The following is a 242,166-nucleotide window of genomic DNA, read 5'->3' as shown; positions in this document are numbered from 1 at the left end:
GCGCTGGAATTCGGTGGGTTGATTGGGGCATCCTTTGTGCAGCGATTGGGATTGGGCGGTGGAATGTGCAGGTGATTGACGGTGGATCTGGGGATTTTAAGTGAGTGTTTGACTAGCAAAAATATAGATTAAGTTAATAGGTAAAGAAAAGGTCTTTCAGATCAGTGAGAACTTAATTTATTTAATAAGAAAAGGTACAAAAGGCATTTATCCCTTAAATATTTGAGGCAGCTGCAATTCAGATGTTTTTAGATATTTTTCCTCCTCTAAATTTCCAAGTAAATCATTAAATGGTGGTTTAAAGTTAAAATGAAAAGACAATAATTAAATAATAATTAGTATTTCAACATTTTTTGGATTATTAGTTATTTTTGATTGTTTATGATTAATAGTAATTGTGAAAAGACATCGTAATTGTAGGGATAATAATTAAAAATAATTATTTAAATTCAGTTTTATTTGTTTCATTTTAAAAGGTTGCTGTAATAAAAGTTCATATTAGTGCAACAGCTATAATAAATAAATGCTTCGACATAATTTCATGTTCTGTAATACCAAAGAATATCGATCTACTAATATGTTGTATCTAAAAATTCATCCACCACACCTTGAATAAATACTCCAAGTTGCTCTCCTCATAGTTAAGTAATTAATTGCTGAGTTTTTCATACTAATTCTCATCGATCCCGTGTTATTGGATCGATGATCGCCATGATCCGAACCTTGTCAACACAAATCATGTTCTATGGAGTAAAGAATTTCCTGATTAACTTTGCCCGGGAATCGCTACACCAATTGACAGCCAAGCAGGTACATAAATACCAACATATTTATAAACACCGCATAGCTCCGATTGGGAGCCATATAGGAAATTAGCATGAGCCCAGTCGATTCCCATAAGTCAGGCACGATGCCATGGAGATTATGCATAATTAAAATGTTCATATACAATAATTAGCAATAAGCAAATACACATGCAAAGTGCCGCTGTTAAATGGTTAAACAAACGTTTAGTTTATGGCTTATACCTTTTAACTAAACGAGACAACAACAGTAAAGCCAAATAAACAATTTGATAAATTTATGCGAACTGCGACAAAATAAAAAAACGGAGAAATAATAAAAGCGAAAATCGAGCAATGAAATGAGCCAACCAAAAGCACAATATTTAGGAGAGGTTTAACACCTCGACGGCTCCACCGCTGGCGTCCCCTTTTCGCCCCCGTTAACCCTTCAACGGCAGCTGCTGCACATAATTGGCCCGCAACGGAACAAAACAACAACATGGAGCGATCGTAAACATTTAGTTTTCATATAGTTGTTGGGTGCCGTTGTGCAGGTGTGTATGCCAGTGTGTTTCAGTGTGTATGTGTGTGGAAGACCCGCCCGCCTTTGGACCGCCGATGTTGTTGTTGTTGCCAGCGCTGGCGAGTTTTTGTTTAAACGTTTTCAAATCGCACAGCGAATGAAAACGAAAGAAAAAATGAAACACATCGAAAGTGAGCATATAACGAAGCGCTGCCCGGCGATGTTGTCGACGTATCAGAGCGCTCGTAATGCCCCGATCCGATCCCCCAGTACGTATACGTACTGCCCCCCGACCGATCCACTATTTCCGAGAGACTTTGCATGGCCGGTCGACCGGCCGACGACCATCGCATGGCATCGGGCAATGGAATGGGCATCGGAATTGTGCACAGGGGGAAATATAAATCTAAAACGGATAATTTATGAGGAAACATTCCCTCAATTTCATGGTCAAGATAAAATTTTAAAGTTCACAAATTATTATTATTATATTTGGGTAGTCAAGATAACAAAAATTATAATTATTATTATTATATATGTAAAGTCAAGACAACATTTTATAACAAAATAAAATATAACACAGAAATATTGAATGCTTTTTATTTTGGGTTATGTAAAAAGGACCTTGAGTTTTACAAATAAACTGCATATAAGCTTAGTTAAAAAAAGGTAGATCTTGTAATTATCAATAAAAGAATGGTTTGACTTATTTTTAAGCACACACGATTGCTTTACGAACTTTAATATATGACGGTGTTCTATTTAATCAAAAAGTATTGTAACATTTTTTTATTAAACCGATGCGATTAAGAACAAATTGGCCATGTGAAACTGAAATTGATAATGAGTTTTTCTTTGTGCATGGAGTTCGGCGCTATATGCGCTGGTGACCACCATCGTTGGCGGTTCCACATTGCACCACTGGGTTTTCAAAGTGGAGAGTGTGCCCCACCAAAGTAGATTCAGTTGGGTGGCTATCGGCGAGGAATGCGGAATGGAGGCGAGGAGACGAGCCATAACGAACATGGCTATCTTTACGGCACCCAACACTTTTTACTTTAATGGAAACTCAAGAAAACATACTGGCAATGCAATTTTAGTTTATTTTGGACATGTATCTATTAAGATTATTCTAAAAGAGTTTTATACATCTTTTTTATTTGAAATGCATTTTCAAAAACTTATAGCTGTGGCTTTTCTAAAATACCTTTCAAGCTTGTTTAAGTCAAAATTAAAAAATAAAACTCAATTCTTAAAGACTTTCTGGTTTTTATAAAATATAAATACAAATTATTAGCCAAACATATTTTTCTTTTGTTGAAATAAAAATTCAATAGCACCAACAAAAATTTGCTTAAATTCCACAATATTTGTACGAGGATGTGCGTCACAAAGCGAAGTTGGAATTTACATTTCGTATTCGATAAACAATACCACAAATTATAAAAGAGTATTCATAGTATTCTCTGGCGAAACCATTCCTCGCACGTATTATTCTATTCTTCTTGTTAAACACGAGCTATCTGTTTCTGCAGATCTGTGGCACTCTTTATGTACACAAGAACACTGAGCATACACACAGGCAGCGCGCAACACCGAGCATTCCACAATTGGCTCATTTGAAAATCGCTTGCTGCGTATCCAGAGACCTTCCCCTGTTTTCCAGATACAGATACAGATACATTCGGAGCTGTAGATACAGATACAAAGGCGAACTGCTGCCGTTGTTTGTCGTCGTGTTGTCGTCGTTCGTTTCTAATTATACGATAGGAGCGCTATGAGCCATGAAACGTGCGGGGTCTGACCTTCTCGCAGAGCCTGCCTTCGAGTATATTGTATATTGTATAGTATATTGTATCTGGGCCTTTGCCTGGGCCTGCATCTGTATCTGAGCCTCCGAATAGAGTTGGCTGCCTTATACTCGCAGGCGATTATTAAATTTTCAGCGTTTGGCCGGCAAAAGGCTTCTGTGGTAGCAGCTGTTATTAACTCGGGCGCCTTACTTCTTACATATTTAATTATCCGGGGGCCAGGCCTTTGAATTCTTGGGCGGGCCGGGACACTTGGCCTAATGCTTTTGGCCACAGCCCAGCCCAATGGCCAACCTATTAGCCTTTATATCCGATGGCGAGGAGTTGTCCATCTCTTCTTGTAACAACACGTTTAATTGTTAACTATTAAACTAGATTACATGCTGAGTACGAATAGTTTAAAATGATATTATGAGGAGAACACCTTCCACGAACAGCCTTCATATAAGATTGATCATTAAACTTAACAATATATTGACTTTAATACCCGGGGAACCTATAATAATAAAAAAAAAATGGCAATTAATCGCAAATAACTTCCTTTAAGCTTGTTGTCCAGTTTTCTGTTTATTTTTTCCAGTTCTCTCAATTCAAAATATATTTTGGTTTATTAAAAATTGAATTTATTTTTGATTTTATTTTTAAATAAAATTCCTTTTTTATTTTTAAAATGTATTATGTATTCAGCACATTGGCTTAGTATTTAATTTTAATCATGAAATATATATTTTTTTAATTAATTTATATTGTTTGTTAGTTTACTATATTGTGGTTATTTTATTAAGCATATAACCTTTTTATTTCTTTTTATATAATTTACCTCCGACAATTCTCCATTCAATTGCTTTCCCATCGATCCATCTTTACCCATGTCACCATTTGCCGTTCCCCCACAATCCTCCACTGAAGATTAACCGAAGTGCGCGACAAAAAAACCGAAATCTGATATATTTGTCTAACATCTTCGGCATTAAGCTCACCCCCGGCCCAAAACGCGAGATTTCCGCATTAGAAACGATTTTTTAATTATTATTTTCAGACGCCTACACGCAAAACCGAAACTCGATGGCTTCGAGTGGATGCTCTGCTCAAATGTCAGGCTTATTAATACAACAGACCCAACAGATCTCTCGACTCAAGTGCCGGGGACTTGTGGCTGAGGTTCGAGATCGAGTTGAGGACGCTGTGCATCTTTATGTGGGAGTGCGGGCTCCATTGATGACACGTCATTTGCTGGCATAGACATCTTCGTCAAATGTGTTAAGTTGCGCTAAGAGGGAAAACAGGTCTTCCAGTTCAACGGCAAGAGTGTCAGAGTAAAATGTCATGGAAAGCCACTTAGCTGGGTGTTTTTTATTTTTCTGAAATCTGAATTGGATTCAAAGCCTCCCCACATCCGCTGTAAAAAAAAATATGTGAAACCAAAATCTAAGAAGTAGCGATCAAACATTTGTCAATTTTCCTGCCCGGAGGTTGGTATTTGGCTTTGGTGCGATTGGTTCTTGCTCGCGGGCAATGCTCAATTACGGTTTTGATTTAAATCAGTCTACTGACCCCAAAAGTTCAGCTACGGAAATTGCAAATTTAATAATTGACTAGCTCGGAAAACTGTAAAACCCAAACCAGGGGGCTTATTAATGCGATAACCTTGGCTGATTTAATTTCTGCCGTCTGTTCGCCGGGCCTGTGATTATCCAGCAACAAGGCAAGAAAAGAAAAAAACCAGCGACTTCCATAACAACAAAAGGAAAATCAAAACTTGCACAATTTCGACACTAAACGACGATGTCTGGGCCACTCTTCGAGTGCCTCCGAGCTGCCAGTTAGTCGCATATTTAATTAAGAGATTGAGTAGCGCAAATAGTGTTGAACAATGGCCAGCACGAGTCGCATCTACACTGCGAGAAATGTGTAGCTGGAATCATCGTCGGACGAAGTGGGTTCTGTGGTGGTTTCATCGTCGGGCTCTGTGGATTCGGTGGTGGCTTCATAGTGATGGTCTGTGGATTCGGTGGAGGTTGCATAGTGAGGCTCTGTGGATTCGGTGGAGGTTTCATAGTGAGGCTCTGTGGTTTCAGTGGTGGAATCCTCGTCGGGTTCTGTGGTTTCGATGGTGGTATCATCGTCGGTCGTAGTGGTTTCAGTGGTGGTATCTTCGTCACCATCATAATCATTATTAAGACTTTCGGTCGTCATGGTAGTATCAGAGGTGGTATCATCACAATCAAGGCCACTGTTTTCGGTAAAGAATCCGGCATATTCACCAAGTGATTCTATTGGATCCTCGTCTTCTTCTTCTTGGGACTCCTCTTCAGACTCCAACTCGCACTCGTCAAAGTAACTTTCGTACAGATCTCCCAGGAATGTGGCACCCTTGGGTACAGTATATTTTTCATGGAAGAGCTCCTTGTTCGGATTAAAGCTCATCTCGTAGGAGGAGAATATGACTCGATGGTGAAAGGGTTCCGGAATGCATCGCCTCAATATCCAGTCCTTTATCCTATTTATATTCTTTTGAAAGCCCTCCATCACCCCAATAGCTCGTTGTCCATCAGGGGAGTATATTATGTACCCGGCTATCTTTCTTTTGTGGCAGTGATACTGTATTCGATTCTGGAAATTAATCCCCGGCATTATGTTGTATAACTTAAACTCGGTCTTCGCTACAACATCTGCATAGAACATCCAGTTATCGGGAAGTTTATTAGTTTCACTGTTCATAGTAATGTTGATTAATACTGAGAACGTAAATGCAAATGTATGAAAATATTCAAATATTTAAATTTAATAATTTTGGCTTGTATAAATTGTGCTGGACTTGTGGTTCAATTTACTGTGACTTGGGGTTGTGATCTAATAGCTTGTAATATTTGTATAAAATGAAGGATATTGCAAAGTAGGAGTGTTTTACAAAAAAAAAACATGAGTTTAGTCAAACATAAAAAAACTTATATATTTATCTAAAATATCAAATTATTAAGAAATTTTTATATTTGCAAGCAAAAAAACAAAATATTTAATTAGATAAGTCAATTCGAAGTTCTTTAATTTAGGTTACTTTGCTTAAAAATAAAGTATAAAGTATTTACTATAAACTTATAATGAATCATGCATTTTATTCCTTTGGAACATCAGATAATCCTAGGAGCCAGTTGTATTTCGTTTATAATACTTCATTTAATACCCAAAAATCCTAATTTTAAGTCTCAACAATGTCGTTGGAATTGGTGCCCCGCCCTGAACCGGAGAAAATCTACCTAATAACCTATGAGATGAATGTGCCTGAAGATTCCGGTGAGGGCCTCCACTCAATTGTGGCCCAGAAAGCCACCGAGTTGATGGTGTGTGGCTACATCGCGCATACGCACTGTGGCCGCAAGGTGGGCGGTGAACTGGAGGGCAGTGAGACTGGCCTACAACTGATGATCGAGTGGCTCCTGGCCAAGAGCCAAGAGAACGATCTGGGGGACGGGGAGAAGATCAAAAGCCAGATGACGGAGCCACGATTCTCAGAGTGGAAGCTGCAATCAGGGGCCAAATACGATGATTTTTTCTGCTGTTGAGTGCTGCCAAGAGGAGTTGATTAAAAATCGCAAATTGCATTGGCCCCAGAATATTGTTTCGAGTGCATTTTCATCTCATAAACCATAACAATCAGTGTCGGCTGCTGCTGCTGCTGCTGCAGTTCGTTGGGCCATTGAACAATAGCCCGGCTGACTCGAAGCTGACTTTTCAAAGTCAAAAACGCGATTGTATCATCAGTATTTTTCGGGGCGCGCTCTCTGCCTCTGATATTTATTTTTTTTTATTTTCATTTTCAGATTTTTTCCGCTCGGCAGTCGCAGATAAAGTTAAGGAGACCGAGTTGCGGCGAAAAACAATCGAATCAATTCATTTTTCTAGGGCGTACTGTGCCACTTGAACGTTGAACTGCAGACGCCCCAATGCTGACTACCGCTGAGGTTTCGCTTTTGGTTTTCCATCTCCTCCGGAGTTGGCCATTGTCTTCCAAGACGGCAGCCCGGTCTTGATCGTGCCCCGGCACTAGTCATTTTAATTTTTCAAGATTTTCCGAGCGCTGTGCTTCTGCGCATTTCGCAATCTGAACTCTATAAATCTCTCGTGCCGGTGTGTTAGATTTATGGGTTATGGGCCAAATGGGAGCGGGCCAAGCCAAATGTTCTACGGCCGCCCCAAAAATCCGCTATCCGCGATCCGGGCGATTCAATTAGATCTAAACGCTGTCAACATCCAGGCACTAATAACCCACAATTCGGGAGGGGGATGCAAAAAAAAAAAAAAAATAATAAAAAAATAGAAATAAAACCAAGAGTGTCGTCTGGCCTGTGTCTGTGGCATAATGTTGCATAATATTTTATGCATGCAGAGCTGGCAGATTGCAACATGTTGCCATGTTGCAGCCTCGGCTTCGACGCCGGCTCCGAATCGCTGATGATGATGATGCATAGCCCCAAGAATCGCTGAGACAGCCTTAGCCAAGCAATCGCTTTGGCGCCCCTCCCTGAAAATCTGGAAATCTGAAAATCCTGAAAACCTTTGCAGACATCCAGCTGTGTGTGCCCCGCGCTCAAAGTGTGTCGAATATTCAAGTGAAAATTTCGCCCCAGCCCCAAAGACCCGCTGCGATATATCGCAGAGTCCTCCAGAGTGCGGCGCTTCGATGACGTTGAGCTTGGATTTGAATTCGTACCCGGCCATGTGTTGGTGTCTCTCTGCCCATGCATGCATGCCATATGTGTCTGCACGGAGAAAAAATCAGAGCCTCTTTGTCATATATGTAGATAAGAATATCAGAGGTTGGCGTATTTTCTAGTTGGATAACCAAACTTTCACTGTATGATACATAAGAGTATTTAGAATATCGAAATTAGTATCAATTTTTAGCTTTTGTTTATTGTTTATTATTAATATTATTATCTTTAACCCTTGCAACAAAATATACGTTTTAATACTGACTTTAAATTACAATCCTTATTTAATAAATTTCACAAACTAGATATGATATTTAATTTTAAAAAATGTATTAATATGTGTCGTTTGTTATGTTCTCGAAATTGTAATGTCTAGTTTTTGCCTTAAAATATACAATTTAATACTTTATTTTAATTTAATGCGATGATATATAAGATAATAAATAAAAATGCAATAAATTGATGATCGATTTTATGTGTACTATTTTCTCTGCATTTATGCATCTCTCGGGAATGGAATATCGCCACGTATCCGAGGTTCCATAGGTGGGTAGCTCAGAGTCTCGGTCTTTGGCGTTTTTCGCTGGGTCTTGGTCTGGTATTTGATTAGACGGCGGCAAACTTGATCGCGTTGCTGCTGTTGTTGTTTCTTTTTTTTTTTTTTGCTTTTGTTTTTGTTTTTGCTTTTGGCCGATGTTGTTGCTCTGGCTCTTTAAGTCGAACAATTACATTTTAAGCGTAGCACAACCTTGGATACCGTTATATTTTTGCAGTTGGTTGGGCGTGTGTTTAGCGAATTACCCAACAAACATTCGCAGCTGAATTAATGGCTTAGGTGTTGTCTTGAAAATGGGGTTAGGATAGAATTTAAATAAACTTCTTTTAGAATATTGTTTAAAAATGCATATACAAATAATTACGAATAATTTCACAAACAGTATTTTTAATCTAAAAATAACGAAAGATAAAATAAGTATGTAGAAAATTAAATTTTTAATCTGTTTTGAATATAAAATATAAAAATAAAATGTACAATTTTGAAGATAACCGAAAACATTTTGTTTAGAAGGTACAAAAATTGTTCATCCTTGAAATATAAAAGGTTGTTCATTTGTAAATCATAATTAAAGTTTATCAGTAAAACAGATTTTAAATAAATTAGTTATTGATTTAATTTAATTTAAAAACGAATAATCGTTTGTACTTAATTTTAAATTACTCATCTTCAACCTCATTTTGGCCAAGACAGCCTGTAATATCCCCTTTAAAAAACTCCCAAAAAGGGAGCCCCGTAAAAAGACTTTGCTCCCGCAAAATGTTGATTTGGTTATGGGCCGCAGACACCGCACCGCTGGGCTAAACACGACTCGGCAATCTGCAAACGTCGCAGCGTTCGACAGTCGACAGTCGCCCCGATCGGCCAGTCAGTCTCCGAATCTTGGCTAAAATCCAGGCCCAGGTTCAGAGCAAAGAGCCAAGACCGAAGACCAAAGACCGAAGACTGGAGACTGAAGACTGAAGACCAGACCTGGCCAAAAGCGAGTCGACCACACCCGCACACTTCATTATTTTTATGTCGCCTGTGGTGGTACGATTTAAACGACAAACGCGGCAGCCGGCGAGCAGACGTTGGCGAATGGATCGCAAGAGTTTGGAGCCAGACTTTGGAGACCGTGGCACGACATCCACCGAGAACTCCCCCTGCTCGCTCACCCGGCCAAAAGACAGAAATAAACCGACAAAAAATAGGCACAAAAAGAGCCAAAAGCAAGCCAAGAAATTAGACGCATTCGACGTTTTGGAACGAGCGACAAGTCAAAGTAGCAAAAGACCAGGCACAAGCTAAGAGCTCCCTATCTCTCTTCCTCGCCCTCGCCCTCGCCCTCTCCCTCTTCCTTTTCGACCCGTCTCTTTCTATCTTAGCTATGACCATCTCTTTCTGCATCTCCAGGCACGTTGCTCCTTTTTGGAGCCAGGGCACATCTCATGTTGATGTTACAATTGCTGCTCCGTTCATTGGATTTTCGGTTTTTCTATTTTTTTTTTTGCGATCGTGCGCCAGTTCAAATGTGCCTAGTGGGTTTGGAAATTTGTAGCGCCCAAAAAAGCAACAGCAACAATAGTCAGTACAACGGCAACAACAATTACCCACAATTACAACAATAACGAAACAGCAACCACAACAACAACGCTGGCAAAAGGAAACTTCGTTAGTGGCCAGAAAGAGATTCAATGTGGTGCCTCAAAATTGCACTAAGAAAAAAAGGTATAAGATCGTACAAAAAATATAGTCTATAGTCAAATATAGATAGTCTATTGGAGATTATAATATGTAATTCGTGTAAATTTCCCCATATGTATATAAATATATAGATTTTAATCTATAGCCATAAATGTTTTGAAAAAGGCTATAACAATTTTATTTTAGTTATTTCTCAATCCAATTTTGTTTCAATATATAAAATACTTTCTCATATTAAAAAAAATATATATATAAAATAGCCTGGACATTTTTTGATGCTACTTTTATATGTTACTGACTTTTATATTCTTAATTTTTTGAAATTCAAAGGATCTTTGGAGTACTGCTTTTTATAATTCTGAAGTAAATTTCCCCAGTTCTTTTTCCCAGTGCACGATCTTCAGTTACAGCTTGAGCTTCAGCCAGAGTTCCTAAAGGTTCCAACTTGAGGGAGTTATTGCGGGGGGAGCCGGTGTAATTTATCTTGATGTTTAAATCAATAATAACGCCGTCAGTGTGCGTTTGCTTTTAGCGACTTTTGATCGCTTCACCAGCCAAAACTGCCAGCCAGCGAGCCAAAAAAAAAAATACCAAAGCCGGCAAAAGTCAGTCAGGGAGTCATAGAGTCAGTCAGTCAGTCACTCCATCGATATTTTAATAGATGTTGCTGCCGCGCGATTATTGTTATTATTACTGTGGGGAATTTCAATATGCGGCCGCCGTTTGCGCAGATTATTAAGGCACGAACAGGAAAATTACGTCGATGACGACGACGACGCGACTCGGAGTGTTTTCATAATTATTGCCATAGGCTTTTGATCTGGTTTCATTCTGGCCACAATCGAGTGTACGAGTGTGTGAGTGTTGGCATGCCGCCTCAGTAGGCCGCTTTTTGGAGACACGGTTCTGGTCTGGCGTCTACGCCTATTCGTCTGCTGATCTTTACAAGCTTTGCTTCAGATTTTCCTATTTTCCTTCTATTTTTTTTTTTTGTCCATTGTTCAGTCAGTTTGGCTGAAGAGCTGCGACTGCCTGAGGTTTCTGTATTTAGTTGTGGGCCGAATTGTTTCGTAATTGTAAAATATGTTGTTATGCTTTAACTTGTTGTTGCTGCCGCTGCGATGCGACAAATGTGTGTACAGTTAGCCGAGGGCTGTGTGGCATCTGCGGAAAATGCGGGGGCGGCGTAATGGAGGGGGCGTGGTACATGCACTGGGAATTTTCACTTCTTTTTGATCTGGGAAAGGCAATGTTCCGATTGCGCCGAGGAATTCAACGTCGTTTGGATGAGTAACGATTGGGGGAGATTCGTTGTAAGTCCCAAATTATTTCTAAACTGATTCGATTGGGTTGGTATGAGATCACTTGAGATTTGAAAGAGCTTGTTTACTGAGGGTAATTAATTACAAACAATTTGTTTTTCTTAAAACTAAGTTTATTATTTAGTTTTTTTTTTAAATTTTGTTTAGTGCGGTATTAAAAATAACTGGAAAGTTAATTAAATGCACTAAAAATAACTGCAAAGTTAATTAAAATGCACTTACCCATTTTTTTCAATTTTGGCTTTCGATTGAAATGAATACTTGAATACTTTATTAATCAAAAGTACACTTCTGATCTATAATTATATAATTTAATATTGTTACGTAAATAACTTAAGAAAATGTACGCCAGCCTTAAAATTATCTGTTCTGTTATTGTTCTTTCTAAATTATTGTGCTTTTGAAGAAATATTTTTTAAATGTATCTAAAGAGTTAAAATTATATAAATTGGAGAATAATATATTCAAAACACCCTTTAATAGTTGGCTTCCTATTTCCCTTTCTAAATAAATTAATTCTCCATCATACAATATCGCCGGCGGTGCCACTGTGCGTATGCGCGTTGTCCGAGTTGATTCGTTGCGCATACGCCTCGCATGCCACACGACAGCCATCTCGGCTCGGATTACCGAGCTGTAAAAACACCGAAAAAAAGTACAAACGATGCAATGCAACGCACACAGATGCACTCGCTTACACACACAGAGACAGTCACACCGACACTGGCACGTTTTAGTGCCCATTAACGAGCAATTGCAATTTAAACTGGATCGCTCAGTTAGCAATTTGGAGCGTTGCTTTTATGCAACACACAGCATCGCAGTTGCAGACTCTCCTGGCTGCACCCCCTTCCCTACCCCACCCCTCCCCCTCCCTCTTCAACCCCCCAGCTGGCATTTTGTGGTATTTTGGACAAATGTAGATTTTTCCTGAAGTTGGGGTTGAGTGGCCTATGGGTCCAGCGAGCATCGCATCGCATTTTTTCGTCTTTAGTTTTAGTTTGACTTGCACTATTTGCACAGGGAAAAAATATCACCAAAATTGGTAACCAATTACTTTTTTTATAGATCAAATTGCAAATTGATGGCAGGAATTAAAGGTGATGGAGGTTCAGTATAAAATTCGAATTAGGCTTAATCTGATATACTTTTTTCTCTTGAAAGTGATTTGACACTTGGTTTTAGAGGCTAATATAATAAGTTAGTTTTAAGCCCGGTGGTGATAAATTTTTAATAAATTTTTCATTGAGTTAGTTGCGTTGTTTATTTAAATAAGCTATTTTAATGACTAATTTACACTTTTTTATTATCAAGTTATTTATATTGACCTGAAAAGCTTACAATGTTCAGGCATTTCCGTAATTTTAGATGGGAAGGACAGAATTGCTTTTAATATTCTTTTTACAATAACTATGACATTCTTAGTTTGATTCAATTTTTTGACGTTCAATGATTGCAATTGTTTCAATATTTTTTTTTTCCTTGAGTGTTTTTCTTCCTTCATTTTTTTGTGTCTTTTTTTCTAGCTGGACCATTGGGCCGCTGAAGCTGCCGCCCCGAAAGCAAACGCCACGTACGTGCAACTGCAACTGCGGTGGTGGTGCGATAGTGGCGCGATGGTGGTGGCGGTGGCTCACAATGCATTTCATCAGCAGCCGGAGCAGCTGCCCGCCTGCCCGATCCACTGCCAAAGTGCCTGGTGGCTGTGGTTGCCCGTTGTCTTACCACGGCTGAGACACACTCTTGATTTTGCGCAGCAGCCGCGTTTTTTTAACTATGCAGCCTCTTAGATTATACGTTACGTTTTTTGCGTTTGCCTGGACCAGACTCAGATATAGATATGTCTGCAAATGCACTGGGAAACAAGTTCGCTGCACTTCTAAAGGATTCCTCTTAAAAAACGAAAATTCCCATTAAGGAATATGATTTACGGTCAAAAAATGAATACGATTTTTAAATTTATTTATTTCTAAAAGCGTCTTCTATAAGTATTTAAAGAACTCCTTAATGATAAATTGTTAAAGCCAATTTATTATTAAGGTCTTTGACATAAGGACAAGTTTTATAAATGAATGAGAAAGACTCGAAAAATAAAGTACATTTACATTAACAAATAATCCTTTTAAATAATCTTAGAAAACATATTCTTTAAACATTTTGAGAAAGTCCGAAAATTCTAAGATCTCATTTGTGCTACGATCGGGATCACAAGATTATTACAGATTATCCTAACTTGACAAAACAGAGTCAGATCATGAAATCGTATCGTTGTTTTAGTAAAATAAGTATAAACCGAAAATGAAACAGATAAATTAAATTGCAAACCACTAAATATGTAAACTACAAACTCTTAAAGGTTTTGCAGCTCAATGGGGAAAGTTACCAAATAATTTTCGTAATTCTTGCAAGAAATAACCATTTTTTAAATGGCCAAGACCATGCCTTAATGGTATTCTTAGGCAGAATATGAATTTGAATATGGTTTCTTTCCTCTTTTCCCCCTGTGCATGAGTGTTTAGTATTTCTGTTGGCGGCTAATAGCGAAATGTTGGCTATATGGCCCTGCTTCGTTAGATATAGATAGCATTCGATATTCGCCCGGTGCCGGCTGCAGTTGCAGTTGCAGTTTGCAGGCTGCTGGCAGCCCCTCCTCCCGCGGACACCACCCCCTGCAACTCCTCCTCCGAAGTCTGGCATGCCTTCCTTGAGAGATAATCAGGCAGCAGCCTCAGCCTCAGCCCCAGACTTGCGATTCAGTTGCTCCAAGCTGGCCGGATGGCAGTTGTTGCTGCTGCTGCGCCTAATGCAAAAATTCGATCAGCTGCATTTTGCAGATCTCGACCCATATTTTTGCTATATATAAAGTTAGCTGGCGCTGTTGTTGTTGCCGCGGCTTAAACTGGTTTTGATTTGCATACACGTTGGACGCAGGAGTGCGCGATGAGTGTGCTTAGTCATATTGGGCGGCCATTAGAATGCACCAAAAAAAAAGCTGAAAAATCAGCAAAAAACCGAGCAAAACTTCAGCTAAAGTCGGCGCAACAGTTGCAACAAAATAGCAGTAAAAGAATATCCATTGGACCCACCTAAACTAGTTTTATATATCGTTGATTTAGAGCAGCAGAGCTAGCCACATTCGTTTCGCGTTGATGTTGCTGCCTCAGTAGATGTTGCTGTTGTTGCCGTTGTTGCTGTTGTTGCCGTGTTGCATGTTGCAATCGATTGCGAAACGAAATGTGCGACCCACTGCGACTAATCTTCATAGAGCCTGGGCAGGCTCAAAATCTTAACTCTGTCCGCGACTCTTTGTTTTCCCTTGTTCGTAATTAAGCATACGTCGTGTGGCACATGCGCCAGTTGTCCAGTTGCCAGTTGCCTGGGATGCCAACCAACCCCACCCTCCGGCACTCGTATCCAGCGGATACTTTCACAATCCGCCGCTGCAGTTGGTCAGCTTCAGCTTCAGGTTCAGATCCAAGCCAACAAGCTGCCGCCATTGTCGACAACTTCAAATTGTAACACACAAATTCTAAGGTGTGTCAAGACGGCCATTTAGATTGTGAACAAGAATTATCTGCCAGCCAAGAGTCCGACAGGGAAGGCCAAGAATTTGTCGGCTAATAGAGAACGGTGTGTGCTGGCACTTAATGATGCCAACTTGTGTCGCCCCGGCAAATAAATCAATAAAAGCACACCAAAACCAAGTCGAATCCACCAGCGGACAAGAAGAAAAAACGCGGCCAGCGTGTAAAGGCATCTGATGAAAACGTGCAAGCGATTTTTACACCCTTGCCGGTGGAAAATCGAAGGAGAGGCCAAGTCCGATTAGAAACCCAAACCAATCACGGAAATACCCTGAAAAGTATCTTCAAGAGTAACATAAAGGATAAAAAACGTGAAAGCATTTATAGTTTCTTTCTTTTTGATTTTCTTAATTGAAATGCAAAGATCTAGTGTTAATCATATAAAGTTATTTTTTTTTTTTACAAATCATTAGGATCTTTTAATATGCTTAATATACTTTTACTTATGTACTTTAAAACTGCATTTTAAAGTGCATTTTCAGAATGTTTTTAAAAGTATAAAAAAAATATTAATATTTTTTAAATTTTTCATCCAAATCTAATTTAACCAATTGAATACCTTTCCAAAGCGTATAAAACTAGACCAGTGGGTGTTGACGCTTGTATAAGTGTTAAAATTTGTTACAATAATTAAACCAGAACATAGAACATTTCTAAAAGGTTAAAGAGCTTAAAATAAGCTGAAAACTAATGAATAATAACATTAACAATAAATCACATTTTTATGGGAACTTTAAGAATAAAACAGGTAACTATTATATTTGTTTAGTAATTACTGTTAAAATATATAATATCAACACAAAGAGAAGTTGTTTGCAATCAAAAAATATTACTCTATCAGTGCAATAGTAGATATTAGAAAATTTCTAGTGCCTTAAATAAATCTAAATCAATCACTGCAATTCCTCCTCAAGTCAATAAAGTTGACTGAGAAATTCCTCCAATCAAAATTGTGAGGTAGCACACATCGAATGCATTAAGTGTATCAACCCGATCTGCCGCTGGCCTAGGAATGCCTTTCAGAAAATATGTATATTGCTCGGCCTGTCGGTCCTCGGGAAGGTTATATCGAAACGTAACTGGCATCTCATTATAATTTACAAGCAATCGACCGGCGGCCAGACGACATCTCCCCCAATACCGTGCCAAAAATGCTCCCAACTCGGTCCGAATTCAATAGAGCAACTGATTCCAATCCGATCCGATTCGATCGGCTGCTTATAAGCAAGTCATAAGCGCTTTTTATGATCTCCTCGCAATTAAACGAGCCCGCGATCGTCGTCGCTGGTGCAAAGTGTCGCCAGACATCGCTGATATATCCACATATCTGTCTATATAGATGTAGATGCATCCCTCTCTGCCGAGTATCCACCTCTCTTTCCCGCTGGTTATCGCCGCCAATCGAACGCTGCGTTTGACGCAATTAAATTGTCACTTTTCGTTTTGTTGAGACGATATTTTTTTGCTTCCACTTTTATTTTTTTGTGCGATTTTTGTTAAGTGCACTGGTTTTTCTTGAACCACCTTGTTGTTGCTGTTTTATCTGTAGCGCGACATCGTCTGATCTAAGTTGTCTATATATATGTACTTATACTATGCCGCCTTCCTGACTTCTTATCGCCCGTCTTCTGTGCGCCGGTGCATTTAATATATGTGCAATAATTCTCCTCGCAATTGGCAAATTCGTACTAATTATTTAATCGCTTTATTTTTCAATACTGTAGAATTGGCTGTAGCAGAGAATTTATACCTTGTTTAAGTTCATATCTCAGCCGTTGGATCTTTAGTGCGGATGGCTTGCTGCTTTTATTGAAATGCTATTAAAAGATTTTATGGGAGAGCGTTAATTGGGCTAAGAGTTTTGTGGACTTAGCATTAGATATTAGGCTTTAATAGCTGTAATTAATTATCAAAATGTATTTCCTCATAGTAAGTTTAACTTTATTTAATGTTATGCAAATAGTTGTAAATTAAATAAAGTCAATATGTAAAGAATATAAATTGTTTATTCCATACGCAACTGTGCTTTTTATGTCTGAAGTAAAATAACAACTTGAATTAATTAAATGTTACTTAAGTAAATAATGCAAGGCATGTGGATTTACAGGTTAAATCCTCTCTTTATTATTTATTTATTTATTTCCATAGAAATCACATGCAGATCAAGTCAATTAACAATCTCTTCCTCCCACTCCCATTTCTACTCCTTTCATTCAATTCGGTTATGTCACTTACTTTCGATTAATCAAGTCACCCACTTTTTTGTCGGCTGTTCTGGCCTGCGGCTACTTAGCCATCTCGGTTACTGTTCCCATTAACAAAGCCCTAAAACCCAACGTGGCCAATGGCGAAGAAAACACGCATAGCAATAAGATATAACATAACACCTCATGGGCATTTAAAATGCCGTCGGCAGTTTTAAACGCCAACTGATCTTTTGTAGTCGCTTTTTATGGGCGTGCAAGATCTGTGTGGAGCAATTTACGATCACCAATTGAGCTGAAAACTGAAACTGAAACATCGCTCAACTTGGGGTTGAAGTTGTCTTTAGCTGACGATGCCCAGCGGACGCGATTTTAACGACTACCGAATTCTAAAATGAACTTACAGAGAAAAAAATTATAGTCACAATTATGCAATCCTCGCTATGTTGACAAATAGAGAGTTTGATCACTTCTTAACCAACCATATACAAAAAAATCTATTAACAAATGTAAAAGTATCTATATATTGTAAAGATTGTTGAAAAGTATTGGTTTTTCGCTCCTTGTCATTGCCACAGGAATATTTAAAAAAAAATAATTTTGTGACTCTTTTGTATACTTTTATATATTATATACCTACTACTTTTTTTGTTCAAGAACTTTAAATTTTGTATATAAATAGTGTCTTTTACATAAATTTAGCTCGAAAATTTTTTTTGTGGAGTCAGAATTTAATTAATGTTTTTCAACTGGTAATATGTTGTAATCCTACAATTGCTGGAATTTGTTAAAATTATTTTTAATAACCTGTGACTAAATAGACTGGTAATTCATTTTTATTTCTCTATCACAGAGTGTTTAATAGTCCTGAAATACTGGCTTTGTGCCACTTTAATGTTAATTGTTTCTAACAATTATATTTGTATTCAGACTTTTGCGGTTTTTAAACATAAAATATTTCTTTGGGTGAGCGGGAACTTTGAATGGCAGCCTGCCGCTTGGGATGGATGAAGTAGGAGCAACTGACACCGTGACACCATGAATCATCCGTCGGCTGACGCGTGGGTGATTGGCCTGACATAGCATGGGTCTCCGTCTGAATATCAGTCTAAATCCGAATCCGAGTCCGAGTCCGTGGTACTTGGCTCAGCATGAAGCTGTTAAAAGTTTGCACGAAATTAAGTTGGCTTAATGAGTCGACAGAGGCTGGCTTTGGCAATTGCATAACCAGCTAGCAAACGGCAGCTAGCCGACAAATGAACAATCAAATAAACGCAACGATGGACGTTGAGGTGGCAATCAAGAAACACGTGGTCGATAAGAATCGTCAAACAAATTTGCGTTACGTATACGACACGTGTGCAGCCATTGTATGTGCACCCTCCTTCGCCCATTCAGTCCTTCACTCTTTGTGTCAGCCTATCTGAATATGTATAACGGACATATATCAGGCCAAAGCCCACGGATTACTCATTCATATCCGCAATTGTGTAACAACAGGCATCGGTTTTGGTGGGGGAGAGGTGGTGGTTGGAGGATATCCAGAGCTGAAACTGGAGCTGGACCACAGCACCACCACGCTGTCATTAAAAAGTGAATCCAGCTGAAGCCAGCTGCCCCACAGAGCCAAACCAATTTCTACACAAAATATTAGAGCAACAAATTAATGGCCCGGCAAATAGAGCAAAAAATGTGGGGAAGACATGAAAGGCATAAATGAATGGAAGTGGGAATACCCTGGCAGGTGGTATTTTATGGATTGTTAAAGGGGAAGATATAGTAATGATTATTGGTTTCTAAACGAGAGTAGTGAAAGTTTGTTGGCATGGGGTTGATTTAAATCGATAGAGGGTAGATTTATAGTTTCAGGAAATGTTAAAAAACTTATTAACTTTTTTGTGAAAAACATTAATATAATATGTATTAAATATAACAATACAAAACATTGCAAGCTATGAAGTGTTTTTTAAGCTAAAACCAATTTTAATTGACAGCATATCAAATGACATCAATTTGGTGCAGACAAAAAGTGTTGAAAAATGGTTGAACATGGTTTTTGTATTTATTACATAAACGAGACTACCCTCAACTCTCTAGAGGGTATAATCAACTACGCCTGGCGACTTTCAATTAAAAAAGAAGCAAACAAAAACAAGAATGACAATCTGATGTCGTCGTTGTTGTGGTCCAAAGAAAAGCAAAAGCTGTCCCAGCCCGCTCGATGCATTTGTGCACACCACACACAAACACACACCGAATACTGTCTACTGTCCACCGTCTAATGTCCGCTGGAAGCCAAGCCCGAGTTTTCGCGTCCAGCAATACAATTTACTAGCTTAGACGCTTTGCCATGAATAAATAAAATAGCCGAGGCACATTAACGCCCCGCTGCAGCTGCCATCTGGGGGCTGGATCCGAAACTCGAATCAGCCCAGAAACAGAAACACACTGTTGAAAAAAGGACTATAGTTATTGGGAATATATATTCACACACCTTTTGATGTCCATCTCAACCCTATATCATGCTGTTATCAAGAAAAATATTTCTAAAGCTTCTGTGTTTTTCAGAATAATGTAAGTCTAACATTAATTTAATAATACAATTGGTATCTTTTTAATATAAAACATAATATATTTATTTAAGTGTATTCCATATGTGGTTCTCTTAATGTTCATTATTGTTTTAAAAACATTTCAATTGAAATGATAATTACCAAGAAACACAAATAAAAATTAAACTATGTGTGTATTTCCTTTTTATATTTAGAAGACCTGGTTTTTCTCGGTTTTTAAAATCCTTGAACAGATCTTTAAGAACTATCTTAAGTTTACTGTGCACTAAGACAAAAAGAAGTCCAAACCGGACCGATGCGATATGGCCCACAGACCCCTCCGCGAAAACTGAAAAAAACAAGGCTCAGCCGGAGTCCGAGGCTGATCAAAATAGCAAAGGCACAATTACAAAAGGAGCAGCTGCCCGGGAAGAGGGGCTATTGAGGGAGGGGTTGAGGGGGTGGTGGTGCATGGCGGTGCTGGGTGGTGCAGCCTCTGCGGTTGCGGCGCGAAATGGCTAAAAGCAAATTGACGCCGCAACAAATGCCAGAGCAGCAAAAGCAAAGCAGCAGCAGCTGAGGAAAACACAAGACCAACCACGCGAATGGACCAAAAGGCGATCTCGGCTTCTAATACTCTTCTGGGCACTACAACTTTAAGATGAACCTTGAAAAACAGCCTGGAATTTATTATATTATGTAATGTAGAAGGAGTTGAAACAAAAAGTTTAGACAAAGATTGCTTGTGATTCGTATCTCTTTAAAATTAATTGCTCTTACTGATAAAAAATTCAAAATAAAAACGTATTCAATAACTAATTAGAATTAATCACAAGTAAAGTTAACAAATATTGTTATTTTTCAAAATTAAAAAATTACTACACAGATCCTAAGTAAACCTTGCATACTTATTGATGTTCATATCATCAACCGGTCATTTATAATTCCCAAGTTCCTAGTATATTGCTAGTTCTGAAAGAGTATTCTCAACGTGGTTTCTCAAACCAGTCTTCCTTTCGTATTTTTCTTTTTTTGCAGTAACTTTTTTTTTCAATTTTTTTGCAATCCAGTCAAGGGTGTGGTGGCGTCGCTGCCGCAGCGCTGCCTCTGTCGCCGTCGGGAGTCTCGTGCAAAAAAAAAAAAAACAAAATAGGAAAAAAAAAAATCAGCTATAAGAGCCACCAGAAACGAGTCACGCTCAATGCTAAAGACAAAAGACTGGCGACTGGCGGCCTTTGCTACAATTGAGCCACATTTATGGTGGTGCTGCGGCTGAATACGTATACGTATTATTGTGTGGTGTGCGGTTTGGTGTGGTGTGTGGTTCTCCTTTGGTGTAGGCACCCGCCCAAGCGGCTACTGCCCATAACGGCTTTGTTAGTAAGCCAAAAGTCGGGCTTTTGCGCAGGCGCAGACGCAGACGCAGACGCAGACGTTGACGTCAACTGCGCAGCCGATTACCGTTAGCGCCAGTCGCTCGAATGGGATGTGTATGGGTGTGGACTCCATTGGGGTGACCGCTCTCCTCCGCAAAAAGTTCTCAATGCTCTCTCGGGAAAATCAGTATTTCCCTCTCCTTAACACTATTAAAAGCAAAAGTTTGCAATTAACCAAAAAAAGGGGGGGAAATTGAGGGAGGTTAAGGTGGCTAAGGGGCCTATATCAAATGTTGCTCTGTGGCTTTTGTATTTATGCAACATGACATATAACATGAAATATTAGCAATAAATTTGTTCAAATTTTTGCCCAGACAAAAAGCCATGTGGGCTGGCACTTGTTACAATTTAATCAAAAAGTACAAAAAAAAAAATAAGCAAGAGAAAAACACCCGTATATTAAAAGATAAATAAAGTTTTGTTTTCGCCTTTGTGGGCTGGTTGCGATTGTGATGTGTTGAGATTGGGTCTGCAGATTAGATGATATACGAGTGTGATCTGCACGTGGTTGGCTATGCATCAGATTATTTTCAGTTAGTTAGGAGAAGTTGTAGGCTTTTTATGATTTTTTCAATTTTTTCGATTAAAAGTTACTTCTTACCATATGTATTGATTTAAAATTTAAGCGTGGGAGGTAATTTATGCCAATATTTGCTTGCTTTTAATCGATTTGCATGTTTAACATAGGTTTAACATTTATTGCTTATAAATTAATGTACCTTATTTTATTCAATTCTTTTTCTTACAATAAATATCTATGGTAATGAAAGACCTGTACTGTGATATTTATTACTTGAGTTTACTAATTCATGTTACGAACATTGTATTGCTATATAATGGGTAAATATATTTATTTTTGACTATAGGGCAAACAATAAATTAATATTAAGTTTAGGTACCCCAAAATTAGTAAATCGTGGTTAGACAATGTTTGTAACTGGTTTTATCTATATTAAATCGAATATCGCTTTTTTTATTTTTAAACAGGAATCATAAAAATATGTTACTTTTTATTTTTTCTTGGTTAATAGGTTTCAGTACTAAAGAAAAATCAATTTCCATTTTGTCTCACTCCCGTAGACTTGCTCGATTTTTAATTCGAAGTCTGCTGGTTTCCATTTAATTAAAAGTTTTATGAGAACTAATAAGTAGTTGGTTTCCCCCAACGGCCCCCGTCGATTTTTCGTTCTCCGACTGACCGACAATAGGCAAATTGAATTAAGACTTGCCCCGCTCGGCGGTTCGTTGGCTGAAAATGTGGCTGCAAATGCAACTGCAACTCCGGATCGGTGGCCATAACGATGGCTGGCGGCCAAGTCAGGGCTGATATCGTTTCTGCACAGCTGTGCGACTCGTTTGGGCGTGTTCGCCGGCGGTCGTGGTGGTCCCCTTTCCCTTCGGCATCCCCCTCCTACTTCAAAAAAGTAAAAAAAAGAAGTTGGTCTGCAACTGCAATTGTTGAAATTGGGTGTAACTGGGGATTCTGGGGGGTGGGGCTGCTCTATCAATGCCAAGTCAGCGGCTACTTTATAGACGCAATCTGTTATCTGGCCGGCGAACGCATCATGAGGCTGGAAAAATCTAACCTAGGAACTGAAATTATATAGAGAACACGACTGGAGCGACGCATAAATAAATTAGAAAGTCCACGACGACCTCTAAACTTTGTTGGGGCTCTCTTGCCGTATTATTGCATATTTTATGAACTACAGCCACGGCAAATGCACAATTGCGAGCTTCGGAGCCAAGCGACCACGCCTGTAATTTAAATTAAATTTGTTTCGCTATATTAGGTGCCGCCGCATATACTCATATACTATGTATATAGTATAGGAATATCCGTAACTAGGCGTTGTTATGAATTTGTTTTTTTTGTATTCCTATTTACTGACCGCTTCAATGATGAGTGGTTGTTGTAACACTGGAAGCAGAAATAAAATAAATGCATTGCTATTTCCATTCGATTTTTTTTCCGGCTTAGCTTGGCTTTGTTTTTCGGTTTTTTTCTAGATGTATTGCAATTTATTTATGTGGAAATGCTTCATTTTAATGGGCACTTGGACATGAAATCCGACAACGACAAATGATTTATATCATTTTGCGTAAAGTGCGAAATCTCACAGCTGATGTAATGCAAGCCGAATTGATTGGATCGGGTTTTGTTGGGGGAGTTTAGCCGGAAAGTGATCGCTCAAATGGGTTTTCAGATCGGGGGAATCGGGAGGGCAGGCCACTCTATATGCAGTATTTAATGTGGGCGACCCTGTTGTCGGATCTAGACGGATGCAGGAACTTGACCACCAGTCCCAGTCAGAAATTAGCATAGAGAATGTGTTTACTGCTCGGCCCTATGACAATGAAAAATGGGATATGTTTAGGTGGACAGGGGTCAGTCATTCGGCTTGTTCGGTGGAAATTTTATCGTTGCTGAGGAGGATGTTAGAATCACTGAAAATGTCGGCTGATCTATATGTAACAGTCGACTCATTATTTATTAATAGGGATGTGGAATATCATTAAGGTTTTCAGAGAATGACTCTTATCTTTTAGTAAGAAATTATGGAAATATTTTCTACTGAAAGATTTATTTGCTAGAAAGCTGATTTAATGATATATTCAAATGCCAATTAAAAAGGAACTAATAGTTTAGTTAACTTAATATATTTGGAAAATTATAGTTACATATACATTTCCGTAGGCTACAACACACAGGAACATAGACAATATCAAATTCAATAATATTTATTCTGCCTCTAATTGACCAAAAGGTTTATCCACATGATTTGGCATAAAAGACCCGCAGAATCTAAATCCACATTTGCATACAGAAATGAGGAAACCTTCATGTCTAATTTTCCACCCGACCATTTACTGGCCACGTTCATTAGACCTTCAGATCTCTTTTTTCCAATAACAGCCACATCACCGCAGTGCAGATCGGGAAAATAGAACTCTTAAGTGCGACCCAATTGCATGGAGAAGGCATCGGACGAAGAAGACTCCGGTGCAGAGTCCATTTCCCATTTTCCTCTATTTTTTGTATTTTTTTTTTGTGGCCAGATCAGGGCAATCAGTTGGGGGAAAAGGGGAAAAGAGATCACCACGTAAATACATAGACACACACAAAAAGGAAAGCACAAATTGCCAATTCGATGCGATGCGATTTCAGGAATTTAGCATAGTTTGTGGCTTTCATTTGCATTCAATTTGGATTTGTTGTTGCTCTGGCTTGCATTTTATTGTCATTTTACGTTGTCTGGCAGCAACAACAACAACAACAAAGGCAACAGCAACGGCCACAAAGACAACAATAATCGACAACAATAATGGTAACAACAACACACGAATGCCACGCGCCTACTTATGTTTGCCATGTGGCATGTGGAGTGCAGCTATAGCCAAGATCCCGTTGCCCTCACACAGGCTATAACCCCCCTCTCCCCTCTCTCCACTCCCCATCCCTATCCCCATTCCCATCCCCATCCTTTTCCCGGCCCAAAAGACGGATCCCCATCCACGAAGTTGCAATGCTGAAGTTGAGTTTTCTGCCTCGGCGTTGCCAGTTAAATTGCAAAACACCTTTGCAGCCACAGCTGAAGTTTTTTTTTTCGGATGGTTTGTTGGCTTCCAAGGGGGGAGGTACAGTGGGCCGGGTGAAAAAAGATATAGGGGATCCGAAGCGGGGGAATCTCCTCTCTGGGGCAGAAATTACACTGCAGCCTTACATATGAGATGCGGGGTATGGAATCGCTGCCTTTGCTGGTTTCTGTGGGCCTTTTGATCCGTTTACTTTGTTGTGGTTGTTGTGGGCCACATGGATAATGATAAGTGGGTGGATCGAAGAGTTACAGGTAAGCCAACGAATTTGGCTTAATAATTTATCAGAATAAGATAAATACATATATGCAATAATATTACATTTGTGAACTGGTGTATAGCAGAGCCTCAATGATTAATGTGTTTTAATTTAATCAATTGGCATTAAAGAAAAAATACTTGTATTAAAATAACATTTTTCTGTAAGTGAATAGAATAAAATACATATCTAAGAATAATTAATATTTATCAGAACTTAATTTTTTTGACATTTTCCAATTTAACAATCTGAAATTTCGATTTAAAGTGTTGAAGTATCTTTAATAAATAGTTGCATTTTGTATTTTTGAATGAGCTGGATCAATAAATAAGCAAATAAAAAATATAAATTGCAAAGATATTCTTTATTATTTGGTTAGATAAGTAATTTAGCTATTTTATATAAATTTAAGATATACAAAAAGTTATTCTTCAAGCCAACCATTACCAGTATGCATATGCCTAGATATTTCCACTCCTTTCCCTTCGCCTGAACCTGGCTCATTGTCATCATCATCGTTGTCTGTTGTTTTTGGCCTGGCCCGCGATTCGAGGCAACTGTCTTCCAGCCCCCAAGTCTGCAAGTCTTCCAGTCGCTGGCCGCAATCTCCGCGAGATCTCAACTGATAGAGCAATGATGTGTAGCCTGGATGTGGGGCTGGCAGCCCCAGATGGAGCTCCTCTATGGCCCCGGCCAATTCGCATACTCCAGTTTTGGTTTCTTTTATTTTTTTTTTTTTCGATCTCTGCCCGCTTTTGTCTTGAGCTGTGAGCTGTGAGCTGTAAGCGCGTTGCCATTTTTGGAGCTGGCAGACGTCCCGTCCGCAAGGAGAGTGTGGCGTCTTGCGAGCCCAGGCACAACATGTTGGTGGAAATTTATGTCATCCCTTGTTGTCGTGTTGAATCTTACGATGACATTTCCAACATAATTTAGGCCCACGCACAGAGAGATCGCCGGAGAGAGAGTGGAGATTGGGATGGCAGCTGGGACTCGGAGTGGGGAAGAAATCTGGGGGGACATCCGTATCCTCATCCCAGCCATCATCCGCGTCATGAGCTTTCGGTAATGGGTGTTGAATGGCGGGGCATCTCCACAGACTGTTGATATCCATTATTATTTGGGGGATATGTTCGCTTTCTGCGATGCATTTTATATGAAAAAGGAAGAATTGTAGAATTAAATACATTTAAGTTTTATGTTTTTGTAACTGCTTTTCGTTATTAATAGTTTTGGGAAATGCCATTTTTACTCAATCTTATTAATCGTCAGCATTATGAAATACTTCTTTTTGCGTGAACACTTCATTATTTTTGCACAATCACGTTTACATATTAAATCGAAATATATAATATGTAAGATTTAGTTGTTAATGGATTGATTTATTTTAAATTGTTCTGTCGAATATTTTACATATAGTTGTCAGTGAACCTTTTAGTATCAATCTCAAACCGAAAGTTAACTATGATACGACATGGGACAATTATAAAATCCAGTGCCATAAAAATAAAACTTAAATTAAATTGTATAAATGTCATCGGCAAATTATAGCTTCATGTGGTGGCGGGAGAAAATTGATTAAATGCAATTAAGCCATTTTAGACTTATGACAGCCAATAAAGATGTAAAGACATAAAGGAGCCCGACTAGCGGGTATCGTATAGCCCAAAAACTTGACTATTTCTCAGTCGCCTGTTGGTGTTGTCTCTTGTCTGCCGTTTGGCATTTTGGCAGCGTTGACGATGACACCAGCTCCAGCCTGAGCTCCAGCTACAACTCCAGATCCAGCTTCGGATCCAGCTTTAGCTCTGACATGGCGATAAATTTGTAGCGTGCGTGGATGGCTGCGGCTGAAGTCGGATGTCTGATGTCTGATCTCCAGGTGACGCCGAAGACGAGGCGTGGAGTCGTGTACAAATCGTTGGCATTGTAATTTAATGTATCAATTGCTTTGATTTGCCAATTTCATTGCTCGGCGAGTGCGTCGGAGGCGAAGAAGGCAACGAAAATGGCACGAGCAGAGCTGCAAAACGGTTTGGGCTACACTCGAACTATTATAAAGTATTTATTAATATAAAAGCAAAAAGGCATTAATTAAATTGCATATATTCTGCTATTTCGGTAAGTCAAATAATTCCACTTTAAGAAAAAATGTCTTTAGGTCATTGGTTATATATTTTAGTAATACCATCCCAACCATTTTAATATCATCAATATTCGATACTTTATTGTAAAGAGTAATAAGCTGTTCTTGCTGGGTTAAAATCAAATATTTATACAAGTTGATTATTTAACAAAATTAGTATCTTAATGTATATTTTTTTAACTTTAAACAATGGAGTATTTTAATTAAAAATGTAATCATCTTGGGTACCTACACTTCTTTAGGTTATGATTTTTACCATACTTATAAATTAATTATTATTTTGATTACTTAAACGGGTTTCCAACAGTTTTATTCTGGAAAATGTATACCAATTATCAAATTACTGATTTGATGAACACATGTATAATTTTCGGCTTAACAACCATTTCGTTCTACATCTATTTTGCTTGCTTCTTTCAAAAGTCATTATAAACTTAAATAAGAGACTTATGGCCGCAAATTAGATTTATAAGTGGATGCGAGCAATATCCATTCATGCGAGCTATATACACTCATAAATCTAATTGTACTCCATAAGTTTCTGATATTTGTAAAGCAAAAAATATTTCATTAATTAAATGAACCATTAAGCACAATAATCGTTAGCAACAACTTTCCCATCTTCAGGATATTTTCGTCTCAATGCCTTAAAAATGTTTATGGACTTTGCGCGTTTTTGGGCAGTAAAATGTTTCGAGTGCAGTCGAAAAGCAGCACTTGAGGCTTGATTAGTGTGATTTAGTTACAGGCCGTGTGCCAGGCGCATGACACAAGCTCCAGCTCCTCAGCTCCTCAGCACAGCTCCCAAACTATTAAACTACCAAACGGGCAGGCTCGCAAAACTTCAGACCCCGACTCAGATACAGAGACAAATGCGGACGGAGCTGACTCGTCTGACTTACATTCAACATCCCGTTGAACGTTCGATGCCCCTCGGATGCCTCTTGTAGTTTGCACAATATTTGATTCCATCAGTGGCAGTCGTGGAAAAGGGGGCGGTGGGCGGTGGGCGGCGGTTGGGAATGGGCGCCCGAGGGGTGGCGGGCGTTTTACTGGGCCCACTGTGCACAATTTGCTACACGAAACTGTGCCAAACATCTGCGCCTTGAGTACCTTCGGCTGCTTTTCGCCGCTTTTTTCCGCTGCCGATGCCGGAGTAGGAAATGAAAACATCTGCTGACTGATTGCCCCCTGGTCGCAGTTTTGCAGCCACAAAAACGCCAGGAAAGGAGGTTCATCCGCCGCATGTCGAAGATTCAATGCACTCCCCAAGTGATCACCTTGGGAAATATTGGGTTAAGTAAATGAAATGGCACAGGATTAGCCTATTTCGGGGGTGTAACTGCATGTGTAAAATAAGTTATGGGATTAACGCAAGACAATTAAATTGAGTACTAGTATAAATATTTAATTTATGTATGTATTTAAATATTTTCTGCTTAAAAGTGAAGTAATCACAATTCTTTGAATTTCTAAATAAATAATAATAATTATTTTCTACACTTTCCATAAAATGTTTTTAATACAACACTATAGAATAATCCAAATTTTTATCCCTGTGATAAAAAAATGTCATAAAGCAAGATTATTAAAATCGATGAAACTAATTTCAAATATTTTGCTTTATGACATTTTTCTTTGTTTTACGACATCCATTAATTAAATTTTTAGCGTAATAATTTGTTTAAGTAAGATCATAACCAAATGGTTTTTATTAAAGATAAAAAAGCTGTTTTAAAACTTAATTCCCCAGTTAATTAGGCCACTAAGAGAGTCGACGCGCAGTAAGTGCATTCGAAAGCCAAAAGTCTGCCCAATCACTCAGCCAAGTTATGAACTACAGTTAGTCGGAGTTAGCCTGGCCGAGTGCCAGGCAATGTGGGTCTTCATGGATCAATGGGATACGCGTGATGTCCTTCGGCTAGATTCTGTTTGCTGCTCTGCGCTTTGCACGTCTTCCGTTTGCCCGATTTCGTTGGCCATAATTGTGCCATTAACGTGGCCGACTGCAGACTCCCTTTTCCCTCCCCCACCATCCTTCTCCCGACCCTTTCCCCTAAGTCCCCCTCCTACTTGGCTTGTGTCTACATTTGCATCCGTTTAGGCAAGTATTTTTCCTGCCTTTCGAAAGTCGCATTTAACGGTCCCTCCTAATGTGCGCATTGATGCGCTTTTCCACCCACACTAAAAAATATTTGTTTACTTTAAAACTAGAATAGAATTAAATTGTACATCCGTCTAAAAAATATTTTTCATACATAGTGTGTCTTTCAATACTTAGAAATTTACCCAAATTTTAATTAACACATAATTTCTGCTGTTAAGTGATTTTAAACCATATTTCCAAAGCTTTAAATATCAGATGTCCCTGTATTTATACCTACTTTATAATTTTATATTTAAAATATTTGTATTGTTTTATTTATAGGTGAACAATTAAAATGTGTTTTGTGGAAATGTATAACATTGGTGATCTTTTCATTTAATAACATAATACTTCTAAAATCTAGGGACTTTTTAATTTAGGACAAATATTTTTCCAAGTGCCGGCAACATTTGAGCGGAGGATACAGATTTTAGATTCGATCCGTTTTGGGGCGTGTAACTGGGGCGCAACAAAGGCCATTTGCGCAACTGGCACATAATCAACAGTTGCTTAGTCAGGGCGTTATGGATCGCGTTCCTCCGAATTTCCACATTTCGATCCAGGCCACAGTCAAAGTTTCCAATGCTCCGCAGCTTTATCCATGCTCGTTATCATAATGTGTTGGCTCATTTGGCTGGGCTGCCTCAGATCCAACGGATACTGGGGGATATACCCGATGAGGTGGGTGGATCCCAGTGCATCGGGAGCTGGCGACTCTGTAATCAGCGAGGTGTGAGTGACCTGGATAAGGTTGGTCAGTGGCGGGAGATGGGGAAATTGCTGGGCCAGCCAGCCGAAGAGAATGTTGGAAAATACTTCGGCAAAAAGCTACTTGATCCTCTCATATTAAAAAGCATTTCTTGAAGCCATAAACGGTTAGAAAGGTTGAAACTAGTGGAAACCACTTGCAATGCCCGATGGGCGGTTGGATGGCATTCCTTGACCCCGCTGATTTCTTTTGGGTGGCGATCTGGTTTTGGGAGGCGGTAAAAAGATCTAAACGAAAGAGGAACACAAGAAAGAAGTCACTTAATTGCCACCAATTAGTGTTAAGTGCATTCGATATGCGATTTCAAGTAAAGTTACCTATTTTAAAATAGTAGTTTTACTATTAGTTATTAGGTTTTATGAGCCTGCTTTAGAAGCTTCAAAAATTCGTTATATTCGGGACTATTTTTATTATATTCGGGATTAAATTCTCTTCTAGTGGAATCTAAAAAAACTACCGTGAATATATATTTTTTTTAAATTATTTCTTTTTCAATTTGCGACATTTGCACTGTCGGGCGCCTCGGTGAAATGTTTATACCAGGCATAAGATGACATATATTTTAATGATTTGAGAAGACTGTTAAAATATATAATAATAAAATCTGAAAGTTTCGTTTCAATCGACTATTTCTTTCCTCCCCAAAAAAGTCCTCGGAAAAATCGATTTGTTGACCCTTCTAAAGCCCTTAAAGGCTCGTAATTTGATTCTCAAAAAATCTACTTTCAAATTTGTCATTTTAACGTTGATCCAATTTTTGACATAAGTTTCCGATGTGCTATTAAAAGGTGACCCACAACTGGACTTCCAAAGTCCATAACTTTATCAAATTTTGTCCGATTCCAAAGTGGCATACCTCTGAAGACTTCTAATTTGATTCTCAAAAAATCTGCATTCAAATTTTTCCTTTTAACGTTGATTCAATTTTTGAACCATTTTCATGTCATTTATTTCCAAGTTTCCGATGTGTTGTTAAAAGGTGGCCCACAACTGGACTTCCGATCTCCATAACTTTATTCCAAAGTGGCATACCTCTGAAGACTCGTAATTTGATTCTCAAAAAATCTGCATTCAAATTTCTCATTTTGACGTTGATCTAATTTTTGACCCATTTTCATGTCATTTATTTCCAAGTTTCCGATGTGTTGTTAAAAGGTGGCCCTCAACTGGACTTCCGATCTCCATAACTTTATCAAATTTTATCCGATTCCAAAGTGGCATACCTCTGAAGACTCGTAATTTGATTCTCAAAAAATCTGCATTCAAATTTTTCATTTTGACGTTGATCTAATTTATGACCCATTTTCATGTCATTTATTTCCATGTTTCCGATGTGTTGTTAAAAGGTGGCCCTCAACTGGACTTCCGAAGTTCATAACTTTATCAAATTTTATCCGATTCCAAAGTGGCATACCTCTGAAGACTCGTAATTTGATTCTCAAAAAATCTGCATTCAAATTTTTCATTTTGACGTTGATCTAATTTATGACCCCTTTTCATGTCATTTATTTCCAAGTTTCCGATGTGTTGTTAAAAGGTGGCCCACAACTGGACTTCCAAAGTCCATAACTTTACCAAATTTTATCCGATTTCAAAGCGGTATATCTCTTAACTTAAATGACTTTATAGATTTAGATTTCATTGATAAAATATGTATTATTTTCTTATTATATGTAATATTTATTTCCTTTATCTTTGACCCAAACTCTTACACAGGCCTAGTCCAACTTAAATGACCTATTTGACCAGACAAAGTTGCCATGGAATTCACTAATGATCCCTCTCATATTCCAACCTCGATAATTTGCCAAAATGTTGTCCAAGAATTTGTTCATCTACTTGAGTTGCCCCACTGCAAATTATGCCTTCTTCAATTAACGCCCGGAGATCAATTTTCGGTCGCAGACTGTGACCAAATAACCGACTAATGCGCCCCGTCTAGATTCTTTCTGGTCGAGATCAGGGCGGGGCACTGGATGTGAAACCAATTACCAATTATCTACTGTTTTCCACACAAATTTAACATAATTTGGCCAGTTTTGCGTTCAAATTTGTGGCACAATTTGTGGAAGTTGGCTGTGGTCAGGGCCAACAAACGGCACCACGGCCAAAAAATGAGGGGCGGGCAGGAGGACGGTGAGTTGACTCCGGCTGACTCCAATTGTGGCCGAAGATTATTATTTTGGCTACCGACTACCGACTGCCAGGCGTATTTCGCATAATCGAAAGTGACCGAACCGCAGCTATTTGACTGATCTTTTGTATGCCACTCGGGTAACGGTCGATCGTTGGTTATGCACAGGTTGAAAAATATTACAAAAATGAATATAAAAAAATCAAAAAAAAAAAAGGCTTTGGCAAAAAATGATTGATGCCAATGGCGAGCGCCCCGGCTAATACAATTTAAAATTCAGTTAGAAACAAAAGAGCAAACAGAAACGTACGAAATACGGATTGGAAAAAAATATAAAATACAAAAAATGAAAAGTATTCATGGATAGATCGCATAGTTTTAACCGCATTTCGCCGAAGGCGTAACACACTCTAAACCGGAAGGGTAATTAACTCGCCTTGCCGATCACGCCTTTGCATTCAGATCGGAGTTTGGAGATGGAGATCGGAGCCGAGATGGATGGATGGATGGATAGATGACTTGGGTTGGTTGCCCAGATGGATGGTCGGGTATATTAAAAAGCTATAAGTTTCGGGTTTCGTTTCGTTTTGATCTCTTTCTCGATCTATTTTTTATTTTTGCTCTGCGCCAATGATTAATAATCGGAGTTGGTTTATAGGCAAATGCGTTCACAATTATGTTTTGGGTCTGCGGCCAGGATTGATGGGTGTATAAAGTCTTCTTTTATGCGGTAATTGAGTGTAGATGAACCAACCTCTTTTTGAATGGCTTTATTATGCCCACAAAATTTGGTTTTGGCTTGTGCGGTTTTCCTGATCTCGATTTTAGAAAGACGGGCCTATAAATTTAATTGCGCTCTGGAAAATTTGACTAATAAATGCTGTATAAGCCTAGAAAATTTCGAAAAGAATTAAAAAGTAATGAATTTGATGGTTTTATTTCCGAAGTAATTCTATCAACATGTTTGCTCCAGTTTTTACAGATCGTAATTATAATGCCCATTCAAATAAAATTCATTGAGTTTATGCGATTGTTTCTTTTATTGATTTTTCATGTTTCATAACGATCTTTTCTGGTTTTTCATATATATAATAATAATAATATAATTAAACGTTAAGTAAATGTTATAAAATTGATTTTGTTTTCTTATTTTTGTGTTGAGAATTGCAATAATTAGCTCTATAAATATGTTAGACTTACGGCATACGTTATAAATCGATTTACACATATAGATTTATGTATATATATAAAGCCTATACACATACACAATCAAAATATCATATATATATGTATATAATCTACAGAGTTCCAAAGTAGTTGAAATCGACTCACAAAGTTAAGACTTTCATATGTCTATGTACAGATGTTTAAATTAGCTACACTTTTAAGGTGGTTTTAGAGTGGGTTTAAGTATAGTATATAGTTTATAAAGTTTTCCCTTTAAATTGTATTTATTTGTTTTTTCTTTGTTGTAGTTTAAGTTTTGATGCTTCACCGTCTTTTTCCATTGATTGCATAGCTAATGTTTAGAGTTGGTTTAGTACAAGTTGTGTGGAAATGGTAACTACTTAAAAATAGGTTTCCCTCTCGGAGGCACGCTTAAGTAAGATTTAAAGTAAGATTTTCTTTTAACAACAAGGAAATTGCCTGTTATTCTGTTTCTCGGTTATTAAGAGCTTATTGTGATGGCCTTGGGATTGTTGTTGTTGTTGTTGCTGCCGCTGCTGCTGTTGTTGTTGGTGATGTTGCTGCTGTTGTTGTTGTTGATGCTGCCAGTGTCCTTTTCGAGGTTCAAGGACTGATCTTCGCTATTGGGATACTCCTCGGTATCGCTCTCCTTCCCACCCAAACTGTTGGGTGTGCAGACGCGGTTCATAAAGTTGCGTATCTCATCGAAGTACTCGGCATTGCCAGCGGAACTGGGCGAATCCCTGAAATTGTTGCCCTCCAACTCGTGCTTCTTCACATGTCTATCGAGATTCGTCTGCTGGCCAAACGTTCTATCGCAGATATCGCAGCGAAAGGGACGCTCCTTTTTGTGGATATTCCTTACGTGGCGCTGCAGGTTCGAGGATATGCTAAATGCCCGATCGCAGAAAGTGCAGGGATACGGCTGCTCGCCGGTGTGCGTCCTCAGATGCCTAGTCAGGTTGGCCGATCTGGGGAACACCTTTCTGCAGTACGTGCAGGAGTAGCGATCCTTGGCCGTTGGGATTTTCCCGGGCGGAGGCGGCCGCTTAGTGGCGGGCCCTCCGCCCGTTTGCCATAAAAAAGGAAACTGAGCTAAATAGAAGTCCTCCAGTATTGTGGGGGGCACGCGGCTCTTTCTCTGTAACTCGCTTAAGTGGGCCAGAGTGGCCCCCGTTGGTCGCGACACTGCCGTTGCTGCTGCCGCTGCTGCTGCCGCTGCTACAGCCGCTGTTGCTGATGCTGAAAACGTCTCTGTTACCGCTCCGCCCTCGGACGCGCTGCTCAGCTCACCGCCCGCACTTGTGGGCGGCGACGGCGAGGGGGTGAGCTCCGGCGAGGCGGTGGGCGTGGACTTGTGCGAGTTCGAGGAATCCGCCGAACTGTGCGATTTGCGCACTTTCGGCACGGGCGGCCCCCCTTCGTTCTCGAACTCTAGCACTCTGGGTAGAAAGTTATCGAACAGGTCGTTCTCCGGTAAAGGAGCGTGAAGAAAGGAGATGGATGAGCCTAAGCGCTTGCGACATATGGAAAGGTCCAGCGGTGCATCGGCTGCAGACGGTGTATCTGATGGTGGTGGAGTGCTCACGATGTCGATGGATTTCTACGGATAGAGGAAAAAGGAGATAAATAAATTAGCATATTATTGTATGTAATGAGAAACAAATGGCTTAGATTTAAAAAATATATAAAAACGACAATTTTGTTAAAAAAACAAGAGAGAACGCTATAGTCGGGTGCCCCGACTATCAGATACCCGTTACTCAGGTAAAGGGAGTGCGAGGGAGATGGAGATAGAAACTTTGATCACGCATAACTTTTTAACGAATGGTCCGATTTGAAAAATTTCTTCTACATTTCGAAAGGTATTGATAAACACAATAAAACTGCATTTTTACTTTTCCGAAATATTTAAATTTTTAAAATCGTATATATGCGATTGTGGGCGTTAAAGGGGGCGTGGCACCTTTTTGAAACAAACTTGCGCTGCGTAGGAACTCCTAGAATCTGCATGCAAAATGCCAATCTTCTAGCTTTTATAGTTTCCGAGATCTCAGCGTTCATACGGACAGACAGACGGACAGACAGACGGACAGACGGACAGACGGACAGACGGACAGACAGACGGACAGACGGACATGGCTATATCGACTCGGCTAGTGACCCTGATCAAGAATATATATACTTTATAGGGTCGGAAACGCTTCCTTCTAGCTGTTACATACTTTTGCACGAATACAATATACCCTTTTACTCTACGAGTAACGGGTATAATAAAGCCAAAAAGGTAATTCAACCCTATTTTGTTTATAAACAAAGAATATATCTAAAGATAAAAAGTTAAAAGTACAAAAATTATGTTGGCTAATCATTTGCAATTTAAATTTGAAGTATAAAAAATCTATAAGTTAAAAAAAGATCCCTTTCTCTTTCTATACATACATATAATAGATATTTTTTGACTTACCCTATCATCTTCGACCTGCTGTTGATCGGGACTACTTCCTCTTTCGGCATCTCGCATTATCTCCTTCTGCTCCTCCGACTTGATCCCATTTTTGACCTCATCCGGCTTTAATTTAATGCCAAAGGAATTGCGGCTATCGTCGTCTTCGCCTTCGGAAACATGCAGGAATGGCTCCCTCTTAAGCTTCTTCGCTGATTTGTAGACCAACTCTTCATCCGTTTCTTTGTTTAAAGGCTCCAGAGCAGGGGAATTATTTTTCAGAAAGCCAAATGGTAATTTCTGATCAAAGGCGGAATTCGGAGAAGTAATCTCGGGTGCGACACAGCCCATGTCCATGGGTGTTTTTGAGAAGAACATGGGAAAGTTCGGATTATGCAGCGCATTTTGTGGTAGGAAGTTGGGAAATCCGTATGCCGGAAATCCGGGAAAGAACGGCGGTGCATGGCGAAACATCATGAAGGGATTCGGTGGCGAGGACATGGCGGCGGCGGCGGCAACAGCAGCTGAGGGCGAGGATTCCGAAGATTCCTTTGCTGGCGTTGCACAGGTGGATGTAACAGTCGCCGTCAGATGTTGCTGAATTTCCTGAGCAAGCTGATGCTGATGCGGATGCGGATGTGGATGCTGATGCGGGTGGTGGCGATTGATGTGCTGGTTCCGAAACACCGGACCCGTCGAGTCGCAGAACTTTTTGTGCTTAGTTAGGGAGGTCGTTGTGCTGAAGCTCTGGTTGCACTTGTCGCACTTGATCTGATTCCGGCAGGTGGCGTGCATCCGCTTGTGCCGACACAGGTTCGAGAATTGCGTATACGCCTTGTGGCACACCTCGCAGGGGAAGGGCTTCACGGAACTGTGGATGTGCTGGTGCTGCTTCAACCCAGACGAGGTTCCGAACGTTTTCCCGCACTCCGGACACGGATGACAGCGAGCTCCGACGTGGTTGGCGCGAATATGTTGCTGTAATAACGAGGGGTCACGGTATACCTGCAAAATACAGATCACAGAGCAGAGCAAACGGTGTGAGTTGCGATTGGTTGTCGGAGGTGAAATAAAAAATAATGTACACAGCTAAAAAATACTACAATCAATTGTAAGACAATACAAAAATAAAAATAAAACATACGTAAATATTTAGAACTGAGTAAATGAATGGTCTTAAACTTTTCCTTAGTATTTTCATAACATTTAACCATTTAATTGTTTATCTGAAGTTTCGATTTCAAAGTGATATGTCAAATATCAAATTATCTACGAAAATATGTGTTTTCTTTCTCTGCATAAAATATGGAGCTGGTTGGGTGATCTGGTTCCAAAACCAAATGAAACGAAACTGAAATTAATCAATCATCTGGTGGTGCTGCTGTTGCTGCTTTTGCCGCTTAAACGGATTTTTGGGGCTAGACAATGGCCGACGCTCTCCAAGATTACGCAAAGGTAACCAGAGCAACAACAGCGATTGGCAACAACATCATCTCCACCCACTGGCAGCAGCCAAACACCTTCGTCAATTATTAACATCAATTGCTACAATTGTCATTGCCTGGCTCGAATCATCTATCACCCCCGATATATCCCCCAATGGAGATCAGGGCTGGAAAAGAAACCAGCAACTTGGCCCTCAAAAATGAAGGGAAAAGGGAGCATAATAGCCAGAAAGAGTGATCTTGAATTGGAAAAGGCTACTTGATTAGCATGATGAACAGAAGTCATCTAAAAAGTTTTTATTCTACCTTATAGTTTTAAGTAGAATATTGAATTTGTGGCTTTATATAAATTTATATAAAAATATTATAATTTTAAAAAAACGATGTTTGTAAAATTTAAAGGTAAAATTGACTTTGAAATGGGATATGTAAACCAATCTACTTAAAGATATCTGTATTCTTCAACATATTAACAAGTAAATAACTAAATCTTTCCGATTTAATGTATATATGTTGATCTCAATAAAATTAAAACAAACTTTTTTTTCCTATGACAGTGACAAATACTGCGACCAGCCCTAAACCAAAAATACTCGAGCTCAAACTCGCACTTTTCGTTTTTCGGCGGGGCGAAGGCAATGACAGATCGCGCTTGGGAAGAGGATAAAGGGGACGTGGGCCGGCGGGGTGTTGGATGGGGAAGGGGGAATCCAGCCTGGCATCCAGTTTTGTGTACCCACTTCAAACTTGATTTCGGTCAGCCGTTTCGACTCCCCCGTCGCCTTTTTACGATACTGTTATGCCTAATCATGCTGTCATAATGCGCTACGAATTCATATCAAACGATGATCGAGGCAGCCTTTTTTGTCTATCTCTATGAGCCACACAAAAGGTGGAAAATCAGGGGTATATGGAGGGGATTTGGCGGGGATGAGAAGGCAGGGGGATTCAGGGAAGGCAAAGAGAGAGAGGCGACATACAAGAATAGCTCGTGCTATAACTACATCAAATGGATTAGATTCAACTACTCTCCAAAAAGGCGAAAAACGCCACAAAAGACAACGACAACAACTACAAAAAAAAATATATATATGTATATAAATATAACGACAACGACGATCATGGTGTTACAGCAATAACAACAAACACTGGGGAAATAACAACTATCAAAACTGTAAAAAAATATATACTAAAATAAAGAAATCCACAGAAAATCCTAACGTTAAATATAAAAACTTTTTATGAATTTAGTATCATGATTAAGACAGAATTGTTTTTAAGATCCTTAATTATTTTTTTTACATTAAATTCATTAAATATTTTTTTCTGTGCACTGAAAGATGAAAAGCAGTCGCAGCTTCGGTGGGTTGAGTGTAGGTGTTTTGGCATTCGGTGGTGCAGAAGTAAAGAAGTGGAGAAGTGGTGCAGAGTCTCCGACGAGATCTCTGTTTTTCTGTGGAATGTGGCTTGGGTGGGGGGTATTATCAAGGAGGTGGACAGGGGGGGACGGGGTGAGGGAGGGACTGTAAGCCAACATCTAGGAGCGTACGTGGGGTCAGCCAAGGCATCAGCGCATGTGGGTCTATGGCCCGAAGATGAGATCAGACTCTGGTAGCCTAATGGAGTTGAAACTTCTGGTTAAAGTTACAGAGAAATAAACTAAGAATGCTCGAGTTTCAGATGAAGATTAAGGCGAATTCACACACTTAGTTGTATTTTAAGGAAGGTTAATATTTAAATGTAATTAAAATGATGAGGAGTTTCATCTTTTAAATTCATATATTATTAAAACAGTTATTGGGAAAAGTATTCATTTAGTATAAGCTTCTTTGAAAAAACCTGTTAAAATTTTAAAAATGTTTTATGCTTTTGGGCTGAGGGTTAATACGCGTTAAATATTATTGTAGAAATGAATGAGATTCACAAAAGTTTTGTAATAAGCTCCTTGGCTGACAAAATAAAAGAATTTAACATTAAATAGAAAATAAAAGATAACCCCCAACATTCTTGTGCCCCTTCGAGGCCCCGTGAATTAACCCCCAACGATTTCACAGTTATCCGCCCCCCTTAACACCATTGTGCACTCAACTGCCTCATCACGGATGCCAAGCTAAGCCCTCGAACAAAGCCTTGTAGATCCGTGGCAAATCCCTTTGGAAACGCTTTAAGCCGGCTGCTTAAAACAAACAAAGCTGACAGCTGCAAAGTCCGCTCTTTTTTTGGGCCTGTCAGAGGGCCTACTCTTACCCGAAAAGCTTCGGACTCCAGCGAAAGTCTGGCCCAAAAGATCGATCATCATTTGTTTTGGGCCGAGTGGCTCCCGTTTAGGGATGGGTTTTTTTTTTTGGTTTTTTTTTATAAGTTTGGGAGATCGGAGAATTGAGAGTTGGGGAACCACAATGCGTGCTACTTACATGCCACCGAAACAATTACAGAGCGCTAAGTAAACCAACTGTAATGCTCGGCAGACATTGAAATACCGTTCGATTTGGAAATGGAAATGAAAATGGGAAAAGGGAAAAAGCCAAGAGAAAAGGCCTGGCTGCGACCACAAGATCGTAATCAACATGCCATTAAAACATCTTTGGAAGATGTCGAAGTCGCAGCGCGATGACAATGACGCATGAAACGAATCGTTCGATGGATGGATGATTTTCGATGGCTAGATGGATGGATGGATGGTATGGTACTCCAAGCCCTTTTGATTTCGCTTTGGCATTCAAATGCAGCCAAAGCCAGCGAAGATGAACTGAACAAAAAAGGCGGGTAAAGGGGGCTGCGACAGGGTTTCTTCATTACGGGTCGCTTAAGTGTTTCTGCTTTGGATGAGTACACGCCCTGATTTCAGCTATTGCAAGTAAGCCGCTCAGCGCGTGCTCAATCGTTGGCCAGGTGGGGGGATTGGGGGGCTACAGTCTTAAAAGCCAAGTTAGCAGCCCGCGGCTATTGATCCGCTTGAAATCAAAAGTCTTTTTATGTTGCCAAGCCACCAGAGCACCACGAGCCGATACAATTATTAATGACGGCGTAACTTTTCGGCCGATCGAAGGTTGTCGGCAACAGAAGCTAAGCCTGGATGCTCTCTCTTTATCTATATTGAAGTTATAGTCGCAGATATTGGGTCCAACTTTTTATGATACGTTTCTTAAAGCCCATTGGGGATGTGGTTATTATATTTTCAAATTACTGCTTTTCGTTTTAATACAGAAATATTTTTAAGTTTTGACTTTCTTCAAGCAATATTCCTTGATAAATATTTTAATATTTCATATTATAACTTTTTTACTTCTATTGTGGTAACTACAAAACTTTTTATTTTGTTGCCTATTATTGTAATTGATGTTTTGAAAAATACTTTAAATACACTTTATTTGAGAAAGGAAGCGAAAGTCCCATTAGGTTTTAAGCAAATAAAATGTGTCTTACAAAAGCAATAATACTGTTGAAATCTCTATTATTTTAGCTTAAATTATATATAAAAGTAAAAGTAAAGCTTACCAGGGTGCAATTCTCGCAGGAAAATCTTCGTTCACTATTGTGTGAGATCCCTTCGTGTTTGATGAGCAAAAGTCGATGGCAGAACTGCAATGGGCATTTCTTGCAGGAGAATTCGTCCTGCTTGTAATGATGAGCACCCACCAGATGATCGTCCAAACTGGAATGGAAAAATCCAACAATGCAATCGTAAGTCAAGGAAAATTTTAGGTTACTTAGGCACTCGAAGTCAGTGCTCCTTTCCCGCCCTTATCTGACTGGCTGTCATCGCAAGTGAAATTAGCATTGTGACATTTTCGTGGGGCTCTCCGCCAAATCGCCGCGGTTCAATCAAAGTCATGTGCGCCAGTTCACACGCCTTTGTTTGCCGACCACCTGGGATAACGCCCCCTGCGGAAAATCCCTCCCTCTTTTCTGGACGGGCGTCAATTAGTCAAATGATGTTCAATATTTAATATGCGCGGCCACTTGATAAGCGATCTCTCTTTCCCCAAAAAAAAAAAAGAAAAACAGCTGCGGCCAATGGGCAAAGGCGTCCTTGATGGAGGAGAAGTAGAATTGTGGCCAAAAGTGGTGCGTGGTGGTGCGATGCTTATCGTCTTGTATGTGGGTGGAGTAAAATCAGGCAAAAAAAAAATATATAGCAAAGCGATGTCGACAAGAGGCGGCAACGTTTTCATTTTTCTTTGTTTTGTCATCGTCATGGAAGAGTTGATAGTTCCAAGCCCCCCCAGTTCTCCCCCTTTCACTCCCTTCACCTGAAGTGTGGGCGTTTGTTTGGCTTACAGTCCATGCATGTTCAACATCAGATAAATGGCAAAAAAAAAGGAAAAATAGAGAGACAGCCCGGACACGCAGACATTGCTCACATAGCTTCCCTTCCATCGAGAGCTCCTCATGTAAAATTCAATAAATCACCGGCACTGATAAGTGAACCCCAGGGGAGGTTGGGGACCCACCACCCACCCACTCTAGTAACGGTAAACATACTGTACTATATAGACATATACAACCGCTCCACATCTCGGTCCAAACATCAAATCAAAGCTCGCTTTTAGCACTTCAACTTAAATATATGGGTATCTATGATTATAGCCGATGTGTGTGTATATATGGGGGATATAGAAATGTCATTTGCGTGTTGCCTCCAATTGTTGCTTTTGCTTTTGTGGCTGCTTGTGGGTCATTTATTCATTACAACGCAAAACATTTGTAAATATTGGGACAAAACTTTTGCATTAACCGCTTGAGTGGGAGGATGATGGTCATGTTTATTTTTCAAGAGGGAAAACTAAATGGCCAGATAGATGATCAGTAACGATGTATTTAAGGGAAAGCTGACATATGGAGTCGAGATACTTCTAGATAAACATTAATATGTATTTTCTTCAGTTGTTTCTGATTTTGATAACATTTTGTGAATAGAAACAGAGATTCCCTATTTTTTTAATAACAACTCTAACCCATGACTACCGAAAGTCCAAATCGTAAAATCAAAACAAATTAAAAAAAAAAACTAAAACCCAAAAACCAAATGTCGAATCGATGCAGGAGGCATTAAGGCTCAGTTAACACCTACAGATTGCACATTTGGTGCCATAAAAACCCAATCATGGAGCGGGCCAACACCAAACCAAAGTATAGTAAACTTCAGTTGGCCAAAGCGAACCAAAAGCCAGTCAAATCAAGACCAAGACCAAGACGATTTCAATTCAATTCATTTCAAAGCTCGGAGCTTACTCTCACTTTCGGTCGAGCGCCTCTTGGATGTTTTAATGGCACTTTTATTGGCCGCACTATTATCGCCATCAACTTTTAATTAAGATCTCCGCCGGAGCTCGGCTTTAGACCGCATATCCACATAGATCCGAGGCATTTAGCAACATTTGCGAATACTTTGTATATCGTTCGGATTTCTCTCTCAACTTCTACACTGATTTTATTCGCTGCGCACCCATAATTCTTTTGGGTAAGTTGGAAGCTAATTGGGGGCTTGTTTTTTCTTTTGGCTGAAGCAATTTGATTTAGATTATTGCCGATGCTGCTTAAATGCCAAAGCAATTTCAGATGCAGACATTCTCCTACGCGAAAAACAGGAGTTGGAGCACTGGAGGCGTTCTCCCCGGGGGTCTGATTAATGGCAGTCAAATTGGCCAGTAGTACTCACAGTTCTAAATCCGGATAGACTTTATCGCAGACCTCGCAGCGAATATCGAATTTGGTTTGGTCGTCTGCGTAATCTATATCTCCTTTCTTATCTTTGGAGAATTCGTCACCACTGTACAAAGAACCTGGAAAAGACAGAGAAGAATTGATTAGATTAAAATCAGACAGAATTGCTAAAATTATTGACCTATGATCATTTGTTTAATTTAAAAGAAATATATATTAAGCACTGATAGACAGGTTAGAGTATTAGATATTTTAAAGATTTGCCTTATTCAATTTTTAATAATTTATTAAATTAAAATTAGTATGGAACATTTTTTAAATATCTGTTTTATTATAACGCATTCTATTAGCAAACTAATGAAAACCTATAAAAACTATGTCAGTGCAAATAAATTTTTAAGGAAATTGGGTATTCAAATCACCGAAAAAGAATTTCAATTTTAAAGGTGATCTTAATGAAAACGTAAGCTCTTAAACTTTAGAGCACTTCACAATCACTCACAAAAAGAAGGCAATCGTCAACTTAGAATTTCACTATGTATTCTTTTGATCCTTAAGTTATCACTTGGACTGGTCACTTGGCACACAACCGTTCGGCTTCGCGTTTGATGAACAAGTGTGTCGTTCGCGGAGCATAATGCCGACGAGCTAATGTTTTGTTTGCCCGCTAACAATCTGCGGCAGGTCCTTTTTTTCTGGCCAGGACGCACTGACATATGACCAACACACACTATTGCACACACACTCACACAGGGGTAAACACGCAAACACTTAACACAAAATTGGTAGCGGAGACGAAATCGTGTGCACTCATATATGGCACTCGCATAGCTTGACGTTGAATAGATAATTGTCCCAAATGAAAGTAAGGTAAAGGCAAGACACCCCTACCCACCCCACCGCCTCTAGAGCCAAAACCTCACCCCTCTCTTAGCTTGGCCAACTCCCGACGAGTGCCAAGTGCGCGGATGCAGTGAGAAAAATAACTCTGCTTTTTCTTACATTTTTGGATGGATTTTTTCTTATATTAGATGAGCTGTTTTAGGTCCACAATAATAGACACTTGGACACATTTAAATTAATATTTAAATTTAATAAAAAGTTGAATATTTTAAAAGGTCTTTTTTACATCACTCAAATATTACTTATTTTAAAACAAATTTAATGTTCAACATTAAATTAAGAATACTATTTAAAAATAAGACAATATGAAACGTACATTTTGAGTGGTTAAAAAAAGGTATTTATCAAGGACCTTTGAATATTGAACTCTGTTTGAATAGTAAAAACTAAACAGTAATAACTATATTTCTCTCTGCACCTTTAAACAATTCCTAGGGGATATGAGTGTTGAATATGAGCAGAGAGGTTGAGGAGAAAAGCTGAGGTGCTCTAGGGGGTGTCTGAGGTAGAGGGTGGGGTGGGGGTGTTGTGCTAGGACTAGTTAGCAGGGGTGGTGGGCAGTGGACAACCACCAGGTGACACCAGCATAAGCACAGGCCCACAGAGAACAGCTAAGGGATGATGGCGATGACCAGAGATTATGCATGCAAGCACATCCGAAGGGTCAGCAGTCAACCCCTCAACCCGTCAACCTCTGCCACCCTGAGTACCCTGTACCCCCTTCTCCGTGCGGTTCCGTTGGACTGATTTCGTTTGAAAAGTCATATAGATATGGCACCTTACCAGGTTTCGCTGCTTTTGGCCTCTAAACAGGTGTTGCCTCTCAAGGCAGCCCACCCCCTCCGCTCGAGGGGTGGTTCCTAAGCACCACCACCACCACCCCCCTACCCAAATGTACTGCGCACAGTGGTAATTGCTGTTTGGGTCAAAAGTTAATTTTCAGCGTGTGCAATATGGCCGCAAAGGGCAGCGAAGATTCCCACGTCAAGAGTTTCTCCTTGTGGGCTGCACTTGAACTTTGGCTTGAGTTTTTTTTGTTTTTCATTTTTTGGGTGGGCAAGCGTGGGATAGTAGGAGGGTAGGATCTGTTTCTAGGGGGTGAAGATGGCACATAGGAGCCGAAGTGGGAGTGGGTTGACATATGGTGTACTAGCCGAATGGGAGGGCTATTGGTGTAGGTTCCTTGAGCCTGAGAATGCTTGGGAAAACGTATGTTTGGGTGGGTTCCTCTAAGTAGGGAGGAATCCTGGGAACTAAGTTTTTAGAAGAAATAAGCAGCTGGTCTAAGGAGCAATTTAAAAGATAAAGAAAAATACAATGTTTAAAAACAATGTTTTTAAAAAAATAATACCATTAAAACGTTTAAATAACGAAAAATGCCCTTTTATATTATAAGCATTCTACACAACAAATTTAAATTTAAGGCACTGTTTAGCCGTATAAACAATACAACATACAGGTATATCTAGAATGTCAGAAAAAAAAGTATCAACTTCTATTACTCTCCCAATAATTCTTATTTTTTTAGGCAATTAATCAAATACTCAGTGATTTATTGGCAACTTTAAAAACTTGCTGTCTGAATACCCATTGATTTCTTATCATTTAGCCATTGCCCAGCCCTCTTGTCAGCATCTCCCCCAAATCCTGCACAATCCTTTCACGCCTTTCACCAGATCTCTCTCTGCAATTCTATTCCAGCAGCTGGATTCCCCTTTCATCTGACAGATTGATACACTCGCCCCATGCAGAACTGACAATTCAATAGATCCATTGTAAGGCTTCAGGATGTGGATTATACAGAGGGGAGGCCGAAGGGGGCGGGCCAAAACTCTTTGACATGCCAATTACATATCACGGAATCTGCTGCTGGCTGCCAAAAGACACCGGCTGACCCTGAATCGGAGGCTGTATCTCGCTAAACGGAAGCCGAAACTGTTGACAAATGATTGATTGAATTATTTACACCTTACAACTTGCTCAAACAGAATACAGAAAAAAATCAAAGTTAGATCCGCCTGCTAATCGATTTGGCAGCAGCAGAAATAAAAAGGGTTAGGTGGCACTCCTAATGATGCCCAAATTGACACCCGATGATCATTTAGCCGAAGACGCGACACGAGCCTTCTATTTTATTTTATTTTTTCCCATTCGCTTTTTTATTTTCAGCTCATTAATCATCCATCAGCTTTGCCGGCGACAAAGTGTCAATCCGCGCACGTCTGTGTGTTTTTCGTATCTGAGAGTTAGTTAGGATCTCGTTTATGGGCTTGGTCTATTCTATGTGGCATGTGCTCTGCCAGTCGCCAGTTGGCGATACGAATGTATCTAAATGTGCTTCGTGTATAGTTTGTTCCATTGTTTGATTGGTCGATTGAAGAGTTGCCGCGATTTAAGCCGAAAGCCATCTCAAAAGTGTCTTGGTTTCGTTTATTTTTGGGGAATGGTTTCGGTCTTGTTTTTTTTGGGGGAGGGATGGAGTCAAGGTGAAGGGAGTTCGCTTTGAGTTGACAACTTTGTGGGTTGGTTCTGTTTAGAGTGATTTAAGGAATGGCTATACAATTGTTAAATAGTTTGGATCATAGCAAATGTTTTAAATCGGCTTAAATTTAAATGGCTTGATTAGGAATTAATATTATTTTAAGGAGCGAAAGCAGAATGAAAATTAATATTTAATTTGCACAAATATTTTTAGGATTATTTTATTTTGTTATGTCTTTTAATTTGTTAAAAATCAAGCAAGTAAACAATTTCGAATCCATTTGCATAACTTTTAAAAAACTTTCCCATGCTATTAATGGCACCCCTTGACATTTGCATTTTCCTTACTGAAAATTCTCGAACATGTAAAATTCCCAGCCCAAGCACTCATTAAATATTCCTCGACAAAAGTAACGGTCAAAACTTGGAACTCCCTCTCCTGAAAATCCAGCGATCTTTCGCTACCGTTTCAACCACACTTTCGATCGCTCCTTGCCACCTTTTTCCTTCCGAAAACCTTGATCGCGTTGCCACCCCCGTGCTGCACTGGTGGCATTCGCTGGCATATCCTTGGGCCCAGGACATCTGGGCCTTGTCTTCTGCCCGACCAGAGACTAGAGGAAATTTTCCTGCTTAGCAGAGCGTGAATTGCGAGAAAAGTTGCTCGAAAATACGTTATAAGCGATATGTTAAAAAGTCAAGTCACAGGTGTCCTTTTTTTTGTATGGGAAAGCGGGTTGAATACTAAGCTTGGAAAAAAGACTTGTGCGAAAACTTTGACAGCTTGGCTTTAATTGAAAAATTTAAAAATAAATGCGAGACCATTGTAAGGCAACTATGATCCGGCAGATAAGCATATGGAATTAACCATTATGTTCATTACATATTCAAATTTTAAGCCGGCTCGTCAGTGAAAACATTTCCGTGGAGATTTCAATTTGTGATAATCAGAAAAAAGAGTGTGAAACGCCAAATGAGCTGTCCATAAATCCCACATGTTTATAATCAAACACGCCCCGGCTTCCCATTTTCAAGGGACTCGAGGGATGCAGGATTAGGCTTAAATTGAGCGTGTGCCATTTTGACTGTCAGCAACATATACGTCGTATACACCATATATATCGCTGACACAATCTCGGGCCCTTTGTTTGCTGATGGATCTCTAATGAAATTATCAAACATTTTAATAACAAATGAAAACATGTGCGGTTGCCGGAATATTGCATGGGCGCATGCGCAGCGCACAAATTGATCGCATTTAGGGGAGGCAAAAGGGTGCTTCTCTGACATCACAGGAGGGATGTCCTATTCTGTGAGCCCTCATAAGCTGTTCCTGTTCCTTTTTTTTCCTGTTCCCGAGATTGTATCACGTCGCTCGTGCCAGGAACTCTGTCACGGGCATTGCCACCGGATTCTGGATTTTGGATTCTGTATCCCCGATTCTGACCTGACCCACAGTGGTTGCGTTGTGCGTTAATTGCCTGGCACCACAGCTGCACTTATTAGCCACACCAGCATGGACACAACTCACACATTATATTCATTTTCGATGTCAAATCAAGATGGAATTGAACAATTTTGTGTCAGGGGTCCTCCTGGTAGCCATGCATTGGGACGGGGAATGATATCTTAATTACTTTATTCTATGCTTTGTATTATTTCAACTTATCAAAGTTGTTAAGATATAATAATACTGTTTTTTTTGGGCTTGTTGACATTCAAAAGGAAATTTACTATACTAGTTATTTGGCAAAAAAAATTAAATAGAGTACTCACTATTATCACGATCGCTGCGATCATCGCTGGGCAGGGAGCTGCCCCCGCCCCCGCTTTTCGGTCCCGAGGTCGAGGCGGCGGCCACTGCGGCGGCAGCGGCTGCTGCGGCGGCTGCGGCTGCCAGGACTCCTCCGCCGTTCATGAAATTCTCGTTCAGATGAACAGGACTCTTGGGCCGCCCGTCGACGACCATTTCACTGCCAGCATTCACATAACGATTCGTTTCGTACCACAGCTATTAATAAAAAAGGGAAAATAATTGTTAAAAATTGTAAAAAAAAAAAATGTAGGCACGTGCCTAGGGGTATTGGGTCAAGGGGTTTGTACTCACATAACCGCCATTAATGTAACTTTCTAAATTAGCCTCGCCAATGCCCTCGTCCTGAACAGTTCGGATCTTTTTCAACCACGTGGACACATCGGATGTGGGCTCCAGCCATCCATTAAAATATTCATTATATGCCTGCAAAAAAACATAAGGGTAACTAATTTAAAATATATATTTTTTTAATTTTTTTCAACTCAATTTTAAAAGTAATTGAAAATTGTATTGGGTTTCTAAAGACAACTGCCGTCGCCATCTGTTGGTTCACCCAGGCTAACTGTACTATTTCTACACGTTGTCTTTGCTAAGCCATTGCAACAACCCTCAAAACTGTCATACAGCATGTATAATTGACATTTGCCGAGGTAGATACTTAAATATATGGGTAAAATTGATTATTAAATACATTAAAATATAAAAACTATTTGGGAAATATAATATTAAATTAAAAAATAAAATCATTTATATATACACACGTTTTAAAATGATAATATTACAAAATGTTCATATTTTATGGCATTAATTAGGATAAGTAATTATTATAATAATAATTTATTGTGTTAAACTTAGATATTTAAATATGTAGCATAAATGGTGAAGTTTTCTTTTGTTCCATGATTTTATTTATACCATTTTATCTGCAGAATAGTAAATATTTATGATAACACCCAATTATTACTGAGCTAATTAATAGGGTTTTTTAAGCACTTTAGTAACAAGCAAAACTCAGCAAGACGCCGCCCACAAGTCTGCCCACCACATCAAGGTCACTGGCAGTAAGGGGAAACTGCAGCCATAGTGCGAATACAAGAAAAAAATAAAACAAAACTAAACAAAAACCGCCGACAGTTTTTGTATACAAAATAAAAGCAGCGGCGCCAAGCTGAAATACGCATAATTTACAAAAATCGTTAACGGCGGCTGCCGTTTTATTTTTTTGTTTGTAGTTGCGGCTGGAAATGGGGAAAACAGCCTTAGACTTTGCGACGCCGAAAGTATGAGGCAGTGGCAAAAAAAAATCAACCACAAATTAAAATCGAAAAACCAAAAAAAAAAATCAAAAACTCAACCGCTGCGGTTGACTGAATGACTTTGCGTATGCGCAACGTTCAAGTCGCCGCCGTCAGGCTCTTGTCTATGAATTCATTTGGAAAAACGGCATTTTACAGTTTGCGATTGAGTGGTGTGCGAGTGTGTGAGTGGGAGAGTCTGGAGGGAAAGAGAAAGAGAGAGAGAGAGTGACGGTATACCATATGTGCACGCTCCAAAAATTAAGTTAACAACGCCTCAAGTGGCTTCTTCTGCCCCGCGGCATATGCAGAGCATAAATAAAATAAATACAAAATTATACGCGCGTATAAATGAAATAAACTTTGCGTTTTCAGGATGAGGGAGAGGTTGGTTTGGTTTCCTCAAGTGGTTTCCCAAAACGGGGAGGAAGTTATAGTTGCAAAGAGGTATAATTGGAAGGGCTTAGATTTTTTGAAAAACACGGAGAATTTGCAATTGCAATAATTAGAAGGAGGAGGAGATATGGTTAAAACAGCATGGAATACATGAAAACACATATGTATGTTTTAATCAACGGAATATAAGTAACAATTTTTTAGTTTAATATATTTATTTCCTAATTAATTTTACTAAATGAAATGATGTATTAGAATATACTCTAACAAAATCTATCACAAGCAAAAAATGTTATATATATTATAAAAAGTTTATGCTTGTCAAATTAATTGTCTGAACTTATTAGCTTGATAAGTCTTATCTAAGCACTTACTGACTTTGGCAATAAGTAATCAAAGAACATATTAGCAACTGTTTTTACACTTTGTTCCCTTTTGAAGAACATAAGTGGGACGTCTAAGAATGGTTGATTTAAATGTCGATTGATTAAACAATGATTTACTTTTTATAAAAATCAAAAAATTGTAAAAATGCTGTTTCATTCTTTGAAAATTTATTTCAAGTTCCCACATGTTCTCATATTTACATCTTGGCAATAAATCCCAAGATTGGCAATAAATCCCAAGATCTTTCAGGTTATCCTATAGGATCTTGGTCATTCAAGACGCCAAAGGAAACTGCAATCCGATGCAGCCACTAAAAAATGATAAGATCATTGGAATATGCCCAGATCCATGGCTAAAAATTGCCGTGACTGTTTGGCAAACAGTTCCAGTTGCCCGTTTTGTCCGTCGATAATCCCCGGACAGAAATCACACATGTCCTTGCCTATTCATAACTTTATTAAAAAGGAGGCCACAGCTCGCAGCAGCAGCAAAACATGAAACAGTCAATGGGCAGGGAAAATATTTACGCGCCAGAGATAATCTCAAAGTGTTGGGTTCGTTTGTTCGGTTGGCAGAACTGGCTTCGAATTGCCAGATCAGATCCTCCAGGAGGATCAGTCGGGGAAACGGTGGCAGATAGGGACAGATACGGCCAATGTATCTGTCAAAACGGAAATGTGAGCGATAAAAGTGCGCTTGATTTGAGGATCATCCAGGAATAAAGGCACAGATTCAAAGGAGGTAGCCGAAGGGATCCGAGCTATGTTATTTTTGCAATTTTCGCTCGAGTGGCAGAAACAATATTTTTGTAGCAATACCTGAGTTGTGTAGGTAAACGAAGGAGATCCCTCCTTGTGCAAATTGTCAACAGGACGAGGCGCGATAATTTGATTGGATTGTCTGTGTCCCCGAAGGAAGCAAGAGGATGGAGGGAGGAAAAGTGTCAGTTGACTGACTGACTGACTGACAACCGATCGAAGGGTTCATCGGCAGTAGCCTGCGATCCCGTCCCGATCCCGTTCCCGTTCCCTAATTGGAATCATCAGCCGGCCTCGACTTAAGCCTCATTTGGGGTGCACTTTGTGGATTTTCGTCCTGGTCGCTTTCCTGGTTTTCCACTCCGGCGGAGGTAAATTAGCTCTGGCCAGGGATTAGGCCCATTTGACTGACAATTGATACCCTCGAGGTAGAGCTCTAATCAAATCTCTTTCCAATCGTTTGATTTTCCCTGCGAAAACCACCCAAAAATATTGGGATGACTCAATTCGGTTGCAATTTTCGCACATAAAAATTGGTACGGATCTGATGGGATTAAATTTCCCGACCAGCGAAAAAAAACAGTAATTTGAGATTGCAAAAATGCGCACACATGTGAAAGGCTTAAGGTCCGTTTTGGTGATAAATTCGTGATATATAAGGATATGGTATTGGGTTATCAGGCGACGGATTTGAGCCCTGATTGTTTGGGAAAATATTTGTGGTAGAAACTAACGACTCTTTTGGGGTAGAAACTAGCCACATTTTTGGGTGGAAATTGGAGAGTTATATGCGAATTTAAGTTATATCTCATAATCCTGAATAAAAGCAATACTAATATTTAATTATTTAATAATACTATACGAAACTGTTCCACTTTCAATACTAATATAAACGGTTAACAAGGTGTAACATTACATTTGATTTTTAAACTATATAAAAAGTATATAAATTGTAACTAAGACCAAACCTCTGAAGGTTTATCTTGCCTTATATTTATAAAAGTATGTTTAACTTCAAAATGTCCTACAAATTCTGGCCTTCAACCTACTTTTACCTTATTATAAAGACGAGAAAATACTTTCCTTTCAATTCTTAAATATAGTAACTATTATATTCGAGAAAGTAGACTCACCTTCCATGCCAGCTGCTGATCGTCGGGCTGGTGGCTAAGCTTCATGGGGAAGGGTCCGTAGCGGGTGCCCCTCTGGAGCGGCGTCTTCGCAAAGACGCCGCCGCTATCACGGATGTCCAGATCACAGACGGAATCGCGTCTCCTCACCCACTCGTGCAGGATGTGCTCCGCCTGGGCGCGGTCCTTGAAGAAGGACTCCATGCCGTCGGCGGCGGGGGATTGGGATTCCACGGACAGTGGCAACGTGGGAGGCGGTGGCTGCTGCTGCTTTTGCTGTTGCTGCTGGAGATGATTGGGGTGATGGAGGAGCTCCGGATCCTGAATCCGCCTCGTCGGAGATCCGTCCACGGGATCCTGCGGCGGCAAGCGATGGCGGGTGGCGAATAAGTCCTCAATCTGCTCAGGCTGCGGATTGAAGCCCTGACTCCTGGCACTCAGATCCAGGTGATGGTGGTGATGATGGTGGCGCGCAACACTCGCACTTGGATCGAAGTCTTCGCCGCTGGAGCCTGTTAAAGAACGAATCGAAATCGAAATAGACACCGATTAGAAATGACTTTTCCGACCGCTGTCAAGCACTCAATGCACTAATCCTAATCAGTTGTTAGCTGTCAAGTCACTCCCAAAATAAAATAGATAAAGGCGACTCTTCAAGCGAGATGACAATCGTAGCCCGGTTCCATTTAAAGGTATCTCCGAGTGATTTTGCAATGCGCCGACAGCTTGGACCGCCTATCACTCACCCACTCTATGTGGCTACTATCTTCGCGGCAAGACAAGTGTCTGTGGTCTCTACCCTTCCAGTAGACAGGGCATATCATTTACCTCGTCTCTGTTTTTTTCCAAAACCCCAGCTGGCTGAGCAAAACAAATCTGGATAAATATCGTCGGTAAAATATTTAAACTATTTTGTTGACACAATAATTCCACACATAAATAGCTTCGATTTGTATTCACTTTCAATTGATGTGACTGGACTGGCGTCTGCCGATTGATTAGATAGACAGACGAGACTAGGCCAGTTAAAAAGACAATTCATTGACAGTTAACTCAAGGATAAAGTAATTTGAAAGGCAATTAAAAGGAAGTTATCTTGACATTAATACTAACTAAATGTCAAGTTAGCTCACAGAAAAACTTTTAATATGACTGTGTTATAGAAGAAAGCCAAATTCTTTAGACATTTAATAACAACGATATTAGAATATAATTTATTTACCAATAATAGGAAGCACTTTTGAAAAATTAGCAAATAAAAACAAAACCATTTCTTAGATAACAAATAATTGCTAACTCAAAAAGATATTGTTTAAGATTAAAAGATGTGCAAGGATATTAAGAAAATACAAAAAAGGTTCACTGTCAAATTATAGTATATAAAAAATACCATTATTTTTTAAAGATAATCATGGTATAGTCATGTCTATTTAGAGCAGTGCATTCCCTAGTTGTCAAATGGAAAAAACACCCTCTTCTGTCAGATATAGATAATCGGTGGGCTCGGAACATAAGTATACACGCACAAATTACCCGACGATTATTGATATTTGCCCAACTACTAGTTGTTGTTTGCTGTTTGGTTTCTTGTCTTGTCCATCCGCCTTGTTCGAACACTTGAAACTAAATCGTAATTTGAGCTGTTAGACAAAATATGACAGCGCTTCCAAAGATAACGAATAGCAGCGGTACGTATGGTAACAGTAACAGTAACATTACCCCCGAGCCAGATAAGTATCGGCCATATAAATAGACCGCAAAACAGGCGCAAACAATGGGCCGCAATGGTCAAACAAATATTGCGTTTAGAGTTTAGAGTTCTCGACCCGAACAACCTGCTGCATTTCGCACATCCAGCGGCACACTCTGTTTGCCCAGCATCCTTAGACTTCGATCTCGAACGCCGACGGCTTCACACCATTTAGCGAAATCTTTTTGAAGTAGGCCACTTCAAAGACCGCCCTCGGTTCTATTTGACAACCCGATTGTTAATCACTCTAGTTTTTCTTTAGTTTTCGCTTTTACTCAAGCGCAAGTGTTTTTCTTGTTAGTTTGAGGGACCTTCGGCTAATTTGTTTTTTAGGTAATCACATTTGGGACTGGCCTGCTGATAAAAGTGCCCATAAATGGTTGATTGGCTTTGTGTGGGTGGGGGGTTGATAAGTAGAATCGATTTTAATGGGTTTACTTAGGGATTACTCGGGTTTTAGCTTGGCCATTAAAGGTTTGCGAAAAGTTTATGAGGGAAGCTAGATTAAAAAATGTTTTTGGTTGGCCTGAGAGACAGGGTTCTTAAGAGAACTGTTTTCGCTAATTTGGAATGCACGTGGGTTTTGTAAAATGTATTATTACTTGCTGTTTTAAACTTATCTTTTATTATAGGGTTTTTGATATATTCGAAAAATTAAGTTTTTAATTTAAGTACCTTTTTATTTATAATATAATTTTTATACAAATAAGCTTTAAGTTCGGAAGTAAAATCTAAAAAAGTTTTAGAAGAAACCAATTTCCGATGAATATTTAAATTCATAAACTGTTTCGAAAACCTTCGCCTAACAATTTTGTTATCTATATCAAAACCAAAACTTGACTTTTACAAAAATATATTGTTCGTTAGAATTTAAATGAGTAGGACCCACACACATAAACTAATTAAATTAAATTATTTATGTGACACGCTGTCGACAGTTTTGGAAAGGGGAAGCTTTGGGGTTATTAAAGAATATGATAGATATGAAAGGCATTCATCGGACATATAAAATCCTATCCAATCCAAGGTAAATAACCAGGTGGATCTCAGCTTTCTTTCAATTAAAAACACTTGATGGTTTAACTCATTGTTCACATTTCTTCTCACTGATGTTTTAGTGTTAAAACACAATTGATTAACTAGTGAATAGATGGGCTCAAACTGATTCACTTGGCTTCCGTTTAAGTTAGTCCCATTGTAAACTAAATTCAGTGAAACTGATTCAGTTCAAGGAACTGCTATTCCCCGTAAGTCACAGCGCGAGATACCGATTTTGTTTATATACACGGCGTGGAACCAACCTGATATGACAAAACGATCGAACAGCATGATTCCGCTTTAGAACGTTACTTGTTACGATATCACAATAAACAGATCGCTTGTAAATACATATATATTTTCATAACACGCGACGCGACATTTTCCGTGGCCCGTGGGCTAACACTGCGTATGCTCGATGTGGCTTATGGTATAGTCCGATTCTTGCGATTTAAACGGCTGTCTGATGGGTTCAGTCGTCTCTATCTGCCGGTTGTCTTCGCAAGACTGCTGCCTGCCAGCAAAAGAAGCGGCGATAGCGCAAAAAAATATGAAGAACAAAATTGTGTGGCAGCGACGTCGACGTCGACGGCGACTGAGAATGAAAATGAGAATGTGAGAATGCAGCAGCGAGTGTGATTTTCCGATTCCGATTGCCAGCACGCTCAGCAACGAACTGAATTGTCTGGAGGCGATGAGGATTCTCGGATTGCCGGATTCTGTGATTCTGAATGGGAATTTTTCGGGCGGCTGGTTGGCTGCCCATTCGCCACGGTGGTTGTTTCCGCTTCTCTCTCCCATCCCGAAAAAAACAACAACAAAAAAAAAACAGCAAACCATACTCATCTCCCAAAAGATCGCCCCGATGTCCTGGCTATCTTCCCAAACCCAAAAAGTCTGGGGGATGAAACCGGAGAGCAAAATAACCGCACAGCGTTCTCTCGGCAGCCTCTCTGTATCTGCATCAGTGCGTTTATATGTATCTCCATCCTGCGCTCACTCTCTCTCCGGGATTCTGGGATTATTGTGCCTCTCTTTCGCGGCGAGACCACCTCTCTTTCTCGCCCCTTGAAATCTGTGTCAGTTCGCAGTCATTATTATTATCTGAAACTTGGTGATTCTGATTCGAATCCTTAGTGCCAGTGGCCACAGAAAGGATAACAGAGGGAGATGGCCAGCGAGACAGAGATAGAGACAGTGTGAGTGAGAGCGAGGGAGAGAGACAGCGATGGCCTTATTTACCCCTCGATTTTTCCTATCAGAATGCGGCTATGTATCTTTGAGATACACAGACAGCCAGCTTGAGTTGAGGGAGGAGTCAGGATAATAGGGCGGGCACATCTTCGCATTCATTATGCACTCGTCTATATATAGACTGTGTTTTATATATCTATCTATATATACCGAAATGGAGATATGGATGCAGAAGCTGAAACAGATACAGATGCAGCTGCAGATACAGAACCAGACACAGATACAGATGCAGTGTGCTGTGTGCTGCTCTCTTTTTCTGGCTGCTGGTAGTGTCTCTGTCTCTGTTTCGCTCTTGTGTTTGTTTATTTGCGGTTGGCCCAGACACCACCCACAGCCCCCCAACCGCTCCCTCACTCTAAGATTTTCCACACCCTCACCTTTATTTTCCACCCCCCCTGTGGCAGACAAAGTGGCAAGTTGCCTGGCTTGCGGTTCCCATATCCTTAGCATCCATTTCGATTTGGTTTTCGTGGGCGGGGAGGCTCGTATTTGGGTTCTGGCTTGCAGATTGTGGGTTTCGTTTGGTTTTACCTACACCCGCCACTGAATTTTCCCCCTAAATCAACCTGCGTCTGTTCCAAAGCGTGCGCAATAAGCACACATTAAGCTAATGGCTGTGTGTGGGTGTAGACTGCCTTTTCTGTATCTGTGTGTGTTTATGGCTTCCTGCCAACTGTGTACGTGTTTGTGTGTGTGTTGGCCGGACAGAGAAAACTCACGGCTATAATTGAAAGCGACGACGACTTTTAGCCTGCGGCTGAAAAGGCAAAGTGTGCCGGGCTGATTTCCTCGCCTTTCCCCACAGTTTTCCCCCTCGCTTTCCTTCTGGTTGCTCTTTTTCTCCGTTCAAAATAACAACAATCCTGGATTTTTTTCGGGGAGATGGGGGTGACAAGTACATGGGCTTTTTGGCCTTTTGTTTGCAACTTAATTTTGTATCTGTCGTTAAACTTTTTCGTGTTTCGGGGGGTAAAGGGAATTTTGTTGGACTTTGGCTTAGATTAAGAGGGCGGGGGCAAATTATGTTGATGAGGGGAATTAAATGACTGGCTATTAAGTAGAGCTTTTAAAGGGAACTTAGAAGACTAGCTAATAAAAACTATTTAATGGGGCTTTTGATATTCCTGAAGGGCTTTTTCTTGTCATTACCATATACGAGGTAATATGTAATCAATTTTATTCTCCCACTCTCAAATAACTACTATAATAATTACTATCACCATCTTTAACAAAATAATATGTCTCTTTACTTTGGGAAAGCGCTGAAAAAAATATATAGATTCCTTAATATCGATTCAGCTTTTATATATACCAAAACAATAATAGTTTTATAAAATAAAATTGACGGATAAATACAATGAAGCTAGGTGGATTTCCCGATAAAATTGTTGATCATTTCTGTGGCAGCTATATGATATAGTCGTCCGATTTTTATAAAACTGTAATTGCTAAAAGCTAGAATTTTATTTCCCGGCTTATTTTTTCGACTTATTAGATTCATTCAAAACGGACAGAAGGACGGATAGGTCGACGAACAGCTAGATCGACTCGTTTGGTGATGCTAATCAAGAATAAATTCAGGGTCGGAAATGAATACCGGCAAGGTTATAAAAGCAAAACGAATAATTTGAAAAATAAATTATTTTTATTTTTATGTTCAATCAATTTAAACTGTAAATTATCACTATTTGGTTTTTGTAGTCAGTGTAAAAGTTTTAAAAAATAATTATTTCTTTTATCAAAGCCAGAATTTATCTTTTTCTTCAACCGCCAGCACGCGTCAAAATCATGACACGCGACATATATAATAAACGAATTAAAGCACATTTTTTATTTTTTTGAGTACTTTTTAATAATTTATTGTGAAAAAGACATTTATTTTATCTTATAATTCTTTTTGCAAAAATAGTATGAGTTATACTTCTATATAATTTTAAATAACTTTATAGATAATGTACAAATACAGATAACATTGCCAAAACGGCATTTTTTCAACTTCCTTTTATGGTTCCCTCGTGTTTCCTGTGCAAGATAAACAAAAAAGATCGCTGAGATATTTATGTTCCCAAAATCTCCCATGTGTCACCCGATTGTGATTGCGTCGTAAATTCCTTCACTTGATATGTATTTGCATGAGCACTTGAGGGAAACAACTGGGGATCTGAATTTCGCAGCGAATAGGTGCCAGAAAGGGCGCCTATAAAGTACAAAATATACTATCTGAATCTTTGCGTGTTCATGTATCAGTATCTGTTTGCGTTTGTCAAACAGAAGCACTCAATTAGACCCTCACAACATACGGGTGAAATATTGGTAGAATGTCATCGACCAAAAAAGGCGCTTAAGGGTTGAAATGGTCTGACTTTCAGACTCTGACTCCACTGCTAATAGCGTTAAATTAAAACAACATAATCGGCAACGAGTCACCCCTTCCCCGTCGTTGTCACATAATTCAACAAACACGAAGACCCGAAAGATAGAAAAAAGGATGTCTCTTTATTTGCATTTCGCTCTGGTTTCGTTTGCTTTGCTTTGTCTGCGGCTTGTTCCGCATATGATAGCCCATAATTCATTAGCCAACACGCCTCGGAAAAGTCAATAATTTAGAGGGGCGGAGCCCTGAACCATGAATAATCAGTTCAGATCAGACAATCCACTGACAGTCAGTAAAAGGTGATAAAATTTCAATTAAAGGATTGCAATTCATTGTGGTGGAAGAGAAAAAGTATATTTATGGATTATGCCTTCTTTAATAGATAGTGCATATTAATAAAAGGAAGAGCAAAGAATATTTATAAGAGCATGGCAGATGTAAATCGTAAATAACAAATTATGCGGCTATCTTGGCTCTGAGAATTGGAATAGCAAAAAAATTATTCGAAACGAAATTGTTTATTAAAAAACGTTGTTAAATATATCAGATTAAGTTCTCTTCTATTTTTGGCTATCTATAACCCCTTAAAACCCAGCTGAAATTTAAATTTAAACGCGCCAAAAATGAATTGAAAAATGCTTTTGAGATCGGCTGAATGTCCTGAGGCTGGGATACTTCCTTTCTAGCAAAAAGGACTCCATGTGAGTTCCATTCAGAGTCAGTGACTCCGGTTTGTCTCTGTGGAAGTTCTGTCGGCTGTAATTAACTCAGCTGGATGGCTGATCTTTGACTCTGACTGTCTGCGCCGGGACAAAGGACTTGCCCCGGCTTTTGTGAATGGCTTTTACAAGCTGCGGAGTGCAGGGAAATAAAGTTCTTGAAGGAATCAAAAGTCGTCTCAGTCCACATATCGCTGCCTATGTTCGGGTCTCGAGTGGCGGACCGAGTGTGTAGGAATGCCCTTCTTTTGGCATAACACAACCTATGAGCGCTCCTGACATGCATGTGGTACTTAAACAAATGCGGACAGATTAATAGTTCAATTGCCAAGTGAAGTATTTTGCGGCGATTCCGAAGATTATGCTATTCCAAAATGTTCGTTAGAAAAAATCAAGACCAAGGCTTTATAAAAGGAGTTGACCTCATTTAAAAATATGTGTTTAAAATACAACAAAATGGAAATACAATTTTCTTAAGACTTTTCTTCTGTTTCAAAGGTATCTGTATTACAAGTTTTAAAAGCTTACAAATGCAACTAAGAAATTATAAAATTTATTAACCGCCTTCTAAAAAATTGTTTTATTGTTTATGTTAAGCAAATAATAAATCATGACTTAATAATTTACCAAAGTATATTTAAAAGAAGTGAAATTCATTTAAAATGTACAGCCTTTAAAAGAAATTAAATATTTTTTAACATATATTTAATATTCATTTCTAATTATGCTTCTTGCACTAAAAAACTTTGAAACCTTAAAAACATCCTGCAGAAAATGTCATCCTATTATTTTACCCTCAACTGTTTGAATTTGTATATCAACCTCTGCTGATCTTGTAAACCTGGCGACTTCAATTGTGTGTGTGTCCCATTGACAGGCCAGGACTCATTGCGATTGCTATAGCGATTCCCGTTCCGTTGCCGATTTCGATTCCGATTCTGATTGCTATTGCGAGGACTGCTGTTCCATTGTTCTACCTTCGAGGCGGAGCGGAAGTCGCTCTTCTCTCTCGAAAAAGGACCCCAAAGAAAAAGTGAAGCAGGGCAAGTTCTCAAGTCAAAATCCGCGAGACAGACGACCGGGGTCAGGACTATAATTATGGCAAGGTCAAACCGTTACGAGTGCCGTTGAGGATCGGGCCAAAGAAGAGAAGAAGGAGGAGGAGGAGGAGGAGGCGTGAACCCAGAGATCGTAACTTAATACGAGCCAAAGCTGCAAACTCGGATTCCGAATGAGATTCAAACCCATCCTCGCAGCACGCGCCCTCAAATCGAGTTCACCATTACCCAAGTGCAATTTGCAATGTGCAGCGGAAATGGCAGCAGAAGGAGCAGATACCTTCTGCTTCCTGTCTTGGCACACTTTCCACAAATATCACATCTGCCAGGATCTTCAATTGCAGGGTGGTTTTCCACATAGATCAGACACACTGCTTGGTGACCTCAAAAGATGCACAATTAATTGGAAAATGTCACTCACATGTAACCCTTTTCTAAGGGGTTTTCTTCGGGATTTTCTTGGATTTTTCGCCGGGGTTTTTCAATTAAAATTTTTGCACTACACTTTTTAATTAGCGTGAGAATATCACCAATTGACACGCACTTTATCTAGGTTTATTTATTTGGGATTCTGCAGTTTCTTTTCATTTTTTAGACGAACTCGAGGGCTGTCATTTTCCATTTTGCCGACGCTTCGCAATCTCGCACACCGCGGACCAGCCTTAAATTATCACAAACTAAGTCCGAAGCTGGCCGCTCGACAATTGATTGCCTTTCTCAAATGTTGGCGCTTAGCAAACACATCGGAGAATTCCAGAGAGAAACGGGGAAAGAGAGTGGCTGGTAACAACCCGTTAAAAATAGAGGAATAACGACAAGTGGGTCTCAGAAGAGACCTCCAAAAAGCAGCAGAACCTTTCTGATATAAGCACTTCATAAGCTTCGTGCCGGAGGATCGTTTGCGATCGTGAATCTAACAAAACGAACCGAACACTTGCTTGAAAAGTATTATACTCGCTCGAGTAGCTAGTCTGTGTGATGAAAATGTGTACTATGCACCCCCGACTGATATCTGGAGCTAATTTACTATCTATTCTATAACTTGAAAATTATTTATGGAATAGGAAAAAAGCGAAATAGACCCGGCACTGCGAGAAAAATGGGAGTGGAAGGGGGCGAATAGTCATAGTTAGTACTTAACCACTTCGGATATATGAATGAATGAAAGGAAATCGAAGCGATAGGCACTATCTTTATAACTGTCTATCAAAGCCTTTATAAACTTGATTATTATTTAACAACAATGGCATAAATATGATCTAAGCCTAATTGAACTTTGACGGAATGTACTACAAACAATAAAGTAAGTAACAAATCATAGTCCTAAGAAAATATTATACCAATTTTATGAAATATAAAGTGAATAATCTTGTCCACATTTTCATTTAAATTTATCAGTAATATATGTTTTCGGAGTATCAGCTAATATATATATTAAAAAATGTATAAAGATAATTTATTTATTTTACCTTTAAGGTTTGTAGGATTAATCACAGCTCCTCCTCATGAAGTCAAAGTGGGGTTTAAATATCAGTAAATTTCCATACGTCTGTACTTTTTTTGAGAAGATAATGTACTAATGATCCCCCCTTTTTACAAAATAACCCATATTTATATACTACAATATCACGTACTCCCGCATATCGGAACTATCTTCAGTGACCACAGACGGGTATTCCATTCCAAAACATAAACAAAGTTGTGGGAGAAGGTCCACGCTCATAAACAATAGACCAGTGACAAGATACTGACAGTTACGCCGATAAAACCAAGCCCGCTCATATACCATACCCACATACGCGGTAAAATAGGGGGTCCGATTCCCATCCATACTCCACTTTGTTTCCGTATAATTCGACATCAAAATAAACGATCTCTTGGCACAGTCCAGTTCTATTTATCTGCAACAGAAGCCTTGACGTTATGTCGTAAACAAAAGACAATGTGACTAGGTCGTTCAGATAAACTGGGTAATCGGAAAAACCCCTCTATAAAGGGAATAGCAAATAAGAGGAGGTGTTGGAATATTTATAATATTTATGGAATACACCCAATGCCATTTTGGGAATTTGATTTCGTTAAGTTAATGAAGACAATGAAAATTTTATTTTGCAAATCATTGGCGAATAAATACATATATTTAAAGACAATAACCCGCTATTTCAAATTTAGTACTTAACTACGCCTTACTTGAAACCCCTTGTCTTCCGCCATATAACGTATACGCAGGGTCTGCCCAGGGCTATCATTGCCCGTTTCTATCTAGACAACAAGGTTGGCTTGTGTGCAATCGAGGCGACAAGAAAACACTTTTGCTTTCGGACAGTAAACCATCGAACTCGGCTGAGTCCGAAACCGAATCGAATCGTAGGGAATTGAAACGAGCAAATAAATGTCAAAAGTGTGTATTCGGTAATAAATTGTCGAAATTGGAAGAATAATTCGGGTGTTGTAAATCCATAAAAATATCAGGTGCGATGCATGCGCCGTATCCCCGGCCCCTTAACCCTCTTGCCCACTCTCGATGATATTTTTCGTTCTTCTGCGATGAAGCAACGCAATCCAAAAAAATGTATAGAACGCACAAGTGCACCATAAAACCGTAGTGAGACGTGCGCTCTGATAGATGATATCATCAGGAAATACAAACATAGATTCTCTCTTTTTGTAGAGCGATTTCCATGTGTGCTTAACCCATATTTCCTTAGTAGAATGTCGATTAAATTTAAAGCACCATGAAAATTTGCTTAATCAATAATAAAATATGTCTTTTCCATAAATAATTGAAACATCATTAGGAGTAAATCTAATTATATTTGTAATATAACAAATATAATGCTTTTGTATACTTTTGTACACAAATTTTAATCGAATTAATACTTTCTCCTAATACACACATTTTTTAAGGCATTTCCTTTTGCCTTTGGGCAAAACATGGGTTAATGCAAACGAGGTAGAGAGACATTAGCAACTCACTCAGTGAAAAGATGAAAGCAAAAGTCAAGTAGCGCTGATGGAACTTCATAAATTACTGCTTTATAGAGTATCCAATAGCACAGGCCATAAACACAGCCCCACTGATAACCCAGTACACCACCACCAGCCGCATAATCTTGATCCCAATGCTTATCTGGCGTTTATCTCTGGCTCCGCGAAAGAACTTTCGATCGGTGGAAACTTTGTCTACTGCAAATTGTATCTACCACCGGCGATCTGACCAAGTTTACACCCGAATTTAAGACGCCCAATTGGAGTCTCCTCCTATTATCTGCCCACGAGCTGTAAATTCTCCGAGTCCGACACTTTTATTTTGATGTATTTATGACGCCTTAATGTGTTGAGAAAGAGCCCGCAGTACAAGTGATTGGTGTTTGAGTCTTCCACTATCAGGCGACACCGAATGTTATGTTTTATGATCCTATATATAGCCGTTTCTTGCCTAATTGAATGATATGATAGCAGGTTTTAGAAAATATTTTAATAGCTCTTAATACAATCGATTCTCAGGCCATAAAAATGCTGATACTCGAGCCGATAACGATTTTACCATCGACCAGAGTCGACAAAAACTGACTGAGTAGCCGATCGTGATGGAAACAGTGATGATGTTCGTGATAATGATATGATGATGGTCACGATTGCCAGGAACTTCTGGCTATCGCTCATAGATTAGCATTTTTTTATTTGGGGGTTTTTGGCAAGTGGTCGAAGAGAAACTCGTGTTAGATAGTGATTTGAAGGGGGTAAGTGGTTATTTCGAGGGGAAGCTAACAATAAAAAATATCTACTAAGCAATTTAATGCAGACGGACTTAAAAAACATAATTAATTGGGCAAAAGTGAATGATATATAATTATCATATTAAAGCATTAACAAATAGTGTTAAATAGTTACGACTAAATTATTTTTAAAATCTTACTCATGTATGAATTTAATCGGAATATAAACACGTCTTTTTGTTGCCTAACACCACTTTCATTTTTGCTGATGTACTGCTGGTCTATCTTCTTATCATATTTTCTGGTACATTCAACATTTAAGCTACGCGATATCTTGATTCCCAAGAAAAGTCAAATCAATTCCGCCTGGCATAATTATGTGCTCAAATCAGAAACGCTTTCATCCCCAGGGAATTGAAACTTTCAACGAATATGCGCGTTGTTTGAATCACTTCTATTTTAATACAATGAAACAATTACGATAGAAAACTGCATTAGGAAATCCGGCCAACTTTTGACGGCATTAAGTGTTCCAGCAAAGCGTCATGAAAAGATCGGATGATTCGTTCTAAGTATTTGCAATTTGAATAATCTACGAATGCGACTAGACATTAAGACTTTGTTTTTCACAATAACGTTTTTTAGTAGCATAGTACAAAAATTACCACTTAAATATACAACGCATTATATTTTGCAGTTCGCTTAAAAACTGAAAAACAGTTTTATCTAGAAGTTGGGCTGACTAGTGTTATGCAAATGTTGAATGATAATAATATCAAAATTTGCCGTCTCATTTTTAAAAAAATTCCTGTCTTTGAAACTTTGTTGACTTCAACTTAAGGAAATTAAATAAGAAATCGCTTTATCTGGGTGCAAAAGGAAACAAGACGAAATAAAAGAGTAAGTAAAAGCAAAAAAAACAAATCTTGCCTAATTGAAACAGATGTCGGGCATATATTTTGAGATTAATTAGAGGGCACGAGCAGAGTCGGAATTCCCGCTTTATTAAAGATTGGGTCCCAGGGGAATGCAGTAACTGCACTTCTTACTTCTCTTTAGTGGGCCAGAGATTATTATTTTATTTTTATGATCCCCAAAAGGCTATGATATGAATTTTGTTGTGTCGTGATATGATTATTCAATATACATTTCATTTATGGGAGATCTCTTCTCTTTTGGGAGCTTAATAAAAACCCTAATAAATTAACTTTCATTGAATTTATGTTATTAAATAAGATAAAAACTACGTAAATGAAAACATGAATAAGCATAACTGTTCTCTCTTAAATTTGTGTTTTTTCATAATGGGTCTCCTCGGGATAATTATTGTGAATTTTTTTAAGTTCTTCTGACGAAAATATAATTACTCATAGGGGACACTTCAACAAGAAATTGTGTTAAAAACAGTTGGTTATCGTTGATTAAATTTAGTTTTGGACTTGGTATAAACAACTAATTTAATTCTCTGAGCTCCCTTTTTAGCTTGCTGTTAGGCCTATAATCCTTTTACTGAAGAATGCTTGAGTTCAAAGGATGGACTCACCCTGATCGAATTTCCTTGCAAGCGCTTTCGATCGCATGATAATCTCCAGCAGTGACGTCATTAAACTAGACTTTTGTGATATCCATGGCCAGAAATCGAAGAGTTAGGGGAAATCCTTTTAGCAATGCAGCGGAAACTGGGCCACTGACATTGACATACTCCGCTATGCTCTGTCTCCCTCCCTTTTCTCTTTCGCGCTCACTCTTTCGCGTCCTTTTTTTTGTGGCAAGTTAAAACAAGAAGTCGAAACAATTAGAAATCACTTTTGCAAATCAAGAACACAAGTTTTTCCGGGGTGGACAACCGACACAACTGCATTTGCATAAACTCTCGACGTGGGTTGGGGCGGTGTTTATAAATTGTGGTTAAGGCAGCAAAAATCTCGCCAATGTTTTTTTGTCCTTTCTTTGTTTTTTTGTTGTTGTTGCATACGCGTCTCGAAAAGCAGTGTGGGGTAGTGGGAAAATATCGAGAAAAACCCAAAAAAAACCGACGGAAAATTACGCTGTTGTTGCTCGAGTTGTTGTGAAAAAGCAGTTTAAGGCACACACAGTTGGGAAATGCGAAATGCAAAATGCGAAAATGGAACTGGAGCTGGAACCGGTGGAACCTGGAGAGCAAAAAACCACCTGAACACACCTGCCCCACAAAGCTCCTCGAAAGCGACTGACGACGGAACTCGAGGCAGAAAACAGAGAACAGGAACGGAAAACAGAAAATGAACTGAGCGAAGCAGAGAACGCAGACTATTTCGTCTATGCGCTATAGTTTCTTTTTTCCATTCCCCCCAGCTTTTCCACCGCTCCCGTTTGCTATTTTCCATACCAAAAAAATAGGTAAAAGAGGTGGAGGAAAAAAGAAAAACCCGCCAAGGCAAGGAAAAAAGGAGACTGACTATCGCGGTGGCAATTATGAGGGAACGGGTGGAGCTCCCGAAACTCAGCCGCACCACCAACCAACCACACCGGCACGTGCTGGCCGTGGTAGTGGTGATTTCAGGTGATTTCTGGTGTTTCAGGTGCCTTGGGTGGCTCGCTTTGAGTGTGGTAGTGCGGGCAGCCAAAGGACACTAACGACAGGGCACGAAAAACGCAACGTAATTCATGCAAATGAAGTCACGCAAGATTCCCCGCTCCGCGGCAGAAAGACACTGGTCCCCCGGCCTTCAAATGAAACCTCGACGATTGCCCATCCAATGGGCTTTCACCTGGCCCAAGGGGAATGGGAGGTGGTTGGAACCCTTATTGGCTGTAAGTTGGACAGGGAGTCATAAAAGCGATGATTCTAACTGAAGACATTTTATGGTCATGTGATATATAGTACAGAACTAGTCTACGGCTAGCACTAGGAATTTAAAACAAGGGCAACGGCGTACTTAAAAAAAATATTTCTAAAAAATAAAATAAGAATCAGAAACATTTGAAAAAATAAAATCATTAAAATAATTTAATATACAAATATATGTCAATTATCATTATTTCTATAGAGGTTTTTAAAAAGAGTATAAAGATATTAGAATAGATAATTAAATTTTAAATATTTTAAATATTTTTTTTTTTGTAGATAATATCTTATAGTTACTAAGATTTCATTTTTAGGTTTTTTTAAAAATTTAGGGCTTGTTTTCTTGATAAGCTAAAAAAAGGTTTTTGAACTCAGAACGAGCTTGCAATTTTTTTTATTTTCAAACTTAAATTTAGCTTACCACGAAGATAAGAAAACGGTCCTCAAACCTAAAAACCGAGTAAGTGTATTTCTTTGATTTTTAATGGGGTTTCATTGGATTTTTGATACTAGAGTCCTGCTCTGCTACCCTTTTCCTATTTGCATCTGGAAGTCGGGTAAAAGTCGTCGCCTAACCTTTTTATCTTGGCTATCTATCTATATGACTGTTGTTAAAGCCCAACAGGCCGTGCACATGCCAAGTAAGTTTTGGGCCTAAGTCCTTAACTTTGCCCCTTTTGAACCCCTTTGTATACCCTTTACCCCTCTCCACCCTGCTTATCACCCACTGTGCAAATTTATGCAACACTCACTCTATTACCCCACTCGAAATCCAAAGGACGGGGACCACCCTCTGACCAATGGGCAGGCAAAAGGCCTCATGGGGGGAGAGTGGGTGAGTCCTGTGACGGGGGGGTAGTGGGTGGTTGGGTGGCTTATATTTGTCGCCTGCTCAGTCCGCGTGTCAGTCGTTTGTCATATAGGCCCGACAATGTCGGACGTCGTCGTCTGGAACTCTTTTCAAGTACATGCAATCAATATTTCGCTTGCTTTAATTATTCATGCTAGAAACGAGCAATCTCCCAGCCATCCCTTGCCGGCCATTGCCCCCCTTTCACCGGCGCCCCTGGCCAGTCTGGATAATAATATTTCTGCCTTTAGCTGCGTTCCAATTCCAGCGCATTGCTGGCATTTTTTCTTTATTACCAAGCAAAAGAGGCAAACAGGCCCAAACGAAAGAGAGGGAGCTACACGAGAAGAAAGAGAGATAGAGAGAGAGAGTGATGGAGAATCATCCAGGAGTAGAGAGAGAGAGGGAAATAGGATCGGGTGGGTGGCAAAGCAAAGCCATAATAAAAGTAAGTCAGCCGAGGGAAAAACATTTGTTTTTGTTCCATCTCGTAAAATGTATGCGAAGATTTTCGCCAACGCTCAAATCTTTTAACGATTGTTGTTGCTGTTCAGTTTTGGTCAGCTTTATGGAACGTATAATTGGCCCAAACGGATCTTGGCATCCAAATGCGCTGCGCCTTATTAGTAATTGCAGTTTTCATAGCTGTTTATCTAACTCTTTGTACGTCATTTGGGGCGCCAAATGTTTTCTTTTTCCAGGGAGGGGAAAACAGGGCATGGTGCCAGGTCCGTTGTTCTATTTTTACCCTGCACTTGATCTTGCCAAACAAATATAAATTTACATAGTACATGCACACTGGAGGGCAGAACTTTGTTGGGATTTTAGCCAATTATTCCAAGGTCGCCCACTTGTGTGGGAAATGCTATAAAATAAAGGGGTGAGAGGATGTGCTAAAAGTGCATAATCATGGCACTGCAACAATGTCTATAATAGGGCATGGCGAAAGGAAATTAAATCATGCTCCGGATAAGTCAATATCAACAGACATTAGCGTTTGCCTAGAAAAAAGGGGAAACCCTATTGAAAGATAACTCCACGTTCCCATGGATTGTAAGAAACGTACTCAATTCACTTGACGTAATAAGCTCATTATCAACTTACTGGTTTAAAGTAGTAGATACTGTTGTTTGTGCGTAATTAACAATGAGTAATACTTCAATTTTCAAACATGTTTATCGTATATTATTTAACGTATTTTATTTAGTCTATTGACTGAACATATTTTTCTTATCGGAAATAGTTGTAGTATTGTAGTGTTTTTTTACTGTTAATAGTATTTATGCTCGATTATGGAATTGCACTCATTTTTTAATATTTTAGTATATTAATCTCCTACAGTGCTGGCATGTTTTGTTGTTTCTAGGTAGTCCTGCAGAATATATTACCTAGGTATAGATAAACGTACAAATTTTGGTAAAAACAGTCCAAATACCTGCGTTAAATAATATATTTCAAAATATAAATCCTAATCACATATATAATACCAAAGATTCTAAGATATTAAAATATTGAACATAATTACATATATAATATTAAACCTTATAAATTGTTCCTTCTGCAACGTTGAACTAATTAAAAAACAAAAATATTCATGAATATTTAATAATATTAAAGTATCTAGTTTGGTTTATCTTCAAGGGGCATAAAGTTATTTTAGTACCTATATAAGATGGCTACTAAATATCTTTGTTCGTACCTTTATGTAAGTATCTAGGTACATTCCAACACAGCTCAGTTATAAAAATAGATGTACAATGTATAAATTTATTTAGGCTTCTAGTTTCCAACTTTTAACCTTATATATAATATTTAATAATTGTGTTAACCTCAAAACCATTTTTTTCTTTGTTAGAAGTTGCTTAAACCATTTTTATTTGCTTCCACTTGTTTTTAATATCCCTAAACTGACCCAATTGCAGAACCTCACTCTTCTTAATTAAAAACTAAATCCAAAATTATTGCCGCCGTAAGAGCCAAAAGGGAAAAGTATCAGGGAAAGCCTTTTCATTATCGCATTCACGAGATTCTCATTAATTTCTCTTCAGACAGGGGAAAGGGGTAAAGAAAGTGCAGAGTGGCCGAAGCGAAATGAAATAATTTCAGAGCACTTTTAATTATCAGGAAATTACGAACACACAACTGGTGCTTATACACATACACATGTATTGAGAGGAGCATTTATTTTGTATATAGTGGGAGATGCAATTTTCAGTATGAGGTAATTGTGCAGCAGGCACCCACACACACACATAGCCCCCGCACACAGGCGCACAAATACAAGCAAACGCAGCCTTCTGACTGGCGGGCATTCAATGGAGTTGTTGCCGTTGTTGTCGCCATTTCGCTATCGTCTCCCTTATCTCTTTGTATTATCTCTCTCTTCTATTGGGGGGATGGTGATGGGGCAGGTGGTTTGGGTAGAGCAGAGAGCGACTGTCATTCGTTTGTCATCGGCAAAAACTTTGGCGACGCAGCTACTCTCTCTCTGTCGCCCCCTCTCTTTATGCTGCGTCTGCGCTCTAATTCGCTTGGGGTGGAGCTTTGTTCGAGAGAGCGAGAAAGAGAGACAGAGATCCGCGGCGAATTCATCAGGTTGCTTGTTGCTCTTTGGCATTGCTGCTGGCATTTGATTAATGAAGTGTGTTAAGAGGTTACCAGCCAAGGACAAAGGCTCTCCAAGAGGTCCTTGACTGTGGCAGGAATATTTGTACATATATATAGATATCTCAAAAGAAAAGACAACTGGGGGCGTGGTCTCTGCTGCTGCTGTCGCTGCTGCTACTGCTGCTATTATCATATCTCTCTGTCGCTGCTCATTTGGCGCTCTCTATCTCATAGAATATGGCCATCCCGCTCGCTCATCTGTTGCTGCTGCTGCTGTTGCTTTTTCGCTTTGGCCCACGTTGCGTATACGTAATGTGCGCCAAATTGTGTCGCCACACTGTCGTTGGTCCATTGATGTGCGCTGATAGCGACAGTGGGCAGAAGCAGCGACGCAGCAGCAACGGCAACAGCAACAGCAACATTAACCTGCCAGCAGCAGAAACTTTGCGCAAAATGGCGTTTCCAGGTATATATACATATAGCGACTAAAAGACAGAGAGCCCTATAGATATACACCTTTCTGAAAACACCAACCCAACCATAACTCCTCTTTATCATTCGCTGGCGATATCTTCTCTCCAACTTTGCAGTGCAACTTTCTTGTGACTGTGGAAATAAACAAAAGGCGAAAAAAATAAAAGCCCAGCCAACAAGAACAAACAAAAACTCTGCCGCAAAAAGAAGCAACTCCTTGTTGTTGCTGCTGCTGCTGATGTTGCTGCTGTGTTTATTGCCTTCAGCTGCCGTGGCAGTCGGAGCACTGAGTTTTATGTCTTCATTAACTGAAAAAGTTATGAGCCATGGCTGCGGGGATGGCAAAGAAAGGCAAGTGGGGAGCACAATTCAGGGAATGGAGGTGGAAGGAACAAGGGACAGACCTGACCACAGCATCCATCTGTAAAAACCGTAATTGGACTTGGACCGATGGTTGACAATATTCCCTTTTCCCTCACTCAACAACAGTAAAAACTGAGAAAAGTATAGGGCTAAAGACATTTCTTGTGATCTGCGTCATGGTAATCAGTTTTAGACATGTGCAGATTCTAAGTTTACAGCGACTCTTTTTGAAGTGGCATAGTGGTGCTGACTGCTCTAATCTATATAAAAATTTTCGGAAAAAGTAACAAGAAATAGACATAGAGACCATATGCCAAGTTTTTCAGTCTTACCCTTAAAAATTACGTTTGAATTTTTAAATAACGTGTTTAATGAAAAGAGTTCTTCAAATTAAAATTAATAATTACATGTTTTCTTTCACTTTAATATTTTCTTTCCATTTGTAAACCACGAAAAAGATTTTATTATAAAAATCTTATGATAAGTTTTATAAAAATAGGTTCTGTGAGAATTTGTTAAAAACCATTATATAGTAGGATTTTAAAAACTCAAGGCATGGGGAAGAGCAATTTTTCATTGCACCACTTGACTTTTCCACCGACTTGCCCCACTGTTAACCGTTGATAACTCATTTCACGTGTCTAGATAGTATTACGAGACCCACAACACATAGCCCCCGTAGCACAGAGCTCCACTTACCGAGGCGAACATCGTTCGGGTGACGTTCTGAGATATTGGTTTATTTTTTTTACTGGTACTCGTAAAAGTCAGTCACAGTAGCCGTCGTTGTTGTTGGCTTTCTGTGTTGTTGCTGCTGGTCAAGTCATCAGAAAAGCGTCGTCGTTGTCGCCGTTGTCCAATATTGTATGGTTGATTCCACACAGGTCTCACCAGTTAACTTCGCTCCACTGATGCGCTTTTTTTCAATTTGTCACGTACAGTGGACTTTTTCGATTTTCATCTCATTACGTTTGGGAGACAGAGAGTGCGAGCGAGTAGGTGAGGTCTTTGCCTTCGAAAGCGGCAGAACGACCCACTTAATTAATATTTATGAAATTCATAAAAAATTCTAGCTTATGGCAGCCCTGTTAATCCTGGGAATTTGGTTTAAGTCCTTTACTTTCGCTTGCATGTGCTTAGCCAGTCAAATTATGCATTAAATGGCCATTACTTTTTGCTTATAAAAACAAAGTTTGTTGGTTAAGATTTAGGTATAGTAACATGCTAGAGGACTTGGAGTCTAGTAAGCTTAAGCTGGAGTTATTGTTAATGAGGAGGTGAGGCTTGGAATTGCTAAAGTAAATCTAACACAACACCTGACGTAAGTGGGAGTTGTATTTATTAATTATTGCAAAATATCATAGTAATCGAAAAATACATACATATACAAGATTACTTCGGGATTCCAATAAATAAATATCTGTAAGTCTTACTTAAAATTAATCTGTGATTTTCTGCTTTAAATATACAAACCAATCATATAACATTTAACTGAAAATCAGTGTGTAACTAAATTATGACGTTGTCCCCTCTGCAAACCGAAAACTACGAGTTGGAAAACGTGAGCGTGGCACATTTATCATTACTTTTGCCCCCCTCCACCCACACCCCCAAAATAGTAAAAGCAATAATAACTTTATGTATTTGACCTGAGCCACAACAATAGCAAAACAGCAAAGGCGGGCAAAAGGAACAACATCAAGTCGAGTCCTCGAGTGGCTTCTATGATAGAAAATTGTGTCACGACAGGAAGCGAGATAAGAGCGTAATTTTCTTTCAACGTGCACGGCCCGAAAGCTTTTCTTGGCCGCCTTTTTTTGGTATGTGTTTGTACGTGTGCATATATTCAGGCCAGGACTTTTGGTCCGGATGTGAGCTATCGTGGTTACCGTTAGTCATTTTCAGTGATTGTTCAACGTTGGACGTTTCAACGTTGTCGTCGTCGTCGTCGGTTGACTTTTAATGATTGTCACGCTCCCGATTTCTAACTAACCACTCGAGTCCTCTTTTATCCCTCTCTAACCGCTGACCACAACAGACAGGTGGAAGCAACCCACCTGGGCAAAATCGGGAAGGGTGCGGAAATGTGGTGGGGGAGCGGTTGGAGTGAACCCAGGACTAATTTGCATTTATATTCATAATCTTAGGCATTGCGTCATGAAATATTGCATGTCCCAAACTTCTGACACTTTAATTGCCCATTTGGTACTAAGCCTACACTGCTCCAAGTTAAGAACTATATTATGGTGCTAATAAAAGTATCACAGAAAGCCCTTTCAATCGAAAATCGCCTCCATGTGCCACAAATTGTATCTAAGCTCTGATAAAATCTTGTAAAATTAAAAGAATCTGTAGTACCGCCAGCTATTTCAAGATGTTTGATGTTTTTGTAGTTAAAAAACTGATTCAATTTTTAATTTTTCACATAGACTTTTTTTTGTTAAGAGATACATTTACTTATCTACAAGGACTGCCACCTAAACTGCATACCTAAATTCTATTTATCCAATTCAATTTCCTATATTTTTTTTGTACTTGCCAAACCATTTACCGCAGTGCAGTCTGAAGTGGACTCATTTCTTGGGCTTTCGCACCCACCTACTCGCCCAGATCAACGCCACGTGCACCTCCCACTCCACGGGGCCTACTATATTCCCTTTCTTTCCTGCTCCGATATATTCTCGTAAATCGTTGTCTATATGGTTTGTCTGTTTCGCTTACTACGTGACTTTTTCGCATTTTTGCGCATTCTGCCTGCGACTCGCAGATCGATTTTCAGACGCGATCCACCAGATCCATGCGGGTGCATAAGAAAAGATACAGCTACAGATACAGATATACAGAATTCGAGTGATCTGAATTGAATGGAAGGGCAGACAAGACCAAAGTTTGAGATGTTAAGTTGTTTGTTTGTTGTGGGCACTTCGGGATCGTTTCTGTTTGGATTCGCTGATAAATGTCTAAAAATACGCAAGGCAACACCGAGAAAGATACAATGTGTGCCGAGTTGGAAGGGTTCCACAGAGTCTGCTCTTCGTCTGGGTTTATCTTGGGCAGAGTTTTATGAATTTTATCAGCGACATAAAGCAATATAATTGCAACATAAATCAGAGGCCGGACCATGTGTTGAGCACTGAGATAATAGTGGTGTGATGTATTCATACTCAAAGTAATAACTCAATTATATTCGAGGCAGCCATTTCCCCTAGAGTTTCCCCATTCCTATTCAACAGATTTTTTCAATTCCCCTTTTGGCAGCCATAGCCAAGCGTAAAGAGATGTAAAGACATGCTCGAGAGTGCCACTCAATGTGGCAAACCATGGGGAAAATGGGAGAAAGGGGCTGAATTTTCTGCCAGCAACAGGACAAAATGTGAACCAAGCGTAAACTGCCATTTTGCCATTTCAAGCATTAAGAATGCGAAAAAAAATGTGAGAAAGGTATATGAAAATAAAAGTACAAATAAAAAATTCTCGAAAAGGAATCACAATTTTATTGTACGCATTTTAATCGAGGGAGTGGCTGCCTTTCTAAGTGGCCTTCGCCCCACTGATAGAGGTTGGCTGCCTCTCTCTCTTTTTGCCTGTAAATTGGCTTAATTAAAATGTATTAGTTCTGCCTGCCTTAATTCTTAAAAACAATATTTTTGCAAACAATTAAGTAAAGCCAAAAGGTAATTTGCAACATTGTCGGCAGGAATCGGGGACTCTGAAGCACGAAAATGTTGCTGTTTTTGGTAAGGTAATTAGAGGAAATTCAGGCTACAAAACAAGCTTGTGAAGTCAAAAACATTTTCAAGAACCCCTCCTCTCCTTCGAAGTCCTAAGTGCCCTCAAATCAACTCCCAACTTAAGCTCTGAATTTAAACATCAACCACATATCCGTTTATTCTTCCTTCTTCAAGAAATTACTACTATGACCAATTGCCTCTGAACCAATCATAGTTTTCCTTCCGTCCTTTTGCCTTTGTGGGACCCTTGAATGCCGTAGCAAATATGCTTGAAATGATTGCGGCAAAGGAAAACCCGAAAATCAGAAGGCAAACGACCAGAAAGGATAACAACCAATTGCCACATGTCTGAGGACTTATCAGAAAATCAGGAGGATTCATTTAAATAACGGAGAAGCCAACATCCGGAGCTGAACAAATTATAACTCAATTCATACGCTTGTTTGCCCAACCAAACTCAAGCTCAAGTCCCAAGGAAGTAACGATGGCGATGGCTGTGTCCTGCCATCCTCACAAAGGTCCAACTGGCAGGACACGAAAAGAAAACTCATTTTTGTGCTGCGCAAACAGTTCTCGCTCCCGTATTTCCCCCCATCTGACTGACTCCCCACACATTAGGACTTCCTTTCCTTCCGATTTCGTGTCCTGGCTGCGATTGTGCGCATTATACACAGTCCGCTTGTGACTTTTAGGGGGTGGCTGGGGGTTGTTGGTGGTGCTCCGGAGGACCTGAGCTGCCCCTTCGCAAGTGCAAAAATTTATGATTTATGTTATTTTAAACCCAAGTCCAGGCGGGAACAATCATCCTGGGAAGCCTTGGTTACAAACTATTTCCCAGGATTTCAGCGAGTATGTGTAGTCGTGAGCAAGTCGTGAGTGGAGAGTCTGAAAAAATAAGAACATTTATATTTAATACTCATGCATTTTTATATATTTTCTTTAATTCAGAAAGTATGAGCTCCGATAATTGCCTAAAAAATTATATATCTTTAAAATGTTTTACGGTATAACACCATAGTATATAGAAAGCGATAACAAATAACAATCTTTTAACTTCCAAAATTATATTGAATATTGTCAGTCTATTGAGAGTTAATTACAAATACATTATTAACTTTATTTTGAAGGACGCAATCAGACCTAGAGATCCAAATAGGATGATCTTTACCACCAAAATTTTTAAAACAAATATAATATAGCCTTAGTTGACTGCTCTCCCTTAATGATCTCTTGATAACCACCCATACAAATCGGTCAACATTTCAATTACATTTCCCACTCGTGAGTCACGCCCGCATCTCAGCGTTTGGAATATCTCTCCTGGATTTTTGTCCTCCGACTTCTGTCCTGTGGCGAGTACATGTGTGTGGTTTCCACAGATTACACACACAATGGAGTGAGTGTGTGCGAACGGGCACCGCCCACCACATGCAACCGCCCCTAACGAGAACCCATGAACAGAACAGCCAGCCTGAGCAGAACTGAGCTAAGTCGGGGCCCAAATGCGAGACCATTTAATTTGCTGCGGAGGTAATGTGGCATATGCCAGCGGTTCGGAGGAGCCGCCTCAGATTGAGTGCTAAACAGGCCGAGCACCACCCAACCGCTCAACTACAAGCAGGCAGCCACTGAACCACACGACCACTCAACCACTTGCAGCCCAAATTGCTAGCAAGGATGCACAGGGAAAAACTAAAGAAATACTACTTGAAACTGCTAAAAGTGGTTTCAAAATTCTTCCATAAGTATCTTTAAACAAAAGTTATATTTTCTATAATATTTATGAGTTAACTAAGGCTTATTGGCAAAATATACAACTTTATTGTGTTTGTATTACTTGGCTAAATTGTCCTAACTTTAATATTATCAAATACCAATAACTAAACATGAATAAAATTTAAATACAAATTTGTTTATAGATATAAGTGGACTTCCTAATTTTTTTTTAAAATTTTGTTTTTAAAAATTGTGGCCAAAAAATTAAATGCTCTAGTTTTGGTTTTTTGAATTTAACTACAACCTAAATATGAATTGATTTTAAGAATTGGAAAAATCACGTATCAGCAAGTGATTTACTTAGAGTCACTTATAAATAATCCTTGATACGATTCAATTTGTATTTTGGTAAATGATTGTAGTGCATAGTAGAGGTTTCTTTATGTGCTTAGGTAAAGCCCATGAGCGTGAGCTCGAAATTGACCCGCAGCCGTTGGCTATGCATCAGGAATTTATTACGCCCTGGCATTTGCATATTTATGAATAATGGAGGATAACCAGTGTGGCCAAGAGCATGTCCAGAAATTAAGACTAACTGGGTGAGGGGAAATGAGGGAAAACGACCCCCGACCTCGACTGCCTTTCGACTTTTCCATTTCTATAACCTTTGCATGCCAACTGAGATCCATAGAGTGTGCGAAACTGATACTCCGAAAACCCACACACACACTGGAACCAATACCAGCACACCCTCTGGTGTGTGTAAGTGTGTGTGTGTACACTCCAAGACATTGGTCACGAAAAGCGGAAATGCTGATAAGGAACTTCAATGTTTTTTTATTTCGTTGTCGTGTTTAATGTCTTTTTGTCGTGCTTAGTGTCTTTAGTGTGTGCTCTACTCCCCAGCACCCTTGTATGTGTGTGGGTTTGAGTGTGTGCGTAGCCCGGCCATATAATCTATATAGTATAATACTTAGTAGCGATTTAGTCAACCCAGGGAGTTGGAGGTTGGATCGGTGGTGGTGGTGGTCGTGCAGTCATAAGTCAAGTGGTTGGCCCTGGGAAAATGGGAATTTCATGTAAATCATTTATATTCAGCGGCAAGTGGGAAACGATGATGAAATTGGGCGGAGTAGAACGAGTAGAAATTTTAGTTAATGTTAATATAATTTATTAATAACACATATTATTGCTTACCTTTTAAAAGTATCTGTCTTACTGTAAGTTTTACAACATTAGCATGCAAATATATAATACTTTTAGAGTACATATTAAAAAAATGATAACAAAATTGTTACTCATTAAGTTGTAGTAATAAATGATAAATCACACCTATAAAATATCTACTCAATAACATATGGTTCCCACAAGCTTGAAGAATTCGCATTTTTATGCTTATATTGTTTTTTAAAAAATTTAATCAATTTCTGTCAATCAAAACAAGTCCAAAACTGTCAAAGAAACTGTTGAGTATAACAAAATTCAATTTCAGTTAAGAGACCTCTTTTTATTTGAGAAACACGAAGCTAATTTGAATTGCCATCGTAAAAGTCAAATAAAGTGGAGCGTAATTCATAATTCACCCATAATAGTTTTGTATTTGACAATTTTGCTTGTTCGTAAACAAAAAATTCCGAATCCAAGTGGCAGTTTATGTTCGTCTGGCACTCAGACAATACCAGCCACTTATCGAATTTCACACTCGATTTGTTCTAGCCGATGGATGATGAGGTTCTCAAGTGCCCAAAATGAAGACTTGGCGCAGCTTCCTTTGAAGAAGAAACCGATAAAATCGATGAACTCTGTGACAACCGCATAGTTGAAAAGAAATAAATTGGAATTTATGCGGTCATAACAATTAGGAAGAAGTCAAGTGTCGCAAAGAAAGGGCGAACTCTCACTCTGGATGGGAATGTTATCTTTGTGGCTGGAGTAAACAATTATTTTCCGTTGGGGGTATGTTATCTATAAGCCTAATGCTGCAGTATTCGATCATTTCAAGCACGTGACTAAAACACACACTCACCTGCCTGGGAAACTCCCCCTGGATATCATCATAATTGGATTTAAAGCCTAGGCCTAGTCCCAATCCCTTTTGTGTTTGTGGAAGGGCAACCTGCAACGACATTTAACCGCGGGCATATTTAATTTAATTTCTACGTATTTAACCCAAAACCAAGCTATAAAAGTAGTCGATGTTGGGAATACTCTTTAAAGGTTAAATATATATTTTTTATATTCGAAAAAAAATAATCCCTTAATACATAGTTTACTGTCATATAAATTTTAATTTCAAAGAAAGGTGTAAGCTTGACTAAAAAACCCTGACATTTAAAAATGTTATCCTGGTTTATCCAAGCTTAAACTTTATAATTAAATACATCTTGCCTAAGACAAGTAAAAGTTTAAAATTATTATTTCGTCGAGTTTAATACTTTCGATTATTTCACATCATTTAAAGTTGCTTCATTTAAATTAATTGATAAAATATTTATTTAAATTAATTTACCTAGTGAACTACCCTTTTCGAGAGTACAGCAAACCAATCCAAACCAATACGAAATGAAGCTGGGAAAAGGGATCAGGGGTCAGAACAAAGAGGGCTTGCAGGTTGCACATGCCTGAAACGCGTTTCACTTTAAAAATTTATGCAATTATGAGCCGCAAATATTATTATGTAAACATACAAATACAATCTGTGGGGGTGGACGGCAAATGAGCAATGTCCTGCCCATTCTGTTCCTGTGGTGGCAACATATTGATAGACAATAATTTGTCTTAATGAAATTTTGCCTTTATTTATGAGATGGTCGAAACGTGTAGGAAATCTTTCACAACCCGAGGCGACGACGTTGCTAGGAAAACAATCTGCTGCCGGAAAATTTCGAGCACCAGCCTTGGGGCAATTAGTGAAGGTTGTGTGGTGGGATTTTCCCGGAGATTGTTATTGTTGCCCTTCAGGTTGCTGTCTTTCATGTCCTGTGCATAATTTATGGCTCCAGCCACCCACTTTGGATTCTGTCTGGGTCTCTGCTGTTCGGACAGAAGAAGCCCCGTTCCAATTATCAACAAACTTTTTGAGAAAAGAACTGAAATCTGTGATGTAATTGCTTTTCGTTTCTCACCTTTTGTCGCCGAAATGGCAACCGCAAAGTCAAAAGTCCGAGTGAGTTTTCCACAGTGGGAAAACGAGAAACTCTGAAAACTGTTAATGGGGCTTCCCCGCTGCGTGTGGATAGGTTTTTCAGTTGACGAAAGGTAGGGGGTGGTGCTAAAAGATTTTCCAATATCAATTGAAATTAAATTGAATTTTAAATTGGCCAGCGTGGCCAGGAGACATTACTGATGTGTGCAAAGAAACCCGAGGAAATCATGGGGAAAGTGGGCGTGTGTGGGCTGATATGGGCGTGGCCTCGGGTTAGCCACACTTGTTTCTGACAGCCCAAGAGGGCAATAAAACGAATGAAAAATGGCTAATGGAGTGAGAGTGGAAAGGTGGAAAAGTTTCATGTCAGACTAATCCAGAAAAATTGAGAGTGAGGGAAAGTTCAATAGAACTCTTATGACCAAAAGAAAATATAAGCTGTCAAGAGCTTTGACAAGATTTTTAGTTATTGGGAACCTAACAAAAAATTTAAGATAATTATTATCTAATGAGTAAAAACGTTAAGCATAGCCAATAAATATTTAGCTCACAAAAAAAGGTAATTCGAAACCAAAAATAAATAATATGTAAATTATGTAAAAGAACTACATGTTAAGTAAAATAAGCTGTTTTTCTCGGTTTTTCTTGGAAAAATATTTCAACAATTTGAAGAAATTCCTGCAACTCCACCTTTTTTACCTACCAAAAACGAGAGGGGGTTTCCAACTCGTAGACTTGACAGCAAAACGCCTACCGACCGCCTTCAGTTAGTTGCACACCGAACAAAAGTAAAAGTGGGCATCATAATAAGGACTCTGCAACGCTGTGCTGCATCACAAGCAGGAATACACAGCGTATCCTATATCCTATATTCCATATCCTACATAACGACTACTCCACATCCCATTCCATGGCTTTTGTTGGCTCGCCATTGTCGACTTAAATGCACAATTTGCGCATGAAAAGCGTGTATGTGGAGAGAGGGAAGGTACACATTGAAAAATTATAGATACTTTAAAATATATTTTTTTAACAGTTAAGCAGAATAACCAACACTGTCGTTCCCAAAAAAATAAAATAAAAAAGAGGTTTTTATAGCTCATATTAAAAATTAATACTTCAAAAAACAAAGGTAAAATAGTTGAAAAAATATTAATAAAGCAATTAATATTTCGTAGGATGGAAAGTTTAAATACTAATATAAAACAAATTAGTTTTAGCTTATAAGTCAACAAGTGTTAGTATACACAAGTTTTGTTTTGGGAATGGAACAATGCTTAATATTTTGAAGAACTGTATTTATTTATTTAATGATAGCTTAATTTTTTTTTCTGTGTGCAGCATATACCGACATATTCAATGTACTTCCGGTGGCGCAAAAGGAACAGGAGCATTTGCGATGCCGCGACTGGATTCGGTTTTTGAAGTTGCTTTCAAGGCCCTTTGACAGACGCAGCGACGGATAATACACACTTAATTGCTCAAAATGATGCGATTGTGGAGCGTTGCATATGCCACATACACTTACACACATCCACAAGCACACCACCACACACAGATACGCACACACACTGGCGAAAAATCTCACCCATCTGCACCACCCGATTAGCGAATGGAAAGCTCAGCCACTGCTTTTTTGGCGCGCTCAATTTAAAGCAGGCTGTAAAAACAGGAGAAAACCGCGAAAAAAATGGGGTGGGGTGTAAAGGGGGTGGTGCGACGGGGGCAAAAAGAGGGAGTTACCCTGCTTATGTATTTGAGCCACAACAAAAGACACTCGAGGGCATATCATTGGCGTTTTGTGACGACCTCTACGCACTTGAGCTCACATGAGCCACAGGCCATAATTGCATTTAAAGGATTTGCACTCTGCTTCCCTTTCTCCTAACCTTTCCCACATGCGGTTGTGCGTACGAAAACATGCTAAATATGGTTCTTGAATAAGAAGAGAACTCTTAAAAGGGGATAAGGCCAGGAAGGCTCAGAGAATCCTCTACGAGAAATTAAATAAGCAACTTTTACACATGTAAACCATGAAAACTCTTGATTTTTAATAGTCAAAAATACCTTATTTGTAAATACTTTTTTATGAATCAATCTTTTGTAAAACTATACCCTAATATCGTACCTAAATATATAAATATAAATACTATACCATTTTATAGAAAGAAACTCTGGAAAATATTTACTTTTAATTAACAGGATAATTGATACCAAAAAGATTTGAATTTACGATTTTTTAAACCTTAATAATAATTGTAACCCTCCAAAAAAACGTTAGTTCCCTAAGCTTAAACATCTACCCACTCTCAAAATTATCCCGAGACGACCCACAAAAAAGCAACCGCATTTCTGCGTTTTACTTGAGAACCACTCCACTTTGGTTCAATTCTGTTCAGTTCGAGCCACTCCACCAAGGGGCATAACCCCACCCCCGTCCGAAATTGCCCTGCCCTCTACGCCCCTGGGGCATCGATTGCTACTCGCCTTGCCATTGTTTCAATTTCCATGTCGTTTTGGTTGTTTTCGTTTTGATGACCTCGCCGCAGCAGCAGCCGCAGAAATGCTCGAAATCTATAAATACTGGCAATCATTACGGGGTCTCATATTTTTATTGCATATTTTATTGGAATCTGAATTTGATGCAGCACTGGAACAGAGGCAGCAACTTCAGAATTTCTGATGCTGCAATCCAATTGTCATTCATGACAGCTGTCGATCAGAAATGGCGGCTGAAAAACATATCCGCAACAATGGAAATCGAGGGGGAAAACGAGGTGGTTGCTTTTGATTCAGAATTTTTAAATTCTCCCTCCTTGATTGAATTGAGTTCATGGTTCTCTGTTTTTTGTGTAATTGCCACCTTTTGTCGGGGCGAATGTTTGGCATATTTTGTAAATTATATTCTCCGGCAAATCTGTATTTGATTGGGCCATTTGCATAAGTTTATGAGACGTTATGTGATATCATATCATATCATATTCATGTGGTGTGATGTGATGTATGCAAATCCTTTTATTGATAGAGATGTCTACCTACAATTGACAGAAGTAAATCTAGTTTGATGGGAATATAATTGAATGGGTAATTTGGAGAAAGGAAAGTAAGCCCTTCAGTTGGGTTAGTACATAAACTCCATTGGAAGTCTAATTAATTTTTAACTCTCTGTGCCGATAGTTTTTAAGAAGTTAGGTTGTAATATACTTGATTCTTTACAAAAAAAAAATCATTTAAAACAGATTTTAGATAAAAGGTATTTTATACTAACGAAATAAAAAACACAATTGGCAATGATAAAAAAATCCAAAACAAATATCTTTCTTTTATCTTAAATATAAAAATGTACATGTACATATTTCTTAAAAAAATTAATATTTATATTAATATTTTGTATAATACAATATTCATTTTAGTTCTCAGAAAAAAATGTAACAAGGAACTTGTTGACTCATTAAAATTAAAACTATCTCGAAAACGTAAGGTAGATTTTTTTAAACATATTACTTCAATAAGCTAACAAAAATTCCTCTTGACAACTAAAATGCTTGATAAACAAAGTAAATTTTTGTGTACAACAAGAAAAGCCATACAATGTTTGAAAATGTGTACTTAAAGGTAGTTATGTTTTCCTTTCATAATTCACTTATCCACTTTGTATCTGCCCACATCTTAACCCAGCTGAATATGATCGAATATCATGCAAAATCTCCAGGATTCCCCGTCTCCTGGGCAATCAATTTCAGATGCGTCACACCTTGCCACCGATTCGGAATCGAGTGAGTGTCTGCCATGTGGCGATGACATTGTCATGTGCCAAACAGGAAGCCAAAACACCTTTGCCGAGATGTCAACGCCCGTACATTATCATCGAGTACTCGCCCATTCAAATGTAATTCGCATCTGATTCGACTTTGTACATATTTCAACTGCTGCTGGCGGAGACATCCGCGACGGGAAATGTGCTGACAATTGTTTTGCAAGCGGGCGCAACTCCTGTACAAAGTACTACAAACTCGCCCTCACCCCGCCGATTATCCTGTTCTGTTCTCTTCTGTTCTGTTGGCTGCAAAACATCTGTCGGATGTCATCGGAAGTTGTATCTGACGGCACGCCCCAAACAAATTTACTTTGGCCGAACTGTCGGCAGTTTGGAATTCACAATTTCAGAGGCGTCGACTGGGATTGAGTTGAAGTGTGGGCACTTTTTCAGCGCAAGCTGCTCGGGAATATTTCACGGCGTTTGGGCGTGTGTGTCTCGGCAGAAGTTACGGATATTATTCATAATTTTCCAACGTTCCATTGTGACATATGCCATTAGAGGATGGAGTGGAGGGGGCTCTAAAGTGAGGGTTGTCTTTCAGTGGAAATCAGTTTTGGGTTGCTGATATAGCCAAAGATCATTCTTGACCATCATAAATGATCTGTTCTAAAAATAAATAAATAATAAATAAATTTTGTTGAAAAACTAGATATACAAACTTAAGCTACATCAAGTCAATCGCAACTCAATCTCAATAACAAACTTTATGTAGAAGATTACAAATCCTAGAAAAGACCGAAATCATAATAATGCCTTAGTTTCCAGTTTGGTACCAATTACTAAAACAAAAATCAAAGCATCAAAAGTTTTACGGGTTTCCCATGATAATGACGTGATAATTGCTTCTGTCTGCTAAATCAGAGCGTTGTCCCGTTTCGGAAGCCTTGCAACTGACACATTCCACACCAACGAGCAAACACTGAGACACAGTTTATATTCGTGGCAAAGTTCAAAGGACACCTGCGGAGCGGTTTTAATTGCATCGCACAACACCAAAAGTGACAAGGAATCTTTTGGGTGCTGAGGACCGCCTGGCGCTAGGAAACAAAGTAATTACAAGGCCCAGCACAGACAGAAGCCCAAAGAGATGGGTTGAGTGGGAAGAAAAAAAGCAGACTTCAACTATATGGGATACACTAAAAAAAATTTTTGTTCTATTGTATATTAATACCATAAATAAATTTCAAATTTCTTCTCAAAAAATACTAATTGAAACCAGTAAAACCCCTCGCGTTTGTTTTATAAGTGATTAAGAAATTTTAATATATCTTAAAGGGCAATTGAAACTCTATTCTCAAGTTGTTATCATTATTGTAGGTATGAAAATAAAAAATAAAATGAAAATACAACTTTTTTAATAGGTGAAAAACATTTTTTTACATTTTTAAGACTGCATTAAAATGTTTATTGTTTTTAACAAAATTATATCCCTTTCATATTGGAAAATAAAAAGTTTTTTTGTGTAGAGGACATTGACAGCTGCCCCCGGAAAAAGGAAACCCGAAAACGCCACAACATTTATTCTTTGGCGCAGGGATGGGATTTGCGGAGAGTGCGAGAATTCTATTAGCACCGTCAAGGAAATCGCTTTTCCTAATAGCCATGTGCCACGTGTCCTGCGAAGCTCGAGTCCCCTGCTCAGTCGTGTGTCACAACCGAAGGACAACCGCAGTATCCTCCTCACTCCTGCTTCAAACAGAATATTTCCCATTTCGGGCAAACAATACAATTGAAAAATTATAAAAATTTCGCACTTTCCAAATCTACAGTCGAACGAATCCTCGTAACGAAAACCGGACGTCGTCCTTTTGCGGCTGCACTGGGAGATACACTTGTTCTCGGAAAAGGACACGCGTCAGAGTAATAGAGCTGGGGGGAAACGGAAAGGAAAAGGGGATGGCCAGACATCATCAATATTGCAAGAATCGCTCGGCAGATTGAGGCTGTCAAATAAGCGTAGCTAATGCGTATTAAGTGCACTCCGTCCGGATTCATCGAGGGTTGTCCGTAGCTCAATCCAGAAGTTGGCTTAATCACGCTAATAGCCGCAATTCATGCAAATGCTGCAGACAATAAAATATGCGTTGGGTATCAGTCAAGTCAAGTCAAGTAGCCAGGTCAAATGACAAGGGATATTGATAGGTGATTGGAGGTGTAGCTAACTTGGGCAGTTGGGTGTCTCATGAGAAATTCATGACTTTTTATAGCTTAAATTTAATTTGAGTTAAATAAACCCCGAAAGTCAGTTAAGCCAATTAAATTAGATATATGTAGTTACATACAAAATAACTTCTAATAGTCTGTCCATTCTATGTAAATACATCTAATATAATTAATTTAATTTGCTTTCGGAGTTTCATTATGTATTTTCATTTTTATACCCGTTACTCGTAGAGTAAAAGGGTATATTATATTCGTGCAAAAGTATGTAACAGCTAGAAGGAAGCGTTTCCGACCCTATAAAGTATATATATTCTTGATCAGGATCACTAGCCGAGTCGATCTAGCCATGTCCGTCTGTCCGTCTGTCCGTCTGTCCGTCTGTCTGTCCGTCTGTCTGTCTGTCTGTCCGTATGAACGCTGAGATCTCGGAAACTATAAAAGCTAGAAGATTGGCATTTTGCATGCAGATTCTAGGAGTTCCTACGCAGCGCAAGTTTGTTTCAAAAAGGTGCCACGCCCCCTTTAACGCCCACAATCGCTAATATACGATTTTAAAAATTTAAATATTTCGGAAAAGTAAAAATGCAGTTTTATTGTGTTTATCAATACCTATTGAAATGTAGAAGAAATTTTTCAAATCGGACCATTCGTTAAAAAGTTATGCGTGATCAAAGTTTCTATCTCCATCTCCCTCGCACTCCCTTTACCTGAGTAACGGGTATCTGATAGTCGGGGCACCCGACTATAGCGTTCTCTCTTGTTTTATTCCAAATTCCCTTTTCAATAAAAATAACTTTTGATTTTTTGCGCATCTTTTTTCTGATTTAATTTTTTAACCAATTGGAATATTAATTTTTCTTGTTCTGTATCACATAGCAATACTTAAGTCCATAAAAGAGCTTACAAAACTAATCTAAAACGAACCGTGCTAAACCAAATAGAAGTAACAACAACAATCAGCTCCCCCGTTCCCTTATTTTTTCGGGTTCCCCTTTTTATAGGGTAGCATTTTCCTAGGAATTAGGAGAAATGCATGCCATTGAATTGCTGGCGATCGTTCTTCACCATATTGTTGTACTTCCACTTTTCAGCACTCGAGGCCTGACTGCTCCAGGATCCTGATCCCAATCCCGAGCCACTATTTGACTTGGGCTGGGTCTGAGTTTTCGAGGAATGGTTGTCCTTGGTGGAGTTGCTCAGGCACTTGTCGGTACGTTCAGTGTAGACCATTTTGTCTCTATATTTTCCTTGGAGTATCTTTTTGAATAAGTTAAATTTTCTACCGATTACACAAAGCTGCGCTTCCAATGCGTCTGTAGAGAGGTCAAAGTTCACGGTACAGTTTGTAACAGGGTGAGTACTTTAAGTTCCTTGTTGTTAGCCGAGTTTCCCGTGCGCGATCCTTTTTTCGATGACAGGTGTTTGCCCAATCTGTTTGGAATAATATAAAAAATCGGTTTTAAAAGTGTGTCAATAATGTAATAAATGTTTATTATGATTTTTGTACTAGTCTTTATTAGTAGATTTTTAAATATTTAATTTATATTCACTTTAATCATTTAAAATGTTAATGTTATGTTTCCAACTGTGTTTTTTTGTTGCTCCCTTTTTTAAACTTACCTTGCTTGCTTCAACAATTTCTGCTTGGAATCTGTGTGGCTAATTTTTGGCATTGACACAAAACTTTTGCAACTTGCACATTGGATAGGAAAGAAAGGAAATTGTACAGCTCACGCTCCGGACAGCTCAGTACCGATCTGCTCTGGTATTGACTTTCTACTGACTCTCCAGCGGTTAACACAACTGGTTTAAATACGCCGATCCGATCCGTCGATCCGAGTGCAGTGTCTGGCGGAGGCACTGCGTCACCGTTCTACGAGTAAGTAACGTTAGTACCGCAGTGCCAGCTGCTGGCACTTCCAAGCCAAACGGACCAAGAAACCTCCCTCGCACCGCCCCTGCACCACTCCGCCCCCCTGGTGACCTCAGACTCAGTTTCAGTCTGAGGCTAACCCGTTCCAGCGGACGACAATGCAAATAAGAGCGATCAAGCAAGCAACTGGTTTTATCAGCGAAACCTTTGCAAACAACTTCACCTAGTTGTGAAGCTCGAATCTTTTACACCGCTTATATAAATATATATATTTAAATAGTTAATATATTCAAACTTTTGAAATTAAATGTAAAATATTAATAAATATTTAATGGTTAATATTTAAAGATGCCAATCTTAGGCTTTACTATTGCCCACATAACTCATCAAAAATGAAAAGTAATTTTACCTTGAAGTAGTCAGTCCTAGGTAATATATTACTTTGAGGGTTACCATCAAAAACTATTATTTATCTGAAAAAAATTGTTAAGGTTAAGTTAATAGTTGAGTTATTAAATAGAGAGTAATTCACTGTTATATAAAAAATTTCCATTTTCCAAAAAAAAGTTAATTCTAAGCCGTTTTAAACTAGTGTGAAAGTGGATTAGAAAAAAACTAGCGAAACTATCAATTTGACTTAATGCTAAGTTAAGTTCTTTAAATGCTTTCATTACTATATTTTTTAGCAATCAAGGGAATAACTTTTTTAATTTCTTGAAATTAATTTCTTTCAAATGAACTCTAAATGTAAAATTTGGCACTTTACTTTTGAGAAACCGAACCAATCCTAGTGTTTAAAGGGTATTAAAACCACCCCAACCGAACCTGCTACGCATCACGTAGTGTTCTCATTTGTCTTCTCTCCACAAACATGATCATTATGATTCAAATAACATTTAGAGTTGCCGGCCGGCGGTTTTTTTGACACGTCACCCAAAAACTTCCCCTAAATAGGGCTATTTCCCAACTCACTGGTCTTCTGAAGACATAGTAATGTTAATGTTTTCTGAATATCTGCCTATATGAATCTATAATAAATGAGTATATCGCCTGATCAGTATCGGTATAGCGTATTATGCATGAACCGACGACTGATGAAAAGTCTTGGTTGCATTGCATCAGCCAATTCGATCAAAAAAACAACTCGAAAGCCTGTTGTCGGTTTATAGTATTTAAATCTGTCGTGTGTAGATATATAGGTACCCGATCTGAATTATGCTGGAATCCAGAAAAGGGTAGCAGATGATAATGAAATTTAAAAATTTAAAACAATCAGGGCTATTCTGAAAATCTACAATTTTAGAATTAACTAAGTTTGACAAACTACTACGAATTTTTAAATACTCATTTTTAAACTAGTTAAATGAGTTCAATGATATTTGAAAAACAGTGAGGATAATGAACTAACATTTAAATTCCGCACAATCTAGTTAAACTTGCTAGGATCAATTTTTACAATAATACGGTCAATATTCAATGGTAAAAAACCCACAAAAACAATTTTATAGGTTTAATGACATTGAGGAACCCCCAATCTTCCACGTCCTTCTCCTAGAGGTTATTCCCAAAAACTCGTTTCAGAAATCCAAAATAATAATATCAAATCGAGTATTGTACTTTGAACGTCTAAGCCGTCGATTTAAATGTCAAATCTTGCATTTGTCTTGTGTATTATATAGCCAATTTATATGTCTGCCAAAAATTCCGTTGAGAATGCGTTATGCAAATGCGCCAGACACATGGTTCAATAATTAAAATTAAAACGTGTCCCAGACACAAAAAAAAAGAAAGTGAGTAAATGTATGTAGTATTAAGGACAGGTCGAGTTCTATAAATTTGGATACCAAGAATCTATATAAAGTGCTGAGTTCTTAAAAAGAAACACTTGTCTGGAATCCGTTGAGAAGAATGCACAATCGATCCTTGAGAAAACTGTCTTAAATGCTTGTTCCCAAAAAATCCCCCTAATTTATTTGTTTATTTGTTTGGTGTTTGAGTTTGTTTACTTGGTGGCCGAGATGTTTACCGTTTTGGGCTATCAATGGAAAACCGCGTGGCAAACTCGCTTTTGCTGTAGTTCCATTGACGTACCATTCGGTGGCGTAAACAAGAAATTTGGCTCATGTCTGCAGCGGTGATTTTGCATCACAGCCGCCGAAAAACTAGTTTAACCTGAGCACGCTCCGACCGCGTGATGATAGCAACTAAATCTGGGGACGCTTTCTGATATAAAAGCACCGCCCTCAGCTTGAAATCCAACAGACTAAAGTGTGAAGGCCTAGCAGTCGATACCTAATCAGCGATTTTCTAAAATATTTTCCCCAACGTGCAAAAACAAATGTGTCAATGAAGACACCGGACACCAAAGCCAAGCTGCTGAATAATATAAGGTGAGCAAGGAGAAATTAAAGTGAAAACCAGATAAATCTAAAATTATATAGGATACTAAATATTTTGCAAAATTTTTTTTACTCCAAAATGTAAATTTGCTTAGAAATTTGTTCATCAGGACTAAAAACTTCATAAAAGTATACAGCTAGATATTCATTATTGATTGTTCAGCTTAATTTTTTTAGTGATAAACATAAAAATTCTTAAACAAAAACTAATATATCTTCTTTTCCCTTTGCAGTCTATCTAAACATCTGTCTTCCAAGAAAGGCGGCTCTCGCACTAGTAACTGCGGCAATTGTCTGGAATTCTCCGTGCTGACGCGTCTCTCCAGTGTGCCCTGAATCCCCCCGAACACCACCAAGCTCATCTTAGCCTCTGTTTAAACTTGAAAGTAATCCTTGAAAATGGTTCACCAAATGCGCACACCCAGCAAGGCCATCCCGGCCAAGCACCTGAGTCCGATGAGGAGCGTTGAGGGTCTGGGCGGAAAGTATGCCGTATCCAGCAGTCCGGCGGACAGTTTTCTGCGGAATACGAGGCTCACGGTTCAGAGCAGCTCCCAGCAGTCGGCGGCCTTCAAATACAACCAGATGGTCACCAACAATCGGGAGCAGTTCAATAACCTGCACTTCTGCTAGGAAACGGATGGGAATGCCCATCGCCACTGGAGAGACCGTATTGGAGGAGAAAAATATCACTATGATGGCGATTATTTGTCACAATACGTAAATGCAATAAATTCATTTTTAAAAATTTCCACAAATTAATTGAATTTCATAAATCGCAGCAGTCACGTGCTGTAGGGTCGGGGGGTAAATTTATTTATTGCAAATTTTTTATTTTGCCAAATTAAATTACCCCAACTAAGCCTGCGAGCATTCGTCGCCGTCATTTTTCATTGTTTGCGGCTGTCTGCCTCACTTTGTCATATGCAAATGTGGCTGTGCGATTTTTGCACATTTGATATTCGGTTTTTTTCCACACAGGGCGCCATATTTTCACATTAGCACCGAATCAAAAGCTTTAACGTTTTAACATTCGCTCGCCGGGATTTGCATAAATCTTCGTTGGGTTTCGCAGGTTTTTTAGGCCCTGCAGGTGAGCAGAGAAAAAGACAGGGACAGTGCGAGTCACAGCTGTAAATCATTAGCCAGAAGAAAATATTAATTCTAAAGAAAGTGGAGTATTTTGAAATTTAGCGAAAGTAGTTTTGCAAGACACCATGTAGGTGATTTGATCCATTTTGAAATCAGGAATTTTTGTAAATAAATATATCAGTCACTAGGTCAAAAGAACAATAATAAAATAAATAATAAATAATTATAAAATATAAATATTCAGAAAGAATAAACCAAGTCAATTTAACCATTTTTTTTGGCATGGGCAATTAAAATAATTACAGAAACAAATTTGTAAATTTTAAAAAGCAAACTTTTTTCTTTTCATATAGAATATAATTATACACAAATCTCATTTATAATTTTCGATTTTCTAACCCGAACAATCAATTCCGTTTTAGTACTTTAAGTAAATGTATTTTCCAATCCCAAGTCCGAAGTCTACCGAAATTTTAAATAGCTCATTAGAAACTGCACGAGTTTCCTAAAGAACTGGAAACATTTAAAGTTTGTTTTAAAGTGACTTAATAAGCATACACAGGTGCCTCATCCCTTTAAAGAATATTATCACCTGTCTGTCCAACTACAGTAAAATGACTTGAAATACTCGAGAGTTCTGGCCCAGTAATTTATGCAAATAACTGGACTGGTATGCTAATATATACGTAAACAACGAACGTGTTTCAGATCGAATATATACAACATATGCTGGGCAGATCAGCTGACTGCCCGCGAACTAGTTAATCTGGAAAATAGTTATCAAACCGAAGACGATGACTAAACTGTTGCCAGGCTGAGAACCCCACAATTCCAGATTTAATAATTCCCACCCTGTAAGATCAGAGATTTTTTGGTAGCACAGTTGGCTGAATCGAAGGCATTAAAAGACAATCTGTTACATCGAAAGTGCACAAATCATCGCCAGCCACAGATTTTTATGCCCCAAAAACATTTTTATTATTCCACTAAATTAAACGTTCAGTGCGGATTGAGTTATATAACTAGGGGTGGGTGGTTTTCCAGGGGAGCGGGGCAGATACTGTGTGTGTGTCCTTGTGAGCGATGCGTCGACAGTCATTAAATTATCACACATTTAACTTCAAAAACAATTCAAAAGTAGCGCCCAGAACAAAAGGCAACCCTCGACCCTTGAACCCCCTCCCCTCCCTCTAGCTACCACCCCATTTCACCACCCCCTCACCCACTCGTTCCTTGGGAACTTGACTTTCACCCCCGCGGAAAGTGTTTTTGTGGCCCTGCCGCATTACAAGCTGAAAACATGGTTATTACATCAGTAAATTCCAGACGGGGGTGAAGGGTGTTCTGGGGGGTCAGGGGGTTACTTGTGGGCGTTGCAAAATGGGCGATGGATGGATGCTGTCCTGTGATGATTATGACAGCATGACGACTTATCTGAAACGACCTATTTGCCACCCCCCCAAGCCAGCTATTATGTCTAATTTAGTTTTTGCTTCTGTTTTTGCAATATGTCGACCATTAGCAGGAGGTGGGGCACTGCGAGGATTGCCCATGACGCGGCAGTAAGTGACGATAAATCATAAACGAAACATCAATTGCAGCACTTGACCCTAAAAGGACTTCCCGTTGCGTCAAAATGGACAGCAATCTTGGCGGTCTCGTATCCTTAAAATTGTTAAAGAAAGTAAGTAATGTGTACCAATATCAGCAACATCCTCTTCTTAAGTCCTTTAATACGCCGTGTCCTGGCCACGTGCCCTTAACTTTGTTGCAAATTAATTAATTGCCAAGAAGATGAAGACGGCAACGGAGGAAGATTGATTAAGAGACAGCCACGATAACCCTTCAATGCGGCTGTCAACTTATCTATCACGCCAACAGCCAGAAAAGCACTGCCCACCTATTTTCACTCACTTAATAAACAGTGAAAAATATTGGGAGTACAATTTGGGGGAAAGAACTTAAGAAAAGGACCTTCCTGAACAATCCAACAGAAAGGTTGCATACATTAGTATTAGCATTCTAACCATATTAGTATTAACAATGTAAACTGCTTAAGGAGTAAATAAGAAATAAAAATGTAAATTTAAAAAAAACATGTAACATTAATAGTAATAATTATTATTTTAAATGTTTTGACAAAACAAGTCTTTCAATTTAAAAAAAATATTTTGATTTAAAAGTGCATTTCGGGGTCAAAGGTTTAAGTTACAAATATTTAAATATAATTCTCTGTGCACCCCGCTTTTTCTGCTTTTCCTCTGACTATTTCGTTTTGATGATTTATCGACATTTGTGCGGAAATCGCTGTGCCAAAAGCCAGAACGAAATGAAACGTTTTCCAAAGCAGACAAGAGAGAGTTTTTCGCAGGCGGAAAAGGGAGGGGGTTTTCGGAAAAACAGAGAGAGAGGTGGGAAAATTGCAGGGAAACAGACTTCAGGTTCGTCCATGTTCTTGGAGCGGAAACGCAATCGGCGCACTGCCAAAAATAAATTGATTACTGTCACGGAAATAGCAACAACACACATATTCCATGGGGCATGGCTGCCCCAACTTTGTTTGTTAATCGATTTATTCGAAAAAGCACGAAGACGCGACTTACTAGAAAATGTCTTAGTAAGCGGCTTAAATCACAGGTAATATGACGGTGGTTGGAGAAAACTCAGGGGCTGTCTTTGGTAAGCGTTAACTTTATAGATCACGTGACATGGCAATAAATAGTTTGGCCTGTCAATTAAAGACACCCGTAAGTTAGCGATGGGTAAGGTAGGAAAATTCAATGAAAAACCTGGGGAAAGGGTGAAACTTCAGGTGATGGGAAGACAAGCACGCACGCAATGTTCACGCCTTCAATTTGTGCGTTAACTTCTTAGATACTTTTTCATATACGGTTATTGGATTAAGCACTTGATTGGTTTTACTATCGTTGATAAGGATATTATAAGCTGATTAGACATTTGATAAGGGGACTTAAAATGCAGATTAGATTTTTATTTCCATACTTTTCGTTGGTGCTGATTTACATGTCTTTAAATAGGCAGTTCCCCATTTTATTTAATTTAAACAAATAGAAATTATCAAAAATGAAAACGGCAAAATAAATATTTTACAAGAACAGCTTTTCTCTTTCAACAAATATGTAAATAAAGATTTATTTTCTTAGAACCATAAATTCTTATCAGAAGGAACTTTCTTTAAGTTTACTTTTCAACTATCTGACGGCAAAGTTTTCTGCCGAATGCCCAGACAAACCCCAAATCTCAAACCATTTTTTTTTAGAAGAAAGAGGATAGCGATTGATTGGCGGTAACAAATGTATTAGAAACTTTCTCTGTATAATTTCCGCATTTGCAAAAGAAAAACGGACACGGGTATATGAATACTTCACTTTAAATTGCACTTCCGTGCGAAAAATTGTTTATCGAAAACTTTCGTTTGATTTTCAGCCACCTTTTAACCACCTACCCTGGAGTTTCATTTACAGACAGTGTGAATAGAACGACGTTCGCTGTAAACCCCTTTCCGCCCCGCCCCCTTTTTTTCGCAGTGGCGTGTCGATAAAGTTTGCACCTATTGTCATTTTATTGATTTGTTATAAATTTCACACACGCTTATCTTTTCATGCGCTTCTATTAAATGTAAATGACTGGAAAATGCCACATGCCCCGCCCACAGTTTGAAACGGACACGCGCCGCCCCCAACAACCCTTTTTACAGCTTATCTGCGAATTTTCAATAAGATTTCCTATCATTTTAAATTCCATTTTATTGCCAGTACGAAATAAATGACCGGGTTCGAGAGTGGAAAAAGTGGGAAAGTCAAAAGCTTAAATGTTAGAACGTTAAAATAAATTGACACCGGGTAAATTCTTTTTCAGCAATTGCGATTTTCCCGCCCGCTCCCCTGATTCTTATCGATTTGGCAACACCTTGAGGAAAATTGGTAAGGGAGTGGAAACAGCTGCGGATGCTGCCCGGGAAAATCGTCTCGAGTTTTCCTCTTCCATTCACACTTGATTTGATAATCTGTCGTAAATTCTAACTTTTCACTTGTGAAACGCTCACAATTAAGTCACACTTTTAATGACGTGACGCTAATATTAAAACGGAACACTTCCTGGGAAAACCCACCCCCTCATCCCGATTTTCCACCCCCCTTGCAGCTGTTGACAGCGTCCAGTAGCTTTGACTTTGTTTTTGTTGTGACTGCTGCGCTAATTAGGCGAGACGTGAAAATTTTTGCTTATTATTTTCCCTAAATTTTAACGACCTTCCTTCAAACGCAAGTTGAACTGTGCCCATTTGGAAGATATTTTATATGGTGCAACATTTTGAAATTAGTATCTCAAGAATTACGGTTATTGTCAAAGTGAATTTTAATTAGCAAACTCCAAGTACTGAGTGTGAAAAGAAAATGACGAAGTCCGGAATAAACAGAGCATGTCGAATCTCTGACGACTGTCGAAGTTTGAAGATTGTCCGTAAAGTAAATTAAGATTGCACCAGATTGTTGGAAGCAGAAGGTTTTTGAAAATTAAATGCAGGTGACAAAGAAAATCGTTTAAATAAACTCCCAGTCATTTTTTTTAAAGCTTGCCTACTATATAAAAAAAATATGTTATAATCATTCGTCAGAATTTTTTTTATACATAAACCTACTTTACATTTTGATAAGGAGCATGACTAATATTTCTTAACTGCAGTGTAAGCAGAACCTCTGAAAATATGCTAAGAAAAAGGTGTATCTTTAGGTATGTCATGTAGTTCTACAGATATGTAAAAAAAATGTAAAGTATCTTTAATAATTAAATACACAAATGTTGCCATGAACTTGAAAGAAGTTTAAAGAATAATAATCATTAATTTATGATTTTTTAAATACATTAATGTTTGAAGACTTCGAAGTTATAAAAATTAATTAGATATGGCTATAAGCTTATTTTTCTTTTAATATATATTTTGCCATTACAAATAATTATTTAATTCTAATCTGTGACTATAAGTGAGAGCTAAAAGTTACTCATCCGAAATTACGTAATAAATCTGTCCCATTGTTCTCCCCATTAAAATGTATTGCTTGAAACAAAATCCCCTTCAGTCATTATACTTGCAATTTCGATTATATAATCTGCATATTGAGTCGGCCCTCTAAAGGTATGATTTCCGCTCCCCTCGTATGAAAACCCCTTGATTTGGCAATCTAATGGCCTACCGCAAATTGCTCATGACTTGCGGGGAGTATATGTTGGATTGTTTGGGTTAGGTGCATATATCGGAAAACTCAGCCTCGGCTAGATTAGGAAAATGCAACAGGGCAGTTTGCAACTCACTGCAATTGCTGTTAGCCAAGTTGGCTCTGAGTCGCAGTGCCTTGGCTTTCAGTTGATCGCGGATCGTGGCCGTGACAAGTTGCAATTCTAATTTTATAGGAAGTCAAGAGGTAATAAAAGTCTTGTTAGTCTTTTGGTAATAAAAACTTAATAAACGACGGAAACGACATTATCAATTTTTCAATGAAAACATACAATGTTGCTGTTTTAAACTTAAAATTAATATTCAGTTTATATATGGGTTTCAGCCAAATATAAATTTAAATGACCAAATATTATAAAAAAAATTTTAGACCACAACCTAAGAAGTGTTATAGCCATTTGTAAATAACATGAATTATAATTTAAGAGCAATAAACTAATAGTGAACCAAGAACAAAGTCAAGCATTTAATCAGAAATTACATGATGAAATTGGCAAAAACAAAGTTTACAGCCAAAGGCCATAATTAAATAATTGGGTGGACACCTCTTAATTGTCACAACTTGGTACGAAACTCTTAAGAAATCCGCCGCTTAAATGTATGTCCATTAAACAATTGAAAGTCAAATTCCGGTCACGATCTTAGCATATTCTCAGATACAAACGTTTAAGCTGCAAGTGCAGCCAAGCCACGCTGCATATACAATAGTATCTGAAACACCAAAGAGCAAAAACAACCTTTTGTTTGCCCCAGCGAACTTTGATTTTTTGTGCAGACTCCAGAATGGGCTGTGTTGCATATTGCTAAATAATGTGGTATTTAAAAAAATTTATAAAGGTTCTAAAATAGAACGCTTAAATCGAAAACGTTTTTCCGGTCAAATGTGTAATTGTGGCCAATAAATTTATGTGGAGATAATTTTGAACATTTATAATATTGTAAAATGCAAATAATTTATGGCTGTTATAAATATCGCCATAACTTTTCCGTTGACTATAATCCCCTGGCTTGATTAGTTTGACCGAAATCACAGAATCAGTAGTTATTGTATAAAACCAAAGTGTAAGGCTATTAAACTAATTCTTCTACATCTACATATAATAAAATAAGCAAAAAGGCTTGGCCAGCTCAACGTTCATACTTAGAATTTAATCGGTGATTACTCAATTCCATTCCTCGTATTTTTGATGTAACTAAAGTGACTTGCGATGCTGCTGCTATCACTGTTTCTGATGACCTTTTCCATGAGAACGGAACCCACTGAAGCGGCTCAAATTCTGGGCTTGTTTCAACATCCCGGCAAGAGTCACTTTGACTTCTTTAGGCCTATGTTTTTGGCCTTGGCGGAAAGAGGTCACAACATCAGCATGTATAGCTATTTTCCACTGGAGAAACCAGTGACCAACTATACGGACCACGTCTTCCAAGGAATGCCGCTGCTCACGGACATTGTGGACTTAAAAGTAAGTTTAAATTTGTGAAACAAAATACTTAAATAAAAACGTACTCCTTTTTAAAGATATTCGAATCGGAATGGAAGCCATTGGGACTGCCGTTCAAGGTGCCCACCTTTTTCATGCTCCACGATTGGGGCCTGCGATCCTGTAAGGTGGCCTTGAATTCCCCACTCATCGCCCAGCTGCTGGAGTCATCCATTCAATATGACGTCATAATCCTGGAGAATTTCTCCAACGATTGCATGGCAGCGGTGGCTCACCTGCTGAAAGCACCTGTGATTGCGTTGAGTAGCTGTGCGATAATGCCATGGCACTACAAACGAATGGGCAGTCCGTTCATTAACCATATAATGCCCATGAACTTCCTGCCCTACACAGATGAGATGGGTCTGATCGATCGGCTGAATAATTTCTTCCATTTCCACACAGTGAACACACTTTACAAGTGGGTATTTCTTAATCTCACATTGAGAATGCTTCTTATCGACTACATTTTTTCCCTTGAACAGTTTGATTACCCAACCAGCCACCGATGCAATGATTGCTCAGAGATTTGGGCCCATACTGCCTCCCATCAATGAGATCGTGAAAAATACAAGTCTTATGCTAATCAATCAGTATTATGCTCTTACCGGACCACGCCCATATGCTCCAAATGTTATTGAAGTTGGAGGGCTGCAAGTGGGTCCTCTAAAACCTCTGCCACAAGTAAGTAAATTAAATACAGGAAAATAAATAATCAGATTGGGAAATTCTTTACTTAACCAAAAATGTACTGCATTTGTGTTTAATGATCACACAAACCGTTTATCTGCAGGTCACCAAACTCTTTATCGAATAATCCGCCGTCATTTTAAATCGCAAAATAAATAAAACAAAAGATAATACGGGTAAAATGTAAACAATTTTTATAATTTTATAATTAAATATGTGCATCTTAATTTAACAACACTAAGGAGTGGCTGGTCCAAAATTAATTCCATTAGCCTTTCGTTCGTCTGCTGATTAAATTGAAAACAAACAAATTATATAATGATAAACGCCAAAGGCATTTAAATGAGATTAGCAAATATTTCACGTTTCATTATTTAGGTCAACATTTAAAAGCATGTGTCGTTATCAGACAAATGCGTGCTGGCAAAATATGTCACCGAAATTTAAAAATACTTTAACACTTGCTTCCCAAATTAAACATAAGCACCTCGAGGTTTTTCTCAGAACTATCTATGTATTTCTAATAATTTATTTTTAGTTAATCTATTTTACCTAAAGATAGAATATATCTTTTCCAATAATTACTAAGTAATCTTGCGTAAGTTTTAAAATAAAAATTAAGTTTAAAGAAATAGGCTATGCTCGTATATATTTTATCTTTTAAACAATACTTTTTTATTTGGTTCCAGCATCTTTTAGATCTGTTAGATCGCTCTCCCAACGGAATCATCTATATAAGCTGGGGATCCATGGTGAACACCAACACACTACCTTTAGCCAAAAGGAGTGCGCTTTTCCAAAGCATTTCCCATCTGAAAGAATACAACTTTGTGATGCGCTGGAAAGATGATAATTCCCTGATAAATGATAAGCCACCCAATCTGTACACCTTCGACTGGTTGCCCCAGAGAGATCTTTTGTGTCATCCAAAGGTGAAGGGTTTTATTTCCCATGGAGGACTTTTGGGCACCACTGAGGCGGTTCATTGTGGAGTTCCGATGTTGGTGACACCTTTCTACGGGGATCAGTTTCTGAATGCCGGCGCCATGAAACAGCGGGGCTTTGGAGTGATCGTTGATTTCAGTGATTTCGATACGGATCACATAACCAGGGGACTTGGAATAATACTCGACAAAAAGTAAGGGGTACAAAAATATTAACCTACATTTTTGATTAACTATTTAAATTAAAATTGTTTTAATGTAACCTTGTGTTCCTTTACAGATTTGCGGATAATGTTCGCCGCTCTACCGAAGCCTTTCGCGAGCGACCCATTTCTCCCCTCGAATTGGCTATCTGGTGGATCGAGCATGTGATTACATCAGGGGGAGCACCTCTTATTAAAAGTGAAGCCAGACATAACAACTGGATTATCTACAACTCAATCGATGTTTACCTGTTTTGGCTGGGAGTCGTATGGCTGCTGATCGCCACCCTTTGGAAGCTTATCAGGGGAATTGGATCAGTTTTTGTTCGGTCGAAAAGCTCAAGTCATCCAAAAACAAAGCAGCAATAAAAGTAAAACGCAAAATGGAACAAATTTGACTTTTCACTGGAAAGATAATTTCCCTTAAAAAAGGTTATTTGTATTCAACACGAGTTTAGGTTTTTTTTAATCAAAGCCCTGGAATCCGGAAAAATCAAAAACAGCATAATTCCTCAAAAATAACCACATTTAGCTAATTTAAAACAGACTCATTTAACCATTTGATTAACTCAATAACCCATTAATGTGTCACGAAGACAATAATATGTTTGAATAATTCATATAAATTTGGGTGGCATATGCATAAATTATGTGTATAATTATTTATAATTAAAGTTATATAACGTAGGTTTTTGTGAGCGAAAAGTCCAATAAACCAAAACTTATACTGCATGCTGCTTTCACTTTTTGATTTATTTATCAGCTCAATCAAGAGTGTCATTAACATTGTCATTTTCTAATCATATAAGAGAAGACTCTTGAATATTAAACACTCTATTAAAATTAACTAATTTAGCATAATATAATTATGAGTTTTATATAATATTTTCCAAAACGATTTGTTGATTTCGACTGCGGAAAAGTAATTTAAATTCCAGCTATGTATATCGATAAAGGAATTTTCTAAAGCGTGTTCTGAATGTAAAATGATCAAAAAATATAAATCGTCATTGCAAATACTTGGCTTTCCGTATTTGTTTCGAAACACCGAAAACAAGCCCGTATCAATTAAATGTAAACACCCGGCAAGCCTTGAGGCAAACAGTGAGCGTAGAGAGCGATAAACAATTGCCAGACTCGTCTGTTGTTTTGGTTGCTTAATTTACTTTCTACTGCCGGTTGTTAGGTCTCGTGTACGAGGGCAAGTGTTCTACACTCTCCCACTGTCTATCTGAAAGTCTTATTCTCAAAATATGTAGCACACTCTAGCTTTCCTTGTGAGAGACTCATTCGACTCGGGAGGCCGAAAAAAGCTTTAGACAAAGATCGGTGATGTCAAAAATAAGTGAATATATTAAAAATAGCTACTGGAAACAATTGCTTAAGCAAAGTTCTGACAAATAATAAAATAGGGAGTGGATTCTAGATGTTCACTGCTACTTGAAAATATTGTAATTCTAATTATATTCCAAAATAACACAAAAGTACAGAAATTTAAAGAAATGGTTTCCTCATGAATAATAATTCTGGGGGCAAGTTCACTGAAAAAAGTTTTGGGATTCCCTTGTTGTTTAGTCAGTTGGTAAACGCTAAGTAATTTTTTTTAGATTCAACTCTATAAAAATTCTATTAACATATTTTTTTCAGAATTATAAGTGAATCGTTTTTTAAATGTTTTTTATAGTATAATTGCAAAGTCGAAACAATGAAATAATAAAATGTATTCCCTTCTTAAATTTTGCTAGAAAAACGCTATATGAGCAACACTGCCGAAGCCTGAGATTGATTTCCGATCGCTGACTGAGCAATTTTGGACTGTGGGGCATTGCTGCTCTTTGTCGAGCGTTGACCGAAGAGCTTTCCATTCGCCTCCATTTCTCTGAATTTAGTCAGTCGCTTGTCGGCAGTCGAACAAGTAAGTAAGAGTGGAATCATTATAAAAACAGGATTTAAGTGCGAAACCAACGATTCGGCATTTGGATATTTTGTGTGTGTATCCATTTCATCGGTTCAATTGAATTTCGGAGGAAAGACCCCTTAGAAGTCAATAATTGTGAATTTATTTACGAGTGCAGTGTGAACTGTGATGCAATTGCCGTTGCTTTTGTTGTGCTTGTGTTTTCGCCTGCATTCTTTACATAATTTCCCTGCATTTCTTGCATTCGCGACATGCGCATTGCCGCCCACCGCCCCATTCAAGGTCGAACGAAAATACTGCAGAACCAAGAAAGCCAAGAGTCAACAAGTGTTTCTGCACCCGGTGCTCGACAAAAGTCTAGGAATACTGTGTTATAAGGAAGTCTTGTAACAGATTCGAGAACTGCCTGAATCACATTTTAATATCAGTGAAACTATTCTCAGTTTTATGAAATGATATAATTTATTAAAATAAATGCTTTCCTATAATGTTGTTTTAAAAAACTTTTTTACAAATCACTACTAACCACAAAAAATTAAAAAAAAAAAAATTGTAATCTACATTCAGTAAGAAACAAAAACGATATCACTTATTTTAACTTTTTGAATGCCCATTATTTCATATAACAACATAGAAAATATAAGCAGCTTAAAATAAATTTAAAATGTTTTCACATATTTGTATTCTCTTTGATTTCTAGATTAATCGAATAGAAATTTTACTTTTCGGAGAAAACAATGTGGCCTCCGCTGGGCGTTCTAGTCTTCCTGGCCGTGTCCTTCAGCCAACCCCATGAGTTGGTGGAAGCCGCTGGTCCGCTGAATGTGCTGGGCCTCTTTCCCCATCCCGGAGTCAGCCACTTCCACTTCTTCCACCCCATCATGCGGGGTCTGGCCGAGGCGGGACATGACGTGAGCGTGGTTTCCCATTTCCCGGACAAGCATCCGGTCATCCGCTACAAGGATTTCCCCCTGACCGGGATAGACAAGCTCACGAACAGTGTGGATCTTAAGGTACGTAAAGGGGGAACCCCCTGGGAGTGTCGGAAATTTAGCTATTGTTAAGAGTTCAGTTTTATTTGTAATTACCTGTTAGCGAAATAGCAAAAAATAGTCGTAAATCATGAGAATAAGTATAGATAAGATTTATGATTTATTTAAGTATTACTTACGACTTACATTTTCCCTTTAGTTCTTTGAAAAGCGCACTTTCTACAATCACTTCTTGGAGTTCTTCTTGCTTCACGAGTGGGGCAAACAGGCCTGCAATTTTACGCTCCGATCGGATGCACTGCAGCAGATCCTCAAGCGTCGTCCGGGACACTTTGACGTCATTATTATGGAGCAGTTCAACACGGACTGTATGATGGGGGTGGCGCATCAACTCCAAGCGCCGGTGATTGCTCTAAGCAGCTGTGTGATGATGCCCTGGCACTACGAGAGAATGGGAGCCCCTTTGTTACCCTCCCACGTCCCGGCACTCTTCATGGCCCAGTCGCAGGATATGGACTTCGGTGGTCGTCTGGCCAACTGGTTTAGCACCCATGCCTTGAATTGGATGTACAAGTGAGTGACATATTTATGGTAATTTTTTGCTTTCCACACTCGATACTTTAAGGAACGAACAAATATTAGATGGTATTTTTAATATATAAAACTTTTCCCCACAGATTACTATCTGTACCCGCGGCCGATGCCCTGGTTCAATACAAATTCGGCCACGATGTCCCTTCGGTGGGTGAGCTGGCTAAGAACACATCCTTGTTCTTTGTGAACCAGCACTATTCGCTGTCAGGACCCAAGCCAATGCCCCCCAATGTGATCGAGTTGGGCGGCATACATATCCAGAAATCGAAACCCCTGCCTGATGATCTGCAGCGCATATTGGACAATGCCGAGGAAGGAGTGATCCTGATCAGTTGGGGCTCCATGATCCGGGCGAATTCCCTTTCGGCCGCCAAAAGGGACGGCATCGTACGGGCTGTGGCCCGATTGAAGCAGAAGGTTATCTGGAAGTGGGAGAACGAAACGCTGCCAAATCAGCCACCCAATATGTACATTATGAAGTGGCTACCCCAGCGCGATATCCTCTGTCATCCGAACGTAAAGGTGTTCATGTCCCATGGTGGACTAATGGGCACCTCGGAGGCAGCCTACTGTGGAGTTCCAGTGGTGGCCACGCCCATGTACGGCGATCAGTTTGTGAATACAGCCGCTTTGGTTCAGCGCGGCATGGGAACCATCCTGCCATTTGAGGACATCGGAGAGAACACAGTGATGCGGGCTTTGAAAAAGGCACTAGACAAGAAGTGAGTAGACCTTATGATAGTTGAGTTCTAGCCTAATATTTTCCGAATCCTTCAGGTACTACGATGCCGCCAAGGTCGTCTCACACGCCTTCAACCACCGCCCACAGCAAGCCCTGCAAACCGCCATTTGGTGGGTGGAGCACGTGGCCCACACGGGCGGAGCTCCACTCCTGAAACCCAGTGCCGTGCATATGTCCCGATTCACCTACTACTCCCTGGACTGCTACGCTGTGCTGGCCGTAATCCTGGCCAGCATCATTGCCAGTTGGGTGTGGCTTCTAAGACGCTGCTGCGGATCCAGTTCCTCTAACAAGACTAAGAGGGATTAGTGGGCTCATCCCGACGCCGCTTTATTTGTGGTGTATGTGATATTTTATATGTTCTGTGTAAGAGACTTTTAAGTGTAAAGACGCCTCCTCTCAAGGACTTCATCTAGACGTAAATTAAGGGACGCCAAATTAAATATAATGTGTACTAGAATTGGTATTCAACCCACTCAATAGTTTTTTTTTATTTTTGGGAAGTTCTTGAATATACATTTTGCTGTGAAAGACAATTGTACCTAATCAGGGTATAAATATAAATTCGTTTATATTTACATTTTCTGTTGCATACTTTAGGGGATATTTAGAAATTATTTTTCGAAATGTTTGTTTGGAGCCTACGGCATAACACCTTAGATCAACTTAAGCAAAATAAGAGTAGCACAAAGTGATAATCAGATCCTTTTTTAATGCCCCTTTGTACATGAAAACTAGATATATAAAAAGAGACCTTAAAATACCAAAGATTGGCGATGTTTGGCGTCTTGGCTCTCACCTTAATACCCTGGCGAAAAGACTGACCTTGAGAACCAAAAACAAAGAGATTAAAGAAATTGCACTCACGCGATCTCCCATCAATATTAAGTCAAATCAAAGCAAATTTATATTATATATATCAGTAAACTTGTTTGTTGTTCAAATAAATATACTTGAAATATAGAAAAAGGTTTTCTATAATGTTAGTGCTGGAAAATTAAAGGTAAACAAATTTGGGTTCAATTATTTATTTTGACTTATTTAAGAAATTGTTCAATAAAATTGTTTTGGTAAGATAAAAAAAAAAAAAGCTTTTTATTCCAGTGTACTTTTACTAACGAAAACCCTTTAGAGTGTTCTGAAGACCAAATTTTTACTTGATGCTCTAAGAGAAAAGAGCTAAGAGTCATTTGATGCTAATATTTCGACCGATTCGGATATCTCTCCCCGGATAAAAAACGCCGGTGAATTTTCCTTGTTTTTCGTAAATATTTATAAAAAAAGAAAAGTTAATATTTTCATTAGACAAATTTAGTTTATTTCACTTTTTTGAAGACTGATTTGAATCTGATCCTCTAAGAGAAGAGAAGCTAAGATCGGTTCTCCAAGTTCTCTCTAAAATATACGATAATATAAAAGTATATGTATGTTGTCGCCGCCTGAACAAGCCTTTACCTTACTCGTTCGTGTCAGTTGATGCTCATCTTTCGACCGATCCGGATCACTCTCCCGGAAAATCAACGCCGGTGATTATTTTTTGTTTTTCGTAAATAATAATGAAAAAAGAAAGATAAACATTTTAATTAGTTAAATTTAGAGGTGCATTTCACACAAACAAACATAGAAAAATAAAAATTCATATCTTGAAAATCCAGTGCATAAAAGTTGTCACGATAACTCGACATGAATTTGTGCTCCCCTCCAAGTAAAATGGCATATGATGAAAATAAATTTTAAATAAGATTCTCACCCTGACTCGTCATAAACTTGACCCTTCCCCCTCGTTTTGCAGCAATATGTGTGTTTGGAAAGGTTTCTGCCTACTGGCGCTTCTTTCTCTGGTAGTTTCCAGCGAATCCCTGCGTATCCTGGCTATCTTTCCCGTTCCGTCCATGAGCCACTTTAAGTTCTTTCACCCGATTGTGCGTAAACTAGCCGAGAATGGTCACAGTGTGGATGTCATCAGTCCCTTCGATGACAAGGAGCCGCCAAAAGGCTATACAAATTATCTGCTGCCGGCCACCACAATGACGGACACAATTAACTTGGAGGTGAGTTTTTGAGATGATAAATATAAAAGGTCTTTGAAACACTTTATTAATAAATGCCCTATATCTAAATGATATTTTTATGCGGAATGCTTTTGCCAGCTTAATATATCCGTTACTCGTAGAGTAAAAGGTTATTGCATTCGTTGTTAAGAATGTTTTCTTAGGACCACAAACCGAAAAATTTTTTAGAGACCTGTTAGAGTTTAGTTATAGGATTAATATAAATCGACACTCCAAAAATTATTAAAATAATACATACATATTAAGTGTTAATTATGACGTCGCTGCACTTGTGAAAAACGGAATTAATATTTTTGAGAGAGCGGGATATTTATTTTTTATTTGGTTAGCTGAGTAACGGGTATCTTATAGTCGCTGCTCTCGACAGTAGCGTTTCTGCTTGCTTTATTCTAACATACATACAGTAGCAATAATATTATTATATATTTAGCATTTAATTTACCCCTTACTAGTAGAGTAACTGGGTATATTGTATTCGTTGTAATGTAACTACATTTGTATGTAACTAATAGTAATTTCTAGGGTTAATATCGCCAGGCTTTAGACAAAATAAGTATTTAGAAAAACCTAAGAAGGATTTTTGAATGTAATTGATCTCAAATTAAATCTTAATTTAACCATTTACCTAGGATTTCGAGAGGCCTTTACAGTTTTTATTCCACTACATCGAATTCTTTGTCCTGTACAACATGGGAAAAGAAAACTGCAACACCACTCTACACAGCTCAGCCGTATCTGAGATCCTGAAGCATCCTCCTGGTTATTACGATGTCATCCTGCTGGAGCAATTCAATACTGATTGTGCAATGGGAGTGGCCCATGTGCTGCAAGCACCGGTCATTGGGATGAGCAGTTGTGCCTTGATGCCCTGGCATTATGAGCGATTGGGTGCTCCTCTGATCCCGTCCTATATCTCAGCCCTGTTCCAGGGACAATCCCAGAATATGTCCTTTGCGGGAAGGCTCGGTAACTGGATTACTGTACACTCGCTCAATTTACTGTACAAGTAAGTATTTTTTTACGGATTATGTAAATATTTGATTTTTAAATTCAGCATAATTATAACGTCTAGTTTATTATGTTTTGCACTTACCTTAGTTATAATTACAAAAGTGTTGAATTTTGTATGGCGTAATAATACTTTGATCTTTTCTAGAATTTTTACAGTTCCCGCTGCCAATGCCGTGATCCGCCAGAGATTCGGTCCTGGCTTACCCTCCACGGAAGACATGGTCAGGAATACTTCTTTGATGCTGGTCAATCAACACTTCTCGCTGAGTGGACCTAGACCGCTGCCCCCGAATGTCATCGAAGTCGGTGGTGTGCACATAGGCCCATCGAAACCTCTACCCTCAGATATCCAACAAATACTGGATAATGCCTCCAAAGGAGTGATTCTCATAAGTTGGGGCTCTCAGCTGAAAGCGAGTTCCCTTCCCGCTGCCCGAAGAGATGGTATAGTTCGTGCCCTTGGAAAATTGGAGCAGCAGGTGATCTGGAAGTATGAAAACGATACTCTTCCGAATAAGCCTGCAAATCTGCATATTAGGAAGTGGCTACCGCAGCGTGACATCCTCGCTCATCCTAATCTAAAAGTATTTATGTCCCACGGTGGATTGATGGGCATCACAGAGGCGGTGGCTAGTGCAGTGCCTATTGTGGGTGTTCCCATTTACGGCGATCAGTCTCTCAATATTGCCGCATTGGTACAGCGAGGAATGGCCTTGCAGCTGGAGCTCACGAAACTGGATGAAAATACAGTCTTTGAAGCGCTTACCAAGGCCCAGGATCCCTCTTTTAAAGTACGAGCTAAGGAGGTAGCTTCAGCTTACAACAATCGCATTCAGGATCCTTTGGAGACTGCCATCTGGTGGGTAGAACATGTGGGGGAGACCAAGGGAGCTCCTCTGACCCAACCAAGTGCAGTTTATCTCTCCCGTTTCGTTTACCACTCCCTGGATGTGTATTTGGTGGTTTTCCTAATCCTTCTGCTGCCTGTGATCACCTTAGTCGGATTAATCCGTTTGTGTAGAAAAGAAGAGCCTAAAAGCTCCCCAAAGCTGAAAAGCAAAAGAAACTAGTTCGTAGATTTATTTATTTATTTATATGTTTTTGTTTTTACAGATTATGTTCGATTTGAAAAAGAAGTAATAAATTAAAAGAACAGTGTATTTTGTGTTGCCTTAAAAAAAAACAGTGTATGGTTTTCCGTTTTTTTTTTTGTTAAACAAAACACTTTGATGAAATTAAAAGTCGAAGATCACAAAAACAGTTTCATTTTAATACAAATATATACAAAACATCAGTTCCCACCCTTTACAACTTGGCTTTGGAAGAACCCGGGAAGCCCAGACGGTAGAGGGCCACCACCACAGCTCCTCCCAATCCCAGATTGTGCTGCAAAGCCAACTGGGCATTTGGAACCTGTCGCTTCTCAGCCAGACCACGCAACTGCCAGCAGAGCTCAGCACACTGCGCCAGGCCAGTGGCTCCCAGAGGATGACCCTTTGAGATCAGACCACCACTGGGGTTCACGACGAACTTTCCACCGTAGGTGTTGTCTCCGGCATCGATGAACTCGCCGGCCTTGCCCTCGCCACACAGTCCAAGGGCCTCGTAGGTCACCAGCTCGTTGGCCGAGAAGCAATCGTGCAGCTCCACCACCTGCACATCCTGTGGCTTGTAGCCGCTCTTGGCGAAAAGACGCTGGGTGGCCAGGCGGGTCATGTCGGTTCCAGCAATCTTCATCAGGCTCTTGTCGGCAAAGGTGGACGCCGGATCACTGGCCATCTCCATGCCAACGATCTCAACGGCCTGTTTCTCCAATCCATGACGGCGGACGAAGGCCTCGGAGGCCAGGATGGCAGCTCCGGATCCATCAGAAGTGGGACAGCACTGCAGCTTGGTCAGCACTCCCTCCACAACCTGGGGCGACTTCATAATCTGCTCCAGAGTGTACTCATCGCGGAACTGCGAGTAACTGAAATCAACAAATGAGAACAGATAAAGACAACGCGTGTGCGGATCAGCTGCATACAACTATTGGAGTGGATGATGGTCTATAGCTTGGTCTACTTATTTCTCTGTTGCCAGCGATAAGATAAGCGGAAGGGTGAGGTGAACTTTCGACCGAACTTACGGATTGTTAACTGAGTGCTTGTGGTTCTTCCAGGCGATCTTGCCGAAGTGCTCGGGCTTGGTGCCGTATTTCTGCATGTGCTCCTTGCCAGCGTTTCCAAAGATCTGTGCAGCCATGGGTCCAGCTCCAATCTCGGTCAGCTCACCCATCTCGGTGATGTGACGCTCCATGGGATTAGCGCGATCAAAGTACTAAGAAAACGGTATTAGTAAAGACTTTTTTAAGGGTTTTACTGATGTACCTTTGAAGACAAGGATCCACGCTCCATCTTCTCGAATCCCAGAGCCAGGACGCAGTCGGCGTTTCCACTCTCCACGATCTGCTTGCCCAGATACAGAGCGCTCGATCCCGTGGAGCAGTTGTTGTTCACGTTGTAAACCGGAATGCCGGTCATTCCCACCTCGTAGATGGCCCGCTGTCCGCAGGTTGAGTCTCCATAAACGTATCCAGCCACCGCCTGCTGCACTTCCTCGAATTTGATGCCCGCATCCTCTAGGGCTTTCGTAATGGCCTCCTTGGCAAAATCTGGATAGCATACATCCGCTCGGCGACCGGGCTTCTCGAACTGCCGGAATAGATATTAAAACGAAGGATGAACATCAGATGGATGATTATAGCCAATGCGGCACAAAGGTCAATCTTCTGCAGGCGAACCTTGGTCATGCCCACTCCGATAACGTAAACTCTTGTCTTCGTCATTTTTCGGCTGTTCTTTTATTTCGGGATTCCGGATCGGACTTTCTTTATCGACTAAGGTGGATCAACAGGTTGCCGGCTTATATACGAAATGATAATGATAACAACTGATCTGCTCGTTCAGCTTGTTTTCCGTTAAAATTAAATTTTTTTTCTGTTATGATATTTAAAAACTTTGACTTTTTTATTTATAAAAATATATATTAATTTTAATAAATAAAGAACATAACAAATATTAAGTTTGTCCAATTTTACAATTTTTATAACCCGTTAAAAAGTTCAGCACTGAAAGCAGGGCTGCAGGCTGTTATATATCGTTCTGGTATTTTACTTGGTATAAATCTTTTAATCCAATACCTCCAAAACTGTTTTTATGAGCAATATACATATATAATATAATAATTCATTGATAATTTAGTTGAATTAATTGTTTATATTTATATTTATTTATTTTATTTATTTAAAAAGCTATATGTAAATTCTACGGATAAAATTGATTATTTTCTGGAGGAGAAATCTATTTAAAAGAAGCGCCATTTGCTTTACTATTCGTTTGGGGTGAATTATTATTTAAGGGTAGTCTGGTCTCACTGCACACAGTTTCTAGACCCCCGATTAAGTTTTAATTAATCGCTCTTTAGCACTAGTTGCGGTATTACCTGTTTTATTTACGATTTATCCATCTACAAAATGACGAAAAATCGTGTTTATGTTGTCGGTGTGGGAATGACTAAGGTATGTACCCCAAAGTCGCCGAAAGTAATTAGCAACAAAAAAACATAAACAACAAAACAAAGACTTTAAAGAGCAGCTTTGCGAAATTGCAAGTAACTTCAATATTGAGAAATATTTTAACAATTGCCGGACTTTGAACTGGGTGCACTTCGCTCGCTAATCTGCTCTCGAATGTTTGTGGCTCCACATCTTTATCATTATAATATGTGTGCCTATCAGTATCGCTCCTTTTGGTCCCCTGAAGTGGCACGATTATAAAAGTATTTTTAATCTACATTCTTGGTTACCAATGCTAATCTCTGATAATCAACCATCAAAAACTCCGTTTTCTTGTACTTCCTACAGTTCGAGAAGCCCGGTCGCCGAGCGGATGTATGCTATCCAGATTTTGCCAAGGAGGCTATTACGAAAGCCCTCCAGGATGCGGGCATCAAGTTTGAGGAAGTGCAGCAGGCGGTGGCTGGATATGTTTATGGAGACTCCACCTGTGGACAAAGGGCCATCTACGAGGTGGGAATGACCGGCATTCCGGTCTACAACGTGAACAACAACTGCTCCACGGGATCGAGCGCTCTGTATCTGGGCAAGCAGATCGTGGAGAGTGGAAACGCCGACTGCGTCCTGGCTCTGGGATTCGAGAAGATGGAGCGTGGGTCCTTGTCTTCAAAGGTACATCAATAAAACCCTTACAAAAGCCGTTACTAATCCCGTTTTCTTAGTACTTTGACCGCGCCAATCCCATGGAACGTCACATCACCGAGATGGGTGAGCTGACCGAGATTGGAGCTGGTCCCATGGCTGCCCAAATCTTCGGCAACGCTGGCAAGGAGCACATGCAGAAATATGGCACTAAGCCCGTGCACTTTGGCAAGATCGCCTGGAAGAACCACAAGCACTCTGTCAATAATCCGTAAGGCTTACCTATAATCATTACAGCAATGGCTTATCTAATCTTTGGCCTTATTGCCTCCGCTTAGCTACTCGCAGTTCCGCGATGAATACACTCTGGAGCAGATTATGAAGTCGCCCCAGGTTGTGGAGGGAGTGCTGACCAAGCTGCAGTGCTGTCCCACTTCCGATGGTTCCGGAGCTGCCATCCTGGCCTCCGAGGCCTTCGTCCGCCGTCATGGATTGGAGAAACAGGCCGTTGAAATCGTGGGCATGGAAATGGCCAGTGATCCGGCGTCTACCTTTGCCGACAAGAGCCTGATGAAGATTGCTGGAACCGACATGACCCGCCTGGCCACCCAGCGTCTTTTCGCCAAGAGCGGTTACAAGCCACAGGATGTGCAGGTGGTGGAACTGCACGATTGCTTCTCGGCCAACGAGCTGGTGACCTACGAGGCCCTTGGACTGTGTGGCGATGGCAAGGCCGGCGAGTTCATCGATGCCGGAGACAACACCTACGGTGGAAAGTTCGTCGTGAACCCCAGTGGTGGTCTGATCTCAAAGGGTCATCCTCTGGGAGCCACTGGTCTGGCGCAGTGTGCTGAGCTCTGCTGGCAGCTACGTGGTCTGGCTGAGAAGCGACAGGTTCCCAATGCCCAGTTGGCTTTGCAGCACAATCTGGGATTGGGAGGAGCTGTAGTGGTGGCCCTCTACCGTCTGGGCTTCCCCGCTGCCAACAACGTGATGCGCAATTTGACCGCTGCCGGCAAAGCTGCGACTAGCGAAGATGGCTTTAAGGTAGCTCCCTTGCTGAAAGTTCTGGAGCAGGCGATGCAGGAGGACAAGGACAATCTGATCGAGAAGGTGCGCGCCATTTACGGATTTAAGGTAAACAATGGACCCAATGGACAGACCGGATTTTGGGTCATTGATGCCAAACAGGGCAAGGGCAAGATCGTATTTAATGGAACACGTAAGCTTACATTAAGTCTATAAGGTTAAAAGATAATCATGGATTTTATTTTCTGATACAGAAAAGTGTGATGTGACCTTCATCATCAGCGACGAGGATGTATTCGAGCTGCTCACAGGAAAGTTGCCGCCGCAAAAGGCCTTCTTCCAGGGCAAAATCAAGATTCAGGGAAATATGGGCTTTGCTATGAAGCTAATGGACTTGCAGCGATCCGCTCAAGGAAGAATCGAGGAGCTGCGATCCAAGCTGTAAGCCTGTCGGTGTATCCTTATTCTGCATTCAATGTTGCAATATCTTGGTGGCTTTGGATCTGTTAAATCTAGTATACGTTTTTATACGATCTTTTATTATTTCTAGAGATTAAAATGTTTGATTATTGTAATCCGAAAAGTGGTTTTTCTTGCGGGGTTCTCATATTGGGATTTTGAAGTTTCATGATTTAAAACAATTTTATATATTTTTGTACGATCCGAATCTTTATTGTTTCTTCAACGTTTAAGCTGGCTTAATTCTACAGTTATATATGGTGTATATATATATATTGTAATTATCAATGTGTGTATTGTTCTACGCACTTTCAAAACACTTTTCAAAAAAGTTGTTAAGAAGGAAATTAAACTGGGACCTTGTCAAGCCTTATGGCTTTCAATTTATACTTTCAACGAGTACGAGTGTCTCTGGCCAATAAAGTGCGTGCCATTAAAAAATACACACTATAACAGTTAAATGTACCTGCCTGCATTTAAAAAAGTTCAATTGTTGTATCTAAAAAGTGCCTGCTGTGTGGTGGTGTAAATAAATTAAAAAACTACATTTCTATAAGTGTCTCGCATTTTGAGCTTATAAATCTACGTTTCGTTATCAAATATAGGGGTGTTTGTATGTGAGGTGTAGGACTACATATAAGCTTTTGGCTATATACAAAGGAAGATCTCTCAGCACTGGAGGAGATTGCACTCACTCACTTCAAAACTATTGTGGCTTAAAAGAGCTATATTAGATAACAAGAACTTACTATTTTCATAAAACTTGTATAATTACACTTATACAAAATATATAGACTGATTTAGCAAATATTTTCGCATCACCAAAAATAAAATTTAAATTTTTAAGCCACGGCAGTTTTGTAGTAGGTGAGCGATACATTTACGTATTAAAATCTCGTTCGGAGTTTAGAGATCTGAAAACGATTTAGCTCCTCGAAATCCGTTAAACGGAATCCCGAGTAGCTTCTAAATTTACAAAATATATAGTTTCACATAAAGTCCAAATAGGAGCCTCTACTTTCGCTCTCCTTCCATTTCCCCTTCCAATTTCAGAAGCTATTGTTGGAGTTGGCGTAGGAGAGCGAACTATTCGTTGTTGCCGAGGATGTCGATGATGAGGAGTTACTATTGGAGCCACTCCCCGCTGGCTTGTCCATGCTGGCCATGATGGATCCCAACAGATCAACAGGTCTCTTGCTCGTTCCTTTTGCTATAGAGATGCGATTTACTCCGGTGGAGCCTGCGATGATGATCTTGTGGGGGGGCAAATTAATGGTTTTGTAGGTGGGTTTCAGCGGGGAAGCTGTGGCTGCCATGGGCATGGTGTTGCCACTGCTGTTGGTGCTCGGTGGCGGCGGTGGTGGCGGTGGTGCAGTTGCCCGAGAAGGCGGTAATGGCGGCAAGGGTGGCAATACCACAGACATTCTGGTGAGAGGAGTCAAAGAGGCTGGGAGAACCACTTTTACAATTTGAGCGGGTGGCGGAGGCGGCGGAACAGCTACAATTGGTAGCGGTAATTGGTGTATAGATAGCGGTATGGGAGTTGGAGTGGGGGTGGGCGGTAAAGGAACAGTAGTTAGTGGTGGAGAAGCAGTAGTTTGTGGTGGAAAAGCAGTACTTATTGGTAAAGAGCCCGTAGTTGGCGTTGCAGGAGCAATAGCTGGGGCTGTTTCCATAGGAACCGGTATATCCGTTTCCACAATCTCCTCCGCACACACTTCGGTTACCTCTTCTTCGTGATCAACGACCAACTGAGGTGTGCTCTCTACAATGAGCTCGTTGCCCACATCCTCAACAGGATCTGGTGGTGGCGGAGGAGGTGGTGCTACTGCTGCTGTTGGTGGAGCTAAATTGTAGGTACTGATATCACTTTTGCTATCGGATACGATTTTCACTTGGATCTTGATCTCGGGCTCCTTTTGGTTTAGGCGATGGATGAAGGGCGTCTGAGGCACTAGTGGCGGTGGCAGTCCTGACAGGAAGGGTGGTGCAGCAGCTAAAGGGAGAGTGGGAACAGGGGGTGCCGGTTTGGCTATAGGTGTGAGTAAAGGTTTGAGTGTAGAAGCTGTAGGAGCAGCTGTAGGAACAACTACAGGAGCGGGAGAATTGGGGGCTGTGTCATTGCCCAAACGGGGAATTTTGGCAGGTGAAGGCTCATTTATGGAGCAGGTTTTGGCTGGCGTTGAATGCTTTTTGGGCGTTGGTTCGCTCCTCCGCTCCTTCTCCTTTTCTTTGCCCCTTTCTCTTTCTTTATCCCTATCTTTCTCCCTGAACTTTTCCTTCTCCTTATCCTTTTTGGGCTTCTCCTTCTCTTGAGTTGCGACAACCGCCGCTTTGGTCAGCTTGTATTTGTGCTCCAGTACCATTTTCCTCATATCTATCTTGGCGTCATCCTTGCTGGTCTTCTTTTTGGGCGTACTAGCCCCACTGGCGCTGCTCTGACTGCTACTGTTGCTGTTGCTTTCCTGGTTCTGGCTTGGCGAAGAACTTCCTGCAGATGGCTGTTCGTCAATACTGCTCTCGCTGGAACGCCGCTCCTTTCCATCGAGGTCAATAAGTTTTTTCTTTGTCCTGCCATCGTGCGCCCGTTTTAAGGGCGTCTTTTTACCACTTTCATCGTGGCTAATCGGGTTGGGCAGGATCGTTTGCTTCTCCTTATAATGCGGCGTTTCGGCCAACACAGGGTTGTTCTTCTCGTTAATCACCTCCTGTCCTGGATAATACTGTCGCAGGCGCAGGTGCCAAGCTGTAAAGTATAGAATATTATTTAGAGATTGTTTAAAGTCTCTTGACTAAGCAGTCCTGTTTTTTTTTTACCTATGCTCGTCACCGCCGTCACAGTGCGAAACTGGTGGATTATGTTGCGTGGTAGGAAGTATATGTCGTTATCGCACAGCTGGATGCGGGCATAGCGGACTCCCTCTCGGCGAAGCTGGTTCAGCTTGGCGTCCTCGATCCATTGCACGCACTGCGAGATCGGGGGCTCGTGCAGGTCCAGCTGCAGCATTTCCACCATTGTATTGAAGTCCTGGGCGGCAAAAGCGACCACGTCCTTTGTGATGCGATTTTGCGAATACGTTTGTCCACAGTGTACGGCTTTTAGTATGCCTGGGGAACGGAAAATAACAAAGGAACGATGATTAGTTGATTTCAGGGAAGCACCTTAATTGAAAAAGCTCACCAACTGCAGCAGTGGTGATGCGCTCATGACCATGGCCTACATGATCCGCATGCGCCTTGGTCCGGTCCTCAATCATCGTCTCGCGGGCCTCCGACAAGCGGGGAAGATATTGTAGGTTTCTCAGCTCATTGATACGAGTTCTAGGTAGGTAAAATATTGAATTAATTTATGTAAGGTAAGAGTATTACGAAAGCTAGCCACCTTTGCCTCTTTAGAGGAGTCTTGCTATTCAGCTCTGCAGTCGGCACCAACTGTTCTCCAGCGCGTATCCAGAGGATCGGGCCGTCGTTCGACTGACGAGGATCCGTTTGTAGTATGGAATTGCAAGCCCAAGGCATGGTCTAGGAAAAAAGAAATAATGTTAGACAAGAACCTTAAATTTATTATTTATTTATTATACCTTTCGCAGAAATGGGTTCATTTCAATACGACCCAGAAGATCAGGAAAATAGCCGCCCACCTCTTCATGCACTTTGCCAACTAAACTGATTTGATGCAGTGGTCCATATCGGAAGGTTCCTTGGCAATAATTGCGAACCACCTAAAGGAGAATGGTTTTGTTAGCAAAATTTAACATTTTTTTAGATGTATTTGCTGACCTGCTCATTGTATTGCGACATCGTGCAAGTTTCGATGTCCGAATTGCGTCCAAGAACACCCGCCTTCACGGTCAGCGTTGAGTAGTTCTCGGCCATGTGCTCGAGCAAATCGGGCAAATACCGCGCCGCATCGTGGACAATGCCCATCACATGGTGAGCGTAACCTTGTTCATCCTCGGCAAAGCAGACCTCAAAAAATTCATCTACCAGTTCCTCCATTTCGTCCGTTGACAATGCATCGATTTCATGCTGATACAGGTGAACAATGGAGGCTCCTCCGTTCGGATACTGTTCCACCTGGAAATAGCAGCCGTACTTAAGGTTCTCTAAGCCAGCTGGTGGTTTCCGGTTAGGCCTTGGCGACAGGCTCTGAACTGTTTGCCACGGTCCAGCTTCAGGTGCATGTTGCAAGCACTGAACCCCAACGCTCGTTCGACGTATTTTAGAGCGTTTATAGCACTTGGAGCAGTCCCGAGATGACGATGAAGAATGGCGGGAAGATGACGATGAGGAACTCTTGTGATGGTTACTGGAGGATGAAGACGACGATGATGTGTAGGGCTTGCGGTTGCTGCTGCTCTGACTGGAGGAATGATTGCTGGTGGAGGAGTTTGAACCGGAACTTGTTTTCGGTGCCGGTGATGGCATTAGATTCGAATTAGAGCTCTTGTCCCCGAAGTTTAGCTGTCTGGTAACCTCCTCGCGGGTTTTGCCTGCCGCGTCGCCATTCACTAATGTTTTGACTGGCTCCACCGTCGATTCCTTTTTGATTTCTGCTTCAGTTTTGATGTGGTTACTAAGTACTGATGATGGTTCTATTTCCGCTCCTATTTTCGTTTCTACTGGTTCTTTTTTGATGCCCTCCTCCACTTTAATTTGCTGCTCTAGGGCAGCAGCCACCGCCTGTGGCAAAACCTGATCCGCCGCGGGATCCTTTGACTTGGAGGAGCTGTTCTGGCTGCTCCGGCTGCTGTCGGAGCTCCGTCGACGGTGGGAGTGCGAGGAGGAACTGGATGATGAGGAGGGAATCTGCAAAGTGGATGGAAACAAGTTTTTAATTTTGTACATTGATGGACAGCTGTGCAAACTTTAACTGGCATCAAAGATTTGTTTAGCTCAATGTAAACGACTGCAGTAAGAATATACAATAAACATGTTCCGCAATTGAGGTCTCTTACAATGAAAAGTCTCTGGGTTTATTTTAGATCTTGTCTCTTGCTGTCAGTGTTTTCTTGAAAATGAAATAGTGCAAAACTATCTTGATACTTAAAGGTTCCATTGAAAGTTGAGTTTTTAAAAAACTTTGAGAAAAATTTTTTTGTGAAAAAATACATAAAATTACGTTACAAATTCGATTATTTGGGAATGCCATAGATATGGAAATACGATAGATCACAGAAGAAATTGATTTTAAACTTTTTTAAATGCATCACAATAGCTTTTAGATGACAGAAGCAGTTTCGAAAGAAAAACCATACATTTTAGAGGTCAAAAATTACGATATTACGTGGAACTAATATTAATATGAAACTACATTTATCAATCAGATAAAAAAGGTTTGTAACTTATGAATGATGTATTCTGGGTTTATGTGTATTCTGACCGTTGCAGTTTGCTTTATGGATTTCCCATGTCTCACCTTCTCCCGATCGCGCTCCCTCTCCCTTTCTCTGTCCCTATCGCTGCGGTGATACTTCTTTTCCTTGCTGCGCGATGAACTGGACTTGTAGTCGCTCTCCTTGGAGGTTTTGGAGCTGCTATCGCGGTTCCTGTCGCGCTCTCGTTCCCGCTCCCTTTCCTTGTCCCGATCCTTGCTCCTACTGTTGTTGTAACTGCTGCTGCTGCGTCGATTCTTATCGTCATCCCGCTCCTTATCTTTCTTCTTCTGTTTTTTGTGATTGCGCTCATCTGTGGGTGGTGGGGTGTAAATCACATTAGTTGGCATTGGATTTGTTTTCTGCGAATTTCGCTTTACTTTACCTGTCTTCTCGTCTGTGTTTGTGGCTGTTATTGTTGTCTCTGCCAAGGCATTTGTTGTCGTTGGTGTTGCTACCGCCGCTGCAGTGGTTGTTTTTGTTACTACAACTACTGTTGCTTCTTCTTCATTTTCCGCTGCTGGCTTTGTTATTGCTTTTGTTGTTGTGTTATTTGCATTCCCATCGCCTGACTGCATTTGTTGCTTTTGTGTGGGTATTGTGTTGCTGTTTGTAGTTGGTTGTGTATTTATTGCTGCTGCTTCTTTTGCGCCTGTAGTTGTTGGACTGACATTTCCGCGGGCATTTGCGTTGTTGTTTTCCACCGCCGCCTCGTTGTTTACCCATTTTTGAGGCGTTTCCCGGTGCTTGGGCTCTTCGCCCGTTTCTTCCAGTGTAGTTCCGTCCAACTTTTCTTCATTTTCCACCTGCTCCGGGGATTTCTTGGCCAAATCCTTACCCCCGTTGGCCAATTCTACGATATTTTCGCCACCTCGAGTGTTCTCCATGTGTGTGTGTGTATGTGTGTAGTGGCACACACACGCGTGTGTGTGTTGCTCTGCGCCTGTATTGAATATCGATCAGTCGGCCGTCTACGTGACGCCTCTCAGCTATTCGTGCCTTTTATCTTACGCTCCGTTCGCAATTCACCCGCACACTCCGCAGCGGTGCTTTTCATTCGGCTGGCAGAATTTCCGCAGCGGCGTTTTCAGCAATTCGCGAATTCGACTTTTTTTTTGTTCTAGAAGCCGTCGCGCTAGAGCTGGAACAAAAGTCAATGTTTATGTGATATATCGATGTTGCCAGCAATCGGGCGTTATCGATGTTTTATTTGCAACCATCGATTTTTTTGTTTTTGAGCTGTCAAAGTACAAAATGTAAATAAATTTACGATATATTTTCTTTAAAACAAATACTTATATCTACTTGGGACGATTTTTTTAATTGACAAAATGGCGGGAAAGCTTAAATGATAATTTTGTAAAAACACACATTGTTCATTGTCGAAAACGTAATACAATTTAAAATCAAAATTTGGGAGTATGTGGAACATTTTACGTACGGCTTATAGAAGCTTTGTCACGACTTTAACCATACCTTTAAAATAATATTACATTAGTGGTTCCTATAAGGTTAATATTTTTTTACAAAATATAAGAACAAAAAATAAAGGACAGATTTTTTTTAAAGTTTTCTTAATGTTTCCTTTGCTCTTTTTCGGCTGCCTCTCGCTTATAAACCTCGCTGACCAACTTCGGGACCTTTTCCAGATACTCCATGAGGTGCATTTCCTCCTTCAGAGTGTTTAGATACATGCGTTGAATTTTTCTTATCATCGGATCAATAACTTTGGCGCTAACTATATCATCGGCACTGACACTGAAGTCCGCGACTTGAAGGTCATCTGGATCTGCGATATTTAACTGGGGCTCTACGACAACGGCAACCACTTCCTCGGACTGTAAATCGGGATTAGGAATTCGGCTTTTTCTCGATTTAGCATTATTTTTGCCACCGGACAATGCATCCCCCCTTTTATCCTTCACTTCGAGCGCGAATTCATCCAATTCCGCCTGCATTTCTATTTGCGATCGAACTGCTGCTCTGAGATCGTCGCCACTTTTTGCACTGATCACAGTATTTTGGGATGGTTTAGATTTGGATTCCTTTGAGGTGGATTCGTCGCTGGAAAAGGGGAACTTCCGTTGAAACCTATCGCCCACCGCCTGGCAATGAGCCTGAACCGCATCAAGGTAGTTATGGGATTCCTTCTTATGATGTTGGTGGCTACATCGGGTTGCTTGTTTTTTCTCACCAACCTCCCCGTCCCCGTGCTCACTTATACTAGAAGGAGGGCCTCCAAAAGTCAAGTTCTTGTAGAGTAGGCAATCTCCCCCACCTTTTTCATTTGCCGGATCCCGATTTCGAGTAGTATGAGTAAAAGGGAGTTTGCAATTACGTGGTTTGGGTGAGTATCTAGGACTGGGCTCGTTCACAATCCTCGGATTCGACCGCTGGTGAGGATTCAACTGTTATGGTTTGAAAACCTATTAAATAAGACACAACAAATATTTTTACCTGATGTTGCTGTGGCTGTTGACAGTCATTATGGCAATGCTTTCTAGATAAGGGATCTGGAGTTCGATAAAGTCTGTGTCCATGCGAGCAACGATGATCTTGACACTGGCATTTTATATGATCACGATAGTTATCCGGTCTCGCCTGATGCAGAGGGCTATTCCTTTCGTAACGCGATCGGCTTTCGACATCCTGATGTCCACGCACCCCTTGATCCTTGTTTTCGTTAAGAGGCTGCTTAAATTGTAAAAAGTGCAAAGATCGGCAATTATTTTAGAAACTCACAGATGGATTCTTCGACCCATAGAAATGGCCTCGAAGCTCATTTCGATATTTATTGCTCTTATCCATCGATCAAGCGTCGAATCACTTAATTAGAGTTTACAAAAGTAAGTAATGTTTTCAATTGACAAATATATCCAAGAGTACTAGAATAAAAACTATGTAGGGAAGGCTAGCTGTTTTTTTCAGTAAATTTTATTAAATGGTATAATGGTTTTAAGAATACATTTTTTTGTAATTAATATGGATGTTGGATAAATAGTTTTTATATTCTAAACATTATGCAAATAAATTCCCTTTTCCCGAAAAAAGATGGAGGCGATTCTTGTTTGTTAGACAGTGATTGTTTCCATATATAGATCGAAGGACCTCGTGATGATAGTGTGATCCGGTGCCAGATGAGTATCCGCCATTACGGCCAATCTATATTTGTCACCAAAACGATGTAGATTTAGAGAAAGGCAGGTCTTCGATTGAGGAGGTCGGAACAGAAGGACGTCCTGAACCTTCTGACCCCAGGCCGATTGAAATTCATCCGTTGCTCCATAAATTTCAGTGATTGTGATGGGGAAGTTGTACGAGAAAAAGTTTATGAAGATTTTTGTGATAACATGAGGAAAAAGTGATGTGAGAAGGCTGAATTTTGTCTGACCAATCGAAGCTAAATATATCATTATCTGTTGCTTTCTGATTCTTTCAACAATATGATGAAGTTCTTTAACATGATTTGCATCCGGTTTTCTTAAGGGCAATTGCAGAAACACTACGCCACCAATATTTTCCGATTTATCTCCACTGCGATCTGTAAAGTAACCTTTATCTATGGTCCTGCATGTGGTATTCAAGAAATTGGGCACTTTCGTATCTTCCGAGAATGTATCAAAGTAATCGTGAACGGCGCCTGCTAAGCAAGTTAAACTAAAGTCGGATTCTCTGAGATCATCACTGAATTTACCCTGATTGCGGGTCCGAAGCTGGGCACCATTTAATGAACGGCCAAAGGAGACAATTTTCCTGCCTGCATATGATTTTTTATGGAGTATATTTAACTCCTGTGTGGGCTGCTCGAAAAGTACTTCGTAAATATTTCTTGGAGCCTGAAAGAGCTCCCAGAGAATTTTGAAAAACTCTAATTGAGCATAAAGTAAGAGGGGTACATATAAATGAAGTCTAGCGCAATAGGTGGAAGTATAGGAAGTTTGTCCCTTTATTAAGACATCACCGAAAGCCAAAAACTCACAGTAAATGTGATAGGGCAAAAGCAAAACATGATTTAGATTTAAGCGCCAAAGAAAACGGGTCCAAACCTTGGCCAAATTAGTAGGTTGCAAGCTGTTATATATGGCAGTTCTGGCCACCGACCAAGTAAGATTTTTTTGCTCTAATTCCCTATTTAATAGCATTCGTATAGTTTGAAATCGACCCACTTCATTTCGGTAACTAATTGATCGCTTTTTAAGTTTTTTAAGCATTGAACGACTCCTTATATAGCCCAAAATCACATTGACCAGGATAATTACTACCAAAGAAGCCAACTGACTGAGGTTTCTAATTTGAATACTAGACGAAGCCCCGTCGGGAGTTTCGAGGGATTCGAATTCGTAGATGAATTTCTGCCAGCGGCAGATGACAAGATGCATTATATGACTTATCAGCCTGCTGATGTGTTCGGGTTTTCTTACAAAGTGAGACAGTTGTTGATTCGAACTCTGACTCAATCCATCGGACATGGTCATCAGGGTTTTCTTATGTGTGTCCTGAAGTAGAAGCATCTCACTCACATGCAGATCCTCCTCTTCGGCAATTATCAAGTGATGCAATTTGATGAGGATATAATAGGGTTGAGTGTTATCTGAGTTTGGAATTACAATCACTTGCCACTGGGGAAGATCTGATGGTATATACTTGGTGGCCAGTTCGCTGACATAATCCTGAATATTCGATTCGGTGACTGGACGTCCTCGGTATTTGTGTGTACTCAGCAGAACGTGGTTGTTAATGTTGAAGCCACTTTGGTAAAATAAAAAATGGAGAATTTTAAATCTTAGTTTTAAAGCTGAAAAATTAGGTAGTAATGATATACATGATTTGATCGCTTACCTGCTATCATTTACCCACGCATAATGTCCCCAACAAGGAACGAGTTTTTGACGAAGCTTGGGAAACCTTAGCATTCCAGTTTTATCCCTCACATCAGTCAGATACTGGGCATAGGACATCTTGATCCTCTCGAAGTCACAGTTTCCCTCCACTTGGAGAAGAAAGTGAAATACGCCCGCATTCTTCGGCGTGTCAATTAAAGTCCGGATCTTCTTGGACTTTGAGATGGTAAGGTTCGGGTACTTGATGCTCAGCACATAGTTAGATAGTTCGTTGCCAAAATGGGCGCCTGAAAACATGGATAGGAGTTTTCGATTTTTAAATTTAACAGCTGATGAATCGATTTCAATTGTGAGTACCTCAAGTGGAGCATTTAAATTTCGGGATTAAAATCGCACCAATAAATAAAGCAATTAAAGAAATAATAACAAAATATTTTCAAAGTGTCTTTACCCAATATTAAATACCCTATAATTGTTATAAAATAACGTATATAAACGTTTTATTAAATGAATACCCTACTAATACGTTATTTGTCATTATATTATTGTTGTATATAATTATATTATATGGTTGAGATATAGCAATATTAATTGAATTACATATTTTGGGGGCCCCGAAATTGCTGCTTCTAGGCTGATTTATTTAACGACAAATCTACCCTATAGGAACATGCCTTCATCCCAAGCGATTACCGGGTATCAAGCACGAAGACTGGGCTTATCAATGGCAAAATTTTTATGAGTAATTCAGTTGGTCAAGGTTCACTTGGCCGCTTGTCTGGGTTCCGCAAAGGTGCAACAGGTAATCTGTATTATTTATAAACAAAAAGCTTATCTACAGCACTTTCTTTGCGACTCTCTCACTGTCTCTCTCAGCCTCCTTTATCTCTTGGGTTCCCATTAATGGACGATCCTTTGGCTGAGTGAGAATGGGTTAATCAACCCATGGATCGTTTATTTATATAGCCGGCCCCTTTTGAAGTTCTTGATTTATGTGGCTTATCAGTGAGGCAGCGCGTGTCGCGGATCGGCGATCATCGATCACTGCTGGGGATATGTCGAACACTTACAAAGGAACGATAACAGCAATAGAGGAATCAACATCAAAGCAATCACAAAGCAGAGCAGGGTCTTCAGAAGTGATTTTACCTCCTGCCAGAAACTAGGGAATACAAACGTAGTATTAACCATACTTACATATTTTTGGTACTCATTAAGAGTTTTCTTAAATTTACCTTTCCATTTTGTCTGATTCCTAGAAAATTACTATAAGAAAATGATTTTAGCTATATTTAGTATAGCTGCACTATATAGTATGTACACCTCCGATTCTTTGCTCTGTCTTGAATTTTTTCAGAAGCTCACACGTTCGTTTCTTGCAAAGTTTTTAGCACAACTGATCATAATAGACGGAGATTCGTGTGGGCTTCGTTTTATTGAGCGGCTTATCAGTAAATCGAAGGCAGTCGCTCTTAAAGAGCACTGCAATAAAAAAATGATACGAAATTATCAAAATAGAATATTTGATTTCCATTGTTTTATTTCTTAAACAAAACGATGGTAAAACATTAAGTTAAAACTAAAGCATTAAATAATAAAGCCCAAGTAAATATTTTAAAAAATTTACATGTACTTTTTAATATATATTTAACAGTTATTAAATTAAAAAAAATTAAATATCACAACTTTAATTTAAGACATTATACATAAGTATAAAAAATGTTTTTTATTCGGCATCTAATGTATAAATGGAACAATTTTTCCCGTGCATCCTCTCAATTTATTTGTGGGTATTGGTATTAGTATTTTTGAGCTAGTTCCGAGAACGTTTGACGCCTCTGCAAAGGATGTGCACGCAGTGTTTCTCTCTCTCTCTCTCTCTCTCTCTGGCTCACTTTCTCTGCTCTCAACTTTCTCTTTGGACTTTGGGATTCAGTCGTTTGCTGGCTTTCAACGCTGTCGGTTCGTCGGCTTTTCCGGAAATTCCCTGCGCTTATTTCTGTCTTGGTGACGCGTTGTTTCGACGTCCGTTCTGCTGCTTTGCATTCGAAAACCCCCCGACCAGCCACGCCCCCCTCCCAACCGCCCCAATAATATCTCCGACGTGCGACTGTGTGAGTGTTTTAGCAAATGTTGAAAGGCAGTAGAAACGGCAGTAAAGGCAGCATGGCCCAAATGGTAGGGCGAGGGGCGCGGTGGTTGGCAAATGAAAAGCCCGTGGAAAGCCGTGCATACTGAGTAATGATTTTCGTGTGTGAAAATGAAAATTGTTTTGCTGCGCGTGTTAAATAAAAACACAAAAATAAATAGCATCAAAAAATAAGTGTGTAAAAAAAGTGCAAAATGTTAAAGGAAAACTAAAACCAAAAATCAAAAAGAAAAATAAAACCAGGAAATCTCAAATAAAATGCCAGCTTCCCGTTCCATACACACACAGTCTAAGGGAAAACTGAAACCTGATTTTAGCCCATGAATGAACTGACATTAGGTTGGGCAGAAGAGGAAGAAACATCATCACCACCCCCACCACCCATTCACACAAACACCATCACACACACATGTGCACACACCAAAAGAGGCAATTTTCAAAAGATTTTTGCTGGCCAAAAAAAAGAAACGTGCCGCGCATTTGGAGGAAAAAAATATATAGAAATACATATAGCTGGGAAATAAGAAGGTGGGTCAAGTGTAAATTTATTTAACTAGTTGTATACACGAATATAGCACCCCCCCTGCTCCAGACCCCCGAATTATCCGACCAACTCCTACACAAAAATTGTAGCATGCTTTCCAGCGTTTGCCCTTCGCTTGCCCAAAAAATATATCTCTGGTTGAGAGTGTGTGCGTGAGATATAGTTGCCTCCTTCCTGTTGTTGCTGCCGCTGCTGGTTGTACATAAAAATAAATTATGGGCATGCCCCTAAAAATAGCAGCAGGAATTACAAGGAGCAAGGATCGCTCGGCTCCTGCAGCAGCATAAATCATTATGTAGCCAAATGTCAATATAACACTTTGAGCCACATACACACACACTCATAGAAAAAGGATACTATGAGAGCAGGCTAGCCAAGGGTGTGTGTGTGCCATTTTGTTTGTGTTGGTGCAAAGTTCACCATATGAATTGGTTCAATTGAACCAAGTTCACTGCTAAATAAAAAAACAATAAAAAAACATTTTATGTTAAAAAGTTAAAAAACTTAGAATCAGATAGGTCTTTAGTGTTTTTTTAGACGTTCTTCGTCTTAAAGTAGTTGCCTTCAATGCTAATTTGTATATTTGTAGCACCGCAATATTCTATTAAAAATGTATTCTTGCTACCAACCACCTTATATATAATATAATATACTTATCTTCATTAAGAATCTGTTTACGCTCATTGCTTGCAAAGCATATAATTTACCATATAATTGATACTTAATTACCGAAGTACTTAACACTTAAATTTATGAATACCTCTAATAAGAGGTACTTAATCTAAATGTGGCATAAATATCCAGGACCTATAATTAACCGTTTCCAATTATTATTTGATTAGTTCAATGAACTTGTAAGTCAGAAATTACCTACAAACGATTTACGCCGGTATTACATTTCCTAAATCTTTGATGACCTATTTTAATATATTGTTTCCTATATTTAAAAAAAAAAGAACGGTTACATATTTTAAAAGTTTACAGTAGGAAATATTTTTGTAAATAAGTTGAACTTTGGTAAATATATTCTTATGTAAAAATTATCAAGCGTCGTTAATAAATCAACTGGTAATTTAAAAAATTTAAAACTGAAATCTTTTTTAGTCTTGAATATTTTGAACCTCGCACTTTCGCACTACACACACACACACTGATACACAGGAAGTGACAGCTAGGAAAATCCAAAGAGAAGAAGAGGAGTTGAACGAGGAAGAGGAAGCAGATAGGAAACTTTGTCTGTGAAAAATTCAGTCTGCAGCTATTTCACTTCCTTGAAATCCTTCGGCAGCCACAACAATAACTGTGGTGGCTCTCTCGCTTTTCCTCTCTCTGTCTATTTTTCCATTTTAATACTCTCCCTTTTTTCCTCTCCACGCAGGCGCTTTTCAGCAGCCTCAACTCGTTCTTTCTATTTTTTCCTGTGTTTTTGGCTTGGCTCATTTGTTTATTTTTAGTTTGCTGTCATAGAGCCTCATTTTATCCCACCCACACATGTGGATTCTCTGTGTGCGTATGTGGATGCGATTAAATGGCCGTTAGACGCTTTCAGCCTTATTAATATGCCGAGATATTTGCAAAAGTTCTCAGTTGGCAAAGTCTTCTAATGCTGTTCCCTTTTCTAGTTTGCCCCCTTGGCTTTTCCCTTCTGCAGCAAATTTTTTAAAAATGAAACTGGTTCAAGGTCGTTTCTGCCACGAAACGAGGTTGTTGCACCGCCACCACCCGATTACTACCAAATGGGAGATGGGGCTTAGGGATAATTAAATAAAGTCGAGCTTCCAAATGTGACCTAATAAAAATGATAACTAATTATTTTATATATACATACCTAAAAAGATTTTTTTACGAGATTATTTTTACTTATTTCGAATATGCAAACTATCACTTATTTAGTAAATCTAAGTAGTCAATTAAAATTCTTAACCAAAGTACTGTCAAGGCTTTATTATTAATAATAATAATAATTAATAATACCCAAATTAAATATATATTTTTATTGTGTAAACACTTTTATAACTTATGATTGCAATTCAAATCACTATAAAGCAATGATACATATGAATGTTTCATAGTCTAAGTACCTATTGATGAAAACTGTAGTTTTTAAAGTTGGTTTAAATATAGCGAGTTGATTTGGAAATGTTCGACTTAATGAATTAAGACTGTAGTTGATAGCTAGCTGTCGAGTCGGTCAGCATTTGGGGTCAGTTCACATTTAATAGCTGTGTTTACGCAGCGGGGAGAAGCGAAAAAAGAAAATCCCAACAAAAGTCAAAGCGAGGGGGAATGGAGAGGTAGAAACTAGGGGTGAAAGCTCAATACAGGGGCTGGGGTTACGAGACCCCTCGCGTGCTGCAACGTCCATGAAATGACGGGGCCTTCTTACCTTTTTTATGGAGCTCACGTGTCAGGGGACGCCCCGAAAAGCCCAGGTAAAAATGGTTTAAGTGACGAAGAGGGGGGCGGCAGAGGTGTTCCTTTCAGGAATCGCATAAACACATGATATGCTCAACAGACACACACACACACACAATATATATAAGCGCTCTGAGGCCCAGATGGCTAAGTATCCCTGTAGGAGCTTACGTAATCCCGAAACGTGAGCCTTAATCACTTTCTGCTTAAGTTTCGTGGATAAAGGGGCAAGCCGGAGGCAAAACTGAAGTGGAGTTTATGCAAGAGTTTCGCCTAAGAGGATCATGAGTTGCCACTAAAAAGGAAATCCATTTTCCAGGCACCTTATAATTGAAATTTAAGCTGGGTGAAGACATGATTTTCCATTAATTGAATTAAAAGTTTTGTTAAAAGCAGTTATTTTAAAGTAACGATTATTGTTTGAATTAACATCACCTTTAAGGCGAATACATTTTAATGTAAATAAAATTGATGGAAACATGTACTTTTTTAAATAATTACAAAAGACTTGTCAATACGTTTTGAATTATATTTACTAGGGAATTTTTTATGATTAACAAAATAGTAACTATATATTTTTGATTCGTTGTATTTATGGTAAACTTAAATTAAACTTAAATTATGTAAAACTTAAATTAAAAGTAACTTGAAAACACTAGAAATTTGGAGATTTTCTATTTTTAACTTAATAGAAAGAGGAAATTCAGATGTAACGTCCACTTCCTTTCACTTATTCGCATTTGGAATTCAGAACACTCCCGCCCGGCAAACATTTCATTTCTCCTGTGATTTGGCGTGCCATTACCGTTAGTCACGTGCTCGCACCACTGAACCACCTCGCCACCCAAGGCCACCCACAACTCCCTGTTCTTTTCCCATTCGATATTGAAATCCCTGGAGTAAGGACCCGCATTCGGGACTCGTTGTCCTTTTTATGTGTGGCATGGCAGCCAGGCGCTGCCTTAATTATCCTGGCATTGGTAATTATGCGACACAAAACAGAAGTGGGGACATACATTAAACAGCAGTTTAAAGAGGCAGTGAAAGGGAATAGGAAGAAAATAGGGAGGATCCTGTAGGCCACACGAGAAAAAATACAAATAAATGCCAAATATTTTTAATACGTAAAAAATATATATACAGATTTTGATTATTGTAACAACCAGTTTGTAATTGAGCAAACAATAAACAAATACATTTATAAATAAAGTTCTGGTTACGATCACATTCGGCTTTGTTAAAGATAACAAGTAAATAAACAAATAACAATTTAACATGAAAATAAGAAAAATCGTTAAAATAATACATATATGATATGGGCTAAAAAGTGAATGGTATTTTTTCTTACACAAAATGGTTCCTAAGCTGAGAGACTGTAGTCCTTTTTTTTATATTTGTAGTGTTTTCCAGAACTAATACGTACACATTTTTTTAGTGTGCTTAAAAATACTTGAAAGTATGCTGCATTTTAATTGAAAATAGCCGTATAGTGTCGCGAACCGGAAACGGAAGTCACGAGGCGACAGGTGCCAGGCACCTTTCTACTTCTTCTACCCCTTTCTCCATTTTTTTAGGCTCTTTCCCCTGATGAAATATTCATTTGTAATCGATAATTCCGCAAAAGAGCAAACATAGAGAAACATGCGGCGGCATAATAAGTAGGAAAAGGTCCCAGTTTTTCATTTCCCCCTCGGTTTTCCCCTGCACTTTCCAGCCGCATTGAATGCCGCCACGAATCGAGGACGATAGTCAACTTGTCTGCATTCAGCAACAAAAACAAAAAATACAGCCAAAAAAAAATATGGCAAAAATTCCAATAATTTTAGCTAAAAAGTATACGCAGCTTGGAGTGTCCGACATTCGCCCTATGCCACGCTTTACTGTTACAGCTCACTCGACCGATAAGTTTTTCTGAAAGATATATATTCAATACATACAAACCTATGTAGGAAAACTTTCGTCTGATTTAATTGAAATTAAAATTTATAAATAGTTTTTGCACATGAAATAACAATAAATCTTTATTAAAATGTGTTTTTTTTCTAGCTTAAATTCTCGAAACAGTTCAATTGAAACAATTCAACTTTATTTCACTTTATTTCTAGCCGCAACCAGAACGGTTTTTTTTGGATTTAACCGCATTTCAACTGCTCTCATAGCATTGACAAATCATTATGGTAATCTATATTAAAACCAAATTGCCATCCAACGAGCCCAACGGCCCTCAGTCGACCGAACCCCATTAAAAATTCTATTAAAAGTTATTTACGGCAACTTTGGTCCATTGAATGCGACAAAACTTGCACACGGCCTGCGAGCGTGTGTGTTTGTATTTGGGGAGGCACTCAACTCAAACAAAAAGCAACAAGAACCCAAAAGCATTGTCTATGCACGTTCATAAATAAGAAATGCAGCCGAGCCAACGTCGAGTGTCCAACCCTTTCAGACCACCACTTTCATAATGCCCCCTACTCTGTGCCCCCCAAGCCTGAACGCCAATTCCAATCCCCTTCATTGACAATAAATTTGCATACCCAGCACTTGCACTTCCTGCAAACGGTGACTCAAACGGGGGACTTAAGTCGGAGCCCAACAGGAAGCCAAGTCAGTTTACATGCAGATCAGCATAATTGATTTCAAATTGAGCACTGACAAAAAATGGTAATTTATACCATAACTAAGAAGCTTGCGAACTCAACCATCAAAAAAGATACAAAAGGTGAAGCTTTTTTCCTATTTAGAATATGTTGTTAATAAAACAAGATATTTATATCGAATTGTAGTATTTATGAATTATCTGATATTTGCAAGAAGATGTTTGTAACTTTAATTAAACACACTTTTGAGAGATACAGATTTTTAAATCTGTTTAACAGTAGCAACCAATGACAATTATTTAAAACCAAAATTTAATCAGTTTAAATACATTAATAACTGCAACGAGAACGTTTTTACTATCTGAAATTAAATTAAATGGTTTAATAAATTTATTAATTGAATTTGAAAGATTATTCCTTAAAGCATTATTTGTTATAATTTGTTTCATTATGTGAGTAAAGTGAAAGGGGATGACAGGCAAAGAATTGAGGAAGCATTTTATCAAAATATAACGCATATCCCGGGATTTATAAGTTTTAATAAATATTAATACATGGGCATCCAGATACAATAAATGGGTTACAAAATTTAAGATCTTTAGAAGGTCAACTTCAACTCAAACAAAATTAGTTTAGATTAAAAATACTTCTATTTGAAGTTAAATAGCAAGAGATTGTTAAATTTACTATTCGTATTTTAATTTGTTTCTGTGTGTGAAATGTGGCGTAAGAACGAGAAAGCCCCTCTTTTCTGCAGGTGAAGAGTTTAATGCCTGGCAATCGATGAGCAAATTGGATAAGATAGGGCATGTCCTTTGCGAGAGATGTGCCGACAAGGACTCTCATTAGGCACTCGAGCAGCATCGGGAGATTATATGCAGCGATAATAGACAGAGATAAGGGCGTTGATGGGGGCAGGGACTGGAAACCCAGACCAGAGGCTGAGGACATTCGGGCACCAAAACTAGAGCAAGGACAACACGAACAGCAGCACCAACAAAAACTTCACAAAAACTATAAGGAGAGAGAGACAGAGAGAGAGAGAGGGAGAGGGAAGGATATTTGGCCAGAAAGAGAGAGAACAAATTGTTACATTGCCTGTCCTGAGAGGGAAATGCCAACATACAGATGTATGTGCCGTTCTGACGCCCCTTTCCCATTCTCCGCTCTTCCTGTCCAGTTGCATTTCTCATGTCCTGCTGTTCGGAGTCCTTGTGCTGCTGCTAAAACAACAAGGAAAGCAAGCAGTGGGGAAAAGCAGCAGGACAACTGACAACAAGGAGCATAAGCTACCTTCAGCTGTGTCCTGATTATGACAGCTCAAGGAAAATGCGGCCGGACAGCTGAAAATTGTTGAAATTCTCCACGGAGTTGGGCTTTCATGTACCTCACACACTTACACATTCCACATGTCTGTGTTAATTGCCAGAGTATTAGTCTGTGTGTTTGTGTGAGTGACATAAAAAAATGCTCGACAGAATTTCATTGCATACACGCAAGGGCAAAGGGAAAAGCAGGGTATCGATGGGGAAAATCGAGTTGGGAAACTGGGAAAGGAAAGGGAAGCAAAACGGGGAAAAGAGATAAGGGGCACACAAAAACCAATTCGATTTAATTTCCAGTTGGCAGCCACATCATCTGGGAGGTGCGCTATCGAAGCCTAGCATCAGACGCAATTAAAAATAATAAATGAAACAATGTGGCTAAAGCCACCAGTCAAGGTACTCTAATGGGAATTTATATGATTAACGAGTGAGGGAAAATAGTTTCAGCGGATTGTAGTGAATGATGTTAAAGCTTATGTGATTTAACAGGAAGTATAAATAATATTAAAAAGGCGCTAACTATATTATTTTTTCTAACTGACATTTTACATATTTATTCAATTTTGAAATTTAATTTATAGAAAACTTGTATTGTTTTTGGTAATGTTATTTTTGTATTAAAAAATACGTGTTTCTTATCGAAATTCCCATTCTATTGGTGTGCTAAACCGTTTATTTCATTTCAAGTGCAGAAACGTTTCTATTCATTACAGTCATCTTTGTGACTTTCATATCACACCATAAGGTTACCCTTTCGCTTCGCTTGAACTCCTCGTTTCTTTATTTTCCCATAAACAAATTTTCTCGCATCCCGCAGCTCGGGAAAGCGTATTCAGATTGGCAGCACCCTGGGGTATTTCCCCGCGGCGCGTTTTCACTGCGGACCACATGGCGTATGAGTGACAGCCAGGCCGCGGCGACGTCAAAGTCGTCGACGAATCATATCAAATTACCGTTATGGTTATGCACAGGCGGCGGAAATAGAGGGGGCGGAGGGGCCAGGACATCTAATGAGCGTCGGGGGCAAGCCGCTTGGCAGTTATCAATTTCTATAGCATAGCAAATGGGAGCAGAGCGTTCTTTTCTTCCACGAATGTATCCTTTTAAAAATAAAAGGAAAATTTTACAAAAAATACATATAACAAATATCTTCTATTTAGAAATATGATATGAACACTTCAACATGGTTATGGTTTTGGCATATGTTTTATATTTTTCTGCGTTCAATTCCTGAAGTAGTATGACTTAGCAATATCATTTTCTTATTTTGAGGGATGAAAATAAGTATTGTTAGAAATATTAACAGCTATTTAAACAATATTTCTATATAACTAAATAATGTTTTGAGCTTCTTTTAATAACACCTATTTATCATAATATTTTTGTCTCTGCAGCTACTAAGATAATTAAGAGAGAAAAAGAGACAGCGAGGGAGGAGAGAAAGAGACCAAAATACCCGGAGAGAGAGAGAGAGACAGAGGACGTGGGCGCGCAGTTTTTGACAGTTGAGGGGCAACCATCGGTGATGTGGGACACATCCCGCCACGGGCAATGCAACAACCCCAACGTTATATACCGTCTGTATCTGATCTATATGGCACGGACGAGATAGAACTGCTGCTGGACGAGATTCGGGAGCTGGAGATTGAGCCGGTCTGCTGTCAACTGGACGATGAGCAGGACTTTGAGATAGCTGGCAGCAGGGCCGGCGAGCTCTCCCACTCGCACTCGCACTCGCTGTCCTTGGAATCCCCCCTCGGAACCTGCACCTCCTGGGACTCCCATGCCAACTACAAGCAGAGGGGCGGGCACACCCCCCTGAGACCGTGGGGCGTCGCCCTCCACTGTGATCCGCAACACTTGAAATCGCCTACAGGGATTGTGCGCATACTATTGGTGGTAAGCTCGAGGATGGCTAAAATTTAAGGGTTTCAATGTATATCACAGATCAAACATGGAATTTAAATTTATTGGGTAGAAGAATCATATTCTAGAAAAACACTGATCGAATAGAATCTGAAGAGTACAAAAAGCAAAGCAATGAAGAAAAAAAAGCTAACTAAAATAAAGATCGGGAAATCATGTATTCTGTATCCAGTTTTAAATTGTCTAGATACAATTTAAGACTTTTTGAAACCCTTTAAGTATATTTTTAATTAACATTTTGTTTTTATTTACCAGTTATCCTCGGCTGCCTGTCTAGCCTGCGAATGTTCCGCGGGGACCGTACAGGTGGGCCTCTTTCTACTGCCACTCATCGGACGCCTGAGGCTAATGGTCTTCTGTGCGCTATTTTCGCTACTCATCACATGTCTCATGCTCTTTCTGGATATATCGCATATAGCTCTCATGTTCCCATTCAACTGGACTAAAGTGGTGAGTTAAAATAGATTAAAACTATAAGACATATTAATATACATTTAAATTTCCTCTATCAGAATACGTGGATGTACCTGAGTATTGGTTTGATATTTATTTTGAGCTCCACGCTACTTGTTCACATGGTGCTCTATGCCACTGAATACACATGGGTATCCAAGCACTCCAAGGACACGCTACTAGCCACTGGCGTGAGTTAACAAAATCTGCCTATTTAAAGCAAATTAAAATATTTTTATTTTAAATCAGATAATTGGCTATTTATGCGCCCTGGAGGCATTTCTTCTTTCGGGCATCGCATCCTGGCCATGGACTCAGTACCGTCAGGTGCCCGACGATGCCAGTGAATTGTTTATCGAGGATCGCGAGATGACGCCGATGAGTCCCATTAATTGTAGCACCGATCTGCAGGCGACGCCATATCATCACAATGGCAATGCAACATCATCGGATCTATATAACCAACAACAACAACAATCGTCCTATAATCAAAAGCCTTATATACCTGGTGAGCGAACATATTATTTAAGAGTTCTTTACGCAATAGATAATAATGGACCACTTGCAGCCAAACGACCCAATGAGCTCAACAATCAGCGTCCAGCATTGGGTCACACTCAAACCGCACGGTCGAAACCCAATCAGCGCTATAGAGAGGGCTACCACTATCACACATCCCGCCAGAGTCCCACTTTCGTGATGGGCGATGATCAGGGTGCCGGTCCATCCACGTCCCGTTCCAATGATAATTCTAGTGCGTGATAGTTTTTAATTCCTCTGCCAGAAGAACCGCGAAGAGAAAGGAATAATTACAGAGATCTCTGAACTATAAAATTGGAGAAAATAAATTGGAAGAATGTTGAAGCAAGTTGGTCAATGTAAGAAGTGAACAAAGAAAAAAAAAAAAATTGTTAATTAGTTTAAAAACCACAAGCAAAACTCGTCGGGTTTAGAAGTTGATACACCAACAGAGAAAATATTTAAGCAGCCGAGCAAAGCAAACAATAATAAATTTAATATATTGTGTGTGTATATGTACTACAAGCCGAGAGAGAAATTTAAAGAATTTAAACCAAAAGAAATTTGAAACGAAGATCAACCAGATCAACGCCCATTTGATTAGTTGTACGAACACCAAACATTTGAAATTGGTCATTTGTTGAGCTATAACTACAAAAAGAAGTGAAAGTTTAATTGGTAATAATACGGTATCAAGGTAACGCGAAAATTGCAAGCAAAATTGAAGATTAGAAATGAGCATGGAAATGGAAATCAACTTGTTATAAACGTAGTTTTGCTTATTTTTTAATAAAAACAAATAATTCAAGAAAAACCAAGATTAAATGAATTTTTAAATTTAATTAACAGTTTGGAGTAATTATGGTATTTTTTTGCTGATGAAATATAAGAACCGAAATCGCAACAATATTTTATTACCTAATTTAGAGAACCAAATTTGTTTTACGGATCGTTCTGCTCAATTAATGTAATGAAATCAATTAATTTTTATTAATGCAACAATTTTATTGTTCAGTTTAAAATGCAGGAATCAGACTTAAATTTACTTCAGTCCCAGATCCTTTTCAATTGTGTGTGAACACACGGCCATCATCTGATCCTTGACACTGACAAAGTTACGAATAGCGGCGGGCTTAGCTTCGGTCCACTCTGCCAGATCGCGATAGATGGGTCGGCAGAACTTCATGCGGAAATTGGAGTTGGCGAATTCGAGAATCTCATCTAGGCGCTTAATCAAACGGGCACGAATAATCAAACGATTGAGACGGAAGCGAATTTCGGCGTTTTTGGAATTCTTCAAGTTGTAAGTAGATTCCAGGAGCTCAATTTTTCGCTCGGTCAGGTCAACAATGTCCTTGCTCTCGATCAATTTCCCCAGGAAATCAATGAGTTGGTGGATGGAAATGTTCTTCTTGATCTCCGCACTGCCGTTCAATTCGGCGACACTTTTGGTGCTCCAGAGACTGGCCAATTCCTTGGTCACGTTGGCCAGGGACTCGTCGAACCTAAAATAGTTTTCAAAGTAATATAATAAATCATAAAATATTAAATATCTTTGACAGTAAAATTTACTTGGGAATAATTGGCGGCATTCCCTCGGTGCTAAGCCACAAATCCCAGTCAACCGCGCTTAGTTGATCCTTCTTGTCGGTATTGATGAAATAATCATATAAAGCACTCTTGAAATCATTCGTCTCAATCGATTTGTAGGCGTATTTCTTCAGGTAATCCCTCAGGAAAGGCTCAAAAACAGTCGGGCCGCCAAACAAATCCTCCAAATAACGCAGGAATGTGGAACCCTTAATGTAAGGCACTGAAGAAAAAGCGTCATCGGGTCCACAATTCGACAAATCTACCACCAGTTTGGTCAGCTCGGGTGTTTTATTGAGTTGAGTGCGGATACACTCTTGCAGATCAGTGAGATTGCTAAGCATCTTAAAGTCCAGCTCCTTTGCGCCTTGCATTCTTCCCACGATCTTTGACTCCACAAACACAGTGAAGCCCTCGTTCAACCAGAAATGCTCGAAGTTCTTGTTCGTCACCAGGTTACCCGTCCAACTGTGGGCAATCTCATGAGCCACCACGTCGGCCAACGATTTATCACCGGCCAAAAGAGTTGGGGTTACGAACGTCAGGCAAGGATTTTCCATGCCACCGTAGGGAAACGAAGGAGGCATCACCAGCAGATCGTACTGCTTCCAGACATAGGGACCGCACAATTCGGAGGCAGTTTTCAGCATAGTGGCTGTTTCGGAAAACTCCTCGGCACAGGCATCCACAATTGCTTCCTCTGCCCAGACATTGGAGTTTTCTCCGAGCGGACGGGAGACTAATTTTCCAATTGCAATGGCAACGAGATAGGCGGGAATGGGCACCTCCTGCTTGAATTGCGTTTTTCCAGCTTCCTTCTTATCGATAAGGGCGCTCATCAAAGCCGTCAGCTCATTGGGATGCTCCACTGTGGCATCATAGGTGAACTTAACAGCTGGGGTATCCTGGCAGGGAATAACCGAACGAGCATGAATCGCCTGGCACTGTGAGAACATATAGGGATGTTCCTTGCCCAAAGTCTGGGTAGGATTCAGCCACTGCAATCCGCTGGCGCTGCTCGACGTCTCGTAATCGATGCGAACATTTAGGCTACAAGGGGAGTGAAGTGTTTCAGATTATTTATGAGTTCCATATAGATTAGATTATCTTTCGTTGTGGTTTTACCTGCCCTTAGCCGTTCCAGATGGCAACTCCAGCGTTAGCTTCTGACCGATATCATCGACCGCATCGCTGATGAAGTAGTTGATCGGTAGCTCACTGCCTCCGGCCAGCAACGTGGCATTGGTTACATTTATGTCACGCACATCCAGGAGCTAAATATATATTATGTTAATATATGTTAATTTAGATACCGTGAGTTATCTTTCCCACTGTTCCTGTTGTTATCCACATGGGACTTTATAGGAAATCAAGGGAATCCTTTATACTCACAATCTTATCGAGATTAGCAGTCAGCACTTTGAAGCGATGGAGCACACTTCCTTGGAGTTTGGTGGCCCCAAAGTCGACTTTCCAGTTTAGAACACTGTGCTCCGTGGTTATCAAATCCGGCTGCGAATAAGAACTAGGATCTACGGTTCCCAAGCGACCCATATTGCGTTTCTGTATCTGGTAAATCGGGAGTAGTTTGTGGAAAGTGCACAAGCCGCGAGTGGAGACTGAAAAAGAATGGAATGAATAAGTTTATATAGTTTACCTTTCTTCGATAATGCTTATCGTTAAAAACAACCACAAATGGGCCGCAGATAAGCCAAAACCTCAGTTTAAATTGTACCTGCTGATTGTGGTTTTAGATAATTGCGTATAGTGATGACCGCACTTTCTATATAGTATATATTGGAATCGTAGGCGTCGTCGCCAGAGATGGATACAAAACAAATCAAAAATACAAATGAGATGAACAAAATGCAACTCACTGCCACACAGCCGGTAAATAAAGGGGTTGTCAAAAGTCACAAAATTTAAAAAAATAAAAACATTTTCGATATTATAAAAAAACCAAACACCTTAGTAATAAACCCTTAAATTTTTGTACTTCCCTGTTAAGTTTTCATTTGTCTATCTTTAAATTTTGTTTAAATAATAAAGCTTTTCAAATTTAACTTGACATTTAACAACCTGACATCCCTTTTTGCAAAGCATTGCCAACCCAAAAATATAAGCTTTTTTAGTAGGTTAAGTCGCCGTGTTGATACCGTATAAAAAACAATTAAAAAACTTTTTTAAAACGAGAACGGAAGCTAGCTTCGGCAAACCGAAGTTTTAATACCCTTACTGTCACACCAAAACTATAGGTTATAGTCTACTAATGAGAAGGATCTGAAATAATATAAAACCATCATATTGGGTAAAGAAAAGCTAATAAAAAAACCATTGTGAAAGTTGTAAGTTTATAGCTTATTTGGTCGGAAATGTATCCATTACGGCGTTAAAAAATTCTGACAGAATCATCCGTGTCTCTTATTTTTTTTATCAAAACCGGGGGAAAAGATACTGAAAAGTTGGAATGTTATACATCGTCATACCTCGTTGAATTTGTTATAAAAATTCCAATCTATTGGCATTCACAGCTAAAAAATTCAATTTTAGTCGATTTTTCGCAAAAAATAATGATCTTTTGAAAAATGTCAAAATACGGAAGATCCGAAAAATCAACTTTTACTTTGGTTTTTTGTTCAAAACATCCCATATAATAGTGGTCACATGTTGGAATGTGTCGTTAAATTCGTTATAAAAATTCCTATCTATTGGCATTCACAGCTAAAATCCCCTTTTAAAAAATGCGAAAATCGGTAAGAAAATATTTTTTTCCACATCAACCTGATATTGGTAGTTTAGGTTCTTAGCTGCACAAAACATTCATTTTTTGTTTTCATATTTTGTATTTATCTTAATTACAAGGATGTTCGAACAACAAATCAACGCAAAATGTAATCCTTGGGATAATCCATAATGTTGGGAAAGTTTTCCAGCGTTTCCTTGTCGATATGATCCAATCGCTGGGGAATTGTGCGAGGTGTGCGAATCTGATTCGTGACATTCTGCAGGATTTCCTCGGGAACTTGATCATCGGCGAATAAATGCAATCTCTGCATAGTGTGTCTGCGCTGCAGATTTCCGTGCATAGAGTTGTAAACGGCTTTCTTCATGACCATTGTGGGATCCTTCTCGTGCAGTTGCCATGCCAGGGTCCACGAAGCTCCTCCAGGATATCCTGTGTGGTGGAAATAAACCCTTTTAACCCACTCGTCTCCGGGCAAAGCGATTTCCCGCGTGTTGATCAGGACCACATGGTCACCGCAGTCATCTGGAAAATTACATTTACTGATTTTAATTGGATGGCCATTGAGGATAACTTGCTTAACCTAAAAGTACAATTATTGCCGGTCAGTGATGGTTCAAAATCTAAATGGTAATTCAGTTGCGGTCTAAATAATTAGTAATTAATGCAGTTCATAAGAGTTCATTATTGTAAGATTATCACTGTTATCTACTATTATTTAAATCGCAACTGAATGGTCAAATAATTACCATTTTCAAATATTCATTTATTTGTTTTCATTTTTAACTCGCAGCAACAACAACTACGAAAACACGCCGGTGATGTAATGACATCCGAAAAGCCTCCAAAAACCAATGAATTTCACACACTTTTCACTTATAATATAAACAAGAAACTAGAGCGTTGGATGATACTTACTCATGGGATGATATATAGGCTTTTGTAGGCCCATTAAATGATTTTTAACCAATTTAGCAGACTCAAACGGATTCTGCCAAGTGCAGTCATAAATGTGCCAGGTCCGCGCAAACGTTGCCCATTGCTAAAGTAGGGGAAAAACTTAATAAATAACCGCTGTAGGTTGAAGTTATCACACTCACGCACCTGTACACGTTTGGCAATCGACATTGTAAACTATTTTTAATAGACAAATTTACTTAAAAGAAAATAAATAATTTCTCAGCTGTCGACTAAAGAGACCGTTTGAATTTTCAAAAATACATTTTTAAAATACCACTAAAACGTACTAAAAATACCAGCAAACAAACCATTTGAAAGCAAATATCCCCACCATACATTGGTTGTTGTCTTTGCTAATAGTATATAGTCGTGATTCGACCCACTTTTGCAAGCAGTTTAAATTCATTGTGGAGCAAGCAGTTTGACCAATGACGCCAAGTTCAAATTCAATAAACTAATATATAAATTAAACACATCATTATTTATGTTATTTTGCGTGTTGTTTTTTTGCTGTTTTATTTTCGTTTGTAATTTCATTTAAACATTTTCTATAGTTACTAAAATTACTTATGCACTGTTTATTATTAATATTAGTTAAATATTATTGAAAATACATTAGTTGTTTTACGAAACAGTTTATAAACATCCTTGGTACATTTCGGTTTCTCTCTCTTTCCTTCCCGCTGCCGGATTTGTTGTCTTCCTCATCTTATAATGCATTTCGGAAATGTTTAAAAACTAACAAATAAGTCTAGATTTAGTTACAGTTTTTCTTTCTCACTTACATTTCTTGCATTTATTTATTTATAATAATTTTGTGTTTCTTTTGCCATACAATTTACGAACTTAGACGTAGATGCTTTTGTTGTTGTTAATTCGATTTACAAGTTTGCCAAGTGCGCCTTTATAGTTTATCGCTACCCCTCGGATTCTGCATCCCATATAATACACACGAGTCAGTTTCTCTTTTTGTTTTTGAATGCTTACGATCGCTTCTTCTTTTTTTTGCATTTTGAATGAAAATATATTTTTTTTATTATTCATATATAAAAGTTATTTACAAATTTATGTTTAATGAAATTCCCTACTTGATGCGAAGTAACTGTTTTCCTTTTGTTATCATAATTTTTGTTTTTCGAGTCAAAAATTATTCGTAAAACTTTTCAAGTGTGTGAGCATTTTCGTTTAGCTTATTTTAATTTAATTTTTTCATGTTTTCATTTTGCAACTCAACAACAAAAGTGTATGTTACATAACGAAATGTGCAACTGAGCCAGAGCCAGAGCCAGATTATCCCCAAAAATGCCAACGGCCTACAGACTATTTTTTGGCACCGAATCAAACAGAATAAAATTAAATTTACAGAATACAAATGAGTAGAATAAAAAAACAGGGGCAAAAACCATTGCACTTCCCCAAATACGGTCGAACTTTCCTAACAGGATTAAATGATTGGGAAAATAAATGTTTAAAATACAATTTAAACTATTCGTAATCTTAATATGACTTTTAAACGAGAACAATTTTACAAATCAAATAAAACACCAAAATTATTGTTTTTAAATGCTTGACAAGATTTAAACCATTTTTCCCTAAAACAAAGTTGTAAAGTTTTGCAAAATCATAATTTTTATGGAGATAACGTTTGAATGATTTGAATTTTCCGTATGACATAGATTCAAGTTAGTGAGGTTCGACTGTAGCTCCTACCGCGCCGACTTCCTGCCACGCCCCCGCACGCCCCCTTTTTTTAGAGCACCGCATGCGAGGCCGGAGAAGCGGAGCCGGTTACCTTTTGGAGCATTTGCATGAGCTGCTCGGTGGCCGACTGATTGGCCACCACTCCCACGCCCAGGCCCAGAACACCTGCACCACCACCACATCCCCCACCACCCCCTGCTCCAACACCCGATGGCGGCGAGGAGATCGATGTGCCCGCCGAGGCCGAGGAAGAGGACGACGGGGTCAGCGCCAGCTTGGATTCTGGGAGCAACAAAAGAAGCTGGATTAGATTCGGTTCGATTGTCTACGGACTGCCCTGCATACTGTCATCGCTCTCCAGGTAGGTGACGTAGGAGTCGGTGCTGTCCGGATGGTGGTGAGAGGTGATCCCGGAGTCCAGGCTGCTGCCTCCGGGCTGTTGGTTCGGCTGCTGGTTCTGGTGGTTGTGCGGTCCGCCAGGAGGCGGTGGGTGCTGGTGGGGAGGTCCTTGTCCCGGATGCGAGTGCGGATGCGGCGGCAGGATGGGCATCCCGTTCAGGTCGTAGCCATGCATCTGCGGGAGAAAGAGGAGAAAAGGGGTAAATATAAGTGGGTGTCTTTTGGTTACCATTAAACAATTACCTCAAACTTATTTAAATTTAATTTCAATGATTTATATTGAGCCTTTTTCGCAAAAACAATTTCCTTTTTGCCATATTCATTTTAAAAAGTCGAGTCTTTTGTTGTAAAATTGGTTTACCTTTTGCCATTAATCAAAACTTGATTTCGTAGCTTTTAATTTTAATAACCAAATTTCAAAGATGTTTTGTTAGAAACAACTCAACAACTCATTCATACCCATTCATCATCGTCACAAAAAGTTCATTGATACATATTTCTAAGCATATTTCTAATAATTTTATTCCTCACGTATATATAATGAACCTTAACCAGTTTTCAATTGTGTAAAGTATTAATATACAAGACGTAGTCGAAATCTAGTTTGTATTTCTGATTCGCTTTAAAAGCAAAATAAACCAGTTGCTGATTAAGATAAAAAAATGTTTATTTAGTTAGCAATGCCACTATTCTATTGTAAAACTAGGGGTTTATAAGGTAATCCACTTATTCCCTTAATCCTTATTATACCTTTAAAAAGAGGCTATTTATCCTTACCTGATTGACCAGCTGCTGAAATGCGGGCGTGTGTGTATTGATCGCTCCATTGCTGTCGAGATCGGCGTGCAGGGCGAAGTCGCTTAAGGCTTTCCACGGCGGTTGATATGTCTGCACATCCAGACCCTGGAGATTCAGAGGGGAGTCGTGTCTGACTGGGGAACTGGCGATCATGGGGATGCCCTGCATGGCGCCATAGCCCAACTTGCGACCCTCCTGCGAAGGCGGGATCAAATTAGATTTGCAAAGCCATATGTAGAGGGGCTATTGTTTACCTTCTCCTGTTGCATTTGCAGCTTCATCTGAATGGTCTTCTTTTTGTCCTTGCAGCGCTTGTTTTGGAACCATACGCGGATGACTCGCGGGGACAGGCTCGTCATCTCCACCAGCTGCTCCTTCATGAGCGCATCAGGTCGCGGATTAGCATTGTAGCAGGTTCTGAAATAAATGAACGTTTAGTTTACTATTAAAAAACCTTCATTTAGTTAACTATTTCCGAAATAGGTAATCTTTTTTCCCTGGTGTATATAAGTTACTAATTACTTTTCTTCGGAAACATTACTTTTTATTGTTACTTTCTTTAAATTTTGCCTTAATTGTTTTTTTTAAATCTGTTTTTACATAAGCAATATTAAGTGGTAGCTCTATGTATATTGAGAAAACATTGAATATTACTACATTGTTTATTATGGTTTAGTTAGCTAACTTTAGTAAAAGGTTTTAAAAAAGGTTTTTTATACATTATAATTTTAAAAACATGTTTTCTTTACAGTAGCGCCTAACCACCTTTAATAGTATTCCCATTTCTTGGGCAGAGATTACTCACCTGAGCGTATGCAGCTGTTTCTCATTAAGCACGGTCCGAACTCGCGTTGGCTTGCCATCCGAAGGCCCCGAGGGTCGCTTTTCCCTAATACTTTTGTGTGAGCCCGATTCGCTGCCAGAATCTGCATGGAAATGGTAAATGGTAAATGGTAAATAGAAAGGTACAGAGATATTCCATCAATTCGTTTGCTATTTTTGGCAGAAAATAAACCCTTTGAAGTGCCGTTGGGTAGATTGCTCGCATGCTCTCGACTTTCCTGCTTCTATTTTATTCTATTTCTGGGCGACGAGTACAATTGCACCCAAAAATATCGCCAAATGCGGAGAATTCGGTATTGGTAGATCAAAGGCGCACGTGTTTCCCTATTGCCATCGATCTCTGGTAATTAAGTCGTGTCTCACAACCCCCGAAACAAGGCGTTATCTAGATGTTGATCGTACAGATCGATCGGTGATTTCTATCGGGGCGGTGTGGTTCAATTGAAGGAGTTTTCTCACTCATTCATTTCCTATCGAGAGTTGCAAGTTGGCAAAAACTCTTAACAATATTGGCCTTATTTTTCCCAGTGTTTTGTTTCAGGTATACAAAAATATTAATTTGCTTACGGTTGAAATGCAAGTGATAAACAAATCAGAGAATTGTGTTTTTCGAAGGTATTTCGCTCATAATGAGGCAGTCAATTTTTGCCAAATCTCCCACAGAAATTAACATATTTTTCCCAGTGCCGAACTTCAAAGAGTCGCGACCGCTGCGGTTTGGCAAACACTCGATCAGACTGCATGCCGTTTTCGAGTTGAACACAAACAAACAATCCGGCAAGTGGAACTATGAATGGTGCGCTATGCGACTGCCTGATTGATCATACGACCCGTCGATCCGTCGATCGAAGTCAGTCAAACAAAAGTCCAATTCCCAAGAAGTTGCTTGTCAATGTTTGCCCGCTTGAACGCATCGATGCAATGTGGAGTTTTTGTTTGCCCTGGCAGCTAGTTTTTTTTTTTTTTGTATTTTTTATTTCGAACCCTTTGCAAAATGAGTGTGGAGGGAGGAGGGAGGAGGGGGGGGGGAGGACCGCCACACACGTTTGGCATCCATCGTTTGACATCGCCGCCACATGTTGATAAGGTGACTCCAACTCCAACTCCATTCCCTCGCTTTTCTCCGTTCTGGTTAAACAATGAGATTATGTTGACGATATGGTTTGACAATTGTCGTACATTGTTTGACGTTTGCCGATTTCTATTGACTCTACTATCACTTACAAGGATGTAACGCTGTTTTTCTAAGAACAAAACACGAGCACAGCGCTTTTGTGCCATGCCGAACTGTGTGCTTATTTGTAGCCCATAGTCGCAGCTCCATTCCCGTTTCCATTCACAGAACCAGACCAATTTGGGCTAATTAGGATTGGCAATCTTTTCGGTGGAAGGCGAGTGGAAAAGGCGGAGGAAATGGGGGACCGAATGGGTTGACTTTTCGCCTGGGGAATTCAAATGGTCGATAGTGGAAATGGCTGGCGACTTTGTAGCTCCATAAAATATGGGACACAGTTGCAAATGTTGCAAGTAAGAACCCGTAAAGCTAAACTCGGCAAACAAGTTCCAAGTCACTAACTATGTCTTTATTTATGGCTGGAATTTATTTTTTCTTAAACCGTTTACGAATTTATAACATTATTTTCATTATCAAGATATTAAATAAATTATTTTTCTTTAAGCCAGATTTAATTCTGCTTTCTACCGCAAAGAATATATGGTGTAAATTATATCAGCTTCAGAATATTTAAAGAGTAGAATTTCCATGAAAACTAAACTTGTAAATTTAGGTTTTAAAGTAATATGAAATATTTTATGAATATCTTTAATTAAGTAAGTAGTAAGATAATGATTGGAAGACTTTTGGACTTTAATCTCATCCAAGAACAAAATATATCAAGTTACTTTCTGCTGATGAATCATATACTTGGCAACAAAGATAGCTAACTATATAGAAGAACCCAGGCAAACTAACCATAAACTATTTAGTTACACTGTCAACTCAAAGGGCAAACAAAAGTAGTACTTTGGGGCACGAGGAACATCCCCAACTTGAAGAGCCCTCGATGAATGGTTGTTATAGTGAATAAACAAATGCGAAACCCTCCGAGAGCAAGTCCCAAATAATATACCCCACTCGAGGCACCTCTCAATGGGTTAAATCAAGGGCCAAAAGCGACACTCACCTGACATTGAACCCAATTCGCTGGAATGGTTGTTATTGCTAAGGTTGGTGTTGTTGTTGTTACTACTGCTAATATTGTTGTTGCTCTCCACCGACGAAGAAGTGAGGCTGCTCTGCGACGATTTCTCCAGCACATCGTGATCCTCCTTGCAATATAAAGCTCCGGCATCGCGTAACGCGAATTCATCACCTAAAATTCCAGGTAAACATTCAGTTATTTGATGGGTAAATAAGGCATATGGGGGTGGGGGGAACGTAAGGGGGAACGGGGGTGGTGTTATGATATTAAATAAATAATAAACTCACCTGGCAGCAATTGTCGCGCACACGCGGAGCATCGAAAACACTCGATGTGAAAGATTTTCGTTTTGGCCCGCATTACAAAATCATTTTTGCTGAAGGAGTTGCCGCATTTATCACATTTTGTACCAAATAACCTGGAAATATTTTAAATGAAATAACATTGTAGAGTATGGTAAAATAAAAATAATTATTCAAATTAAAAAGTGAATCATGCTTTTTCTTATACATTGCTTGCTATTTAAACTTAAACGCTTAATCGCAATTATAATAAAAATAATTGTATTTTTATCTGAAACTAAACTATCCAAATATCGAAATAAATTTCATAATAGGTATTGCTACTGATTATATTTAAATCTATCCAAGTATAAATATAATCCAATACGTTTTCGTTAAATGTAAACCACAACAGCCCCTCCAAATGATTCTTTTTTTGAATTTAACAAAAAGAGATGCCAAAAATTGAATGAAGATCCCATGATTAGTGCGTGTAAACAGCCTTGAATGAGTTCACCAGCGGGAGATTTTCAGAAGGGGGTGTTCGCCGAGCTCGTTTATGGCTATAAAATAAAATTCTTTTGTCAGCGCCGACATCGATGACTGAGGCGAGTGTTCATCAATCATCTGAGCGTGCATTGTGTGTGTGCTTGTGGAAAAGTGTTAATTTATAGCTTTGCACGTGTTAATCAATTATTCAAAGATTTGCATGGCAAATAGTTGCGACTTTGGTCGCCGGTCGCCGGCTTTACGATGGCAAAACAAAAAAGACCCAAACACGGTTTTTATTGCACGTCATACATTTAGCGATGATGAAACCCAAAGTCTCCGGCTACTGGACCAGCTGTTGATTAGAACATGGTATTTGCCTTTTTGTGTTGGCATCAGCGGGCTAATTGGCTGGGCTAACAAGCCTGGTCTAAACGTTTGCCGGACGCTACAATTGGAAATGAAAAGGCCAAGCGCATGACATGGAGTGTGTGCCTAGGGTTGAGCAAATAGCTTTCAAATCGCTTTGGTTGAGTGGAAATTAGATAATGTCTCTTCCGAAATTCCAGGGGTTTCCTCGAATCTAATTTTTATATTCTAGTTGCAATGGCTACGATTGAGGCGTGGAGCGAGAGCAAATAATATTGTATTTGGCTCAAATACTTCTGGTTCTCAATAACGTTTTAAATATATTATTTTTTTGAATGATCCTTTAAACTCACCTAACATAATCACGCTTGCAGTAGGTTTTGCCATCGCGCACAAAACACGTACAGCTTTCGTCCAGAAATTGCCTGCACTCCTGGCATTTCAGACACGCCGCATGCCACTCGAGATCGGGGGCAACGCGCAAGATATACTGATCGTGGATCTGGCCGCCACAGCCAACGCAGTGAGATAGGCGTTGTTTTTCTGCAAGAATAAATAAAGAAAATTAGTACCAACATTTCAAGAATATTATAATAATTTTAATATGACAATACAACAATATGTAAAATTGGCCAGAAAAAAAGTTACATGTTCTCAAGCTTTCAAAAATGTTTATACATGTGTTTTTAAAACCCAATTTCACAAATATCAATTCATTAGAAGTAAGTAGGAAAAAGTTATTATTTTTTAAGATATACAAAATCATATATTTTTCCCAATTCAACTTAGAAGTGCTTATTTTGTAACGTTTTGTTTTTTTTACTCTACCTCAGAAATAAAAGCTTGATATCAATATAAAATAAATCTGTATTTGCCGACGGCAATAGTAAACAAAAGTTACAACGACTAACTAACTTGTTTCTCTAAAAACTTTTCCACCTTATTTTAATTTGCTTGGCTCTGCAGTTTTTTTATTTTTTGGCACAAACTTAAATTCATTTTGCCAATTATGCCTTTGGAAACGTAAACAAATAGCAAGTGAGACAGCAAAGACGGCGCTAATTAACAAACTGTTATCAAATAATCCGAGTTTTCCCTGCTTTCCCTGTTTACCCAAGTGCCGCACTCTCCAAAGTCCGGACTCCAATGGCAAAACTTTTACTGCCAAAAAGTTTCTCCCTTTTGCGGATGGGTCTTCGGCGTTTTTCTGGGGGAAAACATTTGAAAAATTCATAAATCCTGGCCAAGCCAAGTGAAACGCAGCAACCATTTTCAAGTATTTAAGTTGAACATTTTCCCTCCACTTGGTCTCGTGCTTTATTTCTTTTTATTCGGCAAAACTTTGGCTGGCAAAGGAATGAGGAAAAAATCAATGCAATCATTGCCACATTATGTACAGGCCACACCCACCCCGCCCCCCATTTTCCGACTATGTGCTGCTGTAATCCTTGGCAGGGAGGCAACAAAAAAATAGGAAAACTTTTTCCCGGCTGCTGTTGAAAAATTAAGAAAAACTTTGACGCGCGTTTAGCACGTTTTAAATGTTTCGTTGCCCCACACACACACACACACATATATATTCGGAAAACAGAAAAAAATCGCAAACACACACATTTGTGCTCAGATAAAATCTGTATCTGTTGCCTTGCTTGTATCTTTGTATCTTTAAACGTGGCCGCGTATCTGTGTGTTTCTTTTTTTTTTTGGGGAGTGGTTAGGGGCGGTGAGGGGCGTTGAGGGGCGCTGAGGGGGCGGGGCTGGGGGCCCAGGGTGTGTGTATGTATCTTGCGTATCTTTCGCACTCGCTGTAGCTACACATGAATTATTTATAAAGGCGGAGCAGACAAGTTGCTGCTGCCGTTGTTGTTCTTATTGTTGCCGTATATTCTTTTCCTTACTTTTTCGCCAATTTTTGTAGGTTTATATTTTTTCCCATACTCTTTAACTGGGCAATGAGAAGTTGGCAAGCTGGGAACCATTTAAATCAGTGATAATTGTTAGTTCATTTATATGCTTCTTTAACAATTCAATTAAAAATTATATTTGCATTACTCTGCATTTTTGACTTTTCAGCTAATGTACCCCAATTATTATCAATACCTTTGTATTCATAATTTTGTATACATTTACGATTTATTGATTTAATAGGGACTTTAGTACGATTAAAAAATTTAAAATGTTGAAAAATGTAAATACTAAATAAATTATATTTTGAAAATAAATTATTTTTGACTTAAAGAAATCTTTTTTACTCATTAATATGTGTATTAAAGCTTCTTGTAAACTATAAAATCTTCAACAAATCTAAGTAACTTCTATAGACCAAAAATTATATTTAATTGTGGCTTGAGGATTTATTGGAAGAGTATTTTTAAGCTGCTTTCAATATCTTTGGAAGAAAAGCCATCGTACTTGGCTTGTATTTGTTGCTTTTCAAGCTCCAAGTACTTGGGACTCGGATTCGGATTCAGACAGGCGAACAAACTGACAGCTGGACGGAATGAGAGACTGACAAAGGGACGGACGGACAGCCGGCATTTACTTCCATGTTTCAGCCTCCAATTGCTACGAGTCTTTTTCTTTTTTTTTCTCAACTTGGGGGCATGTGCGCCTCGTTCTTGTTTTTCTTTGTAAGTTTTCGCCTTCAAAATACTGCTATATAATGCTACCCTACATGGACATGTGTGTGCGCGTGTTTTTGGGGAGCCACCATTTTTGCCATTATTTTTTTTTTTTGGCAGTTTCTTTTGTTGTGCGTTCCTTCGACCGAGTATTTTTTTTTTCCTTTTTTGGTTTTTGTGTGAATTTCTGACATTTCGCATTTATTTGTATGTGTGTGTGAGATTTTGGGATCTATGTGTGCGGAGAGACAGGGATTGGAGCTTCTGTTGCCTTAATGATCCTGCGCAGTTCGTTTTCATTTTTCTTTTGGCACCCACACAGACACACGCACTCACACAGCCGCAGCCATTATGGCTGTAATGGGAATTTAAGCGCAACTCCTGCGCCTGTGTGTTGCTTTTCCGTTTGGGGGGGTTTTTCCGCTTTTGTGGCGTATCTTTTGCATGTTATGTTGCCATTTTGTTGGCTCCCCAACACCCACTACCCACCACCACCCATACACCCACTCAATGCCTTCCCCTTTTTTCCTCAGGGTTGACGCGTCGCGGTTGTTTTTTTTTAATGTTTTTTTTTTTGGGACTTTTCGGTGCGGCACACATTGGACCAAAATGCAATTTTGTCTCGTGTTGTCGTCTATGAATTTTTCGACTGTGTCGGCGGTTTCTCTTGGTGAGTGAAATGGGGGGGGTTAAGGTGGGGCACAGGGGTGTTAATGCGTGGTAAAGGGGCTGCGGCACATGCGGCAATTGCGGCTTTTTCACTTTTAACGAGGAAAACGCTTCGCAAGCTGCGTGTTTCCCATTTTTGCCTGTCACTTCGCTTCTGTTTCTTCCTCATTCATTCAGTTTTTAGCTCATTTTTTTCGCACTCTATATCTTTTCCATTTAAATAACGAAACATTTTCCATGACTCTATGCCAGCACTTGATCTTGGTGGGCATGTTCACGTTTTTATGCTGAAAGGTGTTCGAGTTTCTAATGGCCGCACCTTTTTGGCCATTGCTCTTGACCTCCGGCACCTTTATGTGAGTTGCACATGATGTAATTGTTTGGCGATCGAAAAAACCATGTTCGGCATTGTCGTGGAGGTTCTGTGGGAATCCAAGCAGCTGGTTTCTAACTGGGTTTCTTGGGTTTGGCCCGACTTTTCTTAAATAAAAAGGGATTTTTAAATGGGGTGCAACGATTCCCTTAAAGGTGAGGAGAATTTAAAAAAATGGAATGTTTTAAAGACATCCCATATGCCTTTTTGTTACATCTGCAGTAATACATTAAATGTAGATACATATATTTTTAAGACAGGCATTTTATTTACGGTCATTTCTGTGTATTAACTTTATATACATTTTTTCCCAAAAGTTTGGTTAAAAAAATCTTTAAAGTTTTCAACTTCTTAATGCCAAAAATGTAAGAAGTGGTAATTTTTATTACCTTTTAGTTTAATTTCCAACCCAGAGTCTTGACTTTTGTTTAAAGTCAAGCTAAAGGCATCGTGAGCAATTAAAAGTATCTTTAAGGTACTTTTATCTAAATTACACGAGTAACGTTTCGTGTCTGTGATGGATTGATAGAAGTGGCTGGGCTTTGATTTGAACTTGATCTATTGATCTCCGGGAAATTGATGGCTGAGCAATAAACATATCAAGGAATTCGTGCCAAGAAACGCCCACCGAGAAGTGAGTTGAAGATAGTAAGTGGATGTATCTCAGTCCTCCGCTCGTTCTCTATCTCTCTCTCTCGCTCCCTCCCAGCTACCCATCTCTTTCGCTGGCCCTTATCAATGTCGGCAATCTTTCAAAGGCCACAAAAAAGGGGGGCTGAAAATGAGGGAACAAGTAAAATTGCAGTCAAATCAACTCGGGCTACTTCACAGATACAGATACAACCGCACGCACGCTCACAGATACAGATACATTGCAATGGCTGCCCAGCATCTTCGCTTTACTTTTTTTTTTTAGTTTTTTTTCCTTACTGCTGTTGCTGTTGCTCGACAAGGGGCAACATGCAAAATGCAAAGCATCGATAAGATACGTTTTGGCCAAGCTCTCCACTCTCGGCCACAAACGCAAATGAGGGGCGAAAAATTATGGAAGCTCCGCCGGATATGGGCGCGATTTCAAAAGCCACTACTGTTTGCGTCTTTGCGAGGGGGAAGGGGCGGGGCAGTGGGGCAGTCGGGGCAGCGGAGGGTTAAGGGCACCCTTTGATTTATGGCATATTTGTTATAAGGTAAATACAAAGCGCAGTCACACAGCGAGTATCGCTTTTTAGTGGGATAGCAAGTGCCGCTTCTTTTTTCGGATTTAACTAGGAATTTCACATGATCATAAACGTTGTGCGGACTACACAGAAAAAAAGTACGTCTCGATTTGATATCTAGACAGATCTATATCTTTTTGTTATTTATATATGCAAGATTTAGAAACATTTTTGATGATGATTAATTTTAATTAATTACAGTTTTCAAATATATATATATATATATATACAATCGTAATTGCATAAGAAATTAACATGAAAAAACTATGTTAAAAGGCAATATTTAACTTAAACTTTTTTTAAAATTAAAAACACATTTGAAAAATATCTATCCATAATATATATTTCAAAATCAGTAACTTGTTTTCTGTTTAAAGGACTTAAAGAGGGGTTAACAAGAGGGGAGCAGACAGAGCGTGATTTCTTGGAAAATTTGTCATTTTTCCGGGAAGCCGTTGCGGGATTTTTTTACGAGTTGAAGTTGAGGTTCATTCATTTCTCGCTTGTTTTCTTTTTTGGTTACCTGTGAAACGATTTAAAAAATTAATGATGACAGGCAACGAGGACGAAACTTCGGAACACGTGCCCCTCTGGATGTTCACTTATTTTTTCCTTTTTTTTTCTCCTCTGGCTGGACAATTCGAATTCACATTTTGACAGACTCATCAATTTTGTAGATACGAAAGCGAGAGCAGGAGAGGAGAAAGAGAGGTGCGGGCGGGGCTTTTGGCCACTGATTAGGCCATGTTTTGTTGGCCGGGCTATTGTCTTTCGAGCGTGGGCTGGACAATCCCTGGTTTTGCCTCTCACTCCTCCGACTTCAAAGGAAGTATTGCGGTCTGTGATTTGTTTGTCCCCGAGACTTTGATACCTTCAATTGTGTCTGCAGTTTTGGGAATTTTGCATCTCTGCCTCTGACTTAAGTTGGCTTAATTAAGTGCAGTTGTGCAGTTCCTTTGACAATGGACAACATTATCCTAATATAGCCTTTGGGCAAAAGTTAGACATGGGAAAAAGCCCAAAATCCCCCACTGAGTTATCTCGATCGATATTTAGTGTGTCTATCTTTCTCTTTCAGTCTGGGTACGAATTTGCCTAATTAATTACACAAATCACAAAACCAAAAGGGGTTAATAGAAGCCGAGTTTCGAATTTGTTTTGGGGGAGGTCTAAAACAAGGCAGCAAACTCAGTTTACACTAGATTGTTAAGGGAAGATAAGTAGGAGGAATGTGTTGCATACGCAACTGCACGATTTTATAAAGCGATTAAGATTTAAGTTCTAATTTCTAAAACAACTAACATAAATAGCTTACAAGTTAGGGTTATTAGTTGAAAGGGAAGAGCTTAATAGTGGAAGTTGATTGGTGTTTATAATAATGACAGAAGTTGTTGTGCATTTAAGAATATCTTTGGTAAGAAACAATGCGTCTCACTTAAACTAATCGTAATGTATTTATGTTTTTCTTAATTATTTCCAAAACAAAATGATGGAATATTTTTATTTAGCTACTCTCCTTCTTTTAGGGGAGGTACATTTTTGATGTGTTTTCTGAACTACATTATTCCCTAGAGACACTCAAAGTTCTTTAAAAAATGTAACGGTTATTGTGAGTCTTGTATAATTTAAAGACTTAATTTGTACTATAATATCTATAATGTTTTTTTTACTAAATTAACTTATTTTGCGTGTCACGCAGCCATCACCAATATTGGTATGTGTAACCCAGCAAGCGCAGCCAATAACTGATCAATGCAAACTGACTCTTCTGCTCAAATATGCATATAAAAAAGAATCAACAATGAGGAGACGGAGGGGTTCAGAAAACACACAACCAAAAGAAGCCGCCGCCAGGCAATCACTTTGAAGTGTTTGATTTTCGAATTGGCCGTCGCAGTTAACTGAATACGTCTGTTGTGGCTGCTTTTTGTTTTTGTAGCTGGTGTTGCTGTTGTTGCCGTTGTTGCTGTTGTTGCTGCTGCTGCTGCCGCTATTGGCGGTGGTGTTGGCTGTCGTTTTATTGAAGCCAAATTTGAATACTCGACAAGGGGAGATGCCATCGGTTGCTGGCTGCTGAAGGCGCGACATCAAAGAGTGCCTGGACTCAAAATGGACATGGGCCTGCAACAATTTATGCCACATCCCCAGTCCGACGAGCGAGACAGCGCGATGTTGCTGCCGTGCCTGTGGATGTTGCTGTTGGTGTTGCTGCTGTGTGCTGTTGCATGTTGCATGCCGGCTGAAGAACGGAAATGACCTTTTTTGTGTGTCGGCGGCTGAAAACAAAATGCCGATGTGCCCGAGACTCGAGGCTCAGATCTCGGTTCTCTTCTATACACTCAGAGAAAAAAGTCAAAGACCATCAGGTCCTCGTTCATTGCTATCGGTTAGAACCTAAGTCATTTTAAGCAATACATATTTAACAGATTTATTTAAATGAAAATTGAAGGAGAAATAAAATATTTTAAAGAAATAAGTGATAATTATTCATAAGAAGTCTTATTCGGATTAATATTTTGTTGGTTATTCTATATACCTCGGAACAGAATGGCAAATAAGTTCCAAAAGGTTAAATCTACTTAGTTTCTGTAAATCATACCTTTCTGCATTTGAAGTGATTTTTTTCAGAGTGCATTCTCTTCTCTGTTTTCCCATCTCCCTGCCCCTCTTTGCTGCATGTCCCCGACAGATGACAAGAACCGATAGTGTCTTTTTTTCGTTTGAGCCCCGGCTGCAGCCAGAATCCCAGCGTCTGTGGCTTCTCTTTGGGCCCGGTTAAGTGATGATCATGATGGGTTATTAGGCAGGTTGCGTTGACAACGCATTTGTCTTTCAATGGGGACGCCGACGCAGGATTCTCGGCCAGCGATAAGCGGGCGACATTTATTTATGGTGTTTTAACACAAGGCGCCCCTCTCAGAAAACAAAGTAAAGTATAAAATAAAAAAAAAAAAAAACAACCGCACCTCAGTCAAAGGAGAAAGCCAAGCCGAGCCGTCATTCCAAAGTGTCAAATTAATGTCAGTAATGAACAAAAAAATCTCCTCAAAAATCTGACTTTGATTTGACTGCAATTAAAAAGAGCCGCACACAAAGAAAAATCACTGACAAACAACCACTTGAGAGAAAACGGCGTTTTCCAATGCAGTTTAGCCTTTTTTGGACAAAACGGGTTTATGGTAAACAAATTGGTTAATTCATATGATTGTTGATTTTCCTAGTGACCATTTTAGTATTTTTCGCCAGCTGCGTTTTTGCATTTGTTGCGCATAATTTTGTTTTGGATTTTTTCAACATTCCCATTTGCATATCCATATTTTGCCATTTTAATTTGTCTAATTTTTTATGGCTTTTGGTTTATCATAAATTGCTTTCGGCTTTTGGCTAATTAGAATGTGTGCGATTTGACCACATTTTTGCATTGTTGATGCTGTTTTTGGCTCGCTTTTGTTGCTGCCTTTGGTTTTTTTTTTTTTTTCTTGACGGCTTTTGTGTAAATATTTGACCTGATGCGTGTGAACTTTAACAGTTTTTATGCTTTATTTGTCGCAAATATTGCGCAAACATGACAACACCAAAAGGTGGACTCCTGCCCCTTGTGCCACAACTCCTTCGCCTCCTTCTTAACTCCTTGCCCGGAAATTCTGGTTTTATTTGCCTTTTGGCCAAGTTCTCAGTGTTTTTTTTTTTTTGGTTGTTACTGCGCATGCGTGCACCTTTTGCACTCGAACATTGTCGCCGGTTGTAGTTGTTCTTGTAGTTGTTGAAGGTGTTGTTCTCGCAGTTGTACTTGTTTCTGATCCACCTATTTCTTTTTTTGCGGCACTCGCCATCAATAAAGCCGCTGTTTTGTATTTATTTTGGCTGGTTGGTAAAATTACAGAGAAATTCCTTCCTTAGGTTCTATGGAAATGCAATTCTACATCAAACTTGTATTCATTTTAAAGGTGTAGCAGAATTCCCTAATTTCTTTTTTTTTCAATCAAGATTTTATTAGAAACTGCTTCAAAATACAATAAGTCATGATAATCTAACATAAATATAATATATATTTTTTTTAAATAGAAAAAAAAGGATTATTATTGATTTTTATTCTGGGCTTATTACAATTGACATGTTGATTATAACTTTATGATATTTTTTTATTTCTTCTGCATGTTTGAGAATGCAGAAAAATGCCTAATCCTTTTGTGGTTTTACAACTCCTTCTGACCAAACCCTTTTGCAAATTCCTGCTCCGAACTCCCACATTCGAGGTGTGTCCCAGTCGGGATCGGAATCAATGCCACCCTAGCATATATATCTCTGGGTGGAGCAACATCGCCTCGAAGGCAGCGACGCCGTTATAAAAACTTATGACCTCATTAAAAGACGCCGCCTGCTTTATGGCACTCGAAGATCGAGTTGCCCATTTAACGCGTTGCCTCGACGAGGCCCCTTTTCCCCTCCAAATTGCTGGGGTCCTGTTGCCATAGAGTATTTAAAACCCCGGCCGATTACGCACACGCAACTCCAAAAACAAAAACAAAAAAAAAAGTAAGAAAAGAGGAGAGAAATATCCAAGACCGCCGACCGCCAAAGGCTTCGGGCCCGTGTTCATGCAAATTTTTAACTTCATTTCGGCTTCGTTTTGTTAATTAATTTATATTATTTTATTTGGGTGTCGTATACGCAGACACACACACAAACGCGGCCTGCATCTCTCAGTTTCTCAGTTTCTGTCTCTGTTCCAGTTGGAGAGTAGAGTCTCGAACGACAAATTTATATTTAATGAGCTTCATAAAATTTGAATTTCAAAGGAGCCTTGCACCGCAGCGGCATGTTTCGATACCACAGAGCAGAGATCAGAGAACTGTATAACTGAAGAACTGAAGACCTGAAGACCGGAGATCAATTTGGGCTGCAATCAACGCAACGATTGCAGGTCCGAAGTGGAGGATTGAGAGGATTCCGATTCTGGATCCGATTCTGGATCCGATTCCTGTGCCGACCTGGCTGCGTTCCAATAAATTGCTCGGTTTTATGGCATTTTAAGTAGGCTGCTTTATGGCTCTCCGTCTCTCTTATTCTCACATTCCCTCGACTTTCCCGGTCTAGTTGCGAATCGGGTTTTGGGTCCCGATCCACCAAACCGCATGATTCACTTGCTGATCTGTGTGGTCGGTCGGTCGGGCTGAGAAGATGTATTACCCGTGGCCTACCCACTTTTAGGCGGCGACAAAACGCTCGCCGCCGACTTCCTCATAAATTAAAGAAAAATACAACATTAAGGCGGGCAGTCATTGAGAGATCTGCAAACTCTTCGACTTGTTTGGTCGGTTTTTCAACTTCGCTGGTAGGCAACAATTCAATTTGACATAATGAGCTACATTTTGTTTACAGCACCAATACGCATGGGTGCCAGTTGGATTTATGTAGTGGGAGGAATTAAGATATAATTGGTCTGCGAAGTTTTTTAGATCCATATTCAATAAAAATGGCTAGTCTATATAAATCTATCAATAAAACGATTTTGACTTGAAGCTGACATTAAACGATTTGCAAGTGACTTAACTTTTATGGATTAAGGATAATTGAATTAAGTTTAAGGCCAGGTTACGTGCTTAAATTGCATTAATAGTAAAAAAATCAGGTACAAATTGGATGCAGTTATATATGGTGTTAGAAATATTAAGCTTATATTTCTGTTTGATAAAAATACTTGTATAATTTGAAAGAATGTTTTATTCCTTTCTTTGATTGTTTTTATTAAGTTTGTTTAGTCTGATCGGCCGGCACTTAACTTTAATAAAAATAATTGATTTCATTTTTTTAATAGTTTAATTTTCTAGGCTCAATTTGTTTTTCTTAATTGATTATAATTTACGGCAATTTGTAGTGTTGGCACTAAACTTAAGAATTCTTATTACACAGATATAGTCATATTATTTTATGTGGTCTAATTTGAAGAGTGTTATGATTTCCTCCGTTTGTGGCAACCAACGGTGTTTTTTGGCCGTAAAATAGAGGTAGCAACTTGTTTGGCCTGTTTCCGAGCCTCTTCCCTCTCCCTCGCTCCCCGATAGCCCCGTCTCTTTCTGTCTGGCCGTGTGGCAACATTTCAATTTGACATAATGAGCCGCAAGCCCGAGTTGCAGGTAGAAATGCGACGGCTTAGTCGGGCCATATAGTATTATACCATCCAGTGGGATGGATATGGCATCCCGTCAAAATATTGTCAGGTAACTAACGGTAATTGCGGCTGCGGCTACCGTCTGGCGACGTGTCTGCCTTAAGTCCCGATCCCTAATATCTATATATATATTCGTATATACGATATAATAACCGAAAACGCTGAATGAGTCGCCCCGTGGCGCGACATTCGAAATTGGTCTCGCTCCTCGAGACCGGGATTTGGGATTCATGCACAAGTCTGGAGCTCGACGGGCGGTCCAACCTGTTGAAGTCGGCACTTGACATTAAGTGGAGTGTAGTGCAGTGCAGTGGAGTGGCCCTAAATGAACAAACAAGATGGATCTGGTACGCCCCCTAAATGTAATGGGATATGGCCACTACTACTGGCGCTTCAATTTGATACCAATTTTTTGGCTGGATTATGCAATCTGCTCAAGTGGCGTCTGGGATTCTCGATTCCCAACATCCAACTGACGCCAGCGGCAAGTATTTGAAGTCCTCACTTTATAGATCGCACATAAAAGTTTGTTTTTCTAGGCAGCCTCCACCACCGGTTACTGCGTTCTGTTTTTTAAGGGGTCGTACCTAAGGCTCTTTTTTATTGTCTTTCATGCTTAATTAGTCATTAAAACAAGGGTTATAAAAGTGACACTCATAAAGGCAGCGGCTAGAGTGGGCATGGGTATGGAATGAAGGCAGAATAAAGCTTTAAAAACGACGCCATTAAAGTGGCCACCGCATTGCATGCAACACGCCAAAATGCCACACGGGGGATATATAGTATCCCGGTGTTGCACCTGAGCTGCCACACACTCTGGAATATATTTGTACATATATAGCCGTGCCATATACGTATTTTGGCCAGGTGTCATTTGGCGCAGCGGGTGCTCCACCGAAAATCCCAGCGGGAAATGCAAAACGCTCGCCACTCTTAATGAGCGCCTGGAGAGAGGCACGAGTTTTCCCCCGCACACAATTTCCCGGGCTCCTCCTGTTTTCCTCCTGAGCCTCACGCGATAAACGGGCGTGGCCCGTCAGTTGTTCTTTTATTTTCTGTTTGGTTAACTCCCAACTAATTTTTTGGCCTGCACATTTATCAGTTCTCCGCTTCTCTGGTTTCTCCCTACTGGGTTCTCTCGGCCATTTCCCCAGTTGAAATTTAATATTTTTTTCTCCGGCCGAGCAAACAGTAGCCGCTACTCACCTTGACAAGCTGCTGACACCTTGAATGAACTTTAAAAAAAAATGTGAGAGAGAGAGAAAAAAAAACAACACGAAGAATTTAAAAACAATTTTAATTGCACTTTAATAAGCACACGGCGCGGCTGCTTTAATATGCCCAATTCCATCGGACATTGGGGGGCTTTAAGAATACCTTGAAATGCATTAATTAGGTTAGAGAGCTTCAACTTTAAAAACATTTCAGTTAAATTAAGCACGAAATGGAATATTTTGTATTAAATGAATAGCCTTTTTCGGAGTGAGTACTTTAATCAGGTCGAGGCTTTTGCAATCGCATCGATACTTAAAGTTGCTTCCATTTTCTTTAAAGTGTTCGTTAAAATATAAGTTTAAGACCCTGCTTTTGGGGTCAGCCAAAATTTAAGACATCCATTTTAAATACTTTTTTTTAGCTCAGTACACTCCTTATTTGTTAAAGTGTTTTGAATTTAACCATTTAAAATAATAAACACTTTGGAATGCAAAATTCAATTAAATTAAATTTGTTCAACAGTACATTAGATTTAGTTATTAAAGTATATTAAATTCAGGATTTGTTCGTTTAAAAAATGTAAAATAATTTGATTTCAAACAATATCAGCATTTTGCATGTTTTTAACGAACTTGCTTTCCCATGATTATCACTCCTCTTTATTATTATCGGAGACTCTTTCTTGGCTAATCAGCTAATCAGACCTCCAATATAGCTGTATTTATTCGTCTCATCTGCAAACGGAAATTCCAGGCATAATTCTCTAATTTCTCAAATCAGCGAGCTGTTAATTAATGCAAAAAAGGCCAATCGCTAAACGGAGATGGGAATTTACCTGGACGGAGGCAGGGAGTTGTTTTGATATCTGCCAACTGTCTTCTAGACCAGACTGTGGCACACAGACACAGATTTCAAATGAGGCTGGAAATATCAAGGGCGGGGGACTGGAGGCGACACAAGGCGCAGGCGCACAGCTGTCTTGGGTCCGAAATCTCAGGTACGGGCCAAAACTCCGGCCATAACATAACATATTGATCTAGTGCCGGGGACTGAAGTGCAAAATCAGATAAGCTTTGGGATTTACGTTTCTGTCTGCTCTGCCTTTTGGGTCTTTCGGGCTCAGCTCGGGAATTTATGGATTGCGCCTAAATAACTTTATCACACCCCAAGCAGCGGCAGGGATTCCAAAATAAAACTCACCGGAAACGGGAGGGCTAAAAAATGTCAGCCAGGGACAACAGGAATTTGGATAGGAACCCGTAAAATATAGATAACGTGTGTCTGCCATTGGCAAACTAATGGGTGTGGCCCTCTTCTGACGTCACCAATGCCAAATAGTTTTTAGAAAAGGTTTTTGCTATATTTCAAGCTTAACTTGAAGGGAGCAAAACGATAAACACTGTAAACAGTTTGTTCATACTTCTTATTTGATCTCCAAATTTTTGTTTTATTATGCTGGATACAAAAAAATTCTTATATTTATAACTCTTTAATTATATTCACTGAATTGTTATTAATAATTGCTTAACAAAAGATGTATCGAAAACCAATATTGCTTGACAATTTCAATACATACTAATTTAAGACTTAAGACAAAAATCAAACAAATATTCAATCAATTTTAACTACAAAACTACTAAAATACTACACAAAATCAATACGAAATTCCATAAAAATTCAAACGAAGCACGCTTAGAATGGTCATATAATTAATTTTATGGCACTCTGAACCGAATCTCGTTACGTATACGAAACGTCTTTTCCTTTCACTGAAGTTTTCTATAAATAAACAAGAGATCTGTGATCTATGGCTAACTAACCAGCTTCATCTGAAAGCTCGGTTCCATTCTCTTCGGTCGTTCGCAGACAACTTAACCTTATATGGCCGACTATTGACACTTTACAAATTATTCCAAAAATTATTTCAACTTTTTTTGTGCATTGGCTAAACATTTGCCCAATCAATTTTTCACAATTAACTTTCGAAAGGTTTGGGTTTTCAATTTTGTGTTTATTCATCGATAATACAAATTAACATACGATGAATTGGGGCTGGCGAGCAATTTAAATGGAATTTATATAAATTAGTTTAGGGAACATGTACAAGGCAAAAAGCCGTGCTTCCCCCACTGTTTTTATTCAAATTTTTAGCTAATTGGTAAACTATAAAAACAAAAATCGTTTGGTTTTTATAGCCGCAAATAATTGTCAATTTTTTATGGTCTTCAACATAAAGTTGTACAACTTTATGACCACCGCGAACATGAATAACTGAAACTAGTTCAACGCCCTGATGTATGCAATGATTTTCGATTTAATTTTCAATAGAGCATAGAGAGTAAACAAAAGCTCTGATACTTCAGTTGGGGATTTCTTTTTGTTTCTACTATATTTAATTAATTTAACGACTACTTGAGAAGTTAGCAACGACATGTTGACTGGATGCCTGGGCCTGTGACATGAAAAACTCATTAAAATGTTTACAGCGCTCAAAAAATCAACAAACAAACAAAACTCGCCTCGGAACTGAGTGAGCTAACAAAAGAGAGAGGAGCTGCGAGATACTAGAAGGGAAAACAAAAACTAAAAAATTGTTTTCATTTTAAATATCAACTTGAAATTACAAAAACTCTAACTTTAAGTTTGGTCAGCCAACTCACACACTCAGCAACAGTGTACATAGATAAAGGGGAAAAGTTTTGTGAAAAGTTTTCAAATTAAAATGTTCAGACATTAAATATTTAGCAGCGCTTCACGGCCGACATCTAATTTGAATTTAAATTACAATTACAAAATTGCTATGCAATTTAAATGTTTTGCAGTTGGGTACAAATGCAGATATTGCATTATCCTGCTTCATTTATAATTCAATTTTCCCCGCACCATTGTGTTTGTGCTTATGATTATGATTTTTCATGTTTTCCTCTTTTTTTACGCATTTTTTGTTTGGTTTTTTTTTTGTGTTCTGCGGTTGTTCGTTTGGTTAGACAACTGTCAGCCGAAACATTTGTCACAATTTAGCATACAAAATAAAATTTGAATAAAATATGTTCCTCTTTCTGTCACACACAGGCAGCATTTTTTAATGACACTCTTGGTTTATGAATTCATAAAATGCATTATTGGTTAACAAACTTTTGTCTAGTTAAAAATTTGTCACATTATCGCATGAGATACATTTTTGATCATTTTCAGCTCGCTTTTTTCGGGCAATTGCTTGGTCGCGCTTAATTGCTCAACATTAAAATGTCATTCAACCGTTAATTGGCTTTTATATTATATGTAAAGTGTGCTTAAAATAAAATACGGCTATAATTTAAAGTTATTGCCATACAATAACAACAAATGACAGGTCGAGATTGGGTCTAAGCCCAATTCAAAAGTAGCAGTGATAAGTCGGCTTGCGACTTTTGGTCAAAAAGATTTGGTCTTAAAGATACAACATCAGAAAGTCTTTCAATATACAAAAGTTATTGGCCAATTTGACAACGGAATTGCGTACTAAAAATTATTTATGGATTATTCATTTTTATTATTATAATTTCTTTGTTTTTAATTGTTTATATATCAGCGCATATATTCTTTATCTCGTTATAAGGTTTATTTTTCAACCTTGTCCCCATTTGCAAGTTAAAAAAATTCAAGGCAAGAAAGAGTTCAACGCGTGCCTAACCCTTTTAATGGTTTTCATATAAAAATAACTTCAACCTTCATTACAAATAAACTTGACTAACAGTTCAAGATCTTTAAACTTGGAACCTTTAATTCCAAGCCTTGGTCGCTGATATCTTGTATCTTGCGGCTTAAAAAAATGTTTAATAAATCACCAAAACTAGTTTACAACTATGATTTGGATGCAATCATTTGTTAACACGGCTTTTACTCTTTTTATGGCTTTTTAATGTCTAAAACGGGCTTTCTTCGTGTATTTTCAACATTAACGAATCGAGAAAGTTACAGTTCAGTGACTACACTGGGCTCCACTCTTTTTTAATGACAATTTAATTTGCCAATTTTTATTTTGGGGACTACGACAATAGCCATAAATAAGTCATTAACTGCTTTAAATAGCTTTATTAGCGGTAAATGATTCGACACTCATGCTTGGTCAATGTAATGATATTAATTGGATTTGAAATGGATCGTTGAGAGCTCAAAAATAAATTTTAGTCCGTGGAAAAGTTTTTAAAACAGTTGAAATCGAAATTAAATTGTATGATGCTTTATTTTAATCTCTGAATAGCAGAAAAATTATCATTAAAGGGTAAAAGGTAATCATAATTAACTAAGAGTATTTAAAAACCCAATAGAAATAATAATACAATAGCTTGTAATATATAACAGAGGGAACAATTTACTGAACAGTATAACAATGACAGAATAGTATTTTTAATAAACAATTGTATCAGAAAGGCACAAAGGATTTATCTCCGCACTATAGAATGGTATCCCTTTGTTCTTTTTTGAAGATTTACCCTAGTAAATGACCGTGTTATCTCGAGTATTACATATCTTCAAGGATCGCAAGTAAGCCCCTAGATTCCGGTACTCACTTATCACATCGTGTCCATGACAATCCAAATCCAGGTGATGGTTCATCACCAGCGATGGCTGTAATCCAGTTTGATTGTGGTTGTGATTGTGCAACGGTAGCTGGTGAGCCAAATGGCCACCAATCTCTGCCATTACCATATATTTGGCTGACAGGACACTCGGCGAAGCACACTCGAGATTTCTGTGGGTTAGGGATCTTGAGAGCGAGCGCTTTTTGGGGCCAGACTCAAGAGGTATCCGGCATTGAGCAGGGATATTTGTAAGGCACTTGTACGGTTATTTATTCCATGAAGTTTTCGGTTAATTATTCTCGGTCACTAAGCACTGGGTTTACTGATTATATGGATGTATAAAACTGATCTGTGCACACGCGCGTTTTGTTCGAGGGATTTAAGAGTCTCGTCTTCTCGTCTTCCGAAAAGGCGACGGCAACGGCAACGGCAACGATTCGATGGATGTTCGCGAAACGACGGCTATACTACTATACTATATAGTGGCGATGACGACAACCGACCAACGACGATGTCTGGCGTACAAACATGCTCACTGCACGGAGACTGCTGAACGACTAAACCGGTCGTCGTTTTCCGTGCCGTTCGCCTCGGCCAGCCACTCACCCCGAAATGTATCTTGCAGATACTTCTGTTGGCCAGAGCAGTGCGACTAGATGGTTTTCGAGGGTATGCAGCTGCAACCGGTTCCGAGGTTTTTGTTTTTCGAATAGCCGACTACTACGATATCTGGGGAGTTCGAAACAGGAACAGGTGTTTTTGTCGCACTCGCTCTGTGGCTTGGCTTGCTTTTTTCCGCTCCGTCCTTGTCGCACACTAGTCGCATCTCTTTCCGCCCGACTCGGAGGGCCTTTTCTAAATGGCGGCGAAGCGGGCCAATCGGTTGGGCGGAGTGCGCATGACCGACTCCAGCTGTGAGATCCACAGTCCACAAATGGAGGCAGTCAGGAGGAGCAGGAGGTGGACTCGCATCCTCGCATCCCCGAATCCTCGTCATCCTCGTCTTCCTCTTCCTCCTCCTTTTGTTTTGCCAATTTCGCTTTTGGTTTTCGAAGTTTGTACTACAAAATGGTTGCACTTGTAAGCAAGCGCACCTACCTCTCGTTCACCCCTTTTTCTACCCCCCGGAATATTGTTGTAATGCGCTTGTCGAACTTTTCGGCTATAACCCCCCCGCTCCCTCCTTGGCAACACCCCCTCACCTGTCCCACCTGCCCGTCTTGACTTGGTTCTTGCGGTCTGAAGGCGTCTCGTTTTCGGGTGTGCTACAACATCATAATAATTATTGATCTTTTGATTTTGTCTTCTGGTTTTTCGGGTAACGCTTCAATCTCCGGCTCTGTTGCTCCTTCAAGGCCCTGTTGCAATTTTAATGACGCCCCCCCATACGGCAATTTATATATATATTTGGGGATGTGGGGAGTGGGGAGTGGGCGGGGGTCTGTGTCTGTGTTGCGGTTAGCAGTTCGTTGACTTGGCACCCAGTTGCCAACATTTGCTGGCCGATGATTTGTTGTAATGTCAGTTACCAGTTACCATCTACGACTCTTGGGGTGCACTCGAAAAAAATTATCTGTGCTGTCATAAAACATTTACGTTTATTTTCGATATAACAAAATTACTTCAGAAAATGAAAATATATTTTATTTTGCATAATAAAAAATCGTTACTTTAATAGTTAAATTAATGTTTGATTATAGTATCGCACTTCGTGTACTTTACACTTTTTTTAAATGTAAACATTTATATTTTCAAAAGTAGTGTTCCAAGTTAGCAGAAATGTTTTTTATTTTTAAAGCCTTCTACATTTTTTCCAGTTTTCTATTAAATGTAAATATACATATTGGTTTTTTGATTTAAATGTTTGGAAATGACTTATGAAAATCGAAGTATTATAAGTTGCCTTAGGCAAAATAAATTAAGAGCCATCAGAGATAGTAAGTTTCACAAAAATGAAATTTAATTAACAACAAGAAAACTAAAAGTTTGAATTGTATTTTCTATAGAAATTGATCTGGTCGCTGAAGTTCCCTTTATCATTTTTTCGAGTGCCTATACCCTCTTACTATTTTTGCCATTTTTATTTGACGTAGGGTATTTTGAAGGAGTGGCCAAACTGGGAATTGGAGCTGGTATGGGGTTGATGGCTGAGGGGGTGGCAATGCTGCCGCTGCTTCTGCTGTGTTGTATAATCAAGGTCATCGAGCTTCAGTTTCAGTTTGCCCGCTTGCTCCGTCCGGGACACTCATTCATAGCCGTGTCTCAGTTAGCCAGACGCCGACATTAGAACATACTTGTTACAGGGCCACCCCCCTCCCCCGCTTAGCCCGCTGCCACACCACCCAACCCCCCATACGCCCAACCACCCCCAATTGCGAGGCTTTCGCGCCATCTCCGTCGCACTCGAACGACAGCTGGCCAGCAGAAACAGCTGACTGATATCTGTGTGTCCGCGTGCGATGGTGTGTATCCGTGTGGGCCAACTGTGGGCAGCTGTGTGGGTGTGCGTTTACTGGCAACATGAATTCAAAATTTAATTAGGTCCCGTCCATTAATTGGGTTAATTGAAATGCCGGTAAAAGTCGACGCTTACGAATTAGGACATGTCACTCAAGCCACTGCGCATCGCATCGATATGGTGAAATATCGTTCAACTTGTTGGTTGAAATAGTTTTGTTTTGTTTTGTTTCGTTTAATTGAAATTGAGCGGTTAAGTATTTTAGCCATTGTTTAATGCATTTTCTGCTTAAGTTCTAGACTGATCTTAGCTGAAGGAAAACTTACTGCTACTGTCTTCGATTTAATTGCACAAGTTGCTGGCTAAACATGGATTAATTGTTGGTAGCTAATAAGTTTGGTGAAACAATATAAATTTATTGCTTCAGAAATAAATAAACAAAGTAGCAATTACAATAAATCAGTTGAAAAGCAATGTAATGGCTGTAATTCCAGCTTAAGTTATGAGCTGTTAATTATAAAGGCATTTAGATTTATATTTTTCTTATACTTCATATCAGATATTATCACTTACAATTAAAACAAGAAAGGAAAGCTAACTTCGGGCGGAGCCGAAGTTGAAATACCCTTGCAGAATATTCTGCAAATTATGTTCTCCAAAATAATTCATATGATGCATTCTTAATACTCATAAAAAATCCCAACTTCCTAACTTTAAAAACACCAAAGTTATGGCATTTCCGATCAATCAGTTATATGGCAGCTATAAGATATAGTCGTCCGATCCTTATGAAATTTGGTAGGTCGGATTAATTGGCCAAATATATAACCCATAGAAAATCCCAACTTCCTAACTTAACAAACACCAAAGTTATGGCATTTCCGATCAATCAGTTATATAGCAGCTATAAGATATAGTCGACCGATCCTTATGAAATTTGGTACGTCGGATTGATTGGCCAAATATAATACCCATAGAGAGTCCCAACTTCCTAACTTAACAAACAGCAGAGTTATGGCATTTCCGATCAATCAGTTATATGGCAGCTATAGGATATAGTCGGCCGATCCCGGCCGTTCCGACTTATATACTGCGTGCAAAGGAAAGAAGGGTGGGTGCAAAGTTTCAATTCGATATCTTCAAAACTGAGAGACTAGTTCGCGTAGAAACAGACAGACGGACAGACAGACGGACAGACGGACAGACGGACAGACGGACATGGCTATATCAACTCAGGAGGTGATCCTGATCAAGAATATATATACTTTATAGGGTCGGAGATGTCTCCTTCACTGCGTTGCACACTTTTGACCAAAATTATAATACCCTCTGCAAGGGTATAAATATATATTTAACTAGCAAAAAGCTTTTTAATCGAGGTACATAAAAAATGGCTATGTAATTTACATAAGTGAACTATTGAAATAAATATCAAGGTATTGAACACGGTTTCTATATTGGCAAAACCCATTTAGATTTAAAGACATTATTTAATTTATAAGTTATTTACATGATAAACATATCCATATTTGTTGCTTAGATTTAGTATACAAATAAATATATTGATTACATTGAAGGCGAGTAGCTTATTTAAAATATCGATATGATAGAGTTGCAAGGTTTTGTAAATTATTGTTTTATTTACCTTGACTTCTTCATAATAATCCTAACCTATTTAGCGACCCTAATTAAATATTTTGAAACCCTTCTTGAGTTTCACTTTCTTTTTTCCAATTTTTTTCAGGATCATCTGTCGAATTGTTCCTTTTCTATTTTGTTTATTTTCAAACTGAAATGCAAATATAAACACAAATGCGAGCTAAATGACGGTTTAGGTAATTTCCAATCCCCAAAAAACGTTTGGCAAAAAAGAACTGGGCAAAAATGTATGCAAATAGAGGCAGAAAACTAGGAAAACACCTACACAAACAGAGGTGTGGAAGTCCTTCGCCCTTCTCACTCCGACTTGTGGCTCATTTAATTTTCGCACTTTGGCGGATCCGGGGCAGATGTAAAATGGAATTCGGAATAAACGTTGCCATGTGTAGTTGCGGTCGGATTACATGGGAGTGGGTGGGTATCTAAGCCTGGCTGAAATCTAATTTCCAATGTCTGCCAACTCTTTGGAACCCCCTCATTTCTCTCCATTCCAAAGAGCTCCATTGGAGTTTCCCTTTTGCATGACGTAGCAGATTATTTATTGTGTGAGGTTGTTGCTTAACTATTTATGCAGTCTTCTCTGTGTATTTGTGTGCACTGAGAAAAATATACGCTCTTTATACCTTATAATTAAGTTTAACTATTTTGTATTGTTACAAAACTTTGCATTCTTTTATTATTTTTGTAATGTTATGAATATGAATCGAATACCATAAATAATTATTGATAAACAATTCGAGCCTACAAAAAATATGCAAAAGTTTCAGCTTATTGTAAATAATATTTAAATGGCAGTTGAGAAAACATTTTTCAAACATTTCATTAGAAATTGTTTCTACAACAGATTTTATTATATTAATTTGTATACATTATTGTAAACACTTCAGAATTGATAATGTTCAGAAACCTTTAAATCGCTTTAATGCTTTAAATGTAATATTGCCCAACAAAATATTATTTCATACCCATTTTATATTGACAAATATTGTTAAATTAACATTTTGTCAGTGCATAGGTGTGTGAATGTGCTCGTGTCTGGCCTGGTTTGTGTGTCCGCCGCCCCCCAATTGCCCCTGGTCACCACCCCCTCGATTTTCGCATGAGCAACATAACACAACAGGAGAGAAAACAGGAGAGAAACAGGAGCGGAGCACACAACAAAGTCCAGGAGTTGACTTTTATAGAGTCGCATGCACAATAAAGAAGTCTATTATCCTTTTTGCCAGCCAGTTTTGTTGTTGTTGTTGTTGCTGCTGCTGCGACGACGACGACTCCGGGATCGATATCCATTAGGAAAATTAAAATTGTGGCAGAGGCAATGAACGTAAAAAGCGGAAGCAGCCAACCCGGCCAGCCAGTCAGCCCCTCAGTCATTCAGTCAGTTAGTCAGTCAGTCATTCAGCCAGCTAGGCCAACGAAGGTATAAAAAAAGGCAACCCAAAGGTCGACTCTACGTGGAGGAGTTCCTTCGATTCAACTTGGTTCAGTTTATTTCTGTTTGGTTGTGGTTTTGTATGCGTAACGGTAGGTCCTCTAGTTTCCATTTGTTGTCAACGTCTTTCGGCAAAGTCAACTTCCGTTTCCGCCATTTTCAGATGCACCCTCAACAGAAGGAGGCTATCAAAAGTCTATATGACATATCTTAGCCAATTCAATACATTTCTTAATTATTTTTATGAGCCCGAACCAAATAATTCAAAAACTAAAAGCAGTATAACATATGTATTTTCAATATCTTCTTTAATTGGAACTTAAAAAAGGCAAAGCGGTTTTCTTAAAAAAATAAATAGATATTTTATAATGAATTTTAGGCTTAAGAAGTGTTACAAGAAGTATTAAAAAATATATAAATGAAGATTCTTTAATAAAAGTATATTCTACGAATAAAAACAAATTTTTTATTATTTAAAATTCATTAAAAATTATTATTCTTTCATAACTAAACCTCATATTTAATTAAGGGTATTTAATAGTTTAATTTTCTGCACAATCTATTTCATCTTTCATATTTTGTTGTCCGTTGTTGATTTTGAATTAAGTTTCCAGGCATTGTGCGTCCGCAGACACTATTTTGTTTGTAGGTGTTGTTGTAGGCGTCATTGTTGCTTTTGCTATTTTCCGCCTGCCATTTTTGCAGCTGTCATTTGTTTTTCCTCGCTCCGAATCTTGCCATTGTTTTTTTGGCCAACGCGTGCGCGACATTTTCATTGTTAACGCTTTGTTGTTTTAGTTTCAGGCACTGTTGTTGTTTTTGCCACTGCTGCTGCAGCCGCAGGAAAACTCATCTGTCATTCAAAGTCATATAGCGTGCAATTTTCTGTTATCATGACTTTTTCAATTCCAATTTTGGGCTGCATCCGCATCCGCATGCCAGCCATCTATCTATCTCTCAACTCGCCCCGAATTCCACACAATCGTTGCACATGTTTGCATTTCAATTTGATTGGAAAATATATTTCATTCGGTTTTCTCTGTGCGTCAGAATTCGAATATGCAAAACCCAGCCACCGACAACTGGCAAAAACAACGCAACAACCCAGCAACCGACAACGAACAACGCAGTCAACTGTCAGTCAAGCGCGGCCTGTCGAGCTTTTGGCCTGCAGCTTGTTAAATGTTTAAGCAGAGGCTTTAGTTTTGGGCGGTCGGCTTCGGGGCTTCGAATTTGTTGGTTGCCCGATTTTCCTGGCATTGGAGGTCTGAATTTTTAGACACCCGCACCCATAAAAACCACCCGATTGGGTGGTAGTAAGCTGCCTTGGCAAGCAGCTTGTTGAATTTTTATTACGTGGCCAAGTTGCACACATGTGGGAACATAAACAAACAGTACATAAGATCAGAGGCCAGAGGTGCATGCTAACTTTTGAAGACAATAATATTTATTGAAGAAATCCAATAAGTATTCAGTAAACTTTAACACTCAATTGGAAATTTAAATATTACAAAACGTATAAAGAATAGAACTAAGATTATTATTTTTATACCAACTGTTAGAAAGTAGTTAAATAAGTTTATAAGTTCGCTGGTTCTAAAATTGATTTTATAGCTAATATTTTCCTATATAATATAATATAAACTATGGTATAATTTAATTAAGCGTCTACAATTAGGGCTTTAGTTAATTATATGTATTCTTAAATATTTTATTAATTAGAAAAGATGTTGGAATATAAGGAATCAAATCAATATAAACCTATTTAAAGCTGCATTTTCCCCCATATAACTACAAAATCCACCCACGAGCGTAAAGCCCACCCACATAGCTCACATACACATACACACCCACTGACCCACCCACACACCCACACATTTGGGGGTGTCCTGGAATAGTAGGTCCACCGACCGCTTGAGCATCGCATCAGCTCAGTGGAGCATAATTTTTGCGGTTCCTTTTAAGTTTGCATATCAATCGAAAATTTATATGACGGTGAAGCTCGCTCGCCCTCTCTCTTTCGCCTCCATCTCTTTCGCTCTCGCACTGCCGCAATGCAAATAGCAAAAGTGTGTGTGTTTGTGCGCGCGCATACATTTGCAAGTGGTTTATATGCAAATCCACAAAAAGGAGGCTGGCAGAAGAAGAAAGGAGGGAAAAATGGGGTGAAAAAGGGGGAGGGGCTGTGGGTGGACAACCCTACACCCAAAACACACCCAAACACACACAGTCGGAAAAGTAACAAGAAAGGAAAGCTAACTTCGGGCGGAGCCGAAGTTGAAATACCCTTGCAGAATATTCTGCAAATTATATTCTCCAAATACTCATAAAAAATCCCAACTTCCTAACTTTAAAAACACCAAAGTTATGGCATTTCCAATCGTTCAGTTATATGACAGCTATAGAATATAGTCGACCGATCCTTATGAAATTTGATATGTCGGATTGATTGGGCAAAAATAAAACCCATAGAAAGTCCCAACTTCCTAACTTAACAAACACCAAAGTAATGGCATTCCCGATCAATCAGTTATATGGCAGCTATAAGATATAGTCGGCCAATCCTTATGAAATTTGGTAGGTCGGATTGATTGGCCAAATATAAAACCCATAGAAAGTCCCAACTTCCTAACTTTACAAACAACAAAGTTATGGCATTTCCGATCAATCAGTTATATAGCAGCTATAGGATATAGTCGGCCGATCCTTATGAAATTTGGTAGGTCGGATTAATTGGCCAAATATAAAACCCATAGAAAATCACAACTTTCTAACTTTACAAACACCAAAGTTATGGCATTTCCGATCAATCAGTTATATAGCAGCTATAGGATATAGTCGGCCGATCCTTATGAAATTTGGTACGTCGTATTGATTGGCCAAATATAAAACCCATAGAAAGTCCCAACTTCCTAACTTAACAAACAGCAGAGTTATGGCATTTCCGATTAATCAGTTATATGGCAGCTATAGGATATAGTCGGCCGATCCCGGCCGTTCCGACTTATATACTGCGTGCAAAGGAAAGAAGGGTGTGTGCAAAGTTTGAATTCGATATCTTTAAAACTGAGAGACTAGTTCGCGTAGAAACAGACAGACGGACAGACAGACGGACAGACGGACAGACGGACATGGCTATATCAACTCAGGAGGTGATCCTGATCAAGAATATATATACTTTATAGGGTCGGAGATGTCTCCTTCACTGCGTTGCACACTTTTGACCAAAATTATAATACCCTCTGCAAGGGTATAAAAAGGCAGCCACAGGCGAATGCAAAGGGCCAAGAGAAGGGCCATCATTTTTTCCACCTTTAAGTTGAGGTCTTTTCGCCTAGACAAATTTATGTGCAAGTACAGTGGCGGTCATAATAAAAGTAAAAATAGTTTTAAACAAGAAAGGAAAGCTAACTTCGGACGGAGCCGAAGTTGATATACCCTTGCAGAATATTCTGTAAATTATATTCTTCAAAATTATTCATATGGTGTATTCTTAATACTCATAAAAAGTCCTAACTTCCTAACTTTAAAAACACCAAAGTTATGGCATTTCCAATCGTTCAGTTATATGGCAGCTATAGGATATAGTCGGCCGATCGTTGTGAAATTTGGTAGGTCGGATTGATTGGCCAAAAATAAAACCCATAGAAAATCCCAACTTGATAACTTTACAAACACCAAAGTTATGGCATTTCCGATCAATCAATTATATGGCGGCTATAGGATATAGTCGTCCGATCCTTATGAAATTCGGTAGGTCGGATTAATTGGCCAAAAATAAAACTCATAGAAAATCCCAACTTCCTAACTTTAAAAACACCAAAGTTATGGCATTTCCGATCGTTCAGTTATATGGCAGCTATATGATATAGTGGCCCGATCCCGCTCGTTCCGACTTATATACTACCTGCAATAGAAAGACAACTTTTGGGAAAGTTTCAAGCAGATAGCTTTAAAACTGAGGGACTAGTTTGCGTAGAAACGGACGGACGGACAGACGGACAGACGGACGGACAGACGGACAGACGGACAGACGGACGGACAGACGGACATGGCTAGATCGACTCTCCTGGTGATGCTGATCAAGAATATATATACTTTATAGGGTCGGAAATGTCTCCTTCACTGCGTTGCAAACTTTTGACTGAAATTATAATACCCTCTGCAAGGGTATAAAAAATATATGTTTCTTCTGTACTGATTTATGAACAACCAAAAGCCATTTTCCCAGTTTAACTTTTATTCCATTTTAAATGAAACTTGCAGAATCAATGATATTACTATAAGCAATATAAGAAAACAGTTAAGGTTGTTTAATTTGAGTAAGTATTCCGAATTTTTTAGTCAATAACTTCAATTTTTTTTTAACAAAATTGCAACAATTATTTTTATTGGGTTTATTTGGTTAAGTTCTGGTTTCTTTAAAGGAATTTATTAATTATCACATTATGAAATTTTATTAAATTTTTCTTTTTCCTTAAAGTCTAAAAAGTTTTCTAACTTTATTCAAACCATTATTAAAACCACCACACTAACATTCTGAGCGCATATTTATGAGGGTTTGTGTGTGTGTTGACTGTGCACCATATTAAAAATGGCGGCAAGCGCTTTTCCTGTTGTCAGGGGGCAACACAAAAAAGGATAAAGCACAACAAACGTTGCCTGCAACTTGTCTACTTGGGGAAACCCCCTTCCTCCCCATTTTTCGAGCCCCTTTTGGTTGTCCACCTGCCCACTGGCACTTGCTACCCTTTTTTGTTGCTCCTGCTGCCATTGTTGTTGCTGTCCTTGTTGTTGTTGTTGGCACCTGCCACCGAAGCTTTTGTTTGTCTGTGTGTGTGTTTGCCTGCCACTGCCTATGTGTGTGCGTTTGTATCTGGGTGTTTTTGTGAGCAGCGACAATCCTTAAGGGGAAATTTATGCAGAGTAGGAAAAGCAAAAACTGTGAACTGCCAAGGGAGCAGAACGTGACTGTGGGGCAGAGGTGGAAAAGGGAAAAGGGCGGAGAATCGGGAAAAATGGTGAACAAAAGTGCACAGCAGCAACAACAGCGAAAACAATAACAATGAACAAGTTAAGAATGGTGTTGTCAGGCATATAAGTCTTTGAAGATGTCCTACCTATAAAAAATATAAATACAACAACAAAAAATACATTAACTTTAAATAAGATCGGGTATTGGTACCATCCAATACATTTTTATAATCTTCATTCTAGTTTATATAGTTTGAAACTTGCAGAATAAGAGAGCTTCTTAGCCAATGAAAAAAAATATGAAATAAAGTTTGTTAACAAAATATTCCGAGCTTTTAATTTAAATCTTAATTATTTTTTCCATATATTATTTGGAAGTCTAATAATCTGTTTTATGATTATTCATTTTAATTAAACGTCCCAATAGCGGTTGGAGTTATTTAAGACAATTTATTTTTTCTGATTACTTAAATTTTAATCCTGCAAAGTTTTAAAATGAATATACACAATAACTTTACATAAAATATTGCAATCCTTTTAAAACCACACAGCAATATATAATACATTTAAACTAAACATCCCCAAAATATTTTCCCAACTTGTTCAACTGTAGGGCACAAAAATGAGATGGCAGCATAACAGCAAAAAAGTTGGTTAACAAAACTTGGCTACCCAATAAAAGAAGAAGTAGACCCCGAAAGATGTCTGCAAGGTGCGGGAATAAATAAGGACTGACTTCAGCCAGATGCTGATCCCAAGGATCTGAAAGTCTGGGGGCGCAATCATAAAACATAACGACCAAAATAAACTGGGCTTAGGCTTAGTACGGGAATAACCCTTCCATGGTATAATCATGATGATGATGGGTTAGTTGTCAGGGGCGTTTAACCCCTTGGCATATGGGCAAGTAAAAAATTGTCAAGTATTATCAACTCCATATTGTCATTAAGTTTAATGCGCGAGGCAAATGTAACGATTCGGTGAAATTTACTGGAAGCTAAATCCGTGCCGTGAACAATTGCAACCCCTAGGAGACGTACCCCTCCCTATATCTAAGTATTGCCAAACACACTCACACACACGCATTACATAATTGCAGGGCGCAGTACCGCCCACATTTTGTGTTTCAAAAGCTTTTGTGCGAATTGGCGCCTAATCAAGCGGAAGATTTGAATGAGCGAACAGTCAACACCCGCAAAAAAGGAAGCTGCCTCAAAGAACAGTGGTTAAGGGGACGAGGGGCGAGGGCTGCCGGGCTAAGTGTTGTCATTTTGGTGGCGATAAAAATATATTTTTGACAACCGCATGGAAAAAGTGTCGCCGTTATCGCATCAGGACATGCTTGGCTGCTTTGCGTTCATATCCTGGAGCGGGAGGCGGAAGAGGGGGCGTGGCCAGACAGCGGCTGTCGTGATTTCGACGACCCCACGGCACAGACAGAAAAAATTGGCGCCCTAACAATCATTTATTTCACGAAGAAACTACTTTCAATCTTATTAAAGTAGAGCAGAAAAATAATAAAACGATTTTTTAGTCTTTTGATTTATTTTTGAAAATATATATATTGCATAATTTTTTTTTTTTAGATATAATTCGATTTCCCTAAAAAATCTAGAATAGATACTAAATATTAATAATGACAAGTTAAGTCAATGGAAGTTGCTTAAGACATCGTAAAAATCGTGATTGTTGCAAGACAATTTTTTATGAATCGTTTTTGTATTAATATTTTAATTTAACCATCTAACCCCAAAACTATTAACAGTGCACTTCCAGTCGCCAGTAAGTGAAGTGTGCTCGGACAGGCGAAGACTTCCACTTGGCTTGGCTTCAGTGGGTGTTATGACTTCTGACCATTGAATGTACGAGAGTATGTGTCATAAATCATGGGCCAACTGACAGGCGGACAGATGAAGGGGCAGGTTCTGAAGAATAAATGAGGAAACATAAGAAATGTACGATGAATCCTTTTTCTTTTCTGTCGTCTTCTCATTAGCAGCCAGGTAATCGAGCAGCCAGGCACGTGTCCAAAAAGCCCAAAAGGATATTTAGGCCAGAAATCCTTTCTCCCCCCGAACTTTCTGAAAGTGAAAGTTTATACACTTTTAATTAGCGCTAATGATGAAACACAAGGAGGAAAGGCGGGGGGCGTGGCAGCCTGCATTTGGGAGGTTTGGTCCTACGTATTGACTTACAGCCTTAAAAGAGTCGCGCAAATTTATTGTAGGCAATAATCCTTAAAGTTTAAGTTACATTCCAAAGATAAGCGGCAGCCAAATGACTCGAGTCCCTCTACCAGCGCACCTCCATAAAAATTCAAAGCAAAACCAGACCAAAAGTCGAGTGCACTTAAATAAGAATATGAGTATTAAATTAGAATTTAAATAAAATATCTCACATTTTTGGGGCAATAGGACAAAATCTTGTTACGATTAATTCCTAAACTCAGAACAGTAAAGCATTTAAAATAAAAATTTAAAATTAAAATAATTTCGATTACATATTAGCACCGAATTAGTTTAAAAGTGGTAATAATATATTTAGGTAATTATAAGTCTTATATACTTTTTAATGTTGATTCAAATCCTTTTTTACAGCCTTTTATTTAATAGTTTTTTTTAGATTATTATTATGTATGTGAACGTCTGTTAAAGTTTATATTGGTTCAATCAAATTTTTATATAATAGTTTTCAGATATTTGCCCAGACCGTTACTCAACTAGTTATGTATTTTTAAAGGCAAATGTAGACCTAATAAATTTAAATAATTATTTTTCTTAGTGTATTTATACGTACTTGTGCATATATATGTATGCATATGCCTATAAGGCCAGACGCCGTCGTCTCGCTTAATTGTCAGCCCCGAGAGCTCGACTCAGAGAACTCACCTTGCCGCAGTTGAGTTCTGTTCGGCTCGGTTTTTATTGTTTGCGGTGAGTCAGAGGTTTCGGGACTGGATCTCAGATCTGGGGACTCGGTGTGTGCGTTATCAGTGCAGGTTTAACCGAACCTATAAACAACCGCGCGGAATGCCATGCATAAATGTCCCCAAATTAGATAAACATGGCGCCAATGCAATCGAAAGACTCCGGCACGCACACAAAGGCGAAGTAAAAAGAGGTCCCGGTCCCGAGGAAAGAGACCTACCCACCTCTCCATTTCCAGGTGATACGATTTCTTGGCCCTCCGCTCCAGAGTGGCCATTGCTGGGCGTGTTTTTCTTTTCTTGTGGCCCAATTTTATCTTAATACCTTTCCTAATTTCTGCCCCTCGTCTGGCGCTCATTTGAATAGACTCTACCTCTCCTTTTCGTTTCTTTCTTCGTCTTTCTCTTGCTGCAGCCGGCTAGCTCTTCTTATTTTTCCTGCAGCTTGTAACGCCTTATCGGCGAACAAATTTTCGTTTTGATAACACTGCCGACTTCATGTAAATTGTAAGCCAGACAAGACCAAAAATAAAATAAAATAAAATAGTAGAGCGGCAAAGGGGGCCAGCGGAGGTACAAATTTAGTTTTCTTTTAATGGCATATAAGTCATTTGTCGGAGATATTCCCGGCTAATAGGGGGCATGTGGTTTGGTCAGTGGAAAACAGATGTGAAAATGTGTCTGGCCAACAGAGATCGGCCATCAAACTTGATTGAGCATTGTCTGATGTCATACGGGAAAATTATAAGAAATATTTAAATAAATTAGTTTATTTCGGCCTTATCAAAATGTTGACTATCATTATTTGGTTTTTACAGCCTAAATTTGCATTTTACATATTTTGTTGTGATTTTGATAAAAAAATAATTGGGTAACTCTTAAACTTTGAGATAAAAGTTTTTTAGTTTGTATTATTCTGCGGTTATTTGGTATTTTTATTTGGTAAAGTAAAGTTTTTCGTGAAAGTGTATTTAAAAATTTGTTCTGATAAAATTGTTCTGCCCCTTTTAATTACTAACAATATACAAGTTTTTGTTCCAAACTCTTTGATCAATGCCATTATCATTATTTCCCCAACCAAATTCCCAGTTAATTCTTAACTTACCAATGTCAGGACATTATAGGCTCGGGATTGAAAAGCCTCAGATCTAGGCGTATCGAATATCGCAACATATTTCACTCAACCAGGATTGAGATCGATTCGGTGGCATCTCTACCGGACTTGCAACTTGCTTTTCGTGACATGTGTGCTGGACTGATAGCGTAACCTCCAACCCCACTATCACCCCCCACCCCTGCCAATAAAATCCTGCTGAGGCTGGCCGCAGTCAACGCGCACCCCTCTATTTGGATTTCGAAGGGGCGGAAAAAGCCTGCGCATCGAGTCATAAATTTCACTCTCAACTTTTGTGTACACAGGAAAACACATGAATTGCATTTTCGGTAAGCACAAGCACCCCAAGAACCATAGACCATAAGATCCCAATGTGCCAGACAGCTAACATGGAAAATGCACAAAATATTGCGCGTTAAATTCAATTTTCAAGGCAACCCCCTGTGTGCTGTTGTTTCTCTTTTTGGAGAGGGATGTCCTTGCGGCTAGATGAGCCTTATTAGTTGATTACAGGATGCATTATCGTGATTATCGCGTATGTTCCGAACTGTAGACCCGAATCCATAAATATATTCCGCCCATCCACGGCGAAGTATTTTTTGCACTTCCACTCCAAAAAGGGGTGTGTATTGGGGTGTTCTGGGGTGGTTGTGTGGGTGGAGGCCGAAAATTTACTGCTAATAGTTTGATTAATGGCCTCGAGTCAGTGGCTTAAAGTGAGCAACAAGGAATTTTCGCTGCGTGATCCGCAAATTGAATCCGGGGGAATATTTAATAGTAATCCCTATAACCATCACGAGCCCTGTGATTTGAGCGCGTCGGCTGATTGATAAGATTTCACGGAGATGTAAGTAGATTAGGTTCTGGAAAATTATAGGGAAATGTGGCAATATGAAACAAATGCTGACATTTTTGATGACCAGATTATATGAGGTACGATATTTGAATGGACAAATTTTAAAGGAACACACTTTATTCGTAATTGAATTGCATAAGCATCTTGATAACTAGGAAATTTGATTTACGTTTCACAAAGTAGCTTTATTGATAAATTTAAGGTTTTGACTTGAACAAAAAGAAAAATTCATTTTGTAAATTAATAAGATATACTTATGTACTTTAAAATTTTTCATGTATTTTTAAATTAAAAACGAATAACTAAAATATTAAATAATTTCTATTTTACTATTATGTTTCAATGCAATAAATATTGATTAAAAATACCTAACAAATATATACAAAAATGTCTAATTTATCAGTACGTTTCCAGGCATTAAAAATAGATTTATCTCTTGAAACTGAAAGAGAAAATATTGCAATCTGACGCGTAGACCAAAAGTGTTGACATTTTCCAGATATCGAGATGCATGGCGCCTCTTGTAATCCGATTCTAAATGTAGCGGGATTGCAGCTGACTCGAGGATCGACTGACCAAAGGACATCGCGTCCTGTGACAGCTGTTCGTGGCACCCTTTTCAACACACTGAAATTTCCACACTTTTGATTTCGAAGATCCTTCAGATCCAAGTGCCAACAACTGATGCTGACGTTCAGCGCAGTCGCGTGTTATCCTTTAAGGGTCCTCGTGGCATCGCTCACTCCAATTCCGATGCCGATTCCGATTCCGAGTCTGAGTCCGATTCCCATCCCATTCCCATTCCCAGTACCCCTTCTCCGATTCTCAAGCAGCACAGTTGCCGTTTTTGTGGTTTTTGTATATGTGTACTTTTCGTACATATTCCATTGGCATTCTGCTTTTATTGGTTTCTACAAATATTTAATGGATTTCAAGTGGCGGCTCCGTTGTTGTCGCTGACACTTCATAATTTTCTGTTTCGAAAGGCAGAAGGGGTTGCCTTTTCCCCTGGCCCCACACCCCTTTCATTCTTTTTCGGCTTGTAAGTGGAGTGCACCACTGTGGCGTTATATGGTTATATCGATACATGACTCATGTCAGCAACTGCAAACTGAAGATCTTTCGCTGGCAGCTGCTGTTTGGACCGAAAAGGTAACACAAGCTGGCTAAATTTAACCACTGAAATCGGAGCAATTCAATTATACTTTTCAATGTTTGGAGATCTCGTTGAACTGTGAAAATATACAGAGAGTTATGAATTAATAAATTCAAAAAGAAATGGGAACTGCTTGGAAATTCCATGCTATTAGTTCTTGGGTGGTGTAAATTTTGCCAAGGTCTAAGATATATGAAATGGTGTAGTGGTCTTGGGCTTAAAAATTTTACAAATATCTAACCACTTTCAAAAAATTAGCCCATTTATCTTTTTAAATACCACCAACACAACAATACAACGAATCTGTGGGCCAAAGTGCTTCCAAAATGTTTTCTTACACACTTTATTCTATTCCCATTTCAATAAACTTTTCAACAAGGATATTTCTCTGGCATACACGCAGCCATTTCATTATGAATCACCGAGCAAATCCTTAGAACAAGTTCGCCAAACGATCTCAGACACTTTCCCTGCAGAAAGTTTGCACACATCGCAGTGGGAAAACCCTTAGGAAGCTGAGCATTAGAACTGCCATTAAAGTGTCTTAACTTTTTCAGGGGTTCGTTTTTGTTTCAGTTCACATTTGTGCCTTACTGATTCTCTCTGGATAGGTTTTCCTACATTTTTTCCACATTCCCACTGTAAGCCTTTGGAATAAAACTCCACTCGAACTAAACTCTGGCAGTTAAAGGGGGTTTCCCTTTTGGGTTGGGCTCGCTTTTGGTCTGGGGTTAGTAAATTTATGATCCCAGTCGTTGAAATGATGATGAATTTTTTGCTGCACACACGAACTTGGACTTGGGTCGCCGGTTTTTGGTTGTTGCCCAGTTTTTATGCGTCCCGAGTATCATCTGCTTAATCACCAAAAATAGCCACCATATGGCACTCGCCCACAGAAAGGGAAAAACGACTTCAAAAGAAGTCTTTGCTTTTTGCACGCACTGTACGACTGCCTCTGTGTTTTGTATGTTGTGTGTGTGTCAATAATTTATTCATATGCGCTTACAAGTCAGTAATGTTGTTGCTGCTCCTCTGGTTTGCCGCAGACAATTTATGCACGCTTTTGCGGAAAAGCCGCAGGAATATACACAGTTTTTCCTTACTCCATTTCCCAAATATTTCTTACTTCTACGGAGGGTACAAAAAAAGTCTTTAGAAACTTTTAAGTAACCTTCACGGGTATTTTTTTAACCTTTTATTTAAGACTACACTACAATGACAAATATTTTCATTATTAATATTTAGGTTCTATAAAATTATTTTTATTTAATATAAATTTTTAGACACAACTTTTGAAATGACATACCAAGTTTTGTCCCCCACATTCTTTGTCCTTAGTTTTCGGGTAGCTTTTCCCCGACTTAAATTGCAGGAGAAATGCGTCTGGCTAAGCTGCTTACAGTGAGCTGTCGATAAGAGTGCGAGACTGACTGCCAGCAGCGATCGCTCATGTCTGCCATAAATCATAAAGACGCGACCTCGGAACCGAGTCCCCAGCCGAATTCCCATTCCCTCCCAGGGCTCCGATCTCGTCTCCGATTCTGTCGCCGTCGCTGGCCTCTAATGTGCTTAAGGAACGCTTAAGGTTGTCCGCACGTCAGGAATTCGCGTCCCGAGCTGATAAGAAGTCGAGTCGACGCTGCCCTACCTGGATTTTGGACTGAATTTCAGTTCCAGACTCCAGACTGCGGCCCAGAATGGCCATGCAATACCAGAAGCCCGAAATCAATTGCGTATTTATTGGTCACAATCAATGCGGCGCGACAAGCAGCAGAAAACAGCGAGAGAGTGGGCCAAGTATAGTACACAGGGGAAAAATAATAGGATCTGAAATTAAACCATACGGTAAACACTTTTTTTCCGACATTTCATACATTTAAAAAAATTCTTTTTTGAATTTAAGGTTATTTTATTAAGTTAATATAAAAACTAAATATTTTTAGGAAGCTACCGCTTGTATTTGTTTATTTTAATACTATATTTATAAGCGTATTTTTCCAATTGAAAAATTCCAAAAAATTATTTGGTAATGCCTATCCATTTTTTTTGATTTTAAAGTATGATTGAAATGCAATTTTTTTTTTAATTTTTTCTTTCCCAATACCCATTGATGTTCATTTGATAAAACTAGATTATAATTAAATCTTTCAATATTAAGTCAAAGCAAAGCATATAATGTAATCACTAGAAGTAATGCATAGAGTACAATTATAAGTTCCGTAGTAATCTTTATTTATATATTACTATTTATATAGTTCACTATTTCTGACCGTGTAGAAGAAAGAGAGGTAGCGATTTTTGGCCGTGGAACGAGCGCTTAATGATCGCCCACCACGTCGCCGTCAACCGTCAACCGCAATAAGCCGGCGGCGTCAGCAGAGCGCACCCACTTCATTACCGCTCCTGGGGAGGATCGCTTGGCCAGGGCTCTATCTTCCTTTGCTGGCTTGTCCATTGCGTCATGGCTGTGGAATGCCTTTGGTCCCCTCCCCGATTCCCTACCTGCCCTGTTGTCACTGTCTCTCTATGCGTAATCAGTTATAAATCACTCGTCTAGGAAGTGCCTGTGTTTCCTGTTGCTGTTACCCATCCAATTCCCAGTTTATAGCCCTGCCAAAATCAGAGGAAGGGTGAGTGGTAGGGGTTGGTCTCGGTCTTGGTCTTGGCTAATAACTGCTACCTAGCCCTCAAAAGGATTTCTCAATGGATTTCTTTTGGTTGTGTCATTGTCCTTCCTTGACTTTGGTTCGGTTACTTGAGTGCTTTGAAATTGATCTTTTAGCTGTTTTGAATGGAGTTGTCGCGGCCTAATTGCTCGAGTAAATATGAGGGAAAAACTACGTTACAGGGAATAATTTGATATTTTATTATAATGAGGGTAATTTTATTTCGATTATATAAAATGTAAATGGAACAAAGGTAAAGGTACAACATACTTAATCTCTTATAGGTAATATCTCAATAGTAATGAATCTTTCAGGATAAACAAATTTATCTACATTATATAGCTTTTGAAGATGTTTAAGCATTTTACCTTTTTTTGTTTAATATAATGTTTTTCGATTGAAAATTTTCTAACGATTTTAACGAGGTATTACATTCCAACATTTCACCATTATTTCCTAGGGGTGTGATAAAAAAATCGAAATAAATGTTGATTTAGATCATTTGATGCGAAAATCGACTAAAATTAAATTTTTTTAGCTGTGAATGCTAATCGATTGGAAATTTTATAACGAATTCAACGAGGTATGACACTCCAACTTTTGGCCACTATTTCCCAGGACTTTGATCAAAAAACCGAAATAAAAGTTGATTTTTTGGATCTTCCGGATTTTTGCATTTTTCATAAGGGGTTAGATCAAAATTTTTACGAAAAATCGACTAAAATAAAATTTTTTTAGCTGTGAATGTCAATCGATTGGAAATTTTATAACGAATTCAACGAGGTATGACATTCCAACATTTGCTCACTATTTCCCAGGGCTTTGATTTTGAAAAACCGAAATAAAATTTTTCGGATCTTCCGGATTTTTGCATTTTTCATAAGGGGTTAGATCATCATTTTTTACGAAAAAATGGACTAAAATAAATTTTTTTAGCTGTGAATGCCAATCGATTGGAAATTTTAAAACGAATTCAACGAGGTATAACACTCGAATATTTAAGCACTATTTCCCAGGACTTTGATCAAAAAGCCGAAATAAAAGTTGATTTTTCGGATCTTCCTGATTTTGGCAATTTCATCATGATCTTTTCCAATCTCGTTCAAGCTGAAACATAAATATAATAAATTATAATTATAATTCCAACCCCTATATAGTCATTTATTTTTTAACTTAATATCAAAGATATACTTTTCTGTGGGAAAACGAATTTTAAAATACAATATGTTTTATTATTTTGGACAACCCGCCGACTTCCGAGCACCCAATCAAGATATGAAGGTAATATTTGACCATCAATTGAAGGGACTCTTTAAAAATCCAAAAACGATTGCCAACCCCTAATTGTTATTAACCAAAAACCAAATGTACTTTTGCTGTGTCACCAAAACTTACTTGGAGAAAGTCAAAAGGTCATCCACACTCATAATAGAAACATTTTCCATGAGCTGGCCAAATTTCGCTTATCCTCCCCAGGAGCAGTTTCCATCGTTGGTAATTCCCATCAACAATTTTCCCAGGCAACCTGTGACCCGGGCTTCGAGTTGCAAACCTCCCATTCAATCATCATAAACATTGGCCACCGCTGCAAGTGCACCGCATGTGTCCCAAAACCCCTAACATCCCATCCACCATACAACACCTCCCGCAGATGGTAATGAGTAAATTTCTGCCATGCGATTGCACGACAGGAAAATATTAGCCACACTACACGCCCCGCATAAAAAACGGTTGAGGAGGGGTCGGAAAATGGGGTGGGGGTGGAAAATCGGTGGGAGGCGGAGGGGGTGTTGCACGCGCCGGACACGCAGCGTGACAAAAACGCGCAATATGGACGAAAACAATTTCCCAGGCCTCTGGCGAACGCGAATCCTCGGAGTGAAGCGAAAGTGTTGAGCACAAAAGTCAAAGGATCAACGCCTGCAAGTTAACCGGCGAAGAAAAAAACAACACACCAAAAAAGAGCGTAGCGGAAAGCAAGATGAAAGGTTGTGCACTGAAAAAATGGATATGTTTACTCTTTTGGCTAGGAATAAAAAAAAAAATGTTTTCTTGTTGAATATTTAAAAAGTAAGTTTTAGAGTTTGATCAGTCTGGCGATGCATATTTCTTCATCATCTAAATAAAAAGTAAATAAAAAGTTTTTTTAAGATTGGGTATTTATTTTAAAATCGTTGGCATTTGTTATGCCTTTATTTTTCAGTTGCTCTAAACAAAAATAAAATTTACTGTATTTAAGAAAAAGTAATCCCTTTTAAATGGTAAAAGCCGTGAAGGTAGTCTCAAATAAAAAATTATAATACGTAGATGAACATTTTTATTTTCACCTTTAAAGTTTTGCATGTTTGTTATCTATTTTCAGAATCAAATAAATGCCTCCTTTATTACTATTGCTTTAAGTCCGATCCCATGTAGCTTAAACAAATTGTTTTAATCAATAAGTTTTATTGCTTAAAAACTATTTGTAGGCTATTATATCCTATTTAAGTAATTTTAAAACTAATAAAAATGTTTTTCTGAGTGCTTTAGAGAGGAAGTTGAGGCACACGTGCCTTATAATGAAAACGGAATGAAGCGTAGCAGCGACAACAACCACCAAAGAAGTGGATGTGGCATGTGGCAGTGGAAGTGTCTCCCCGGGGGAGTTGAAACGAGGAGGAGTCATCATCGCAGTCATCGTCATCGGTGGCCAGCGGCACGTGCAGGATCCACGTGACTTGCAACGGGGGAACGGGGATTGGGAATGGGAAAAAGTAGCAAAACAATAGGCCACATTGGCGGGCAATCAGCCGTGGCAAGAGGATTGGGTTATCCAGCTAAATGTTCATCTTCCTGCCTCACAAATTGTTAGTATAAACAACAATTGTCCAGCACACGTGGCGGCCATTCGACAGCGGATGGATGCAGATGGGTGGTTTCTCGGCTGGCAGCTCGGATCGAATTGAGGGACAAGTGCAAGGCGTCACCCCAAGGAACTCCCATACCACAAATCATTCGGTCGACAATTTATTAGAGCAGTTGATTTTCGTAGTTGATTTCGATCTCATTTTCCCCCTCCAAATTGCCGAGTTCCTGGCACGCGACATTCAATTGACGCTTTCGAAAAGTGATTAACGCATTAGGCCACGGACCCTGGCGGATTTCCCTTGGCCCAAATCCAAATGCAAATCGAATTTACAGCGCCGCTCTCGGCCATTTTGTGGCCTCAAAACCCTTGAAACTCCAAAGTGATTTACCTGAGCTCTTTAAGGTGCTCATGGTGCTCACTACAAAAGCGGCTTATTTCTCATTTAACGCATCTTTGGGCAAACACACTGGGCCACGGAGATGCGGAGATCCGAAGATACTCGTCCACATGCAGATACGGATTGGTGGGGGGAAATATCTGGAGGCTGGCAGAGGCGTGAAAAGCGTTGCGATGGCGACAAAAGGCGGCACTTTTTGTTCTGTCGGTCTTATCTCTCTGGTGTTACAATATCTGTCTGGGTGACCCACCGACCATCCGATTAGCCTAATGCCCTGTCTGCCGATCCGGCGATCAGTCCAGCTATCTCGCCCCTCTCCACTCCTCTCCTCCAGAATCTAATCCATCCATCCGTGATGATGCTGCATTATGTCATTTACTTTTTCTACACCTTCTTCGGCTTTGGATTCGGTTTATCTATCGATGTGATCGAATGCCGATCACCAATGCAGCTGCCCCTCCAAAAAGATACGCCTCTTGGTTGCCTTTGTGGATATGACTCAATTGAGAGGGGAATTTCCAAAGGCTTAGGGTTGGAAAATATTTAAAAAGGAAGCTCAGAAATTAGTATATTTTAGCTATATTAAATATGGAAATTATTGCGTAGATACATTCAATATAAAATTAAAGGTCGAGTCGAAGGCCCCAGTTGCTAGTTCTCATAAAATTCATTAGATTAATTTTTGTACACTTGATTTAATTTTGTAAAAAAATTAAAGGTTACATTTTTATAAATGAATGAAATATATTCCGCTTCAAGAAACTCTTGAAATATTTGTTTTGCCTCTATAATTTCTTTCTCGAGAGAACAATAAGCCAGATGTTTAAGATATTAAACCATATTTGAAAAATATATTAAAATTGTTGCATTGCTAACAAAATACTCCTAAGTATTTACAATTTTAAGTTTGCTTGATAGTTTAAAAAACAATTAAAAATTTTATATAATACGTACTATTAAATATATTTATTTTTCTATTTATACATTATATTGAGTTCGTCCCCTTTGTGTTCCTTTTCCATTGAAAGTACTATCTTTTGAATAAAATCTTTGAAATCAACATAATCCCCTAATCGCTTGTGCAGCCCTGATCACAACCTTTGAATTTTTGATGGATGTGCATTGTTTGGGAATTTGTTAAACGCCACATTATGTCAATTTGGCATCGCCAGCGGCATTGGGCAACTGCCCATCGAGCGACCACTGCCGCTCACCTTTGATCACCGCTCGTTTTACTCCACCGATCTTGCGGTAGATTGGAATTCAAGCATCTTCTAATAACATCTCACTCCACCGAACAGAGGAAAATATTGAAATATGAATGCAAACAACAAAATATTTTCCTTTCATTTGCGGCGTGGCTCAAACGTTTCCGTATTTTTTTTCGGCTTGGTTTCTTCTTTCTTTCTTTCATTGGTTTTTTTTTTGTGGTTTCAAAGGGGCAAGGGTTTTTTATTTTTTCCGTTTTTGACTGCCAACCAAGTAAACATGTCGCCACTTGACTGACAGCTGACTTGCCTCAGTCTCCGGGCACCTTACCCCGCCCTTAACCCACCGTTGCCCCAGCATTTTCCAGCCCGCTGAGGCGACTTTGATGCGCGGCAAAACGCGCCGTCAGCTAATCAATGCAATTAGCCCCCGACATTTTGACCCCCAAAATGTGGAACCTTTTAAAATGCCACGCATTTCACAGCCTACACGGCTCCTCCTCACATCCCCCGATTGCAGTACAATGCGATTTCCTTTCCGCTCTTACACGGAGGAAAACTACAAAATACTAGATTTTCAATGCCAAATAAAGTTGTGTTATTTCCAATCTAAGGAAAAATGGTTAAGTTTCAATATATAATGTTGATATATATTCTGTCTTTTACTTTAGGTAATAATATACTTATATAAAATTTAAATATGTTTTGTTTTGAGAAGTCTCTTTAAGGAAATTTAAAACAACTAATTCTTTTGGATTAAATAACATAGCAACGATAGCCATTTATCTTATCAAGACAATTTTGATAAAATTATTACAATAAGCTGTTGGTAAAATATAAATTCAAATGCCGTGGTAATATTGTTTTTACTTTTCTCCGTGCATGTTCAATTATTGTTTATTTTGGTTTTTGGAGGTGGTGGGAGAGTCGTCGGCAAATGGACTGCCATATATAAAAATGCACTCAGTCCGCAGCCTAGACAATAAATATGAATTTGAAAGTGTGGCCTGTGCCGGATCGGATCTCCCTCCCTCTCGCTCTCTTTCTTTGTCCCTATCTCTCTCTATTTTTCCCTGCTGCATCCATTAGCCCGTCGTCTAAATATAGTGCACTGGAGGCCCCATGATAAATGCCGCACAGAGGGCGCCATGTGCTGAGCTACCACTTCCCTGGGATCTGCTGCTGAATCTACGGCTCCCTGTGCCGTTCCGTGTCCCTGGCCTTTGGTTACCACTGATTTCAGATTTTTTACTTCATCTTTTTCATGTTTATAACAGGAGAAAGGATAGGGTATTCACGGGTTGTAATGGAATAGGCGACTATCCGAGATTCGGAACACTTTGGTTGGATTTAAAATCGTTTGCTTTGGGTATCAAAAAATTACAAATATAATCAATAATATTTAATGTTGTCGAATTGTAGTTATTTAAATAGCCTTTTAATTATTTATTTCGTATTAAATATAATTTCCTTTCCATTAATTGCAAGCCAAAGTTTATGTAAAATGAAATCTGTATAACAATTATTTTAAGCAGGAGCCAATACTCTAAAAAATTTTTAAAATCATAAACACAGTATTTCTTAGTCTCTTCCCCTTAAGAGTGCCATGTATTTTGGCATTTCTTAACACATCGTCACTGTCAGTTGAATAATTGTGTGCCATATGTTTTGTGGAGCACTTTCGCGGTTCGTTTGTCCCTCATCCCAAGGTACTTAGTACTTGGTGGAGTGATTTAGACCGTCAGTCATTTAGTCAGTTTTCCCGAGCCCAGTCAGATGAGAGTCAGACTGATGCCAATCGATCGATTCGTGGGCCTAAGCCGCTGCAAATTGACTTCAAGCCGGCACCGATCAAGCCAATTTGTGGCCTCGGATTTGAGGTTGTATTTCCACTGCTCCTTAGTCGATCCGCCAAGTCATGATCCGTTGCGATCTCAACTGACTGACAGGCTGACTTCCATGACGCTGGCGTTTTTTCCACAGTATCCTCCCCCCTTTTAAGATTCGTAGATTGAGTTATCAAGATATTTCTGTAATGCCTCAGATGTCTGAAGTCGGACTTTTGACACTGACACTGACGAGCGGCGCTGCATTTCCTGCTAACCGAAAATACAGGTGACTCCGGTGAGTATTTGCCCACCTTTTCCCCTCATTTCCACCTGGCCAAATGTAAATGTTGTTGACCGATGCGGGCGTCGCGAATTCATCAACTTCCCAGAGCTTGTCAAGCCACCAAACGGGCAATTAAAAAAACAACACAAATACTTCGTCATTAACGATTTGTGTGCTGTATTATGCTTCTTTTTGTTTTTTTTACGATTGTCTCTTGTCTGTCGCGGCGAATATTTAACGAATTTTATGGTACACTCGCATGCGCATTCTCGAAAAACAATGTTTATTTGTCATAAGAAACAATCAAAACAGGGAAATGATGGAGCTCGATAAGGTGGAAGATTGTATTCCCTTTTTGTTTCCAGAGTTTCTATCGATGTAAATATATTTTTATAAGCAAAAATCTTTGATATACGTATTGACTTTTACAAAATCTATTTATACTTATTTATTATATTCGACAGAAAACCCTAGACCTTTTTGTGTCGCAAAACACAACATTTTTATTTATATTGATACTGTATTAAATTTTAAAATATTCCCCCACAATTTAATCATAGTACCTCAAATCCATTTAAGAGCATCTGTGGCTTGCGCAAGCAACCATTAAAAATTGAAGTAGCTATAAAAAATCTCGGGTATAATGTTAATGTTTTCATCAGGCTCGCTTTGTCGCGTTTTGAATTTCTGGTTTCGAATATGTATATATTTGTTGTTTTTGTTAAGAGAAAGGTGTTTCCAAAGCAGTTCCTATAGGTGTTTTACAAGCAAAATAGATATAGATGCGGTGATTTTCGAGAGAAAAAACGTGCTTAAGTCATGGCTAACTCTGACTAACTTTGATTTATGCTAATCAAAACGCATAAACCTGCGATTTGGCCCCAAATCGAAATGTATGCAAAACGTTTTCGAGATTGTGATGTGGAAAGGGTTAAGCTGTAGGCCTACGATGGGTTGAGGGGATGGTGCGTTCCTGCCATGTCAAACGGAAATCTTCGCACACAAATGCAAACTGCAGCGGTTGAAAGGATGAAAAGCGGCACACAATGGGGTAAACCTAATGGATTTCCGTTTCGACCAAAAGCCAAAGGCGGAAAACCATTGGCACTTGAGGAGACGAACATCATCCAACCAACTTCCCTCTTCTGCGACATGGAAAAAAATCATATGACTTTTAATCATACTGTTTAAATTTTAAATTCATAAATTTAAGTAAATTTTCTAAGTAATTTTTTTTTTAAATCATTTAAAACCTAAATTGTTCTTCATAAATCTAAATCTATTTGTAATTAAGTATTTTGGATTCATTAAAAACAAAAAATTTTAAAACTTAATTTTTAGTGAACATTTTTCATTGTGTACCACTTCTTTTACCCTTTCTATTATGTGCAACCAAGCGCTTGAATGGCATTTGTAGGCCTTCTGGTTCTGCCTTCTTAAGTCGGTGGAAAACACCTCTTTCTTTCTTTTTTACTTTATTTTAAATGTATGCGAACCACCCGAGGCTATGGCCAGCTTTTCTCTCCTCTATTGTTCTGCTTTTGATATTTATTTTTCGCTATTTTTTTCTGTTTCCTTAAGCTGTAACTAGCACTGAAAGTCGCCAGCATTTTACCTTTGGTTGGTTCTTTGGCTGGTACTGGTACCCAGGTGTTGGTACCATGGCACCTTAACCCTTCGACAAACATTTGTGGTGACAGGGAACAAGTGTTTCAATAATTCTTCGCAGAGCTGGAAGTGAACAGAGTCAGAAAGCTGGTGAAGTTAAGGCTGCAGCTGTGTGGAAAATCTTTGAAGCTATCTAAATTGTACAGTCAAATTATTTGTTGTTACTTAACATTATTTTATGAAAAATGTATAAATTTTTACATTTCTTGATTATATTATTTGTTTTAAAAACAGAATTTTTTAATCATATATTTATATTCAATGTTTTTTGCAATTTAAAAAATAAAATTGTTTATAAACTTAATAGAACTCTATTTCTGTTCTTTTAAATTCAAAATAAATAAATCATTTTAATGGCCAGCCCATTTGTCAACTCTTTTAGCCCCACAACTGAAAATATTTCCCAAATTTCCCACTCTGGCGACCCCCAATGTTTTTGTAAAATCTTTATTATGCATTTTTCGCTGAAATGTCTCTTGACAATCATTTTTGGACAAATGTTTTAATAATTATTTAATAGATTCAGCGCCCAAATTCGTGTTTCCTGTGATGGCACTCGATAGGATCGGGCATAATGCCTTGTTGGCAACTCATTAGCATAACAAACACTTTGGCGAGGACACTTTCGTTGCTGGTTGCTGCTTGTTGTTTCGCTGAATTACAAATGTTATTTGCACAAAGGCGCAGAAATATTGCATAAATTCACTTTTATTACACAGCCAGAGAGGGTTACACACACACAGACGCATGCTCACTCACACACACACACACACATATTTATTGCGCGTCGACGCCATTTTGTTTGAACCTTTTGAAATATTTATGCGTTGAAATCAACACGCAACACACACAGAGTTGGAAAAAGGGGGAGAAAGGAACGAAGGGATCCAACAGCAACAACAACAAGTGTTAACTGAAGTTACCCCCTCACCTCTCACATTTACCCCTTTTTTGCAGCAAGTCAGTTTTGCCAGGTTTTCATAAGGATAAAAGCCGCTAACGGGAGCCAACTACATAAAACTTCACTTCCATCAAAATAGTCGCCCAGTAACCTATTAAATAAGTTGAAAACCAAGAGTTAAATATTTAGACTATTAAATACTAATATTGGATTTAATATTAGTTATTGAAATACTCTTAAAAGTAGGTTCTGAAATACCTACAAAATAGAACAGTAACTATAAGTACATTTTTACTTTAGGTTTTTTTTTTATTTTAGGGAATTTTTAAGTTTTTAATTGCCTATAATCTCTAATTACTTATAATTGAATTTAATAATTGGATGGTTCAGTTGTATTCAGTTTTACTTATAATAAAGTCATTTTCCATGGTGTTGACCTGTCACGTCTTTAGAAAACAACAGGTTATAAAAGTAAAGGATTTTTTAAAATTTGGAAAACCGAGGTAGTTATAATGCGATAAGATTTCGGCATAAAAAGCCAGGCCGACAACTCAGCTGTGAACAAACAGAGAACCACCGACACGTTATCGTTATCCTTTCACTCCTCGACGTTGGCGCAGCAACGAAATGCGCGCTGTACTGCGGGTCTTTTCGTCCTCTGTGGTGGTTCATCAGATCCTGCCCCACCTGCCCCCTTTCTGCAACACCCCTGCAATGTCCAATCCCTTCGCTTCGCCAGCCAGCGCTTTCGTTGTAATTACAATGCAGTTTAGGGTGCTGAAAGCTTTTGTGAAAATGTGCTTTATGAAATTATGATTATAGCTCAACAGCTGCACATACACAGAAACAAACACACGCACACACACATAAACAGCCAAAGGGGAGGACTGGCATTTAAATGTGTGGCAGCTTGTGCAAATAATGAAAATGAAACAACACTTTGGCGCATTAAAAGCATTAAAAACAGTTTGCCATATAAATGTGTCTCCTCCCTTCCGTCACCAGTTTTTCTCTTCCTGTCTCTGGGGTCCTCTGTGCCCCAGTGCGTATACATAATGTGGACTCGAAACATACGCATACGCCGCATAGGCCGCGTCGTTTTTCTTCTGGTCTGGGGACAATGTCCACGGGCAGAAGCTAAGAGTTCAACGGAAAAGCTCTGCTTTCCTTTTTTGGGGGAGCTGACTTTTTATTTTTCCAAGGGGAATTAACGATGTAGAAAATACGAAATTGATAATAAATAATAATATAAACCGCCTTGTAAGAATAAATAGTAATTTTAAAAAAATATTAAAATATTTCAATAAAGTTTGATATTTAAAAATGTACCATTCAGTTTCATGGACTTAAACGCTTTTATGTAAATCTAAGAACAGAAATAAGAATTTGAATGTACACAAAATTCCATTAGCATTTGATATACATTTTTATAAGACAGCATTTGTAGCCTTTAGTTCATGATCAGCTTCACATATTTTAAATAACTTTTCAGAGTAGATCCCAACCTCATATTTGTAGTTTTCTTGTTTTGGCATCATACCCGCATTCATATATTTTATTTTCCTGTGTTTTTATTGTGGGTTTGACCTCACACTAAGCATCGTGCCGCAGGATACCCCGGCTGCCACGCCCCCATCCTGCCCACAGACGGAGCAAATTGCATTTTCAACACTTTTGTTTATGCAAAAAAAAAATATTTATGCATGAGTTTCTGTCCTTCGCTTGGAAAACCCCAAACCAAAACCCATCTTTCCCCATTTGGAGTGTGTGCCGAGGGGCTTAAAGCCCGACCACGCCCCTTGCCATCGCCCATTTGCAACTGTATGCTGCTGCATAATGCAATGCAAACATGATTAATGCAAATGTTTTGCGTGGTGGGCGTGGCAAAAGAGGAGGCTCACTAGGTGTTGCTTTACATTTGCATTTTGGCTTACGAGTTGGCAAGGATGCAGAGAAACCGCCAGGAACCACCATAAACCACCAGCCAACCGAACCACACTTAGTTGCCATCTAAGCAGCAAACGAAATTTCATTTTCCACCACTCTTCAGCGTGTTTTATTTACTTTTTTTGCTGCATTTTTGTCGCATTTTTCAAGTACTTTACGAGCTGGCCTATAACTTGCTAAATTTATGACAAATTGCAGCAGGCGCGATAAGAAAGTGAAAGGCTGCTCAAAAGAAGAAGTCTGGCTTTGGTGTGGGGCATGGCTCAAATGATTTTATAGTCCTTTGGGTGACTCCGAACCCGTTCCTCCGATGGATTCCCATTCCCCCGGGGCTATATTCCCATTCACATCCACATCAAGATGGCGTCGCTTTCATTGCACACAAAAGTGTAAAATGTTTACGCTTCGCTTGGGCTTCCTTTAGCTTATATTCCCCTTTCCCTTCCCCTTTCCTTCACTGCTCATCCTTAGCTTTTCCTGCGGGCTCCTTTGGGCAGGATCGCTTGGCTGACTTGGACGGGTTTGTGGGGTTGGTTGGGTTGAACATCGTGGCCTGAACCAAGCCAAGATGCTTGTTCGAGCGGAATGAACCGTTTTATGCTCTACTCCTCAAGGGGAAGTACATAGAATTTTCGGGTGAATTGATTCATTTTATCAATAATACATATTTTAAAGCTATTTATAAGTTAACTAACACCATCTTATTTGAAAAGCACTTTTTACAGAACAGATATTGCCAAAACAGTCAATTTATTCCTTTAAAAACAAAAATAAAATGAGTTTCAAATATTACAAACTAATATCGAATACTTTTGGATGTACAAATTATAAAATCGAATAATTTTTGGAGTGAAAAAGGTAAAAATATTTGTAATACATTTTAAAAAGGTCCCTTTTATTCTCTTTCAAAATAAGTTATAAATGGAATGATTAACTCTTTCAAGTCTTTTATCCGAAAAGTAGATATCTTTCTGAAAGCTGTTTAATTTAGACTTTCACTTTCCTCTTTTATAACTTTTATACATGTTTTCTTATTTATTTATTGGGCAAGATATTCGTTTTTTTCAAACAGTTGAGGATGTGAGATAGTCATTATTTCAAAACTAGTCTCGATAGGGAATATTTTGTAATTCTTTGCTTAATATAGTTACTCTTAAATTTTTTTCCGACCTCCTCATTTTGTTGGTCCACGTGAAGAGTAAATCGAACTTCTACTTTCCCTCCTCTGCATCATTTAGAACTTTCCCTGGAGCCTGGCCACGACATTCGGTTCTCACAGTTTTTCGCTCTCGAGCTGAGCTTTTCATTTGTCTGGCTATTGACTTTGTTTGCCATTGGCGTGTCTGGCGGTGCTTAAGCTGCAGCAAAGTGTCTGCCGGGGAAGACTCGAACGGAAAATAGAGCGGCAGATGGAACTGGATCTCGACTGGCGGTCGAAGGTGTCTCCACATATGGATTTTTCGGGTGGCAAGTGCAGCGAGTGGTGGTGAGTAAACGGCAGATTTGTTGCGTGTTCGCTTGCCCTTTTTCTGGATTTTTCTCCTCTCAGATTTTTCCCACACGCAGCCAGTATCTTTGGATTTTCCTCTTCCGGTTCGGAGTTTTAGCCCAGACAAAACGTTCAATTTCCTTATCTTAGCTGCAACAATTGAAAAATTTCTTTTCCCATTTAAGTGGTTCGGCGCTTGGGCTGCTCAAGTGCTTAATTTATGGCGTAAAATATGGAAATCGGCGGGAAAAACACAAAATGCCGACAATGAGACAACATTTTTCATCTCCCACTGCGACAATTGCCGTCTCTGTCACCAGCGGTCTCCCCTTGAACTTCATGGGGCACATTGGGGAACAAAAACATGCAACTTTAAAGGGGGACAATACTAAAAGAAACAAGTTACATTAACAATTTACCCAATCTCTTTTAGCTATAATGTTAGTCTGTAATCTAATCTAACCAAAGGTATAATATTTATTATATACCTTTAATTTATTAATTTATTCAATACATAACTTAAAATAATGGCAGAATGTAATGAGTTAGCAAGTACTTTATTATATTATGATTAATATTTTCTTATTTGTGAAAAGTAGGTTTTAAAATAAATACATATAATTTTACATTTGTGCTTTTCAAAGTAACTATTTCTTTGATTTTGTCTATGGCAAGATGTTATATTTTCTCTGTGTAGATCTTGGCAGTTCCCCATTTGGAATGCTAGATTACCGCACACGCGGATTTTTATTGATTTCCATGTAGCAACAACTACGGCCAACTATGGATATACTCGTATGTTGTGTTAATGGAAGGGCGCGGCATGACAAACGGGAGGGACTACTGTAGCTAATGTTGCCGGTGTTTCAGTTGCTGTTGCCACTTCCCCGCCGCCACACGTCGCTAATGGAACCAAAACGATGACGTCTCCGTGTTCTTAACGGATGGAACTCCTCACCTTTCGCAGTGCAGAGACAACATCACCATTCCGGAGCGATCAGCCGCCTAATTTATGCCCCGAACGCCGCCCCTGCTCCTTTGAAGTTTCAATTATGCGCCTCATATGTCATTTTGTGCAAGCTGCCTCCGAAGTTGTTGCTGCTGCCACAGACGCTAAAAGCCGCGACATGTTAATTGTGCCGCTTGGCCCATAAACACGCCAACTTGATGATGGCGAGCGCCAGGCTCAGACCCAGACTCCTCATCCGCCAAGTGCCCCGCTCTCCTCCAGCGATTCCGATTCCTTCGCTGGCCATCGAAATTTGTTGTATTCTTCACAGAGAAAGAAATTATTGCCAAATTGGCTAACCATCTGGTTGGTGTTAATTTACATATATAAATCGAGTTGGTTATAATTGAATCATACAATTTTTATACAACTATTCTAGGACTGTATACATTTAACATATTATAACTATAATTGTCTGTTGCACTTATAACTTAATAAAACTTTTACAGAATTTATAGCCCACAATTTTTAAATTATTCATTATTTAATATATGGAGATTTGAGTTCGTGACGTTCTATTAAAAATTTGTATATTTTCATATAACTGTTGACAGCTTTTTTTCCAGTGCAGGCCAGTTTGTCGTTTGAGGCATTGCCAAAACCGGGCTTTATATCGTAGGATATGGTGGGGGCAGAGGTGCGGGGGGCTCAGCATTAGAGAGACACAGACTCAGGAGAAGGGGCAAGCACTTGAGGGGCAAAACCATTTCGATTATCATGCTAAACGATTTGGTGGATATGCATATGTATCTACTTAACCCCGCTAAATCGAAATCTGTCGAATGCTGTGGGAGAAACTCGGCAGTGATGATTCGTGTCAGTCATAAACTGTAATGAAATCCATAAAAACAAAAACTTAGAGGATAGATGTAGCGACAGATGGTCAGATGGTGAAATTTGTATGCCAAATGATTATGGACTTTGTCCATTTGTCCTAATGTCTCACTCATTGCATGTTTTTTTGTTACAGCTTTTTTAAGAGCTTTCAACAATAAAAATTCAATTTCAGTCACAATCGTTGGTAGTATTTTCTTATCAGGTGAATAACTCAAAAATTTTCCTTGTCCGAATTTAAAACAGACAAAAAACTATTTATCACAATTACCATGAACTTAAAATGTTTTAAAATAAACCTTATCTTTACTAACATAAAATATTTGTATCCTTGAATTTTTATAAATTACGAGCAATTTGTTTTAGAACAAATTTAATATGATTAAATTTTAAATGCCTAAAGTTACCTATTCACTAAATTTTTGTAATACCCTAAAAATTATTTATTTATTTGTACTTCTTGTAAAAACTGATTTTCATTAAAAGGTATTAACTCCTTTTTTTAATTTTTCCTTTTGATGTCCCCTTTGCCTAATCTCCAAACGAATGCAATTTTGTAATGACCAAAGTTTCGTGTTTGTTTTTAGTTCATTAATTTGGTTCGCTGGGGTCAAGTGTTCCACTGTACAGGGATGTCAAGTGTCCAGCTGCCCGAATGTCCGGATGAGCCATTTAAGCCGCCGTTGGTCGTGTGTCTGGCATTTGAGTTGAGCTGTTACGGCGACGAGCACAAAGGTGTGAAAATTAAACAGGCTGCGCTGCAGGATTACAAATTATGACACCCATGAAGCCATCAAGGAAATGAGAGGGGTGGGCAATGGGCGATGGGCGGTGGGCGGTGGGCGGTGGGTAGTGGGTGGAAAATGCTTGACCTGCGCTGGTCAACCGGTCAAGTGTCAAAAAGGGATTTGCATGCAGCGGCGACAGCGCCAGAAACAGCGAGTGTAAAGCGTGTAATCGTGCCAAAGGAGTAGGGAAATCGGGTGGAAAATGGGTGGGAAATGGGAGCACAAATAGTCCTGGTTTTGGTGGATTGGATTGGAGAAGCGTTGACAGCTCAGTTTGGGTTTTGCTCGGCTTTTGTTTGGGGGCTTTACTTGGATCGCCTGGATTGGCTGACATTTGCTTTGAAATGCACCGCAGAAGAGTTGATTAAAGTGGCTTTGCTGGGTCCCCACCACTTGCTGCACCACCAACCCCCCGCCTCGCCCCCCTGCCCACACGCAATTATTATTCAAGCAATTGCAGTTACACCACCCTTAACCCCTTTTCTCTTATTTGGCCCTTGCATTATGAATGAGGCAACGCTTTTTGCATTTTTAATGCCTTCATTCTTCTCGTTAATGCTGAAAATCACTTGCAAATTATTTTATGCCCATGTACCAAACAAATAGTTGCAAAAAGTCTGCAAAACATTCCGCCCCTGCGTAAAAAATAAAAATAAAAATACCAGATAAACAAAGGTAGAGTCACACAACAAATGGACAAGCGAAAAAAAAAGAAAAGCGGAATGAGTTGGAAAAATGGGAAAACCTGCAGGGCTGATGTGGAAAATAAAGGCGAGGCGGGGAAAAAGGATGCCACGCAAACCAACAACAAAGAGAGAGTCTCCTCTGTTCCTGTAACTCCTCCAACACACAAAACCAAGCAAACCAAGCCAATAACAATGCAAAATGCAAATATGCAATAAAAGCAAATGAAAGAATAAAACATAGCAACACAGAAACTGAACCTGAAGTTGAAGCCGAAACAGAAAAAGTTTAAGAAAAACTTAAAGTAAAGTAAAGGACGCTAAGCAATACACTTTACTTAAGTCCTTATATCCTTAAATCCTTATAGTTCCAAAATATAAATAATAACTTATACATTTATTAAAGTAAAGCTTATGTAAGACTAAGTTTAATAAGAATCTTAGGAAGAACATACAATTTAAGCCATCCAATTTAATTATTTAAAAAGCTAACTTAAACTTAAATTATAATTTTTTAATTTTGACTACAAATTTGATTCCAAATTCGAAATACACACTCAGAAAAATAGTGAATGGGAAATTCAAATTCCAAATGCGTTGTAGGGAAACAACAGAAATAACAATAGCCACCGTTAAAAGCAGTGGCAACAATGGATGATGGCTGGCAGTGTAAAAGCCAAGTTTAATCAAAATACGGCATGGTCTAGTGGGCAAAGGACAGGCCGTGGTTGCCTTTGCACTGGCATGTGGCATGCAGAATGGTTGTGGGCGTATCCAGGGGGCGTGGCATGTGGTTTTCCCAACGAGGACACTGGGCAGAGATTTTTTTTTAATTTTTTATAAACACGCAAAAATGCTGGACACAGTTTGCGGTGCAACAAAGGATCAGCCGTCGTCCAGGACATATCCATGGTATCTCTTCTACTTTTATATCCCACTTTCTATCTGTTTCATTTGCTGCACGGAAGGAAACATATTTTGTAAAAATATTACATATGAAAACAAAGTTATAATAGTAATAATATTCAACAGAAAACCAATTGAAAATATAACACAACGTTTAATATAATATTACATATTCCGTCTAATATTATCTTAGTTTGCTTCTGTAATTTTTAAATGCTTTTTCTGGATTTGTAAATATGTATTATCATGTAAAAATTATTATATCAATTCAGTCAATATTTGTGAAATTAAAAATACTCAAATAAATTGTGTAAGTTATAATGTAGTCCAATAAAAATATAAATTATTAAACACTAACTTATGGAGTGAGTTTATTTTTATATTAAAAATACTTATTATTTAAAGCAAATAATTTTTGTCTAAGTATTTCGGTATCATTCCCAATTCCACTGCTTTATTATTCAACACTTTCTGTGTGTTTTGGTCAGCATATGGAATATGGGATTTACTATCATTACTATCAGTATATTCAGCACTATCGCAATGCGAACTGTGATCCCAATTTTACCTCCGAATCGCCCATGTGCCGTATCTATCGTGCCTTTAGCCCATAAAATTAAATCAAAATCATATTGTGCTGACAGTGAACATGATAACTAATTGACAGACTTGTCGTCCTCATTGCTGCCTCGATTTCGAGTGTTCTAGAGTAGGTTCCTGGTTTATTGATGGAGCTGTTTTCATTGTGGAAAATGGTTGGGGCAGTTTTCCTCACCCGATAAGCTTTTCCGATTAACAAAAGCTGACTGGACATGACCAGAGGCAAGCAATTCATTGGCAATCTGCGTTACTATGCAAACAAAATAGTTGAATCATGTCAACTGACAATTATGAGGGACTGTTTTTTTTAAGCCAGGATGATTGGGGGAGATTATCGAAATGCTGAATGAGATGGATATTTTTGTTTAAATATAAATATGCCCTCAATCGAGAGTTAATGTTCATTGTCAATTATTATTAAAATTAATTTTTTAACTATGTAAATGTACACACTTCTGTTGGTTTTTTTTTACATCTTTTAATGCCTTAAGTATAACAATTCGTTCAAGTTGTAATTTAATATCTTACAGTTTTGTAATATATTTCAATTTGAAATAAATTAGTTTGAATACATTTAGATATTTTAAGAATATTTAATTAAGTATAATTCCTCGAAAAAAATTTAATTTTCCATGGAAATATTTTAGCGCTATACTCCAATCCCCTATCTGGATTATCCAAATACTTTTGGCTGCTCTCTTTTTTTTATTGTTTCTGCAGTCAAAGTTATAAAATGAAAATAATATTGTTGGAAAAAAAGAGGCGAATCAACGAAGAATAACTTCCAGCAAATGCAAATAACGCAAAAGTTGGTAGGATGAAGGGTGGAGGGGGCGGAAGTGGGTCTGCCGAAGGGGTTGTGGTCTGCGCCCAGAAGTGTGGGCGTGGCATGCTGCTACTGCATGGCTTTCGATGATTAAATGCAAACACGCAAATATGACGAGCGACGACTGACTGAATGACTGGCTGAGTGACTGAATGACTGAGTGACGGACCGACTGTCTATATCCCCTCGCATTTGTTTTCGAGTGTGCGTCTGTTTGCCGACTGCCAACTGTCTTCAAATATGTAAAAATACGTACATATATGGGCAAAAAGAATGGGAATAAATAAAAGTTGGCATTAATAATTTATGCAATATTGTACAATGTACATATCCGAACGCATATCTGCATGAGAGACCGAAAATATTTCCGAGATAGCAAAATGATGAAAATTGAATGCCTTACAACATCCGATGCTCCACCGCCCCCATCTTCGCCCTCAGGATATGGCATTTGGAATACATAAACGTCTCTTCTCCGCTCTTCAGCAAATTTGAAATTTCAACAAAATGCTGTCAACGCTTTTGCCTCTGCTCCAGGCCACCACAAAAAAAAACACATATACAATCTGTAGCAATAATACAAATTGTGTCCTTGTCTTATTGGTATCTGAATGGAAATATGTGTAACAATCTGAGAGTAAAAGTTATGATTAAGGATAAGGCGAAATATTTTCAGATATTAAAGCAGTTGTTGCCAAAAGATAAACGATTATTTGGCTACTCATGTTATTCTCACACTATATTCCCACTTATTGCACCGATACGATTATCTTTACCTATCTTATCGGGTGCGCCCCACAACATATGCTATATATTCGTGAACGATATGGTGCCAGCGAGTGCGGGTAAAACGCGTTTAATTAACCACTTACATGGTTTTAATTTATCGCTTTGGCGCACTCAAAAAAAAGGAAATTCCATTAAAAAAAAAAAAAACGGCACGAAAGTGCTCTGATAAAGATTTAGCTACAACAAATTGGTGTTATCTTCCGTGGCGGCTTTATCGGGACAGCAGTAGATACCTAGGCCACATGGCAGTGATTTATGCGCAGAAAACTGTCATGATTTTTCCCCAGGGTCCCCAGTTTTCCCCTGCCCAAAAACTAGTTTTTCGAGTGTGTCATTTTGGCATCAAACAAACATTTTCGCTATTCATTTGTCGAGTGGAGTTTTATTTATACATATTTAATATTTATCAATATGAACTGTGCCCGATGTATATGTAAATGCCTAGATGGTTACAGTCGGGGGATCGAGCTTCCTTCTGTTTGGTTCTGTTTCGGTTCTAGGCCTGTCTCTGACTGGTTATTAAAACAAAAGAGAGTGGCAAAATTTATAGCCATATTATTGGTTATTTATTTAAGCTATAAATATGCATATGAAACGAATGAATGCCAGCAGCAGGTTTTTTCCCCATACCCTAGAGGCCACCAAACTCACGCCTTTCTAGGGTTATGATGGACTTATTCACACAAAGTTTGATTAGCTTGAAATATCTGTATAAAATGCATGTTGTTAATTAATTTATAACTAGAAAGTTAACTGATATAAACCACTGATAAGCTTAATTTAAATATAGTTATTCATATTGTTGTGCCTACTCAAAATATGATTGGTGCAATATTAAAGAGTAATATGAGGAATTTGCAATTTAATAGCTTAGTTTTATAAAAAGACAAGTAATTATAACCCCTTAAGAGTAATAAGCATGAGAATATCAAGTTCTACAAGTATTTCTGTGATTTATGGAATTAATAACCCTTCTAGGCTAACGCCGTATAATTACCTTAACACGAACTTTTCCGAGGTATTTTTATCTTCGTTTTTATCTGGTTTTTGTTATTTGGGGTTTTTTGGTGGGTCTCCCTCTGTGGCCATCCCTTTCGCACAGGCTCTATCTCTCTCTCTGGCTCTGACTGCCACTGGTTTTTCTGTTATGTTATTTATGTGGTCATAAATTTGCAGCTGAAAGCAAAGCTCCGAGAAAATGGTTCGGGGACAAATAGTTGCACAAATACGGTTTCTTTTCAATGTATGTGGATAGTCACAGTCACACACAGAAAAAAATTGTATACCTTTCTGTATGATCTATCCAAACATATTATTAATGTTTAACTTTTGTTGGTAAAAAGAATAAATTAGTTAATTCTCTATCAAAATGGTTTTTATATTTGAAAAAAAATGATATTTTTACCTGTGTATTACTAAGCCTTGACGCTTCGCTGCCTTTGAGGGCAGAATTCAGTTGAGTTGAGTTTATTCCAGTCGGGTCTGGTTGAGTTATACGTGCAAATGAGCATCGGCAAAGCCGCTTAAGGACATTGTCCATGGACGGGACTTGGCAACAGGAGCTTATGCCACTGCGCTCCGCTGATTTTGAATGGGAAAGGCTGTTCCTGCCCCTGCCACTTCTGCCACTGCCCCACCCCAGAATTTCCTGCGTGTGTTACATAATTTACCGTTGCTGCAAACATTTCCGCTGAATTTGAGGCGAGCACGCAACCCAAGTCCAGGATATTTCTTTATAATCAGCTGGGTGTCATCATAAGGTCATCACGCAATACTATTGTTGCTCACATCATTTGTCCGCTTAGTCCCGGAATAAAAAGTCGGAAAGTCAACCCCCCGCGCGTCTCACGATTTCTGGATTCTTATCGGACACCATGCATCGCGCATAATGTGCACGGGGCACGTCAGGATTCTAGAATCTACATGACCAAGTTACCATCGCAGCCTACACAGAAAATAATTTTGTATATACTACATATATTTAAAATCACTTCAAAACAAAAAATGCATATTAAAAACATATGTTCAAGTTAATATAATTTGAAGAAACTTAAAAAAGGTGTTAAAAATAAACCGAGCTAGAATATTATTCGCTGTGTAAAAAAAAGTAAATTGAGTGAGGAGCGAATACAAAGCAGCGACCGTCGAAGAGCGCTAGTAAACAAATTAGGAACGTATCCTGACCGGAAGTCCAGGCGCAACCAAAAAAATACTGAAACAAAACAGACACACAACACAAAAAAAGGACAGTCAAAACAACAAAAAAAAAAGACACAAAACACAAAATAGGACAGTCAGGATAGTAAACTTTCCCTTTTTTCGGATATCCTTTGAATACCCTTTTGGATTGACAGTATTATAATATTTATAATATTTTTTAGACCAAGAGTTTTTTAGCATCTTAAAAGGAGAATGTATTTATTAATAAAACTTACAGGAAACGTGACTAGTTCATTTAACAAAGTTCTAGCAATGGAATATCATTGGATCCGAACATATATTTATTTATTTTATTTGGATCATTATTGTTTAAAAAAAAATTGAATATGTAATTACATCACTTAAATTATATAATAACAAGCGTGCTCCTAAAAGGGTATTCAAATTTTCGATAATCTATTTATTTCATAGTTTCTTCATTTCTGCTCCTTCGGTGTTTCTTTGGTCAACATATTTTGTGTGGTCGTCGGAAATTTGTTTGTCCTGGCCGCGCCTGGAAATCTGTTGGCCTGCTGCGCCTCTTTAAGTTGCAATTAACTTTTTGGCGGCTTAAAGCTGACCGGAGCGAAACCCTCCCCGAAAGTAACTCCCATCCCGAGTCTTATGAGGCCAGTGCACGCAATGCGGCCGCACACTTTTTCATTTTAATTGCCCCTGACTATGCTAAACTAATCTACACAAAACGCAGCTCCCTTGGGGGTGACTTCTATACCATTTCGATATTGTAGTCGGTCATAATTTTGATTGAGAAGGTGAAATTGGTATTTTGTGATATATTGACATTGCCGCTCAACGATGTCGTCTGCTTAGTCACTTGCAGCAATTAGTGGAGTGGACAGTTGGACAGTGGGAGTCGTGGCATCTACCCAGCAATTATGACTTTTTTATGGATAGTGGATGGATGGCTGGAAGGGTTGATTGACGCACTTTCATTTGCGGCAAGTTCGCCCACTCCAAAAGTATCCCTTCTGCTACTGTAACTGCCCCCCACTCACGAATATTCTTTCCATTCTTTGTGCCCAAGCACTTGGCTTCTGCTAACACCAATTTGTTCATTGCTTTTCCGGGCTTCAAATTAAAAATGATGTTTGACAAAAAAGAGGAAAATAAAAAAAATCAAAACAGGAGACTCGATAAACTGTGGGTTGCAGTGAGAATACCCTGTAATCCAACTGAGTAGATAATACAGTAAAGATATACTAAGGCTATACTATATTTTTTTTTGATGCGGATTTCCTAAATAAAACATTCAAAATTATTTTCTGTTTCAGGTCTTAATTTATCTTAGAAAACATTGTCGAAATATTAAACGTTTTATAGTAATAGTATAATTCAAAATCCTAACTATGATTGTTAGGCAGAGAATAGGTTTTTTCTATTTATAAACATTTTATGAATATACCAGTTATAGAATTATAATATTTATGCTTATTTCCTAAAAAGTCCAATAAATCTTCCACTCAAAACCAGGATATTCCAGGATATCCGCTGCATATTGTCCCCATTTGATTGTGCAACTGTTCAGCGCTGTCGCATTTTATTTCAAGTTGAGTGACTTCAATCTGTCGCCAGAGAAAAAGAGTCTTGAGGCCTTTTATTATTATTATACTTGTTGTCGTTGTTCGAGTTCTTTCAATTTGGCAAAATAAAAAAAATGCGAGGGTCTGGCCAGGGGTTGTGCATATGGCAGCATTAAAAAACCCACACGTACAATGTCCAAAGAAATTAGATGTCGTCGCTGCCGTTGCTTTTCTCTGATTTTTTGCTCTCATCGTGTGACATACATAATTCCGGGCTAGGTGCAACAACGAGGACAATCGAGACAATGGCCAGCCCAACACATCCTTCTGCCCCCCGAGTCCTTGCCACGCCCCCCGATTCAGTCAGCAGGACAAAGGACATTGCGCGATGTCTCAGCGTTGCCGACACTGATGAGTTTTGCCTTTGTTTCGCTCACAAAACCCCCAACCCCAAAACGCCCCTCTGGACCACGCCCACAAATGATTAAGGCACATTATTTTTGTCGTTTTTAATTTGTGTTTTTTTCGGGGGAGAGAAAGAAATTGCCAGGTCTCCGTTTCATTGTCTGCAGCACTTCAAACGTAAAAGGAAAAAGCTGATCAACCTGGCTGCGAGGAATTAAAAAATATTACATGTTCTTTATCTGAATTAGAAAATTCCTAAGTGCAGAAAATTTCAGGGGATGTATAATTCTTTAGAACTTAACATACGTTTTTTAAAAGTCCTTGAGACAGCAGAATAATTTGGTTTGTTTATATAAAGATAACTGCGAGGTTCAGTACAAATAATATTAAATGTTACACAGTTTTAAAAAGGTATAAAACTAATTATAATAGCTTGCTAAATACATAACAACCCGGTTAAAACCCTTGCAATTTGTATGCAGCCAATCAATCTAATGTTGTTTAAGCCTGTGACGCCACTAAATATTAAGCCACATTCCAACTTAACCACCCTTTCAAATAAATTATTAAAAAATACCCATTTTTGTCCAAAATATTAACCCCATTCTTAACAGCCAGAAAAACAATTTTTAATTGTTCAATTCTTTATTTCATTTGTTTTAATTTAATTATAATGTTTTTGCACAAAACGTTGATGTCTATAAAAAATACATTAGGTAGCTCATTTTATTTTTGCCTTTACTCCCATTTTTGTTTGTGAGTGTGTTGGTGATAGATGCAACTGCTCCAAAAGCGTTGATTAATTCGATAACTGAGAATTTGCAGTGTTTGTGGGTGAGTTTAATACAAGCGTTAAATTAATGTTAATACTTTGCATTAAACATAAACTACAATGAATATATGTAATATATATATGGATATAAAATCTATGCGAGTTCGACTTGTTGTGAATGTATTTTAGCGAATGTGTGAGTGAGTGAGTGAGATGAAGTGAGTGTTTAGTAAACTAATTTAAGTTAACGTTTAAGTTTATATAAATAATATTAAAAATATTTTGTGTGTTGCTTCTGCTTTCGATTTCCAATTGTTTTGTTGTTCATCTCCTTGCGAATGTTTCAAGTTCTGTATTTTTGCTCTTTGCCTTAGTTTTTTTTTAATTTTCTTTGAAAATAATATCACTTTGAGAGTTGAGACTTCGAGTTCAGGGATTCGCCCAAAGGACAAAGCTACAGCCCTAACCTCCTTTGTTGTGTGTCTGTGGATTGTTGTTATTACCAGAGCTGATTCTGTCTTTGGTGCGACTATTTATCAGCTTAATGACGCTATTTCTTTGGGCCACCTCCGATTTGCTGTACTCGTCTACGAACTGGAGAAAGATTTAATTGTATACATTTAAATAAGTACAAATAGGAATTCTTAAAATAGTTATGATAAAATTTGAACATTTTTTATTATCTTTTACTTACCGCCAAATCAAAATCCTTGCAGAGAAGCTCCCTAGCTGCCGGATTGCCAAAGGAAACCGTCACAAGGAACGGATAAATCACTGGATTTAACTGGGCCGACAGCTTGGCCAGATTCTTGAAAATCACGGCAAACGGCTCCGATATCAGCAGGTCCTGGTGCCTTCGATTGTTGACACAGAAAAAGGCCAGCGAGGCGATCAGGTCAATCAGCATGGTGGTGCTCTCGTTGTTCTTCACCCACTGGGCATTGGACACACTGAAGTTCAGGATGAGGGTCATCACATCCAGCAGCTTCAGCGACAATGGACCCTCCACAGTCAGGGCCTCCTGAAATACAAAAACAACATTTAATTGGCAACACACAACAAAAGGGGGAAAAAAATAACCGAAACCGAAATCACTGAGCAAATGTTTTAATTAAGTCAAAGCAAATATCAAAGAGTGGCACTTGTTTAGGGCAGGAAATGAAGGGCCGGCACGTCCTGCGGCCCGATTGTTTATATTCATGCCTATATATTTGCGTGTTATTTGCATAAGGGACTCGCAGAGAGCGCTTCTAATTTGTTTGCCCTGGCAGGCCAAAACCCGAAACTCGATTCAACAACTGAAACTGGCAACTTGTTCGAGGACCAGGAGGATAGCGAGTAAGAGTACGAGCACTAAGCAAATATTTAGCCAAACAATTGACATGCCTGACTGGCTAGAACAACGCCCCCTCACTTTTCCGACCCCGGCAGGATATGAGCGAGCGGCAAGGACTTTCCAGCCGGAAACAAAACGAAAAAAAATAAAATAAAACGAGAACGATTGAAATTGCGTGGGCCTCGGATTGGCTTGGGTTAAACTTGAAAATTTCATTTTACAAAGTCAATATTTACGCAAAAACAAGCACTGCCGCTGGAGCGGCTCTCGAAAATTGAGTTTGCTGATTAAAACCAAATCAAATTATTTGCCAAAAACGGAGCAACCGTCCCTCGCTCACGAGTAGATGATGAGCAACCGAAAACCCTTATCTATTTTTGTGGTAATTTAAAACAAATAGCTCTAATCCCAGTGCAATTCGGGGTTGGAGCTTTCGGCAGCGGCAAAGTTTGTCTAGCAAATTAGTTTGTCAAGTGCGTAGACTTGCCTGCCAGCCTGCAACTGATAAATATTGACACGTGCAACAGACGCACACTCGAATACCGGATAGGGATACACAGGAAATTAAAATCTAGCTGCCACACTTTACAAAAAAAGCAACGGAGATTAGCTGTATAACTTTTGTAACTGGTTAAAAAGTTGAATATTATATTAATTTACATTAATCAATGTATCTAAAAGTAAAAAAGCTTTCTTAATTGTGGAAATTGTATAATTTTCTTTATGGATAATAACTACAATGATATTTAAAACTTATTTTGATGTCCCCTTCAGTTTATCCCAACGATATATTGTTTTATTATTTGGCTTATTGGGTGTATTTTACTGGAAATATTATATTTACATTTGCTAGTGCATTAAAAGAGATAATAACTACAATGATATTTAAAACTTATTTTGATGTCCCCTTCAGTTTATCCCAACGATATATTGTTTTATTATTTGGCTTATTGGGTGTATTTTACTGGAAATATTATATTTACATTTGCTAGTGCATTAAAAGAGATCCAGGGTGGTTTGAGCTAACTCCAAGGCTGAATTTCAGTTAGAATCACGATTGCAGCACTTCGATATTCTGTTTCATTGGCGCGGTTTTTGGCTGCCAACCAAACTTAACTCATCTCATCTCCACTTGGTTCGTTTCGTTACGGTTGGCATAAATATTTCAGGCCACGCCAAGACGACTGCCGACATTTGCCCCAAGTAAAGTGTCAAAATATTTGCGAATGCCACCCATCCTCTATTTTATTCCGAGCCCCCGCCCAACCTGCCATTTTGCCGATTTTCTCCTCTGAATTTTCGCAGGTACACGAGTTCAGAGCAAAATGTCATCGCGGTTCAATGGCGTTTGCCTCATGTTGTGTTTGTCATTTGGCGCTGTGTTGTCTGTTGAGCAAATGTCACTCTGCCCTGACTCTATGCATTTTCGCCGAACCAAAGCCCACCCCACAAAATACACAATTCTCGTGGCTGTCATGACATTTGGCAATATGCAAATCACTCTGGCGAAATTCACTCGCAGATTGCAAGCCGCAGCAATTGCAAAGTTTTAAACGTCTGCACTAACTTTTCCTCGTGTTTTTCCTCCCGCTGTTGTTGATGTTGTCGCCGATTTTCTCAATTTTCGCCAGGCGATTTCACGTTCGACAAAGTTTAGAAGAGCAAAGCAAAGAAAAGCCAAACGCATACATACACCAACAGCAAAAACAAGAGTGGCATCAACAGGAAAAAATAAAACAGAAGTGGAAAAATTCTAATGAAATTTTCTCTACGCTTCGCTGCTTAAGCAGGAAAAACCAAGAAACATTGGACACAAAATGTGTGCAAATCGTTTGCTTAAAAAATCTACAAACTTTTAATTACTTATCTATCGTTCTGCATTAATAATTATTCTGCTCTGCTCTTGAATTTGTATTTAAAAACATTAGAAAGAAATATATACCCAGCTGATACCAAAGTATTAATAGATACTTCATCTTGCATTAAAAAAATTAAATATCAAAAGAAACTTTTTTTAGTTATTTATCAGTATTGAAAATTATTCTGCTCTAATCCTGAATTGGTATTTAAAAAAATTATGGACAATTTAAACATGACCCAGGTGATACCAAAGTATTTTAAGCAGATAAATTGCATTACAAAAATTCAATAACTTAGGAAACTTCTTCTAAAATACATATTTGTCTTGCGACTTTATCCTCCTAGTTTTTCAAAAAAAAACTCGAACCACTGTGCCCTTCGCATTGGGTTAAGGGCTGACTGACTTTTTGATTTGTTTAAACGGCGACGCACGACGTTCGGAAACTCCTCAGAAACCGTCTCCCTTAGAAGGGCAAACTCACCTGGAAAGTGTTCACATCCAGTGAGGCCAGGGACACGTAAAGATGAAAAGTCGATGCCGCCAAGGCGGTCGTGCGCGGTGGAATGCATTCACCTGCAAAAACAGAACATAAAAACCCAGAAAAAAAGAGTCAGAAAATAAGTTAGAAGAGCGGATGAACAGCGATAGCGGATATTCCCTCATAAAACATTAGAGGTTTACGGAAAAATCAAAACTAATTTCCGCCTTTGCGAGGAGATCACGTTGCGTGGGTTGTTTGTAAAGTGCATTGAAATCTAATTAGCACCTCCGCACCGCACCGCCTCCTCAGCAATTTGCAGCTACTGTTTTGGATCAGTTTCAACTCACCCATTGGCATAACGCTGCCATAGAGCATAGATACGGTTCCAAAGAGCTCCGTGGACTTTGCAGCGCTCAGCAGACGTGTCGGATCGGCAGGACCTGTGGATAGAGGATAAAGAAACAAATAAACAACGATCCCCTGGTTTATTTACCCTCAACCAGGTGTGACTTCTGCTGCGAAAAACAGAGCCTGAATAACATGACTCACCTGGCTGGCAAACATCAAGGAATCGGGACAGGAAACCCAAGGTGGTCAGTAGGCTCAGCATCACACTCTGGTTGTCCTCGATGGACTCGCGCACCTTCTGATTGCGACGGGAAAGGATCTCGATCAGACCAGTGATCACAGCAAAGCTGAAAGAGGAAAATGAAACAACAAAATTAACCATTATTTTCTTTTTCAATTACCATTAATTCAGTTAATGCTTTGATTAATAATATTCCATTGAATTAATCTCCTTCCAAAAAGTGATTTAACAGAATGAGCCCTGGGCTCCCAAACAATGGAAATGCCTCCGAGCGATTCCTTCCTATTCAACGTATATCATTCAGCCATTCTCTTGTTGTTTGCCCCGTGGTTTCCCATGTCCATATGTTGCTGGTTCTGTTGGTCTATCCCCTCGGCACTTTCTACCCTCTCAACTAGCTACTACCTTTGGTCCAGGACATTCTACACTTGTTAATCGCCCGGAGCGTTCAAAGGCACGGGATAAAATCACGGTTGTCCGACAATGGAACCCGACCATGTGTCATATCATTTGAAAGCGATTTAAATTCATACTCCCCATTCGCCCAACAACAAGTTATCCCCGCCTCCTCCGCAGAATCGGCCCTTCATCCCGAGTAATCAGCGAGCAAATGACATTCCATTTGCTCTCGTGGCAAGGTGTTTCCTTTCACATATTGAGGGGACAAGGCAGGAAAGCAGACTAGTGTCCTGTTTAACCTCCGAGTGAACATTAACATGTCCTTGCTCTGGCGGCTGATGCTGTTGCCTGTTGTCATTGTCAGCGCAAATCTGTTTTGATTTTAATCCAGCTTATGCGAGCCCGAAATGCCGAAATGCATGCCCATGGTCCTGCAGGACCTCTGTTGCCTTCTGCTTCCGTGAGCTTCCCTCTTGTCCCTTATTCCTGTATTGTTGTTCAGCGAGCTGTGCTGCTCATTGATGCTACACTTAAAGAAATATGACTATAAAATGCCAGTCTGGAAATTCCCATAAATAGCAATTACATTTTAATTTCAAATCGACTTCAATATCATAAGTTTAAACCTTTTAAACCTTTTTTTCATTTCGAAAATTCTTTACTTCATTTTTTTTTTTTGGAAACCAAAGATACAAATTAATTCTTTCGTTTATGTTTGATGAAACGATAGTAAAATTGGTGCAATATAACCCCTTACAAAGAACTAAAATTTAAAAAATTTAAAATCGTTATCTAATCTTTGTATTTTAATGTTATTGAAATCCATGACAAATCTTTAAATAATAAAGTTTCTTAATTTAAATTTAAAAACAGTACTTTAAGGCCGGAAATTATTTAAAGTGTACCCAGATCCGCTGCTGCTACTGTTTTATGCTGCCGATTATGCGCCTTAAGTGCCGAAATCAATGCACACAAATGCCCAAATTACAAGCGCCGTGAAAAGGACATTTTCCACTAGAGGGGGTAGGGGACCAATTTCTGTTTCTTCTAAAAAATAAAAAAACAGGGACACTTTATTCCCTGTCAAGGGGTTGGAATTTTTTCTTGGCAATTGCAACTATTTTGTTTATTAAACAAGAGAGACAGAGCTTGAGTTAAGTAGCGTGTGCATTTGACACTTGTTAAAATATTTGCGCCTGTCCCACACACATACACACTCACACACTTAAGGGAGGTCCACGATGATTAAAAGGGGGAGGAGATGAGAGGGTGGTGATGCCTGCAACTGTCGCGCGTATTTAGCGAACGTGTTTTCACAACTAACAAGGATGTTAATTTTTTTTTCCAGCTGGGGATTCTTATTTTTATTTCGAGCTTTTCACCAAATGCCTTTTCACACCCGAAAAAGTCCTGTCTGGGTGTCCTGCCAGTGGTTTACCCCCTCGACATCCATTTTCGCCCTGTGTTGTCGCATTTTATTTTTATTTTGTCGCCATCGTTGGCTGCTGCTTTTGGCTGCTGTTTATTTTACGGCGCTGACGATTATGTCCTGTCCGGGGTCCTTGGTCCTTGGGAAAGGAAACCTCGGCCACATCCGATACGTCTCTGGCTCGGGTGTTGGCCATTTTGTGTTTGGATTGATGCGACCAACGAACTAAATACTTTCCTCTGGCGAAACTCCGGCCAGGACACATGACAAACGATGACAGTTCAGTGGAAAAGGGGAGGTTACCCACAGACTCGGGGTAAAAGCATCCTTCATGCTCCGTGCTAGCTTTGTGCTTGTTGGTTTAAGAAAATTATTAAGGATATTTTTGTGGTGCTGATGAGTTTGCCGAGTACTTTTTGCCCTGCAACTCGAGAGGAAAGCGGGAAGGTGGGGGGGTCAGATTGACCAACCAGGAGAGCAAACATCATGTGGGTTGTCCCTGCGTCCGGGTGTCCCTGTGTCCTTGTGTCCGCCTGTCTGCGCTAAGTGTCCTGTGTGCGATGCGAGGCACAAATAGCAAAACAGGAAGCTCAAGTATGTTTACAGTTGACAACGCCAGAAACGCTGTGGGGATATCAGCATGGGATCAGCAGGGATGTGCTTTTAGCTTTATTTTTGGGTTACCAATAGACATTTTCTGTCGTTACCAGGCAAAAGACAATTTTATTATTTTGTAGCTACCCAGTGTTTAAAGAAATAATTATTTTTAATAATTCTTTTTATCCTTCAGATTAGTTTGAAATAAATTAAAGGCACTTTCACTTATAATTTAAATATTTCTTCTGACCAAGATATACAAATGTTATACCCCAGAAATAGGATATTTTTCTATTTGATTTTAAACCTCATTCTAGCTTCTAGCCAATATCTTAAGTTAGCAACACAGATCCAGATATAGAAGAGCGGGACTTTGGGACTCATCCTGGTAACGGCACGTAGTCCTTGCTGCTTTGTTTGTCTCTCTCTTGTGGGTGTGTGTGTGTGTGTGTGTTTGCTTGCTTGTGTGTTAGCGTTTGAGTAATGGACGCTTTTATTTGCGAACAGGACTTCTGGCTGTGTCAAAAGGGGTCAAAATGGATTTTTGGGCTATATAAAAATTGCTGCTGGCCGTGTTTGCTTTTTGACGCTGCTACTGCTACTGCTGCCCTCATGGTCAACGGAATTCCCTGAATTCTGCGGCAGGACATTGTCATGGCATATCAATCACTCATATATAGAGAAGGTTATAGATCTGTGTATGTTTATGGCTTGCCACTTAAATAGCAGAAATCTGTATGCCATTCATTTGTATTGTAAACATCGAACGCTGAATGAACTCCTTTTGTTGATGATTCGCTTTCGTTTATTATGATAAATCACACAGAAAATAATGAACGAACGGGAAGAGTGAGTTCTGTTTGATATTTTTAGTGTTTGTAATCAGAACTCGCTTAATTGAAATCAAAACATCAAATTTATTTGCACAACAATTTCTCTTTCAAGCTCTTTTCCAAAAAAAAAAAAAAAGCAAAGAAACAAAATGGTTTGAGAAGGACTTGCACTTGAATCTACAAAAGCTGCTAAATAGATGCAATGTCACAATTCTCGGGTTCTCACACACTCTTCACAAATGCCACTCGTATTTGCTTACAAACATTTAGCAGCATTTTATGGACGAACGTATCTGAATCTTCTGCTAATCGGTTTTTGCATTTTGAGCATATTTAATGCTAGACGCGTGCTGCTCATTAGCATATGAAAGAATTATATTGCCATTGTCGGCGGGCTTTAAACAAAATTTGCAGTGCACGTGGCATTTCGACCAAATGAACAAACGATTTTAAAACTGTTTATGGGATTGGTGGCTAAAAGTTGCGCACAAAATGGGTACATTTTATTGAAATCTTTCGTTTGTCCGATTTAAGTTGCCAAACAAATTAAGTAAATTATGTATAAACATGTTATCTCAATTCCCTAACATAAGTCCATTGACTGTTAATTTAATTTGACTAATTGATTCATTTATGTGGCAGCTGGATTTTTATTGAGAGTATTAGATTTATCCAATTATTAAAATCACTGAATGATTTGAGTTAAATCCAGCGAATCATCTGAAGTAATAACGACCTTTTTTTTTTCAATATCAATACTTTTTAATAACAATCTTTAGGCATGGAAAAAAAGTTTGTAATAAGACAAACCTTGGAAATAAATAAAATGGTCCAAATATACATTCGTAATAAAGAAACTGTTTAATAACTTATCGTGCATTTATCTACACATAAAACTCTGAAAATGCGTATGTTTTTTATTTACGCAATATTGTTTCGACCATTTTTAACCCCAACACATTCTGTGTTTTCACAACCAAATCTGCTTAACAGATTTCGTAGTAATTCAATTTCAACACGAATCATTGAAATTCATCAGATTCAAATTCATTCAATCAAGTAAAGTCAACAACGGAGGCTGGAAAAATGCCAGCTGGCTACCATTCTGCATCCGAGAACACATATAGAAACCAAATCGAGCCCGATTCAGATTTAGGTCGGAGGCATGTGCATAAAACTCAACGCCTTGCGGTGGGCCTAAAACAACATTAGGAAATTCAATTGTAGCCGGCAGGCAAAACAAGCGACACACACGGATCGAAAGGTGTTAAATGAAAACTAAACCGGAAAAAAAGAAAGCAGGGAAAGGTAGCTTGTAGCTACCCCTTAATTTTCCGCAGTGAGCACGAGCCGGAGTTGATTAAAATGCAATTTCAAATTGTTTTCTCTGCTGGTTGTCAGCACTTGATTAAGAGCAACTGTGTTTCTTTTCGGAGGGTTAAAACTGTCGCGCCTGCGCCTTGCTTTTTGGCATCCCCCCTCCCTTCCCCCAACAAAAGGGAGGATATATCCCGGGGCTACCCTATTCGGGTGTCATGTCAAAACAATGCAACTCGAGTCGCAGTTTTAGGGGTAGCAATCGGCAGTCAAACAGCCGGCCAGAGTCGAGGGCTCTGATTGCCCACAAGTGGCTGAAGCAACCCTCGGTCGAAATGTCATTTGAATAACATCAAGGTAGGCGAAAATTTCCAAGGTATGGCTTTGGGTTCCCATCAACAATGACCAAAATGTATAAAATGTTATAAATCGTTTCTGAACTAGACTTCTCGTAGCTACAAAATTAAAAACTAATTTGGAACTCATTGGAAAAATAACAAAAATGTAAAAATACATGCTTTTATAAATTAACGAATTAACGAATACAATTATAAACAGTTTCAAATAAAGAAATACTTTTTAATGAATTATACTATTTCCTAAATCTTCTTTAAAATATTTTAAATTTAAATATTATACAGATTAACACAACATATGATTATAATTGGTAATTAGAATATATATTGATGGTTTAAAATAAGCTGAATATATCTAGAGCAAAATAATCTATCTAATCTATTTGCTAAATTAAATATTGAATATTTAAAGAAATTTGAAAGATCCTTAATAAAATGCCGTCTTATATGTTCGGCAAGTATACGGCTATCATTGATGCTGAAATTACAAAACACCTGGTGCGGTCTTTGGCAGCCAACTTTGTTGGCCATGTTTATGCATTAGAGCGCGTGTAAAATAATTTCACGGTGCAAGTTGGTAGCCTCCTTTATGGCCATAAAGGGAGTCAGTGGCTGGGGGAGGTGAAGGGATTGTTGTACTGCGGGAGGGTGAACTTTTAATGGGCGACGCGAAAAATGTGGGCATGTGGAGTTAAGTAACATTATCAGTGGGCGAAAGCAGGGACATCGTTATCATTAAGGGCCACCAACAGTGTGACATCATCATCATCATTTTATCATCATAATTATTGCGCTTACTAGGGCAGCACGTACAGCAGCTGTCACTAAAACAGTGGCTGGGGTACATATTTATTACATAAATCTGTGGCAGGACTTAAACAATTCGTCATGTCACAGGGATTTGCCACAGAGAGATCTCAATTGTGGCTAATGGAGCTAAGACTCGGAAAAGAATGCCTCTTATGAATTTCAATTGCCGAGTGGTGATCCCCTTTACCTATTGTGTTTCTATACACAAAGAAAAGTATTAACAATTATAATGTTATTTTATAGATTAAAAAATATAATTTAAGTAGTTATAAAAGTTGCTTTATCAATAGGATAAATTAAATTATTCAAGGGTGCCACTCAAAACTATTGTGACTTAAATTTATTTCCATTTTATTTCATTCCTTAGACATATTTAGAAGGTAGGTTAAGTTTCACTGAATGGAACAGACATTTTCACATTATTTCTCTGTGTATGTTTACATTACTAATATGAAACGCCTCCAACAACAATAATCACATCAACAGGAGTTCGGACGTGACTCTCTAATGCCCAGCAAGGGTTCCGTTTCGCTGGCAGGGGGTCTCCTTTCGGCCTGCATGTCCTTTTGCCACTTCCGACATCCTGCGGTGCTAATAACCCACTTACTTAGACTTATCCCTTTGTTAAAAGATGGCAGAACAGCGAAAGGAAGCGGGCCGATTCCTCCGCTGCCCATCAATTATTGCCCGGGAAATGCAATTCGGAATGGAAATTGAAATCGAAATTGAATTGACCGCATTCGAGTGCACATATTTTTGATTTTTTTTTTCAAATTATCCTGTGGCAGGCATAACGAAATGGTCAATGAAAAAGGGCACCCCTATGTGCGGATGGATTTATGGTTTATGCTTTGGGTGGACTGTTATGCTTTAATTGCATTTGTAAATGTTTTGGCTGAGGAGATGCGGTTATGATTGGGAGGGAATTTCTAAAGTTTCCCAACGGGAGACCTATGCGAATTGTCGATCGATTTGTAATAAAAGGTATAGAGTAATAATGAGAAATTAATATTTTGAATTCAGAGAGTATACGTGTAGAATAATTAATTATGATGAATAGTAAATCATTGCCTAATATATTTTTCTATTGCATAATTTATATATTCGTTTAATTTCGTAATATTCCTATTTAAATAAAAAAAACAGATCTTAAATAAATGTTTTGGAAATCAGCAGCATCTCATCAGAAGATAAGCATTTACATTTACAGAGCAACCATTAGTCGAATACCAATTGTAACAAACCCGAAACTTTAAACTTCAAAATGAGGGTTATTTTTACATTTTAGGAACTATTTTTTTTATAGTTTTTCAATATTTGTGTGTGCAAAAACCAATCGAATTCAATCGGTCACGCTGAAGGACTCGACAGGACTTCAGTTACGGTTACGCCCTGTCCAAAGGCCCCTTTTTTTTTGTTGGTCACACAGCTGTCAACAGAAACCCTTGGAAATCTTTTTGCGGAAATTTAACTAATTTGTAAATTTTCGTAATTAAGCGTTGAACAAAAAATCACAAAAAAAGAAGTGTAAAATAAGAATAACAGAAATACAAATCAAATGACAGGCGGAGAGGCGAAAAAGGCAGCTGTGTGTTTTTGTTCATGGCCGCACCTTCGACTGATAAGAGTTCCAGTTGAGATCGTAATTAATTTCTGGGCTCTCCCCTTACATTTTATTTTTATTTCTGAATGCAAATGAATTTGTACGTATCGTCCGAGCAACAACAGCACTTTTAATTCATTTACCTTGCGACCGTCGCCGGTTGATGATGATGACGATGATTCAGTTGGAGAATGAGGATGCCCGAACCCAGACATTGACGTAAATTGATTTTCAACGCTGTAGCAGAAAGAGAGGGGTAGATATAAAACGAAAGAGATGGCAGGAAAGGCGCCGCAAACCGCAAGACAGCGGAGATCAAGGTACAGCGTACAGCGAAAACCGCAGCGAAAGGATTGCCTTTGCATGAGGTATATAAGATATGCATATTTATATACGAGTATCTGAGCCTCGGTCTTTTGAGCTCATCATAAATAATGCGCCAAGTGGCTAAAAGCGCAAGCCGAGCCAAGATGCCAGTTCTCGGCTTATCATTAAGCTCTATGAAACTTGGGAAAGAAACGAAAAATTTCGAAGTAGGTGGAGAAAAAGAAGAGGTGCAATGGCATTACTCATATAGAAACAATATGGCTAATAACAACTATGTTTCATTAACCAATGCAAAATTCTTAAACTGTCTAAATACAACTATATAATTTAATGATACAAATACCAGTAAATAATAGTATTGTTATAATGTATATATTATTATTATAACGTATATATTATTAACTTTTAATCACTTTAAAATAATAGTGAAACAATATGGCTAACAACAACTATATTTCATAAACCAATGCAAAATTCTTAAACTGTCTAAATACAACTATATAATTTTATGATATAAATACCAGTAAATAATATTATTTATTATAATTTATATTTCAAAAAAAAGTCAAACATTTTATTAACATCAACAAATATTCCACCTCGATTCCCCTTTAATCCCCTAAAATTGGCTTATAATAACCATATTAGTTATTGACTTATAACCCTCTGCCACGCCCACCAAGCTGAGATTACCCTTTTTTTTGACAGTTGCTATAGAACCCATTATTTAAAATTATTTCAGGCATCCACATTTTCCCAAACTGCGGAATCTGTTAAACTTTTTACAAGGCTGCGCCTCATTAAACCGCCCAGAAATTGGTAGCCACGGGAGCAGGCCCATTACCACGCCCATTAATGCAAATTAAACGCAATGCAGACATATGCCAAAATCAAGACCTCGCCTCCTGGCTCATCCAGTTCCGTTCGCTTGGCTTGGGTTCGGATGTGTCACAGCGCATTATCATTCATAAATCAAAACATGGAAATTGTTTAGCACGGAGTGAGGGGTTGCATTCTGGCTGGAGAATAACAATATGATAGCCTGCCTCCCCTCGGTCTGCGCAGTCTAATAAACATATATAAAAAGTTATGAATAAATTAAGACATTTGGTTGTCAGTTCGGTTTAAAGGGATGCAGATAGATGTGCCCCCGGGGTTGTTGCTCACTTTTTATACTTACATCAATGATTAAACTCGCATTACGCGGAGAACCAAGGGTTAAGGGTAAGGAAATTTTAAAGAGTGCCTGGCAAGTGCCGAGATTGAGCTGTCAAGTGTGCCCTCAAGATTTAGCCAGAAAAGTGTGCGAAAAAATACGCAAAAATATCGAAAAGGGGGAAAACGAAATCCAAGAAGACGGTGAAAAGAATCTCGAGTGAAACTCAAGTAAATTCAAGTTATAGATATGGCGGGAAAAATAAATCTGCATGCGGTAGGCCAACGAAGGGCAAAGACAAACACGGATGTGGCAATCACTCGGTGGGATATATAATCCCGATCCTGTCTAGCCGAGTTTTTAAAATGAAAATTCATCAACACGTCAGCCGTCCATCCAAACCATCCATCCATCTATAGAGCAATGCCATACCAAACCAAACCATTCCATCCCGCATCGTGTCTCCTGTGTTTTCTTAGTAACGAACGCCACCCAAAGCGTTTTCCATTTACCCCAAAAACACACACGGAAAAACATTGGGGCGACAGACAACGGGGTAAACGTTTTGTCTTATATTAAATATATATATTTTGACAGACGGGGTGGCAAGGAGTGGCTGGGGGAAAGAGTTCGGGCGTCTTCAATTACGACACGCGCGTTGAAAATAAAATTTCAGCAGTTTTTAGCCATCTACAGAGAGAGAAATTAATGAGACTGCTATTAAGAATATGGTTTTCTTCATATCCATAAAAATGGATACGTTGAAATTTGATTAATTAATAATCAACCAAAGTAATATTGTCGCCAAGACCCGTTATATATTTTAATAATGTTAAACAGATGTATACAAAATATAAAAAATGTAGGAAATTTATTGAAAAATAGAAAACATTATAAGACAAATACTTCATACCCCGATCAAAGAAACCGATTTAAAGTAAATTATGAAAGGATACTGCCATTTCTTGAAAAATTACTTTCTAACTAATTATCTATTTTCATATTTATGTCATTAGATTACTCAGACTTTCTCACAGTGCCTGCCTGCTTTCCATATGGGGCTTGTCACCGTTTAACATAAGGCGGCGACTTCTTGTTCTCTGCCTACCGCAGATGCTGATGCAGAAAACCGAAAAGATAGAACGGAGACACAGACTTAAAGGGGGAGAAATCAACGTCACAAATGGACAACACACGTGGGGCAGTGGCGATGACGGGATTTGGCATCGGGATGCCAACCTTTTGAAGGCTGTTAAAAGCCAAAGTCGAAATAGCTGCGAGAAAGTAAAGCCGCTCGTAAAACTCAAACGAGGCGCGAAGTAGAAAAAGCTGGAGAACCCAAAGGCAGCAGCACAAAAACATGGCGCCAAATAACCGCAACCATAACGATGTTCCCCCGACGTTCCCATCATCAAATCCCTCCCAGATCCCAGAGCTATAGAAAGACCCTGAACAGGACCATGCGGCGACGTTTGCCGCCATTTTGTAGAAGAAAAGTGCATATAATAAAATAAAATAGCAACAAGACCAACAAAAGCCAGTCGAACAACACACACGACCAGGAGGTGGGACACAAAAAATGGCACGGGCATTAAAAGTAGCGAAGTTAAAAAAATGGAAAGCGAAGATTGGCATACTCTACTCAAAGGAGATAATCATTAAAATGAAAGAATTACTCATGCCAGACTAAATTTTGTAACTTTATAATATAACTTTATAAAAATATTTTAGGTCTATTTAGTCTATAAATCGATTATTAAATAGTAAATTAGAGGCAATGTATTGATATAATAAGCAGTGCTGTTTTAAGAATAGTGAAATAAAACTTTGTAAAAATTAAGAAAATTTAAGAAATTGAAATTTAAACTAAACATGACTTCCGGTTTTTAAGTACATGTAAATCTGAAGTAATTTTTTGTGATAAAACTTTTTACAAAGAGTTTTTTATACTTTTAATATTTTTTTGTTATATTTATAAATGCAAAAACCAAGAAACGCCTTAGGAAAGTTTACATACCCCCTGAGCAAAGATTTTCAGGATTGGGAAGTTTGAGTCTAGGACCCAAGTCACTGAAAATGGGCGCCTGTGATTTGGCTTTTCCATTTTGAGACTGTGTGTGTGTTGAAGAGTAGAAAATGGAAAATGGCGAACGAATGAAAATGTCGCCGAGTGAGCATCGTAAAAAATTATGCCCAACGTAAGGTTCCACCTCCCCACTAAATAAATGTATAAGTATGTATATATGCATGGGGAGTCGCAACCAAATTGCGTTCTTATGGCACTTTAGTGGCAAAATCAAATTAGAATTTATGGAAAGTCGCCGCCCAATCATAAATGCGGCGCCCCCCATTTATAAGTATATGTATGAGGAGTCTGTACCGCCTCCACTCCAGGAATTTCCCACAACCATTGAATAGCCATAACCATAGGAGCGACTTTTCCTTTAGTGCTAAATGACCTTTACTGCCGGGCCATTTCAAAAAATACTTTTGCGAAGATTTTTAGTTTGTATCGTAAATTTTTATGCGGATCGTGGGTGGGGCAGGCGGTCTAGAAAATCGCGATGGGTATTGGGTAGCCCTCGGATTAGTGGCTTGTAATGTGCGCCATCTGCTGGCCACTTGAGGGCATTACTCATGCCACATTTGGCCCGATTCAAGTGCTTAGCGTGTTAATTTGCACCAGTTTTAGTCGGCGTTTCGGGGATCTTCAACAGGGGATGCGACCGGGACTATCTGCCATATAACTATAGTGCGAGGGTTGCTCGGTATTTCGATTGTTTTGCGGCCCGAGGCCTCGTGTTAAGCCCTCACAATTGCCATTTGATTGAGTGATGCGTCAGTTGGTTGTCCTTGTCCTTGCGCCTTGTTGATCTCCACCCCCTCATAATCACCCTCCTGCTCCTGATTGTTTTGAGAGCTACCAATGCGCATTAGCTGCACTTAAAAAAAAACTCTTTGATTACTTCTTTTTAGTAAGATCTTTACACTTTAAAGTTTAAAAAAATATTTGAGTATTTAAGTATTAATGTTTTTTAGATTTAATGTTATTTAAGCCTTTAATTAAAATGATTACTATTTACTAATTTCCTCTATATTTTTATATAGAATTGATGGATAAATACTATATTGTTAAGAATTCTAGACCTTGTCAAATATTTGTTTAATTTATTTAAAATGAAGATAGATTAATTAAGATCAGTTCTTTCAAAACTTTAGGTACTTTTCCCAGTGATAAAACAACAAAAACGGAACCAGGAAGGATGAGATTTTATAGAGGGTGCATCATTATCATCCCGGAGATATAGTACTTCGCATCTGACGAGCATTAAATTAACTGTAACCGGCACTGCACTTTACACATTTTACATATGTCGCCTACTAGAGACAACTTCATCTTGGTGGGTGGTTGCTACCCCGCCTCCTCCCCCGTGAATTTTCCCCCGAGAGGAAAAACCCAAAACAGAGCAGTGGAAAAAAACAAGGGCAAAATCAAAGCGAATGCACTCAAACGAGGAGTGGCTCAGTCTCGGACTGAGCCTGTAGGTAATTCAATAGCCAAAAGCCGTACCGCTCGTACCCCCCACCCCCCGGTTCATCCTTTGACATGCGGCGGAGCTGGACAGGCACTCATCAAACTTTTGACATGCAGCTCGACAAGGGACAGGAGTTCGAGGGGAGGACGGGGGGAAGGACATAGCACATAGCTGCTGAGGCTGCTGCGCCTTTTTGCATGCAAAATGTCAGCGCATATGTCAGACTTTTGCATATGACCTCTTCGGGTTATGCGAGAAGAGGGTGCACTCGAAAGTTTCAAGTTTTCAGTCATTTACGAAAAACGTAACACAAAATGGTAATATTTTTCAGCAGTTTCAATAAATATTCATATTTATAAGAAAAACATGTATTTCCAAGTTTAAAATATAATAATAAATAACCCACACTAAGTCTATTAAGTCAAGGGTTGATTCAAATCTAAAAATATTTGAACTATTTTTTTTTAATTTATATAAATTCCACCCGCTATTCGATTCATAAAATATTTTACATATTTTTTTGTCGTTAACTTATTTATACACAAATTGCTTACAATAAAATCAAAAATTGTATTGTATTATTAACAAACATTTCTACATTAAACTAGTTTTTGATAAGTTTTTGGTTCCCAATACTCATTAAACCACCCTCTAAAAACTTGTTTTTTCGTCAGTCCTTTATGGACAAATGCATTTTGATGCAAATCTACAGCGAAGTTTTGGGCTACACTTCTTTTGAGCTACTACTCTGACCCTTGACCCCTCTCTATTTTGTACCACTCCCCCCCCAAACACCGCCCCTGCACTCACACTGCGCCGATTTCGGGATATTTGTGTGGGTTTTTGTGCAGGGGTTTTGCTATGATGTCTTTGTAACTGTAATTGATGCTGACTTTTTGACAGTTTGAATGTCGAAACGAACAGATGAGCAACGAGAGCTGAAAACGAAAACTGAAACTGGAATAGAAATTGAAACTGAAACTGAGCTTCAGATGAGCAGTTGAATACAGTCTGAAGAGGGGACAGATGACAACTCTGATTAGTTGTGCGACAGTTTTGTGATTTGAATTCAATTATGACATGCAAAAAGCTGGCAGGTGGTTTGTGTACAGGCGAGATTCTAGTACTTCAAAACAAGTTAAAACAGAATCAATTCGACTATCGAAAGGTCGGACTTAGCATCAATAAACCATTTCTTCTATTATCTATTAATTAAACTTATCTATTTAATAAAATTGTATTCCATTTGTGTAAAACTAATTATAAACTAAACTTATAAATAATAAACTTGTGAAATAAATGTTTAGAAACAAAGCAAACATTTAAATATACTGAATTTAAAATATATTTTGTAGAGTTTTTAAAATACTATACAATACATTGTAATGTCCGAAATGTACATCATTAAAATTTTAATTTAATATAATAATATTTAATTGACTGTGGGGAAAACTGCGAGTGCCTTGGATATTTTTCCAACACTGCAATTGCGAAAAGGAAATTCGAGGCGACCCCCCTCCCAATTTTTCACCCTCCTCCCCTCCCCTTTTTTGGGGGTAGCTGAAAGATCAATAAACACACCGTTAAGAGTCAATATTTTGATTTTCCTGCATGCGGGGGTGGCAAAAAAAAATGGAAAGGGCGAGGGGCAAACAAAAGGAGCGGCGCACTGAGCAAATAGGAAACTTCGCCAAAGCCAAACAAAGCAAAAGAGACAGCAACTGAGCCGAGTTTTCCCTATGCTCAGCCTTTTGTCAAAAAGAATCAACAGAGACGAGGGGAAAAACTGAAATCGGATATTAAACGCCGCACATAAAAAAAAACCAACAAACAAAGGCCCAACGAGGAGAAACAGGAGACCTCGAAGGATATTTTGAAAAGAGTGAGAGAAAGCGATAAGAGTGAAGAGCAACGAGGACAAAGGACCAAGAATGAAATTAATACATTTGACCAGATAGGAGAGTCAAAGACTATGGTCTATCGAAGGGGCGTAGTGGGCTGCTGTCTAGTTTAAGGTCTAAATAGTTTTACTAATATGTCGATAGTAAAATAAAACCCACAGCCACGTGTGTGTGTGTGAGTGTGCTTAGATGCCAGATATTGTCCTTGTAATTGAGCCAAAGTTTTATAGGCACAGGAAGAATACAGTATATAAAACCATGAATTTAAAAAAATGTAGTTAAATAATACTTATTTTGTTCATCCACATTGTTATAAAATTTATAAAGAACTTTAGTAAAGAACTTGATTAAAAAGTCGTCTTTTGCCTGATTATTTTGATTCATAAATTTGAATAGTATTTTCCTTTGCAATTTTATGGTTTTGGGCTGAAGAGATCTAATTTTGAAGTAAAATAAATTAGTTATTTCCAGATATTTATTTTGTCTTATAGTTCCTTTTTATGTGTAAGCACATTAAGGCTTTGGCATTTTGTAAAAAGTATTTTTCCTTTCTTAACTATTTTTAATCGCAGTGCAGACTGGGTAACAATGTCAATTGCAAAGTGCAGGCCACAAAAACTTGCACACTCGGACCCATGCATGCCAACGTCCTGTAGGATGTGAATGCAGCAGCTCCAAGGTCTGTCGGCCATAACTCCAAATTGGCCATTCGATCTGGTTACTTAAAGGGTAATTAAATTAACTGCCGCACAGCAGCTCAGCAGCAAGCGGAAGTAGCTCTGCCAGCATGTCGTCCTTGCTGACATCCTGGCAGTGGAAACAGCAGCCGCAGGAGCATCGGTAGACAAGCCAAAGGACGAGCACGCGGCTGGGTAAAATCGAAGATATTTTTTTCCCTACACCCAGAGAAATATGCATATTTCATTATGACGGCTTTTTAGGGGTGGCTAGGAAAGTAAAGGGGTTCCGGTTCGGGTTTCTGGTTTCGATTCCTCGCCAAGGGGTGTTTGCTTTATCGCGTGCCAAATCATCGTTATGATTGGGATGTGCCTCCTTTTCAGTTGTTGCGATTGATGATCAAATCGTGATTAAAATATATTTACTTCCCATTTTTTACCAGGAGGGCTAATGACTGGGTTGATTAATTATGAATCAATTACATTGTAAAAAGATATCTCATAGATCTGCGCACCGCTTATTGTGTGATGTGAAGGTGCCAGAGCGACGCAAATCAAATTTGTCATGGTTTTAGAATGGGTATGACATGCTGGGAGGTGGGAGGATACGATTTATGGTGGGCAATAAGGTTCTCCCATCTCCCATCCCATGGTTCTCCCATCAAATCCATCAATATGAATATGCATGAATTAATGATATGGGGAACAGCAAAAAATTTCAAAAACCAATTAAAAAAAAAAAAACACAAAATAAGCATCAGCGAAAATTAAAATTAAAACTTAAAACATCAACATGGTAAAAATCTGTCAACTAAATCGCACGATTGATAATTGCACCCGGTGTCTTGTCTTTTCCTTTATCATTTAGCAAAACAAAGTGAAATCTAATTAAAAGAGAACCAACTTTAAAATTCAGCAAATGGAGTTTTTCTTTAGAAAGCAGAATTGCAATAGAGAACAATTTTTTACCAGAAGTTTCCTAGTTTCAAGCAAAGTTTCAAAAGAAGAGAAACCCTTGTCTAGAAATAAAAGTTCCTCTTTGTCAACTTTAATTCGATTACACGACTCCACGAAAACTTTATTTAAATTAAAAACAAAATATTTAAAACTCCCCCCACCTGAACAATTACAAGTAAACAACAATTTAATTATGCATCCGACAAAAAAGCGGCACGTAAAAGAAAAAAAAAAGCTGCAATCGAATTAGGAAGACGGAAAATGCCAAATATTTCGTGGCCAAAATGGAAAAGAAACAGGAAACGGAATAGGGACAGAAGAAGAAGAAGTGCAAGATGGCGGACTATTCAAGTGCGGCGAATTGAGTTTCCCATTCGAGCAGGTTTATTTATTTTCAAGGCAAAATGGCGCAAGGTGCAGGCAAATAAAAGGGGGTGGGCAAGTCGGGGGTTGTTTCCCCAAAAATTATAGTCAAGAGAAAATTTGATTTTGCAAACGCTGTAATTGAATTGAGCGCCGAACAGCGCGCTACGAAAAATGGCCGATGGAATAAAGGCGAATAACCAAAAGAATAAGGATAAAAGGCAGCAGCAGCCACCACAAAAGGCTGCAAAGGAGACACACTAACGTAAAAAACACAACAATGGCTGGCTAATAAAATAAACGAAAAGCTTTTGTAAGCAAATTGAAAATATAAACAAACGAAAATTGATAAAGGACATAAAAAACGGCTGCCAACAAAATGGAATAATAAAAAATAAAAAGCAAACAGCTAGGAAAAGGCAGAAAATTGGTCAGAGCCCAGAGCACACACAAAAGGATAAACAAAAGCCACAGCACATGCAAGGAAAGCCAACACAAAAAATGGTTAGGAAAAACCGAAACAAAAACAAACGCAAATGTAACAAACAAAAGCCAATTCACAATTGGTAAATGCATAACAAGAAAGTTTTTCTATGTAAAAGTGTAAGGATAATACAAACATACACAAAACTAACTGATACATACTAGCACACATAAAAAAAATTGAATGCTCAGCGAAAAAATTATATAGGAAATTATTATCTAGGTATGTATGTTCAGGTATGTAAATTATGACCAGATTAAGATTTTTTATTGTTTATTTTTCCGTAAATAATTAAAAAAAAGAAAATATATAAGAATTTTTATTAATTTTTAAGATTATTGTATTAAAATAATCTACAGAACAAAATTAATAAAAATTCTTTTTTTACTGTGCATGAAAAATGTAAAAAAATGCGTCTATATTTGGGAGCTATAGAAACGTCAACAATAACAACCATTCGATTAAAACTTTGCCCACAAAATGAGCGCAAATTAAAGATAAACAGTGTGGCGAAAAGGGGGAAGAAGAAGAACGGAATCAGAATTGCCGAACTGGATGCAACATTAAAGTTTCTAATTTTGAAATTAAAGCACGTCAAAAGGCAACGAAGGGCGGCTATAAAAAATGTTTTAGTGCATTGAACGAACATCAATAACCGGATCAATAACGAGCAGTAAGTGTACAAAAGAATCATAAACCACACCAATATTACATGGATAAACATGAGGTAACTTAAAATATTTTTTAAATATAAATTTAAAAGAGTTTGCCTTTAATTATACAAGTCTATTAATTTCCATTTTTATAACATGAAAATATCGAGCTAACAATTAACAATTTAAATCATTTTTCTAACTGCCAAGGTCTAAAGACCATTGGATTGGACTTGTAAATATATACATTTTTATCAAATGTCTAAAACTTGATATACAACATTTTTTTATGTAAGAGATGTCTCACAGATAAAGTAAAGAAGTATTCTTTCTGTACGCTTTAAAATTCAACAATATTAAAAAATAAATAATATAATAAAATCAAATTATACTATAACTGTTTTCTGAGAAGTAACGTCTCATCTTTTGTGATATCACTCTAATAAACAAAACCCCAAAATCATGCGAAAGCGTCCCATATGCTGTGCATCAGTGTGACCAACTAAATAAAAACTAAAATTAAAAATAACATTTTTTAAGCGCGGTGACGCGAGCAGCGCAGCCGACAGCGACGTCGGCGCTGGCAGCGCAGCCGCATTCGCTATCCCGCTCTCGGGCAGACACGCCCTCTGTGGTGTGCAAAAGGGATAGCAGCCGCGCAGACTACTATAGACATCCCGCTCCCACTCACACCAAGTTTCGAAGTCGTTTTTCGAACTCGCGGGAGTTCCCCTTTTTTCATTCGAAGTTTTTATAGTTGGCCGCAATAAACCGGCGTAGTTGCACTTGTTGTTGTACTCACTTTATCATGTCCGGCAGGCGTTCCGGAACTTTTGGGTGGGTGTTCTTCTTCACGTAACTTGAGGACAGCGCCTCCGTGCAGGCCAGCATTAGCTCCGTGGACAACTCGACCGGATGTTGTGGTGATTTTTCTTCGGGTAACTGCAACAGTTCGAAAAGGAGTTAGAAAAACATATATTTTGTTTATACGCACGTTTTATTTTTATAAAAAATATGTATCGATGGGTAGATATTTCTAATTATAAAGTAATAAAGCAAATAAAGTAATAAGTAATTTTAATGGATAAAGCCCTTATTGTCAAAAAGAAAGCAAATAGTTTTGCCTTTGGTTAACGAATATTTATGTTTTAACTTTGTGGCAACTTTTTGATCAACTTTAAATGCTTTAAAAGCATACAAGCAAAACAGGATCGTAACAACAATTACTGTCAGTAGTTTCTTTTAATTTTTAAATAATTTAATATTGTAATATCTGTCGGATAAGCTTGGTATATAAACCCAGACGGATGCACAATTGTTGCATGCTTTTTGGGGCCATCACAGAAATTCTTTTCCCTGTGTTTAAATTAATTATCAATTTAAGCAGAAACAAAAGACAGACGGAGAGACTGAGAAATATACACGCACATCAATCAAAATGTTAATTGATATTTCTCCCTCGCTCACTTTCAGTTAACTTTTTCACTCTGTTGCGCCTTATTCGCTTCCCTCTTTCTCTCCATCTCCCCTTTCTTCTTCATTACATGACAAGCGGCGCGCGCGCTGATCCATCAACAAAAAAAGGAAGGTGAAAAAGAGTGGGGCAGGGGGCGGTGGGAGCGACAATAAACACGAGCCAAGTTAACAATGCCAACAACCAACAACAACTCCAAAGTGCGATGAGCAGTAAAAATATTTTTATAGATTTAAATAAAAAATACCTACAAAAAATGCAAGAGGATCTACCCGACTCTTTGGTACCCCTTCACTATTTCATATTTAAATAATTATTACCAAGTCTAAAATGTTTAACTCCCTATCAAAAAATATGAAAATACATTTTAAGTTTTTAAAATAATTATAATTATAATTCAGTATAATCGAAGTTTTGAAAACTTTTTAAACTTAATAGTCGATAGATTTTTTTAAAATTTTTTTACAACAATGACGGATTTTTAAGTCGACTGATTGCCTGCATTATAAAACCTTTACCTCCATCAGTAAAGGGTATTATTTAAGAAAAACATATTTATACATCAAAAATAAAAAGGATGAAAAGTAAGGAAAAAAACATTTATTGGGTGGGAGAGTGGCTTTTTATGCGATTTAACGATTGATTTAACAGCAGCCGCAAAAGTATAAACATTTTACACGCTGACAAATTGGCCAGGAAAGGGAAAAGCAGTGGAGCCGCGGGGGGTCCATGGAAGGGCGGTCAGGGTACCGACCTAGTGCTTAAAAATTGATAGGCCAAGCGACAGACGAGCGAGCGCACGAGGCCAGTAAATAAAATTCAAATAAAAATGCCAAACAAACAAAAGGCAGCGCCAAATAAAAGCGTCAAAGAAATGGCAAATAAACAACGCCAGCCAAACGAGCAAAAACAAAAGCTGAATCGAAACATAAACTTTAAACAGGGCCAAATAAGCAACGAGGACTGATCGACCTGCAAATGCTCTTCCTAAGTAATTAGTTTAAAAAAATCCAATTATTGAAAGCTAGATTCTATTGTACACAGATGAAAACAATGAAAACTTAATTTTTAAAAAATAATTACTATGCTTCCTTTTTATAATTTTTACAAGTTCTAAAATATAAAAACACTTAGTAGAAAAAGCCTACCGTTTAATGTACGTTATTTGTTCTTAGACCTATGAAAATTTCTTAAGACCCCAACAAATCTAGGATTTTTTTTCTCGCGGGTTAAAGACGAACAGAGACATAAACGCGGCCAAGTGTTAAGTGGCTGCCAGGCAGGACCAGACCGCCAGCCAAGTACGAATTTATACTATACACATAGGCGACATCCGACGTGGCCTGGGGAATTGTGAGTTGCCAACTTTTGCGACTGCTCAAACCCTCTCCCCCAATCTCACGGACATCCCCTGAAGGCGAGGACGACTGCCTGGCGACACTTTTCTTTTGTGAGGCGTTTGCTTTTGAGGATTACCTGGAAACTCTTGTTGATGGCATCGAACAGAACGGTTATGGAATTGCCCAGAAGAGCATGACGAGCAATCTGAGGGCACACCGAGCAGGCATTCCTATACAGCTGCACGGCCAAATGAACGGATCTGAAATTATTAAACACATAAGTACTTAAATTTTTTAAATTTATAAATTTATGCCAACCCACTTTCTTGAGATCTCAGAGTTTTCCTCCAAGCCCTTGCTGATCACATGATTGGCCAAGATCCCCAAAGCATCCATGTAGAGAAAAGCTTGGAAATCGAAGTTCTGAGCCTTTGGTATCACACGCAAAAGGTTTCCTAGGTTCCTATCCAGTCCCTGGGCTCCTCCTCCCTTGACCACCAGATTTAATAGCTTTGGCACTGAACTATCCCTTTTCACATAGGCGGGTAAAGGTTCCAAACTCTCCAAATACTCGGCAGCGCTGTAAGAATGAACAATTGTTAAAAAATGAATTGTTCATATCAATACAAATAAAGGTTTAAAGACAGGTTATACGTAACAAAGAAGATTTCCGAGATCAGATTTATAATTTCATGAAATTAAATCTCATTAATTTAAAACAGTCAGTCAATAAAACTTTAACGATTAAGCGGAATTTCAGAACACGTCAATATACCCAAATTAAAATTATACAATAATTAATTTAGTTTCATCATTAAAAGTTAACCAATCCCATTTTACTTACTTCTGACTCATCCTCTGTTTAAGCTTCTTCATCTTCTTTTTATAGCTCCTCGAATGTCCAGGGATTCCTCCCACGTCGGAAAGTGTAGAAGACAAATCACAATCCTCATTGGTGGTGCTTGTGGTATTTCCATTCAAGACGTCATCGGACTCATCCTGATCGCCCCGGTCGTCATCCGCCTGCCTTGTGGGCATGGTCAGTTCCAGAGCCCTCTGCCGGATATGCTCGATGTTCTCCTCATGGCGGCGAGCGGACTCCATCTGCTTTTGAAGAATCTTGCGTTGCAGTTCCTCTGTGGTTTGTTGCTGCTGGACTTGTAAGGCTAGAAGTCTCCCTTCACGATCCCTGGCTTTTTCCCTGGCCAGAGCCTGACGTTGTTTTTCCTTCTCCTCCTGCATCTTGCCAATCCTTTGTTCCTTTTCCAACCGCGTCTCATTCATCTTTTCGAGCTTTAGCAGACGTTCTTTTTCCAGAGCTTGGCGACGTCTTTCCACAGCCGCTTCTTTGGCCAGCTTTTCTTCCACCCTCTTTTGTCGCTCCTGCTCCAAATCTTGCAGTCTTCCCTCTGTTTCCTTGGAGGATTCCAGAAGATCCAATCGTTTGTTCTGAGCTTCAATGTTTTTGATAAAGTTAATTTCCTTAAGTTTTTTCTCCTCATCGTGAGCTTTCTCAATGATTTGCTTGAGATATTGCTCACGATTTTCAGCTGCCCTTTGCAGTCTTCCTTGCATTTTTTGGCGTTTGTCTTCGATAATTTGATTTTTTGCTGCCTTGACATCTTCCACTCTTGAAAATAGTTGCTGCAGCTTAGCTGCCTTCTCTTGCTGAAGCAGATTTCTTTTCAGCTGAGCCTTTGCTTGTTTTGCCTGATATTTCTTCAGAGTTTCCTGTAGAGAACGACGCCTGGAAGGCGAAGATAGCTTCTGATGCAGTTCCTGAGCTCTTCCCGGATGTCTTGCCACATATGCCTGCAAAGTGGCCAAAGCCTCTGCTCTCTCATTCCAGGACATATCAGATAGCAAAGCCTGATATCTTAACTCCAAGCTGGCATTCTCATCGTCACTCATGGTCACAAAAACAGCCGAGTCGTCGCCGCTACCCAACTCCAATCCATCGTCCTGCTCCTCCAGCTGAACTTCACAGTCCGTTTCATCCGTTTCCGTATCCACATCGATCTCCGTTTGCTCAAGTTCTCTGATTTGTCGCTCCAGGGACTCCTGAACCTCAACTAATATCTTTTCATTGCGCTCTTCCTCGTTGTCATCCGTATTTTGCTCCTCGTTTTCATCACAGGCACTTAGGATGCAAGCATTGTGTTTCAGGCTTCCATTTGGAAGCTTGCAGCGGGCAATGCTCTCGTAAAGTTCTCCGATGGTTTTGGAGAACTCGCAGTTGGTCTGGATCTTGATATCTATCTTGCTGTGGTCCTCGTTGTTGGCTAAAAATAAATGAAATTAGATTAATTTAAATATTAGTGATATGTACAAGTAGGAACCCACATTCCACGACAGTTTCCGCGGATGAGGAACTGCTGTTGCCTTGTTTGTTTCCCTGCTCTTTCTGCTGAAGTTTTCTCAGTGCATTTTTCTCACTTCTCATGTACTCCTTATGCAATGATGTCATCTTCAGGCCTGTAAGATCAGATTTCTGTCTTTTAATAATAGACGTGCGTCCAATAGAACTATTGTTGCTGCTGGGTGTGGGAGCCACCTGCTTCTCCGACTTTTCAGTATTCTCTGATTTCTCTTGCTTCTCTGGTTTCTTCACTTGGCTGGTGGTGTTTCTCTGAACTGGAAATGAATTCACCTTGGCCTTGGCATTCTTGATTTCCGGTCGGGATATTGTTAAAGTTGCCTTGGCTTTAGCCTTAGTCTCTGCTGGCGGGGCTCCATTTTGCCCTGAATTCGATTTGCCGAAAGTTTTTTCTTCACTTGCAAATGATCCTCGTCCTTTCTGTTTGTCTTTGTGCTCCTGCTCTTTCTGTTGTTCATTTAGCAACGCCAACGTGGGCAAACTGGCATACCCCGTGGGCTGATTAAATCTATTCGCCCAGTGCATACTGCTCCTCCTGCGATTTTTCACAGTCAACCAACCGTCGTTAGCATCTGTCGGCAGTTGGATCTGCTTAGGCTCGGAATGCCGTTCCTCCTTTAAAGTGCTTCTTGAATTTGAGAGCTGTTCATTGCTAGCTTTAAGAGTAGATGTGGAACTCGCTATATCCTCCCTGGAACTGAGTCTCGAACTCATAGTTGTTCTTCTGGCAGTGCTTAGAATGGAACTAGGAGCCGTTTTCTTCGATAAAGTTCTAGCACCAGTGGAAGGATTTGTATTAACGGTACTCCCATTTATTTCCAGCATGGTTCTGGATCGTGCTGACAGTCTGGAGGCCACATTGTTGGGAGGGCCATAGCACTCGGTTTTGCTGGAGGGTCTGGGGGGCTGCAATCCACTTTTACCACCTATTTTTGGTGGAGGAGGAGCTGTTTTAAGCCGACGTAAACCATTGACTTGTGGCGCGGGATTTGTCTTTATTTGACTTGGTTTAGTTGCTATTGTCTTATGGGCTATTATTCCCCCAGTCGGCGGTACAGCCTTCTTCACGGGGCGATTTAGCACACTGGAATATTTGAGGGGACTGTTTTGGACAGTATTGCCTGCTATGGGATTCAAGGGTTGTGGTTTCTTGAAAAGCTCTGCCACGGGCTTAACGAGAGTGCTAGGTGGCGTGGGCTCTTTGTTGGCCTGCTGGTTAAGTAACGCATTCTCCATGGACTCTAGGGAAGCCACAGTCATCTCCAGAGCAGTGGGTTCTAGTGCTGTTTCCATCAATGCAGTCTCCTTGTTCAAATCCGCTTCATTTATGATTGGTTGTTTCAGAGAAGGCACCTCTAGTTTGTTTGAGATTTCCTCTTTGTTATCTTTATCTACTGGAATGATTACTTCTTCTGAAGCCGAGTTCTCTATCTTCTCCTGAGCTTCTCGTTCCTCCGCCTCCCTGCGCATTTTCTCCCGGACATCCGCTAAAGTTAAGTGTGGATCTTCCAGATCCGTTTGCGAATACTGGGTGTTTAGCTGCACATAATTTGATTTGTCGCCACTCAAATCCAGAGGACCCTCCATGTTGTCAGATTGGGATGATCCTTGAGTAGCTCGCTTGCTTGCCGCAAAGAGTTCCCTGACATTAAGACGCATTGCTCCCTTTGGCACTTGGTCGTAAGCACGCAGAAGTTTTTTGGGCGATATCTGTCCATGATCACAGCACGGTGAGGTTTTTCCGGATTGAGAGCCGGGAAACAAGGCTGGACTCGATTTGCCCGAGTTGTTGGGGCTGCACAGACTTTTGGTTCGAACTCTGGGAGTGGGATTGCTCTTACGCACTTCCCAAGCTAGGCTTTGGGGTCGTTGTTGAAGCGGTCGAGATTCATAGTCCCAGGATACTTTGAACCACTCGCTTAGCGCCTTAAAGTCCCGCACATAGTTCTCCAGCACTAGGATCGCCTCTTGGCAGCTGGAGATGTTTTCATAGCATTCTACAGTTTGGTAGATTTCATTGACAGCTCTCTGCAGATTCCCAAAAAGCAAGGCCCAGTATCTGGCTTGCAGCTCCGACTTTTTATCTCTCCCTGTTGAGGCGCTACGCACGCGTGGGCCATTGCTTCCACCTCCTGCATTTTCGGAGGGTTTTAGTCGCGGTGAAGTGGGCGACTGGCAGTTTTTTGGCGTACCGCTAGGCGACTTCATTGGCACCATCGGCGGCTTGCGATAGCCTGTAACGGATAAATTTAAGTAAAAGGAAAAAACTAAAATGGAAAAAGTCGACTTTCCTATACCCGGCACTCAATTTCTACTAATCATTGTTAACTTTCTGTATCTTTGTTGAGTATTCGTATAGAAACTGATCAAAATAAATTTTTTTTTGGAAATTCCTAAATGATTGTTTCATCTTTTGTAGATTCCCACAAGAGGATATTAAAAGGGGATAGCGATATGTCTTCATAAGAAACTTGCCATATAGGGCACATATTAAATTAACATGATTATTAAACCATATAGGATTATCTTATGCTTCCTCTATACATTACTAGCAATACAAAATAACCAACAAACTCCTCAAGTATCGAGTATCGGAAGGTAACAATTTGTGTGTCTTACAGTCGCCATTTAAGAGTACGCCTCCGCTTCCAGCTGCTCCTCCATCGCTACCAGCAACTCCTCCTCCTCCGCCTATGGATCCACTAGCACCACTCGAAGTTGTCTCATCGCAGAACTGGTAGACGAGCAGATTCTTCGCTTCTCTTCCCTCGCGACTTAAGACCTCTCGCATTTCCATTGTTGGGAGATAGACCGAAAAGCTGCTGCCTGTTGTTGTTGTTGCCTGGGTTTCGTCTGCTGCTGCTGCGCTGCCTCTGCCTGCGTCTCTGCCCACGCAGCTGCTGCAGCTGTTCACGCAACTTTTGGTTTCGTCCTTTGTGGCAGCCCGAATCCTGATTAGTTCCTCGACTTTTGCAATCCGCCGCTGGAAACGCTCACTTCCTCTCCGAATTTAATTGATTATTTCGTCTTTTTCGACGTCTTCTACTTAAAGCGACGCTTCTTTGTTGTTTTTGTCGCTGGATTTCGCAACGCCAGCGGACTGGGTAGCATTTTCGCACGATGGCACCTGGTTATATCCACATCGACTTTGTCGATCGACGCCTACCGTGTGTCCTCCCCACTGTTCCACAACGTAGTTCCTTGTCGTGGCCCTGTTAAATGGAAAAATTCCTTTGAATATGCGTCCAAAAATTCTGATTTCTGCCAATTTCAGCCGAGCAGAGCCAGCTGATTTGGACGCAGGGCTGCTTGGGTTACCAGTGCAATCGATCAATCGATGGGAGGCACAACAATCGATGATAAGAGCGCGTAGTCAATCGATATGAAACGTAAATTCAAACTCGGCATAATTGCACTTTTTATAAATTGTGCTTCGTAAAGATATTTATAAGAGTACTCCTACGTAAACAATTACATTGCTGAATATTATATTAAAAAACTGAAATTTAGATTAGTTAGATCTATAGAGAATTACAACATTAAGTTTTTGATATATTTTATTTCTAAATCCTATTTTCTGGGTCAATGTAAGTATTAGGAAATTTGGCTAGGGCTTAAAGAATTAAATTAAAATTAAACTTGAAAATACGCTTTTAATGGGGAATATTTATTTCTTCAGCTTATTTTGATTTTACAATATATGTACGCAAAGAGCTCCACCGATGGACAATAAAAGCTTACATTTAAAGGTGGCGCTCCACCTCCAAGCTCCAACCGAAAGCTCCCCAATGCGAAAAGGAGACAACGAGAGGTCCGGTAGAGCAGCATAGCTAGAGGGCGAGAATAATCGCCGGCGACTTGAAAAACCAGTCTACTGGATCTGCGGGCCTGTTACAATTCCGGTCTAAATCTAAATGATGCTGCTCACTGCTCTAGTTGTTCGAATTGGAAGTGCCAGCGGAGCGAAAAACCGCGGAAAAGACGAAAGTAAAAGAACCCGGAGTCGGTACTAGCTCCAGTCACACCTTTTTCCCTTTAACCACTCAACTTTTGAGTACTGAGTATATTACTTTGACACCAGATATTAAAATCAAGTTATTTCCCAGCTAAGGAGTGTCTTCTCCATACGCATATTACTTCCATTTTTTGACGCCTGCAACTTAACCAACACTAATTTTCGAATTAAGGCAACGGATGGGAAAACGAAATCGAAAAAAGACAATATCGTCACTTGAGCCACACAATTTCGATTCATGGACTCTAATGAACAGGCGCCCAGGTAAAATAACCAGTTGTCCATGAGATTTATAGTCACTCGACCTCCGATTTCGTTCCGTTTCAACTGAGTGTGAATTTCTCAGGCCCATGTGCGGTATATGTTTGTTGGTTTGTTTGATTGTTTACTTGTTTGTTTACCTCTCGCCATGGAGTCTCTTTTGAGAGGGTGTGTATGTGCGTTAGTAGGTGTGTGGGGCAACCACCGACTGAGTGGTGATTTTGGGGGAAATCATATTTTGAATTGAGTGGTGGATAGAGTTATACTCGGGATGTGCGCAGCACATATTTATAAGCTCATTCCTTGGGGTTTCTTTATTTATTTAGCTTGGTGTCTCATTTTACTCAGTTAATGTTACAAATTTAAGAACTCTTTTATTAGATTAGAAGATCAAAAACTTTATGAAAATTATTATTATTATTATTATGAATAAGTAATTGGGTATGTTCATTGTCTTAAACATATTAAAAATTTGTATTTAGGACGGACACAAAAATTGGCGATGGGAGAAAATGATTAATAATTAAATGTAATATCTTATTTCCTGGACAATATCATGTACCTTCTCCAAATTATTTATTCAGTTTAAATAAATACTAATTTATTCTTTGGAACTTTAATTTAAAAGTGCATTAAAATAATTGTATATTTTCTGATTAACCTGTAAGGAATACTTTTTTTAAAAGTTTTGACAAAGTGTTAAATTATTTTTACCAACTTGATTGGTTAGCCTTAAATGCCACCAATTGCCATTGATTTTTCAATAGGCAGAATTACCATTATTCTTATTTTTCTTTTGTAATTTGGTTCTTATATTTCTGAGCAACCCGACATCCTACATACGTCATGTTGGCATGCCTGGAAGCTTGAAAAAATCCTTGAACATATTGACGAACCAGGAGTGCAGTAGCCGGAGCTGCATGACTGACGAAGTGTGGCACACATAACTGGAATAACTGCTGCCAAGTCAATGCCACATTATCGGGAACTGAAGTTTCTTTGGGGGTGGCGGCGGGAGTGGAGTGGAGTGGATGAGGCGAAGTGGAAACACGACATTCGTGGAGCCGACCATTAGAGGAAGCCTTGTCCAAGACTGAACGTTAGGGGCAGATGAAGGGGCAGGCGAAACCGGGGAATCAGGCAGAGGATGTGGCTCCAGTTGTCTGGCAATTGCTTAGACATTCCTGGAGCTCCTCAAGGCCGCTTTTGGAAGTGCACAGTGGCCACAAATCGATCTATTTATAACTTTAAATCATATTTAATTAATAATGTTGCATATATTTTAAACTATATTCTCAGTAGGTCTTTCCCCATTGTCTTTCAATCAGTTGACAAATTTCTAAGCATTTTATATGTTTTAGAGGAACGTTTTTTTAAATCCTGTTCTTCCGTTTGCTGTTGTGGTCCTTGAATTCCCAACTATGGCAGTTGTACCAGTTTGCAATATTCACACGATACGACCAAATCCACTACAGGGTCTGGAATTTTTATACGTACCTCTGCACTATAGTCTACATGTGACTACCACTCTAATTTCTGCCATTGGGACCTTCTTGTACCGCCTGTGGTCGCCGCCCTTGAGGAGAAGTTGGTAAGGTAAGTGTATAAAATAAATAAGTCCTATAGGACATCAGGGACTTATCACTTATTATCTAATTAGGTATAGGGTACTTCGTACTTATTTCTCCACACCATCCACAGTGCCTCAGATGCAGAAGAAGCCTTAGCAAGGAGAGGTTAAAGAAGCCAGACTTGGACACCAAAGGAATTCGAAGCCGGGGACGGACACGACATAAAGCGAGGCAGATGAAGAAGATGTTAGCCCGAGCGGATGCATAAGTAAAGTACGAGGAGGGACAAGAAGGGACCATGACCAGGACCAGTCTGGACTTAGGGCGCTGGCTTGGATCGGGAGCAGGAGGAGGAGGTGGAGCAGGAAAAAGAGGAAGAGGTCGATGGGAATACGAGAAGAGGCAGCATCAACAGCCACAGCAGCATAAACAAAACGACCAGCAGACCTGAAGGAACGGAAGAACCAAGCACTGAACGAAATTCAGCCAGTGTTTTCTTTTATATTTAAATTTAAACAATAAGTGTATTTTTAATTGATTTCGTTTTAATTGGTTAAAATCCATAAATAAACCCAATATAAAAAATATGTTAAGGAGTAAAATACAGATACAATGTACCAATATCTTGTATGCGGATTGCAAACACTTTAACTGAAGCATTGAAAGGTTCGAAGATTAGAAGTATTTGCGGAATATTTATAAAAGGCAATGTATCTTTTTTTGTAATAATTAATAATTAGAAAAAAAAGGAACTAAAAACAATGAATAAAAAGAAAGGTGTACCTTAAAGCGATCCAAATTTGTATACAAATTTTAAGGTCGTTATCCCAGAAAGAAACTAAAAACCAGAATTTAGATTTTGAAATGGTATCTTTAGACCACGCTAGTGAACCTTTATATTTGAAATCTTATTTCAACTTCACCTCTTTTAGGAACCATCATTATGTCCTTTAGGGGTCAGATCGCCAAGGTTACTGAAATAAATTATTGTTTTTTACACATTTAAAAAGGTTAAAAAAAAGTTTTTAAGCGATTTAAGCCATTTTATGAAAGAGATAGTCCTGTTTCCAAAATCGGCCTGTTTTCGGTAAAGGACTATCTTTTTTTCAGTGCTTCAGACCCTGGGAGCAGACTCAATGCAACAATAAAGAAAAAACGGAAAAAAAAGGCAGTGTGTGTGTGAGCGATTCTCCGGCTGTCTCTTGTTGAAATTCTCCCCATCCTCTTCCTCTTCTTCATGGGAAAATTCAGGCCGTGGGAATACATGTGAAATTTCGATGGTGTCCGGGAACAGGCGAGCAGCAGCGATGGAAAGATACATGAGAAGCAGTTAGAGCAGCAATCCACCCCCTTCCCATCCACTTCCACTTCCCATTCCCATGCCGATTCCCATGTACTGTATATTATATTCCCCATGTCATTCCAAGCGAAAAAGAATTCTAAGCTAGAGCGAGAGGGCTAGAGTGTGTGTTGGGTTGCATATCTGTTGCGAAGGGCCCAAGAAGGATTGGGGCGAGTGCGAGGGAGACGACTGGTACTGATGGCCCTTTTATGTTGCTCCCCTGGATGTTTGTGCAACATTTTGTGGCCTCTGCCCTAGAGCACAGATTTTAACGGAACAACTTCAAGCAGGCGCGCAGTATTCAAAACCCAGCGATCTCATACTGCAGCATGTTGCATGTTACCACCACGTTGCTCCCTCTAAAAACGATTATCTCGGCCGGCAAAACTCCGATTTTTCAGCTAACAAAGGGCCAAGGTTATTTCCCGAGGCCATCATTAGGGTAGAAGGTTTCGTTTCGATTAGAAATTGCAGCAGGCACGCAGCAAGTTGCAGCAGGTAAATGGAACGTCCAACATTCAGTCGGTTCCCCTCCACCATTCCCCATTCTCCCAATTTACCATTATGCCCATTCCCCAATGCCCATTCCTTGAGCCCATCGTTACTCGAAATGAGGTGGTTGATACACTTTAATTTTACCATTCCTAAATTCCCAACTTTAATTCAGTATGCCCTTTACCTATCTGTTTTAAATTTCTAGAGAGATTCACTTACTTAAAATTGTTTTATTTAACACAGCATACTTTAAACCAACATTTTAAAATATTTTTAATCCACCGTCATAACTGTAATGGATCAAGATTACTACTGTTTTTTTAACCAGTTAAATAAAATATTTTACTTTTTATTGATTTAAATGACATTAAATCACATTTATTGTAAATTGAAAAATGAACGTGTTACCAAAAGGCGTAAGAC

The 242,166-nt window shown here is 39.0% G+C and overlaps 20 protein-coding genes across 29 annotated transcripts; 8 read left to right on the top strand and 12 right to left on the bottom strand.

The window, feature by feature from the left end:
* Positions 1–4,878: 4,878 nt before the first annotated feature.
* LOC108050510 (dentin sialophosphoprotein) lies at positions 4,879–5,964 on the bottom strand. The gene has a single exon (XM_017132223.2). It carries the CDS (start codon positions 5,838–5,840, stop codon positions 5,013–5,015), a length of 828 nt encoding a protein of 275 aa, XP_016987712.2. The 5' UTR covers positions 5,841–5,964; the 3' UTR covers positions 4,879–5,012.
* A 336-nt stretch (positions 5,965–6,300) lies between these two features.
* On the top strand, positions 6,301–6,725 carry LOC108050511. The gene has a single exon (XM_017132224.2). The coding sequence runs from the start codon at positions 6,332–6,334 to the stop codon at positions 6,680–6,682; it is 351 nt and encodes a 116-aa protein (XP_016987713.2). The 5' UTR covers positions 6,301–6,331; the 3' UTR covers positions 6,683–6,725.
* Positions 6,726–33,317: 26,592 nt separating this feature from the next.
* Positions 33,318–66,093, bottom strand: LOC108050525 (transcription factor hamlet). Of its 2 annotated transcripts, none has more exons than XM_017132241.2 (8): positions 55,183–55,437; positions 52,135–52,643; positions 48,457–48,588; positions 48,126–48,360; positions 42,961–43,084; positions 40,797–40,953; positions 35,875–36,858; positions 33,318–35,010 (listed from the first exon to the last, which is right to left on the bottom strand). In XM_017132241.2, the coding sequence occupies exons 1-8, from the start codon at positions 55,208–55,210 to the stop codon at positions 33,889–33,891; spliced, it is 3,291 nt and encodes a 1,096-aa protein (XP_016987730.2). In that variant the 5' UTR covers positions 55,211–55,437; the 3' UTR covers positions 33,318–33,888. The 2 variants fall into 2 exon arrangements, with proteins under 2 accessions (XP_016987730.2, XP_016987729.2); XM_017132240.2 differs by lacking the exon at positions 55,183–55,437 and adding an exon at positions 65,587–66,093 and having other exon boundaries at positions 33,319–35,010.
* Positions 66,094–77,599: 11,506 nt separating this feature from the next.
* LOC108050508 lies at positions 77,600–80,121 on the bottom strand. Its single transcript, XM_044460407.1, has 2 exons — positions 79,973–80,121; positions 77,600–77,669 (listed from the first exon to the last, which is right to left on the bottom strand). Exons 1-2 carry the CDS (start codon positions 80,119–80,121, stop codon positions 77,600–77,602), a joined length of 219 nt encoding a protein of 72 aa, XP_044316342.1.
* A 6,418-nt stretch (positions 80,122–86,539) lies between these two features.
* Positions 86,540–86,969, bottom strand: LOC108037667. Its single transcript, XM_017114300.2, has one exon. It carries the CDS (start codon positions 86,967–86,969, stop codon positions 86,760–86,762), a length of 210 nt encoding a protein of 69 aa, XP_016969789.1. The 3' UTR covers positions 86,540–86,759.
* An 84-nt stretch (positions 86,970–87,053) lies between these two features.
* On the bottom strand, positions 87,054–87,516 carry LOC108037669. Its single transcript, XM_017114301.2, has 2 exons — positions 87,360–87,516; positions 87,054–87,170 (listed from the first exon to the last, which is right to left on the bottom strand). The coding sequence occupies exons 1-2, from the start codon at positions 87,410–87,412 to the stop codon at positions 87,071–87,073; spliced, it is 153 nt and encodes a 50-aa protein (XP_016969790.1). The 5' UTR covers positions 87,413–87,516; the 3' UTR covers positions 87,054–87,070.
* Positions 87,517–89,857: 2,341 nt separating this feature from the next.
* LOC108037666 lies at positions 89,858–90,454 on the top strand. The gene is made up of 2 exons (XM_017114299.2): positions 89,858–90,002; positions 90,245–90,454. The coding sequence occupies exons 1-2, from the start codon at positions 89,959–89,961 to the stop codon at positions 90,345–90,347; spliced, it is 147 nt and encodes a 48-aa protein (XP_016969788.1). The 5' UTR covers positions 89,858–89,958; the 3' UTR covers positions 90,348–90,454.
* On the top strand, positions 90,411–90,769 carry LOC108037665. Its single transcript, XM_017114298.2, has one exon. The coding sequence runs from the start codon at positions 90,411–90,413 to the stop codon at positions 90,642–90,644; it is 234 nt and encodes a 77-aa protein (XP_016969787.1). The 3' UTR covers positions 90,645–90,769.
* A 5,701-nt stretch (positions 90,770–96,470) lies between these two features.
* Positions 96,471–108,143, top strand: LOC108049524. The gene is made up of 14 exons (XM_044460406.1): positions 96,471–96,544; positions 97,485–97,820; positions 97,877–98,259; positions 98,324–98,522; positions 99,218–99,666; positions 99,753–100,041; positions 102,307–102,606; positions 102,785–103,158; positions 103,263–103,901; positions 103,957–104,170; positions 105,395–105,447; positions 105,714–105,972; positions 106,623–106,999; positions 107,150–108,143. Exons 2-14 carry the CDS (start codon positions 97,566–97,568, stop codon positions 108,072–108,074), a joined length of 4,716 nt encoding a protein of 1,571 aa, XP_044316341.1. The 5' UTR covers positions 96,471–96,544; positions 97,485–97,565; the 3' UTR covers positions 108,075–108,143.
* Positions 101,534–104,396, top strand: LOC108037670 (UDP-glycosyltransferase UGT5). The gene is made up of 5 exons (XM_017114302.2): positions 101,534–101,590; positions 102,294–102,606; positions 102,785–103,158; positions 103,263–103,901; positions 103,957–104,396. The coding sequence occupies exons 2-5, from the start codon at positions 102,331–102,333 to the stop codon at positions 104,228–104,230; spliced, it is 1,563 nt and encodes a 520-aa protein (XP_016969791.2). The 5' UTR covers positions 101,534–101,590; positions 102,294–102,330; the 3' UTR covers positions 104,231–104,396.
* A 110-nt stretch (positions 108,144–108,253) lies between the features above and the next one.
* LOC108049534 (sterol carrier protein 2) lies at positions 108,254–109,920 on the bottom strand. The gene is made up of 4 exons (XM_017130743.2): positions 109,787–109,920; positions 109,374–109,697; positions 109,133–109,323; positions 108,254–108,973 (listed from the first exon to the last, which is right to left on the bottom strand). The coding sequence occupies exons 1-4, from the start codon at positions 109,829–109,831 to the stop codon at positions 108,310–108,312; spliced, it is 1,224 nt and encodes a 407-aa protein (XP_016986232.2). The 5' UTR covers positions 109,832–109,920; the 3' UTR covers positions 108,254–108,309.
* Positions 109,921–110,414: 494 nt separating this feature from the next.
* LOC108049612 (sterol carrier protein 2) lies at positions 110,415–112,806 on the top strand. Its single transcript, XM_017130856.2, has 5 exons — positions 110,415–110,563; positions 110,909–111,232; positions 111,283–111,473; positions 111,541–112,424; positions 112,486–112,806. Exons 1-5 carry the CDS (start codon positions 110,519–110,521, stop codon positions 112,674–112,676), a joined length of 1,635 nt encoding a protein of 544 aa, XP_016986345.2. The 5' UTR covers positions 110,415–110,518; the 3' UTR covers positions 112,677–112,806.
* A 73-nt stretch (positions 112,807–112,879) lies between these two features.
* Positions 112,880–119,230, bottom strand: LOC108049609. 2 transcript variants are annotated; one of them, XM_017130842.2, is made up of 8 exons: positions 118,451–119,230; positions 118,110–118,378; positions 116,471–117,499; positions 116,272–116,412; positions 116,073–116,212; positions 115,872–116,011; positions 115,508–115,798; positions 112,880–115,436 (listed from the first exon to the last, which is right to left on the bottom strand). In XM_017130842.2, the coding sequence occupies exons 1-8, from the start codon at positions 118,950–118,952 to the stop codon at positions 113,740–113,742; spliced, it is 4,209 nt and encodes a 1,402-aa protein (XP_016986331.2). In that variant the 5' UTR covers positions 118,953–119,230; the 3' UTR covers positions 112,880–113,739. The 2 variants fall into 2 exon arrangements, with proteins under 2 accessions (XP_016986331.2, XP_044315884.1); XM_044459949.1 differs by having other exon boundaries at positions 118,110–119,230.
* Positions 119,231–119,563: 333 nt separating this feature from the next.
* On the bottom strand, positions 119,564–120,920 carry LOC108049552. 4 transcript variants are annotated; one of them, XM_044460116.1, is made up of 4 exons: positions 120,808–120,897; positions 120,523–120,756; positions 120,344–120,473; positions 120,234–120,288 (listed from the first exon to the last, which is right to left on the bottom strand). In XM_044460116.1, the coding sequence occupies exons 1-4, from the start codon at positions 120,871–120,873 to the stop codon at positions 120,284–120,286; spliced, it is 435 nt and encodes a 144-aa protein (XP_044316051.1). In that variant the 5' UTR covers positions 120,874–120,897; the 3' UTR covers positions 120,234–120,283. The 4 variants fall into 4 exon arrangements, with proteins under 4 accessions (XP_044316050.1, XP_044316049.1, XP_016986264.2 ...); XM_044460115.1 differs by having other exon boundaries at positions 119,564–120,473; positions 120,523–120,738; positions 120,808–120,920; XM_044460114.1 differs by having other exon boundaries at positions 119,564–120,473.
* Positions 120,921–121,050: 130 nt separating this feature from the next.
* On the bottom strand, positions 121,051–124,279 carry LOC108049543. The gene is made up of 4 exons (XM_017130754.2): positions 124,142–124,279; positions 123,977–124,068; positions 122,905–123,193; positions 121,051–122,814 (listed from the first exon to the last, which is right to left on the bottom strand). The coding sequence occupies exons 1-4, from the start codon at positions 124,147–124,149 to the stop codon at positions 121,137–121,139; spliced, it is 2,067 nt and encodes a 688-aa protein (XP_016986243.2). The 5' UTR covers positions 124,150–124,279; the 3' UTR covers positions 121,051–121,136.
* A 578-nt stretch (positions 124,280–124,857) lies between these two features.
* LOC108049598 lies at positions 124,858–135,531 on the top strand. 2 transcript variants are annotated; one of them, XM_044459970.1, is made up of 7 exons: positions 124,916–124,931; positions 125,217–125,583; positions 133,331–133,835; positions 134,118–134,312; positions 134,375–134,506; positions 134,565–134,823; positions 134,884–135,531. In XM_044459970.1, exons 3-7 carry the CDS (start codon positions 133,488–133,490, stop codon positions 135,075–135,077), a joined length of 1,128 nt encoding a protein of 375 aa, XP_044315905.1. In that variant the 5' UTR covers positions 124,916–124,931; positions 125,217–125,583; positions 133,331–133,487; the 3' UTR covers positions 135,078–135,531. The 2 variants fall into 2 exon arrangements, with proteins under 2 accessions (XP_044315904.1, XP_044315905.1); XM_044459969.1 differs by having other exon boundaries at positions 124,858–125,583.
* Positions 135,532–135,818: 287 nt separating this feature from the next.
* LOC108049578 (39S ribosomal protein L13, mitochondrial) lies at positions 135,819–140,376 on the bottom strand. Of its 3 annotated transcripts, XM_017130802.2 has the most exons (6): positions 140,272–140,376; positions 140,086–140,209; positions 137,817–138,043; positions 137,550–137,698; positions 136,407–137,474; positions 135,819–136,339 (listed from the first exon to the last, which is right to left on the bottom strand). In XM_017130802.2, the coding sequence occupies exons 1-6, from the start codon at positions 140,293–140,295 to the stop codon at positions 135,877–135,879; spliced, it is 2,055 nt and encodes a 684-aa protein (XP_016986291.2). In that variant the 5' UTR covers positions 140,296–140,376; the 3' UTR covers positions 135,819–135,876. The 3 variants fall into 3 exon arrangements, with proteins under 3 accessions (XP_016986291.2, XP_016986300.2, XP_016986308.1); XM_017130811.2 differs by lacking the exons at positions 140,086–140,209; positions 140,272–140,376 and adding an exon at positions 138,160–138,295; XM_017130819.2 differs by lacking the exons at positions 135,819–136,339; positions 136,407–137,474; positions 137,550–137,698; positions 137,817–138,043 and adding an exon at positions 139,269–139,692.
* A 238-nt stretch (positions 140,377–140,614) lies between these two features.
* Positions 140,615–164,616, bottom strand: LOC108049515 (insulin gene enhancer protein isl-1). The gene is made up of 9 exons (XM_044459740.1): positions 164,029–164,616; positions 147,562–147,751; positions 146,357–146,487; positions 146,052–146,240; positions 143,831–143,951; positions 143,280–143,442; positions 143,005–143,220; positions 142,174–142,402; positions 140,615–142,110 (listed from the first exon to the last, which is right to left on the bottom strand). Exons 1-9 carry the CDS (start codon positions 164,165–164,167, stop codon positions 141,878–141,880), a joined length of 1,611 nt encoding a protein of 536 aa, XP_044315675.1. The 5' UTR covers positions 164,168–164,616; the 3' UTR covers positions 140,615–141,877.
* A 42,501-nt stretch (positions 164,617–207,117) lies between these two features.
* On the bottom strand, positions 207,118–237,352 carry LOC108043571 (S phase cyclin A-associated protein in the endoplasmic reticulum). Its single transcript, XM_017122334.2, has 11 exons — positions 236,679–237,352; positions 234,026–236,293; positions 232,527–233,964; positions 232,005–232,262; positions 231,819–231,942; positions 229,671–229,810; positions 211,431–211,576; positions 211,229–211,321; positions 210,882–210,973; positions 207,898–208,224; positions 207,118–207,797 (listed from the first exon to the last, which is right to left on the bottom strand). The coding sequence occupies exons 1-11, from the start codon at positions 236,854–236,856 to the stop codon at positions 207,666–207,668; spliced, it is 5,196 nt and encodes a 1,731-aa protein (XP_016977823.2). The 5' UTR covers positions 236,857–237,352; the 3' UTR covers positions 207,118–207,665.
* A 2,307-nt stretch (positions 237,353–239,659) lies between these two features.
* LOC108040461 lies at positions 239,660–240,525 on the top strand. Of its 2 annotated transcripts, none has more exons than XM_044460159.1 (2): positions 239,660–239,931; positions 240,037–240,525. In XM_044460159.1, the coding sequence occupies exon 1, from the start codon at positions 239,757–239,759 to the stop codon at positions 239,928–239,930; it is 174 nt and encodes a 57-aa protein (XP_044316094.1). In that variant the 5' UTR covers positions 239,660–239,756; the 3' UTR covers position 239,931; positions 240,037–240,525. The 2 variants fall into 2 exon arrangements, with proteins under 2 accessions (XP_044316094.1, XP_044316095.1); XM_044460160.1 differs by having other exon boundaries at positions 239,996–240,525.
* Positions 240,526–242,166: the final 1,641 nt, after the last annotated feature.

The sequence above is a fragment of the Drosophila rhopaloa genome, unplaced genomic scaffold, assembly GCF_018152115.1.
Source record: "Drosophila rhopaloa isolate 14029-0021.01 unplaced genomic scaffold, ASM1815211v1 contig_2, whole genome shotgun sequence".
Classification (NCBI taxonomy): Eukaryota; Metazoa; Arthropoda; class Insecta; order Diptera; family Drosophilidae; genus Drosophila; species Drosophila rhopaloa.
This window is presented reverse-complemented; position numbering and strand designations above follow the sequence as displayed.

Excerpts from the sequence above, each read along its gene's own strand:
- LOC108050510 (XM_017132223.2), bottom strand. The coding sequence starts at position 5,840 with ATGAACAGTGAAACTAATAAACTTCCCGATAACTGGATGTTCTATGCA.
- LOC108050511 (XM_017132224.2), top strand. The coding sequence starts at position 6,332 with ATGTCGTTGGAATTGGTGCCCCGCCCTGAACCGGAGAAAATCTACCTA.
- LOC108050525 (XM_017132240.2), bottom strand. The coding sequence starts at position 65,647 with ATGACGTCACTGCTGGAGATTATCATGCGATCGAAAGCGCTTGCAAGG. Across the intron at positions 52,644-65,586 it reads TGCAAGGAAATTCGATCAGG|GCTCCAGCGGCGAAGACTTC; the intron begins GTGAGTCCATCC and ends GTTCTTTAACAG. Across the intron at positions 48,361-48,456 it reads GTTACATTAATGGCGGTTAT|CTGTGGTACGAAACGAATCG; the intron begins GTGAGTACAAAC and ends TTTTATTAATAG.
- LOC108050508 (XM_044460407.1), bottom strand. The coding sequence starts at position 80,121 with ATGAAACTTTTCCACCTTTCCACTCTCACTCCATTAGCCATTTTTCAT. Across the intron at positions 77,670-79,972 it reads TTTCCCCATGATTTCCTCGG|GGCCAACCACTTGACTTATG; the intron begins GTTTCTTTGCAC and ends CCATTTTCCCAG.
- LOC108037667 (XM_017114300.2), bottom strand. The coding sequence starts at position 86,969 with ATGGTCTACACTGAACGTACCGACAAGTGCCTGAGCAACTCCACCAAG.
- LOC108037669 (XM_017114301.2), bottom strand. The coding sequence starts at position 87,412 with ATGCCAAAAATTAGCCACACAGATTCCAAGCAGAAATTGTTGAAGCAA. Across the intron at positions 87,171-87,359 it reads AAATTGTTGAAGCAAGCAAG|ATTGGGCAAACACCTGTCAT; the intron begins GTAAGTTTAAAA and ends TATTCCAAACAG.
- LOC108037666 (XM_017114299.2), top strand. The coding sequence starts at position 89,959 with ATGAAGACACCGGACACCAAAGCCAAGCTGCTGAATAATATAAG. Across the intron at positions 90,003-90,244 it reads AAGCTGCTGAATAATATAAG|TCTATCTAAACATCTGTCTT; the intron begins GTGAGCAAGGAG and ends TTCCCTTTGCAG.
- LOC108037665 (XM_017114298.2), top strand. The coding sequence starts at position 90,411 with ATGGTTCACCAAATGCGCACACCCAGCAAGGCCATCCCGGCCAAGCAC.
- LOC108049524 (XM_044460406.1), top strand. The coding sequence starts at position 97,566 with ATGCTGCTGCTATCACTGTTTCTGATGACCTTTTCCATGAGAACGGAA. Across the intron at positions 104,171-105,394 it reads CCAGCATCATTGCCAGTTGG|TTGATGCTCATCTTTCGACC; the intron begins GTGTGGCTTCTA and ends CGTTCGTGTCAG. Across the intron at positions 105,448-105,713 it reads CTCCCGGAAAATCAACGCCG|CAATATGTGTGTTTGGAAAG; the intron begins GTGATTATTTTT and ends CTCGTTTTGCAG.
- LOC108037670 (XM_017114302.2), top strand. The coding sequence starts at position 102,331 with ATGTGGCCTCCGCTGGGCGTTCTAGTCTTCCTGGCCGTGTCCTTCAGC. Across the intron at positions 102,607-102,784 it reads CGAACAGTGTGGATCTTAAG|TTCTTTGAAAAGCGCACTTT; the intron begins GTACGTAAAGGG and ends TTTTCCCTTTAG. Across the intron at positions 103,902-103,956 it reads AAAAAGGCACTAGACAAGAA|GTACTACGATGCCGCCAAGG; the intron begins GTGAGTAGACCT and ends CGAATCCTTCAG.
- LOC108049534 (XM_017130743.2), bottom strand. The coding sequence starts at position 109,831 with ATGACGAAGACAAGAGTTTACGTTATCGGAGTGGGCATGACCAAG. Across the intron at positions 109,698-109,786 it reads TCGGAGTGGGCATGACCAAG|TTCGAGAAGCCCGGTCGCCG; the intron begins GTTCGCCTGCAG and ends CTATTCCGGCAG. Across the intron at positions 109,324-109,373 it reads GTGGATCCTTGTCTTCAAAG|TACTTTGATCGCGCTAATCC; the intron begins GTACATCAGTAA and ends CCGTTTTCTTAG.
- LOC108049612 (XM_017130856.2), top strand. The coding sequence starts at position 110,519 with ATGACGAAAAATCGTGTTTATGTTGTCGGTGTGGGAATGACTAAG. Across the intron at positions 110,564-110,908 it reads TCGGTGTGGGAATGACTAAG|TTCGAGAAGCCCGGTCGCCG; the intron begins GTATGTACCCCA and ends TACTTCCTACAG. Across the intron at positions 111,233-111,282 it reads GTGGGTCCTTGTCTTCAAAG|TACTTTGACCGCGCCAATCC; the intron begins GTACATCAATAA and ends CCGTTTTCTTAG.
- LOC108049609 (XM_044459949.1), bottom strand. The coding sequence starts at position 118,952 with ATGGAGAACACTCGAGGTGGCGAAAATATCGTAGAATTGGCCAACGGG. Across the intron at positions 116,213-116,271 it reads TGAACCCATTTCTGCGAAAG|ACCATGCCTTGGGCTTGCAA; the intron begins GTATAATAAATA and ends CTTTTTTCCTAG. Across the intron at positions 115,799-115,871 it reads CATCACCACTGCTGCAGTTG|GCATACTAAAAGCCGTACAC; the intron begins GTGAGCTTTTTC and ends TCCGTTCCCCAG.
- LOC108049552 (XM_044460114.1), bottom strand. The coding sequence starts at position 120,873 with ATGGATAAGAGCAATAAATATCGAAATGAGCTTCGAGGCCATTTCTAT. Across the intron at positions 120,757-120,807 it reads ATGGGTCGAAGAATCCATCT|CCTCTTAACGAAAACAAGGA; the intron begins GTGAGTTTCTAA and ends CAATTTAAGCAG. Across the intron at positions 120,474-120,522 it reads AACAGCCACAGCAACATCAG|TTGAATCCTCACCAGCGGTC; the intron begins GTAAAAATATTT and ends AAACCATAACAG.
- LOC108049543 (XM_017130754.2), bottom strand. Across the intron at positions 123,194-123,976 it reads ATTGCTGTTATCGTTCCTTT|GCGCCCATTTTGGCAACGAA; the intron begins GTAAGTGTTCGA and ends CCATGTTTTCAG. Across the intron at positions 122,815-122,904 it reads GCGTGGGTAAATGATAGCAG|TGGCTTCAACATTAACAACC; the intron begins GTAAGCGATCAA and ends ATTTTACCAAAG.
- LOC108049598 (XM_044459969.1), top strand. The coding sequence starts at position 133,488 with ATGCAACAACCCCAACGTTATATACCGTCTGTATCTGATCTATATGGC. Across the intron at positions 134,507-134,564 it reads ACACGCTACTAGCCACTGGC|ATAATTGGCTATTTATGCGC; the intron begins GTGAGTTAACAA and ends ATTTTAAATCAG. Across the intron at positions 134,824-134,883 it reads TCAAAAGCCTTATATACCTG|CCAAACGACCCAATGAGCTC; the intron begins GTGAGCGAACAT and ends GACCACTTGCAG.
- LOC108049578 (XM_017130802.2), bottom strand. The coding sequence starts at position 140,295 with ATGTCGATTGCCAAACGTGTACAG. Across the intron at positions 138,044-140,085 it reads GCCTATATATCATCCCATGA|TCTCCACTCGCGGCTTGTGC; the intron begins GTAAGTATCATC and ends ATTCTTTTTCAG. Across the intron at positions 136,340-136,406 it reads ATGCCGCCAATTATTCCCAA|GTTCGACGAGTCCCTGGCCA; the intron begins GTAAATTTTACT and ends AAACTATTTTAG.
- LOC108049515 (XM_044459740.1), bottom strand. The coding sequence starts at position 164,167 with ATGGTAATGGCAGAGATTGGTGGCCATTTGGCTCACCAGCTACCGTTG. Across the intron at positions 146,241-146,356 it reads TGCGCGACAATTGCTGCCAG|GTGATGAATTCGCGTTACGC; the intron begins GTGAGTTTATTA and ends CTGGAATTTTAG. Across the intron at positions 143,952-146,051 it reads CGAATTGGGTTCAATGTCAG|ATTCTGGCAGCGAATCGGGC; the intron begins GTGAGTGTCGCT and ends ATTTCCATGCAG.
- LOC108043571 (XM_017122334.2), bottom strand. The coding sequence starts at position 236,856 with ATGGAAATGCGAGAGGTCTTAAGTCGCGAGGGAAGAGAAGCGAAGAAT. Across the intron at positions 229,811-231,818 it reads CCATCAACAAGAGTTTCCAG|TTACCCGAAGAAAAATCACC; the intron begins GTAATCCTCAAA and ends GAACTGTTGCAG. Across the intron at positions 208,225-210,881 it reads TGGATGTGAACACTTTCCAG|GAGGCCCTGACTGTGGAGGG; the intron begins GTGAGTTTGCCC and ends TTTGTATTTCAG.
- LOC108040461 (XM_044460159.1), top strand. The coding sequence starts at position 239,757 with ATGGCAGTTGTACCAGTTTGCAATATTCACACGATACGACCAAATCCA.